At 36.0% G+C, this 246899-nt stretch overlaps 8 protein-coding genes across 34 annotated transcripts in view; 3 read left to right on the top strand and 5 right to left on the bottom strand.

The window, feature by feature from the left end:
• Nucleotides 1-3848: 3848 nt before the first annotated feature.
• crmp1 (collapsin response mediator protein 1) lies at nt 3849-20005 on the bottom strand. Of its 4 annotated transcripts, none has more exons than XM_067403022.1 (15): nt 19652-20005; nt 19020-19022; nt 17056-17138; nt 13237-13421; nt 12481-12645; nt 10967-11028; nt 10777-10857; nt 10614-10682; nt 10380-10500; nt 9006-9162; nt 6477-6618; nt 6227-6397; nt 5797-5976; nt 4120-4285; nt 3849-3979 (listed from the first exon to the last, which is right to left on the bottom strand). In XM_067403022.1, the coding sequence occupies exons 1-15, from the start codon at nt 20003-20005 to the stop codon at nt 3888-3890; spliced, it is 2031 nt and encodes a 676-aa protein (XP_067259123.1). In that variant the 3' UTR covers nt 3849-3887. The 4 variants fall into 4 exon arrangements, with proteins under 4 accessions (XP_067259123.1, XP_067259124.1, XP_067259122.1 ...); XM_067403023.1 differs by lacking the exon at nt 19020-19022 and adding an exon at nt 17869-17879 and having other exon boundaries at nt 17056-17144; nt 19675-20005; XM_067403021.1 differs by lacking the exon at nt 19020-19022 and having other exon boundaries at nt 17056-17144.
• Nucleotides 20006-22224: 2219 nt separating this feature from the next.
• wfs1a (Wolfram syndrome 1a (wolframin)) lies at nt 22225-34913 on the top strand. 3 transcript variants are annotated; one of them, XM_067403929.1, is made up of 10 exons: nt 22225-22343; nt 23087-23665; nt 24470-24546; nt 26678-26741; nt 26880-27053; nt 27595-27672; nt 27847-27950; nt 30899-31036; nt 31189-31877; nt 32851-34913. In XM_067403929.1, the coding sequence occupies exons 2-10, from the start codon at nt 23092-23094 to the stop codon at nt 34028-34030; spliced, it is 3078 nt and encodes a 1025-aa protein (XP_067260030.1). In that variant the 5' UTR covers nt 22225-22343; nt 23087-23091; the 3' UTR covers nt 34031-34913. The 3 variants fall into 3 exon arrangements, with proteins under 3 accessions (XP_067260030.1, XP_067260029.1, XP_067260028.1); XM_067403928.1 differs by having other exon boundaries at nt 26597-26741; nt 31198-31877; XM_067403927.1 differs by having other exon boundaries at nt 26597-26741.
• Nucleotides 34914-40257: 5344 nt separating this feature from the next.
• On the bottom strand, nt 40258-50998 carry ppp2r2ca (protein phosphatase 2, regulatory subunit B, gamma a). Its single transcript, XM_067403412.1, has 9 exons — nt 50370-50998; nt 48198-48295; nt 47334-47508; nt 46881-46993; nt 45971-46148; nt 43889-44053; nt 42747-42916; nt 41380-41471; nt 40258-41157 (listed from the first exon to the last, which is right to left on the bottom strand). The coding sequence occupies exons 1-9, from the start codon at nt 50431-50433 to the stop codon at nt 40866-40868; spliced, it is 1347 nt and encodes a 448-aa protein (XP_067259513.1). The 5' UTR covers nt 50434-50998; the 3' UTR covers nt 40258-40865.
• A 291-nt stretch (nt 50999-51289) lies between these two features.
• pde5aa (phosphodiesterase 5A, cGMP-specific, a) lies at nt 51290-73813 on the top strand. Its single transcript, XM_067403974.1, has 22 exons — nt 51290-51450; nt 55794-56183; nt 57132-57744; nt 59893-59982; nt 60186-60254; nt 60475-60564; nt 60922-61059; nt 61891-61952; nt 64051-64135; nt 64386-64458; nt 64968-65143; nt 65355-65405; nt 65707-65853; nt 66705-66830; nt 70334-70428; nt 70683-70770; nt 70952-71052; nt 71639-71716; nt 72050-72113; nt 72250-72324; nt 72494-72577; nt 72734-73813. Exons 2-22 carry the CDS (start codon nt 55855-55857, stop codon nt 72881-72883), a joined length of 2784 nt encoding a protein of 927 aa, XP_067260075.1. The 5' UTR covers nt 51290-51450; nt 55794-55854; the 3' UTR covers nt 72884-73813.
• Nucleotides 73814-74616: 803 nt separating this feature from the next.
• cxcl8a (chemokine (C-X-C motif) ligand 8a) lies at nt 74617-75633 on the bottom strand. The gene is made up of 4 exons (XM_067403763.1): nt 75480-75633; nt 75199-75331; nt 74983-75069; nt 74617-74857 (listed from the first exon to the last, which is right to left on the bottom strand). Exons 1-4 carry the CDS (start codon nt 75541-75543, stop codon nt 74845-74847), a joined length of 297 nt encoding a protein of 98 aa, XP_067259864.1. The 5' UTR covers nt 75544-75633; the 3' UTR covers nt 74617-74844.
• Nucleotides 75634-76698: 1065 nt separating this feature from the next.
• Nucleotides 76699-155776, top strand: camk2d2 (calcium/calmodulin-dependent protein kinase (CaM kinase) II delta 2). 9 transcript variants are annotated; one of them, XM_067403757.1, is made up of 22 exons: nt 76699-76892; nt 78142-78175; nt 109204-109337; nt 111747-111841; nt 125759-125818; nt 125918-125972; nt 131724-131789; nt 132299-132371; nt 132813-132915; nt 133958-134041; nt 136780-136874; nt 137086-137208; nt 137321-137404; nt 139263-139305; nt 140961-141001; nt 143939-143998; nt 146992-147036; nt 147129-147177; nt 152411-152486; nt 152762-152856; nt 152945-153173; nt 154258-155776. In XM_067403757.1, the coding sequence occupies exons 2-22, from the start codon at nt 78170-78172 to the stop codon at nt 154265-154267; spliced, it is 1626 nt and encodes a 541-aa protein (XP_067259858.1). In that variant the 5' UTR covers nt 76699-76892; nt 78142-78169; the 3' UTR covers nt 154268-155776. The 9 variants fall into 9 exon arrangements, with proteins under 9 accessions (XP_067259858.1, XP_067259863.1, XP_067259856.1 ...); XM_067403762.1 differs by lacking the exons at nt 78142-78175; nt 154258-155776 and adding exons at nt 147498-147596; nt 149362-149382 and having other exon boundaries at nt 152945-153177; XM_067403758.1 differs by having other exon boundaries at nt 76876-76892; nt 78067-78175.
• Nucleotides 155777-155869: 93 nt separating this feature from the next.
• ank2a (ankyrin 2a, neuronal) lies at nt 155870-243839 on the bottom strand. 11 transcript variants are annotated; one of them, XM_067404373.1, is made up of 50 exons: nt 243424-243839; nt 217113-217214; nt 213001-213099; nt 211751-211849; nt 211540-211638; nt 210399-210584; nt 208363-208386; nt 206931-207029; nt 206195-206293; nt 205831-205929; nt 204742-204939; nt 202724-202822; nt 202226-202324; nt 201492-201590; nt 201186-201383; nt 199154-199252; nt 198806-198904; nt 198516-198713; nt 193757-193855; nt 193525-193623; nt 193141-193239; nt 192962-193060; nt 192793-192865; nt 192657-192710; nt 189954-190077; nt 189700-189784; nt 189131-189234; nt 188682-188717; nt 186606-186830; nt 183540-183694; nt 182390-182601; nt 181720-181912; nt 180467-180563; nt 180153-180381; nt 179941-180066; nt 179597-179719; nt 179418-179450; nt 179273-179294; nt 170254-170331; nt 170048-170179; nt 169814-169954; nt 169474-169675; nt 169276-169348; nt 165452-168727; nt 164661-164750; nt 164098-164181; nt 163655-163819; nt 161403-161576; nt 158680-158771; nt 155870-157754 (listed from the first exon to the last, which is right to left on the bottom strand). In XM_067404373.1, exons 1-50 carry the CDS (start codon nt 243544-243546, stop codon nt 157574-157576), a joined length of 9093 nt encoding a protein of 3030 aa, XP_067260474.1. In that variant the 5' UTR covers nt 243547-243839; the 3' UTR covers nt 155870-157573. The 11 variants fall into 11 exon arrangements, with proteins under 11 accessions (XP_067260474.1, XP_067260482.1, XP_067260475.1 ...); XM_067404381.1 differs by having other exon boundaries at nt 168569-168727; XM_067404374.1 differs by having other exon boundaries at nt 169814-169951.
• Nucleotides 243840-245083: 1244 nt separating this feature from the next.
• Nucleotides 245084-246899, bottom strand: part of hpf1 (histone PARylation factor 1) — a 7404-nt gene continuing 5588 nt past the window's right edge. For 2 of the 4 annotated variants that reach the window (XR_010896705.1, XR_010896706.1), the window contains one exon: nt 245833-245966. Coding sequence is in view for 1 of the 4 variants with exons in the window: in XM_067404329.1 (XP_067260430.1) it covers nt 245832-245966 (135 nt within the window). In the remaining 3 variants the exon portion in view is untranslated. Of the gene's footprint in view, nt 245967-246899 lie in introns of all 4 variants that reach the window. The other 2 variants (XR_010896704.1, XM_067404329.1) reach the window with 2 other exon arrangements.

Raw genomic sequence — 246899 nt, 5'->3', positions numbered from 1 at the left:
ATCACATGGAAGAGCTAACGCTGCACTCTTTCTATTGCCCTTTCCGTAAAATATTTCTATTTTTATTTTTTGAAAAGAAGAAATAATATTGTTATTTATACATAACTACAAAAAACATAAATAAATAACAGCAATCATATTGTTGATTCTACTATATATATATATATATATATATATATATATATATATATATATATATATATATATATATATATATATAAAAAAAAAAATCCCAATGCAATTCCACTATGCAGAGCTGCTGTATGGCAATATACCTATTTTTCCATAATGGTACAGCGTTGCAATATAGCAACATTGATATTTTCTCAATTTACAGTAAAACTATGTTAGACAAAGTTGATTTGTGAATAAAACTTACCAATTTATTTATCAAAGATGCTGCAGGAAAAAAACAATCCCCCTTGAGAAGAGATGTTTAGAAATGAGGGAAATAGAGCAATTTCTGGAGCACTCCTACAGGTGTCTTCCGTGTGAGGGTGACAGTGGGAAAGAGAGTTTTTGAGGGACATTCAAACAGCACATCATTGGCAAACTTAAGGCCTACCCTTTTAATTCCCATAGTGCAAATATTTTGTATTTTTTTTTTCTGAATAACAAGGAAATGAGTAGAAAATTAATTGTTGCAAATTAACTCTATACCATAGAGGGTTAAACATAACAAATGTTATTTTTAGCATTTTGATGGAGATCATTTTATTCATAATATTATTAATATTAATTTTACTATATTTTTTACTATTTTTGTTTTTACTAATTATAATAATTGTTTACACAATATAATATATAGTATAAATAATTTTCATTCAAATTATTTAAAGTCAGCCTAAGTTTGCTAAGGCCCCCTAGAGGGTTTCACCTCTCTAGTTGAGAAACACTAATGTAGAGCAGTACTTCAGTTTATATTTAATTTAAAATTTTGAAAGTATTCTGTATGTACTCTGTATGACTTATTTAACCTGTTGTGTTTGTTGATAAGCAGGTGTTCTATGAATGAATCATTTTCTATGACATTCATCCAAACAACTTTTGCCTTGCTAGTGGTAGAGCTGCATCAGGACGTTTTATAGTTGAATGGTCTGTCTTTCTTTCTTTCTTTCTTTCTTTCTTTCTTTCTTTCTTTCTTTCTTTCTTTCTTTCTTTCTTTCTTTCTTTCTTTCTTTGTCCTTCTACTCCCTCACATTTCAGGTAGATGCTCTTGCTCCACCTCGGCAGCTGGAGTGTGATGTTTATGATTCATTGGTTCATTAATATGGATTATTTTCATAAATTTGAGCTAAGAGGAAAATGTTGTCATATTTTAAATAAGAACGTTATCTCATGTTGTAATTTCATACAATTTATCAATTGCAAATGTTGGTCAAAACAAAATAGTTTGATGTATATGTTACCTTGTACAATTTACATTTTATAATTGCTTAACCCTTATGCATCCTTATGGACATTTTTGTCTTTTTTTGTCATTTTGTCCAAATTTTAATGCCAACTACATATATTTTGGCACAGGTGTGTATTTTTACTTGAAATTTTTACCATTTCACCCCCATTTCCTTTAATAAATCTAGTAAGAAAATGTAAATGTCTCCATTGAAACCCATTAAAACTGCAATTTTTAATCCCAGGGCCATTTAACTATAAAATGATGCAGTCTTTGTTATTAGGCTTTTATTCTGTTGGCAAGGCTTCAAAATATTTTTATTATTTTTTTTTTTATTTTTTTTTTTAAGCCATTTTCTCAAGTCTGGACTACAAAGCAAATACTCACGTTATTCCTGTTTTCTTCTGCAGATTAAATTATACAGCTATAATTGTGTTGGTATGTGTGTAATAAAAAAAGTGGAGTTTTGCTGCCATCTAATGGGGAAAATTTGGTACTGCGCCCAAACAAAATCTTACTGAAAGCTATTTTTTTGAGATATCAACCTCAAATTTGGAACACAACTTATTTAGATTTATAGCTTTGATTTTCTAGCAGTTTTACAGTTCAACATGTTTCATAAAATATATATTTTATATAATGTTCATAAATCATTTTCATAAACTGTAACTTTTTTATTTCACTTTTTAAATTTATTTTACATCAACAATAATCTGCCAAGTGTCTTCTTTAAAAGTCCCAAGCTTCAAATGTGTATGCTTTCAGGTTTTATTTTTGTCCTATTTTTGTGTAACTTTTTTTTTTTTTATTGACACACAAGGGTTAATGGTTAAATTGTAGCTACATACAAAATCCTGTTAAACTGGGCCTTTTTGTCACAAAAAAAGTGTTAAATGACCTTGGTTTTTTTTTTGTTTTTTCCAAGACAATATTGGTGGAATTTTTTTTTTGTTGTTGTTGGCAAAACTTAGGTATGTGCCTACAAAAATATCAAAAATACAGATACCATGACAAGCCAGGAAAATACAACTACAATCTTCTTTGTTCATGTCTGTCAGATTTGGTTAATTCAGAAGAAACAAATCTCGCACAAGTGAAACACACAGCAGCAGCTTCAACAACATCTATTGACAGACTTTATTTCACCATATCAAAGTGATATCATTATCAACAGTCAGTGAGTGCATCAGTGGATATCAGCCTACAGAAACTAAAATGGCATCGGTCATAAACACTATAAATACCATAGGCAATACGAAATCACATCGGGGTATGAAAGCAATACAGCAGGCTTGGAATTGGCCTTGTATTGGTCCAAAACAAGAGGAATCAGAGGAAGTTTAGTGTTAAGACTTTTAGTGTACACAGTGACTAGGCTAGTGCCGTTTGGATGTGGAGCAATACTGTATAAATCTCACAATAGAAGAAAAAACAGGCATATGTGATGAAGCCTTTTCAGCTCTTTCTGAATGCATGTGTGACTTATTCTTCCTGCATATAAAGTTGATTTTGCATTTGTGATACTGAGGTAATGTGAATACCTTCTCTAGTCAACATCTAATCTTGCAATAAGCATAATCTACACAGCTAAGAAGAGCTGCATGCAGCCTTTTTACTAAAGGGAAAATGAAAGTAAAAAGTGATATAACAAATTTTTCTTGTAAAACAATTCAAATTTGATAAGATGAAAAATAAAATTATCCTTCAAAGTATAAAGAGAGAGTAAGAATCAAAGATTAGATGTGAATATTACCTACATCTAAAAGTGAAATCATGCAATCTATCACCATTATTTTCCACAAAAGACTGATAACACAGAATTCAAAACATTTCAGTGCACAGAGAACATGAGAGTTAAAAGTGCTTGTAAGGGCAGATCTTCGCTCAGCTTTAGAATGTACTTATTAGCAGTACATCTGTGCCTCAGAACTGCATTCCATAGCACTTTCCCCTCAACATCACTAATAAGTTATCTTTAGTTCAGTAAGTTGTCCAGTAGGAAGAGCACCATTTTGTGGGATGACAGCGACAGGCTTCACAGGGCTTTATAGCAGGACATTTTCAACACTGACACAAACACTGGGGTCACATTAGCAGAATGAGGGGCTCAGTTTAAAAATATGACTAGTTATATTAGCATTGTTTAAATGCTACTTTTTATAAAAGTTGTTATGGATATAGAGTATTTTATAGTGATTGTCTAGCTATCTATAAGTATTTTTCTAGGTTGTTTAGCAGTGAGTCTAATGTGCACAATGTACACAGTAATATTCACTGTGGATGGGACATTTACTGCACAGGTAAAGGTAGAGTGATATTTTGACATGCATGCGATGCACAAAAATCTGTTAATAGCATGGCCCTGTGAGAGGAGAATACTGATGATTTGTCACGCACACACACACACACACACACACACACACACACACACACACACACACACACACACACACACACACACACACAAAGTCACTTGGGAGCTGCAGATGGCTCAACCAAGGCTGGTGATGTTTGAACGACCACCAGGGGGAGCTACAATGCGGTGGCCAGAGCGCCGAGGAATGTTGTCATCAGTTTGAGCCCCTAAAAATGTAGAAATATTACAGAAAATATATACTTACTGTAATGTGATATATAAATTGATATATTTCTCAAAAGATTTTGCGAATATTCTTTTCTACATTAGAAAGGGTAATTTCTTCTATAATCTGACTTCATTTTACCTGATAGGCTGAAGTTAGATTGATGCAAGTTTCTGATTGGTGGAGGCTGGTGTGTAGTGGGCGAGGTCTTGGCAGAGGGTGCTGGGGTTATGTATTTGGGTGTTGCTGGGACATCATATACTGGACCATCATACATCCCACGAGAAACTCCCTGCTTGGTCATCATCTGCCAAACACCAGTTAAGGATTAGTTCTTTTGAGAGTTAAAATTTCCAGATAATTTACTCACTCCAATGTCATCTAAGATGTTTATGTCTTTCTTTCTTCAGTCAAAAGGAAATTAAGGTTTTTGAGGAAAACATTCCAGGATTTTTCTCCATATAGTGGACTTCAACAGTGTTCAATGGGTTGAAGGTCCAAATTGCAGTTTCAATGCAGCTTCAAAGGGCTTTACATGATCCCAGACGAGGAATAAGGGTCTTATTTAGCGAAACGATTGGTCATTTTCTAAAAAAAAATCAAATAAAATTCTAAACTTTTTAACCACAAATCACATTGGAAAGGTCACGCGTAGGCAGAAGTACCGTGGTAGAGCGAGAAACTCTCATTTTCTCTTCCAACTTCAAAATCATACGACATTTTTTTTTTTGTAAAGGCCGCTTGACTTAGTACACATTCACATAGATCGGTATTTCCCATGGTATTTCCGCCTATGTCACGCATGACCTTTCCAACGTGATGATCACATCGCAGAGCTAGTGCAAACAAGCATTTGTGGTTAAAAAGTATATAATTTTTATTTTTTTTAGAAAATGACCAATCGTTTCGCTAGATAAGACCCTTATTCCTCGACTGGGATTGTGTAAAGCCCTTTGAAGCTGCATTTAAACGGAAATTTGGACCTTCAACCTGTTGAACCCTGTTGAAGTCCATTATAAGGAGAATAATCCTGAAATGTTTTCCTCAAAAACCTTAATTTCTTTTCGACTGAAGAAAGAAAGACATGAACATCTTGGATGACATGAGAGTGAGTAAATTATCTGGAAATTTTAATTCTGAAGTGAACTAATCCTTTAAAAGACAGATTTGGTGCTGTATATATAAACACTATTAACCTAAAATTTGCTAATAAACTATTTTTTTCACTATTTTTGTCCCTGTATTTTTTGCACTATACAACAACTAATGCATATACTTGATTATTATGTTATCATTTTGCAAATATATGCAAAGGAACTATTGAACATTTATGCTACACCATTATTCAAAAGCTCGAGTAAGTTATTACAATTTTTTATTTTTTAAAGAAATTAATAGTTTTATTTAAGGACAAATTAACAGTAAAACATTTATAATGCTACAAAAGATTTATATTTAAAAGAAATATAAAAGTTCTTTTGAACTTTCTATTCATCAATGAATTCTAAACAAAAAAAAAAAAAAAATTCCACAAAAATATTAAGCAAGTTTTCAAAAATGCTAATAATAATAAATGTTTCTTGAGCACCAAATAAAAAATATTAAATAAATATTAAGTAAAAATAAATTACATAGAAAACAGTTATTTTAAATTGTAACAATATTTCACAATATTAATGTTTTAATGTATTTTTATTTAAAAATGCAGCCTTGGTGAGCAAAAGAGACTTCTTTCAAAAATGGTAGAGTATATTTAGCATTATTGACAACAGACAAAGACTATTTAAACAAGCTGAAATGCCAAAACTAGAGTCATACCTTGTTGCGGTAGTTAATGCGCTGGTAGGCAAAGTCAGGGAAAGGTTTGCGAGAGATGAAGCGTCCAGTCCCCTGCTGAACCTGAAGCTTGCCTTCCTCAAACACAACCCTGCCCTGACTGACCACATACACCGGACCACCACGACACTCCATCCCCTCAAAAATATTATACTCAAGAGCCTAGAAAAAAAAGAACAGTGATAGGCTAGAAGAAAATCCATTCGATTTTATCAAACATGAACAAAATGATCATTAATATTTCAAAATTAGATTAAAAAAGATTTAGAAAAAATACCGAAGTTTTGCGAGTAGAATAATTCAACAGCCCATTACAAATGTATAAAATGCAGTATTAAATTTAGGTATAAATATCAGCAATCCTGAGATTCATTCAATATTACAGCATCTTGCAGAGCTTTTCGATCCTCACCGACTGCTGTGCTTTAGCTGTGATGGTCTTGATCTTGGCGGGGTCCCAGATAACAATATCAGCATCTGAACCCACTGCTATCCGACCCTTCCGGGGGTACAGGTTGAAGATTTTGGCTGCATTAGTGCTTGTAACTGCAACAAACTGGTTTTCATCCATCTTCCCCATGGCCTGTAGGGAATAAATTCAGTGGTGACTGATGAATTCATCCCGTACCTCAATCCATATAAACATAAACGGATGCACTTACCACAGATTTGTCCCAAACAAAACCCATTCTCTCCTCCACTCCATTGGTCCCCTCGGGTATAAGGGTAAAGTTGTCCTTCCCTATAGCCTTTTGAGAGGTGCTGTAAGCACAATGTCCACTGCCCACAACCTGCAGATCCCCACTGAAGAAAGAAGATTAAAAGGCACATAACTACAGGGGAAAAACCCGAGCTGTCCTCCAGAGCTTGCTGTAATGCTCTTTGTGTCCTGATGTTTATTTAGAGGTTGCATAATGTTTCATGGTCCTACAACTATACACAACCGTTCAAAAGTTTTGGGTCAGTAAGGCCGCATTTACAAAGCAGGTCTTGATGACCATTTCCAATTTGTTGAGTACATCCGATTTCTTTAATGACCAGCTTACATCTTCCTTTAAAAGTGACCCATATCCGATATCTGCATTTACACTATACATTTGGCGAAACATCCCAAGGTAGACGTACCAACCAAGGGAAGCTTAAGCCAAAAAGGAAGTAAAAACGGCGTGATTTGCAAGTGATAATACAAGCTTTTGCTTTCTGTACCATCTCTAAAGGTCAGCAAACATTGGTCTCTTAAGTGAGATGAGCCTTCGTCCTCCATTGCGTCACTGAAATGAGTCATGTGATCTCGGTTGGTGTCCACCTGAGTTGACGTCATTCGCTACCGTCGCTTTTGACGGGAATATCAGATCTGACGGGAATATCTTAGATAATATCAAATTTATTTCCACATATGTATGAGGCCTGAAACCAATCTGAGAAAATTGGAATCCATGTGCTTTTTTTCCTGCTTACAGGTTCGTGGGTCATATCCGATCTGTGCCGCATGGGAGGAAAAAAATTGGAATTGGTTCATTTGAACCATGTAATGTAAATGAGGACTAAGATGTTTTATTCTCACAAAGGCTGCTTTTATTTGATCAAAAATACAGTAAAGATTAATATAGTGAAATATTATTACAATTGAAGATAAATGTTTTCTATCTTAATATATTTTAAAATGTAATTTATTCCTGTAACAGCAAAGCTGTATTTTTAGCATCAATACGGTAATCTTCAATAGCTATGTTTCCATTCAAAGTTGCAAATTTAACTAAAGCACAAAATTGGAATATTTGCGAATAAAGCAGCGCTTCCATCCCATGCGTTCAAGAGAACAAAATCATCAATTCCTGGGAAACTGGGCAAAATATCTGTAATAAAAATGGAAGTTGCTACAATCGGGGAAGCCACTGTGGCTCTTTTTTCGTACATCTTAAATGCTGTGCAAAGAAATTGGTCTGCTGGTTAGTCCAGTAATCCAATCACATATACTGTTGATTTTTTTTACTATTGAGTTTTTTGTTGCACATCGATTTATTCTGTAAATGTGTTTCCATCATAGTTTATACACATGCCTTCTTATAGGATAAAGATTTTAATTGATGCGCGTTGTTGGTGTTTAAATCCAGTGTTTTTCTTAATGCAATATCCCAAAATGCACATAAAAATAGATGGATGGAAACATAGCTAGTGTCACATGATCCTTTAGGAATCATTCTAATATGCTGATTTGGTGCTCTAAAAACATTTCATGTTATTATACATATACATATTATTAAACATATTATACATATTATTATTATATTATTATTATACAGTTGTGCTAAATAGAAAGTTCAAAAGAGCAGCATTTATTTGAAATATTTGAAATTTAAACTAAACTAAAACTAACCATAAAACTAGGACCAACAGTATTTGTTTAATATTTGCAATCCAACCAAAAAGATTATAAGCTAGAATATGCAATAGAATTAGGCTACTACTTGTAATTTATACATCCATAGTGTAAGACTATGTGTGGCCAAAAAATGCACACAATGAAATGATAAGAAAAGTATCTAGACAGAGTTAATATGCTTTGAAATCCACAAAATGCAATATTACACATCTACTGAATATGACTAAAGGTTGTCTTCACAGCATAACATATAATATTTAATACTTTAAAAGAGTCTTTGATCTTTTGCTAGAATTGTCTCTCATCCTTTGGACTCTATCAGTGCTAAAAATAAATGTCCTCTCTCCAGCTGTGCTGTCGCTGTGGCAGAGTCTGTGTGTGTGTGTGTGTGTGTCTGTGCCTACGAGGGTGTGTGTGTATGTCAAAGTATGTGTGACTGTAGATGTCAACATAATGACATCTCTCCCATAGTCTAGCAGCCTGCAAAGTCTACAAGTTGTGTGTGTGTGTGTGTGAGAGAGAGTGTGGTGGGGAGGGAGGAGGAGGGTGCTCTGTAACCATGGCAACAGGAGATAAAAGCCTGATCTATTTTTAGAAATGGGGCCAGGAAAAGGTGTGCCTGCAGTTTGGGCGTAGCACAGAGACAAAAGTAATCAGGAGAGTAGATAAAAAATTGATAGAAGGTGCCAGGTATAGCACTTGTCCAAAGAATCCAGATACACTGCATCTACATTAATGATGCAAATGTCACAGATGTCTAAAAATGTAGAAATAACTTAGAATATATATATGTAATAGCATTTCTTACCAGGCCAGTAGAGAGTTAAGGTGGTCAGGTGTTGTCTGGTCAGGGCTCAGGGGCGGGGAGGTCACATAGGCTGCTGCTTTTGCCCAGTTTTTGCTCCAATAGTGTGATCCATCTGTTGCCAAGCTGGCTGTGATTGGCTCACCAAAAACAACAGAGCCTAAAGCAAGTGCAATGAAGGAATACATCCAAAATTTTTAGAACTGACATTCAAATTAGTTTAAAATAGCCAGTTGTGCTAGACATCAGAATAAATAACTTTCTAAAAAAATATACACTATCATTCAAAAGTTTGGGGTCAGTACATTTAAAAAAAAAAATAATAATAATACTTTTATTCTTGCATTATATTGCATTATATTTAAAAAAATGTTCTTTTTAAAGGGTTAGTTCACCCAAAAATGTTGTTCCACACCCGTAAGACCTTCGTTAATCTTCAGAACACAAATTAAGATATTTTAGTTGAAATCCGATAGCTCCTTGAGGCCTTCATAGGGAGCAATGGACACTTCCTCTCTCAAGATCCATAAAGGTACTAAAAACATATTTAAATCGGTTCATGTGAGTACAGTGGTTCAATATTAATATTATAAAGCGACGAGAATATTTTTGGAGCCCCAAAAAAACAAAATAACGACTTATTTAGTGATGGCCGATTTCAAAACACTGCTTCAGAAAGCATCGGAGCACAAATGAATCAGTGTGTCGAATCATGATTCAGATCGCGTGTCAAACTGCCAACGTCTGAAATCACGTGATTTTAGCGCTCCGAACAGCAGAATCGACACACAGATTCATCTGTGCTCCGAAGCTTCATGAAGCAGTGTTTTGAAATCGGCCATCACTAAATAAGTCATTTTTTTGTTTTTTTTTGGCACTCCAAAAATATTCTCGTCGCTTTATAATATTAATATTGAACCACTGTACACACATGAACCGATTTAAATATGTTTTTAGTACCTTTATGGATCTTGAGAGAGGAAGTGTCCATTGCTCCCTATGGAGGCTTCACGGAGCCATCGGATTTCAACTAAATATCTTAATTTGTGTTCTGAAGATTAACGAAAGTCTTACGGTTGTGAAACGGCATGAGGGTAAGTAATAAATGACAGAATTTTCATTTTTGGGTGAACTAACCCTTTAACTTTCTATTCATCAAAAAATACTGAAAAAGATTTATCACTGTTTCCACAAAAAACATTGAGCAGCACAACTGTTTTCAACATTGATAATAATAAGAAATGTTACTTGAGCACCAAATCAACATATTAGAAGGATTTCTGAAGGATCATGTGATGCTGAAGACTGGCATTATGATGCTGAAAATTCAGCTTTGCTATCAGAGAAATAAATTATAATTTCACAGTGTGCTGTCACCTTTCTTCCGTGCATTGGCCACAGTATCAGCTGCACTCTTACTCATCACTTTACTTATATAGACAGGGCAGTTCACTCGGTTGCCGAGGGTGATGGCACGGAAAACAGCCTCCGCCTCCAGCTGTGAAACAGAGAACCAATTAAATCAGGACACTTCACTCTGCTGAAACTGACTGGATAAACAATAGTCAGTTAAACTTCTAATTAGTCAATCAATTTGTTCATTGATCCCACCTCCTCTGGACGGCTCAGTGGGTGGCCCTCTGGACCAGTGATGCCCATTCCCAAGATTTTGCTTTGCTCCTTGAACACAAATGTTGTGGACATGAAAAAACAGTAAACAGCACCAAATTGTGTTTGGATACTGGATGACGGTATGCTCATTGTTAACAGGTACCTGTGCTATCAGGTCTCCATTCTCAGCGTGCACCAGCACCACTGCCCCCAGCTCCTTAAGGAAGGAGAACGCTTCATACAACTAGAGGAGAAAAAGAGAGAACCTATTCATTATTTTATTGTATTGCATACAGAATGTTCTATGGTTTGAAGCACAGATGGCAATGCTGCAGATGGCAACATAAACTAACCTGAGAGTCAGGCATTTGGAAAAACCCTTTGTAAGCCATATATACTTGGAAAGAGTTGATTCCTGCCAAAAGAAGAGAACATTAACATATATATTAGGGGTGTAACAGTACATGTATTCATCCCGAACCATCACGGTATGAACGCCACGGTTTACAGTCAGACGACAAAAACGATCCACACTCCAAACCAGAAGGGGGCGTGTGGTAATGAAATGCTGTTTGCTAACCGCCATTACAGAAAAAGCAAAGAAGAAGAAGAACAGACGATAGATATGTTTACATGTGATCTCTCAACAAGTGTTTCACCCACAGAAAGACATCAGTAAAAAAGCTTGAGAATAGTATCTCACGTAGCATTACCTTTACCTCAGGCAAGTCATTTAATGTCAACAGCATGTTAGTTCTCTAGAAATTTGAGGGGAGCATTTCACTAAATATATGCACTATATTGGCTTATATATTCATTATATTTACATTACCTGTTAGTAATGTCTTAATTATTGAAAAGAAGTTATGGCAGTTACTGTGTAAATTATTATATTTCAAAAATGAACGGGAATAGAAAAATAATAAAAAAAATACTTTATAATTAGATTTAAAATGTAATGCAAAACCTGTCTTATGTGCAATTTACATGTTTATTTGTGTTAATTATTATATCTAAAATGAAATAGCAAACTTAATTTAATAGCTTGGGCTCTGTTGTTAATTGTAACATTTTATATTATAGTAATATGCAAGAAAAAGCTCAGTGTATATAGTTTACAGCATTAGCTGAGATAGGTTCCTTTTTTTTTTTTTAATTGTTTAATTATAATTGAATTTATATAAAGAGAGGGACACAATTCGTTCAATAAATCAATGTTTAATACAAAAGAAGAAAAAAGAAGCAATTTTATGCTTATTTTTCTCTCCCCTGCTGTACCAAACCTGTATCAAACTGTGACTTCAATATCAATGTACATACTGAACTGTCATGTTTGTTATACCACTAATATATATTTCTAAAGACACACTACAAAGTTTAAAAGTTTGGGGTCTGTGAGATTTAAAAAAATCTCTCATGCTTACCAAGACTGCATTTATTTGATCAAAAATACAATAAAACAAGTAATATTGTGAAATATTATAACAATTTAAAATAACAGTGTTCTATTTTAAAGCTGCCATGCACAAGTTTTGCCTCTTTGTCGCCATCTCTGTTCGAAACCTGCAATTGCAGTTATTTGTGGAATTATCATTTTTACGTGGGTTGCGCATCGGCACAGAATGTATCTCAAATAGAATCTTTTGTAACATTATAAATGTATTTACTGTCACTTTTTTGATTTATCTTTTCTGAAAATTTCTTTCTTTCAAAAAAATCTTAGTGACCCCAAACTTTTGAACGGTATTGAATTAACTCAGTTAAACATCAGTATAATCCAGATATGTAACTTAAAAAACATAAATTACTTTCAGCTTTGTAAATGTAATACGCTGAGATACTGTCACATCTTTGAATACATTTTCACCTTTTTCCTGTACCAGTTGTTCCAGCTCCTCCTTCACACCTTCATGCCAATGTGGGATATCCACGTGAAGTGAATAATCACAGCAGGACTTCTTATCAGCCGCCTCCTGCCACTTCTCAAAGGCCTCCAATAGACTGTCACCGGGCTGTGGGGTCACATGGTCAACTGAAACAGAAGATGTTGGCTTCTGCTCAAATTGTTTATGAGATTATCTATAATGTATTATTTTATCAAGGATTTGAGTGATTTTTGAAAATTCTATTAAATATTTCTAAAGATTATTTTCTATTGAAGATGCTGTCAAATTGCAGCTTTAGTATTTGATTAATGTATTCAACTCTATATGTTCCTCTGAGACTTTTTCACATGTGCACAAAGGCTCTTTTCACTCATTGTGAATCACAACAGCAAATAGCTCTGATTCATTGTAACCTCAACAAACTCTTGGCTCAGACTCCTGGATGAAACAAAATCTGATTGGCTGTAACTGACATGCAGGACATGCATTCCTAGGGCATGCCCTTGTAGCAAGCAATAACAGACATATTTAGGACACTGCTTTGCTCTCACAGGGAGATGCAAGTGAGCCAATTTTTTACTCCTTTTTAAGGAAGCTGCTCCAGAACTGCATCCTAAATCTTCAACATACTTGATCCTTTGCCCAAATGAGAAAATCTTGAGATCAAATTTCATTTTAAGTGCATTTTTTAAAAAAATCATACATTTTTCACTGTTTAACAATTCATCCAGACTTACTGATCATGGTGGTTCCACCTGCCAGAGCAGCTTTGGTGCCCTGATAGAAGTCGTCCACAGGTGGAGTGCCCAGGTAAGGCTTATGCAGGCAGGTGTTCACATCAATACCTCCAGGGATCACCATACACCCATTAGCCTCAATCACCTTCACACCCCCCGGCACAATCAGGTTCTCCCCAACCTGTCTGAAGTAGAGATTGAGGATTTGATAAAGAGTAGATAGGGCCAGAGAGTCCTGGGACCAAGTACATTGCATATTGTATAGGTATATCTTTTAAAATTATAACACAGCACTTGAAAAGCTTGATTGTGATTGGTCAGTCGCAGACATTCAGAGGTCAGTGACGACAATGACCGTCATTAGTGGCAATGCTGTATTATGCCCGCTCACTTAGGTATTTGATTATAAGTTTCTTTCATGTCTCTGGTATCACACCGTGGACATGCTTTCTCTCGTTTCATTCAAACGCAGCTGGTGCCATCTTGTGCCTCATTTTATCGACTGTTTTTACTATAAAATGTACCTGGAGGACTTTAGTATTAATAGTATGTTTTGTACACTGTAATGGATTATAAGATAATAAACAGGTACGATTTAGAACTGGCTCCTTCTTAAATCAATATTTCATGTCATCCCTGTCATTATTAATGTGGTAAAAAGCCACATAAGAAGTGATACAAACTGGATTAGAATTGTTCTTCTTTGCAGAAGCTTTGCATTTAATGAGCTAATCAAATATTTAATCTCAAATCAATATTTTGTGCCTAATTATTTACTTATGTGGCAAGCAGGATACAAGAATACCTGACCACCCTGCTGGGTTTATTTTGTGATAATAAAATATATGTACATTATCCCTTACATGAATGTTCTAAAAAGAGTGGCATACTTCATATGACTTATTAAATATGTTAATATCTAGTTCAGTCATGAAACTCTAGAGGGCACAGGCTGATAGGTCCTTTACATGAAATCTGCAAGCAAGCAATCACATTATTACCACATGGCAAAAGCTGATTGGCCTCTGCTGATCCTGCAGTCAATTAGATTGCTTGCTTACACTGCAAAAAATGCTGTTTTTGTCTTGTTTCTAGTCAAAATATATTAAAATTCTTAAATCAAGAAGCATTTTCTTAACAAGTAAAAATTATTCTCTTGTTTTTAGGAAAAATAAGTCAAAATTAAGTGAGTTTTTCCTTAAAAAAGCAAAATAATCTGCCAGTGGGGTAAGTAAAATAATCTTATATCAAACCAGAAATAAGCTATATATTCTTGTTTTCAGTTTGGATTAAGATTATTTTACTTACCCCACTGGCAGATTATTTTGCTTGTTTTAAAGGTGCCCAAGAATGCTTTTTCACAAGATGTAATATAAGTCTAAGGTGTCTCCTGAATGTGTCTGTGAAGGTTCAGCTCAAAATACCCCACAGATTTTTTTTTTTATTAATTTTTTTAACTGCCTATTTTGGGGCATGATTAACTATACACTGATTTTAGCAGCGCGCCACCCCTTTAATTCGCCTGCTCCCTGCCACACGAGCTCTCGATTATATTACAGCACATTTACAAAGTTCACACAGCTAATATAACCCTCAAATGGATCTTTACAAGATGTTTGTCATGCATGCTGTATGCATGCTTCGAATTATGTGAGTAAAGTATTAATTTGGATGTTTACGTTTGATTCTGTATGAGTTTGAGGCTGTGCTCCGTGTCTAACGGCTAATGCTACACTGTTGGACAGATTTATAAAGAATGAAGTTGTGTTTATGCATTATACAGACTGCAAGTGTTTAAAAATGAAAATAGCAACGGCTCTTGTCTCCGTGAATACAGTAAGAAAAGATGGTAACTTTAACCACATTTAACAGTACATTAGCAACATGCTAATGAAACATTTAGAAAGACAATTTACAAATATCAATAAAAATATCATGCTATCATGGATCATGTCAGTTATTATTGCTACATCTGCCATTTTTCGCTGTTTTTCTTGCTGGCTTACCTTGTCTGTGCACAGATCCAGACGTTAATACTGCCTTTCCTTGTCTAATGCCTTGAACATGGGCTGGCATATATGCAAATATTGGGGTCATACATATTAATGATCCCGACTGTTACGTAACAGTTGGTGTTATGTTGAGATCCACGTTTTCCGGAAGTCTTTTAAACAAATGAGATTTACATAAGAAGGAGGAAGCAATGGGGTTTGAAACTCAATGTATGTCTTTTCCATGTACTGAACTCTTGTTATTTAACTATGCCGAGGTAAATTAAAATTTTGATTCTAGGGCACCTTTAAGGAAAAACTCACTTAATTTTGAATTATTTTTCCTAAAAACAAGAGAATAATTTTTACTTTTTCTAAGAATTTTTAGATATTTGGACTGGGGTAAGAACAGCATTTTTTTGCAGTGTAACATTTAAATAGTATGGTTCATTGTAATTGTCTATTTATGCAGCAACAGCAGCATGTATGTGTATCTATTATTCCGTTGACAACCAGTTTTTTAACAGAAATAAATAAATAAATATGTGTGTGTCCATCTTCAACATAAACATAAACACCAGTATATAGTGACTGGTCATATATTGTAAAATACGTTTCTAAATTCCAATTTCCAAATTCTGCTTAATTCTTTCTAAATCATTTTCCACTAACATTAAAGGGATAGTTCAACCCAAAATGAAAAATATCCCATGAATCAAGCCATCCTAGGTGTAATTGACTACCTTCTTTCAGACGAATACAATCAGAGATATATTAAAAAATATTCTTAGTCCTCCAAGGTTTATAATGGTTGTGAATAGGGGCCTGCGTTTTGAAGTCAAAAATATTGCATTCATCAATAAAAAAAGTAATCCATACGACTCTAGGGGGTTAATAAAGGCCTTCTGAAGCGAAGCGATGTGTTTGCGTAATAAAAATATCTATATTTAAAACTTTATCAATTCAAATAACTGACTTCTGGTGGACGACCGTAGCAGAATGTGCATGTTGACTTGACCAAATAAGTAATCCTCTAACATGATGTATGATGCAGAACAAACAAATTTAAGCTCCTCTTCTCTTTTATCGAAATCCTCCAAAATTTCTCTTTAAAAATGATCGTTTTAGACTTATAATCTGTGACCGGTGATTTGTTTTGCTCTATCCGCTGCGCCTCCGTGTTCATCATTACGTTGTGCGTCAGGTGAAAGGAAACCCTTCCGCCGCAAATCGACTTGTGCATTCTGCGTACGGCCGTCCGCCGGAAGCTACTCATTTGAATTTATAAAGTTTTAAATATGGATATTTTTCTCACAAAAATGCATTGCTTCGCTTCAGAAGACCTTATTTATTAACCCCCTGGAGTCGTATGGATTACTTTTTTTATGGATGGATGCATTATTTTTGGCTTCAAAACGGCCCCCCATTCACAACCATTATAAACCTTGGAGGACTAAGGATATTGTGTTCGTCTGAAAGAAGATTTACACCTAGGATGGCTTGAGGGTGAGTAAATCATGGGATAGTTTTCATTTTTGGGTGAACTATCCCTTTAAGGAAACTTGACATTTTCATATTCTTGGATATATATATATATATATATATATATATATATATATATATATATATATATATATATATATATATATATATATACATACTAAGATGCTGTAAAGAGCCTTTTAAGAACCTTTTGGCATATGACTGGTGAGGTTTAATTCATAACTCATATTCGTATTAATGATATGCAACTGCCAGTGAAAAATTGCATTGTGCTTTGGTAAAAGTGTTTATTTGCTTGTGCGTGACAGTGTGCATGGTGTCTTACTTAATAAGTCCATCTTCAATGTAAATGTCAGCATATAGGGACTGATCATCATTAACCACTCTTCCACCTTTAATCAGCAGCCGCTCACTCTGAAGAAGAGAGGAAGAGAGAGAAAGAGACATAGCAAGTGACTGAGTGATTCTGACACCAGTTTAAACCTTATTTGTACCTGCTATATTTGCAATTCAGTAAAGTGCTCTTACAACCACTGATAAAAGAGCCTTCTGCACAGTTTCAGCCTCACACTCTGTGAATGGGTGGGGTTCTATGAACAGAGAAGAGCAAATGTGGTAATGTGGAAAGATGTTAGGTTGCCATGGTAACCTCACATCACCCAGTTGTCAGGAAGGCACATCCTCAGCTGATTTAGGCTTCATGTTCAGAGAAAGATCGTATTAATCTAACCTAAATATGTGCACTATTCCTAGATAAACCAGGCACAGATCGCAAAGATTGCGTTAGTCAAGGATTAGGAACGCTGTAATCCATTACTCATAACTACAGACAAAATACAGCACACAGGGCACAGATTCCTCTTGCTCTTTGTCCTAATGTGTGCACTGGCATTTAAAAAAAGTGTCCGCTCTGTACCAGATTTCTGCTCTTGGCGACAGACCCTGTTGCGTCTCGTCGGCTGCAAATGCTCTCGCCATGATTTGTCAAAAGAAACGCGCCCAACAAAGCTACTGTATATTCATGCACTGATTCATTATTTATTCCCGCATCTATTTAAAAGGCAACCGGAGCATTCGTCGCTTCATGCACGGCAGGGATGTGTGCCTGGCTTTGACACATTGTAGCAGCAATGGTCACCTTCCCGTTGGCTGATTTCAGTGCTCTAGAAAGCGGCCTCCGCTTTGTTGGCTCGCTAAGAATTTAATCCCTTCTTGTTTCCCCCATGCGCAGGATCTGCCGGGTAGCAGCAGGGTCGCCTCGCAGCCGGTGTCTTACCGTCAAATGCGGGATGTTCTTCTTTCCCTGGTAGCCCGTTCCAGACATGTCTCCTTTATTATTTGAGGAGATGAACAATAATTCACCCGCTTCTTTGTGCCACCAACCCACTTAACAACCCAGCGCTCCGTTAGTGCTGCACAAGCGAGCGCCTCTCCCGAGGGGTGTGTGTGTGTGTGTGTGAGTGTTTTGTGTTGGAGTGTATGTTGGAGCGCCCCCCTCACATGAAACAAAGAGAGAGAGAACTGGGTGAGAATCGGTTAATAGATACCGGTGTTAAGGGTCAGGTCTAAGGTCTACCATTAATTTTGATGTAGGCTATACTGTATATTGTAGTAGCCTAAATAGCCTAGATTAAAAGGTTAATGGATAAATCGACACATAGCCTACGTTTCTAATTTCTAAATTCGAATTATTTATTTTTAAATAACGTTCTTAACATTAACAAATCAACATTCCTAGAATGTTAGAGCTAATCCTACAAATTAAGTTGAAAGAACGTTGCAGAAACATTATGCTAACCTTAAAATAATGTTCCACTAACATTAAGAAAACTATTCATTTTTACGTTTTTAGAACATTTCAAATCACCATTTCCACAAAAATAAATGAATAATTAAATAAATAAATAAACAGAATGTTTGGAAAACATCAACAATTTTTTGGGGGAAATAGGCCTACACTAGTTGAGCCAATAAAGGCTGTTGGTTGCAGTAAAACGAACCAACAATAAGCTAATAAGCGAATGGAAGGTCACATGATAACTTCAAATTAATAAAAACTGCCCAAAACACAATCAAAATAACACGTGACAAATAATGCAATAAAAATTCAAATTCGACTTATCACAAAACCAAGAAACTTACTCTAAAAATAAACATGATGCCCCAATTATTAGGCTATAAAACAAATAAAAAAAAAATGTTGTTTTTATAAAAAAAAAAAACATAAATTGAGTAATATAACAATAAACCCAGCTAACAATTTTTGGTTCCCAGAGCATACAGTCTAACGTTCTCTGTTGGTTAGCCAGGAAAGTTTTCTTTACGTAAATAGAACGTTCCCTGTAGGTTTGGAAAACGTTCCCAGAACGTTGAAGGAACGTTCCCCTAACCTCGTTTTACTCTGATATCGTTTACCCTGCTGTACGTCAGTTTTCATCCAGCATCCCGCGTCCCAAATATGGTATAAGCGGCATGGAGGACGCATGACTGAACGTTAATACTACAAACCATCTTGTTTTGAACTATTGTTTAATCAATAGAAATAATCCGAGCACATTAACCTTCAGGATTAAATAAGATTGAATTTATGATTTAATATGTAGGCCTAACTTGTATCACTAATGTAGTCTAACTTTATTTTCTCCATAATCGAATTCAAATTTGTTATTAGGTCTATTGCTTAAAAATTTTAAGTATTATTTTTTGTTTTCATTTTTTAATAAAATTACAGTAGTCCTACTGGATTTAAAATGCCTATATGTTTTTTAACTTACAACTAATTATAAGGTTTTTATCATTTTATTTAAAACATTTGCAGTGTGCTCATATGCTTACATTAAGGTATTTTGACAAATTTGAATCTTATGTAGACTACTTGTAAATGGTTTAAAATTAGTGTAATGCATCAAATTCCAGCCCACCTTCCCATTGTTTTGCTCATAACGACATTCCTTTCCAGTCTGATCCGTGATTTCAGCACCAGGACGCCCGTCGTCCCTCTCGCCCGGGGAGCTGATGCACGACCCCCCGCTGATCTCATAGGCTTCAAAATCCCCATCCACAATGCGTTCCCTGCTACTGCTCCGTGAGGTCCTGTTCCCCTTCCTCCCGACGGCGTACTGGTCAAAATCGATAGTCTTGCTATCGTACGCGCCCTCGACGGAGCTGAACATTCCATGAGACTTGTGACGCTGGTTGGGTCCAGTCGAGATGGGTTTAGCCAGGTACACAGGGAGCTCATCCTCCCGGTTCCACTGTCGCCTACAGTCCGACATCACTCACAGAAGGGAGATGATGCTCTTTATACGATGATGAAGCGAGACGCCCGTGCAGAAAACCAGGTCAGCCTTGGTTTGCCCGGGGATGCGGAGTGGAGGTCGCAGCTTGCAGACGGATTATGCGAATGAATGATGCTGCGATGTAGTGGCAGTGATATCTAATGACACGCTTTATTATGAGCTAGTCCGAACAATATTGCATCCTCAAATAAAATCCCTCTGAACCCAAAACTGCAACAGTCAAAGTTTTAATCGAGATCAAAGTTTTTTCTTTTTACTTTTTCTGGGAGATTTGGGCAGTGCAGTTACCTGCCATCCTCCTTCCGAAAGTGCGTGCAAGATGCGCAAAAAGACTGCAGTTGCTGCACTGACTTGCATAAAACTACAAGTCTATGCAGGGAAGTTTGGTGGGCTCTAGTGGTGTTTAAGTCGACAACGAATCTGTGTTTTAAACAAAACTTTTGAAGAAAGGAATCGTTTTAGTTTTGACTCATTAACTGAAGTTTCTCTCGTTTGAGCTCGTGACTGCTTTGGAATAAAAGTTTAATATGATTGGTTGGGCTTTCATCCTGCATGTGAAAGAACAGAATAAATAAGTTGTGAACGAAATTAAAGGATTAGTCCACTTTTAAATAAAATTTTCCTGATAATTTACTCACCCCCATGTCATCCAAGATGTTCATGTCTTTCTTTCATCAGCCAAAAGAAATTAAGGTTTTTGATGAAAACATTCCAGGATTATTCTCCTTATAATGGACTTCAATGGCCTTCAAATGGTTGAAGGTCAAAATTACAGTTTCAGTGCAGCTTCAAAGGGCTTTAAACGATACCAGACGAGGAATAAGGGTCTTATCTAGCGAAACGATTGGTCATTTTCAAAAAACTGAAACTGTAATTTTGACCTTCAACCATTTGGAGGCCATTGAAGTCCACTATAAGGAGAATAATCCTGGAATGTTTTAATTTCTTTTCGGCTGACGAAAGAAAGACATGAACATCTTGGATGACATGGGGGTGAGTAAATTATCAGGAAAATTTTATTTGAAAGTGGACTAATCCTTTAATGAATCATCTCGTTTAACGAAGTGAATGAAGGCAACAGATCACATAAGGATGCTATTCAAAGTCGTAACTAACCATATAAGCCTATGTCTTAGTTGTATAAATAAATAAATAAATAAATAAATATCTTCTTTTGTTGTATTTGCGGGATGGTTAAGCACTCTTTCTGGAATCTCTTACAAACACTTGCTTCGATCATGAACTGTGTGAATGAATCAATGACTCAAGACAAAAGACGCGCACTTGTCGCCACCTACTGGCGAAAAGGCCAGGTCACACTATAATGTTTTTAAGACACCATTTTCAACTAAAACCATAATACTTTTTATGCGTTTTGGTCGTTGATTTACATGACAACGACGTTTTGGGTGCCTGAAAACGCAAACTTATGAAAACGGGTTTCAAAGTGCAAGGTTTTGAAAACGGTCTCCGTGTAATCAAAAACGCGAATCTGTGAAAACAATGACATCATGCACATGCATAGCCTAAATTAAATATAACGTTATTGTCCGCTGATAGACACCATAGTTGTTGTTTTTGGGAACGGGCCAACTGTAGAAAAGCCCAATAGGCTACACGAATATTTTGTAAAAAGAACAGATTCAAAAGATTCGATTCACTGATGAATCAAAATCCCTGTTCAGTCTAGCTTTGGTGCCTATGGTGTCTCCTCCTTTCAGTTTTGTTTCTCAAACAGCATGGAGTTTAATGAACATTTCAGGGCTGCAGACGTGTCCTCAAACAACACTGCAAACTGCATCTTCTGTGAACCAGGCATACACCACTATCTATGCGAGAAAAAGTTATTATTTATTGTCACTTCGATGACATCTAGTGGCTGACCATTATGTCTGATCAAGGTTCCTTCACTGGAACCTTTCATGATTTTATCTTGATTAAGAAAGCACCGAAATTATTATTTTAATGCATTATAAGCTTACCCCCAATCTTTCACCACAGCATAACTGGAGTGTTTTGTCATGCGAATCCAAAATAAGTGCTATGACAATCCTTCGGGCAATGCCACGCGCTGCTCGATTTGCATCCAATCAGAGAGCAGAATTCTTTGATTGGCACTTGAGTTGTCCAATTGAAGCTCCGCTCGCTGGAGGCATGGTGGGTTTTAACAACTGTGATTCCTTAGTGGGGCTCTGGTTTCATAGAGTGCTTATGTGTGGGCACAGGAGCGAAAACTTTAAAAAATCATTTCTTTTTACTGCGCTGCGTCACATAATGTTTGTCTGAAGATCGTCTATTCAATCATCTTAAACGAGTAAGTTGTTTCAATTCCGTTTCCTTTTTTTTGAGTGTTAAAACTACTTTTAATTTCAGCCTGTATTATAAATATGTAATATGTATATATCTGGATATGTAAGTAAATTTGCATATATGGCTATAATATATATATATATATATATATATATATATATATATATATATATATATATATATATATATATATATATATAATATAATATATAATATATATTATAGCCCTATATGCAAATTTTGTATGTATACTATATACATATATATATATATATATATATATATATATATATATATATATATATATATATATATATATATATATATATATATATATATATATATATATATATGAAGAGTTTCGTTGGAAAAAGAGATAAAAAAGTTTTTAAAAATTTTTTGAAAAAATGTTTATTATTATGTTATCATGTTATTATTTTGTTTTATGGTGCTACTTAGCTGTATTTTTTAAGTTATGAAGGTTTAAATCAAAACAAACCAACTGCAGTTGAATTGATATTAATTGGAATGCACAACCAAAAAACAAGATTTTTGAAAAATTAAAAAAATGGATTTATCTCGTTTTGCAACGAAACTCTTCATATATATATATATATAATATAGTATACATACAAAATTTGCATATAGGGCTATAATATATCTAATATCTATCTAATACTTCAAATCTCAAGGTTAAATCAGATTTTTTTTTTGTAAAAAGAAATTCTGTTATTTATTGTCCTTTAGGTGAGATGGATGCTAATTCCAATCCACCACCATCTCCTAAGTCTCTCAAGGAGAATCGTGCAACCCGTAAACATCTCAACCCTCCTGTTCCATCCACTAAATCCATTCCAGGAACTGAGACGGCTGGTCCCCCTTTCTCCAACTCTGGCAGCACAGACCGACCCTCTAAATCCCCATCTGTAACTCAAGATACTACATTAAAACACCCTAATGTTAAAACCTGTAACGTTCCAGCCAAACCAACAACAGTTAAACCAACAACAGTTAAACCATCCCCTGCATCATCACATATCTCTAAAACTACTCCAACTATGCCAGCTCCATCATCATCATCATCATCAAAATCAACACCATTAATATTATCTTCTCCCAATGACCCATCCACACCCAGCATCACCATTTCTGCTAATCCTAACCCATCTACAGCTCCTCCCGAGGGTTCATCGTCCACCACCAAAACACCTGCAGCGGGCTCCAGAAAACTCCCCCATCAACGGAGCTTTTTGGCTGCAGCTCAAAAGGTGATGATGCAGGAGAAATTAAGAAAGGATGAGGAGCAGGACAAAGCTGAAGAATATGGTAAGTGAAGCTTTACATAATGACTAAAATATTTAAAATCCTAAAGGACAACCTGATGACTTATTAATTTCTTTAAATTATACAATTTCAGTATGAATTCATAATTTCTTTGATGTATTTGACTTTTTGAAACTCAAATTTTGTTTGATATTTTTGATGGTACCATATTAATTGTGTTACTTTCTTGAAATACATTCAGTGTGCATTACACTAAAGGAATGCATCTGACCGAGGGTCAGCAGTGGGACATGCTTGTGTGTGCTAGAGCTAGCTTAGGACATGAATCCTATTTTTATCATGAACCTCTGAGGAGACCAAAAATATTCACCTCTCACTTCAAAACCAGAGGGATACATTTATTATATTCATAGTCTAGTTTTGCTTTTCTGGTTTGGTTTTGGCCTTTAACTTCAAAAGGTAATGGAGATGTCAACTCTGAATCATGATGAGTTATGTAACTTGCAATTTTCTTTCAGATGCAATTAATATATTTGGGATTCTCTATATTGGGGCCATACATTAAATCAGTGACAAAGAATCAAGTAATACAACCCAGTTGGCAGGAAACTATTGATAAACTAAATTCAGGCATACTCAAGTTCTTGTTTCCACTCATTCCATTTGGATTGTTCCATAACTATGATCAAACTATCAGGAACACATGATTCACCCTGGATCTGTTGCACGGATGAGCATAATTAATTTATTTAGAGTGAAATAGGAGGACTGTTGTGGATTCATTAAGACTTCAATCAGTGTCAAATTAATGTTAACCTAATTTTAAGTGACTCTTATCTCTCCTAGATGATATGGATGAAGATCTGCCGTTTGAGGAGCTCCTGGAGAAAGCTGAAACTGGAGACCCTAGAGCACAGAGTAGAGTGAGTGCATGAAAACAATTGTAATAATTAAAATAATATTAATAAAATAGTCATAAAATGAAATATTATGACAATGTAAAATTGATTCTAACATATGTGGTGTATAAACAGGTAACATGCAAGGCCATGATATCTATTAAAGGTGCCCTAGAATCAAAATTTGAATTTACCTCGGCATAGTAAAATAACGAAAGTTCAGTACATGGAAAAGAGATACATTGAGTTTCAAACCCCATTGCTTCCTCCTTCTTATGTAAATCTTATTTGTTTAAAAGACTTCCGGAAAACACGCGGATCTCAACATAACACCAACTGTTACGTAACAGTCGGGATCATTAATATGTATGACCCCAATATTTGCATATATGCCAGCCCATGTTCAAGGCATTAGACAAGGAAAGGCAGTATTAACGGCTGGATCTGTGCACAGACAAGGTAAGCAAGCAAGAAAAACAGCGAAAAATGGCAGATGGAGCAATAATAACTGTCATGATCCATGATATCATGATATTTTTACTGATATTTGTAAATTGTCTTTCTAAATGTTTTGTTAGCATGTTGCTAATGTACTGTTAAATGTGGTTAAAGTTACCATCGTTTCTTACACGGAGACATTCATTTTTGTACACGTGTATTCATTTTTAAACATGTGCAGTCTGTATAATTCATAAACACAACTTCATTCTTTATAAATCTCTCCAACAGTGTAGCATTAGCCGTTAGCCACAGAGCATAGCCTTAAAACTCATACAGAATCAAACGTAAACATCAAAATAAATACTTTACTCACATAATTCGAAGCATGCATACAGCATGCATGACGAACATCTTGTAAAGATCCATTTGAGGGTTTTATTAGCTGTGTGAACTTTGTAAATGCTCTGTAATATAGTCGAGAGCTCGTGTGGCAGGGAGCAGGCGAATTAAAGGGGCGGTGCGCTGCCAAAATCAGTGTATAGTTAATGATGCCCCAAAATAGGCAGTTAAAAAATTTAATAAAAAAAATCTATGGGGTATTTTGAGCTGAAACTTCACATACACATTCAGGAGACACCTTAGACTTATATTACATCTTTTGAAAAAGCATTCTTGGGCACCTTTAACTTCTAAACTTGTAAAAGTGGACTGAATTCTGTTCGGCAACTGGTTTTATTTCTTTGAGGACCTCGAAATTGGGCTAAGCCCAAACACAATTATAACGGTTAATATTTATGAATTCACTAGTGTGTTCCTTGATTGAACGCTGTGTCATGTTTTGGAACTGATTGTGATGGTATTGGAGTTGTGTGAATCTGTTCTTCATTGACCTATATAATGGAGACGAGTGTTTGCAGTGTTTTAAAGCTTTAAGACTTTAAACGATCTAGTGTATTTTGAGGTACAGATTAAAATCTGTAGTGATTCTGTCACTGTAGTTGACAGCGTGTCCTTTTTGGCGTGGCTATTTTCAGCTTTCTGGAAGACGAGCCCAGTCTCAATATAACTTGATTGCTTCTGCATGTACACATTCTCACACAGTCAGAGCAAATGTGTGTGCATATACAGACTCAGCTGACATACATACTGTAAACACATACTTTAAAAGCCCTGACTTTTCTTTGAGTACTTCCCCTTTCCTCTAAAACGAATTCCACACATATACCTTTTCTCATTCATATTTGATCAATTAGGATCAAGATATCACTGTACATAGAGCATTATGTGAGATGGAGATATGGGCCAAACAACTGACAGCATAGTTCACTTTCTGTTAATGATTTTGCACTAATCTGTGATGGTGCTGGAAAAGGCAGACTGTAAAGCTCTTACCATGGCTTAGAATTTAGGCTAAGATTAGATATGGTTATATGACACTCAGTCTGGCTTTGAACCACTGGGATATTAGGCCACTTATTACTGAAAAATAGTACAGGGACAGATGGGTAATGTAGTCCGTTCTGCATCATGTTGTGATCTAAGCAAATTGCACTGTAAACAAAAGATATTTTGATCATTATGCTCAAAAGTTCCTTTTATTTAAATTGTATATTATTTAATGTGTTTGCTGTAGCTTGGTAAATACTACCTTAAACTGGCAGAAGAAAAAGACACAGAGACAAATAACCATACAGCTGTTGAATGGTTGTTGAAGGCAGCAAAACAAGGTCGGAGAGATGCGGCCAAACTACTTCAGAAATGCTGGATCCAAAAAAAAGGTGAGGGAAAGCTGAGAGAACAAGGACCTCTGAGAACTTGCCTTCGATTGCAAATTATATCAATGTATTCTGAAGATATATTGAAACATTCTTTGATAATAATCACAAATGCATTCTTTTTTAATTCTCTATTGGCAGGCATCACACCAGAGAATGAACAAGAGGTGAGAAGGCTGTCCACAGAGAGTAAGTTTGAACAGGCAGTAAGGAGAGCAGCCATGACAATGTATTGGAAACTCAATCCTGACAGAAAGAAGAAAGTAGCTATGTCCGAGATGTTGGATAATGTCAACCAGGTCAATACTGCACCAGGTAATTCATTTCTTTGTTTTATTATTTTTATGCAACAGCAGTATTTTTCATTCTTGTGTACCTTAAAAATGGAAACAAGTGGCATTTTTGAGCAAATGTTGATTTCTAGGATGCTTATATTGTATGTACATTCAAAAAAAAAAAAAAAAAAAAAATGCTGGGTTGTTTGGAATTGGATCAAATATGGACAAACCCAACCATTGGGTTAAATATTTAAATTTGAACCCAATGGTTGGGTTTGTCCATATTTGACCCAATTTGGGGTTGAAACAACCCAGCATTTTTTAGATGCCAGCATTTGTATCAGTAATTATTAATTAACATGCAACCGTTCATTGTTAGTTCATGCTAGCTCAGGTCAATTAAATAATATTAACAAATTGCAAAAATGTAAATGTTGAAGTTAACATTAAGATGAATTAATGCTTTAGAAGTATTTTTATTGTTAGTTCATGTTATCTAATGTTAACAAATGAAACCTTATTGTGTCAGTGAAATAAATTTAACACGTCTAACTAGCTCTTAATAACTTCTGTTACAGGTGAACCTGCTGTATGTGGTGTAACACCCAGCATTCATTCTCAGAGGAAAATCCTCGAGACAATGGTGTCTAATGAATGTAAGTGTACATAAATGTGTATGGTAATACAATATATTGGATCTTCTGAGAGAAAAAAAAGATGGTGAAAATAAAAAAGGTATATTTGTTTAACCTTAAGGTCCAATTTTTCTGCTTAAAAGTTTAGCAAGATACTGGCAACTCATCAATTATGCAATCTTTTCCCTTCTAAAGCTGGCTCTAAGTATGTGGATGTGGAAGATTTTGTGGAGATGACAAAAAAGTTCACAGAAGGCAAGGAGATTTTAAGGAAAAGTGATGCAGCCACATTTGATACGGTGAGGTGCTACACCAGATATTATATATATATATATATATATATATATATATATATATATATATATATATATATATATATATATAAAGTTGCAAATAAAACAAAGATTATTGGAGTTTTACATTAGTGGTTCCCAATCCTGGTCCCAAATACATTTTTGATGTCTCTCTTATCTAACAGACACATTTGAGGTCTTGGGCTGTGTCCGAAATAGCATACTATAGCAGGTACTTATTTTGAATAACTTATTTTGCGAGCATTAAAAACATATGTACTATATAGTATGAATCTGTGTTGTACACTGTAAAAAATGACCATGATTTTAACAGTAAAAGACTGTAAAAATGCTGTGGTGAAAAACTGTCAATTGGTTTACAGAAAGTTTCCGTAATATATACAGTACAGTCCAAAAGTTTGGAACCACTACGATTTTTAATGTTTTTAAAAGAAGATTCGTCTGCTCACCAAGGCTACATTTATTTAATTAAAAATACAGTAAAAACAGTAATATTGTGAAATATTATTACAATTTAAAATAACTGTTTTCTATTTGAATATATTTCACAAAGTAATTTATTCCTGTGATGGCAAAGCTGAATTTTCAGCATCATTACTCCAGTCTTCAGTGTCACATGATCCTTCAGAAATCATTCTAATATGCTGATCTGCTGCTCAAGAAACATTTAATGTGTACAATTGTACAAAATATTTGTGTACAATATTTTTTTTCAGGATTATTTGATGAATAGAAAGTTCAAAAGAACAAAGTTTATCTGAAATCTAATCTTTTGTAACATTATAAATGTCTTTACTGTCCCTTTTGATTGATTTAATGCATCCTTGCTGAATAAAAGTATTAATTTCTTTAATTTCTTTTCAAAAAAATAAAAATAAAAATTCGTACTGACCCCAAACTTTTGAACGGTAGTGTATAATGTTACAGAAGCTTTGTATTTCAGATAAATGCTGTTCTTTTGAACTTTCTATTCATCAAGGAATCCTGAAAAAAAAGTACACAACTGTTTTCAACATTGAAAATAATCATAAATGTTTATTGAGCAGCAAATCAGCATATTAGAATGATTTCTGAAGGATCATGTGACACTGAAGACTGGAGTAATGATGCTGAAAATTCAGCTTTGCCTTCACAGGAATAAATTACTTTGTCAAATATATTTAAATAGTACACAGTTATTTTAAATTGTAATAATATTTCACAATATTACTGTTTTTTACTGTATTTTTAATTAAATAAATGTAGCCTTGGTGAGCAGACGAAACTTCTTTTAAAAACATTAAAAATCTTAGTGGTTCCAAACTTTTGGACTGTACTGTATATTGGTGAATAACTGTAATAGATCTAACGGTACATTTAATGTAATTTTACCGTAAAATACCATTAAATTCCCAGTTTTTGGAAGTGAAAAATAACAATTCATTGTAAAATTTACAGTGAAAAAACGTAAATTGACATTCCCACAATTCCCTGCATGACACTTCACATTTGATATATTTTCGTTGAAATAACTCTGTTTCTTCTTAGTTTTTCTAATTTTTTTCTAATCAGTTATGTACATTAGGGTTTTATGTTACATTTAATGTTGTTAAATTAATGTTTATTGCATTTTTAAAATTACATGCATGTTACCATGATGGTGTTTAGTGTGTGTGTGAATGACACAGTGTGCACCTTCTATATGTTAGTGCTGTCCTTCTCAGCTTGTGGAAAATCTGCTTGTGATGAACTTTGATTCATCATGTGACTCTTATCATCACTGTGTTTGGTGACTGTCAGTGTATTATAAAGGTACAAAACAGATATTAGTACTTCATTAGGTTGGTAAATTAACAATATATCAGTTAATGAAATACGTTATTTTACCGTTAATTTAACATTTTTTTTTTTTTTTACGTTGCTACTGTATTTTTTACGGTAAAGTTCTTTTTTACCATAAATTTTACTGGGATTTTTTTTACAGTGTATGAATGCAACCCATACTACATTTGCCACGTTACCACTGTCAGTGTCAATTGTGTCGCTTCACTCCTATTCACAAATCCTCTCCTGTGGTCTCATGGGATAGTAAAGTGTCCATCATATGCACACTTCAGAATCTTGCCGGAAATAGTAGGTAATCCTGGTACTTTTTGCCTGGTGTACGTATAGTATAGTGAATTCAGACATACTACTTTTGTCGCATGCTGTTTTTTGCCAACTATATAATAGGGAAGTATGCAAATTCGGATGCAGCCTTGGAGTCTTTACTAATGAGCTGATGAGTTTAATCAGGTGTTTGATAAGGGAGACATCTAAAATGTGCACAGCGGTTGGTACTCCAGGACCAGGATTGAAAATACTATTTCAGTCTTTCTACTTCAAAATTTTGTTTAATTCAATGTTGCTTGCTGTTTCTTTGTATTTGTTTTATTTATTAGCAAAATCTTGTAAATTTTCAAAATTCCTACACAGAATTTTTTTTCAGTGTATGGAATAAGGTAAGTATGGAAGAATGTAAGTGCAGACTAATTCTAGGCTTTTCATATAAAAGCAAATTTTCAAAACACTGATTAAAATGGAAGGTGTTTTATAAATATATAAGCTATCACCATTTATTTGTCATTGAGGCATTTAAAGAGTATCATTTCCTCACCTTGATGTTGTTCCAAACCTGTATGACCTGTCTTCTGTGGAAAACAGTTTTTGACCATATAATGAAACTCAGTGAGGTTCAAACAACACTGGATCTCATTGCTTTGTATGGATGAAAAACATATATCTTCTTTTGTGTTTTGTTTGGAAAGCCATGAGGGTGACATAATTTTTCATTTTGTCTGAGCTTAAAATTCCACCAATGGGAGTGTAATGTTGCTAAATATCAGCTGCTGCTTGCTTATACATCAAAATAAAATCTTGCAATGTTTCCAAAAAGTGCTACTCTTTTCATACAGAAAAAACAAGAATTGGCGCCCGCTGTTCATAAGCGCCATCAAAAGTCTAGTTGGGGAATGGGGAGCAGCGGGATGATGCTGGCTACCAAACCCAGCGGTGCAATGAAGAGAGCCCTGGACATAAAATCCTACTTCTTGGTGAAAAACAAATAAACAAAAATTATGCACAAATATTTACTTGACACATTCATCATTGATATAGCTATTGATCAAACTTGAGTTGACAAAAATAACAGATTACTCTTGAAAACTGCAAATGCTGTTTCTAAAAGTCCTTCCTTTCCCTGTAGGGTCTGCAGTACCCCCTCCATGCCATTATTGAGATGAAGGAACATTTAATTGACTGGTTGACTCGTGCTGGCGTCCAATGGCTGAGCACCATCATCCCAACACAACACGTCAATGCCCTTATCTTCTTCTTCATCATCTCCAATCTCACCATTGATCTGTTTGCCTTCACCATCCCGCTCCTCATCTTCTACCTCTCCTTTATCTCCATGGCCATCTGCACACTGAGAGTCTTCCAGAGCAGCAAAGGCTGGGAGAACTTCCGTGCCATTACTGCCCTCCTCACACGCTTCGAGCCCAGCTTAGACATGGAGCAAGCGGAGAACAACTTTGGTTGGAACAACATGGAGCAGTACTTCTACTTCATGATATCAATGTTCTTTCTGATCTTCAGTTTCCCAGTTGCAGATAAAGGCTGGATCCCATGTTCAGAGCTTTCCACATTAGCCATCTTCTTCACAGTACTGAGCTACATGAGCCTGAGCCCGTCTGCAGCAGCGTACGCACGAAAGGCACTCATCATCGAGGTGGCTTCATCTTTGTGTGCCTTGACCAGCAGGTTGCCAAAGGAAATGGTGATGGCCAGGATGCTGGGAAATACTTTCACAACCATCCCTCTAGGAGAATCATTGGTGTTGGAGCTCAGTGTACCTTGTGTGCTCTACATCTACCTTCTCTACCTGTTCTTTAGGTGAGAGCACTGGTTTCATATACACCTATTTAAAGCAATGTAGATACATTTCATTGGATTGGGTTATTATCATTAACTAAATCCAAAACTATTAAAAAACATTTTTTTTAAATTTAAATAAAGCTTATAAAAAAAAAAAAATTATATATATATATATATATATATATATATATATATATATATATATATATATATATATATATAATATAGGATGAAAAACTTAAACTAAACAGAAAATTAGAAATGTTGCCTTGGCAACTTAGTTTAAGTTGAAGCTTGTAAATTACTAACTGGATAATAATAAATAAAATAAAAATAATAAAAATAAATAATTAAAACTCAACTAAAACTAAAATAAAAATAAATTAAAAACATAATGGTAATAAAATAATAAAAATCATAAATGACAAAAGCACATAACAAAATGACTAAATAAACAAAAATTAAAATAGTAAATCAAATTAAAAAATAATAAAATACAATTCCAACATATTAATAAATACTATAACACTCACAAAAAATATAAATATTATAAAAAATATTTTATATTTACATTTATCATTTTTAATGTCTAATTATTCAATTATTGTTTTTATAATACATTTTTCACACATGCATTTATTTTTCATCAAATGTTACTTTTTTGAAACAAAACTTGCAATGATAGCTAGAAAATATTAAAAAATTTTCACACTTTCTTTTCATTAAATGTTACATTTTTCTGTAAAAAAAGAAATTGCAATAATCACTGGAATTACTAAATTGTACAAGAAATTACAAGAATGTTTTGCTGGAAAATAAAGGCATATAAATATATTTACCTTATAAAAAAAAAAAAGCGCTGACCAATCATCATTTTAATATTTATTTTAATATTATAAATTTTACTATTACTATATATTCTTTTAAATATTATATATTTTGATATTGGTGTTGATCATACCTAACTAGACCTCTTTTTTGGCCTTTATAGTATGGCACGCATGAGGGGATTCAGAGGGACGTACTGCTTCCTGGTGCCGTACCTAGTCTGCTTTGTGTGGTGCGAATTCTCTGTGGTTCTGCTGCGGAATTCCACCACCATCGGTCTTATCCGCACTTGTGTCGCCTACTTCCTCTTCCTGTTCGCATTACCTGTCTTGGCTATGGGCATGATAGCGATGCTCCTGATTCAGGTGATCAAGTGGTTCCTGGAGTTGGAATTGACTAAAATGCTGGTGACGCTGGCAGTGTGCGCCATCCCTGTGGTGCTGCGGCTTTGGACTCGATTCAGTCTCTCCATTCTAAATATCTTCAGTTCCATCAACATCAGAGGCCCAGTCAGATTGATCCTCCTGTGTATCACTTCAGTGATTTTACTCTGCGGTGTCTATGTCTATAATGCTGAAGGTCTGAAGGTTTATAACTCCACACTCACCTGGCAGGAATATGGTACACTGTGCGGCCCACGTGCCTGGCAGGATCGTGGGATGGCTCAAACGCAGCTCCTCTGCAGCCACCTGGAAGGCCATCGTGTCACCTGGACAGGAATATTCCGTCGTATTCGCGTAGCTGAGAAGGAAAACGGAGCTCAGTCTGTTATAAACATACTACCGGTGTTCATGGGTGACTGGTTGCGGTGTCTCTATGGTGAGGTTTATCCGAACTGTGAACCACAGAATAATACATCTCCGGTTGTGAATGTCACGGATGTCGTCCCAGAGCCTGTCAACACCACAATGCTGTTCCTCCAGCAGGAAGAGGCGGAACTCTGTCGGATAAAGGCCTTTGCTACACACCAATGCCACGTTAAACGCTTCGACAGTTACCGCTTTGAGGTGACAGTCGGCATGCCGGTGGATGGGGTCACAAAACTTGACGATCCGGCAGGCGACATCCTCCTAATGGCAAGTCAGGAGTTTAAACAGGTGCTGCTGAACCTCGACCCAGGCAGCATGGTAGAGTTCAGCACAAAATTGGAAGGGAAGCTGGGTACCAAACTACCTGCATTTGAACTGAAAGCCATACACTGTCTGAACTGCAGCTCGTCATTGGTGCCTGAGGGACGACAGGTCAAGATTGAGCGCAACTGGAGGAAAACAATGCTTAAAGCCATTAAATTTGCATTTGACTTTTTCTTTGCTCCGTTTCTTTGTGCTAGGATCAATGTGTAAAAGAGAAGTGGAAGGAAAGATGAGAGATGGAAATCTGAATCGCAGTCCAAGTGTTTGAAAATGAAAGTGAAGTGATGTCTAGATAAGTATGGTTTCCCATACTCGGAATTTGTGCTCTGCATTGGACTCATCCAAGTGTACACACCCGGAGAAGTGGGCAAACTTTTTTTTTTCTGCGGTGCCCAGGGAGCAATTGGGGGTTAGGTGCCCCTTGCTCAAGGGCATCTCAGATGTGGGTAATGAGAGTGGAAGAGAGTGCTGTTCACTCACTCCCCCCACCTACATTTCCTGTTGGTACTGAGACTCGAACCCGCAACCTTCGGGTTACAAGCCATTAGACTTTAGACACCATTAGGCCACAACTGCCTCATTGAGAGTTTTTTCCTATTCAAAGTGGGATGAATTTGAAGGAGCTGTCACGATTACAACTCCAAACAGTTTGCACATTTTACTGGCAACTTTTAAAAAAATAAAAAAATTATACATTCTTATATTGTTGTTGTGACATTGCAAAAATTATAATTTTTTTTTATGTTAGGCTGATACCCCTTTTTTTGAGCTGTTATAAAATTGTGCATGCTTTTCAATTGGTTAACACCTTAACTTTCTTTAATAAGTCACAAACATTTTAAGAATTATCGAGTTATAAGTTTCATGACAGTTCTATTTTAATGTACACTATAAAATGCTTTGCATTTCATTAGTAGACTGTTAAAGAAATAGTTTACGCAAAATTAAAATTCTGTCATTCATAAATGTTACAAATTGACTTAGTTTAAAGTGTTTCATTCCATATTTTATTCATCATGTTTTTTTTTTAGTAAGCTTTGCTCAAATTGGAATTCTCCGCATTTAAAATCCAACATGTGCAAGATGCTGAAAAAACGGGATATTTATGTAGAAAAACAATTAAAAATCAAACACTTTTTTATGTGAAGTATCCCTTTTTTTTGTCCAGTGCCAAAGTAGGTTAGGGCTTTGTTTGACATTTCTAAGCATTTCCTTGTTTTTTACTTAAACCACCAGATTTGATCTAAGAAGCACCATTTCTGACCTTTTAAAAAATTTTCTAAAGCTTCAGAAATTCAGTCTAACCCAAATGAATAAAGCACATATTTATGATTATGATCCATGTGCAATGGATCTTTATTCACATTTTTGGGTGTTTTTGTTTCAGATTGGTTTTTGTCATGAATAAGAATGCATGGAATACTTTTTAGTATTTATTTTTCAGAGTGTGTTTCTGTAAACCTGAGCCTTATCTATTATTTGTTAATTAAATATTGTTTTTTTAATTAGTGTAAATTATTCATAAAAATCGACATACACCCACACAGCCTGCTCAAACTTCTGTCGCACTCTGATGATGTCACTGTCTGTTAAAGGTGCCCTAGGACTAGTTTTCACAAGACATAAGTCTAAGGTGTCCCCTGAATGTGTCTGTGAAGTTTCAGCTCAAAATACTGCATAGATTTTTTTTAAATTATTTTTTTTTTAACTGCCTATTTTCAGCCATAATTACATATGCACCGATTTAGCACGCGGACCCTTTAATTCTGGCGCTCCCCCGCCCATGAGCTCTCGACTGCCTTAAACAGCATTTAAACAAAGTTCACACAGCTAATATAACCCTCAAAATGGATCTTTACAAAGTGTTCATCATTCATGCTGCATGCATACATCGATTCCAGTGAGTATAGTATTTATTTGGATGTTTACATTTGATTCTGAATGAGTTTGAGGCTGTGCTCCATGGCTAACGCTACACTGTTGGAGAGATTCATAAAGAATGAAGTTGTGTTTATGCATTATACAGACTGCAAGTGTTTAAAAAATGAAAATAGCGATGGCTATAGTCTCCGTGAATACAGTAAGAAACGATGGTAACTTTAACCACATTTAACAGTACATTAGCAACATGCTAATGAAACATTTAGAAAGACAATTTACAAATATCACTAAAAATATCATGACAGTTATTATCGCTCCATCTGCCATTTTTCGCTATTCTTGCTTGCTTACCTAGTCTGATGATTCAGCTGTGCACAGATCCAGACGTTTTGCCCTTCAGTAATGCCTTGAACATGAGCTGGCATATGCAAATATTGGGGTCATACATATTAATGATCCCGACTGTTACATAACAGTCGGTGTTATGTTGAGATTTCTGAAGGTCTTTTAAACGAATGAGATTTACACAAGAAGGAGGAAACATTGGTGTTTGAGACTCACTGTATGTCATTTCCATGTACTGAACTCTTGTTATTTAACTATGCCGAGGCAAATTCAATTTTTCATTCGATGGCACCTTTAAATGGAAAACCATCTCCACACAGATGTTTACCTTAAATGTCCTATGACAAGTAGATATAAAACGTGTTTACAATATCTCTGTGATAATGCTTTTATTTTTGTGAAAATGTAAAAGTGAATTAAAGAATATCAATATAACTATAAGCATGTCCGATTTGTGTTTGTGTGTGTTAAATAAACAGAAGCAGACAGAGAGACTGAGAAACAGCACAATGACAAAAAACAATATAATCTAAGTGGTTATACTGAGATCATATTAATTTAATCACATTCCTCCATTTGCCTCTTTTATTTTTCCATTAAGTGTCAATAGAATATGTTTAGGCATCATAGATATACACATTAGTAACACTGGATAATGATAAACATGCGTTTTTGTGTGTATGCTTGCATGTATAGGCCTATTTGTGTATGTGTGAGAACGAGTGTGTGTGTGTGTGTGTGTGCCCTGAAAAACTCAAGCCATTATTCCCTGGTTGCATTGTGAATGTGAGTGTGTGTGTGTTTCACTGCATGTCTGAGAGGAAAGCATGAGAGAATTCATAATGGCAGAAGGCCTATCGCCATGGTAACAGGATGTAAGAGAACGAAAGAGTGAGAGAGAGAAAGAGGAACAGTGAAAAAGAGCGGAGAAGCATCGTCTCAGGGTACAAAAATGATGTGAATGAACTACAAATATGTAAAAATAAGAGTAAAGAGACTGATTGTAAGAGGCACAGCCTCAGTATATGTAGAGCAAAGAGTACTACAAAAATGGGAAAGGGAAACACGTGAACACCGGAAAAGACAGAAAAGGGGCGAAGTTAAGGAAAATGAGAAAGCAAGCAAGCAAGCTCGCTCGTCAGTTTGAGAGCACCCCGTTAACATCATAACACTTTAAAAATGGATTCATTAAAAGCACATGTTTGACAGTTACATTCATTCAGCCTTTTTCATATAGCAAAAACAATCACTGACCTCCGTGTCATAGTCTACACAGACAACCCAACAATTCATTACATCTACACCAAACAAATAGTCACCCATAAGGTGAATGGCACCTTAAATGAAAGATAACTCGCTGTGTTCTTTCTTACACGTACACCTGTGTGGTCACCGAAAACACAGTGTGCTGAGATTAACATTTAGAAATGATTTATCCACTTACTAGCTGGTACATACTGGAATGTTCCAGATTCAATAAAAGTTAAGCTATTTGGCATGTTGTTGATTACCACAAAACATAATTTTGACACATCCTCAATCTTGATGCACTTACAATGGAAGTCTAGGGAGAGTGAATGCATTTAATATTTGAAAATTGAAATTCAAAGTTTTAAAGTATAGCCATAAAACAACATTATACATGTTAAAAGGAAACTAATAAATCTGATCAAATTAGTCATTAACCTTGTCTGTGCAATTATACATCATATTTTTCAACTCCTGGCCTCTCATAACCACATAAAGCTGGTAAACTTGGTAACTTTTGCAAGGAAAACAAAAAGGGTCAGGAATTACATTGGTAATGCATAAACAAAAGTTTGATCTTAAAGGAATAGTTCACCCAAAAATGAAATGTTTCTCATCCTCATGTTCTTCCAAAACTGTACGAGTTTCTTTCTTCTGTTGAACACAAAGAAGATATTTTGAAGAATGTCAATTAAACAGCCATCCATATTATCCATAGTATTTTTTTTTTTCTACTATGGAAGTCAATTGCTTGATTCAACTGTTTGATTAGCAACATTCTTCAAAATATCTTATTTTGTGTTCAACAGAAGAAAGAAACTGATACCAGTTTGGAACAAAATGAGTAAGTGATGACAAATTCTTCATTTTTGGGTGAACTGTCCCTTTAAAAAATAAAGGTTCCAAAAGGGGATTTCACAGCAATGCCATAGAAGATTTGGGTTCCCCAAAGAACCTTTCAGTGCACAGTTCTTAAAGAACACTTTTCTTTTTCTTGTGTGAAGAAGACTTTAACAAAGAACATTTTTCCACAAGTATGGGTATCTGCAGGTAAGAGTAATGTGCGGGCTGAAAGGTCTTTATAATTGTTCGTGAAAGCTGCCTGTTAGGGTGTGGGGTGGGGTTAGGGTTTAGCTTCTATTGTAGCATTGTGTGCCTTTTGGTACCCACATTAAGACCTGCAGGTATCCCTGACTCTTTTCCAGTTCCCCCATATATATATATAAAATCAAGATATTTCTAATTTTATTTTTTTAATTGTTTGTTTGTTTTTTCTTTTCTTTAAAGAGCCACAATCTTGGAAAACCTGGATATATGAGGCCTAATTTTAAAAGTGTGATTTTCTAGACCTGAAGTCATGTAAAATTCAAAAGTCTTAAAACTCACTGTAATGCATATACACAAGCTCTAAAATATTTTAATCGGGTATAAATTGTAAAAAAAATATTTTTAAAAATCCTTATCCAGTAAATTAACTGGAAAAAAATCATGGGTTCTTCATGGACAATTAGTTCACAAAGATTGAGAACCACCCATATAAGCACTTTAACAAAATTAGAAGCTGAAAATTTTACTTTGAAATGCCCCACAGACTTCCACTGCAAGTACATTACTTAATTTTTTACTAAACAAACTGAGGAATGTCAGAATTATTGTTTGTTGTAAAGCTTTACGTTGTTTTGATGCCAGAATATTCCATGATTTTCCATATACACTACCATTGAAAAGTTTTATATCTTTAGTCTCTTCTGCTCACTACGGCTATTTGATGCAAAAAACAGCAAAAACAGTAATATTGTGAAATATTTTTACATTTTAAAATAATATATTTGAATCTATTTAAATATATTTTAAAATGCAATTTATTCCTGTGTTGGCAAAGCTGAATGTCCAGCATCATTATAGAATGGAAAGTTCGAAATAACAGCATTTATCTGAAATGGAAATCTTTTGTAACATTATACACTACCGTTCAAAAGTCTAGGGTCAGTAAGATTTTTTTTCCTCAAAGAAAGAAATTAATACTTTTATTCAGCAAGGATGCATTAAAATGTTCAAAAGTGACAGTATAGACCAGTGGTTCCCACCCACATTCCTGGAGGCCCACCAACACTGCACATTTTGCATGTCTCCTTTGTCTGACACACCCATTTTAGATCTCTGAGTCACTACTAATGAGCTGATAACCTTAATCAGGTGTGTGGTTGATTGAGGAGACTTTCCATTCATCAAAGATTCCTGATTGTACACAGCTGTTTTCAACATTGATAATAATAATAAATGAGGATTATTGAGGACCAAATCAGCATATTAAAATGATTTCTGAAGGATCATGTGACACTGAAGACTGGAGTAATGATGCTACAAAAATTCAAAACAGGAATAAATTGCATTTTAAAATATATTCAAATAGAGAACAGATATTTGAATTTGTAAAGATATTTCATAATGTTACTGTTTTTGCTGTAATTTGGATCAAATAAATCCAGCCTTGGTGAGCAGAAGAGACTACCTTTAAAAACATTTTAAAAATCTTACTGATCTAAAACTTCTGAACGGTAGTGTATGTCTGCATTGTTTTATAGCCTGTGTCACTAAATTTGTCATTTATTTTTCCCACATGATTGGTTCAATTTCCTTTTTGAGGGATCCATAAAGTAACTACAATCATAAATAAAAAGGCAGTGCTTTACTGTGAGAGACCAGAGCTGGAGTTTGACCCTAACACGTGTAAGTTACCGTGCACAGCGCTGCAGGAGGCCTTTCTGAAAGCGTGCTAACAGTGTGAGGAGACTGAGTATTTTTTTGAGATTGACCAATACCTTTCACTTTCTTACCATACAGGTGTAAATGTAACCCATTATGAGGTGTAAACCGGTTAAGACAGTGTTCTGATGAAGTAGTGAAGCAATCCTTCCTTTTGAGACAAGTATTAGAATTTAAACCTCCTCCAGGTGTGAGATATAGTGATTCGGTCATAGGCATCCATGTTTCCACAAATGGTCAATTCGATGCGAAGTAAAATGAGGGCTCTTAAAGCAGATGCATTGTGGGATAGGTTTTTTGGGAAGCACGTGATAGGAAGACTGCTCAGAGCACTCTTGTTACCATGACAACTGGTGTCCATGGCAACCTGGCACAGAGGAGTGGAGCGGTCTCATTCCTAGTCTTCAGCCCAAAGGCACCACCCCTTATCCAAATCAGCCGTCAATCACGATCAGCGCAGTCAGGGATTGGCTGTCAACGCCATCCATCACATATCAAAGGATTTCAGGATTGGCTGACCGTGATGCCAATCGTAAAATTCCATGTGTCGTAGTTCATTGGCAACATTCCTGGCGGTGTAATTAACCAAATAGTTATCAGATAAAGTCATTGGCTATACATAACTGCTCTCCTGGAACGGCTTAACTGCAAAGTCCATCTGTGTACTTTCAGGGTCTGGCAATTATGTCCATCTCCACAGGACCAATAATGTGTGTGTTTTAAAGGATGAATTTGATATGTGTGCATGATTTGAATGCGTGTGGCCCTGTGAAGAGCGTTACTGCAACCCCCTAAACATCTCTTGTCACTGGTTTTCTGGGTTGACCCTGTCCTGAAAGATATAGAGGTTGTTAGTGGCTGCTATGGCGATGATGTTTTCAGCTGGGTGCCAAGCCATGTGCAGAATCTTTTTTGTGAAGTCCAGACTGTCCACGCCCACGTCGCCCCTTCGACGGCGGCCCCCGGTGTAAACGCGGCGAGTCCGCAGCACAGCCCGCGGTTTACTGCTCTCACGCCATGCCTCAAGGGTTACACCGCGACCGGTCTCGCGATCAAACATCCGGAAAAAACTGTTATACGCTCCTGTCATGATTACACTTGGAGGGGTGAGAAATGGCAAAGCATGATGGGTTAAAAACAGAATGGGTGTGTGGAGTAAAAAAAATAAGAGAAACAAATGAGCAAATCAATAGGATAAAGACCGTAATGGATACACGAGAGAGAAAGTAGGAAGGAAGAGAAAGAGGGTATGAGTACAAAAGAGGAAATATACCTATATTGCATAAGATATGATCATTCAAAGCCTCAGAAATGTTTACCTGTCTGTGCTGTTCCAGACGCACTCAAACTTGTCGAAGATGCAGTCATTTTCATACAAAGAGCAGAGTTTACTTCTTAGGTACTCATGAACCTTGACACAGAAGAAAAGTTTATATATATTTATAGTCATGCTAAACTTTGAACACATAAATTTATACTAAGTCATACAACTAAAAACTAGAATGCACCCTATTTTATATAACAGTTAAAAACATGACGAACAGCAGAATTTGACTAGATATTTTGCTATAAATGAAGAGTTCAGATGCAAAAACCTCTAAGTCCATCTGAAATGTTTTTTTTTAAATGAGCATTTTTTTATCAGGCTCCCTTGTTTAGATTCAGTAATTTCACTTTAATGGCAATGAAAAGATTATTAGTCAGTTATTAAAATGCATTATTTAAAAAAAATGTCACTTTAGTCAACATATTTGACTGGCCTTTGCTGCAAAACCAGCTAAAACCATGTGTGCTTTTTTTTCTCTCTCTTTGGACAACAAGACATGGTAAAACGTCAGTTTCTGTCAGTTTTACAGCAGCAAAAGGAACACTGTTGTGTTTACTTTCTATTCACGAAATCCTGTCATTGCCACTCTAACGATGGACAAACATGATAAAAACTTGCAGCTTGGCAATTGAAAGCCGGCTCATACGCACACCATCATTCATCTTGAAATCTTATGATTCGATTCACATCTTCCAATTGGGTCTTCTGTGGACTTAGAGGCTTTTGCTGACAAAGAGAAGTGCCATTTAGCAGTTTCTGCCAACGAACTGGTATTTCTGAATGGGCAGGCGCTGGGATTTGGCGTATTTGAAGCTCAAGTATTTGATGAACATATATCTCATTTTTGATGGAGCTTTTGCATCTGAACTCTTCAAATATAAAGAAATAAAGAATAAAACAGGGACTCAAATCTGTGGATTGTTTATTGAATCTGAGCTGAATCAATTTGATCAATGTTATTAAAACTAAAACTTTTAAAAATAAGTATTGTTAATTGAAACAAAGCAGAAATCAAATAAAATAAAACTATTGCATTGAAAACTTAAATGAAAATGACTAAAACTTAAACTGAAATAAAAATAAAGGTAAAAATTACAAAAGCATATAACGAAATGTATAAAAATCAAACAAATTATACTAATAAATTAAAATAGTATATAAATTAAACTAAAATAACACTGGACTTTCCAACACCTCATGGGAGAGGACCATTTAGGATTCACTTGAACGAATAAGAGTATCCAAGTCTAAAAAAGTTCTTATTTTCACATGAAAAAAAACGCATCAGTTAGAAATAGTGTAGCTTATCCTAGCATATGTGTTTATAGTATTGTGTACCAAGACCTGCATGATACCCACTTGGTAGGTCTCCACTGGGCCCTTCTCCATGTTGAGGTCCCATACTTTGACAGTCAAGTAGTCCCTGGTGAGCAGATAACGTCCACTATGGCTGAACTTAACATCAGAAACTGAAGAGATGATCTCAGAGAAGAAAGATCGATTGCCTGGATCTTCTGGCTCCTCAAAGACTGAGGAAGAGAAAACACACAGATTCAAACTGAGTTAAGATTCACTACTAATTCACTACTAATTAGAGTGGGGCAGCTTCATACTGTTTTGCTTAATTTTTTACACTCTAACTGTCAATCATCAGGCATTTTCATTTCATCAGAGTCTGCTAGGGAATGGTTTCAAAGGTTTTACAGTTAATGACGGCAATGAAACATATTTAACACTGTGGTCTGCTTGTCTTTTAATGCAGCAATAAGTGTAAATCTCACTACATCAGCTACAGTGCTAAATCCCCTACCAGCTAGCACAGCTGTTCTTCTTAATTGTTTTCACTGTGTCCCACTGTTTCTTTTAACTAAGCTACTGCAGCTTTACTTCTGGCTTAGTAAAGAATTCCTCAAATTGAAGATTTCAAATAGGCATTAAAGACTGTCTATGAATTAAATAAAAAAAAATTAAGGGTACATTTACATTTCATGTTGACTGTAAAAATGTGCAAAGCAATCTAGAGGAATATACTACCATTCAAACGTTTAGGATTGGTAAGATAAAAAAAATATATAATAAAAAAAAAGATCAAAACAGTAATATTGTGAAATAGTATTACAATTTCAAATAATCGTTTTCTATTTTAATGTATTTTAAAATGCACTTTAATCCTGTGACAGGAAAGCTGTATTTTCGGCATCATTACTCCAGTCTTCAGTGCCACATGATCCTTCAGAAATCATTCTAATATGCTGATTTGCTGTTACAGAAACATTTCTTATTATTACCAATGTAGCAAAAAGCCACTTAATATTTTTGTGGAAAACATGATACAGTTTTTATCTGTATCTTATATGTCTTTATTGTAACTTTTAATCAGTTTAATTTGTCCTTGCTGAATAAAAGTATTTCTTAAAAAAGAAAAAAAAAAGTACTAACCCTAAACTTTTGAACAGTACTGTAAGTGATGCAGTCCTTGTGTTTATGAAGTGTATACTTACTTTTGGAGTGCTTGTCACAGAGGGCCGACTCTCTCATGTCACAGAGGCGCAGTGTGCCTTTACTGCTGCTGTATACAAACAGGTGGCAGTGATGTGGGTGGAACTCTGCAGCTGTTATCACCTCCGTCAGGTCCTCCATATTGGCAGGCTTAATGTCCACAATGTCTGAGAAGGGGGAAGGGGTCAAGGAGTTTTTCTCATTTACAGTTCTGAAAGCTAATCTTCAATGTTTGATACACCTAATTCTTTCATGAACTCTCATGAACGCAGATGTAAAAATGTTCAGTGAATAATGACCTAAAGAGGCCATATTATGCCCGTTTAGTCTTGATTTTGTTTTTGGGGTCTACTCTCTTCCCAATCTGTCAGTAACGCTCTATTTAGTTCCTGTCTCTATGAAGCCCCTCCTTCCGAAAAGTGCAATGTGCTCTGATTGGTCAGCTGGACCAGTTTGTTGTGATTGTTCAACTGTTTTGAGTGTGTTTCCACAAGTTTCAACACACTATAACGTCTTTTAACATTTAAAATAACATTTTGTTAAAGTTTACCACTTAATTTGTACTTAATTATCAGTTTTCATAATCAGAATCAGAATGTGATTTATTGCCAAGTACGATTACACACAAGGAATTTGTCTTGGTGACAGAAGCTCCAGTGCACAGACAGAAAGTCAACCAGGCCTTCGCTCCTTTTTTTGCATATGCCTTAGGTGGGAATTATATAAATGAGGGTAATTGTGGCGTGTACATTTATGGAAGAAAATTCAAAACTACAAACGAGGCGTTTCATAGAGTTCAGAAACAATAACTTGCTTTGGAGTGGATTTTGTAACTTTGCAGACCTTTTTCATGCTCAGACAGCAACATTACACACTAAAGAATATTGAAAATGTAAAAAAAGGTAATAATATGTCCTCTTAAAATATTTTGGTTTGCTTCTGACACAAAGCTATTGCATGACTTCACAAGATTTGGAATACAGTGCGTGAGCCACTTTTATGATATTTTTATGGTGATTTAATTCCCCTTTGCCTTGAAAGCTCTTGTCTCCATTCATTGTAAATGCACAAAAAATCCATTTGGGTTCCACAGAAAAAAGAAGGACATTTGGGTTTGGAACTACTTAAAGGTTTAGCTCACAAAAAAAAAATTCTAAGAATTCTGTCATCATTTACTCAACCTCAAGTCTAAAACCTGCATAAAGTTCTTTCTTCTGTTTAACATAAAGGAATATATTTTGAAGAATGTTGGTAACAAATAGTTGATGGTCCCCTTTCATTTTCATAGTAAATAAAAAAAATACTATGGAAGTCAATGGGGACCAGAAACTGTCTGGTTACCAACAATCTTCAAAATATCTTCTTTTGTGTTCAGCACAAGAAAGAGATTAATACAGGTTTGGAACAACTGCAGGCGAGTAAATGATGACCGAATTTTCATTTGTAGGTTTGAACCTACATCTATATAGTATATCAGCCTAGATCTTTCACTAGGCTGAACAATGCCAAATGTACTGTCAATACGTTGTCAGTATAGCCCAAATAATTTACAAATCTTCATGTAGATAGAGAGATCAAGTAAGGTCTAAAACTAAAAGCACACTGACAGTGGAAGCTTATAAACTATGTATCATCAGCTCCCTGAATTTTGTAAAACTCTACGGTTGTATGATTATTATTCTGAGCACTCGCACACACACATACATGTACATCCACACATCTACTCAGTAAGCACTACGCATCACATGCAAGCACAATCACACAACCTACAATTTTCCTGAAGGCAGCTATTATGTGTTTTAGAGGAGAGTGTTTCCTTGGTGAATTATTTAAATGTTTCCATAGATATTTTATTTCTAGGTCAGAGCCCTGCTCAAAAGAAGAGCAGCTACACAATCTGGAACACAAAACCCTCTGCCTTCAGTACAGTCAGAAGAACACAAAGAAATGAAAGCAATCTAGTTCAGAAACAATTTCTGCACCATATTCACCCAACTGATGCAACCTTTATGTCCCAATTATTCGGGTTTATAGATAAGGCCATTTTGTGTGCGAATAGATAGGAGGATAGACATGAAGGATACTGAAGCTTCGGTCTGTGATGTCCAGATGCCACATGTTGATCCTGAGATCATCAGCAGACAGATATGTCTCGCCATCGCTATTGACTGAGATGGAGTTGACGTGGTAGGTGTGGCCATTAGCAAAGATTCTCCTTGGCCGCACTTCAACCATCAGGTCAGTGGGCTTCAGTACCGGCACCTTGAAGGAAATTGATTTTAGCATCAAAGCTACACTTGAAATAAGGGCAATGCTGTGTAACTTATATAACATATGACAGTCATTAACAAACATTATATAGGATCAAAATTTCATGTACATTCAAATACGGATATAAATGTACACATTTAATTGTTTGAAAATGAATTAAAATGAATATGCAAAATTTAATCTATCTGTTTGAATGTATTATATTTTCTAATGAATGTTATATAATGTAATGATTGTTAAATGTTATCAAGTAAGGGTTAATATACAGTCAATCAGTCATTATCACAGGGTGATCGGGACCCTGATCACGTCTTGTATCACCCTAAAGGGATTATATTTTGCGATCATAACTGCTGACTGTAACTTATCTGGTTTATTATTCCACTATTTACCAAATGAATAAAAAAAAAAATTGACATGAAATATTGATTTGAGTAATCATTATCATCATGCGAAGAGAAAAAGAGTAATATGAGAAACTAGCACAGCTACTGTATGCAGGAAATTTGTTGATAATGACAATGGTCAATTATACAATTTAGAAGTCATTATACAAAAAAATTTAATCCCAGAATGCATTGATTGACCAATCAGAAACATATTCCAGAGAGCTGTGTATAATAAGTTGTTTTAGAGCATGGCAAAAATCAGTGACTATAACAAATGCTAAATCAAACCAGTTCTCTCCAGTGGATTGATCTAATATGCCAGCTGTGAAAATACCCGTAATGAGGTCACTGTGGAGATATCCTTTATTCGCCCTTCTTCGTCCTTCAGATTGTAGCCCTCTGGCCGCTTGTCTCTCTCGCTCACCTTCCATAGCTTTATCGTTTTATCTGTTGGAACATACCTGAGAAATTATCAGCCATTCATTTTTATAACTGAGACTTTCTATATACATATTTCTGTGGTTTTGCAAGGCATTTTAATGCAAAAGGCCTTGAAAGTCATTGTTTATTATACTATTAATAATGTCTTATTTGTCATACTCTTATAGAAATGTGTAATGCAACCCAGCTATTCCAGTCTAATATCTGGTATTGATTTCTTGCACGGAACAGACATGACATTTAATATAAGGCCTAAAATGATTTCCCTCTAAAATGAATGGTTCATTTTCTAATTAGGAGGATTAGACAAGTTTAAACCGTGATAGACAGGAAGAGGTGTGATTACCGTTGGTAGAGAGGAGAAAGTGGGCAGCATTTTGCTGTGGCAGCCAGCGGATCTTATTGATCTTCTCCTCAATTTCCAAACTCTTCAGGTAGTCAAAGTCCGGTTCGTGACTCTGGAACGTACTGTAGACATTATACTCACCCGATTCTCCCAGCTCCTCAGATTCACCTTTAGACTGCATTAAGAAAAAAGACCCAAATAGATATACAACGTATATGCTTATGAACATAAATAACAGACAAAATGTTTGAATTCTCAAAAGTATAATTCACAGATGTACATTATTTTAACAGTTTATGCAATATATATGATATATAAATATGAAGTCTCTCTGTATAAAGATGTAAGAGATGAAAATGTTGACTTCGAAATGCAGGAAATTCTTCTTACAGTATTGCTTGTTGTAAATGTTGTCTAAAAGATCAAATAAACAGAGGTCTGATCTTTAAATGGGTGAAAATAGGTTTCCATATATGTCTCATAATAAAAATGTGTTTTGATCAGCAATCAGGGTATGTCTCTAACTGTAATCTGTGTACCAGACAGCTCAATATCACAGTTGATATCTGATGCTTTGTCTTTATGAAGTATTTTAAAACTGATCTATTTTAATTATGTGATACAGCTCTTTGGGCAATGGAAATTAAAATCACCTCAGGCATATTTAGTTTCCTATGTTATAGCGCTACAAAACGTGTGTAAAAGCTAACATATCCAGTATTTTTGGTTTAGTATTTTTTTAATCAATATGACCTTTGATCTTCCCCTCTCTCATCTAATTCACTCTGCTGCTTAAAAAAACACTGCTTTAATCCCTAATTTATCATTCACACACTGCAGTGCTTTGCTCACAGTTTGACCTACCTCTGTCTCTCTCTGGAAGATGACCACTCTTCCCCCCTTATCCCCTGTGGCCAGCAGATCCCCCGTCTGGTTAAACTCCACAGTAGAAATGACATCAGCTACAAAGAAAGAAAGTGGATTGTGTTAATTTATAATTTGTCAATGAAAATAATAAGAAAAAAAAAAATATATATATATATATATATATATATATATATATATATATTTATATATATATATATATATATATATATATATATATATATATTAGAATTGTCTGTGTGTTTGTTTTGTGTATAATTATTATGTATATATAAATACACACACATACATGTATACATTTAAGAAATATAAGCATGTATGTATAAATATATAAATATATTCATATTTTTAACCACGGTTATCGTTGAACAGCCCTTTATATATATATATATAAATATATATATTTTTTTTTTTTCTCCCTCATATATACAGTCAAACCAAAAAATTCAGACACCTTGAACATTAAATTCATTAATACAGTTCATTCACTATATTTAAAAAAAAAAAATGTTAATAAAATATGACAAGATCTCAGAGTTAAACTGTGTCAGAAAAAAATAATCTTAATTATGTCAGATAGTGCTTAAGCAAAACAGGTTCAGGTCAAAGTGTCTGAATAATTTTTGGTTCCAAATTTTTATCAGTTTTGCTGGTAGTCCACTGTATGAAGAATTTTTGGGTATAATATGTCACAGTTTACTTTATTTTGCTATCCTCATTTACATAAATGACCTATAGTGTCCGGAACCCACTAGTAAAAATATATAAAAAATGTCTGAATAATTTTTTGTTTGACATTATATATATATATATATATATATATATATATGTCAAACACGCACACGCAATATATATGTCATATACGCACACATGCATGCATATATTTAACAAAAATATATTAACATTATACATAAAATATTTAGATGTATATATAATATAAATTTTATATGAATATACATGTATACATGTAAATATTTCTTAAATAAATACATGTATGTGTGCATATTTATATATGCTGTATACATAATAAATATACACAGTACACACACATGTATTATGCAAACAAACTTTAATTTTGATGTGATTAATCGTGATTAATCATTTGACAGCACTAATATATATATATATATATATATATATATATATATATGTGTGTGTGATAATATTAATTATTATCAGATTATATTCTTTTTATTATAATTATAAATAAATACTTGTAATAAAATTTCAATTTTATAACTATTCTTGTTATTCTCAGAATTAAAAAAAAAAAAAACATTTTACTTTCTGTAAAAGAATGTTTGTAGATTTTGGGGATGTGAACAACTGCAGGTGGCAGCACAGTATTTCTATTCTCATAGGAAATATATACAAATTTTCACAGAATTGGAACAGATGGGCGAAGAATAACTGCACACCTGGAGCTAAATGCTAATACTTTTACATAAGACTCTTGCACGAATCCCAGCCAAAAGATATGTTATGGTACAAATTACCTAAAGTAATACAAGTTCATGGGTATGTGCTAGCACAGCACAACTGTGGTTTTGTCGACGCAAACACTTTTAGTCAAGAGCCTCATCTGGGCATATGGCTTCACATTGTGCACCCTAATAGTTGATAAACGGCATGCTCCTACTCCTGCCAGTATAATGATGATGACGCTAAATAAAAATAGCCCGGCCTGCTCTTGATGAAACATTTTGTTCTGTAACATGATTATGGCAAGGCCTGCAAAAGACATAAATGACTTCTAAGGACTAACATGCAAGTGCTTGAATGGGAAAATTAAAATACACACTGATTCCCTTCAAAATCAAAAGAATATGATTTAAAATGCAAGACTATCTTGGTTCTGTTTGCACATGCATTATTCTGAGAGGCTTACAGCACCCAATAATTGAATGAAAACACTCACTAATGCATGCTGTAACCCAATAACAGGTGTGTGTGGTGGGACCAGGTGACCAAAGTCTGATGAGTCAGCTGAATTAGAAGACTTTACCGCACAGCTGCTGAGATCAAGGTTATATTCAGGACTTCAGAAAGGTGACCAGGATCAAATTACAGTTGAGTACGTGTGTGTGTGTGTGTGTGTGTGTGTGTGTGTGTGTGTGAAGAGGGAGTGTTCATGCAGGTGTGTGCACATACCTTCTGTGACATAGTCTCGGAGGAAGCTGTGATTGATTTTGGGGCTCTCACCGTCCTCACCCATCGGAAGCGGCTGAGTGCGTAAGCGCGCCCGTCCGGAGCAGAGCCGTCCAATCCGTGCTGTCCCACCCCCCCGGTGCTTTGCCCATGCTGCTGCGGCCTAGCAGAGTGGCCTGCCGCACGGCATCCTGGGATACGGTCCGCCTTTGTGAGGAGGAAGCTGAGCGGCAAACGATGAAGGTGCGAAGGATGCCACGTACAGACAGGGAAAAGGGAGGAAAAAAACGTTCAGTCAGCTGGAGAAAAGCACCTTGTCATACGCACACATGCTTGAGCGCATGTCCTGACGCTCAGCCAACACTGCCTGGCAACAAGAAACGCAGAGGAAGAAAAAAAAGAAAAAAAAGAGGATGTAGGTGTGTGATCCGTAGATCCGTCGTGCTGCGGTAAGTCCTTTTCCAGGCACTCCCTGTGTGCGGTGGTCCTCGAAGGAGAGAAGAGGATAGCGGAGGAGAGAGAGACAGGTTGTCTTTCACAGGAAGGATGAGTAGGAAGAGGATAGGCCTGGTCCTACCTCACAGCTTCACGGTGTGTCCTCTCCCTTCTGCTGCAGTGTGACGGAGTGCGCGTGTGTGTATGCGTGCTTGTGCGTGAAGGGAAAGGAAAGATGAAAAAGAGGGGGGAGGGAGAGAAATAGGGAGAGAGAGAGAGAGGATACCGCCAGCCTGTCTTTCTCGACTACCACTGCTGCTGAGCATCTGCACAGCATCACGATGTCACAGAAGCCTCCTCCCTGCTCGGCCAATCAGAGCTCAGCTATCCCCAGCTGCTCCTCCCACTGCAGGTGACAAGAGGAATGAGCTTGGAGAGGAGAGTAGATGAGGAAATCAGAGAGAAGCAAGGGAAGACAGGCAAGAGGATCTGGGATGCAGTGGAGCCAGAGATATTCATTGGAGTGAGAAATGTGCCTCGACGAGACTGATGGGAAATGGGGCAAGATGACATCTGAAATGGAAAGGATGGAAGAGGAAATGTAGATAAAAGAAAGCAAATAATGGAAGGACAAATATACGCTTTGGAGGTAAGAGAAAATAGATGTACATGAATGTGAAAAGAGGTTTGATGAAATATAAGGAAATAATATGAGGAGATGCTCTGAAAACTTGAGTTGCGCCCCCTAGTGTTTGTAGATATTAATACACACAGTAGCATGTGAAGTTTTTTCCTAACAAAATTATAAATCAAATACAAATTAGTTTTAATTTTATTTTTGAGACAGTTCATGCTTCCCCGAATGAGAAAATTAAACTGAGCATTTGATTTATCATTTGAGCAGCTGTTTTGATCTTTTTAAGCATTTGCATTTTCATTTTAATTTTGTTGTTAGGAAAAAACTTCCATAGTTATGATTGAACAACTGTCAAAACTAAATTATAAAGCAAACATTTGGGTAATGATATAATGTGAGGTTATATACAGAAACATTTCTGGTAATCTGAACTAGGCTACTTGTTTAATTAAACTAGTTTAGTTTAATTTCTGTAGAGAAACTGAGGTAAACAAAACAATGCCAAATAAGCATTTTAGTTTAATGAGTAAAACTATTTTTGTACTACTGCATAACTTAAATACAACCATAATTTACTATTATTTTATTATTACTTTCATTTTTAAACGTAAGTTGCCAACAATATTATCAGAATCAGAAAAAGCTTGATTGCCAATATGCTTAGGATACACATAGGCCTACAAAGAATTTGTCCTGGTGAGAAAAGCTTCCAGTGCACAGACAGAATGACAGTGAGTGACCATATACAGTGGCGAGAGGTGACTTTTTTAACCGGGTATGCTGGGTGGCGCGTCATGTCAAAAAATTAATGGTAAATTCAAATTGGATGGGTTTATAATAAGCTAGTTCGTTTAGACCGTCAGACTCAGTTGGTTTCATGAAATAGCAGCACAGTCAAAAGTATTTCTAATAATTTGGACCTTTTCTTGAAATTTACTTTTACTTGTTGAGATATGCCTTCATAATTAAGCACCTTTAAGAAGTTGTGATTGTGATGTTTGAGTAGAGGAAGTCGCCACGCGCGAAATGGGCGTTTGCAAAATGTGCTGTAAGTTTGTAATTCTGCTAGGTGCCACTATTGTCACAGAAACTACACAGGCTGAAATTACTTCACATTTAAACGGTACAGCAGTACACGGACAAAATGAGCTCAGCTGACAGACAAGATAGAACAGGTTACTTGATATATGAAACAAAGTCTCGGCTTTTATTTTTTGAAAGTTTTATTACGAAATTCAAATTAATGCAGTGTGAGATGTAGCGCCTCAGTTCAAGCGAAGCGGTAGCGCGCCTGAATGAACATCAGGGTGTGTGTTGAAAGAACCAGTATCATGGCTTGTATCATCAAGTAGTTGCTCAGTCGGTGTAAACTGCTTGCTAACAATGTCAAAAAAGCCATTTAGTGCCCATAAACTGTCTAATATACTCTACTGAGGAGCATTTTGCAAAATATAGTCTTTAAAATTCGCGTTTGAAAGGGTTGACTTTAAAACTGTAACAGTTACATTTACATTTAACGCCTTTCAAAAGTTACTGAAACTATAAATGTACTCTTTTACCTCATGTCATGGAGGCTGATGAATCGGATGCAAAACTCATCCGTTGGTACTCTCAAGCCAGTCATCAAGGCAAGCCTCTGGTTTCTACTTATTTTTAATTTCTTGAGAGTACCAATAGAGGCCGCTAAATCAAATCAATTTTCAAAGAGATGTAACGGTATTAGAGCTGTTTTAATGCTGTCTGAAATACAATGCAATGAAATGAAATAAAATAAAATAAAGACATTGATATAATACTTGAAAGTATTATACTTTTGGCCTACGTAAATATATTATATGTTATACTTTAGAAGTGTTGTACTTGGTGTACTTCTGTGGACTTTATAAATTCTACACTTAATTTCACTTTAACATAAGGAGCTTTGGCATTTAGAACGAGTTTATAACTCCTTGCACTCTACTACTTTTCAGCAGTGAAACTTTGGTAGGGGAAGAAGATTTCTAGAAAAAGGATTGTGGTTAAAGATGTTCTGCTTTTAACTGAACCACAAACTTGGAAAGTCCTGATGATGACATTCTTATGACAAATTATTTTTGGTTGATGTCATAAACTGTTAAATATATCTGGAAAAAAGAAATTCTGAAAAATTATAAAAATAGATAAAATTAAAAAAAAAAAAAATAAATATATATATATATATATATATATATATATATATATATATATATATATATATATATATATATATATATATATATATATATATATATATATATATATATATATATATATATACACAACTCGAATTCCGGAAAAGGTGGGACGTTTTTTAAATTTGAATAAAATAAACTAAAAGACTTTCAAATTACATGAGCCAATATTTTATTCACAATAAAACATAAATAACATAAAATTTCTCTGTTTAAACATTTGTTCTCCACAAAATGAGCTCATTTCAAATTTGATGCCTGCTACAGGTCCCAAAATAGTTGGGACGGGGACATGCTTACCATGGTGTAGCATCTCCTCTTCTTTTCAAAACAGTGTGAAGACGTCTGGGCATCACAGTAATGAATTTTTGAAGTTTTGGTGTTAGAATTTGGTCCCATTCTTGCCTGATATAGGTTTCCAGCTGCTGAAGAGTTTGTGGTCGTCTTTGACATATTTTTCGTTTAATGATGTGCAAAATGTTCTCTGTAGGTGAAAGATATGGATTTTGGCAGGCCAATTCAGCACCCGGACTCTTCTACGACGAAGCCATGCTGTTGTAATAGCTGCAGTATGTGGTTTTGCATTGTCCTGCTGAAATTCACAAGGCCTTCCCTGCAATAGACGTCATCTGGAAACCTTTATATACCTTTCAGCATTCATAGTGCCTTCCAAAACATGCGAGCTGCTCACACCGTATGCACTTATGCACCCCCATACCATCAGAGATGCTGGCCTTTGAACTGAAAGCTCATGACACGCTGGAAGGTCTCCCTCCTCTTTAGCCCGGAGGACACTGCGTCTGTCATTTCCAACTATAATGTCAAATTTGGACTCATCTGACCACAGACCACTTTTCCACTTTGAAGCAGTCCAATTTAAATGAGCCTTGGCCCACAGGACATGACAGCGCTTCTGGACCATGTTCACATATGGCTTCCTTTTTGCATGATTGAGGTTTAGTTGGCATCTGCAGATGACACGGGAGATTGTGTTTGCCAACAGTGGTTTCTGGAAGTATTCCTGGGCTCATTTTGACACAATGATGCTGATGAGTGATACAGTTTCGTCTGAGGGCCCGCATCCGATAAAGGTCTTCGGCCTTGTCTCTTACACACAGAGAGTTCTCCAGTTTCTCTGAATCTTTTGATGATGTTATGCACTGTAGATGTTGAGATTTACAAAGCCTTTGCAATTAGACATTGAGGAACATTGTTTTTAAAGTATTCCACAATCTTTTTACGCACTCTTTCACAGCTCTGCCCGTCTTTACTTCTGAGAGACTCTGCCTCTTTAAGACATCCCTTTTATAGCTAATCATGTTACAAACCTGATATAAATTAACTTAATTAGTTGCTAGATGTTCTCTCAGCTGAATCTTTTCAAAATTTCTTGCTTTTTCAGCCATTTGTTGCCCCTGTGCCAACTTTTTTGAGACCTGTAGTAGGCATCAAATTTGAAATGAGCTCATTTAGTTGATAAAAGTGTACAAATTCTCTGTTTAAACATTTGTTATGTTATCTATGTTCTATTGTGAATAAAATATTGGCTCATGTGATTTGAAAGTGCTTTAGTTTTCATTTTATTCAAATTTAAAAAACGTCCCAACTTTTCCAGAATTTGGGTTGTAATAAAAGACTTAAAATGTTTTAGCATTTCTCTCTAAACAAATCTTTAATCATCACCACTCACTTTTGTTTTATAATGGTAATTTTATTTATTTTTATTTTTTTCTAAAGTTATTTTACAAAAATATCATAAAAACTCAATTAAATGTGTTTTATTAATCTTATTAATCAAACACGGTCCACACTCATGTTCAGTATTCTCACTATGTCCTCATGTTCTGTTCCAGTCTTTAATCAGTTTGATTATTTATCTGGATTTGGATCATGTGGGGTTTGTCTATTTATGTCCACTTGACATTTTCTAATAGCTCTCTTTGGCAGGTAGAGTAGGTTAAAGACAAGATTGCAAAGTCATTTATAGTTCTCAGGGATTTGTTTTATGTAACAGATTAGCCTCCACATCCACTGTGCATAGTTGAGATGTTAGTGTAGCTGGTGACAGCAAAGCTTAATCCTCTGACCTGCCTTGGGCAGCGAGTGTGCATCTGTGCTTTTCATCTCTCTTTATCACTCCTTCAGGAAGGTGCAGCAACTTGCCTATCTGCATCTGCTCTTGGAGAGAAGAAAAAAGAGAGAAAGCATGCCCTGTCTGCACACGGAGTCCCTACCCTCTTTGCCCGCTGAAGGCAGGTATGGAGACACCTCAACCCACAGGGGGTCTCAAGGGTCCAGGTCCAAATCTGGTAAAAAAGGGAAGAATGGAGAGAAGGGTGCACGTGTGGAAAGGAATGACAGCGAGAAAGAACAGAGTGTCATAACCAGTGCTGGATGGTTCTACTCACCGCTCTGGACCCCAGGTACCAAAACACAGAGACTGGGATTCAGGATGGGAAAGGAAAGCGAGAGAGTGAAGGCATGGCTGGATGATCATTCAGATTCCGCCAGGTCTTACTTTAACAGATCTCCAAGGTGAGTAATTTAGTGGTATCTGTTCTGAGAGAGTGTGAAAAAAAACTTGAAATTATATGTGATGTGATGCATTTTTAATCATGTGTATTCGTTCTCAAAATGAATTTAAAGTTTGAAAATGGCCTCAAACCCTCAAACACCAACACAAAGTAACTATTTCAGCTTATCAGGGTACTTTTTTTAAAAATGATTTTAAATTGAAAAATGAATACATTAACCAGTAAGGAAATGTATAATTTAAATCTATTATAAATTAACTTGCAGACGTTGTTTGATGAAAAGACCACCATAGTTCAGTATGAATTTTAATTTGGTCTTGTGACATAACTATACTGGTCACCACCAGTGTTGGGGAAAGTATCTTTTAAAAGTAATGCATTACAATATTGCTTTACTCCCTAAAAAAGTAAGTAATTGTGTTACTTAGTTTACTTTTTTATAGACCGTAATGCATTATGTTACTTCCGCATACACCTTGCTTGTTTGTTTTTTAATAAAAAAGTATCTTTTGGCAAATGTAAAGGCCCTTTCACATCAAAAGTGAAATAAATAAGCCTAAATCTGAAGGAAATGCAAATTCAGACCTGCACAGTAAAGAGCGCAGCTCGAACAAACCTTTCAGCTTTCCCGCCATTCTGGATTGCAGAAGAATAGTAAACAAAAAAAATTAAACACATATGTAGGAAAACAAAGTAACTTGCATTGGTTATTCAAAAAAGTAACTCAGATATTTTGTTGTAAATTTAAAAGTAATGCATTACTTTACTAGTTACATGTACTTAAAAAAAGTAATTTGATTACCTAACTTGCGTTACTTGTAATGCATTACCCCAACACTGGTGACCACCCATAGTCTTTAGGGATGGCTTTAAATTATATATTTTAGCCATAGCTTTGCCCAAATTTCTAGCGGTGCCGTTTAATCTGCTCTGTCCCTTCTGTTTTTAGATATTGGTTGAACGGCTGTGTAGAAAGAGCCCAGGCAGTGCAAACCCTCATAACTGAGCCAAGGTCTAGGATGACTAGCAGACGCAGGGTGTCCCACCCTATATGTGGGCCCTCTCGAGGGCTTGTGCATCCTGCCACAATGGAAAGACCAAACTCCTGCTTTTCCCTCCATCAGATTGATAATCCTGAGAGTTTGGACCACTACGAGGGGCTTTCTCCTCAATCACTGCAGTCTACACACTTTCCATTTTCACCTTGTGTGTCAAGGTCAAAGTGTTTGCCACATTCTCTGAGCTCCTCAAGTCCAGCGGGACAGTGTAGAAGAGGAGAGTCCTGTAACTTCATGATGCGCCTCGTTGATGGTCTGAGTAGACCTCTACAGGTCAAAAACCTCTGTCTTCAGGTCCTACAACATCTCTGTGAGATCACTCAGGCTCAGCGCTGCTGTCTCTCAATGACTACGGTGGACAAAACAGGTTTGAAGTGTTTGGGTCCTGTCTTCCAATCAGATGAGGAGTCTGTCTACGGCTACACACAGGCAGAGTGGTGCAAGTGCATTATGGGATATGTGGTCAGCACTGGCAGGCCTCTTAACATCAGGGATGCCTGTGAGGTAATAAATGGGGGTATTCCATGTCTAATCTGGACTTTACACATCCCCTCACAGTCAGTTCAGGTCACTGGAGAACTCTGGGCCAGGATTCCCCAATAACAGTAACACTTAAGATTACTCGGGCACTTTAGGACTGAACTGAACTAATTCTTTGTCAGACTGAGTGTTAATCCAAGGTGCTTTAGGTTATCATATTCAGAGCTTGTCTAGGCTTTTAATAGTTTAAAGACTTTAAATCTGGTGTTAGGGTTCAAATGACAATAAAATGGTATGGCTGCCAAAACACAGGGGGTGGGTCATTGACCATTAAAAGGTCTTACAGCAGCATTCGATAATGACACAAACAAATAAATAATCATAAGAATGAAATTCCAGTTATGAAAATGGAAAGCAGCGTTAGTTTAACATGTTTGAAAACATGAAGATGAGGATGAATTTCTTGTTAGATAAAGAGGCTGAATATCTTATACATTTTTTAAAGTGTCTTGTGATTTAGATTTCATTATTTTATTTTTTTAGATATGCGTTGATATTAATAAACAGCCAATATTGATAAGCAGATTGATGAATCGCCAGTAAATTTCTATACTATTTTGTAAATAAATTAAAATAAAACACTAAAATGTAAAATAAATCATTTTAAATTCTATAAGTTATTTTAGGCAGCACAACAAAATACTGTACAGTAGAAAATAAGATATGAGCAGACAAACTGATAACCAATAAATGGCTAATATTAAATTTCTATACTTTTTCTGTCTAAATAAATTCTAATTAAAACTCTAAAAACTAAAATAAAATAAAAAAAAACAATTGAATTTAGGACACACAACCTATTACAGAACAATATGAAAAATGGTTATTTATTTTGAGGTTTGATAAAGATTACATTTAACGGTCTTATTAAATTATAAGTGTTTTAAAGATTACATTTTAGAGCATTAGGTAACCTCAATGTAAAATTAGGGGAAATGAGCATGCGCAATTAAATATTTAATGCTGACAGACACGGATAAATTAAAAAAAGAATAACTTAGATATACTTATTTGATACCAATATATAAAGCATCTTCAGATTTATCGGAATTGAGTATGCGTGGGGAAAAAAATGTGAGATTTACTGTACTTTTGAGTCTTTATACGCTTTGGGGCAAATGAGTGGGACGGGAAATCCTTCCCTGCTCTAAGCTTTAAACCCTGTTTTGGCACTATGATAGCTGACAGAATGTGAGCAGAGAAGAGAGAGAGACAGAATGAATAGCAGAGAAACTTAACCCGTACCTCTCTCAGAAACATGCCACTCAACTTTCAACTTTACCTCACTTTAAGTGGTTAATCCCGTTATGCCTCTGAAATTTCTCACGTTTGACTGTACAGACAGTCATAATACAACATACACTGTCATCACCTCAAAGATAACAGTGTCAGGGACGTGCACAGACATTTTGGAGGTCAGGGGCTCAAGTGGAAAAAAGGGCACTTCTCATAATTATTTCTTAAAAAAAATAAATAAACAAAACGTTAAATATATTAACACAAATCTGACTTCCTGTTTTTGGCCCACAAGCATAATTAAAAATATAATATTGGTTATCGTATAATCTTCTTTATGACATAAATGCCACAGCCACTGTAATGTCTTGAACAAGAATATATGGACAACAAAACATGCACACTCAGAGCGAGGGTTTAAACTTTTATTGATGTATTGTATTCTCCTTTGCAAGCGTAGATTTAAGAATGATAGCATTTTGCAATGCTGTATTAAATGGTTATAATAAATCATACATCCTTAGAAAACTGTCTAATAATGCGGTTCATGAATTCACGTCAATGCTCCTCTTCCGGTATTAACAGCCCTACAGATATCTTTATCATGATTTAAAACGCATAGCACATTAAAAAAATGTAAATTATACTATGACAAATTGCATTAATATCAAATCAGGCAGATGTGTTGCTGGTGGTCAAATTATTAATGCGGCGTTAAAAGTATGATCTCACCCTTAAATAGCCAGGAATTTCATATGTTTGTGAACAAACAGGCTACCTGAAAGAGATGCACAGGATTAATCTAGAGCTTTTTTTCTTTTTCGCTTGATGTGTACTAAATAACCTGAATAAGTTATTTAAACTATCCTTTTATAGGATCCAAGATTTCAGATTGAACCGTATGAGAGGGGAGAGGACAGACCAAAGAGTATTCTCGGTGTGCCCATCCTGAACCACAAAAAGGAGGTTGGACAGTTATATTATATATATATTTATTGTCGTTATGCTATATGTCCAGCATTGCATTAGTAACACTAACAAGATTGGTTGTATAATTTTATATTATATTATTTATGTCTGTAATTTGAATCTGTAATCTATACCAGTCAATTTTAGTAGTTATGAACATTATTATTATTATTAATCTGTCTATGGACTGATTTTGGCAGGTTATAGGTGTCATCATGGCTGTGAACAAAAGCAGGCCGGGCAGCTGTTTCTCTGAGCAAGATGAGAAAGCAAGTATTGATCAATATTAAACATAGCAAACATTTTGCTTTTCAAAAATCTGAAATTCAGTAATGCAGAGTACATGTACAATTTTGTTAATTACACATGAAAATTGAATATGAATTGTATGTGACGCAGGCCACATATCTCTAATAAATAATGAAAGCTAACTTTTGATATGTTACTTGAATGAATGAGTCAAAGAATGAGACAGCGTTTTGCCTCTAGGTGCTGTCGTCACACATGGTGTTGTTCGGACTGATCCTGGAAAACAGCCAGCTGTGTGAGAGTTCTGAACAAGAGAGCAAACGCAACCAGGTAAATCACATTATTACAAGGTAAGTCATTAATTTCGGACACCTTTATCTAAAGTGACGTACAAATGAGGAATGCAACAACATGAGTGATTTCTCTGAAGGAGACATAACATGCTTATCACAAAGAACTAATTGAAAATAAGATATTTTGACAATATACAGTACAATTTGCACTTACATTTTTACTTGTAGTAACAGTACAAAGTAAACAATACCATGGCACTATGATATATATATATATATATCATAATGAATGATTAATCCTACATTGTACAGGTATGTTACTTTAGGGATTCATCTTAAATTCACAGTTTTTATAATTTACTGTTGTTATAATTATGGTGGATTCAATTGGCAGGTACTGTTGGAGTTGGTCCAGCTGGTGTCACATGACTACCCCTCTGTGGATGACATGCTCAGCAAAATGGCTGCCATCATCCTGCCAGTGACAAAAGCACAATACTGTACTGTTTTCATCTCAGATAACAACTCCACGGTAGTACAAAAATCAATAAAAGTTTATGGATAATTAATTCATTGTTAAAACAAAAAGAATTCTTCATTTGTATATTAGCATCTGTAAAGTTTTGTTGTTTTCTAGCTTAAAGGGTTAGTTCACCCGAAAATGAAAATTCTGTCATTAATTACTCACCTTAATGTTGTTCCAAACCTGCAAGACTTTCGTTCATCTTCGGAACACAAATGAAGATCTTTTTGATGAAATCTTTCTGTCCCTCTGTTGGCTGCCTTCGTAACTGAAACTTTGACGCTTCAAAAAGGTCATAAAGAGGTCATAAAAATTTTTCCATATGAACTGAGTGGTTTAGTCCAAATTTTCTGAAGAGACACGATCATCTTTATATGATGATTGAATTTAGGCTTTTATTCACATAAACATTCATTAACTCATGCATCAGTTGTGGTAAACAGAAGCTCAAGCAATCGAGTCTCTTCGGAAAATTTGGACTAAACAACTCAGTTCATATGGATTAATTTTACGATCTCTTTATGAACTTTTTGAAGCATCAAAGTTTCAGTTGCCTAACTGTCTATGGAGGGACAGAAAGCTCTCAGATTTCATCAAAAAGATCTTTATTTGTGTTCCGAAGATGAACGTCTTATGAAAGTCTTACATGTTTGGAATGACATGAGGGTGAGTATAATGCCAGAATTTTCATTTTTGGGTAAACTAACCCTTTAAGTCATTCACTTTCATTTAATTTCTTGTAAAGGTTAAAAAACAAGCTCATGAAAAGCTTTTGAAACTGAACTACTAAAAACAGCTTGATAAGTTGATACTGATAGATCTGGTTTTTATGTCTTGTAGGGGGCTTTTTCAAGGATGGTCCATATTGAAGACACCAATGGCTCTGTCCAATGTTCCACAAGGTAAATAAATGTACAGTTATAATTTGATCACGACACAAAATAACATTTACTTTGATTTGTTTAAGCACATAATGTTGAAAGCCACATAATAACAGTGTTCAAAATTGTTCACTTTGAAATGAAAATTACCCCAAGCTTTACTCACCCTCAAGCCATCCTAGGTGTATATGACTTTATTCTTTCTGATGAACACAATTGGAGAAATATTAATAAATATCTTGACGCATCCAAACTTTATAATGGCAGTGAACAGGGGTCACGAATATGAGCTGAAGAAAGTGTCTCCATCCACATCCATCCATCATAAACGTTAGGATGAGATCTCGTGTCACGAGATCTCGCGAGACTGAAATGTGACGAGATTTCTTGTCGAGGCGAAAAGTAGTCTCGTGATGTTGCCATGACAGAGTGTTAGGATGATTAGGAAAGAATATGCCAGCGCTACGTTTACATTACGCCTCCACTGTCGTTTTGCTTTGTATTTAAATAAACATTTAATTCAGTTGGATGACGGTTGCCGCTGCTCCATATTTACAGAGTTGAGTGAAAGTAAACGCGAGCGCGAGCGCATTCAAACGCGATTTCAATACCCGCATTTTGAAAGCCGCTTCCTGATGAATGCAAATATCTTCCAATATGAAAGCTATTTTAGGCTGGGCAGTGTAGTTGTAACCATTTCTTAGCTCTGTATCAAAGAAAAATTTGGTCTTATTTGCATTTTGAATACTGAGAGTGCGATTATAGTTGCACTTATTGTAAAGTGTTACCATAAAAATGAATAAGAGTTTTATCTTAATCTTATTAAGCACAAACAATAAGGTTTCATTTGTTAACATTAGTTAATGCACTGTGAACTATCATTAACTACTGAATGACTATTTTTAGAAAACTAACATAAACAAAAATTACTAAATACTGTAGCACATATATTGCTCATTGTTAGTTGATGTTGGTTAATTAATGTTAATAAATGAGACCTTATTGTAAAGTGTTACCATTATTATTTATACTGTTTTTATGATCAGTTTGTGGAAAGGAGTTCAGTTAGGAGGTCAAAAGTTGTAGAAGGTCATAAATCATGTACAGTAAGGTCTGAAGAGACTGAAATCATACAGAAGATAATTCAGTCAGTCGAGTTTGTGGCATAACCTTTTACAGTACTTGAGTATTCTTGTCTTTTACTGCATATGATAATTCATACTCAGAAAGTAGAACTGAAATGACATTCATTACAAGATGATTAGTTAAAAGTTAAAACATTTCAAATACACCTGCAGAATAGTCATGTATTTCGCCATTGAGGATTTCTTAAAAATAGTGTGTAAAAATCTTATCTCGTCTCGTGAACTCAATCTCGAGTCTCGTCTCGTCTCGTCTCATGAGATAACTGTCTAGTCACACCCCTAATAAACATACTTCACATGACTCTGAGGGGTTAATAAAGTCCTTCTGAAGTGAAGCAATACATTTGTGTAAAAAAAAAATATCCATACTTAACAAGTTATGAAGTAAAATATCTAGCTTCCACCAGACTGCCTTCTGTATTCTACTTACGAAGAAAGTGTAAACTGGTGTCAAGTCAGTTAAGTTTTTTCCTTAATTCGAATAGGGAAGACATAGGACATAGCGTAAGCTTTTTGCGAAGTTTTACACTTACTTTGTACATTGAATACGGAAGCCAGTCTGACGGAAGCTAGATATTTTACTTCTTTTTTTTTTTTTACACAAATGCATCGCTTTGCTTCAGAAGGCCTTCATTAACCCCCCGGAGCCACATGGAGTACACGTTTGTGATGGATGGCTGCACTTTCTTCAGCTCATACTCATGACGCCTGTTTTCTAAGATTATAAACCTCGGATGCTTCAGGATGCTTATTAATATTTCCCTGATTGTGTTCATCAGAAAGAAGAAAGTCATTTATACCTAGGATGGCTTGAGGGTGAATAAAAATTGGGGTAATTTTCATTTGAAAGTTAACTAATCCTTTAATACTTCAGCAAACAAAAAAGCAATAAAACATATCTTTATTCATATGTATAAGTTTAGCATGTTTATGTCAGCTAAATGTAAAATGGCAGGTGTAACTGTAATCTTCAGGGATTGTGACACCAGTGACACCAGCTACATGTATGCTGTTCATGTGCTAAACTCTATGGAGACGCTAAACATTGCCAACAGGCCTGTAAGTTGATCTGATCAATTCACTGATTGTCACTCTGCTGTTTATATATAATCTTACCAATAACACCTATTTATAAATACTTTTTCTAATGTATTGATTGGGATCATTCTGAAACCAATGATAGATTTTTATAGTCTTTCTTCCTTTGTTACATATAGGGAAAAACATGTGACCGAAAAGTACCTCTTATCTGGGATTTTCCCTATATGTTTCTGACATACGCTGTTATTGTGTGTTCTCCAAGGCCCAGATTTCCAAGGTCTCTCAGATTAGAAGTTTGATTGGCACACCTCTGAAAGGCAAACAGAGAGGTAAAGTCATAGGTAAATGTTTCCCCAGTCTTGTATTGTTCCATAGAACCAAAACTCTCAATTATCATGCTTTCCCAGAGTATTCATTGTTTCAGACTTTTTATTTTATAGCTCAAGAGATGATGTTATATTATATTACATATAACAAGAGTATACAGTTCTAAATTTAACCTGGATAACAATTTGGTTTTGGTTTGGTATTCCGAAGAATTTGTTGACAAATTTTTTGAGTTCATACTGAAATCCCATACTTGGACAATCAGCAGTTTGTGATGTTGTTAAGATCATTTTTTATACTGTTTAAAGAGGTGACACATGAGATAACTGGTGTTTTTTAACTCCTCTAGGGTCAAAACTCTTCATTTGCTCCCTTTATAATGTCACTGATGCAATTAAAAATATCTAATTTGTGATTTGCCTCAGTTCAGATACAGATATTACAGCCCATTCTGTTAGTTGACAGCGATACTGGTATGAAAATACACTGTTTAGACAGTATACATATTGCTTTCTTCATATAGGTGTGTGCCAGCTAGTCAATAAAAGAAACATGGCCCGCTCTGAGACAGAAGTTTTTAGCCGAGCTGATGAGCTCCTCCTGGAGGACTTTGTGGTGTACTGTGCTCTAGGATTGCAGAAATTCAACATGCAGCAGAAGGCAGATAAAACCAGAGCCAGGCTGGCAGTTACTAAAGAGGTAGGAAATGCCTTCATCACATTCCTTTTGAGTCACTGGAAATCACTTCATATTGTAAGAATAATGAGCAAGTGATTTGAACACTGACTCAACAATTACACTAAACCAGGATTGATTTACATTAAGAAAATCTAATATTTGATGACCATACATTGTTTTTCTTTTTCATTTCATGCTGTGTATGTACGTGTGTGTGTGTTTGCACCTACAGGTCTTATCTTATCAAATCTCTGCTTCACAAGAAGAGATTAATGACTTAGAGGTAACATTCAAAAACTCTTTTAGTACTTCCTTTTATTTTTCTTGAAAGTACCTCTAATCCTTCTACATCTGCACATGACTGGATTTTATCGGTCAAATTATTGTGCAACAGTGGTAAAGTTTGAAATTGTTGATGAGATCAAGGAATATGCAACTTTCTGTGGTTAGGGTCATTTATTCTTGTGTGTGTTTGTGATTTTGTCAGTTGCACCAGTCAACTCAGGACATTTTTTCAGTGTGTCATATGAAAGACTCAATCAATCATCATTTCCCCATTTCCCCTTGCTTTCCTTCTCTCCTAGGAGTCCATCATCCCATCAGCAGATGCTCTCTGCCTACTGGATTTTGGCTTCAGTGATTTTAATATTTCACAGGCTGCTATGACTCAGGCCGTTGTGCGCATGTTCCTAGATCTTAATTTGCCCCAGCATTTCAACATTGAGCACAAGGTTTCTGGTTTAATCCTGCTTGGCTCTTCTAAGTAACTTAAAGGTACAATATGTAAAATTTTTGCAGTAAAATATCCAAAAACCACTAGGCTAGTGTTGTCCAGCTGATTACAAACTATCTCTAATATCTCACTATAAATATCTCTAATGTTTTCAACTACTTGTAAATCATGAGAAAATTCCCATTCTAAACAGTGACACGGGGCAGTGCAGTCGCCTGTCAATGACGTCAGTTACCTTTGTTACCGCCTTTACTGACGTAGAAACCACATGACAACAGTGCCGTGGACAAATGCGGAAGTAGTGTCTAGCGTCCAGCAAACCACTAGCTTGCTTCAAGCAGTTCCTTATTTACTTCTTGTACGTTTTATGGTGGATTGTGTTACTTATTTATGGAACATAATTACTGTTTACCATCTGCCGCTTGTTCTGTCGACAAGGACAGCTCCCGTAAACTCATGACCGGAAAAGCGGAAGCGGCGCCGGCGACTGTGTCATAATAAAAGTCCCGCTGCTCGTGAGGCGTGTGTTGATCAATCGCTCCAGCTCCTCGTTCAGCTCCTGCAACACTCGGTCCTGCTCTGCTTCATACTACAGTAACGTTAATAATCGCATCCACAAACATGAGTTCTTCCAGACTCCAATCCCTATTCTTTTGCACCGTCCGTTGAGATGGAGACCACATGTCCCAAGTTTCCGCTCTAAAACTTGGCGTCATCAAACTACGCCTTTGTTTTGAATAGGCTTCTAGTGGAAAAAAATATCACAAATTGTACCTTTAACTAAATTACAATTAAGCTTTGAGTAATGCTTTTGTGGATTTAGAATTGGTATTTCTCTTTGTTTTTCAGACCTTGTGTCAGTGGGTTTTGAGCATACGGAAGTGCTACAGGAACAATGTGGTCTATCATAACTGGAGTCACGCATTATGCACTGCCCAGTGTATGTTTGCCATGCTGCAGACAAAGGACCTACAGGTCAGAATCATAGTCTGTCGATAAGCAATTTGTCCTAATCTTTTAAACTCAGTGCATTGCACATGTAATAAGTTAAAAGGTTTATAATTAATTCATGTCCTCCCAAATCTCTGATATTGCCCTCATATGTTTCCCACAGGATTTTGTGAGACTGTGGTGGGTGGACATCGGTTCCTCTAGGGGGGTCCGGGGGCATGCCCCCCCCGGAGGAAAATTTTGTACATTTTAAATTTAAATGCATAAATCTGGTGTATTCTGAGAGCAAAATTACGTGACTAGATCAATAAAGAAATTTGTTCTCTTGTAAACAATTTTGTGCTCTAAAAGTAATTTATTTATTGGTGATGGTAGGGCACATTAGTCATGTACACAACATATAGTAGGCTAAATGATAGTTCATAAGTGGTCAAAAATGTAGAGTACACATTTAAACCATTAAAAATATGTAGCAAAAGAGGTTACCTTTGTTGAATTAATTTATTTGTGGGAGCCTGTATCTTTGATTTGTTAACCAATCCAGAATGCACTAAACACACCATCTCATTATAGAGAAAAATAACAAATGAATAAAAATATATTCATAAGCTGACCAATAAATAAATAAGTAAACTAGGCGAGTATATAATTCAGCAGCAAAAAATATTCTAGCCTAAAAACTTTGCACAGTAATTTTATAAATCCAAATGTTAATAAAAAGTTAATAATTAAATGTATTTATATTAATGTAACATTAAAAGGCGCTTATTTTAAATGTATTGTGCAGCTTTTTAATGGGGCAACAAGCTATAGATACGACAGAACAAAATAGGCTATTAATAATCTTTCAGTGTGCAAAACCATGTTAATATGAAACGCTTCAAAACAGCAGCAAAAAACCGCTAATGCACATCCCGGGTGCAGAATGATGCGCTTGAAGCAATGTCGAGTCAGAGCGCGCAGTTGTGCTGCGCATTGAAAAGTTCACGGTACAAAGAGAATCCCTGTGTATATCTGACTGTATCTAACAGTTTATTAATCATATGTTTCTTTCATTTTTAAATTCCAGTTATTGTGCGTGTGACACGAATTCATAGTCCTTGTGTTGTGCGATCTAACAGACATCCTGTAGCCAGTATGATGTCATCGTTCAGAAACAGCAATAAACTCCAGCAAGATAAAGTCATTTTATGCAAATCCACAGCTCTTTATCTACATATCAAGTATTATAATGGGAATATATCATATTGGAGAGTTTTACCGTGCTGACTGTCGTTACCGAACGCGACGCGCTGTTTAAATGCTGAATGATTGACAGCTGTAGAGGAGGGAAGAGGAGTTTCTGACCGTGAACTTATCGATATATATTTCTTCTGTCCCTCACATGAAGCTATGGAATGGCTTCAAATGACTTTGAATATAGTCAGGGTTCCTACGTGGTTTGGAAAAGTATGGAATTTGATTTGAGTAATTTCCAGGTCTGGAAAAGTATGGAAAAAAGAAATCAGAGTATGGAAAAATATTTGTGTTTCCAGACTATTGTCTCTATTCAGTTTTCTAATTTATTATACCTGCAAACTAGACACTTTACAGCGAAATTAGCTCTTTTGAAACAAAATACATAATTTATGTGAATCGTGTAGATCCAAAGAGGTTTTTTTCAGGGCGAGCGCGTGTCTCAGGATTCTCACAAGAATCGAAAATGGGCTACTTTCCCATAGACTGGAGTGAGTCGTGATCTTACTTGGTGCTCTGTGGTGTGATAGATCGCTCTAGTGCTCGTGAACCGACCATCTCTTCTGCTTTACTAGTTACAGCGCAAAATAAACATGATTGAACATCCGCAGGAATGTTGAAAGATAAAGTACAACTTACTGAATTCTGTATCACATGCAATCGATCAATCATTGTTTCAACTGCAGAAAGGCATCAATAAAACAGCATGTAAAAAAATCACATTTAGCCTACCTCAGAAAAGCCGTTCAATGGCCAAAATCTCATTATTCAGCTACAAAAATGAACTTCAAGAGGAGCATTTTGCTAAATATGTGCACTATAGGCTATCGCATATTCATTGTATTTGTACTTAACATGTGCTTCGATATTAAATGTATAAATCTGTTTCATGACAGCCACCATTTAAATGTTTAGGCCTAAATAATAAAAAAAGAGAAAAATAATTGTCATTAAAAATTTATATAAACTTCCTTATGTGTAATTTAGCCTATATGAAAGTAGCTTGCAAATCAGTTTTAACCAATTATTATAATGATGTACCAGCTGTGGTTCCTTGTATAATTTACAGCATTAGTTGAATTTTTTTTTTCTTTGCGGAAATTTGCCATGTATTTGACCTGATAGGCCCCAAATGAATCAATATTGAATCGAAGGTAATCAAATCAAAATCAAATTTTCAAAATCAAAATTTTCAAAATCACAATCAAGCAAGCTTCTGAATCAAAATCGCATTCAATTGTGAAATTTGTCAATTCTCAGCCATACTGTCAATAATTTATTATTATTTTTATTTATTTTTATTTTTTTTACTTGAAGGAAATGTTGGTTTTCCCATTTATGTTGTTGTCAGAGTGCACCAGAATGCTTCATTTACATGTTAAAATCACAAAAATCTTCTCCTGGGGGAGGATGCCCCCAGACCCCCCTACACATCACCTTTTACACCTCTTTTTACTTTGCAGATGTTTATAAACTTGTGAATTTCTAAAATTTCTAAAACTGATACTGCGCTTTTGTAGGCTACTTGTACTCGTAGGCTACTCTATAGAAATGTTTTGATACCAACAAATACTGACAACAGAACAGAATGGATAAATCAGAGAAGGATGTCTATGAAGTAAATGTGTCGAATTATTAGAATGTTAAACAAATTAAATATTTACGCCTATGTAGCAAGTGGTATGGTCAGAAAGGGAAACAAAGTCACTACCCTTTTAAACAGGGAATATATTAGTACTTGTAAATTAATCCACAACAGAAGTCACACACACAGCAGCATTGTTTTAAGAAGAGAAGGGCCTAGATGTAAATACTAAATACAAAACTTTATTTCAACAATCAAACACTGATTTAAAAATCACTAAAAGACTGTAAGAACCCTACTACAAACATGAAGCAGAGAAAACATACTTTTTAGACAGAGGCTTACCAATGGCAGAAAAACGTTTGGAAGGAGGTCTGGAAATTTGAGTCTGGAAAAGTATGGAATTTTGAAATGGAAAATGTGTAGGAACCCTGTATAGTGCACGAAAACTTAATTGGTGCTAGTCTACTTATTTTGCTCTATGTCTCCCACTTTTGCCATATAAAAGAGCGCAATTATCAGACGGTAATATATATATCAAACCTAATTTCTGTTTCATTCTGAGACTGTGGCGGGACAAATTAGAATGTGGCGGGCCGCCACAGTCTAGTCAATGTATGGGAAACACTGTGTGTAATTCCAAGCTTACTTAATCTTTCATGTTCTTTCAAATCTGTCTTTAATTACTCACCCTCATGTCATACAGAGTAATTTTAGCAGTCTGGAGGTTCTTGCTCTCATGATTGCCTGTCTGAGCCATGATCTGGACCACAGAGGCGTGAATAACTCCTATATAGAGAGGTAAACTACACTGCTCCGACCCCACTCTGCTAAAGAACATCTCTGACTGTGGTGGTATTATAAACATCTGTCTAAAGCTCATTAATGCTGTGCAGCTACATAAGCCTGATAAGTATTTGGACACACATTAAAACACTATGCAGTTTGCCTCAATATTTTGTTCTGGTAAATAAACAGATGCATTCTTACAGTCTGTTGTACAGCTTTGTATTCTCTTTCTCTCTTTCCCCTATCTTTCTCTCTGTGTGTCTTAGGAGTAACCAGCCTCTGGCACAGCTGTATGGCCACTCATCCCTAGAGCACCATCATTATGACATGTGCCTTCTCATTCTCAACAACCCCGTAAGATCATATAACATCCATCCATCCTTTCATCCATCCATCTATCCATCCATCCATCCATCCATCCATCCATCCATCCATCCATCCATCCATCCACTCATAACATAAACTATCCATCCGTCCATCCATGACATCATTTATCTATCTATCTTTCATACCTCTCACCATTCTTCTCTCTTAGGGCAGTCAGATTCTCAGCTCACTCTCACTGAAGGAATACAGGGCCTGTGTGCAGATGATTGAGAAGAACATTCTGGCAACAGACCTTGCTATTTATATAGAGTAAGCTATAATCCTTTTCCAATTCAAGCTGTAAACACAGTTCAGTAGGACCACTTAAGTAAAAAATTACAAGAGAATTTTTTATTGGCAATTCCTTATTGGCATATTTTGCTAAAGTTACATTTTGGCTCTGATCTAAATTCCCCGTCCTTTTCATGAGCTCCATGAAAGCTAAGACTGGGAACAGCTGCAGCTTCTGGGGACAACCTCCCATTTTTTAACTGGAAGAGCAGCACAAAATCCCCTTTTGAGAACAGAGCATGCATCAATGACAACAGAATGGCACTGATTAAGTTTAACACAAGTTTGAGGAGCTGGGTTGCAAGCAGCATGCAGTGGAAGCAGCCAAGCAAGCAGAAAGATGGATACTGCGTTTAAGTAATGTGCCTTATTTTAGAGTCGCCAATAGAGTCCATAGAATTCGGATCAGCTGATATGGGTGGGGTTGGAATTTGCGAAACAGCTGATAGCGGAGCTTGACTACGAGGCCTGCCTGAACTAACGCAGAACGCTTGATATGTTCACACAAAATACGTTAAAACACAAGCTAAAATGAATGTGTCTGTTTGGGTTTATTTATCCATAGGAGGAGAACTAAGTTCTTTAAACTTGCTCAGAATAACAGCTGTCTTTGGAAGGATGAAGGACATAGAGAACTGCTGAGGTAAAAAATATCCAAACATATATTTTGAAGATTATGCTCATTAATGCACAATATTCACACATTTATGACAAAAAATAATAATAATAAAAAAAAATTATATTTGACCTGATGCACATTCTCACATACAACGTAACCCACCAAAAATCTACATATATTTCTTATACTTCTAACAACACATACATATATGAAATATTTTTTTATGAAAAAACTTTTTTTTCTGCTGTCATTTTATCTGACTGCAGAACAGTGCACGAACAGGAAACACTCACCACATTTTGTTTGCTTGCGACCACTTCCTGTCTCTGTATTAACTGATGTTCATGATCTAAATAGGTCAATGCTAATGACAGCAAGCGACATATGTGCAATAACCAAACCATGGCCAGTTCAGAAGCAGGTGAGCATCTCCCACTCACACATTTGCATGCATGCAGATACACCACAACCACACATGCATGCAAGCACACACATTGAAACACACACACTTATACACGCACATACAAAAATTCCCTTTTCTTTCTCTTCGTCTACAGATTGCTGAACTTGTAGCAACAGAATTTTATGCACAAGGAGACAGAGAAAGGTGTGAATTCAACACTCAGCCAATTGTAAGTATAGTGTTATGTGTTAACTTCCTCTAATTTTTTTTTACTTCATCACTTTTGTACAGGAAGATATATTTAAAAGAAAGAGAGGCACAGTATTTTACAGTTTCCAAAATATTTGTTATGTTGTGCAATTAAAAGATGAATCGCACTTTGAATCTCTTTCTCACAGGATTTGATGGACCGTAAAAACTCCGCTCTTTTACCTCACATGCAGGTTGACTATATCGATGGGATTTGCTCTCCGCTCTATGAGGTGAGGGCCTGCCCGCACACATCCTGTTACAGATGTGTGTCAGTGTGTGTGTTTAGTGAGTAAGAGGCATTTCTGCTGCAATGCTTTGCCTTTGGCTTGCAAAAGAAGTATTTAGTCTGCACCTATGACTTCTCTCTCTTTTACATTCTTTTCCAGGCCCTGGCCAGCATTTGTGAGTCCTGTTCTCCTCTGAAAGAAGGTTGCAGAAGGAACAGAAAACACTGGCAACAGCTGGTAGACTGCAGAAAGGAAGAAGAAAGGATAAAAATGAAAGCACAAAATGGAGAAAAGGAAGAAGCAAGTTAAAGCAGAACTCTCTCGGGTGACCATTCATAGAGTGGACCAGCAAGAGAGGAAACAAAACTCAAAGTCGCATCTGATATTCAGATTATTACTATATACTATATATTTCTCATTTTCTAAGTTATGATTATTAACACTCACCATCTGGTTTGTAGTCAACACTAAAACAATGAAAAGAGGGAAAAACATAACTAACTAGTAAAATAAAGTGCAAGAGATGGACTTGAAAGAGAATGACGCTGACATGATATATCACGAGTTATGCCATTCTTGATTATCAAATACGCCACAGACTTTATTTGGGCAATATTACAAATGACACAAGACTAGTTCTTGACTGGCTTTGTCATACTAATGAATAGTTACTCAATCATTGGTTGCTCTTTGTTTTACAGTACAGTGTAAATATCTAAGAAAATACTGGGTAATATAAGGTAAATACAGGGGTTAACATTAGGTTTAAGGGTAGGTTATTACCCAGTTATTGTAATTACTGTAATAGTGCATGGGGAATGGGACTGTAAAATAAAGTGCTACCAAATGATTTTATGAATTTGGTAACACTTATTTTTAAGGTGTTGTAGGAACACGTTACTACATGTACTTACTTGAATAAGTACAATGTAACTACGTCACCTTAAAAAAGTGTAACCATGAATTTTCTTTAAAAATATGTGTTAAATATTTGTTGAGTTGTTTTAGACAAGAAAGCACAACTTGTTTCTTGATTCTACTAAATAATGCTTCTGTTCGTTCCTCAAAAGGATTCATTTTAATTAAACTCATGTACTGGTTCAACTGAAAACATAAAAACATATTGTTGATGGAGTGATTTCTAATAATAAAAGTGTTTTGAATATAAAACATGAAAAACAAATGAGTCTGTTATGTTTTTAGAACACACTAATAGTGTTGAATTTAATTGATTTATTACTCCCACATTGACATGTTGACTTGATAATCTAACATCACAGTCATAAGTGTTTCCTGTAATATAAAGAAATACTTGCCATTGTTCAAAGTGCAACAAAATTAGCGGTAGATAATGGGGGAGTGCCTGACGGTGCAACAGAATGGTGTTTTCTCTTGATGTGGCCACAAGTCTTCACGTGATCTGTGGCAACATGTGCAGTCTTGTATAGAAACAAGTTTGCCAGATGTACCTTTCTAACCTACTCAGTATACAGGGCAAGACTGACAGGAGAGCTACTCAAACAGATTTTATACAAACTTTAAATCCACTTCATCATTACCAGGGCAGTTTAACTAAGGACCCCAAAACATCCAGGAGTTTACAATGATTAAAAGATTTTTCTTGAGTGAAAACTAGTGAAGCAATCTTCAAGCCTCATGTTATATTTCAAAGAAACATTCAAAACAATTGGACTTTGTATAAATAATGACCACAACATTTTTTTTTTTTTTGGAAGTGACTGAAGAGAGAGTGGATTCATTTTTCTTAGGAAGAGTCAGGAGAAGGTTCACTGCATCCATCTAATCATAAATTCTAATATTATATTTTTTATATATATATATATATATATATATATATATATATATATATATATATATATATATATATATATATATATATATATATATATATATATATATATATATAAATGAAAATTGTGAGTTTTGTGCATCTTTTTTTTTAGCAAGAATAAAACTAAATAAGTAGCTAATTCTGTCATTAAATATGTAAAATATGAAAAAAAAACAAATGTCATAAAATGTAGTATAAAAACATTTTATTAAAACATATATAATAAATAAATACATAAATATATATATATATATATATAGAACAACAGTTGTCAAAAACTAAAACACTGAACAAACAATATGTATTATGTTATGTTATATGTTATGTTTTAAACATAACCAAGCAGAATGGTGCCCATCAGTACAGGTTAAAATATAGTGCATATCGTCTGGCTCAACATCGCAGATGGTCCAGATATTCATGGTGTTTTGCTGCAAAACAAAAAGACATTTATTTAGAGGCATTATTTCCATGACAAATATGATGAGACCTGATAATTTCTATTTTTTCATCATTATTATCCCAAAACAAATGTTGAGAATTTATTGACACTTACTTGGCAAGGATCTTCTCAATGACCTTCTTAACCCACGGAGCAGTAGGGTCCAGACAGATCTCCTGCTTGGTTTCCTTCAGGGTGGCACTGTGTTAAAAATAAAGGAAAACCAATAAGAACCGTATTTTTGATTGAATCATATTCAACGGGTCATTATGGATTCATTCTAAGCTTGTAATATGTAAGTGGTATGCCATTATTTAGGTGTAAACTCACATGATCTCTGTATCTTTACAGTGAGGGCTAGGAGGGTAGAGCTCCACACTCTCTATGAGTTTACCAATGCGTCGACTCTCTGTTTTAATGCAGCGACAGCGTAGATCTACACCCAGACCTCTAAGACTCATTCCTGAAAGCAAAATCAAAAGAATAAGTTAATATTGTGTTATCACATACATACATGCATGACTTACTAAAAGTGCATATGTACTAAATATGGTTACTGATTAACCTGAAAAACATTTTTATAGCAGAATTTGGTTTTGCAATTCACTTACCTTCAGTAATGGTCACGAATGACACAGCAGCAATAACAAAGACTGAAAAGATTTTGTAGTTCATTCTGCCAATTAGAAGTACAAGTATTGTTGATGCTCAATGCTGTAGGTGTTCAGCTCTGTTGGTGAGTTCTGTGCACATTGTGGAGCTTGCAGCTCTTTTAAAGCTCTGTCCTGGAAATGAGTCACAGGGAGTTGCGCAATATCAGTTTGGGAAAGTTTGAGCTGATGTCACGAGTATGTGAACCTTCCCGTGTCACCCTCTGTATTTCATGTGATTAAGAAAGTGACAGGATACTGAATGAGCTTCAGGAATTTTAGAAGTGATCCACATTGACGTGCGTAGGCTCATGGCATAACATTTGGTGTTTTTCGGCAATAGAAAAAAGTAATACATACAATCACATTCGTATGACATTTATCACATCTGATAAAAACATGATTCATTATTGAATTCTTCAGGACAGTAATGCAATGAACATAAATAATGTTGATTATGCAGATATACACTACACTCACTCTTAAGTACTGCACCAAATAAATAAACAAATGCCAGTTATAACTCAATAGTTAAACTAGACCTTTCAGAAAAATGAATAAGGGGTTTTCAAACTGGAGTCCAAAAAACCACAAGCAGGTGAGATTCCGCAAAATGTCTTTTACCAATAATAAAACTCAATATACACACAGATAGGCCTTCATATTTACTTATTTACATTATTCATCTGGCAAAACCCCAGGATCTCTTTTAGCCACCAATAAAAATAGTAAATATTAATATAACTGTGTAAAAATAGTAACCAACAGCAAAATGTAATTAAATAATATATTATTTTGTAAAATTATTATAATAAATATTATAATATTATTTTATATATGGCTACAAAAAAAAAAGAATGTGTAAAATGCAGCACAGAATTTTGCATAGGGACACAAATCTGTCATTAAATATGTAAAATATGAAAAAAACAGTAAATATTAATATAACTGTGTAAAAATAGTAACTAACAGCAGAATTTAATTAAATAATATATTATTTTGTAAAATTATTATAATAAATATTATAATATTATTTTATATATGGCTACAAAAAAAGAATGTGTAAAATGCAGCACAGAATTTTGCATAGGGACACAAATGATTCAATGAATCGTTCATTCAACTGGTGGATTTAAATGAGTCATCTGATTGAACCGGTTCACATGATTTGGAATTTTGGACTTTCCTGAGGAAGTGGACGTACGTTAGGCCAACACGGCAGATGTGGCGTTTTGTCACATTACGGCTACTTTGTTCGGAAAAGTAGCATATTTCTGGAAAGCCACAGTATACTTTTGAAATTGAAATCAGAATCGTCGCTACTTTCAGTTACTCCACCACAAAACTGTCATGAACTCCAAACAAGACTCCAAGGTAACCTCCTCACTCACAGTTGACAATCCATTAACTTTGCCTATACAGTTTGTAACACAAAGTTACTGATTTGTATAATGTACCTTCCACCAATATACTTTCTCTTTTCTCTCATCTCTTTCTCCTCCTCTCATGTCTCTTAAAGCATTAGCATTGTTTCCAGCGAATAATTAGCTCAGCAGTAGCCTATGTTTATACAGTACATGCCGATGTTGTCACTGGTTGTTATCTGTTTTGCTTATTTGGGTACAGTGTTAGAAATGTTTGTTATTGTAACTGAGAAAATGTATTTATGACTGCTAGTGCATTTATCTGAACACATTGCACAATATGCTTTTGAAAATGAACCTATGAAAATGCATTAAACAGTCAAATATAAACTAAAATGTTGCATTTTCTGAAGACAGTAGAGTAGTTTGAGTGGTGTTAGGCAATGCAGTCACTATAGTGTTATGATGGGGTGTTGTGGGTAGTTTTCCAGGGCATTGGATCTCAGGATTGTTGCTTTTGTGGATCGGTCATACAGTATTTCACATTAACTAATCTACATGTATTGGACCCAAATCCCACTGTGTAGCTATAAACAACAATTCTAGATTGCATTTTTACACAAAATAAAAATAGGCTTGTTCCCAAAACTTTACTTGCTTTTACCCCCAAGATGAGATCACCCCAAATGTTGTGGGCAAAAGCAAAAAACAAACTTAATCGATGATGGACAGGCTATCTGCGGTTACGTAACCACTACGTCATCAAAGAGCGCTTGGGTTGAATTGGTTTTCACCAACGATGACTGCAGCTGGAGAAGTAAGATGTTTATATTCCGCTATCACGTCTGTAATAAAAGAAATCGACAGCGCATTAATTTTAAAAGACAAACAAAGAACCGCAATCAAGGCATTTGTCGATGGGAAAGATGTGTTTGCCGTCCTTCCAACGGGATTCGGCAAAAGTTTAAGTACAAGTTCAACATACGTCACTTACTGCGTTGCTCTGATTGGTTGTAGATCTATCCAATTGAGTGCAGAGTTTTTTTTTTACTTGTTCGGTTAAGACACGCCCCATAATTCAAGTGCAATGGAGCAGTATCAGACTCACATTCTGCCTAGAATATGAGTATGACGAAGTCAGGCTAGTTTGTGATGAAAACATTCCAGGATTTTTCTCCATATAGTGGACTTCAATGGAGCCCAAACAGTTGAAGGTCAAAATTGCAGTTTCAGTGACCTTCATTTCTTTTTGACTAAAGAAAGAAGGACCTGGACATCTTGGATGATATGGGGGTGAGTAAATTATCAGGAAATTTAATTTGAAAGTGAACTAATCCTTTAACATCAAGCACGTCCTGTGCTTTATTTTCTCATTCATGCATGTTTCTTTATCACTGTAACGTGTCAATAACTTTAAGCAGTCCTGCTGTAACGGATGGGACAGGACAATGGAGTTGGAGATCCACGTGCAGGCTTTATTCATAAGAGCGTAGTCGTATAGGCAGTGGGTTAAACACCAGCAATCAGAAACAGGAAGGCAAGGCAAAAGAGTAGTCCAATACACAGGCAAAGGTCAAGGCAGGCAGCAAACGATCATCAACAAGGTATCAGTCCAGGGTCAAAAACACAGGCCAGGCAAGGAACACGGAACACGGAGACAAGGTTGGATACAAGCCTAAACAATACTCAGCAATGTGTGTGTGTGTTTGAGTGCAGCTTTCAAAGTGTCACTGATGGGAAACAGGTGTGAGTGCACTCTTTAAAACAGATGTGTTAAAAATAACACAAATTGTGTCTAGTTAAGGGCAACACATTTTGTGTTACTTTTAACTCAATCATGTGTTATTCCGGCTCATTTTCTACACACTAATGTGTTATATTTACACAATTTGTGCCAATTATGTACACAAAATGATACAAAATGTGTCATAAAAAATAACACAAAAAATGTGTTATTAATTAACACTTTTTTGAGAGAGTGTGTGATTAGTTCCTAGGTGGGGAATTTTGGGAAATGGAATCCATATAATGAGAATAGAGCACAGACCCAGGGCACATGTAACACCTGTGCTGCACAGATATATAAAGTTTGGTATGGCCTTTGTGCCTGCAGGGTTGAGTTGAACCTAGAAATCCTAGACCAAAACCTACAAACGAGTTAGCATTTAGCACTTCTGGGTCCATAGTCCTGAAGTCAGTAGGTTTTTTGAATTGGTTTATGGTTAAATGCTTGTGGTGGTCTGTGGTGATTTATTCGTTTATGTCGTTTTATTTTCTGACATAAAATACACCAGTAATACCCTCTATTGTTTTTTTTTTTTAATCTTTTGCTTTTCTTGTAAAAGGTGATTGCTATCAAGTGGCTAAATGGGACTACAGGGTAGTCGGGGACATTAACTCATCTTCTCACTAGTCCGCTTTCACAGCTTTGTTGTGTTTATAATCATGATCCAGTTTATTTAAGGGATTAATTCACTTACAAATGAAAATTACCCAAGCTTTACTCACCCTCAAGCCATCCTAGGTGTATATGACTTTCTTCTTTCTGATGAAATACAATCGTAGAAATATTAATAAATATCCTGAGGCATCCAAGCTTTATAATGGCAGTATGCATTACCAAAATGAGTATGAGCTGAAGAAAGTGTCTCCATTCACATCTGTCCATCCATCCATCCATTATAAACATATTCCACATGGCTTAGGAGGGTTATTGAAAAAAGTGCTTCTGAAGCAAAATGATGCATTTGTGTAAAAAAAAGAAAAATCCATATTTAACAAGTTATGAAGTAAAATATCTAGCTTCTGCCAGACCGCCTTCCATGTTCAAATTACAGAAAAAACTGAACTGGCATCGCGTCAATTCCGTAAGTTGAATAGGGAAGCCGTAGGACGTGCAGCATAAGCTTTTTGAAGAATAAAGAAGGCGGTCTTGTGGAAGCTAGATATTTTACTTAATAACTTGTTAAATATGGATTTTTTTTATTTATTTTTTTTTTTTACACAAATGCATCGCTTCGCTTCAGAAGGACTTTATTAATCCTCTGGAGCCGTGTGGAATATGTTTATGATAGATGGATGTGGATGGAGACACTTTCTTCAGCTCATACTCGTTTGGTAACACATACTGCCATTATAAAGCTCGGATACCTCAGGATATTTATTAATATTTCTACGATTGTGTTTCGTCAGAAAAAAGAAAGTCGTATACACCTAGGATGGCTTGAGGGTGAGTAAAGCTTTGGGTAATTTTCAATTGAAAGTGAACTAATCCTTTAACAATAAGAAACAATTTTTTTTCCAGATGTAATTATTTTACCATTTCTTCCAGCCATAATTTAACAGAGGGGACTTTAGTGTTTTTCTGAAACTTTTGGTATTAATTTTTTCGCAATTATAAGCCCATAAGACAACAGCTGTTGGAATGAGCTGAGTTTATCTGAAGCACAAAATATAATAATACGTTTTGGATAATAAGTTATAGAGTAAAGATATCATGTGACTGACCCTCACATGAAGTTCATCGAACTTAGAAGGACAAGCCCCATCGAGACAAGGTAATTGCTTCCTAAAATAATCCCTGATCTGCAAATACCTAAAAAACGTGTTTTGTGTCTGCACCTGGCCAAAGTCCCTTTCAAGGAAAGTCTGTTCACTCGAGGGCCATATTTGCAACGCCTCCAGGCAGCTATTTCGAGCATCCAAGATCAAGTCCTATCTATTTGAATGGGGGAATCCTGAAATCTCAAAAATTGCTTGCCGAACTCCCTATTAAATAACATATTTCAAATCAGCAACAAAATCTGACATGAACTGTTCCATAAATGTTGTTTCTTATGATCAAATAGAATTAAAAGCATATTTTTCAGGCTAGATGAGCAGCTGCACATGTGAAGTCCTAAGCGCGAGTCTCAGGTTTCTATGGGAACCAGAGTTTCTATCGGCATCTGCAGTGACGCAATGACTTTATCAATCAACAATTGCCTCTTTTACTTGAAGGCAGGATGTAATCCGCCATATTGCGTGTTGCATTTTCTCTAATTTATAACTGATAGGTGTGAACTAGTGTTGTCAAACGATTAATCGCACACAAAATAAAAGTTTGAGTTTGTATAATATATGTGTGAGTAATGTGTGTAATTAATATGTATATATAATACACACAAAGTAATGTATATATTTAAGAGAAATATGTTATTTGTGTACAAAAAATTTATTTATATATAATATAAATTATATACAAATATAAATAAATACAAATATGTAATGTAACAGAGTTCGTAATAAAAGGAAGAAAGACGACAAGGGTCGGCTGTGACTACTGGCTGCTTTATTGGCAGAACCAAACAAAAAGGCGTGCAGACAGGCACAAAAACAGTCATAAACAATATAATAATTCACTCCAGAGACTTCAGCAGGTCTCCAGGAGTGTGGCAGCCAGTAGTCCTTCTCTCTCTCCCTCGCTCCTGTTTCTCCTGGCGTTAAATACTCTCTCCACGCCAATTACTGCAACAAGAGACAGGTGTTTGTTATTTGCGCTTAACCCGCTCATCCACTGCGCGTCTCCTGACGCTCTCCCCCGCTGCAGCGTTAACTGAACCACGCCCCCCTTGCCACAATATACTTGTAAATATACAATATACTTGTAAATACTTTCTCAAATATATACATGGATGTGTTTGTATTTATATATACAAAATAATTACACACAGTACACCCACATATATTAGGCAAACTCAATCTTTTATTTTGTATGCGATTAATCATTTGACAGACCTAGTGTGAACTGTCTGTCTGTATCTATAGTCTTTGACCTGGCTAAAGGAGGCAAATAAACCCATCAATGAATAAGTCACCAATGGTTTAGATACCCAAATCTCTCCACTGTATATGAAAATGGAGTCCATAGTAGGAGTAAATGAGGGGGCTCCCTCCAATTGGTAAGAGGAAATATAAGGACTTTATTTCGAATTTTGATTTGATCTGCTTCCAAATGCGAACAGTACTGTGAATTATACAGTTAAAATTATAGACTAACTTTGCCAACAAAGCTAACTTTGTGGGAGACAAGATCACTGCCCCGATATCATATGGACTTCATGCTTCTCTTTCCATTTGGATCCAAGTGGAGTGTGTAAATGTTTGGTCTAACTACATTATAATAGTATGGAGAGCACAAGCATACAGTAGTAGTTAAGGGAGAAGTTTGAGAGAGCCATTCCGCCTTCAGCTTTGGTTTTACAGAGATGAGCTTTACTTATTCTATGGGCTTTGTAATCCCACAAAAAAGGAATAATGATTGAGTCCAATTGCTTGAAGAAATTCTTAGGTAAAAATATTGGGATGTTTCGAATATTGCAGTATTTTTTATAAATGATTTATCTGTGTACATCATTATTGTTTTTAAATGAATGTACCCTCATTTTAATCAGAATAACTTCGCTTCCCTCTTGCAGTGACATCTCTTCTCTGAAATTTTACCTGGTATGTCTTTATCTTACACCTTTAACCCTATGATTATTCAGGTAGGATAAGGGTAATCAATCTAGTCTAAACCATAAAGCACTCACCTGCCCGCAGGTTAAAGTTCTTCAGGAGTGACATAGAAGGCTCCTTTGTGGTTGTTCTTTTTCAGGCTCAGTTTGTAGTTATATGTAAAGTCTCTCAGACAGGAGTCAATCATAACAATAAAAACACTTATTTTATTGATTAAAATACAAAGCAGTTAATGCAAATAATAGGGCTGGGACAGCAAATCATTGAATCGAGAAATGATTCTGGATCGATTCTGAGACTTTCCGAATGTATCGCGATTCTCTCTTAGTTTTTAACAGCAGATGGCACTGTGTGCTTTAAAAACAGTCATATTCTGCTTGCTTCCAATTCCTTACACACACCACTTGAAACTTCTATAAAATAATAATTCATAAAATTTGAAAAGGTTGAAGTGAATTACAAGGGTGTTTGCAGTGGGCTGTTTACATTAATCTCAGGTCATAAAAGCATTCTGAGGTGCAAGTACATAAGTATGAACCTTAAACTGTAAAAAAAAAAATGGACGTAGTGTCCGTGACGTCACCTGTAGGTTTCTGAAGAGCATTTTTGAAACCTAATGCTGGCCATTGCCATCTTGGCAGCACATCATCGCATGTCACTCCCAGATAACAGAAAATGGGCAAAGAGGTGAGACGTGGGTGGAGCTGAGGTGACGTGAGAGGAGGAGGAATCTAGCGGTGACAGGAGCGGCAATCCACCTGTCACTCAAGTGGCGCGCCCTTAATTATGCAGAATTTTAAGGCTTAGTATAATTTAAACGGATGAGTTATAAAAAAATTCACCCCCCTCACAGTTGTTATGAAAGGTAAAATTAACTGTATAGACCAAAACCACAATTTGTACCAGGCTGTAAACATGTTTTTTTTTCTGCTGTAAAGTTGGGCATTTTAATATGGGGCTCAATGAGATTCTGCTCTCTTTTGGAGCCTGTCCCTAGCGACCAGTCGATGAATTGCAGTTTTAGTTACTTCTGTTTTGGCTTCAAGAGAAACTGGGGGAGGTTGCCACTTGAGCCAAAAACATGAGTGCTCTTCTTCATTTGCATTTGACCGTGTGGTTAAAAACTAGCCTAGAGCCCCATCTGCTGTTCAAAACTGAGCTCAGAATCAATTCGACAGAGAAACGGGATGCATTCGGAAAATCTCAGAATCGATTCCACGAATCGAGATGAATCGATTTATTGTCCCAGCTCTACATAAAACTTAAAATCAGTAAATAGCTCTATAATCAAACTAAACAGCAGTATTGGAGATTCTGTTAAGGGTCCCTTGATAGGGTGTCAGGTGTCCTTCATGCTAAATGCAGGCAGCGTCCTCAGTCTTTTTATACTTTTTTCGGTGGAATTCCAATTCAATATCAATCTCTGTGACTCATGTCCAATAGCTGGATGTCCTTTCGCCTTCTCCTGTGCTATTTGTCATTTGTCTTACACACTTCTCCTTCTTAAGATAAGATAAGATTGACATTATTGTCCCAAAGGAAATTTTTCTTGGACACATACAATACTGCTGTTTAAATACAAATAACATACGACATACATACAATTCCTAATCGTAGTCTTTGTCATTTTTATCTCCGCATGTAGTTTTAAAACCTTCTTTTCACCCCCGTGCATCCTCTCGTTAGTCGTTAACCTTTGTGGATGGTTACAACATTTAGTTCATAAACTCAGTTTGCTCATTTCATCTCATTGCTATTTTACATCATAAACAAAGGAAGTCAAGTACAACATCATATTAAGTTTTGTACTTTCCAAGCAAATAGCAAGCATCTTTATATGGCATTAACTAAAATTGCATTTCTTTGAAACAGGTAAATATGACTATCAAAACAGATGATGTGTTTACTGGAACAAATGCAGGTCAGGACAACCTGTCACTCACATGAGATCAAATTAAACTGTGTTTAGTTTATAAGATAAGAAATAATCTGGCACCCAAGTATTTATGTGATTACTTTTCAAAAATTAGTGATACGCACAATTATTGCACCAGGGGGAGTTCCACAGATTACAGGCCCTGCCGCTTTAAGAGCTGTGTGGGAAAGTACTCTTTCCTATACTCTGCAGCTGTCTTGTGGAATGGTTTACCTTTAAACCTTAAACTGTTGAGCTCTTCCTATTATCATTTTAAATCTTCAATAAAAAATTGGTTATTAAACTTATAAAGAGAGAAAAAATAGAAAAAGTAAGGAAATAGAAACCCTTGAGGTAGTAGGATTTATTGTTTTGACTACTTGTGTGTCTGCCTGTCTTTTGGGAATTTGTGTATTTATATTTGTGTTTTTTTATTTATTTTTATTTTTATTTATTTATTTATTTATTTATTTTTTTTTTTTTTTTAATTTATTTTTTATGCTCCCTTTCTTCATTGTCCTAAATGTTGTTAATATATGTACTGTTACTCATCTTCCATCTTAAGGACCACAATGGAAATAAGCCTATGGGCTTTTTGTGTTTTTATCCTTTTGAACACTTCGTGTTGATTGTTGCTGTTCAATAAAGTATTCAATCAATCAATCAAAGAGAGAGATGAGATTCAAAAAGCCATTTCACTCAGATATACGTCACAATTAGGATGAAAAGACTTACAACTTTCGTTTTAATGCCAACTTCAATGTGTTACTGTATGCACAACAAAAAATAGGTTCATGGCCATAATCTTACTTGCTTTTGCTATCAAGAAGGTTTACATTTACATTTCAAGGGCAAAATTCAGTCATTCTTTAGGAATCCACACGAGTTTCGCGTAAAGGCAAAAATTTCACTTGTGTTCCAAGTTGGTCACATAAATTTGTTGCATTGACCAACAAAAAGCTGCTTGTATACGTTAGTGATGTGGGTGAGTGGTGCTCTATTGATAATTAACCTTTTGACCACATCTTTAGTGTGAGTCACATAGTTCAGTTAAAATTGACATTAAATACACGCCATATGGTTTTTATTTACTTCACCAGAAATCTCATCTTAAGTGTTTGTTTTCATTTCAATGAGCAGTGCAGAATAAGAAATGCAGAAAAAAATAGACTGGTGCCAAACCACAAATATCTCTCTCTTGGGAAATAGTTTATCCAGTGTTGCAAAATGTCTGATGAAAAATCTCATTGAGGTCTGAGTCTATTCTTTTAAAATAACAATGGTAAAAAGTTGCAATGTAACAAATGATTCTAGCAGAGGCATCAAAAAACAACAACAACCTTGCCTTGTAGGAAGCCTTTGCTTTGCAGGCTTCTTGCAGTAATCTGAAACAATCTATAATAATACGGTCAATTATTGTAAAATAGTGTTCTAATGATGCAGTGCTGAGAAAGTCTCAATGGCACTTTGAACCATGGACATTAAAAATGATCAAAGCTGTATGTCATTTTACTTAATCATGTGTATTTAAGTTCCTGTCTTCCCTAAGTTCATTGTCCGGTCTTGTATGCTTTTGTGTTGTGTTCCTGCCTGTACCTGTTGGATTTCTTAAGTAAAGACTTATTTCATCTTAATCTTCTTTGTCGTGTGTTCCTGTGCAAGCAACGCGTTATAGAAGACCGGACCACCCTATGGATGGGTAAAATTCATCACAGTGGCTCAGGAGAGCAATGATTTTTTTTTTTTCATTTACGTTTGAGTTTTCCCGTCTTGCCGTCACCAGCCTGCTGGAGGATGAAACCCTCAAGACCCTGTTCTGGATCGGGGCAAACTTTCACTGGAGGGAAGCCGTGCTGATGTGTCTGAAGAGCATGCGGCCCCGATCCAGAACCCAGCCAAGCCCAGTGCCCAGCCAGAAACCCACGGATGGTGAGGAAAGACGGCAACAACCCACCGCAGATGAGTGAGTGAACGACTCTACCGCGCTGTTAGAGCCCGCGCTTGGAGGAGCGACCGAGCATGACATCACACCGGAGCCTGAGGGGAGTCCATCTGAGGAGAGGTAGGTCTGAGTCTGTTCTCTCATCCTGAGCTGAGGGAGTAGGTGACTGAGTTGAGGGGTTGGTCAGAAGCCCCGCCCGTCACTGAGAGTGAGTTTCTGGAATACAACACAGACGCAACCCTTCATCTGCCTACCTGTTCTATTCTGGATTCACTGGTCCCAGCCAGCCTTCCTCTCCCACCTCCTCTTCTAAATGTTTTGGTCAGCCCGTTGTCCCAGTCTACCTTCCAGACATGGTTACATCACGGGCCTACTGTGAGCCACCTCCTTTTGGGCATGAGGATCCTGTTGCTCTGCCTCCGCCTTCTGTCCTTGTCTCTCCACCTCGACCTGTCGCCCTGACTCCTCCACCTACGCTTTTCCCTCCCTCGATATCTGCCGGGACCTTCAAGCCTTTGGTCGTCGCTGCAGCTCCTTCGCGGTCGTCTGGGTCTTCAGCGCCACTCCACTCTATCAGCCCTCCATTTGCGCCATGGGTTCCTCCTCCATCATCGCTGTCGCCCTCGCTCGTCCCCAAGGTGGCGCTGAAGCCTTCACTACCATGGCTCTTCCCTCAAGTGCCACCACCATGTTCCACCATCCTGGCTACACCTCCTGGTTGGCCGTCCTCCTCCAGAGCCACTTCCTGCATCATTCGGTCATCTCACCTTCACTCCATCCACCTCCAGAACCCCCTCCAGCCCTCCCCTTTGGATGTTCCATTACGGCGCGAGGGGGATGTACCTCGCCGGAGGGGGATGTACTGTCACGGTTTGTCACATTCAGTTTGTTTTGGTTGTCATCTGTCACAGGTGCTCCTTTGTTCCGTTTTCCCGCCACAATCTATCATCATGGACAAGTTCATTACAGCTGTATGTCATTTTAGTTAATCATCTGTGTATTTAAGTTCCTGTCTTCCCTAAGTTCATTGTCCGGTCTCATATGCTGTTGTGTTGTGTTCCTGCCTGTACCTGTTGGATTTCCTAAGTAAAGACTTATTTGATCTTAATCTTCTTTGTCATTTGTTCCTGTGCAAGCAATGCATTACACTATGGGGGATAGACACATGAATTTTTTTTGTAGATGAACAAGTTGTTAAACAACAGTACAAGCCTCATTTTCATTTCTCATCATAGTATTTTTTTCTTTTTCTTCTTTCTACTATGGAAAGCAATGGTGCCCCAAAGCAGCCTGGTTACAAATGTTCTTCAAACTATCCCTTTAATGGGTATAAGCTGTCACATTGGAATTTAAACCTGCTTCTTTTTTTTTTTTTTTTTTTGACAATGAATTATAAAAGCCCAGGGGCCAGATTCACGAAACATTCTTCAAAATAAAATTCTTCTTAACTGCTAATTTCTTTTTTTTTTTTTTTTTATTTTATTTTATTTTTTACTGTTACTAAAAATAAAGCTACATCTGATTATGCTCTGCTAGGCTACTTAACAAAATAGTGTTTTTCTCTGAGGCGTGGTAAAGCATGGTACTGACAAAAAATCAAGAAAATTTGATTTAAACAATAAGAATGTGTTGAGCTATATAACAATTTGTTTTCTGTCTATAAATATATCAAAACAGATGTTCCCTTGCACTGTAAAAAATTTCTTATCTTCCCAACTCAAAATTTTCTAGTGACTGGTCACATCTAAAATTTTCAATTGGCCCAAGTGAAATTCTGTAAATGTAATTTTATCAATTGTAGCAATAGTCTGTTAACATTGGCTCAATGAGAAATAATTTGTTAAAACAATTGAAAAGAAATTAGTTTACCAACCCACATTATTGGCCCAATTATACATTTTAAATAGTAGTAGCATTCCTTTTTAGTTTTACCTAAACTAAAAATGTATTTTGGTAAATTTATATCAGTAAAGCAACTTCACTGTATTGTTTATTCCCCGTTGCCCCAAAAGAAAAAGAAAAAATATGTATATTAAACACTCAGCCATACTGCCACATTTTATTTAATACATTTTATTAAATCTACAACAGTATTGTGGAAATACCTTAAATATATTGAACACTTCTGCACAGAAGACCTTAGTAGATAAAAATCATGCATTTCAATTCAGGATTCAGCTCATTAGACCTTAGATCTTACATTAACAAATCCACAATTATTTTAAAACATGTATTATCAGTGTTTAGAGAAATTTCACTGACATTTTGGTATTTAGGTACTACATTTATGAAACTGCACTAACAATATTAAACATTTAAATAATTTAAAATATTATGTTAATACTGGATAAAGTGCAAAAACGTCAACACAACATAAAATGCAAGTAACAGGAGAGGGTTACTTTAAATATTCAGTGTAAATTTACTTGAATTTTTGTAAAACATTTACAAATATTTGAAACGCTGCAAAAGTCTGAAGTAAAAAATTACTTCAGGGTTGTTTTTAAAGTAATTTCATCTTAATATGATATACAGAAAGCATCAAAAAACATTCTCACAAAAGGTACTTTGAGCTTAAGGGTACTTCTCCCGTGAGCGTTAAGTGAAATTTCACTTAGTTTTCCAATAATTTGCTCATCAGAGTTTGCACTTTTTTGCTGCACTCAGTTCCCATGTTCAAAAAGACCTTCTGAATGAATTCAAAAGAATATCTTAAGTCCTTGTTGTACACGTTAAGTGCATAGAGCATGCCAAAGAGGACAATGAACGCACTCACAAAGTCTCCCATGTTTTCCAGGACAACTTCCTCTTCAAGGACAATTGCAACATTTACCACATCAGAGAGGGATCTTAAAGTGGAACTGTTGCGGCTCACCACTTAAAGAATTCCCATTTTCATTCCAACTTTGTGATGCTCCAATGCCTCTGAACTCTGTAAAACGTATAAAATAGCAATATTAATAATGAAAGTGAATAAATCCAGAACAATACAGAACATCTTCATTCCCCATATTCTCACTATTTAATAAAATATTAAAAAGTTCCCACTTTAAAATGTATAGTGTGACCGGCTGATACAGACTTCTAAGAAATATAATTGACAGAATGTACAAAAAAAAAATGCAAAATTTCATTTTCATAAAAAAAGTCAATAATAAGATGAGAACTAAGAAATACTACATAAATCAAAGTAATCAGATGTAAAATAACACTGGTTAGTCTTCATTGTAAAAATTAAATATAGATGAATGCTTACACTTACAAAATTTATTCAGTCAAGAGTAGAGTGATTTGATTTGTCTTTTTCTCTTTGATTAACATGACAGACAGCAGCAGGCTTATTAGACTGCTGTCTCTTTAAGAGCTTATGCACGTATCCAATATACAGTTGCACAACATGCATTATCTTTCACAACCATTTACATTCCGAAACTGACTGCTTAACTGACAACTCACCAATACAGGCGTTTAGACAATTTTGTGTGTATTTGACTGTTTAAGCGGAGCAAACTACTCATTTTGGTACTTGCAACTCAAAAGCTACCTGAGAAAAGGCTTTGTGCATGCCAGTTATATAGATCAGTGGTGCTCATGCTTTTGGTGTGAGCATGAAACTTGTAGGACTGACTAAAAGGATTCACAATACAAGCACTATTTAAAACAAAAGGCTTGACAAAAACGGTATCAATATAAAAACAATTTAAATATCATAAGAGCTAAGGGTATTTGACACGAATATGGTATCGCTGAAAAAAAAATGTTTAACAAGCTGACAGATGTCGATTCATTTTTTTTTTGTTGGAATTCGGTGTAAATCAGGGGCGGATCTACCAGGGTGGCACCCTTAGAAAAAGTTTTGCCACCCCATCTGCCACCCCAAAATGATCACAGAATAAAATATAAATGTAGCCTAAGCAGTGTTTAAAGTGCTGCTTTTCAGCGGCGCTTCAATGTGATGACCAAAAAAAAAAAAGTTAGCGTGACGCAAAATAACGGCAAGAAAACACGTCTTTCAATAAACTGCATGATGGTGCACGCACATGCAGCGCGCCCATATGGAAGGCCAAATGGGTCAAAATACGCCAGTAACCAAACGCCTGGTGCCCAGAAAACGCCGTTATTTGCGGCGTTTTAGACGAAAAGACGGCGAAAAATATGTATGTTATGTAGTACAAGCGTCGTAAATGACGGCGTTTTCACTGCAGAAACGCCGTTAATATCGGTGGTTTTGATCCGACCCAAAACGCCGTTCATTTCGCCGTTTGGCGTTCCATATTACGCCGTCAGTTACGGTGCTTCAGTCTGTCAAAGACTGCGTAAAAAGCGGCGTTTTCTATAATATTCAAACCAGCCCCTCCTTTTACTACACAGCCCAGCCCCATTAAAAGACGGTAAGACCTGTGTAGTAGAATGTCGATCCACCTCAACAGTCCTGTCTTTTAACGCTATTGCAACTGATATTTGGACTTTCATCGTGTGATATTTGTATTTTTTTCATTGGGCCTGTGTGTATGTGCCTTTTCCTTAATCATATATGCCTAAGTAAAACTATTTTATAATCTTTTGTGTACGTTATTGGTTGTGAAAACCACAGAGCTATCGTTTGTTCAGGAGTCAGTATAGCTACTCTTTATTTCGTGACAGGAGTTCGAGGTCTCTCTCTCTCGCTCTCCATCCTTTTCGGTTTTTGTATTATTCTGTTTGGTCTTTTAAATATCTACAACTGTATGTTGCTGACAACTTAACCAACAGGACATGCTTTATTCATAATGCTTTTTAACAGGCGACCTGGCACATGCTTTAATAGCCTACACGCAACAGCTAAATAAATATAGGCTTCTTATTGTTGTGTCCAATGGCTTTGGGTCGGGTTTATTGTTGATTAAAAAATATTTCCTACACAAGCGAGTTTGTTTTCGCCCACTTGAAGCAAACCTTGAGCATAATACCTATAGGTTTCTGACGAACAAAACGGTAATGTAGGCTACATATACATTTCCTTGCTTTGTTCTTAACCTGATGAATTAATTTATCTCTTACATCGAGCAATGCTGCTGAATAAAAATTATATCTTAATATTGATCAATGTTTCATGAACACGTATATCAGAGGTTGCGTTAGACATTATTTAACATTGTCCGTCATTTTGACGTGTTGGTAGCCATTAAAGAAAACGTGGTTTCATATTTATGTTTAAATAGTCGTATATTATGTTTTAAATTCATCTATTTGATTATGATTAGTGAACACCATGAGTAAGATGCATCATAAGATGCACAATATATTGGGAGTCATGGAGTCATGCATGATTGTAACCACTTCATTAAGTTTTGTTTTGTAAAGCCTCTTTTTAAAGTGAATTTCGTTTTGTAAAAATTGTATCTTAATTTTAATCAATGTTTCATTAACCAATCGCCTGGATTTAATAAATAAGAAGCAAATATAGCAGACAATATAATCATGACAGGGGCGCGGGCGCGATCACTGGCGCGTGAACTGGAGCGCATCTTACAGGCTGAATGAACCGAAACTCAGCGGCTGCTTGCCTCACAGACATGATAAATATATCTATAGAAAGCTTGAAATATCTACTTTAACAAAAACGAAATAATTCAAAACGAAAAGAAATAGGCTACTCTGATTATGTAGACTAAACCAAATGAAGTACATTCTCTCTCTAGGCGCGTCCATGAGGAGATGATGAGAGTCAATGTCAACTTCACCTTTGCAGCCAACACTAATTCAGAAGACATTACTTTATTAATAAACAATTAAAATGTCTCCTTGCTGTTTTGGACACATTCACAAGACCAATTTCAATTCGTAAATCCCAGTCGCTCTTTTGGGAGGCTATATGCTGTTTTCAGTTGACGAATAAACATGCATAAACGAACAAACAAACGTGCATAGTGCGCCTCCCATCCAATAAATCGTAATAAGCTTAAAGCTTTGTGTTGCTTTTGATATGGAACAAAGTCTCAGATTTCAAATTCTGTCCATTTCATTAAGAAATTCAAGAAATAAATACAATTTTGGCGCTCTTTAATGTGGCGCGAGATCGTTGTAGCTTCTGGGTAGCCGACACATAGCAAAAGATTCACAAACACAAACAATAAGGTTTCATTTGTTAACATTAGTTAATGCACTGTAAACTATGAACTAACAATAAAGGACTATTTTTATTAACTAACATAAACAAAGATTAATAAATACTGTAGCAAATATATTGCTCATTGTTAGTTGATGTTGGTTAATACATTAATGTTATTAACTAAACCTTATTGTAAAGTGTTAACATTTTTATTTATACTGTTTTTATTTCTATGATCAGTTTGTGGAAAGGAGTTCAGTTAGGAGGTCAAAAGTTGTAGAAGCTCATAAATCATTTACAGTACAGTAAGGTCTGAAGAGACTGAAATCATACAGAAGAGAAGTCAGTTGAGTTAGTAGCAAAACCTTTTACAGTACTTGAGTATTGTTGTCTTTTACTGCATATGATAATTCATACTCAGAAAGTAGAACTGAAATGACATTCATTACAAGATGTAGTTAAAACATTTAAAATACACCTGCAGAATATTTTTTCTAGTCATGATTTCACCATTGAGGATTTCTTAAAAATAGTGTGTAAAAATCTTGTCTCGTCTCGTCTCGTGAACTCAGTCTCTCGTCTGGTCTCGTCAAACCCCTAATATGTAGCCTACATTACCGTTTTGTTCGTCAGAAACCTATAGGTATTATGCTCAAGGTTTGCATCAAGTGGGCGAAAACAAACTTGCTTGTGTAGGAAATATTTTTTAATCAACAATAAACCTGACCCAAAGCCATTGGACACAACAATAAGAAGCCTATATTTAGCTGTTGCGTGTAGGCTATTAAAGCATGTGCCAGGTCGCCTGTTAAAAATCATTATTCCTGTTGGTTAAGTTGTCAGCAACATACAGTTGTAGATATTTAAAAGACCAAACAGAATAAAACAAAAAACAAAAAGGAGAGAGAGAGACCTCGAACTCCTGTCACGGAATAAAGAGTAGCTAGACTACTGAACAAACGATAGCTCTGTGGTTTTCACAAACAATAACGTACACAAAAGATTATAGAATAGTTTTACTTAGGCATATATGATTAAGGAAAAGGCACATACACACATGCCCAATGAAAAAAATACAAATAGCACATGATGAAAGTCCAAATATTAGTTGCAATAGCGTTAAAAGACAGGACTCTTGAGGTGGATCGACATTCTACTACACAGGTCTTACCGTCTTTTAATGGGGCTGGGCTGTGTAGTAAAAGGAGGGGCTGGTTTGAATATTATAGAAAATGCCGCTTTTTACGCAGTCTTTGACAGACTGAAGCGCCGTAACTGACGGTGTAATATGGAACGCCAAACGGCGAAATGAACGGCGTTTTGGGTCGGATCAAAACCGCCGATATTAACGCCGTTTCTGCTGTGAAAACGCCGTCATTTACGGCGCTTGTACTACATAACGGCGTATTTGTCGCCGTCTTTTCGTCTAAAATGCCGCAAATAACGGCGTTTTCTGGGCACCAGGCGTTTGGTTACTGCCGTATTTTGAGCTTCATTAACAAATGACTCTTATGAAACAGTTCTTTGAGAGTCAAAAACACAGCGCAGCCAAGTTCACTTACTATTTTTTCCCCCTATTCGTTTGTGAATCGGAAAATTACCGCTTCCCGGCTAACTCAGAAGTCCCGTGAGAAATGTAATCCCATCCGAATATGTCTGAGATTCATTTTCGTAATTTTTTTGGGGAGCTGATTCACCGCCCGCTCCACTTTCATCATGGAAAAAGGTTTTGTGGCATCCGACGAAACAATAGCATGAAATCAATAAGAAGATCCCGAACACAGAAAATAATAGCAGAGTTGGGTAAGATTCTAAACCTATTTTAGCTTTTCTCGACTGCTAACACAAGTTATTAAATTGGCCCAGTTTCCCAAACCATTCGTTCAGTTCTCAAAACAAAGACACATTTCTCAAAACGTCTAACAATAACAACATTTGGTAGCAAAACTGATGACACACCAGTCAAAATCTAAAAGAGAGCTGAATTAATCATTTACAGGGGTTTTAAACTTACAAATACAGTATAATAATTACTGTACACAGAAGCTACCTTAGATGAGGGAAATTTCACTATTCTATGTACAGTAAACTGTTGCACATTGTACAACCTCAATGTTGTGATTGTCACCTTTCTTTGTATCCATTTGTTATGTGTATCCTACTGTATTTTTGTAGAACTGAAAAATGACTGCCTAGGGATATAGTCTTACGTCAGAAGACCAATACACTGCTATAGTACTGTAATGAAATTGAGCCAAATGTGCAAAGGATGCTGAATTTACTTTTACTGTAATTGACATTATACTGTATTATGGTGCATACCAAGTTCATACATGTTTTTCTCATGCTTTTCATCTACTGCAAGATCAAATTATAATAGTAAAATGAAAAAAGACAGAAAAAATCCTTCCAAAAGTTCAGTGCTGTGTTTTACTGTATCTGCATCTGTAAATATATTTTTGTATAGTGTAGTAGACATTGAGCTGCAAAATAATTCCTGAATCCCAGTAAGAGGTATTTTTGTTACAGTGTTACATGATCTCACTAGTGTTCACTGGGCAGTGCAGTAGTCTGTGTATTTGTTACGTTTTTTTTTTTTTTTTTGTGACCTCTGATGCCAAAGTTTGATTTTGTCAGACAAGAATTCAGAAAAGAAGTTTTTGACTAGAACATTTTATTTTGACCTAGAAGTTTGAGGTTTGTACAAGTTGGTGTATTTTGAGATTGTGTTTATAGTTGTGAGAAAATGTTGAATTGTTTCATGAATTGTGCATTAGCAATCAAGACAAACCATAACTATACTGAACATTTTGAAAGACTTTCAAGACGAAATTTATGTTGGATAAAGTCTTGTTTAAAAAATGTAAACTTTGGTAATTTAGGCCAGAATATAGATGTTGGGTGATTGCTAAAGTGTTGCTAGGTGGTTGCTAGGCTCTTGCTATGCAATTGCTGGGGTGTTGCCAGAGTACAGTATGTAGTTGATAGGCTGTTCTAGGTGAACACACACAGACATTCCCACCTCTGTTAATAACAGAAACTCAAAAATTGTTTTGTTGCTCTTTAACTTGCACTAAAACATGTGATTTATACCGTTGAAGTAGCCTGTGTAATATTAATTCAACTGCTCATCTCCTTTAGTGATACAAGCTCAGACTCATTTAGAATCTGTTGATGTTTTTCATATAGTGTATTTACTTAGTGCCATGAAGGATATTGAAATGTTGTTATTTATTTTTTAATTTTAAACAGTATATAGATGATTACTTTCTGGTAATGCAATGTTTGTGGACACAATTGTGCATGTCAGGCCATAAATCTCCAAAAACTATGCATGAGCGCTTGTTTTGGTGTTGCCACCCCTCATAGACCTCATGCCACCCCTTTGCCACCCTATAAATAATTTTCTAGATCCGCCCCTGTGGCACGGACAGTGTATGTACTGTACAACAGCCCATGTGAGAGTGAATAGAGTGCTTGAAAACAAAAGTCCATAGTGCGCAGTTCACACGCCGAACGCGTCTTTCTGCAGCTAAATACTTTCAAAGGCTCGCACGCGCATCTGTACGAGAGAGAGTGTACATGTTCATAAAAATTAAGTATAAAAGAAAAAATTTTGTCAATAACTTTCTATAGCCTATCTATGTTCAATGTACTGAAAATCTTAATTAATGGACCATAAAATGATCCATGCCATGTCTTAGAGATTATCTATTGTATTTGACCGGTATTCGCTTTTCTGTCATTTTTAAAGTGGGTTTCTGAAACTTATGCATGCAGTAATGTCAGTAGTACAAAATTTCGAATGAGTCATATTGGTTTTCTGAAAAAACAAGATGTGAATAAATGTAACTCCTACACTCACTGGGGTGGAGGCCTACTTTATAATCAACGAAATAAAATGCACATAAAACGTGATGGAAACAAATTTAGAGAAGAAACTTCTAGTAAATTTATTATAAAACATGTGCATTAAAAAAGTAGGCTATGTAACAGAATAATTCATTCATAAGGAGCGGATATAGTACTGTAGTGCTGTTGTCATTCCTAGAAATGTTTTTATTTTATTTTATTTTAATTTTTTTTACCATTTTTGTCTGCATATTAGTGATAATATCTTATTCATATTAAAGTCCTGGGCTCATTCACATAAGACGCACATTCTCCACCCCCCGCGAAACCGAGAGGGGCCCGTAATTTTTTTTTTTTTTTTTTGCATATGCGCCCAGGGCTGACTTGCTACGCCACTGTTCCCAGGGCTCTCAAGAGACAAGCATTTCAACCCGTTCACACGCTACACCTTGTATTTCTCACTCAGAGAAATCTCCAGGATAACGCACAACAAGTTGCAATCAAGCGAGTTCCCCATAGAGTTCAGAAGGCCCTGCCACGCACCAGCTAATCTAATAAAAAAAATATAGCTGGGTGATTCTTCAATTGGGGGCTATTTTGCCATCTTCCATTTTGATGAATGAAATTTGTTTGAATTTTGTTAGAATTATGTCATGACAATGTTTACATGCTTTGATGTAAAGATATAATAATGGCCACGACTGAGCTTAAATATAATTTGAGTATTTTATATCTATTTGCCAACTGGCACTGCAAAACGTCATTACCATCACAACATCAAAAAGTATCATAATGCAAAGAATGTATCAACGAGATCATTTAAACTCATTTATCTTGTAAACATTGTTAACCTTCAACAATACGTATAAAAAACAAAATGTTTCCATTCAGTGAATTACATATATTTTCTTGTTCTTACCATCAAAATGTGTTTTTCTGTGTTCATCAAAGCACACTTTTGTTTAATTTCTGGAAAATTAATTTGAGATGTTTTTTCTTTGAATAGGTGGATGAGTATTTCATTAGGCTTTTCATGTAGCACCTCAAGATTGAACATAAAACGGTTTTAAAGGTATGTTTTCTGTAAATTAAGCAACGTGGCGGTAATGACATACTGTTCTGGTAATGACATAGTGTTTTGGTAATGACATAAATGAAAAGTGCACTGATACATAAAGCAAATTTAAAGGATTAAATAATGACTTCTGGTGAGTGTTGTTGAAAGAAATGGACAGATGTGAGGAGATATATATAAATATGACACAACCATCAACTTGAACATGTTTATTTCAATCATGAAGAAACCATACAATATTTTCTAGAGAATCAATTGTCACAATGGGATAAAACAGCATAAAAATATCCTTCAGAAACATTTCATAACTATGACTATTAGGTGAAATCAAGTTTTTAACATAAAAGTTTAACATAAAAGTTTTTAACAGAAAACAAAAGTTTTCAAACTCATAAAAGTTGCATTGAGTTAAAACTAACAATGCATACACTGTGTGCAGAATTATTAGGCAAGTTGATTTTCTGATCATATTTTTTTTCCAGGCACATTTTACAAATTCCAATCCACATCAATCTTAATAACTACTATTAATATTGTTTTTAATAATTTATAAGTGATATATAATTGTTCATGAAGGCTGGAAATGAAAAATGCCTTGTATTCAGGTGTGCAGAATTATTAGGCAGGTTTTCTTTTACAGATAAAATGATAAGATTTAACTCAGACTGAAAAGTCAAAAATTATTAAATACTCATGAGAAGGACGCAATACTAATGTAATACTAGAAAATTGCAAAGTTAAAGCATGACCATTGGACAGTGAAATGCTCATTGGGTCAGCGGGGTCATACAAAAACAGCTGGAGAAGCAAAGACACGTTAACTGCAAAATAATTAAGAATTAAGGTGAAGAATTAAGTGTGAAACCATCAGGAACCCTTTAGTCTCCAGCGCCACCATTTCCCAGTACTGAAACCTACCTGGAGTCTTCAGAAGTGTGAGGTGTCAGGATCTCAGAGACTTAGGTTAGGTGAAGAATCTTAAAAAGCGACCTGCTCTTAATAAGAATCACAAGCTGAAGTGTTGTGAAATACATACCAGCAGGACCAGCACCACATCCTCTTGTACCACTTTGTGAAGAATTTATTTTCCAGAATCTGGCAGTAAGTTTTGGAAGATCATTTAGTCCATCTCTGCAAGATGGACATTTCAGGATAAGAGATGGACTAAAAGTGAACTCCCACACCTTATTGCCAGATTCTGGAAGATAAATTCTTCAAACAGTGGTACAAGAGGATGTGGTGCTGGTCCTTCAGGAGTCACTCTCAAGCTGTCTGTCTATAAGGCCTATAAAAACCCAGTCTTCATGTACTTTATAACACTTCAGCTTGTGATTCTTATTAAGAGCGGGTCATTTTTTAGGATTCTTTAGCTAATCTAAGTCTCTGAGATCCTGACACCTTGCACTTCTGGAGACTCCAGGTAGGTTGCAGTTCTGGAAAATGGTGCCGCTGGAGACTAAAGGGTTCCTGATGGTTTCAAACTTAATTCTTCACCTTAATTCTTAATTATTTTGAAGTTAACATGTGTCTTTTCTTTTCCAGCTGTTTTTGTATGACCCTCTCTTTTTTGGCTCATTTTGCCTGTAAAAGAAAACCTGCCTAATAATTCTGCACACCTGAATATAGGGCATTTTTCATTTCCAGCCTTCATGAACAATTATATATCACTTTTAAATTATTAAAAACAATATTAATAGTAGTTATTAAGATTGATGTGGATTGGAATTGGTAAAATGTGCTTGGAAAAAAAATATGATCAGAAAATCAACTTGCCTAATAATTCTGCACACAGTGTATAATGAAATGTGTTTGCTTTCAAACATGTATTTTACAGGATCTTCCTTAAATTTTTTTCCTTAATCTCTAGACCTTTTAGCTGATTTCTTGGGAGCCATTCTAGTTAAAAAATAAGAAAAAATAGTTTTAGGAAGTAAGGCATCTCATTTAAGTTTCATTGTAAAATAACACTATTATGCTTCTTTAACTTAATTTATAAACACATAATATGATATAGATAGTGACACAGAACATGTCATTACCACCATCACTTGTCATTACCATCACAACAAGTTGTGTGTTGGTAATGACGTGTTGCTTGTAATGACATTTTTTTTGTTTTTCAGGAAAAAAAGATGCTAGGTCATGGATTTGCTAACATCACTCAACAGCTAGTACAAAAAGAACTTTAAATACACATAAATCATGTGAATATATACATATATTTATCACAATATTGCCTCTACAGCATTAATGGTAATGACGCTGAATAAGTCTACTCCATGATCAGAAGGAATTCATGATTAAATTACTTACTTTTTCAGACATCAAATGTCACTGTTCTTCCATGGCTGACATGTGCTCCCCTGCTGGTCTTCATTTCCATGGTTACGGCATAAACAAGTCTTACCCCCAAAAAAATCCTTGTTGTAATCATAGACTGTCGCGGTAATGACAGTATTGTTGTGGACAATACTAAATTGTTAAAAATATTCACAAATTGCACAGATATGAACCCAAATTATGCATCAAGTGCCTTTTTAAGTTACTGTTTAAACATATATTGTGATTTTTTTAATGAACTGATAACATTTTATCACATTTTCAGAGCAGACAAGTTTTAAAGTCTGGGTTGGGGACAAGGCTTGAGTAGCCAAATATTAGTGATGAAAACATTTTTAAACATGGAAATCATACTGATTTTTGTGTATAACATTTTTTGGTGGTGCAATAAATATTATTTGACATAACTAAACTATTTATTTTATAATATATTATTTTTAACATGAATGTATAATCTGGGGACATAAAAGTTCCCCTAATTGAAGAATCACCCAGCTACCGAACAGTCAATCAGAAAATAGAATTGCTGTATCCGGGTAAGTTTTAAATATTCCTGCCACAACAACGTTTACGTTCTGATTGCAACGACACATTATGTGATTCCCGGGCTCGCTCACTGATTCAGATGCTCGCTGAAGTAGTTACAGAAGAGGACATCAGTCAGTCACATTTGATTCACATCTGGCTACAGACTGATCGTGATCGACATGGGGGTGGGACCATATCCCATGAGTACAGTAGGCCTAAGTCATCTCATCAAATTGCTGGGGAATATTTGTGTCCTGGCAGCTGGTAGGTTAGTTAACAGTTTGACCAGTATGTTACGTAAACTAGCCTAGCTAGTAGGGATGGGCAATTTTCCAAAATATTGTATTCGAATATTTGGGCTAATAAAAAAAACGAATATTTGTGTATTTAAATTGTTATTTTGAAAAAATGAGAGAAACGTTTTTTAATTGTTTTTTTTATTCAAGTTGTCATCACTATTTCTGAACAATCTTATCATTAGGTAATATACACAACAAGCTTACGTTTTATCTTAAGGTTTTCATTCAGTTTAAAACATTAAACAATACGTGTAAACAAAAAATATAGGCCTAAAGAACAAAAGCATTATAAGCTCAAGCAGTGAGCGGAAAAAAACACTAGTAAAGCAGAGCGCGCCAGTTATCGTGCAGAACGTAATGTACATATAACGTACACTAGAGTCGGAATATGGTTACCATGTTTATATTGTTTCACATTATAATTAATGTTGAGGAAAACAACAATATAATTTGTATGACTATATTACCATTATCTCTCTCTCACTCACACACACACACACACTCACTCACTCACTCACTCACTCACTCACTCACTCACTCACATAGGCCTACACACTAAAATGCTGAATTAAATAAATATTTTTTTATTTGTACAAATTTGTGTCATTTTTCATATCAGACCCCCATCCCCAACCAAACCCCCGTCGCTGCCGCCGCCGCCGCCGCCGAAATCTCACTCTGAACTCAGTTCAAAACTTGAGAGCCCTGGCTTCCCTTAGTGTTTTTACACGTAGAAAAGGCGAAAAATTTTAACACCGTCCAGTTTTTCCCTGAACAATGAAGTGAGCTCCTGTTGCAATTCTCAATTAAGCATAAATGACCTACAATTGTGACATTTTTCACAATCATGACAGAAAATCAAAATACTGCCCTTAACGTCACTAGTAGAAAGGCAGTGCGATATAAACAAACCCAACCTTGAACACTGTGTGATGGCAGCGTCACATTCTGCCTCCTCGATGGCAGTCAAGTCTTTCAATTCAGAAAAAATGCTCCTCTTCATAACATAAGGTTCATGTCCAAAATATGTTGTGTATGTCTGTTTATACCTTTCAAAACCAGCATAGTACGTACTTTTCCCCATCTCTTCCTTTCTTATTTTCACTGCTTGCCCTCCACATTAATTTTGTGCGTGACCAGAACCATGTGATTGCAAACAACCTATTGCACTTAGAAATATTAGAGTTCTTAGAAAGAACTTCTTAGAATTTATCTTAAGAACTTCTTTCTTAAGAAGAGGTCTGTGAATCTGGCCCCTGAATGGGTTTAATCCTCAATACCGGCAGAAAATGACTAAGGTTCCCTTGAACAAAGCTCTTAGCTCCCTGCTTCCGAGCACCACAGCAAAATGGCTGCCCACTGCTCTGTGTTTGTCCATGGATTGAACTGTGACTGTGTGTTTCTTCTTTTCACACTGCTCCTACTGTGTGTGCACTAACTTGGCAGGTTTACATACAGAGGACAAATTCCGAGTATGGATTACTGTACTTGGCCTTCACATCATGTCACTTATTAATAAATGGAATAATTAGAAAAAATTTAAAACACTGTTGACCTGAAAACAGTTGAGGTTAAAATCTTACTAAAGATGGTCTGACATTTCTGAAGCATTTCACAGTGTGTTCATTTTTTCTTAATGGCTCTCAACAAGAGTGTTTTGTTTAAAACAATTAACCGTTAGAGAGCACGCTTCAAGAAATCTTTCAGGATGAGTTCCAGCTTGATGATCTGACCCCTAAGCCTGAATCCTGTTATTAGTGTTATTTATCTCTCTCTTTCAATAAGTTTGCCATGACTGCCAGACAGGAAATGATAGGATTAACTGACAATAGGTGTGGAACTGTTTAGTGTCAACCTGCCATAAATCATGTTATTTGATATAGAACAAGAAGATGTAGAGGCTTTCCCAGAATCAGGCCATTTTTTTCTACCCAGACACTTGAACAATAATATATTGATTTACATGCTGGATCAAATTTATGAGATGCCTAAAAGGGTAAAAAAAAGTTCATAATATAGTCATGTAAGTAATGTAAAGTGAGACTGTTCAGTTACTTTTAATTGCATGTCTTATACAAGGCAGAAATACTCTTTTTTTGTGTGTGTGTCTGCACTTTACAAAGACATTATTCTACAAGGAAGATGTGCATGTTTTCCCCTGTCAGTAATCGTCATTGAAGGAAATGGGAAGTTTTTCCTTGACAATATATTCAGTTAGAGTGACTCACTTGTTTAGTGTGCGCTGGTGTGTGTAAGTACATGTGCTTAGTGTCATTGTTTTCTTATGATCATGACAAATCTGCACAGTCGAACGTGAGCGTGTGCAGTCATTTCTACCAAATCCAATTCTTAAGAATGTATTTCATCAGTTTAAATGTAATCCATTTGATTCAGTATTTACAATAAGATGTCTGTCCTGAGTGAAGCCATGAAGCACCTTTTGTAGGTTATTAAACAGAAGATTAGAGTTGGGTAATCGCTTTCTAGGTGTGGGAGCTTTTTTGTAAGTGGTAAAATGCAGGAAGTATGCTTCAGATGTTTACTGTTTAACAGAGATAACTTTACTCAGATTTGCTGTGTCAACCCTTTGAACACTTTATACCATCATATTCTTTCCAAATTGTGGAATCCTGGAATATTTGTTTGGGTGATGACTCTGGTCATTTTTAAAATGGAGAAGTGATACTGACTCTTACTTGACACACAAATATCCTTCTTTTCCTTTGATTACACAAAGACATGAAGCGCATATCTGAAGAAATTGCTTCTGTATCATTTTATAAAGATCATCATTTGTAAACTACATTATTGAGGATATCAGCGAGGACATGGTGGTGTCAGAGCCTAAATCTGTGTGTGTTATGAAAAAGATGTCTGTAAACATTTGGCTCAGAGTATTTAGACACTTAAACAATGCCTGAGAGCATTAACTTTTCCCAGAACAAGCTTTTCTGAGACATTTTGGTATTTACTTTTCTGGTTTTCAATGTTTTTTAGTTTCCTTCCAGTTCGCATTAACTATGAATATGTTCCACTAACTGACAACCAGGAAGTGTCCAAGTACTTTTTGCCTTAATTTTGAACAGTATAGCTATTATTTTCTCATTTAAAACCTTACAAATTTCTTTTTGTGAAATGTTTTTGCTTAAAGAATGCTTGTGCTACATTTCGTTAAAATAAATGCCACTTGGTTTGATATTTTTCAATGCAATACTGTTTAGTAGATACTCATGATTGGAACTTTGACCATTAAAAAAGTATGTTTGTTTTATATAGTATGAATATGGGTAGTATGAATGAAAATCGAACTTACTACATCACTGTCACGTTCGCTTCACTGCCGTTCACAACTCCTCTCCCTTGGCCTAATGGGATAGTAGTGTCCATCAGATGCACATTTCAGAATTTTGTCATAGTAGATCATCCAGGTTCTGTTTTATAAATACTATGCATGTGGATGTAATACTACTATATAGTAGAGAAGTATATTTAGACTTTAATGGTTCTTTATTCTTTTTTGGTTATTTTATTCACACCAGTCCTCAGGTCCTTGCACTGGCTTCCAGTTGCATTTAGAATTGATTTTAAAGTATTGTTACTTATTTATAAATCACTCAATGGCCTAGGACCTCAATACATTGCAGATATGCTCAAAGAATACAAACCTAACAGATCGCTCCGATCATCAGGGATCAAGTCATTTAGAAATACCAAGGGTTCACTCAAAGCAAGGAGAGTCTGCTTTTAGCTGTTACGCCAGCCGCAGCTGGAACCAGCTTCCAGAAGAGATCAGGTGTGCTCCAACTGTAGCCACATTCAAATCCAGACTCAAAACACATCTTTTTACCTATGCATTTGCTGATTGAGCACTGTGCTATGTCCGAACTGTTTGCATTTTATTTTATACTATTATCTTTTTATTCTGTTAATTCCTTTTCCTGTTTTTATTTAATTTTTAATGTATTTTATATCTTTTATGTATCATCTTGTTATTCTGACTTTTAATGCATTTTAAATATTGCTGTCTGGTTGAGAGAGCTGGGAGAATTAGGAAGAAAGCATTTGTGATCAGGTTAAAATTTGGTGAAGTTGGATAAGGGGAGAAACCATGGGGAAATTTGAGCTGTAGTGCATGGTTAAGATAGTCAGGACACTTTCCAAAGGGGAAATTTGAACTGCATTGCATAGATAAGATATCTTCAGAAGGGGGATTAGGGCTGTGTGGTGCAGTTTGAGGTGTCTTGGCAAAAGGGGAGATTGAAACTTTGTTTATCAGTTTGAAGTGCCTTAACAGTCCTGTTGTGTGAGGAAGATCCGTTTAGATCCACTCTGACGGACGACAACAACAACAAAAAACTCCCTGAGACTTCCTAGCTCATCCATCCAGATAGCAAAATTCAGTTTTTACTGTTATTTATATTCCTTTGTTCTATTTTATTATTCTTCTTTATGTAAAGCACTTTGAATTAGCATTGTTTATGAAATGTGCTATACAAATAAAATTGCCTTGCCTTGCCTTGGCCTTGCCTATTTGCATCTGTGGTTCCATAAAAAACCTTTAACATCCATAGAAATTTTCCATTGCACAAAAAGTTATTTTATAGTTGAAAAAGGTTACATATTCTTCACACTAAATTGTGCTTTTAAGAACTGTTCACTGAAAGATTGTTTGGGGAACCAAAAATAGTTCTTCTTTAATAGTATTTCAGTGAAAACACCCATTTGGAACCTTTATTTTTAAGTTCAAAATTGCGTCGGTCTACCCTGACTAAGGGTAATACCCATGATGCATTACTTATGTGTTAAGTCAAGCTTATAGAGATACACTTTTCCATATTTGGAAGAACACCATCACTAAAATAATTGTTATAGCTAGTTATTCCTGCAGGCAGAAAGCTGGACGTAAACCATACAGAAGGAATATTCTAGTAAACGCTTGTCACAATGCTTATTTTATCAAGGCCAAGATATGCTTGTGGTATTGTTTTATTCCAGTTTGCAAAAAAAAAAAAAAAAAGCAAATTAATTGTTAATGCGTACTTTCTTGTTGTAGGCCAATATTTCCCTTTTTCTTCTTCTTCTTCTTTTTAGAGAACTTTATCTATCCATCCATCCATTCATCCAGTTCTCAAGCTTGCCTATCATGCATTTCTATCACTAAAACAAACTGTTGAGTTTATACACTTTGGAATGGAGATGATAAACACTTGTATGACCTACTGTGTAGTGTGTAGTGGTGAAATTGATATTGATTGAGATTTTATCTTCATGTTTAATGTTGCTGAGATGCAAAATAATCTAGGATACATGGTCAGTTCTATAGGGTTGAACAGGCACTGTTAAAGCAGTTTACTTAAAGGGATAGTTCACCCAAAAATGAAAATTTGATGTTTATCTGCTTACCCCCAGCGCATCCAAGATGTGGGTGTCTTTGTTTCTTCAGTAGAACACAAATGATGATTTTCAACTGCAACCGCTGCCGTCTGTCAATGGTATAGTGGTATAACTTGGACTATAAGAGTAAATAAAACTTGCTTAGACAAATCAAAATTAAACCCTGCGGCTCGTGACGACACATTGATGTCTTAAGACACGAAACGATTGTTTTTTGTGAGAAACCGGACAGTATTTATATCATTTTTTACCACCACTATGTCCAACTGCATTCATCATTCGATTAGTTTGGTCTGATCGCGCTCTGACAGCGGCAGTGATGTCTCGCGCATATACTTCATTGAGAGCGAGACATCACTGCCGTTGTCAGAGTGCGATCAGACCAAACTAATCGAGTGATGAATGCCGTTGGACATGGTGTATTAGAGGTAAAAAATTATATAAATACTGTTCGGTTTCTCACACAAACCGATTGTTTCGTGTCTCAGGACATCAATGTGTCGTCACGAGCTGAAGGGTTTAATTTGGACTTGTCTAAGCAAGTTTTATTTACTCTTATAGTAGAAGTTCCCATCCACTAGCATTATTTGACTGACAGACAGCAACGGTTGGAGTTAAAAATCATCATTTGTGTTCTACTGAAGAAACAAAGACACCTATATCTTGGATGCCCTGGGGGTAAGCAGATAAACATCAAATTTTCATTTTTGGGTGAACCATCCCTTTAAAATCAGCATATAGTCTTTTCTTCCCTATTGTGAGTGAAACTGCTTCTCAAACAAGAAGAATGTAGGGTGGGAATTGATTTTGTCCACAACGAATCATTTTGATCAATGTTGTTTTTTTAATACCGTAATCTTGAGTAACAGGTTGCTCCACCCTTGCTCCTGTAAATGCCATCAGAGTAGAGAAAAGATTTCACTGCAAGAGGAAGGGGAAGTTATTTTAATTAAATATTGTGCATGAATTTCACAAATATATCAAAAGATAATTCATTTATAATGAATAATGCAGTATTCCTAAGAACATGAACAATGTCTAATGGCAAATAGGTGTGAGAAGGTGTGAGGATTACTATTGCAACACTGGAACATGGATGATTTTACACAGGCATGCTTTTACGTTCTTACTGAAGATGGGGAACGGCTTTTCAAGGTTCACCATTCTGTCATAATGTGATATGTCCATTTCCTTGTAAGCGTGGCAGCCATTCAAGATATGTGTTAATGTTTCGGTAATCAGTTCTGTAGTATGACAAACAATGAGGAACATGAGTTGAAGAAAACCAGACGGAAAAGTTAAGCCTGGTAGGAAGAACTTGTAATCTTGCTTTAACTGTGAAAATAGCAATGATGGACAAAACACAACCATTGTTTCTGTCCATCTACACATGGTTGCTGTATTTGTTTTGTTTTTTCATACTGTGTAATACTGTATTCACAATCACAAATGCTTACAGTAAAATAATAAATAAATTGGTTTCAATCTTGCTTTCATGTTTACCGTGAAGTTTTCAACATCTCTCTGCCAATTACTTTCAATCTCGTACAGAAATGTACATAGGAGCTCATGAAATAAGAGCTTTAGGTTTTGAATAACTGTGTGTATATGATATATCCAAAAATAGAATATTATGGCAAAGGTGTTTGCAACATAAGACAAATGTTTGCTGTGTTTGTGATATTGAATGCAGTGCTTTTTGTGTGTGCAATTCTTGGATTTGTGTGTAAAGTTTAGAAAAAAAAAAAATAGGCAAAGTTTTGAAAATATGTGTAAACAGTTAAACTGTATATATTGTCATAGCAAAATCATACAGTCACTGCTGGAAAGGGTTCAAATATGCAAAAATGCTTGAAAACTGATGAATCTGCAGGAGCTGAAGGATTTTTCTGAAGAACAGAGCTCGGTTTAACTGCTCAGGACAAACAAAAGACTCATGAACAACCATCACAAAACATAAAAACAGTGGTGGATCATCAGGTAACCACACACAGTATTGAGAATCAATGGTTCACATACTTATGAATGGGGTTATTTTAATAAATTCAGCTATTTTTTTGTCTTGTGAACTAAATGCAAACATCTTTTATGTAAAATATCTTACTCAGGACAGTACTAAACAAAAAATAACATGCATTTTTTATTATCCCTCTTATTTTATTAAAATAATTCTCATTTTCAAAGATTCTGCAAGGGGTTCACATACGTTTTTCATGCCACTGTATGTTTGAGTCCACAGTAAGCAAGTTGAATATTTTTTTGAAATCACGGCCTGTACAACAGCGCGCCCGTGTGTTCAATATATAGAAGTGCACAAGAGATTACGCACAGCTCGTGCGCATGCGTAGAAATGCCAGCTGTGAATGTGCGTCATAACGGTTCTGCGCTCTGGCAGCGTATCTGGGCTTTGATGTTATGGATTCTTGTGTTTAAAGGTTCCATACTTCACTGACCTGTCGACATACAGTATTATTTACATAATTTAGATCATGTTAGTTCTATATTTTTAGTGTAGCCTAAATGGTTGAATTTTTTTTTTTTTTTTTTTTTTATGATGATACCTCATCAATTTCTGTTTAATTTTTTTATTTTTTTATTTTTTTTTTATTTTGCCAGAACCATTATTATTACGGTACTGTAGCCTACTATGTACACCTGTAATACTGTAACATGGCATTATTGGAGTATGTAAAAAAAAAAAAAAAAAAAAAAAAGGGAGGGATTGAAATGCACAACCATATTCCTACTTTCTGGCAATGCTGTTTCTGAAGACAATTATCACCATTTAGTAGTAGTTAAAAAAAACGAAGAATTTCAATTTCTCCAATGAGAAACCTTGAAACTTTGCCCGTGACGTCACCTTTTATCATTTTGTGCAGTTCATTTAAATAGTTTGACAAATGGTATTTTTCAAGCACAAATGAGTGGTCACTTTTTAGTAGATCACTGCATTTGCATTAATTAAAATGAAACGTGTTTATAGTTTTAGATGGCGCTTAGCATGTGGCCTTATATAGGTTATCTAGATCAATTATTCATTTGACCTTATTGCTATTATTGCCATGACGAATTATTAAGTATGAATATGAAAATTCTCCAAGTGCATGATGTTTGAGAGGGCGGGACTAGGCTTTGAAAGGGAGGGGAGAAGGGGGGCGAGGTGCTGTATGCAAACACGTCCAAGAAAGAGATGGCAACGTCAACGCGCATAATGATGAGCCCATGGAACCGTCGGATGTGAACGCGCTTCTTCCTCCCCTTGGTGATCGACCCCTAGGTTTACATATCTGATCATCTGACATTGATCGGCGAAGCTCACTTCAAGAGACGAGGAACCGAAGCAGAAGCTCAGAAAAAAATCATTCAGGTGCTCTCCTTTTGGTCTACAGGAGGGACGAGAGGAGACTGACTGCGCTTCCCCGCATCATCCTCTTCCTCGCGCTGCCGATTCCCCAATCACAATGGCTCTGACCATCTGCACCAGATTCACGGATGAATATCAGCTTTTTGAGGAGCTTGGAAAGTAAGTGCTGGATTTTTCTACTGCAGAATCATTGCATTCCTGTGCATTTAATGTGCACAGTGAAATGATGGGGTTGCGACGCGTCTTCTGTTTGACAGCTCCGCTTTAATTGCAGCGAACGCTTATAATAACCTTGCCGTGAGCGTTTGATTATATAGTCTCTGTCTCACAGCCTTGCAAGCTGCCAACACAGACGGCATTCTTTGACAATCACGGGTGCGTTTGGAACGTGCCCGTGATGCCCAAAATTGCAGTGTATGTAGCCACCGCTCTAGGTTTTGGAACGCGTCCATTGTGATCCTCACGTCAGATATCCGAACAGCTGCTATAATGTAGGTTTTGGTGGGCTCGGGCTTTTTCCCTCGGAGACAGGAATACTCATGGCAATGCGACAACAGTGCAGACACACATTCCCGTGCCGTTAATTATCGCTTTGGGGATTCCTTGCGTTGCGTTTGACTGGGGAGGGGGAGGGTGTGCAGCAGAGGCCACATCGGTGGTCCCTATCTGTACGGGTTTCAGGAGATACCTTATACATTTCATTCAGCCTGTGACTGTGATATATTTATTCCGTCGTGAGGCGTACTGAGTCCATTTTTAAGCCCATTGTGACTTTAAATTGAAATCTCTTGAATATCAGTCCGTTCAAAATATGATGTCGAAACGTTTCCGCGCCATCTGCACGGTGGCATCATGTAGGCTATGTAAATATTGGGCACCAGAACTAGGCTCCCTTTTTTTACATAGAGGTGCCTATTCCTACCATTTTTGAGTTTATAAAAGGCATCATTATGCACTGAATTATTTATTTTCCTTAAAAACTGTCAGTTGAACCCCTCCAAAAGAGGTCGAAAAAAAGGTTTGGGGTGTATGAATAATTTTTGCATACAAGTATATGCAAAAAAATAACTATACGTTGTAACAACGTTTCTAAACAACGTTTCACTAGCCATTAAAGTAAGAGTGCAAGACAGTGCGCAAAATAGACGCTCGCGAAGTCGCTGAGGAGGTTACTATAGCAACAATATGCTGCTCGAGCACATTCCATTATACCCTCAGGTCAATAAACATAATAATTAGTCTATTGTCATTCATCTCCACTTTATTATAGATTTGCACTTCACAAATATATCACAAATATCCGTTTTGTTTAAAATATTTTATTATTTTTTTTTAAAGTAGACCTTGATATAGGTCTTGCGATAACAGGTTTCACATGATTTATTTCATTAAAATCCAGCATTACACTTAAATAATGCAGTAAAACATTATTTACTGTAAATAATACAAAATGCAACATAAAACAATTGGGTTGAAAATGGACAAACCCAGCGATTGGGTTAAATGTTTTATTTAACTCAACTATTGTTTAAAAATGACTATATGGCTGACTTAAAATTTATTAAAAAGCAATTTAATAAATGTTTATTGTTTATTTATTATTCATTAAACTTATTTATAATTGTTCATTGATTAACATATTAATAAATGTTATTTCCAACCTATTTTGGGTTCATTTTAAGCAAGCAATACAGACTTTAAACAATAGTTGTTAAATAAAAAAAACTACCCAGCTGGTTGGGCAAACATTTAACTCAATCGCTGGGTTAAAACGACCCAGTTGCTGGGTTTGTCCATTTTCAACACAACTTGGGTTATTTTTTATAGTGTATAAAAATAAGATGAAACTAACATTTTAAATATAATACAAGCAGATGTGATGGTTTGCAAAGGGAATGCACTTTTCCACATAAATGATGATAAGGTGATTGAGATTTTATTAAATTATTATTATTATTAAAAACAATTGCAACAATATATTGTTGAAAAAGTATATCTACTGACTTGCTACACATACATTTTATCCATAAATTATAAGGTAATTTATATGTACTGTAAAAAATACAGTAGTAAAATTTTATATATATATATATATATATATATATATATATATATATATATATATATATATATATATATATATATATATATATATAATTATTATTATTATTTTTTTTTTTTTCAAAGTGATTACAGTTTTATTACAGTGAGATTTGTCTTAAAATGCATCATTCCCTGTTGGAGAGAAGAACAAACGCACCAGAGGGGATATTTAAGGTGACGTGTAATTAACCCTCTCCTTTCCAGTGAGCGCATAGATGGATTTGGTGTGCGCATGTGGCCAGTAAATATGCTAAGCAATTTCAAAACGCCCACACACGCTCTTCAAACACACACGGACAAACATCCATGGAAAATCATAGTTGTGTAACCTTGGAAGCGCTCAGGCTGTGCCTCCATCATGGCACAGATTCTGCTCTCCATGCCATATGCTCTATCTGTTCGGCATCAGGGCCTCGTGCCCATTTTTTTTCCTGACTGTCTTCTCTTTTTTTCCCTCTTCTTCAGGGGCGCGTTCTCTGTCGTGAGGCGATGCGTGAAGATATCATCCGGCCAAGAGTATGCGGCCAAAATCATCAACACAAAGAAGCTGTCAGCCAGGGGTAGGTGATTTTTATTTGGTGTGCTCCTGTCAGGTGCGGGGCAGGATTTGAGTAGAGTTAATGGAGCGTCTGTAGCCGAACATGGCAACGTTCTGATGTTCTGAAGAGCAGAGCGGCACATCCGGTTAAGCCGGGATAACGGAAATATGCATCTGGGTCTCATCTGGAGCTCTATGCATGTGTTCTGACGTAACAGCTTGTGTCTAAGTGTAGCTGTGAAGAAGTTGAAGGGATTATACAGTATGCTTGAGAATCACATACATCCATGTATCAATCTGAACACCTTATTAATGAGTCTCTGGATGTAGCAAGTTGAGTGTTTTGTGTTCTTGTGTGTATAAGCGCAGTAACAGGTGATATGTGAGCATATTTGTATGTATATGTGTGCTTTGAAAGGCTTTGGCTGGTCTTATCCCCTGTTGGAAAGTGTGGGCATAGAGCGACCCAGTTCTTTCAGATCCGTCAGTGTAATTGTTGCTGTTGGCCTGTTTGCCTGCAGGCTCTGCTGCTATAGGGCAAAACAACCAATCAGCCTCCTTCCCACCCTCAGAACAACCAATCATTTTGCTTCTCCCACAGCATCTCTCCTCCTAAGAGCCAATCATATGACTCATGTTGGCCGTTTCTATGAAACAATTCCATCTTTTTGCTTTAAAGTTTCCCTTTTTGAAATGTAGGTTTTGGAAAAGAAAACGAGAATATTTTCTGGATCATTAGGATCGAATTACACTCCCCCCCCCCTCCCCTTTCTGCACAGCGGGATTGAAATGGACACCTAGATTCTGGGATCAGTATCGCAGCACTGGTGCATGCTGGGATACCGTTTCCAAAAATACAGCATCGGGTGGTGTGGCAGTTTATGTTGTATTCATATCTCTTTCTCTCTCTCCCTCTCTCTCGCCGAGCACTGCAGTGCTCCGCTGCACTGGATGCTGGTCCATGTCAGAGATGGTCTTAACCTCTTTCTGTGATAAGCCCGGGAATTGCGATTCTATGAGCACAAACATGTATATAAATGCCACTGCACACAGACACACATATAAGCACATTGACACTAGACCCTTCCTCACCAGTGGGATCATAACCTCCAGTCCTAGATTAACGCAGGGTAAAGGGTGACATTTAAGGAGGTGAGGTGATTACTGACAGGCCAAAAACCTGATTTTTTTTCTTTAAAGGCACATGATGTAAGATTTCTTGATTAAAATATCCAAAAACCACTAGAACAATGCTATTTTTTTTTTTTTTTTGACTTGTGTACTTACATTATTCCAGATGTTTCCGAGAAAGAGAGAAATAAGAGAACTCCAGAGGAAAACACAATTTCAACCAGGATACAGACCGTGTGCGTCGCCAATCAATGACATCGTACCTGCATTACCCACGATTTTCTTGTTTTATTTTGTGGAAACCATGGAAACACCAAAGATGCTTTAATATGTTTTATTAGACAAAGGAACAACAGTTTGGATACCTTTTTTAGACAGAAAGCTAATCTTTGTTATATAGCTCAACTCGTTTAGTCTTATTGTTTGAATCTTGTTTTATTGATTTTCCACGAGTACTATGATTTTACCATGCCTCAGAGAAAAATACTATTTTGTCGAGTTGAAAACATAGCATAATCAGATGCATTAGTAACAGTAATACAGCATTTTCTCTGTCATACAATATGTTTTAATATTAATTGCAAGCCATTTAGCAACACAAGCCATCCAGCTTTTATTAAAGAGTTAGTTCAAATTAAGATGAAGTCCAAGAGTTTTTTTTTTTTTTTATCCTCAATAGAAAGCAACAAAATTACCACATTCAGTGTCCAGAAAAGTAGTGAAAACATTGTTAAAATAGTCCACGTGACTACAGTGGTTCAACCTTAATGTTATGAAGCGACGAGAATACATCTTGTGCACAAAAACAATGACTTTATTTAACAAATTCATCTCTCACGTCATTCTCCTATGCTGTTTTCGTTGCAGCACTTCCAGGTCTCAGTATTGGCCGATGCCTGTTCACGTGAGCAGCATTGACGCATACGTGAGATGCTGACGCTGGAGCCGGCCAATAATGAGCCGGTGTTCAGACGTAAACATTTAATTTTCCATAAAAAGAAAAGTAATGGATTACTCTTAATTTTTCTGTAATTTAATTACTTCTGATGTAATTGCGTTAAATACTGACTAGACTACACAACAATTCTGTATAAAACAATATACAGAAATATACAAAAATTTAATGTTAAAATGTATGTTTTTAATATAACCTTCTCCCTTTACACACTTGGGTGTGTCCAAGAATAATTTATGCAATTGTATATTGTTCATTTTTAAAAGAGCAGTTTCATGTCTATCCTTGCATTATTCGACTGGTCGAGGTTGATGTGGAATTTAGAGAGTAATTAGAGAGAGTAATTAATACTGTAGTCTAATTTCTGAAGATGATATTAGTAGCGACTTATTAATTACTTTTTTAGAGTAACTTTTTTGGACATGCAGCATCTTAATGTGCTTCTTGTGATTAACATTTAAATGAAAAATGACAAAATTGTGAATAAATGTACCATTAAAAATATAATTTTTTAAATAACTGAATCAACAGTACTACATACATTGACAATATATATATATTTTTAATTGTCAGATTGCATAAAAATAGCTTCTGAAGCTTCTTAACCTGCAACTTTTTTTCTCCCAACCTTTTTTCTAAGTATAAGAAATGTATATATGTATATTTCTTATTTTAATTCACCCACCTGACTTTTATTAGTATTATTTGGAAGAAACCTGGATATGTGAGGTAGCTTAATTTCAAAAGTCATGAAACTGAATAGAATCTTAAATACCACCACACCCCATCAATACGGCTCAAACACTCATCATAAAAACCAAACCAGAAATGTGTTTGTCACCAGCAAAAACATCTCTATTCAGTGAGGATAATGCTTAAAAGGATAGTTCACCCCAAAATTAAAATTATTCCATGATTTACTCACCCTCAAGCCATCCTAGGTGTATATGATTATCTTCTTTCAGGTGAACACAATCAGAGATATATTTAAAAATATCCTTAGTCCTCCAAGGTTTATAATGGTTGTGAAGCCAAAAATAATGCATTCATCCATTAAAAAAAATATCCGTACGACTCCAGTGGGTTAATAAAGGCCTTCTGAAGCAAAGTGATGCATTTTTGTAAGAAAAATATTTTTACCACTTTATAAATTCAGATAACTAGTCAACTTGCGCCAAATGAGTAATCCTCTGATGCGATGTGTGATGCAGGATGTAGGAGTATCGTAAGCTTATATGCCTCTCACGGTTCAAACAAATAGGGCTGTGCAACAAATTTAAGCTCCTCTTCTCTTTTATCAAAATCCTCCAAAATTTCTCTTTAAAAATGATCGTTTTAGCCTTATAATCTGTTACCGGTGATTTGTTTTGCTCTATCCGCTGCGCCTCCGTGTTCATCATTACGTTGTGCGTCAGGTGAAAGGAAACCCTTCCGCCGCAAATCGACTTCTGTGTACGGTCGTCCGCCGGAAGCTAGTTATTTGAATTTATAAAGTTTCAAATATGGATATTTTTCTTACAAAAATGCATCGCTTCACTTCAGAAGACCTTTATTAACCCCCTGGAGTTGTATGGATTACTTTTTTTTTTTTTTTTTTATGGATGGATGCATTATTTTTTACTTCAAAACGGCCCCCCATTCACTGCCATTATAAACCTTGGAGCACTAATGATATTTTTAAATATATCTCTCATTGTGTTCTTCTGAAAGAAGACAGTCATTTACACCTAGGATGGCTTTAGGGTGAGTAAATCATTGGATAATTTTCATTTTTAGGTGAACTTTCTGCCATTAAAAATAAAATAAAATATTATGTTCAAAATACACAATAATCTATGAAAGTAAGTGGTTTAATATCATACGGATTTTGCTTGTTTTCAGGATGTTTAGATGTGTGTATGTGTTTTTGAAGACAAAGATGCTGATTAATAATGAGAAATATTTGTTGTGTAAAAATAGAAAAACGCAGAGGAGGATAAAGACTGTAATCTAGAGAACTGGAATAAGAAAAGAGGCAAAAGAGAGGTCAAAAGACAAGCTGAGTACAGATTGTGTATTATGTAAGGCAAATGCCATGCAGAGGCAACAAAATACAGAAAAGAACAACAAGAAGAAGGATAGTGTTGGAGATAGATAAAGAGGAAGGCGAGAATGAGAAGGCAGAAATGCAGTAGACTGGTGTCTGACAAAACAACCAGATGGCCATTGTCCATGTTGATGCTGCTACTGTATGTGTTTATAGTATACCAGATGAATGTTAAAAGAAAGAATCTGCTAGTTTATTATGATTTAGTATCTTGTGTTGAAGAGAACTGGAAAAAAACAAAAAAACATTCTCTGACCTCATCTGTCCTCATTTAGTACTCCTGAGCATTGCCGCGCTGTGCTCAGCTGTACCTCATTTTATAATCATTGCTTTGATATACTATGAATCTTAGTGATGGTAGACACTGTATTTTTTGTGACATGAATGAAAACAAGGCTGTGAAGAATTAAAAATATAGTCTGTTCAGTGGTTTATATGGTTGTGTAATTTGGTGTTGGTCATTGATGTTGATGAGACATATTAGAATTGATTATAACACTATCTATATAAAATAATCACATTTATTATTATACTATATTGCAGCAAACGTTTTTAGAGCAAAGACATTTCACTTTTTTTTTTTTTTTCATTCAGTGTTTATAGAGAGCTTATTTGGCAGAGCAGTCTGTTCCATCGCATATGCCATATTTGTTGTATTCTTTCACACATATTGAATTCATAATGAATATTTCACATTTAGATGCGAAGTTAGATATTTCTGCATGCATATAGGCAATAATTCAGAGATGATGTTAATGAAGAATTCACATGAGCCCTTGTCAGAGCTGCTGTTCAAAACAGAATGTTCACTACCTCTGAATCTCCTTGACCTACGTTGAGTCATTCACTCATGGTGTGCGCGAGAGAGACTACAATCACATGAGAGGTTATGGTGCTGCAAAGCTAAAAATAAACTCATTGGTTTCTCAGACAGACAGCACCTCATACGCAGCCATACAGTATACGCTCTCTCTCTCTCTCTCTTTCTCTCTCTCTCTTACCCACACTCACACACACAAACATATTAAATTGAGATGGAATTTGTGAACTGAACTCATATAGGAAATGGAATTTATATTAAATGCAATTAGTTGCATTTAAGAGTGCTTTTTGACCCACTTATGTAGTAATTACTTCATAATTATATTTAATAATTTCATAATGCCATTGTTTTTGAAACAGGTTATGGTTAATCTATCCGTATAAAACTGTCAACTCTCCATTACACCGTGCCTCGTCTGCAAATTAAAGGGTTAGTTCATCCAAAAATGAAAATTCTGTCATTAATTACTCACCCTCATGTCGTTCTACATCCGTAAGACCTTCGTTTATCAAATGAATATCTCAAATTAAGATATTTTTGATGAAATCCGATGTCTCAGTGAGGCCTCCATTGCCAGCAAGATAATTAACACTTTCAGATGCCCATAAAGGTACAAAAGACACATTTAAAAGTTAATTTGAGTACAGTGGTTCAACCTTAATATTATAACGTGACGAGAATACTTTTTGTGTGGCAAAAAAACAAAATAACGACTTTTCAATAATATCTAGTGATGGCCGATTTCAAAACACTGCTTCGAAGCTTTACAAATCTTTTGTTTCGAATCATGGATCGGGTCGCGTATCAAACTTCCGAAGTCACGTGAACTATTGAAATTTCGAAACACTTGTGACGTAACAAAGCCTTGTTTATATGACATTTTCATATGCAGTTCATATGACATTTTTCCCTGTATTATGTTGATTATTAGGGACAAAAAAATGTTTTGTCAAATTAAAATGACGTTTTTGTGTGTAATTCCTAGTCAAATTAAAATATATTAGTTTGTTTTTTTTTTTTTTTAGTTCTTTACTATCCCATGAAGCCATAAGAGAGGTGCTGTCATATTGGAGTGATCTGGGCTAATGATGTAGGTCACATGATAATTCCAACATGGCACATGTGAGACTTTATTTGTACTACACACATGCATATTTATAGAACATACTTTATTATAGCCATGAAGTAAGTTCTTTCAAATCAAATGCAGTACCTATTAGACAGTACACAAGTTTGGATGCAGTGGAAATGTATATAGGAGAATTTGGCTTATATTTGTCAGATATTCTGGTCTATGCTCTTTCTTTCTGGCCGCATCTAAGGAAGATGCTTTGTTGCCCGTATCATACCTGCAAAGACAGCATTTTTCAGTTTCAAATGCAATGTCTTTCTCTGTTCAGGCTGTGTGCAAAACTAGTAGGTCAATGCTCCGACTACGTAGCGTAGTATAGAGAGAAACTCAATGCCCACTTTAATAAACTAGGCCACAGAATTCTGAGGAGAGATAGCTAGGGCACTTTTAATTAGAGACACATTCTCTCAGTTTCCAGTCTCTCTTTTTTGCTCTCTGACCAGTAGTTCAAATTCTCTCATGTCTGAGGACTTTAACTCATTGGAGAGTCTGTGGTCTCATTGGAGCTAAAGGGTCATTTGCCCGAGAGACATGGAGGATCTAAACATTATCACAGTTTGCAGAATAGTCTGTGTAATATTTCATGCTGTACCACATTCCCATTGAGAACTGAATGTTCTGTTCTAAGCTCTTGTCTGGGTGTTTAATGTTGTACATCCTCCATGTGTCCTTGAATTGTGCATGTGTGTAGGCAATCTTTTGTAATGTTTTTCATATTCTGACAGGTCAACAATTTGGATTGAAATCATCTTATCAAAAGTGATAGATTGATACATCGGCCAGGCCAATAAATCAGCTATTTTGAGATTATTGGCCTCGCTTGGCCAATTAACAGAAACATGATCTCTCCCTGATGTCTCCTTAACGTCTCTGCTAGTGTCAGTTTCAAAATCGACCATCAGTCTAATCAATGAATAATGGAAGATTTCTGTTAGAAATATTTTTAGTGGTGTTTCGGAAGTAAAATTCCCATTCACTTTCTCCATATAGCACTATTGATTTTTAACAGTAATGTATAAACCTCCAAAAACCATGAGCTCTGAAATTGCTTCTTTAGAAGCTGCAAGTCCATATGATTAGTATAATAGTCTAATTGCCTGTGAATAGCAACGCTACACACATTTCTGCAGCGGTCAACACCTTGGATCCATGAATCAGAATAGTAACTGCTAACATGATAAAAAAACAAGAACTGCACCGAAAGAACAGCAAACTCCCATTCCCACAAATCATTGTGAATAATGTAATTGAAGTTTTAAAATTTCAAGCAACTTACATCCATTTGACTATTTTGCGATAAACTTTAAAGGTGCCGTAGAACGTCTTTTTAAAAGATGTAATATAAGTCTAAGGTGTCCCCTGAATGTTTCTGTGAAGTTTCAGCTCAAAATACCCCATAGATTTTTTTGTATTAATTTTTTAACTGCCTATTTTGGGGCATCATTAAATATGAGCCGATTTAGGCTGCGGCCCCTTTAAATGCTCACGCTCCCCGCCCACGGAGCTCGCGCTTGCCTTTAACAGCATAGTTCACACAGCTAATATAACCCTCAAATTTGTTATTTACAAAGTGTTCGTCATGCATTGCGTAATCGCGTAAGTATGGTATTTATTTGGATGTTTACATTTGATTCTGAATGAGTTTGAGGCTGTGATCCGTGGCTAAAGCTAAGATTATACACTGTTGGAGAGATTTATAAAGAATGAAGTTGTTTATGAATTATACAGACTGTAAGTGTTTAAAATATGAAAATAATGTCTTGTCTCTGTGAATACAGTAAGAAACAATGGTAACTTTAACCACATTTAACAGTACATTAGCAACATGCTAACAAAACATTTAGAAAGACAATTTACAAATATCACTAAAAATATCATGTTATCATGAATCATGTTAGTTATTATTGCTCCATCTGCCATTTTTCGCTATTGTCCTTGCTTGCTTACCTAGTCTGATTATTCAGCTGTGCACAGATCCAGATGTGTAATGCTTGAACATGGACTGGCATATGCAAATATTGGGGGTGTACATATTAATTATCCAGACTATAACAGTCGGTGTTATGTTGAGATTCGCCTGTTCTTCGGAGATCTTTTAAACAAATGAGATTTATATAAGAAGGAGGAAACAATGGAGTTTGAGACTCACTGTATGTCATTTCCATGTACTGAACTCTTGTTATTTAACTATGCCAAGATAAATTCAATTTTTAATTCTAGGGCACCTTTAAATATATCTTGTTATACTTTTAATAAATATCAACAAATCAAGAGGTTTATATTTTACTGTCTTTTATTTGATTACGCCATTTTCAATGCTTTGTGGACTATGTGGTTAAAAGCTTCATAGAGTGGTTTTCTCAATCCCTATGGAGAAAACGAATGGGGAAAAATACCTCACATATTAAGATTGCTGAAAAGTATGCGGTCACTGTTGTGCTAATAATGCAAATGGTATTTGTGAACATCGTAGCCTATAGCAAATATATTTGCGTTATATTTATCAGTATTGGCATTGGCCATTGATTAAAAACCATATCAGCTACTCAATGATCACTCTTACCAATCTCGCCCATGTAATGGATAATGAGTACCGGGAATCTTAGTGTGAAAAAATTGGCACGAGATGATGGAATAAGTATCCAAATAATCATGATAAAGTCAACCTCCCAGGTCCTAAGAGTGCGTCTCCCCCAAAATACAAATATATGCAATTTTGCAATACAACTTGCAAATATTTTTGAATTTTGTCTCCACTATACTTGCATATACTTACAACTGTTACCATTGGTCTATTTTACTGGTGGTGCATGTAAATTAAGCTGTTTCCGGATGATAAAGAAGTCAGTGAATTGGTGAATTGGTTCTCTTCTGGTCTGAATATAGGCAGCTGGATAAAGATCATAAGATTTTGAACCGTGTTATTTATTTATTTATCAAGCATGATTGCTATAGCCAAGTCAAAGGACTAGGTTTGGTCATTCATTTCAGAGGTTTATTGCTTCTCTCTCTCTATCTCTCTCTCTCTGATGATCTCAAATCTCTCATTAATCTCCTGGAAAAACAGCATGAAACATGAAGGAATACACACACACATGCACACACACACACACTGCTGCAGTGCGGAAGGCTTCAGATAGCAAGTAAAAAAGAGAACAGCAGAAAAAAGAGGAGAAGAGGCAAGACTGTCAAATGTAGGCCTTTCCTTGCTACTGACCGGACTGCATTTTACACATACTGTACCGTTTATATAGTGCACAAACTGCTCTACTACTAACAAGCCTGATTTATACCTGTAAATATTCCTGTACAATACTTTATAAACAGTCCATGTACAAATTATGTCATGTCACACACGTCAAGGCCTTTTTATGGTTGAGATGGATTTATTTTTTTTTTGCTCCAAACTGATGCCACAATTGATAGTCTAAGGGTTTGTCCTAATGCATGCCAGTGGCTAGATGATCCATAATTCTGGTCTGCGGCATTAATTGTTTTATTGCAGTTGTCCAATAATGAAAGTGTTATTTATGATAGTGGTCCAGATTCATGGCACTGATATTGCTCAGATGTATGAATAAGCCATCTGCTTCAGTCTAAATCTGAGCACGTCTTGGGAATGCACATGCACATATTTCTTGTGCCGAAACAGTTTTGTTTAAATATGTGATGTGAGAATTATGTAACCAACTGCGTAGTCATGATAAGATGGTGCTATAAATATAGATTGTTAAGAACTATTTATTGACTTGTTGTCTCATTTGTCTGAGGTGACAGGAGATGGTGTTAAAGTTTGGTGCACAACTTTGAGAGTTCTCCTGTAATTGCTCCGGTTCTATGGGATCCAGAGGGTTCTGATATTTGCATGCAGGGCTGGTTCCACTGCAGAGAGGAAGAGAGGCCTTTGCGTTCTGATTGGTGGAGGAGTTGCTAGACAACAGATGTCTGGCCGGTTGGTAGGTGGACTACCTGTGGAGCTGGGGGTGGGTGGGTGGGTTGGGGGAGTTGATTAGTTATAGAAAGAGAGAGTTGTGTAGGACAGAAAGAAGCTTGTGAATTTGAGAATAAACTGCCAAACCTGAGATGACACCTGATAAACTGAAATATACTGATTCTCATCTGTAAAAATGGGAAGTTGAGTGATTTGAGCTAATGTGCAAGCTATTTTATCCCCCTCACCCCCTTTACAGCTTAATTTATTCCCTCCATCTGAACAAAAATGAGAGAAGGATCTGAATGTGGCCAAAGGCTGCGCAGACATGAGTTATTCATTTATGATCTCAATTCAAATTCAAATGAATCACCTTTTCATATGATTCACCAGGCTTCATTTCACTATGAATCGGCTCTAACTATGTGCAGAATCGCATACTAGCATGCATTTCATGCTATTTTTACAGTTTTTATACTGTGCAGTACACATAAAATACCAGTGTGACGTTTTCCAAAATGTGCAGTATTCATTTATTTTTAACCTTCCATTTCCTATGTAATGAATTACCCTTTATTTTGTAAAAGTTCTTCTTCTTAAAGACCCCCTGTGGTGAACAATCAGTTTTTAATGTTGTTTATGTGTCTGTGGGATGTTTAATATGCTTAAAGAAAACCATGTGTAAATTCATAAGTCAACACCATTGCTGAGTATTGTCTGCTTAAAGGGATAGTTCACCCAAAAATGAAAATTTGATGATTATCTGCTTACCCCCAGGGTATCTAAGATATAGGTGACTTTGCTTCTTCAGTAGAACACAAATGATGATTTTTAACTCCAACCGTCGCGGTCTGTCAGTCGTATAATGCGTGTAAATGGGAACTCCATCTATAAGAGTCAAAAAAACATGACAGACAAATCCAAATTAAACCCTATGGCTCGTGACGACACATTGATGTCCTAAGACACAAAACGATCGGTGTGTGCAAGAAACCAAACAGTATTTTTATAATTTTTTACCTCTAATACACCACTATGTCCAACTCCATTCAGCATCCGGTTAGTGAGGTCAAAAAACGCGCTCTGATGATGGAACCGATATCTCGTGCTTTGCTTCAATGAGCGCGAGACATCACTTCCGTTGTCAGAGCGCGTTCAGACCTCACTAACCGGATTCACAGGGAAGTTGGACATAGAGGTGTTTTAGAGGTAAAAAATGATATAAATACTGTTCGGTTTCTCGTACAAACCAATTGTTTTGTGTCTTAGGACATCAATGTGTCGTCACGAGCCTCAGGGTTTAATTTGGATTTGTCTGTTGTGTTTTTTGGATTCTTATAGATGGAGTTCCCATTTACACGTATTTGACTGACAGACCGCAATGGTTGGAGTTAAAAATCATCATTTGTGTTCTACTGAAGAAAGTCACCTACATCTTGGATGCCCTGGGGGTAAGCAGATAAACATCAAATTTTCATTTTTGGGTGAACTATCCCTTTAAAACTGCAGTGAACCAAAGACAGTCTAAGGGGCATTTTACACAACACCGTTTTCAACCAAAAAAGGTAAAACTTTATGGGTTTCAAAGTGCAAGTTTTTGAAAATGTTCTCCAGGTAAACAACATAAAGGTGAATCTGTAAAAATGATGACATCATGCACATGCGTATTACATGTCTATAATGCCCCATCGACATCAAGTGGCCTGACAGCAGAATACAGTGTTTTAAGTCGTTTTCGTGGATCAGTATGAATAGGGATCATTTTAAAAAAGGTGTAATCTGTATGTAGAAAACTGAAAAGGAAAAAGGAAATGCATATTGTTGTCGTGTAAACGCACCCTTTGAATTAAAAGTTTGCAAAAGTCCCCAACACGCCGTTGTCATATAAGTGAATGGCCATAATGCATAAAAAGTTTTCCGTATTAAAGGGTTAGTTCACCCAAAAATGAAAATTCTGTCATTTATTACTTACCCTCATGTCGTTTCACACCCGTAAGACTTGCGTTAATCTTTGAATACAAATTAAGATATTTTATTTGAAATCTGATGGCTCCGTGAGGCCTCCATAGGAAGCAATGACATCCTCTCTCAAGATGCATAAAGGTACTAAAAACATATTTAAATCAGTTCATGTGAGTTCAGTGGCTCAATATTAATATTATAAAGCGACGAGAATATTTTTGGTGCGGCAAAAAAACAAAATAACGACTTATTTAGTGATGGCCGATTTCAAAACACTGCTTCATGAAGCATCGGAGCGTTGTGAATCTGTGTGTCGAATCTGCAGGTCGGAGCACCAAAGTCACGTGATTTCAGCAGTTTGGCGGTTTGACCCAATTCATGATTCGATACACTGATTCATTTATGCTCCGATGCTTTCTGAAGCAGTGTTTTGAAATCGGCCATCACTAAATAAGTCGTTATTTTGTTTTTTTGCTGCACCAAAAGTATTCCTGTCGCTTTATAATATTAATATTGAACCACTGTACTCACATGAACTGATTTAAATATGTTTTTAGTACCTTTATGGATCTTGACAGAGGAAGTGACATTGCTCCCTATGGAGGCCTCACGGAGCCATCGGATTTCAAATAAAATATCTTAATTTATGTTCCAAAGATAAACGAAGGTGTGAAACGACATGAGGGTAAGTAATAAATGACAGAATTTTCATTTTTGGGTGAACTAACCCTTTAAGTTGAAAACAGTGACATATAAACAGCCGCTAAAAGCGTGGTTTAAAATCGCCCTTGTTCTTTATGTCACAAATATGTGGTAACCAATCCCCTCAAAGTGCGGGGTTGTCTTTAGCATATCATTAACTATGCTGAGAAGCAGAGGGGTCTCAAGAGGAAGCCAGGTTACCCTGGTATATATTTCTGTTGATATGAAAAATCAGGTACATTTTAAGAATATAGCAGGTGAATTATGTATATGATGTACTTTATATTACGTTGTTATGATGAACGCCTTTCTCCACTGACGTTCTAAGCGTTTCTAATGATACTGATTTTTAGAGGGCAGACTTGAGATGGCAAATGAGAACATGGTTTGTGTAACACATTATTAGCCGTTTGATAGCGTACAGTAGTCAAGCAAAAGGCTAATCATATGAATTACCACTACATGTCCGACGTTGTAGAGCAATACATAAAACAATACATACATTACCATTCTGATAAAATTATTGATTAAAGGGGGACGTTAACTTATTATTTGATCAGACTGCCAAACTTTAAGGTATTATTGCACAAAAATAAATAAAAATGCAAAATAATCCTTTCTGAGAAGATAACTCGGCACCACTTGCTGAATTTAACACATAACCTAATGAGGTCAAGTGACAATGTTGAAGCATTTTTAATTGCATACTATGCAAACGGTTTATTTTTATATACATATATAAATTAGTAGGCTATATATATACTATACACTATGAATTAAGGAGCATTTCTGAAACAAAATGTGCTTTCTTAGTTTGTCTTTTCCTATGTGTGTTAATGGCTTGTTAATTGATTGTAACGCCAATTGTTTAAAGTATTTTGAATAATGAATCATGTCACATGATTCTTTAGAGAATTGTGTTTTTTCTGCTTGCGAGTTAAGTTTAGTATGTTTTTTATATGGGATTAGTACAGAAGAGAGAAGAGCGCATGTGGTTATTTATAGTTTTCTGCAGGTCAGGGTGCCATCTGCCCCGCATACACACTCACAGGCATCAAAACACTGTCCTCTGGTGGTGATTCAAAGATCTGCAGTGCTCACATAGAAACATTAGACATGAAAAAGGATGGTTTTATGAACAGATCTCCCTGCTGTACCTACTCAGTTAAAACATCTCCAATTTATCAGCTACATTTTTTTTTTGGAATCTGTTTCAGATCACCAGAAGCTGGAGAGAGAGGCCAGGATTTGCCGTCTCTTGAAACACCCGAATATTGGTAATGGACTCAGTTTTTCCAGAGACATTCTACCAGAGATCTGTATTACCTAATGGTAACTAAAGATGAGGAAATGACGGAGCAAAATTCTCTTTGTAGTTCGACTTCATGACAGCATATCGGAGGAGGGCTTCCATTACCTAGTCTTTGATCTGTAAGTATATATATATTAACTTAATCTCCTCTTTTTCTCCACATTTCTTAATAGGCTTTCTTTTCTATCTTTGCTTTCTCAGAGTCTGTGTGGTTAGTATTAGACTGCCCCATTTACAAAGTACTGCTGATATTTATGTGATAGCAGGACAGTGCCCAGAGGGCAGCCTTCGGCAAACCAGTGAGCCTACTTTCAGCGTTACTTTATAGAAATGACTCATAGAATAAAAGACATTTCTGGCAATGTTCACACAGCAGATGAATACAGATGTCAGTCCTGTTTTAGAGTGTTAAATAGTTAAGTTCACAAACAGTTTGATTATAAACAATCATGACAACTCCATTCTTACAACAAAATGACATAATAATATATTATTGTGTGAACAGGACTATTCAAGAGTCCATTTGTGGGAACGTTCTCTGAACTCTAACATTCTGGCAAGGCTTTCTCAAAGTTATAAACAAGAGTTTGTTCAGAGTTATTTGGTCTTTAATAATATTCTCAAAAAAAATATTATTTATACATTTTTCATGGATTTTTTCCCCCTGAAACGTTTTAGTTCGTTTAACGTTTTCAAATGTTGCTGCTTTTTTTCAGAATGTTCAGAGAACATTTAAAAGTAATGTTCTCATAATGTTTGCAGAATGATAAAATGGAATAATCCCTTAACATTGGTATGTTTTTTTTTTTTTTTTTTTTTTTTAAACCTTGATGCTTTGAACTTTTAGAGAACATTTAGAAATAACGTTTTCAAACACAAACATGGTGGTTCAGTACATACCTCGGTATTGAAGTCATGGTTCGGTACAGCGGGAGGAGAAAACTAAACATAAAAATGCTTATTTTTTCTTCCTTTTTTATTAAACTGTGGTTTATTGAGCAAATTGTATCTCTTTCTTAAAATAAATTCAATTATAAGTAAGATTTAAGTAACATTTTTTTAAGGATAAAAAATCTATCTCACCAAAAGCTGTAAACCATACCCTTCTTGCACATTACTATAGTATTAAAGGTTACAATTAACAACAGAGCCAAAACTATTAAATTCAGTTGCTATTTATTTTTAGATATACTAAATCAATACTCAAAAAAAAACAAACAAAAAAAAACATGTAAATCGCACCTAAGGTAGGTTTTGTACCAACATGTCCTCCAACCAATACGCCTAATATACACCTATATGACACTTTCATTTTAATGCATTGTTCCCTTTTATCTGTGTCGTATTTTGGGTTTTGCGTAGCTCAATTGGCAGAGCATTGCAATATGTAACAATATGCAATCATATGATCATGCGATCGTGGGTTCGATCCCAGGGAATGCATGTGCTCATAAAGTGTATATGCACTATAAATCACCAAGGTTAGGTTTAGGGGTGGGTAGATGTAGTCGTTAATAAAGAAAAATGAATTTTGCTAAATGGAAATAAGAGAAATGGTGTAAAAGTCCACACATTACATTTAAATGAACACGCATTTTGATTGGTAACGACAGTTATACGTCATTTCATGATGACAAATGTAACACAACAATGTCATTATTTTTACACCAGCTAGAGGGCGCATGACTTTAAAACGTAAATATAGGTTGTAATAAGGTGCTTGTAAAACGACCTATAGGAGGACAGTCTCTTTAGTACATAAGGCAGATCAACTTATAAATCTAATTATAAAATTATTTTTCAATTATTTTTCTACTCTAATCCGTTTTTGAAAATTAATCATATACACAGTTACTGTCATAACTTGTTTTCATGACATATTTAATATGTTTAAATAAATAATTAAGACATTACTAACAGGTAAAGTAAATATAATGAATATATAAGCTAATATAGTGTATATATTTAGTGAATTGCTCCCCTCTAGAGTTCATTTTTATAGTGAACTAACATGCTGTGGACACTAAGTGACTTGCCTGAGGTAAATGTAATGTTACGTGAGATATTATTTTCAAGCTGTTTTATTGTCTTTCCGTGGTTAAAACACTAGTTGAGAGATTACATTTAAACATATCAATGCATAGATCATTTGTTTCATCTGCGCTTTTTCCTGTTGTGGCAGTTAGCAAAAAGTGTTGCATTACCACAAACGTCCCCTTCTGGATTGGAGTGTGGATCTCCTTTAACTGACTGTATTCGTCGTCTGACTGTATGCAACGAAATGTGACATCCGTACAATGACGTTTTGGGATGAATACATGTACCGTTACACCACAAATTAAAACATATTTTTGTTAGATGGATGGTTGTCAATCCTAAACACTGACTGTGTGAGCATAGCCTTAGAAATAGAGCAGACCAGTGGATTGTGCTGACTTCTGTCTGTATGACATCAAAAAATGGCTTATGATGTAGTTCTGCTAGTAGCTGATGTTGCTGATAGGAGAAAGGCGGACAAACAGAGAAGAGAACACAAGGACAAGCAAGTGGAGAAAAACAAGTAGAGAGACACAAGCTGTCATATTCAGTGATATTCAACTGTTTGTGACCCAGATTCACACAGTCTGACAAATGCTTGCTCTGCTATTTTTGAATACTGTCTGCTTTTGTACGAATAAACATACAATGTTGATTTTTAGTGTAGTTTTTTTTGAGTAGAGCTCAACAATACAGTCCACTTTATCATTGGACTAGCCTCCAGAAGGACCAAACATCTCTGACATTAATAGCAAATATTACACAATGTTATACAATATTACATGATATTCACAACATTTTGAGGAATACTATCAGGGCTTGACATTAACACCCGCCAACTCGCCATATGCAGGTGGATTTCGGCAGTGGTGTATAATGCAGTCCCTCCTACTAGCCACTTTGGTGGGTTGTATACCAATGGGTTGTATGTGGGTTGTAAGTTTATATACATTTTTCATTTGTAGTCTTTTAAAAAGGCATCTGCAATAATAAACTAAGTGCAATGTAGAGTTGTCAAAAAGATTTTTTTAGAGACATTTCAATACTAAAAAATATGAAACGCTTCCAATGCTCATTTTCCACAGAATAGATACATGAGACCAGCTGCGCTTTTTTCACTCTCTCATTTCTCCAACAGCGAGTTGACACACAAACCCGCCTCCCCTCACTCACTCATTTCATTTGCTCTGGATGAATATTGTTGGTGTTACAGGGCTTGAATTTTGGTGTGGGATTGAGTGTATCATGCATAATTTTACCAGTTCCCACAGATTTTTTTTTTGCTCACACTCAAAGTGTGTGCACATAAAGCCACCTCTCAGTACTAAATTGAGTTCTTTTTCACTGCTTATTGCACTTAAAGGGTTATTCACCCAAATATTTGGATGAAATCTGATGACTCAGTGAGACCTCAAGTTAATTTACACTTTCAATGCCCAGAAAGGTACTAAAAATATATTTAAAGGTGCCCTCGAATGAAAAACTGAATTTATCTTGGCATAGTCAAATAACAAGAGTTCAGTACATGGAAATGACATACAGTGAGTCTCAAACTCCATTGTTTCCTCCTCCTTATATAAATCTCATTTGTTTAAAAGACCTCCGAAGAACAGGCGAATCCCAACATAACACAGACTGTTACGTAACAGTCAGGGTGTATGTCCCAATATTTGCATATGCCAGCCCATGTTCCCAACATTATGAAAGGCATTAGACAAGGGCAGAATGTCTGGATCTGCACAGGTGAATAAACAGACTAGGTAAGCAGGCAAGAACAATAGCAAAAAATGGCAGATGGAGCAATAATAACTGACATGATCCATGATAACATGATATTTTTAGTGATATTTGTAAATTGTCTTTCTAAATGTTTCGTTAGCATGTTGCTAATGTACTGTTAAGTGTGGTTAAAGTTACTATTGTTTCTTACTGTATTCATGGAGACAAGAGCCGTCGTTATTTTTATTTTTAAACACTTGCAGTCTGTATAATTCATAAACACAACTTCATTCTTTATAAATCTCTCCAACAGTGTAGCATTAGCCGTTAGCCATGGAGCACAGCCTCAAATTCATTCAGAATCAAATGTAAACAATTTAACAGTATACAATACTCACATAATCCGACGCATGCGTGCTGCATGCATGACGAAAACTTTGTAAAGATCCATTTGAGGGTTATATTAGCTGTGTAAACTTTGTTTATGCACTATTCAAGGCAAGCGTGAGCTCCGTGGGCGTGGAGCACGAGAATTAAAGGGCCAGTAGCCCTGAATCGGCTCATTTATAATGATGCCCCAAAATAGGCAGTTAAAAAAAAAATAATTAAAAAAAATCTATGGGGTATTTTGAGCTGAAACTTCACAGACACATTCAGGGGACACCTTAGACTTATATTACATCTTTTTAAAAAAAGTTCTAGGGCACCTTTAAAACAGTTAATGTGAGTACAGTGGCTCTACCTTAATATTATCAAGCGACGGGAATACTTTTTGTGCACCAAAAAAACAAAATAACGACTTTTCAACAATATCTAGTGATGGGCGATTTCAAAACAATGTTTCAAATCTTTTGTTTCAAATCAGTGGTTCAGAGCGTCACATGATTTAAGTAGTTTGACATGCGATCCGAACCACTGATTTGAAACAAAAACTTCGAAGCTTCTTGAGGTGGTGTTTTGAATTTGGCCATCACTAGATATTTTTGAAAAGTCGTTATTTAGATTTTTTTTGGCGCACAAAAAGTATTCTCATTGCTTCATAACATTAAGTTTTAACCACTGTACTCACATGAACTGTTTTAAATATGTTTTTCGTACCTTTCTGGGCACTGAAAGTGTAAATTAACTTGCTGGCAATTGAGGCCTCACTGAGCCATCGGATTTAATAAAAAATACCTTAATTTGTGTTCCGAAGATGAACGAAGGTCTTACGGGTGTGGAACAACATGAGGGTGAGTTTTTGGGTGAACTAACCCTTTAAACAGTCAAATACGCACAAAATAATGTTAAAATGCTGGTCTTGGTTAGTATTCATGTAAACACAGTTATGTTTAAAGTGAATGTAAACAGTTGAGAAAGAAAATGTGTAACAGCTTAATGGATCAGGTAAGGTCTTAAAGTGACAGCAGCTTAATATTCCTGCTGCCAAATTATGAGATATTATTTCAAATATCTATATGGCAATTTTTCTCCTTGATATCGATGTCAAAAATTGTGGCCAGTGAAAATGCTGAGTGGCTAGTAACTTTGGAAAACCACTAGCCACAGTGGCTGGTGAGCAAAAAAGTTAATGTCAAGCCCTGAATATTAGTATGAACTACTTCTAAAATAAAGCATTGTGAACAATTTAATAGAATAAATGATTTAAATAATTCATTTAACTGTAAATAACAATGTCCGAAAACATTATTCAGTTCACACTTTTATATTAAGTACAATATTTCTGTGATAAGTAAAAATCTGCCTTTCCTTCAAGTCAGTTTTCTAAAAGGTCCTTCCTACAGCCGCCATATTGAGTGTCGTGAATGGTTTGTCTACCCCACCTTAAAATGTCTATTGTTACTCCACTTTACAGTCTAACTGTCTACCACTATCTTGCAAAAACTCCCCACTGTGGAAATTATGGTAATTCCCTGTTTCTATGGTAACAGTGACTTCTTTGATTGGTGAATCTGGCTTCAGGATTGCGTATAGAATAGAACTCTTAAGGAATGAACTATTTTAAAATAGCATGTAGCATTGTTTAAAAACCTCAGAAAAAGATCTCTAAAAACAGTTTCTCAGTGGAGGTTTTCAATAGTTTTTGATATGCAATAATTTGCCTTTGACCTCAGGGTTACTGGAGGTGAGCTGTTTGAAGACATTGTAGCAAGAGAGTACTACAGTGAGGCTGATGCCAGGTAAGAACATGCAGACAGACACATTACAACAGTAGCACATTAGTACATTCATTAGCGTCAAGTTTGTTCTACATAAAATATGCTTACAGACAGTTCTTTTAGGTCACATGACTCTTTTGTGAGCCTGTTTCTCTGTGTGCAGGTTATTTATACTGATGATAAATTATACACTGCTTCTCTCTACAGCCTCGCCTCCCTGAGTGTAATTTTGCATGTGTAAAGGAAAATGTGCATGTGTGTCTTCAGAGCTGGACAAGAAAATGTGCAGCATGTTATTTATAGATGATTAATGACTGCATGCGATCTCATGAATGTATAATTCTATGTACAATCCTGCACAACTGCATTTTTACTTCATAAAAGGCTGATAAAGTCCCCATTATCTCTATTTTCCTCTAAGTTCCCTCTTTTTACTGATTATGTTACTTGATATTTTTACTTTTGGTTCCTTTGGTCACACTTCCCCTCTGTCTTACCTTTCTCTTTCACCGTCTCTCTCTCTATCTCAGTCACTGCATTCAGCAGATTTTGGAGAGCGTTCATCACTGCCATGTTAATGGGATTGTCCATCGGGATCTGAAGGTCAGGACACGCACACACACTTAGACACACACACTCGCACTTCTCCAGACAGTGGCGCTCAATGTAGCAGAGTCCAGTGCCAAATTTAGCACAGTCTGACGTAGCCGGATCTCATATTGTCTAACAGAAAATAGCCTTGCCGTGTCTGAGAATCTAATATTTTTTCCTTTCTTCTTCTGAAATCTTCACAAAGCCTTTTAGCTAGTGAAAATCAATCCACATTTGTGCGGATACAATTCAGACTTTGACAGATTTGAGCTTTTTTGTTCTTCTTCCAAAATGTCTTTCAACCTGCTGAGGTGGAATGAGTCATCATAGCATGGCTGCTATTAAAACAGTCTTTTATTCAATCAATAGCTGCTTTTAGAAAAGCCATTACATAAGGGAGAATTAAGAACATTTAGTGATATGCTTGTGTGTGTCTGCATGCTTTTCTCGAAGCCTGAGAATTTGCTGTTGGCCAGTAAGATGAAGGGGGCGGCAGTTAAACTTGCTGACTTTGGTTTGGCCATAGAAGTCCAGGGTGATCAGCAGGCATGGTTTGGTAAGTACTTTATATACATATATATATATGTGTGTGTGTGTGTGTGTGTGTGTGTGTGTATATAAATATATATATATATATATATATATATATATATAAATATATATATATATATATATATATATATATATAAAATATAAAACAATTCTATCCTCTCACAGTATATCTGTAAAGCAGTGTTTCCTGCACCCCGTTTCAGTGGTGGTGCTTTGCTGCTATAAGATAAATGATATTTTACCTGAGTTGCGAGTTTGAATTTGTTGTAATATTAAAAAAATTGATACAAGAAGATAATTGATGCATACAGAAACAAGCATGTAGGATGATCAGTGTTATCCAGTTTACGAATTAATCACCTTTAAAGGGATAGTTCACCCAAAAACTACCTCAAGCCATCTTAGGTGTATATGACAATCTTCTTTCAGACAATCAGAGATATATTTACAAAATATCCTCGCTCCTCCAAACTTTATAATGGTTGTGAATGGGGGCCATATTTTGAAGCCCAAAAAAATTAAATAAAAATGCATCCATCCATCATAAAATAATCCATACGGCTCCAGTGGGTTAATAAAGGCCTTCTGAAGTGAAGCGATGGGTTTTTGTAAGAAAAATATCCATATTTAAAACTTTATCAATTCAAATAACTAGCTTCCGGCAGACACCCGTATGCATCGATTTGCGATGGAAGAGTAATCTTTTCACTGTATTTTGATCAAATAAATGCAGCCTTGGTGAGCATAAGATACTTCTTTCAAAAACATTAAACAATTTTTACCCCAAACAGTAGTGTATTGTTGTAAAGACAATATTTAATTAAAATAAATAGGCTACAAACATAATTCTGTTTTGTTTAGAACGTAATTAGGACCAGCAAAGGCTACAAAAGCAGAAGTCTATAGGGAACACTGCTTTATTAAATAATTCTGCATGACTAAGCTTTTACAAGCCAACTTGGCAAATAACACTTTTTAGTATTCTAAACAATAATTAAATGCTGTAGAAACTGTTCCTTTATTCCTCTAAACCGCTCTTTGTTCAGGTTTTGCTGGTACTCCAGGGTACCTGTCCCCGGAGGTCTTGAGGAAAGATCCTTATGGTAAACCTGTGGACATGTGGGCCTGCGGTAAGGAATGAATGAGCCACAAAAATATCAGCCTCATAAGTGAGTTGGTATGATGGATGTCACTGTTGAAGCTCATTAACTGATTATTAAATTATTGCAGCCTGAGTTTTTTAGTAGCGTTGAATCTAATCAGCCAAATGGAGTGTCCCTGGTAAATTGTCTTTCTGTTTTTAGGCTTAAAACTAGTTAGTCCAACTCAAGCAGTTGAATGAATGTTTCAATTTAGCCTTGATGTAAAAACGATTGCACAATTATTCAAATTCACCATCAGGATGTTCTTCCCACATACGAGAAGATGGACAGATGGTAATACCATGATACTTTGAGATATACAAACCCGATTCCAACAAAGTTGGGACACTGTACAAATTGTGAATAAAAACAGAATGCAATGATGTGGATTCATTTGATTCATTCAAATTTCAATATTTTATTCAGAATACAACATAGATGACAAATGTTTAAACTGAGAAAATGTATCATTTTAAGGGAAAAATAAGTTGATTTTAAATTTCATGGCATCAACACATCTCAAAAACGTTGGGACAAGGCCATGTTTACCACTGTGTGGCATCCCCTCTTCTTTTTATAACAGCCTGCAAATGTCTGGGGACTGAGGAGACAAGTTGCTCAAGTTTATGAATAGGAATGTTGTCCCATTCTTGTCTAATACAGGCTTCTAGTTGCTCAACGGTCTTTGTCACATCTTCCTCTTTATGATGTGGCAAATGTTTTCTATGGGTGAAATATCTGGACTGCAGGCTGGCCATTTCAGTACCTGGATCCTTCTTCTATGTAGCCATGATGTTGTAATTGATGCAGTATGTGGTCTGGCATTGTCATGTTGGAAAATGCAAGGTCTTCCCTGAAAGAGACGACGTCTGGATGGGAGCATGTGTTGTTCTAGAACTTAGATATACCTTTCAGCATTGATGGTGCCTTTCCAGATGTGTAAGCTGCCCATGCCACACGCACTCATGCAACCCCATACCATCAGAGATGCAGGCTTCTGAACTGAGCGCTGATAACAACTTGGGTTGTCCTTGTCTTCTTTAGTCCGGATGACATGGCGTCCCAGTTTTCCAAAAAGAACTTCAAATTTTGATTCGTCTGACCACAGAACAGTTTTCCACTTTGCCACAGTCCATTTTAAATGAGCATTGGCCCAGAGAAAAAGCCTGCGCTTCTGGATCATGTTTAGATGTGGCTTCTTTTTTGACCTATAGAGTTTTAGCCGGCAACGGCGAATGGCACGGTGGATTGTTCACACAGACAATGTTTTCTGGAAGTATTCCTGAGCCCATGTTGTGATTTCCATTACAGTAGCATTCCTGTATGTGATGCAGTGCCGTCTAAGGGCCCGAAGATCACGGGCATCCAGTATGGTTTTCCGGCCTTGACCCTTATGCAAGATTCTTTGAATCTTTGGATGATATCATGCACTGTAGATGATGATAACTTCAAACTCTTTGCAATTTTTCTCTGAGAAACTCATTTCTGATATTGCCCCACTATTTTTCGCCGCAGCATTGGGGGAATCTGTGATCCTCTGCCCATCTTGACTTCTGAGAGACATTGCCACTCCGAGAGGCTCTTTTTATACCCAATCATGTTGCCAATTGACCTAATAAGTTGCAAATTGGTCCTCCAGCTGTTCCTTAAATGTACATTTAACTTTTCCGGCATCTAATTGCTACCTGTCCCAACATTTTTGGAATGTGTAGCTCTCATGAAATCCAAAATGAGCCAATATTTGGCATGACATTTCAAAATGTCTCACTTTCAACATTTGATATGTTATCTGTATTCTATTGTGAATAAAATATAAGTTTATGAGATTTGTAAATTATTGCATTCCTTTTTTATTCACAATTTGTACAGTGTCCCAACTTTTTTGGAACCGGGTTTGTAGATTCCAAATGGTACTGAATGATTACCATATTCATGCACCATAGTATTTAAATGGTACTGTCTCTCTTCAAAGAATATCCTGGGACTGTCACCCAAAAATAAATTACTCTGGCAGATGTACGAAAACCCTGTGTGCTATTTGAATAAAGCCGCATTTCCACCGCAGGAACTTTCCACAGGAACTAGGGACTTTGGAATGGTACTCAGTTTCGACCGCAGGAACCAGGGTCTAAATGTAGTTCCACGTAAAAATTTCCCCCTCAAAAAGTCCCTACTCGTGATGTAGTACTTTTTCAAAGTTCAGGAACTTTTAGAGGTGGGCCTTGGGTGCTAAACATGCTGATTGGTTGAGTTTACTCAGCATTTTGATTGGTTGACTCCACGCAGCATTTTATTTCAACCACCATTTTTAAAAGTCTGTTGCGGTGCATGCTGTAAGAGTTTGCTATTCGAATTAACAATGGAGTTTAAAAAATACGACAGATGGACCGATGACAAGGTTCAGGCTTTATTAAGCCTGTATGCGGAGGACGGAATCCAGTTGGAGCTGGAAAGTCATGCACAGTCCTACGTCACAGGACTAATTTGCCTAATCTTCATGGTTCTTTAGGCTGCGATGGAAACGCAGACAGCAACAGGTTTGGGGAAAATAAAGGAAAAAAAGTTCCTGGGACAAATTGTTCCGGGTAATTTGGGTGGATATGCGGCTTAAGATTGCTTGAATACAGACATTATCCCAGTTTATGCCAAATGTATTTCATATTTGAGTATTTGATTGAAGAAAATTTCTCTTTGAATGTAGTTTCATAAAGAAATGTGTTTCATAGGTGTGATTCTCTACATTCTGCTGGTTGGATATCCTCCATTTTGGGATGAAGACCAGCATCGCCTCTATCAGCAGATAAAGGCTGGTGCTTATGACGTGAGTCTGAATTTCTAATGATTTGCCTTCAAAGTGTTCACAAAGATGGGGTGAACACTAAGAACACACTATTAGAGCTACAAATGTATCTGATACTAGTAACCACTGGGTAACTGATGATAAATTGATGTCATCCTCAGTTCCTTGGGCTCCCAAGGTTTACAAAATGATTAAATGACACATTATTGTGTTGTCTTATCTCTCTGTGTAGTTTCCTTCTCCTGAGTGGGACACAGTGACCCCTGAAGCTAAAGATCTGATTAATAAGATGTTGACTATCAATCCTTCCAAACGCATCACAGCTGCTGAAGCCCTCAAACACCCCTGGATCTGCGTATGCGTTTCAACACACAAACACGCATTCTTCTTTATTATACAACATAATAATTTCCCTAATCCTCAGTAAGGACTTGCAATCACTCTGTCTTTTTTTTCTCTTTCTGTAGCAACGCTCCACTGTAGCCTCTATGATGCACAGACAGGAAACCGTGGAGTGCTTGAAGAAATTCAATGCCAGAAGGAAACTCAAGGTTAGTTTTGGTCTGTTTTTCTTCAAACATCTTCTACATGTCTTTTGACCAACCTAGCTTTCTTCACACCTTGAGAGTTTTCTTCACATGGATTTCGACAAGCATTTACCCACTCACTACATGCAAGATCCAGATATACAATGTCGCTTTTAAATGTAATGTGTTACATGAGTGCATTACTCCCTATCTAATTATACTATCTTATATTACATTTGTCATTTTTTATGGAAAGTAAGTTAGTTATTTCTGGATGATGGTAGCAGTGGGTAGGGCTGGGAATTGAAAATCGATTCTAATTCTGGAATCGGATACTTAAGGTCAAAGAATTGGATACTTGTTATAAAATTAAAATATTGATTCCTTTGTGTGCATTAAACTGAATTTTAATATGACTTTAAACCATTCATGTGCATGAAGACCCACGTGCGCACTGAAAGCCGCCTCTCATACTGAATAGTGCTCGATACTAAACTGAGTTCCTTTATCGTCTTTTTGCACTTGAACGGACAAACACACAAAAATATGTCAAAATGTCCTTGTAACGTAGTTCGTAAATGTGGGAAGAAGGAGGCGGGAACCGGCGAACATTCAACGTAACTTTAATGTAAAATAAACAAAGAACAAAACGAAAGTAATGCCGGCAGACCCTCGCGGACGTCTGCCGGCCACACAAACATAATAAAACATAACAGAAAGTCCAGGCCTGGTCCTCTCTCGTCCTTCACTGTAGTCGCTCCTCCTTTTATGCTCCCGGAGCTCCTCCGTGAGGGACTCAACCTCCCAGTTGTTGCTCATTAACTCTCGCACCACTGGCCTCGCGCCATTCCCTCACGGCTCTCGCCCACCCTGGTCGCCACAGTCCTCATAAACAGTCTGTTATGTCTTAAGTAAGTAAAGTAAAGTAAACTTTTATTTATATAGCACCCTTCACAGATATAAAATCACAAAGTGCTTTACAAAACCAACTTAAAAGTGAATTAAAAGTGAACTTAAACAGTTGACAAAGAAAACGCATAACGGTATATTGGATCCGTGCAGCTCTTAAAGTGACAGCAGCCTAATATTCCTGCTGCCATCTCAATTATAACATTAATCAAACAACAAAAGACAAAGAGAAAATTTGCTCGCTGTTCTTGTCTGGATAACTTTTGTAACTATATTTGTAATGTTTATTTTATTTATAAAGTGCAGTGTTATTTTACATTTGATTACAGTTTCTGTACCTGGATGCCTGAAAATCTTAAAACACTGTTTATTTCAATCGTATCTTTGTTCATTTGTATTTAATTGTGCGATTGCTATTTTGTTTATTTGTTATTTTTAATTACTGAGTGTTTACTTGTCTTTAATAATGTTTGAAATTTATATTAGTTAGGCTAGTTGTTTTTGCTATGGTATTTTTAAAAGTTCCTTGTGTAAGTGTTCTTTAGCCTGTTGATTTTTGTTTATGGTATTCAGCTACATTTAAATGTTTTGTAATAAAACTTAGAATAAATGTGAATGATATCCAATTTATTTTTTATTTTTGACCTTATTGGAATCGAAATTAGGAACGATAAGAATCAATAAGTGGAATCGGAATTGATAAAATCCAAACAATGTGTTATCTACCAGCTGGGAATAACTGGACCAAAGTGATAATGTTATTGGGAAGGAAGAGTTTTACAATACAATGATGATTTGCAATGCCCGAAACTGGCAAGATATTCTAGAAAATTAGGCATCCTCCAAATACTTAATAAAAAAATGAGGGTATACATTGCTCCTGCTGTTGCTTCTGTACTATTCTTTCTTTCATTTCTCTCTTGCTTGTTGTTTTTTCCTTTTCTTTCATTTCCAAAACTTTTTTTGCAACTAGGGTGCAATTTTGACCACTCTCCTGGTCACAAGAAACTTCTCAGGTATGTCTGGCTCTGCTGACCTGTATGTACGAATGTGTTTGTGTTTGAGTGCGTTTATCCTACAGCTGTATTACACTCCTGTTACACTTTATTTGGATAGTCCACTTTAAACACTAACTATAAGTAACTTTGCAACTATACATGTCAACTAACTTTCATTAGAATATTAATAGACTGTTCGGCTAGGGTTAGTGTTAGTAGAATAAGCTGGCATGTACTTGTCAGTGCAGACCAAGTGTTAGCAGATATTAAGCAGACAGTCTACTAATACTCTAATGACTGATAGTTGACACATAGTTGCAAAGTTAAAATGTCTAAATTGGACTATTAAAATGAAGTAATACCTAGACTCCCTTTTTTATCATCTTGTATATATATATTGTGAATTTGATTCATAATGCTATTTTTTTCCCCATATATCATTATTAGTTATTTTGTGGTTAATTTGGTTTAATAATTTTTATTTTAGGCTGTTTTAAAGTGAGGTGGTACAGTACCCCCTTTTCAGACATTTTATTTAACATTTCTTTCCTGTTCATCATTGCTTTATCTCTTTTTGGGGGGGTCCTGTGTGTCCTGTGAGGTAAGAGTCTGATTGGACATAAGAAGGGGATGTGTTTTTACTCTAACCAGTGAGCTGGTTTGCTTGTTTGACACACTTCCCTGTTACTCTGAGCTACTAACTACCTTTGTTTGCATGTAATCAAACAGATTACATTCATAACGTCAACTAACATTTTGTCTACATGTAATTTTTAAAACAAAATTGCAAATACACATATTCAATAGTATAATAACAAACAGTACTTTATGAATGTAATCATGATAATTTTGAGCTACTGGGGGAGTTGATGTTTCCTGTCTTGCTTATAGAACAAGTATCTTGAATGCTTGCTCATTTTCTGGTTATATTTGCATCTGGATATGTTCATGTACATTCTGGAATGTTACATTTATAAATAAGGTGTATTTAAAAGTTTAGCATTTTTTTCATACATGATGGCTGTTAGCAAAATGAAGTTGGAAATGTTATAATAGAACGATAGAAAAGCTTTAATCTAATGTAATAGATGTGTGTTCGTCTGCACTTGTGATAAACTGTATTGTAAAGCAGCTCTTTCTTCGAGGAAAAATGTCTGCACTTTAGGTTCAAGAAGTTTGAAGACTGTAAACTATATTTGCAATGCTAGATTGCGAAAAGATTATATTATATTATATATGCACATAGAACATAAACAGTTCAATAATCAAGACATTATGAAGGAAAAGTAAAAGGGACGATTTCTGATAAGTGTCAGAGTCTTTTTTTCCTTGAAATTGTCCAGTTTACAGTCATAGGCAGTGAGAAAATTGTACAGCATATCATTTTATTTTTTTTAACACAAACACACATCCTCTAAGAATAGAATTGCTTACTCTGGTTTTGATTGTGACATGGGTTTAATCTTTTTGATCCCATAGCCTTGCATTTGTGTATCAAGAGTTCCTATCCTAAAAATGAATGATTTGTATGACTGTGAGTTGTTTCTCCTGCCCGAGGTCTTGTGACACATTAAGGAGAACAGTAATCCCAGAATGCCTGCTGCATGTGCCTTTATGGATTTGTAATGTAATACAAAATTATTCATGGTTCTCTTTTATTTTTCACCCAACAGCAGCCAAGAGCTTGTTGAACAAGAAGACAGATGGTGTGAAGGTGGGTTAAATCTGTTTCCTATTCATCTTTTGGCAAAACAAAGATGTATAATGAACATGAGTACTTGGCAATGGCTGAGAATTATCTTGCAGCAGAACATTGTGTATCCTTCAGGTTGTTTGTTGGTTGTTTGTCCAGAAATTCTAAGGTCTTTAATTGGATCAGTTTCCAATTCAACGACTATATAGTTCATATTAGAGTGCTGTGTGGCATTTTGATCAATTCCATTTCAATTCCAATTTTCAGGTTTTATAGGAAATATATTACATTTTGGGTATAAAAATCTATTTGGACCTTTCAGCCATTAATTAAATGTTTAGTTTAGTTAATTCCCTGAATTTGCTGGAAATTAAATGGAATTACCCTTCATCCTCACTTTTATTTGTGTTTCAGTTTTTCAGTGTTTCAATATATATGGTATATTATATAAAGATCTCTTTCACTTAAAACACTATGGGGGAATTCACTAATAATAAATTGTGCTCACTGCAAATTGTGCAAATCAACTAAACCTCCAACCAACCTCTAAAATCTTTTGCTGAGTGCAGATAGCTAAAAATAAAGTGCAATCTATAATAATCTAGAAAGCAGTGCTTGTTTCCTAATACAAATGACAATTGCTTAAAATGCCCCTTTATTACATTTTATGCAGTGTGTAATATATCTGTTTGTGAAGGTAAGATCTGCAAAGTTTTAAAAGGTCAAAGTGCACAACAAATAAAGTAATTGCCTCCTAAAAGAAAGAGTCGATTCTGAGTCTTTAGCAATTTCAGTCTCATTTCCTGTTACATACCTATGTAACAACAAAGTCCCTTTCAAGGAAAGTCTGTTCACTTAGCAGCCATATTTGCAACGACTCCAGGCAGCAATTTTGGGCATCCAAGACCAAGTCCTATCTATTTCTATGGGGGAATCCTGAAATCTCAAAAACTGCTTGCATGTTATTTAAACTCACAATAAAATAACATATTTCAAATCAGCAACAAAATCTGACATTAACTGTCCCTTTAATGTTGTTTCTTATGCTCAAATAGCATTAAAAAGCTTATTTACCTGGCTAGACAAGCCAATGCACATATGCAGTCCTAAGCGCGAGTCTCAGGTTTCTATGTGAACCGGAGCCTCTAACGGAAGCTGCAGTTTATCAATCAGTGATTGGCTCTTTTACTTACTTTGCATTTTGTCCCATTAATAACTAATAGGAGTGAACCGTCTTTCTGTATCTATAGTCATTGGTAAGAATGTGACAAATTTGTATAAATTTGTAAAAATTTGCCCGAGAAACAACGTCTATTTTGACCCACCTTCAAACACTGTATTCGTAGCTGAGGCCTGGAAGACTCTGGTTCGTGTTGTGGACATGTGGAGAAGATGCTGTTTTCTTCTCTGTAAATACACTTTGCAAACCGTTTTCAAACTCTTGAAATGAGGTGATGTGCAATGTATATTATGAGAAAATGAAAGTGTTTTTTGACCTTGAAAGCATGTAAACCTTTTGTAGGAGACCTCTAAATAGCATAATAGGGACACTTTAAAGGAACACTCCACTTTTTTTGAAAAAAAGGCTCATTTTCCAACTCCCCTAGAGTTAAACAGTTGAGTTTTACCATTTTCGAATCCATTCAGCCGATCTCCGGTTCTGGCGGTACCACTTTTAGCATAGCTTAGCATAGTTCATTGAATCTGATTAGACCGTTAGCATCGCGCTTAAAAATGACCAAAATTTAAAACTTGACTCTTCTGTAGTTAAATCATGTACTAAGACCGACAGAAAATGAAAAGTTGCGATTTTCTAGGCTGATATGGCTAGGAACTATACTCTCATTCAGGTGTAATAATCAAGGAACTTTGCTGCCGTATCATGGCTGCAGCAGTGCAATGATATTACGCAGCGTCTCTCACAAACGTCTCCATGGTTGCAAGGCACGTTCCCTGTGCAAGCAGGGGCTCACAGGCGCTGCTTAATATCATTGCACTGCTGCAGCCATGATACGGCAGCAAAGTTCCTTGATTATTACGCCTGAATGAGAGTATAGTTCCTAGCCATATCAGCCTAGAAAATCACAACTTTTTATTTTCCGTCGGTCTTAGTACACGATTTAACTACAGAAGAGTCAAGTTTTAAATAGGAAAAATATCAAAACTCTTTGGTCATTTTTAAGCGTGATGCTAACGGTCTAATCAGATTCAATGAACTATGCTAAGCTATGCTAAAAGTGGTACCGCCAGAACCGGAGATCGGCTGAATGGATTCGAAAACGGTAAAACTCAACTGTTTAACACTAGGGGAGTTGGAAAATGAGCCTATTTTCAAAAAAAGTGGAGTGTTCCTTTAATTTAAATATACATGGTGCAGCACTACGGCAGATACTCCAAAAGATGCCAGTTTTTGTAAGTGTTTAGTGAATTCACCCCATCTACTTATTTCTGTATCATTTCTTGTCTTATTTTATTTTCTGATCTAGATCATATCATCTAAAACAATAGTTAAGAGCTTTCTGACATGAGTAACAAAATGTGTGTTGCACGATTCCGTCACTCATATGTCTTTTATGTCTTTAGCAGATTTTATATAAGAGAAAATGAAATAAATTCTCAAAGAACAAGATTTTTTAAATAAGTTAATAATTAGTAAATACATTTACAAAACCCCAGGACCTTTAATTTAATGTTTTAATTATCTTATTATCGGTGGCACAGTATATGTTCAGGCTTGCGTCCTCCATTGTTTGTGAGTTGCTGTATTCATCAGATCATACATCATCAGATCCCTCCCATATGTATCTGTGCTTGTCAGTATATCTGTGAATTCCTAGCTGTGGATGCCTTGTCACAGAACTCCTTGTCTTGTGTAATTTTGTATCCCTAGTGTGATGCAGTAGACCCCGTCAGTGTGATATTTTGTAATGTGTGATCTGCTCCTCGTCCCACTTACAGGTTAACAACAAAACCAACCTAGCCAGCAGCCCCAAAGACACAGGCCCCGCCCCAGCACTGGTACCCATGACAACAACCCCGCCCCCTGCACGACATCACCCCAGTAGACCCTCCCCTTTTAACCAGCGAGCCAGATTTGCTTACCTTTTTACCACAATACAATAGCTCTGTTCTAAAACCTAAAAGCTAGCTTGCTGTGTAATATCTACATAGGTAGCTAGTTTTAAGGCAACATCCTAAAAGTCAAGCAATCTCAGGTGATCATGCAGGAACAAAACCTAGCATTCATCACATAAAACACATGACGGACAGAATTCACCTTTGATTTCAACAGAATTTAATGGTAGCATGTTGCTAAACTAACAATACAATAAAAAGCAGAAAACATACCCAGATATTGGGTGGAATAGTGACATTTTGATTAGGTTATACTGTTTTTTTTTTTTTTTTTTTATCAATATGTTTCAGTACATATGTGTATTTTCAGTCAACATGGTCTTATTATGCATTGCATTCTGGGATTGGTTTATCTGAAAAGGATATATATTATGCTGCCTTAGGATTCTTCCTAATGTTGCTGCCTACATTTTAGAACTGCTTTCACATTGTTTGTCTAGATTGTCAGCGATGCATTAAATGCTAATAAGCTAATGCATCACTTTTATGCCTTAAACTATGTATAATTTGTAACTAAGATCATTTTCATTCAAGCAAGATATGCAAGGAAAACCAAGGGTTGGTAAATCTGGCGCTGTTGGTGTGTCTACCCAAGTTCCGCGAACCTTGCATGACTTTATTCGCCTTTCATGTCGTCTTTGTCACACGTGATGTTCTTCCATTTTTCTCTTAATTCCAGGAAATTTAGGGTTGTATTCAATCGAATTGTCTTTGAAACATCAAAAGCGACTGCTGCTGATTGATGTTTTGTAATGATATAGTTTTATGCCATCTCAAGCACAAAAATCCATATAACGCTTATGGTTTTTGCTTGCACAGTAATGGTGTATTATCATTGGTCTAACGCTACTATTTTTACCCATTTGTATTTCCCATTTGTTTCAATCTAAATCTTGTATAATCAGAGTGTCTTTCTCTGGTAGATGCATAATTTAAGTACTTGGAGTGAATGCTTTGCAGTGCATGGCTGGTGTTAGCATTGCTTTGATAGCTCTTCGCTGTGTGTAGCTTGACATCATTTGCCATCCATATTGACGCAGACATGCGTGCAAACAGACGTCTCAGACTGACGACACAGTGACGCACTCATACTGATACACATAGGCTGCTTCTCTCTGTCACACACACACTCTTAGACAAGTGACACGCATGCATATGTAATCTTCTCTAATCTGGTGGTGATTAGACAAGACATGATCAATTCCGTTCAGTCCTGCTCAAAGACCATTGTATCTGTCAGTACGTGTGTGTGTTTGACCTAGGGATCACCCTATTCTGGTGATACACTGCCTGTTTGTTTAAAAAAAAAGGGGAAAAAAGAAGCCATTTCTAACCCATAGTGCAAGAGAAAACTGATCCAAAATTTGTAGAATTTCTTGTGATTTATTACGAATTCCCATTACAGAAATCAGATATATGGCAAGCAATACATGTAAAACGCATATACATATACATAGGTCCATGTATAGTACAGTTAATGCAACAATGAAAATATGCATATTTGTACTTGATGTATTTTAAGCATACACTACCAGTCAAGAGTTTGTAATAATTAAGATCTTTTTTTTTATTATTTATGTTTTTGATAAACGTCTCTTATGTTCACCAAGGCTGCAATTATTTGAATGAAAACAGTAAAAACGGTAATATTGTGAAATATTATTACAGTTGTTTTCTATTTTAATATATTTAACTTTATTCCTGTTATGGTAAAGCTGAATTTTCAGCAGCCATTTCTTTACTCGTCAGTGTCACATGATCCTTTCAGGATTCTTTGATTAATAGACAGTTCAAAAGAACAGCATTTATTTGGAAGATAAATCTTGTAGCATTATAAAAGTCTTTACTGCCACTTTTGAAATATTATAAAATATTTCAAAATATAAAATAATATTTTGCATGTAATTTCAGCCATATACCAGGTTTCCGTATAGGGTCAGTAAGAGCTGATGCTTTTGCTGTTTCTTATATTTTTGGTAATTGCTATTATTAGTGTGCACTTGATTGTGCTACATTTTAAGTTGCTTTGATAAGAAAATGCTTGCAAAAATATTTTTAAGGCTGTGGCAGTTCCATCTCTTTTCATTAGCTGAGCTGGAAAAGGTGTCATTTTAGAGAATCGGGATGAGTCAACTTCTAAAATATTAGAGGACCAATCCACATGCATAGAGATTTCAAATACTCCAGGTTTATTTCTGGAGTGTATTTTTTTAAAGGACAATTTTCACCATAAACTTTCAGCATTAAAGGAATAGTTCACCCAAAAATGAAAATTCTGAATTCCAAACCTGTATAAATTTCTTTGTTCTGCTGAACACAAAGGAAGATATTGGGAAGAATGTTTGTAACCAAGCAGATCTCACCCCTCATTGACTACCATAGTAATTTTTTTTTTTTACTACTTGGTTACAAACATTCTTCCTTTGTGTTCAGCAGAACAAATACATTTATAGAGGTTTAGAACAACTTGAGGGGAGTAAAAGTTTTTTGGGTGAACTATCCCTTTAATCTCCAACCTGAGCAGGAATGGGAGGAAGAAGTGTGTTTTAGACTCCATTATCATGCATACACTATGATAAATCACCAATGAGATGCTGTTCTGATAGTCTTGTTATATATATATATATATATATATATATATATATATATATATATATATATATATATATATATATATATATATATATATATATATATATATATATATATTATAATTTTTTTTTTTTTTTTTCCCTTAATACCTGGAAACAAAATCATTTGCAATTCCATGCATGTTGTGTCTGGTACACAGCCATTATCTGCCATTATGCTGCTATCAAGCCTACTTTATATATATATATGCAATAATGTATTTTCTCTTCCTTTCATTCTTTCAGGAGCCACAAACTACCGTGATCCACAACCCAGTGGACAGAAACAAGGTAATAAGACATATTTCTGTTTCAAGTAGATGCCATGAATGCAACTGTCCAGTCTGAAAGCGATTCACAAGGATCCTTTCACATTTCTCCAGGAGTCTACAGAGAGTGCCAACACGACTATCGAGGATGAGGACCTTAAAGGTAAAGCTTGTCGTCTCTCTTCCGTGTGTCCGTGTGTCTGCCCGTAGACCTGTCGTTTGTTGCAGTTTTCCCTCCACGATATGTCTTCCATCCGTGCTTCTCCTCAGTCATATGTACATTCCTTCTTGTTTACTTTCCTCACCGAATTTGTACTCAAGTTCTGCCTGTTGCTGCCATTCTCTCCCCCCTTCATCCTTCGTTCGTTTCCCCGCTTAAGGGTGTCTGTTTCAGTATTTCTTGTCGAGTGTGCTATTTGAAATGTCTTCTTTTTCGTTTGTCCTGCTCCTGTTGTTTCTTCCTCTCATTGGTTCAATGTACAGCCAGACGCTTTGGAAACCTCAGCATTAATTCAATCTGGCAACCCGCGGGCCGCCCGCAAAACTCCGAGCCCAAGCAGGCGCCCAACTCCTCGGTGCAGAGTAAGTCCGTAACGGGCAGGAGACAAAATCACCCCGTCCTCCCCTAACGTCGTTCAAATGCTTCGAACCCCCTTGTATGAACGAGAGGCCACTCAACAACTAAGGATATTCTTTAATTTACAACTTCATTCTTCATCAATGCTCCGAATGTTTTAATCCATCCAGCTGCTTCTATCAGACACACGTTTGTGTGTGCCTTTTCTTCATGGACTGATTTTTAAGACTTTGAAAGGACAAGAAAATAATAAATCACAGTAGTTTTAGAAGAAACATCAGATTCTAATTTTAAAAAAGCATTAAAAACACGTAAAAAAACACACAAATTTCAGTCTGTGAAGGAGAGGGAGACATAGACGTGTGTAGCATGTGTTAGAAAGGCCTGATGGATTAAAAGCTAATCTCTGAATCAATATGAGAGATGCTCAAGTAAATGGGAAATCGGGTTTTAATGTGTAAGTACCAGAACATTCTTTCAATGTGCTTCTCATGAAGAGACACCCTCTCAACGTCTCAAATGTCCTCGACGTGGGAGAAAGACCCTTCTTTTGCCTTTAGTGCTCTTCACTCATGACAGAAAACCACCTGACTGCCTTTTAGGTGCTTGAGGCCTTCCGGTTGCACCACTAACAAACCTCTTCTTACTCAAAAGATTGTTCAGTTGACCTTTTGCCCCTGTGTCCTATTCCTAATATGGAGAGATCCACTGCACTTGCTCCGTTATCCCATCCTGCTCTATGCCTGAGAGCCTGATGTTTGCTCCTCCTTTTTAGTATCTTTCCCCCTCCCACCAATCCAACCTGAAAAGAAAAAAAAATCTAACCCTTTATTCAGACAAATAGAATCACTTTGGATTTGTTCAAGCTCAGTAATATGGAATGGACCTAAACCAGTATTGGAAGGACAATACGCTGTTTTTCAACGTCAGATTCTGTTTGCACTTTATGTTGACATGACCATATGACAAAATGCATTTTGTCTAGAGTCTGTGTTTCACATGATGATAAAAATTGTTTATATTAATTTTAGGGCTGTTAATAGATTTAAAATTTTTACATGGTTCAATTAGATTTGTTAATTATAATTCATATTTTCTGAGAAAGCCCCAAATTATTGTGAAATCGTTGAATTGTGGATTAATAATTTTTAAATACTGTAATTAACCACACTAAATTAACACAATTTACAACTGACAGCCCTAATTCTTTTATTGTTGTCATGGTTTTTAGACCAAAACCATTTTGATATCTTATGAAACACAGAGGAGAATGGTGTCTCCACATATGCTAACAGTGGCATTATGCTGAATAATGAAAATGATGTTGAAAAAAGGTTGAAGGCCCCATGTTACAAAGCATGTCCATTGTTAGAGAAAACAAGCATTAGATGGAATGCTTTTCGGAAGAAAAGTAAAGTCCTCTTTTTCTCGTTTGAAAGCCGCAAACCCTTTTCCATCTCATTTGTCATTCAGTGCCTTCCGGGCGAAAGACATCAGCTAGAAGACGTATCCATTCCTTTTTTTCTTTTCATCTATTAATTTGCAGACACCATAAACTCAGTGCTGGAGAATGATATAATTAATATTTCACATTAAATGAACTGTTAAATATTAAAAGTACAAAGTACATTTAACGTCTTTTTGCCCGGTGGGCTGGAGTTATTATGTCATCATCAGTAGACGTAGATACATTGCACTAGTTTTATTTGGTGCTTTCATAAGAAATTGCCTTTTTGACCAATTATGAGCCATCTTTTTGCTGTCCCTTAGCTTGCCAAGTTATCAATAAAGGTAATTTTAAACTTTAATACTTTGAATGAAAGTGTTGCCTGTGATTTTTCTACCAGTAAACACTGCTCATTCTGAAACTCATCGTAGAACACTAGGAGTGCTGGTATACGCTTTCCTTTGGGTGCCCTTTGTTTATCGAGTGTCAAAATTGCCTCTTTTTAATAATACAGTAAACAGAACTACTAAAGATTGTAAATAGACATATAAAATTCACACAACCTCTCTGTAAGCTAATTAGGGCTGGGCGATATAAATAAATGAAGCCAAAAAATGAGCATTTGCATGTTTATATACAGTATTTGCTCTGAAATGGCTTAAAAAAGGGTTAGTTCACCCAAAAATGGCAGTTATCCCTTGATTTACTCACCCTCAAGCCATCCTAGGTGAATATGACTTTATTCTTTCAGTCAAACACAATCAGAGTTATATTAAAAATATTCTTGCTCTTCCAAGCTTTGTAATGAGAGTGAAAAGTAACTGTGATTTTAAAGCCCAAAAAAAGCACATTCATCCAAAAATTCTCATTGTAGACTTCTAATTTGTGACCACTGTTTTGTTTTGCTCTCCTCTGCGCTTCCCCGTTAGTCAATGCGTCATGTGTCCGGTCAAAGTTCACTTTTAAGCTGGAATCAAATCGTGTTCGGAACCCAGAGATTCTAGTTTGTAAAAGTTATAAATATAGATATTTTTCCTACAAAAACACATCACTTTGCTTCAGAAGGCCTTTATTAACCCCCATGAGCCACATGGATAACTTTTATGAAGGATGGATATACTTTTTTTGGGCTTCAAAATCGCGGTTACTATTCATTCCCATTCTAAAGCTTGAAAGAGCCAAAATATGTTTTAATATAACTCTGATTGTGTTTGACTGAAAGAATAAAGTCATATACACATAGGATGGCTTAAAGGAACACTCCACTTTTTTTGAAAATAGGCTCATTTTCCAACTCCCCTAGAGTTAAACAGTTGAGTTTTACCGTTTTCGAATCCATTCAGCCCATCTCCGGTTCTGGCGGTACCACTTTTAGCATAGCTTAGCATAGTTCATTGAAAATGATTAGACCGTTAGCATCGCGCTTAAAAATGACCAAAGAGTTTTGATATTTTTCCTATTTAAAACTTGACTCTTCTGTAGTTAAATCGTGTACTAAGACCGACAGAAAATGAAAAGTTGTGATTTTCTAGGCTGATATGGCTAGGAACTATACTCTCATTCAGGTGTAATAATCAAGGAACTTTGCTGCCGTTCCATGGCTGCAGCAGTGCAATGATATTACGCAGCGTCTCTCACAAACGTCTCCATGGTTGCAAGGCACGTTCCCTGTGCAAGCAGGGGCTCACAGGCGCTGCATAATATCATTGCACTGCTGCAGCCATGGTACGGCAGCAAAGTTCCTTGATTATTACGCCTGAATGAGAGTATAGTTCCTAGCCATATCAGCCTAGAAAATCACAACTTTTCATTTTCTGTCGGAAAAAAAATCGGGATTTAGTTTTTATTTAAATGCATCAATATATCAATAATTTACTTACATTTATTATGCAATGCAGGAATTTCCTTTGAATGTGTCCAGGTGATGGTCAGTTTGATCTGATTCACTGAAATGAATCAAAATGATCAAAATCAACTATTTGTTTCTTGAGTTTAAATCAGAGACACCATTAAAACCTGTTAACTGTCACTGGCCCACCGGTGGGCCCACAGCCAAAACAGTAATATCCTATAATAAACCTAAACTAATCTTGACAAACTATATATCATTTGAAAGCGTACAATCTCTACTTTTCATATTTCATATTTGGTGATTTTCAAAATAAATTACAGAGGTGCAGTAATTTATCAATTTGCAACAAGAATATTTTCATACTCATAAGACATGTTCAGACCTTTATTTTGAAATAGTGATGAACATGAAAAATCATGAAAGATTGGTTTTGAACATGTTTGTTTTCATGCCAAGAGTTCAAAAGATATCATCCATTCAATTTCTTGAGAAAAAAGGTCTGAAAATATTTTAAATAGGGGAAAAAAAATAATAATTATGATTGTGGCAGCGAGCTATAACCCATATACATGTTGTTTTTATGTTTATTAGAGGTTGAATTCATATCAAACTTCCCATACTACTTCTATATAGGATGTCTACTTCATAAATTGTATGAAAATAATGGAAATATAATGGTTCAGATCGCTCAAACCATATATGGAAATGGAGGCGCCTTTATATGGTCAGTAATGGAGCTTGGTTGTCATCTAGTGAAAAAGTTTGGTACTGCGCCCAAACAAAATCTCACTGAAAGCTCATTTTTTAAGAAATCAACCTAAAATTTGGAACACAACTTGTTCAGATGTTTGGCTTTAATTTTCTTGCAGTTTTAGAGTAAAACTTGTTTTGTAAAATATATATTTTATATAAAATATGTTTTGTAAAATATATGTTTTATATAAAATCTAAAATATTATATTTTTACTTTTTTATAAATTTAAACTTCTATTACTTTTTTTCTGTTTCACTTACCTCATTTATTTCACTTCTACAATATTAAAAAAATCATCTTTAAAACAAGACCCGCCTTATGTCTATACTCCAAAGTATTCTTGAATTACAACCATTTAAGTTTGGGTAGTGCATTTTTATGTCAATATAAAAAAAGTGGTGACAGTTAACAGGTTAAAACACTCTTATATTCATGAATTGTTAGACAAAAAAGAATTGTGAAACTTGTCACATCACATGCTTTTAATTTGGCCATTAAGTTTCTTAAAGTCATTACAATATATATAATTCATTGCAAATATTCAATATATCACCCAGCCCTAAAGCCAACTAATAACTGAAAAGACAGAAACAATAAAGGTTCACTGTAAAAAAACTTTCTGGTGCTTTCTAAACAAAGGTTTGCATTTTGTGGATTGCATAAATTCATTCAAGCTTTGAAATGAGTTGGGATGTTAATTAATAATTGTGATTTTCGTGCCGCGAGGATGTCTGACTCACACGCTAGACGTCTCTGTGTGTTTCAGCTCGAAAGCAGGAGATCATAAAGGTGACCGAACAGCTGATTGAATCCATAAACAACGGCGACTTTGAGGCTTACGCGTGAGTGAACACACAAACCCTTGAGAACACTAATGCATTGTTTTATTTTCTCTTGATTACTGAGATTATATTTAATGTCACCTTTTCACAACAGGTGCTCCGTCTTTAATTAGAACCAAGCCTCATTTAATTACACCTTTTGATTGGCAGATTGGAGATCAGAAGGAAATTCAGATGATATCAGTGACCACATACGTTCAAAATTGGAACGTTCCTGTGTTTTTGTACCCACAAAACAAGACTTTTAGCTATACTTTGTGCTCTTTTTCTCACAGAAAGATTTGTGATCCTGGTCTTACTTCCTTTGAGCCAGAAGCTTTGGGAAACCTGGTGGAGGGACATGACTTCCACAGGTTCTACTTTGAGAATGGTATCTAGACCAGTATCTTGAAAATAATATCTGGAAGAGTTTTACAATGGTATTTTGATCACTGTATTATCTTTGTCTTTTCCTTTAGCTCTGTCCAAAGGTAATAAGCCTGTACACACTATCCTGCTGAACCCCCATGTGCACCTGATCGGGGAGGATGCGGCATGTATCGCGTACATCCGTCTGACCCAGTACATGGATGGCAGTGGGATGCCACGCACCATGCAGTCAGAGGAGACCCGTGTCTGGCACCGTCGAGATGGCAAGTGGCTGAACATACACTTCCATCGCTCTGGAGCCCCCAGTGTGCCCGTCAAGTAAGTTCTACTGTTTAGTTAATATAGTTTAAAATGATATTGACTGCAAAAGGGTCATTCTAATTCAGTTGATCATATTATCTGTAAGTGACAGTACAGACATTTATATTGTTACAAAAGATTTCTATTTTAAATAATGCTGTCAAATCGATTAATCGCAATTAATCATGTCTAACATGTCTAATATATATATATATAACACACACACTAAGAATATCAACAGGTCATTCTTATTAATTTGTGTCCCGATTATACACTACCATTCAAAAGTTTGAGGTCTGTCAAACAAAAGATTTTATGTTTTAAAGGAAGTCTTTTATGCTCACCCAATCTTTTTTTAAAATCAAAAATACAGTAAAAACAGAAATATTGTGAAATATTAAAGGGTTAGTTCACCCAAAAATGAAAATTATGTCATTAATGACTCACCCTTATGTCGTTCCACACCCGTAAGACCTTCATTAATCTTCGGAACACAAATTAAGATATTTTAGTTGAAATCCGATGGGCCTCCATAGGAAGCAATGACACTTCCTCTCTCAAGATCCATAAAGGTACTAAAAACATATTTAAATCGGTTCATGTGAGTACAGTGATTCAATATTAATATTATAAAGCGACGAGAATATTTTCGGTGCGCCAAAAAAAAAACAAAAAAAACCTGACTTATTTAGTGATGGACGATTTCAAAACACTGATTCATTTGTGCTCAGAAGCTTCATGAAGCAGTGTATCACAGGAATAAATAACCATTTAAAATAATTTTAAAATTACTGTTTTCTATTTTAATACATTTCAAATGAATATTTCTTAATATTTATTTTTTTACTGTATTTTTGATCAAAAATACAGCCTGGGTGAGCATAAGAGACTTCCTATAAAAGTATAAAATCGTACTGACCTCAAACTTTTGAATGGTAGTGTATAATCAGGACACAAATGCAGAACTAATGACTTAAGAATGACCTGTCGTTGTTATTTTTAGTGACTTAGTTGTGCTACATAAAGATATATCGGTCAGAAACATTAATTCAGAATTTAGTGGAATTTGATAATACTAATTTAATGTCATGCTTATTTCTAGGTTTTGCTGATGTGTGTTTGTCTGTGTATATTGTTGTAGTTAATGGAATATTAAGCTTCAATATTTCCCCAACTGAGGAGAAACCATCAGCAAAAACCCAACCGTCTGTCAGTCAAGCTTAAGGTGTGTCTCCTAAGCCACACCTTCTTTCCAACAACCACGCCCCTCTCCCTTTCCCCTTGAGGGTCGTTTACATGTTATCGCACATGGACCAGAGAGTTCAAGCGTTTTGCTAAAGGTCATCACGTACACCAAAACCCGTGGGCCATTCGCATATATGGACATTATTAAAAGGAGTGTATTTTTAACATTTTATTTTCTGTTTCTTTTTTTAAGCTGTTTTGGTATGCATTTTAAATGTATAGATATGTAAAGAGAATCACCTTTCCCCAAGTCTGTACTGTATTTTTATGTCTATTTATGTGTGTGCAATATATCAAATTTTGAAAGATAAGAATGTTAATATTGAGCTTGCTATTGTTCTGGTGATGTACATATGTCGTGATCGTTCAGATAAAAAATGATAAAATAAAAAATCTTTTAAAAAAAAAAAACCTTTAAAAATACGTACATTAAATTCTGGCTTACAGCAAAATTAAAGATTTTAGTAACCGCTGTCAAAAAGCTTTGTTTATATTCGCTAGCTTACAATGTTTGGCTCCTTGAAGATTCTGATTTACTTTACTTGATTTAAGAGAACTGCAGAATACTAATAAGGACTGTATGTTTACCTTTATGTCATAGAATATGAGAAAAAAACACAATATCAATGAGAATGTAGCATATATGATACATCAAACTGACAAGCTTTGGGTGAATGCATGGAGGACTATTTTTGAATGACCATGCTGGGTTTTTTTTTATTTATTTTTTTTATTTATGTTGTGTAATTCATGGTTTCCTTATCAAATTGTGTTTTATTTCTATCAATATCATATGGATTTGATACAATAATGATGATAGTGAATATCATCATTATGATCCAACATATCTTTAAGTATCACTATCACCCTTCCTTCAGATCTATGTAGCTTAATTTTCCTATACTGAGTGGCTGTGAAAATATCCTTTGACTTTATATCATGGCTGTATGAGAAAAATAAATATAAGTAGCTTATGAGAAACTACATGTATCATTTTCACACGACGTTTGTGATTTTTATTTATCCCGACATTATTTTCGCCAAAAGCAAGAAGAGTGAAATTGAGCTGAGCCTGATTTACAAGCATGCACACTGCCCCCTAGTGGCGACTTTCTGTCTGTGCGCCACTCAATCGGAAGATGATGTTTTGTCGGAATGGAACGGTCTTCCGTGAGGAAAAACCTCACAACTACTGGACTATGCCAACACAGTACTTTCCGTTTTCTCCATGTTCCTTTTTCTCTTCTTAAAGACATTTCCTCTGCTGATACTTACAAAACCTCGACGCCAATATGAGGATGTGAAGAACTACATAATTTGTTGCCATGGTGGCGCTAGCAAATCAACATATTTAATGAAAACTACAATAAAGGTGTGATATGTACTGTATGTTTGACGTCATGTGTCAGATTCCTCTCCACACACAACCAGAAAATAAACACAACACGAAGCTTATGACACTTATACACTTTTATTCTCTTTCAGCCATATACACACACTGCAGCCATGGTATAGTGTTTAAATGTCTTTTTTAAAAGTCATATAGTAAACTAATACATGCCTTTTTTTAGGATAGATATTTATGTACCATATATATGCATATTTTTATCTCCACAGACATAGAATGCGGATTCAGTAAATCAAACGTGGGCCAGTCACAGTGAAAGTAGTAGCAGTGTTCAACTTAATGACATTGCTTTGATTAAGAGGATGGCTTTTAATGCTGTTCCAGGGCCAGTTTCCCAAACCCAAATTATTATAAGAGAAACAAAGCAGAGCTGGCCTCAGATCAGCTTTAAAAAACAACCTCTGCTAACACTATTAATCTGCAGTTAAAAAGGCAAAGTAATTAGAATATCTCACGGTACACTCTTCTTCCCAGCAGTCTCAAATGAAGCCAACCTGTGATTTGGTGAATCAGAAAGGGAATATCCACTCGGTTGCATCTGTTTGATGACGCACATAAAGTATATAAATGTAATACATTAAAATAAAACATTCTTTTTAAAATCATACATCCATTATGCTCACTTCCGAAACCAATAGCTTATTTTACCAATCATAAATACCTCAGAGCAAGATTTCCCAACACATACTGATATTGAGCATTATGTACAGAACAAAATTAATATACTTTGAAAATAAAACATCACATTTCCATTTTCACACTCAACCACACATACTCAAAGAAAAGAAGAAATTCAGATTGAAAGTTTAAAAATAGAATCATATGTGTAACATTTAACTGATCATTTGAAATTGATTCCACCTTTGCTTCCTGAGTCCCTCTTGAAACGTCTGCCAAAGTAAGTTTAAAACTATAAAGCGTGTGTTAATATGATCTATTATAACAAAAAGCTGTAATGAAATGTTTAAACTCCAGTGATGATGATGATGAAGACTAGAATTGCTACAGATCACAGACACAAAGAGAGGGGTGAGACAGAAAAATGACCACGGAAAGGATGTTATTAATACAGTAAGTGTCTGCTGCTAGCTAAGCATGCCTGCTAATATCCTTACAGGTGGCTAATGTGATCTACTGTCATTTTAAAAATGCATATTATATATACTCTCCATGGACAGAATACACAGACACACAATACCCCAACAGCTGATAAAGAAGGCAAGAAGTTTTCAGACATCTCAACTGTTGAGATCAAAAGAGCTTGTCATGATGTGGCGATATAATGCAATGATATTCAATAGTCGTGGTAGGCAGTGCAGCACAGGTTCTGTTAGTTCGAGCTTAAATGTTCTGAGAATGAACGACCAGGACTTTTTTTCTTTTTCTGTTTTGATAAAAACATTTTGGTTATTGTGATTTTTTTCTTTCTTTTTTTTTATGTGCGTGAGTGTATTTGTATTCGTTATTTCATAATTGAGGGATTTAAAAAGCAAAGGAAAGGAAAGAACACCCTTTGGTCACATTGAAAGACGGATAAACACTCATGGTGAACTGGGGAAAATAAGGAGCGAGAAAATATAGTCCATTGACTTAAACTGGGCAAACATCCAGTTTGACTGGACAGGAAGACTGGAAGTGGCAGGAGTGAAGTGCACTCTGGGATTGCATGAGCATGGTGCATAGGAGTGGTTAGGAGGGCGGACAGGCTCAAAGAGAGGAACGATGGAGGCTGGGAGAGGAACATGAAGGGGGAAACCATCACTCTTCAGCTTCCTCCCTCGCAGTCATTTTGGGCACAGTAGTGGTGAATGAGGTGATGGAGGTGATGCTGTAGGTTGTCATGGGGCTCAGATCGATCGTCTATCTGCTCCACGCACACCCGCTTCTGTCCCCCAGCATCCCTCACTACTGACCTCCTGTGGGTCCTAGACTTCTGCATCCTCGTCCTATGAGTGAGAAAGAAAGACTGATCGGTGTCTTAAAGGGCAGAAATTGATGTTTTAGGTCCTTACAAAAGGTTCCAAGTGGGAAAAAAAAACACGGAAATCCCATAGTACTTTTGTGTAAAGTCAGAATACTTATAGAAAATTGTAATTAGAGAAATAAAGATGTAAAGACATGCTTTGTTAACAAATATACACACACTGATACCAAATATAGAAGTTCACCACTCAGTCTCTATAGAACATTTCCATGAACATTACATACACTACCGTTCAAATGTTTGGAGTCAGTTAAACTTTTTTAAACAGAAATTATTACTTTGATTTAGCAAGGATGCATTTAATTGATCAAAAGCGACTAAAGACTTTTAAAATGTTACAAATTAAATGTCACACTATTACTAAAATCTGTTCTTTTGAACTTTCTATTGATCAATGAATCCTGAAAAAAAATCACAGCTATACAACAGAAAAGCAATTTTCAACTGTGATAATAATAACAATAATAATAATAATAATTAATAATAAATAAATAAATATGTCTTGGTTTCCATATTAGAACGATCATTTGACATTGAACACTGGAATAATATCTGCTGAAAATGTAGTTTTGCTATCACAGGAAAAAAAAAAAAAAAAAAATTAAAATTATATATTATATATATATATATATATATATATATATATATATATATATATATATATATATATATATATATATATATATATAAAAACAATATTACTGTTTTACTGTATTTTTGATCAAATAAATGCACTGATAAATGCACATTTAAAAAAAAAAAAAAAATCTTACTGACCCCAAACTTTTGAATGATAGTGCAGATAAAGGTTTTTTCCTTATATTTGCTCCCCCCCATACACACTGTCACACTAATATGCACACAAACGCCATGCCTGTCTCTCAAACCTCCTGATCACAGATCCATCAGGCTGCAGTATTTCCTGCTCTACCACTCGAGGGATCTGCACCTTCCTAAAACCTCCGAAGTAGCTTAGAGCCTGAGGGAATGAGGCACACACTATATTAACAGTAAATGAGCCCTGATGAGAAAGAGACACAAACATGGAGAAACTACAGTATTTGGGTATGTTGGACTGTTACAGCAGAAGGCGCCTCAAAAGTTAATGGCTGAGTTCAAAATGACATACACAGAATTATTTCTGCAGTATTTACGACTGTACAGTATGTGAATTTTCTGTATGCATTGAGTACCTGGATGACCTACATTTGCAAGGAGTAATGTATGATAATGTATCATGCACTCGACTTGGGTGATGAAAAAAAATATAATCATACTAATATACTCATTATTATTATTATTATTATAAGTCAATACATTTTTACACAATATTTGATTTATTTATTTGTAAAAAAAAAAAAAAAATTATAAATTGTCAGTCGGTTTAAAAAATGTTATATTATTTCCAAAAGTATTTGGACACCCCTACAAATCACTAAATTCATGTGTTCCAATCACTTTCATGGCCACATGTGTATAAAATCAAGCACCTGGGCAGGCAGACTGCTTCTACAAACATTTGTGAAAGAATGGGTCGCTCTTTTAGGAGCTCAGTGAATTCAAGCATGGTACCGTGATAAGTTGCCACCTGTGCAATAAATCCATTCATGAAATTTCCTAACTACTAAATATTCCACAGTCAACTGTTAGTGGTATCATAACAAAGTGGAAGCAATTGGAAACAACAGCAACTCAGCTACAGCGCATGTTGAGTTGCCAACTTTCTGCAGATTCAATAGCAGAGTCAAACTTTGTGTGACCTTCAGATTAGCTCAAGAACAGTGCGTAGAGAGCTTCATGGAATGGATTTCCATGGCCGAGCAGCTGCATCCAAGCCTTACATCACCAAGTGCAATGCAAAGCGTCGGATGCAGTGGTGTAAAGCACGCTGCCACTGCACTCTAGAGCAGTGGAGACGTGTTCCCTGGAGTGATGAATCACTCTTCTCTGTCTGGAAATCTGATGGACGAGTCTGGGTTTGGCAGTTTCCAGGAGAACGGTACTTGCCTGACTGCATTGTGCCAAGTGCAATGTTTGATGGAGGGGGATTATGGTGTGGGGTTGTATTTGAGGGGTTGGGCTTGGACCCTTAGTTCCAGTGAAAAGAACTCTTAATGCTTCAGCGTACCAAGACATTTTGGACAATTTCATGCTCCCAACATTGTGGGAACAGTTTGGGGATGGCCCCTTCCTGTTCCAACATGACTGCACACCAGTGCACAAAGCAAGGTCCATAAAGACATGGATGAGCGAGTTTGGTGTGGAGGAACTTGACTGGCCTGCACAGAGTCCTGACCTCAACCCGATAGAACACCTTTGGAATGAATTAGAGCGGAGACTGTGAGCCATGCCTTCTCGCCAACATCACTGCCTGACCTCACACATGCACTTCTAGAAGAATGGTCAAAAATTCCCATAAACACACTCCTAAACCTTGTGGAAAGCCTTCCCAGAAGAGTTGAAGCTGTTATAGGTGCAAAGGGTGGGCCAACTCCATATTAAACTCTACGGATTCAGAATGGGATATATTTATATGTATATGTATATATCAGTGGCGTGCAGTGGTGTTCTGAAATGAGGGGGCACTTTTTTTTTTATGAATCAATGTAAATTCATGTGCATTACTCTAAAGTAATGTTCCTTTAACAAGGAAGATGTGTCAACTTTAACAGTACATCAAAAAAGAAAAAAAGAAACCAAAGACAATTCTATTTTGTAATTTTACATTAACAATGTAATGTTCTATTCATCAAAACCAAGTCAATCTCATCAATTTAGTGTTTTAAGCATTTCTACATTCATTCCAAAATAATAACTAAAGGCAATAATAATTTAAACAATACATTTTATTTGTTTATTGCGGTTTTTTTCTTTTTAATTGTCAACCTAGAATATTTTGGATCATCAGTCATGCTCCGCAAACACCGTCTGTCACAGACACGAATTGTATTTTTAATTTCACCAAGCTGGTTGCACTAAAAAACCCTGCAGTCATCATGCTTTCAGACCATTTCAAGTTTGATTTTGACGTGACATAAAGCAGTGATATCTAACTGGGTGTTCTGTTTACTTACTTTTCGATTAGTCTTCCGATTGACGCCATCATTTGTTCAGTCAAACCTACGCGCGGAAAGCGCACGTCAACGAGAGGCGGGATTTATCGCACAAACCAATCATATCCAATCACATCCAGTCATAACGCGATGGAGACATTGCCTCCTCTCACGTGACTTTCCCCCATTCATTCTCAATTACCCCCCACAAAACCCACTGCACGCCGGGGTTCTGATGATTTTCTACGGATTCCTATGAGAGGAAAGGGAGGCATGACTCCATAGACTGTAAAGCATGACTGATGATCTGTGTAACTTTACCTGCGGGTGTCGCTGTTTGGCAGCGTTCCTTAAGAAATACGCGTGACTTGCGCTCTTTTTAAATGTCATAATTTGTAATATTTGTAATATTTATATATATATATATATATGTGTGTGTGTGTGTGTGTAAAAAAAATTTTAAACACTGCAATTGTTGGAATCTTTCCCTCAAAATAATGCTAAGCTTAAAAATTTAACGTTATAAAGATGTCAGAAATGAGTGTTTGGCAGCTCACCTGGGTGAAGTCATCCTGGGCAGAGGGCAGGTCTGTGGCAAGGAATGTATTCCCCTCATGCTTTTCCAGCTGTTCTCCATGTACCACTGTTGTTTGGACCACCTCTCTGACCTCTTGACCTACAGCAGACTCCCCCTTTGAAGCTGACATGCCGTCTTGGTCAAGGAAAGTCACCTGAAATTAAACAAAAGACTCCTTTTTAATTCAGCAGAACTCTTTAAGTGCCAACTACACACAATTGTAAAAGTCAATCTTCACATAATGCAGACTCCATAATGTCTGCAGATCCAGATACTCCTCAACCGCTAAGGATTATTTGCAAGTATCATACATTTGAACATTAAACGGCGATTTAGTATTAAATATATATATGTATATACAGTCATGCTCAAAATTATTCATACCCTTGGTAAATATGACCAAAAGAGGCTGTGAAAATAAATCTGCATCGTTAATACATTTGATCTTTTATTTAAAAAATCTACAAAAATCCAACCTTTCATTGGAGGATAATAATTTTAAATGGGGGGGGGGAATCTCATTGTTAGATTTTTTTTTTTTTCTCTAATACACATTGCTCACAATTAATCGTACCCTTTTATTCAATACTTTTTGCAACCTCCTTTTTCCAAGATAACAGCTCTGAGTCTTCAGCTCTGAGACTCACTCACTGAGTCTTCACTTTTTTTTGCTTCATCTGACCATAGAACATTTGAAAAGTAACTGACACTACTGGATCTTCAAACGGGATGGGTTCTTTAGTCAGATGAAGCAAAAAAAAAAAACTTTTTTTAGCAGCAAACACTTAAAATGGGTTTGGTACACACAGGGGTAAAAAGTACCCCATGTGTACAATGAAATCTGCTGTATCTTTAATGTTGTGTGCTTATATTTCTGCTGGAGGTCCTGCACATCTTGTTAAGATACATGGCATCATGGATTCTATCAAATACCAACAGATAAAAAATCAAAACCTGACTGTCCCTGTTAGAAGTCATATAATGGGCTGTGGTTGGATCTTCCATAAGGACTATGATCCAAAACAAACATCAAAACCAACACAAAAATGTGTCACTGAACACAAAACCAAGCTTATGCCATGGCCATCCCAGTCCCCTGACCTGAACCCTATAGAAAATGAGTGGGGTGAACTGAAGAGAAGAAGCACCAACATGTAGCTGGGAATCTGAAGGATCTGTAGAGATTCTGCGTGAAGAAATGGTCTCTGATCTCTTGTCAGGTGTTCTCCAAACTCATCAGGCATTATAGGTGAAGACTCAGAGCTGTTATCTTGGCAAAAGGAGGTTCCAAAAAGTATTGAATAAAAGGGTATGATTAATTGTGAGCAGTGTGTATTAGAGAAAAACATTTCTCTCATAACGAGATTTTCCCCCAATTTAAAATTATTATTCTCCAATGAAACGTTGGATTTTTGTAGATTTTTAAAATAAAATATCGAAATTATTAACGATGCAGATTTATTTTCACAGTCTTCTTTGGTCATATTTACCAAGGGTATGAATCATTTTGAGCACTATATATTATATATAAACCTTGCTACGAGCACTTTGCTGGTGAAACTGGGACTTGACATGGCACTTGCATACTGTTGCACTCACGTTGATTTGATTGCTTCTACTATTCCCATTTGTAAGTCGCTTTGGAGAAAAGCTTCTGCTAAATGACTAAATGTAAATGTATTAAGTTTGAACCCCTTTTTTAACAAAGGTGCTTTAGAGTGAGAAACTAATGGTTCTTCCAGCTCATTAAATTACTCTTTCATAGCTCCTTTCCCTTGTTTTGCTATGGTTCAAATTCATTTCCACTCTCTCATTTCCCATGTATGCATGAATTGTATGCCTGTGTGTGTTTAGTCTAGCTGACTTAGTTAAATAAAACTTGAATGCGCATTCTTGCATTCTTAAAAAAACAATGTCACTGATAACGATTACGATCAGAGCTACGTGCTAAGAAAGCAATATTTTTCTGTGGCCAGGGAAAATACCCTTTCTGAAGAGTTGATAGGTGTTCGCTGGCCAAACAGATTAATTGATTGTAATATTAATTCAGCTACATCAAGTTAAATCGATTAACTGATTCAAATGAGTTATGATTAATTATTCATATTTCCATTTTTAGCTAATTTGCTACACAAGCTAACTGTAATCAGAATTACTTTATATTAAATTTAGGTCAAGTCTTTTATTTTTTTTAATATCTTGTATCTCATGATGAGTAGCAGCATCACACACCTCTGTCTCATGTCCTTCACTCTTCAATACTGTCCTCTTCATTACTTTCGAATATCCATCACCTGGTGCCACCTTGACAGGCTGCTGAGCAGAGCCCTCCACCCTCACCTGCTCTGTCTCCACCCCATCAGATGACACACATCGTCGAATGACCTTCCTGGTAACCTAAATAGGTAAGAGAGTGAGGTAAACACATTTGAATGGAAATAATGCATTTGACATAAGTCCTTCTGAATCAGTTGCTCTTCTCTTGAATTGCACCTGCACTCAGAGTATCACATTGACAGTGAAAGCAAAGAAAAAAAACAACATTTTAAGTAAATAAAAGTAAAATAAAAATGTAAGAGGTTATCTAGAGGACATTAACAAGAAAGCTCAGATTATGGATGGATGGAAGGACTGATGGAGGGACTGGATGGATACTGTGAATCTTTGATGTTTACCTTCTTCACAACCAAGTTTCCCTGTGCATCTGTGTATTGCTCTTCTGTTACCGACTGTGGAGGAATATCTGGAACATCATCACCCTGTAGAAGAAACCAGACACACAATCAATACATGTCACCTGCTAAAGCAGTGTTCGCCATAAGAGGAAACAGCTGCCCTGGCTTGGGTAAAGGTTAGGGTTAGCAAAAGAAGAATAATAAAGAAACAGTGATGAAAATATTTATCCAATATAGAAAGAAGAACACATCATGTAGAAGTTGTCCATTTTATGATGATCAAGGGTCAACTTCTCCATCAGTATAGTATATGGGAAAGCATACAAGGCTCTTAGTTTAAAATGGACAAGTTCTACCAACAATTAAGGAGCAGGGAGGTTAAGTCACAGCTGAAAATGCAGGATTTTAAAATCGTGTCAGTTTCTGAAATAAATTGTAGAGCTGCATGAAAAACCATCACACAAGTTTGGCACCCAACATTGCAAACCGAGTGTTTGTTAAGAAACTCTGCTTTCACACTGAACCTCAAAAATAGAGCAAGCAATCCTTAGTTACAGATGTACCTGAATAATTACTCTCCTTCGCACCACTCTGGTGGTCAGCACATCCTCATCAGAGCTATCCGACAGCACACCTAATGCATCATCAATCTCCTAACCAAACAGCATATATGAAAAATCATGCAATAAAATAAGATTAAAATGTACATGAAATGTATAAAACATAAAAATGTTTATGTATATTTAACAAATTAATGTAATGCTGCCCCCTCTGCTAAAGTAGCATAATACCAAACATTATTAGAATCTGTCAAAATGCCAATTTTTTAATTAATTTTATGTTTAATCAAAAACACGATGGAAAACAAGAGAAGGGGCAACAAAACGTTAACTTGACACAACATGCACCATTTTTAAGCAGACTTCTTATATGAAACAATTATCTGGTAAGCAAGTCACTTCTAAATCCATTGCTTAGTTGTTCTAGTTCTACATATCTATGGAGAATAACTTAATTGTTATGTATATTATGATATATTTATGCTTTGCTCACAAAATCCTGCATATTTAGACTAGATGACCTTATAATGTCATAAATGTAGTACATGCATTAGCACTATCTAAACAAGCTGACAGCGATTTATGATGGTGTTAAGGTATGAATGTGACATGATCATGTTTTTTATTTTTGAGTAAAATCAAGTTTTTCAGGTTTTACAATCCACCTAATTAGTGAAATTGTTAATTCAAAGAAACCAAACACCATCCCTTCAACATACTCATTCAGCGGGAAATGGATTAGGGTAGATCAGAGAAGGATGGAGGGAGAGGGAGGTCATGCTGAGGATGCTTACCCTCCTCAGATCATCATCATCATCATCATTATATTCAGCCCCTCCTCGAGGAGGAAGCTCCTGAGGAAACTGTGCAGAAGATTCAAGACATTTCTGGCTTAAAAAGACTTTCTCTTCTACATCATCGTTGGGTTCTTGGATGATGAGAGAATCCTCAAAATCTTCACTGTCTGATGACCTGACTGACAAACGAGGGCTCTCATGGGATGATAGTGCTGAGGCACTTCTGACATTTGGTTGTTGTTGCAGTTCATGAATAGTAGACCTCAAGACTTCATTACTAAGTGCCATGGTGCCTTTCCAGGGTTCGTCGTCTTCAGAATAATCTGAGGTGGTCTGTTTGCAGTCAAAAAAAGCCTCAATATCAGAGTCATCATGTTGATGATCAATGCTTAGTAAGTCTTTGGGTTTTGTTTTTTCAGTGTTGGCAGGTTTTGGAACATCAGTGTCTTCTAATTCCTTATGTTCACCCAGATCAGTTTGAGATGTAGCTGACTCCATTAATGTTTTTTCAATTGATTGTAGTTCCCCTGTAAATTTGTCTTGGGATACACCAAGAATTAATGAAACACTCACCTCGGAGTTGACTCGTTGATCAGATAATGGCTGTTCTGGTTGAACTGTTTTCTTAAGTTCCTCAAGCACTAAATTCATGTTAAACACAGAAGATTCAGAAGAGTCAGAGAGACAACGGTCAGAATGTTTTTCCTCTGATTGTTGGGATATTGCACCAGACATAACTGAGTCTGACTGTAGCCTTTTGAAATCTTTGGAAGGTAAGGCTTTGTCACTGCCATCCTGAGAGTGCGGTAAATCTAGTACTGCCTCCTGGGAAACAGGTTTCTCAACTGCTGGATTCATGTTCCGAGTGAGTACCAAGGGTTCAGAAGACTCAGAAAGACAACGGTCAATATGTTTTTCTTCTGACTGTTGGGTTGCACCAGAGATAAATGATTCAGACTGTGGTCGTTTTAAACCTTTGGGCACCACTGTCTCCTGTGCAACAGGTTCCTTAGTAGTTGCTGATCCAAGTTCAGAAGACTTCTCCTTGAAGTCAAAACGTTGACAAGCTATGACTGTTTCTGACAGTAGTTGTTCAGAATCTTTGGAAGGTAAGGCCTTGTCACTGCCATCATGAGAGAGCGGTAAATCTAGTACTGCCTCCTGGGAAACAGGTTTCTCAACTGCTGGATTCATGTTCAGAGTGAGTACCAAGGGTTCAGAAGACTCAGAAAGACAGCGGTCAATATGCTTTTCTACTGACTGTTGGGTTGCACCGGAGAGTATTGATTCAGACTGAGGCCGTTTTAAATCTTTGGACACCACTGCCTCCTGTGCAACAGGTTCCTTAGTAGTTGCTGATCCAAGTTCAAAAGACTTCTCCTTGAAGTCAAAATGTTGACAAGCTATGACTGTTTCTGACAGTAGTTGTTCGGAATCTTTGGAAGGTAAGGCCCTGTTGTCACTGCCATCCTGAGAGAGTGGAAAATCTAGTACTGCCTCCTGGGAAACAGGTTTCTCAACTGCTAGATTCATGTTCAAAGTGAGTACCAAGGGTTCAGAAGACTCAGAAAGACAACGGTCAATATGCTTTTTTTCTGACTGTTGGGTTGCACCAGAGATAAATGATTCAGACTGTGGTCGTTTTAAACCTTTGGGCACCACTGTCTCCTGTGCAACAGGTTCCTTAGTAGTTGCTGATCCAAGTTCAGAAGACTTCTCCTTGAAGTCAAAATGTTGACAAGCTATGACTGTTTCTGAAAGTAGTTGTTCGGAATCTTTGGAAGGTAATGCCTTGTCACTGCCATCATGAGAGAGCAGTAAATCTAGTACTGCCTCCTGGGAAACAGGTTTCTCAACTGCTGGATTCACATTCAGAGTGAGTACCAAGGGTTCAGAAGACTCAGAAAGACAGCGGTCAATATGCTTTCCAACTGACTGTTGGGTTGCACCAGAGATTATTGATTCAGACTGAGGCCGTTTTAAATCTTTGGACACCACTGCCTCCTGTGCAACAGGTTCCTTATTAGTTGCTGATCCAAGTTCAGAAGACTTCTCCCTGAAGTCAAAATGTTGACAAGCTATGACTGTTTCTGGTGTTTGTGGACTGAGGTCAGAGCTACAAAAAGAAGAAGTTTGACTCAGGTGTGCAGTTTCCCTTTGAATCCACAAGTCTGGGTCAGTCTCAGATTGGGACAACAATTCTCTCTTAAAGCCATGACTGTCATCTATGAAAGGTTCAATGGTTGAATCCAATTGTGTATTTACGTTTCCCGCCTCAGGACAATATATATTTTCCTGATCACCAGAATGGTCTCCTATGGTTTCTGGCTTTTGCTCTGGAGACTCTAATAGTTGTAGATATGGTTCCTGTTCACAGGAATCAGTTTGTGGTCCTATCCTAGGATCAACTTCGGGCTCTGAAGGTTGCTGTGGGGAGCTGTTGGTATCAGATTGTACTTGATTTAAAATTGTGATTTCATAATGAGTAGGTGACTGCAGTATTGCAGAGTCAATTGTAGGAGAGGATTCAACTACATTTTGATCTACTACTCTAAGGCTTTGCAATGAAGCAACTGGATCCAAATCACTAAACCTTTCTGGGGTAAAAAAGACCTGATCTGATTCGGGAGAGTCCTTAATGAGGTCTGGAGTCACTCTTGAAAGCTCTGGATTCACTTCAGCACTGTGTGAGAGAGTTTCATCAGTCTCCCTCACAAAAGCATGAGGGGAAAGTGAAGGACTAATATTTTGGCCTAGTATTTGGTTGCTCTCAGTAACCAATCTATCAACTTCACATGGTTTGCTTTCATAGTATGAAGAAGACTGTATGGTGTTTGAAGTTTTATTAGATTCAAAGAGTTGTGCCTCTTTGAATGTTTGTAATGATTTTTCATTGCTTTCTAAATCACTTTTTTCATTGCTTTCTAAATCACTTTTTTCATTGCTTTCTAAATCACTTTTTTCATATACAGGTGACACTTGTTCTTGGATTTGATTTTCTTCTTCTTGACTCACTGGTGAAGTGTGTTGCAGTAGGTCGGGTACTGTGTGTCCAGGTTCAACTGCTGGCAAAATAACTGAATTTTCACCAGATGAAAATCTCGTAATAGATACCTGACTGAAATCAAAGGCATTTTGAGATCCCTTGTTTGTTGATTGTTGGTGGAATTCAGACTGACTCTTCAAACTGACTGGTGATGAAGAGAGACAAGTATTTTCATTGTCTGAAAGGTCACCCTGAACTTGATTTTCCTCCTCACATGCTGCTGAAACCTACGGGATAAATTATATGAGGTATGGAAAAGTGTGAAATGGAAAAAGAGATGATATTGAAGGGATATTTACAATCACAGACAAACAACACAGGCAATGGCCATCAGTTAATTTTAGAAACATATCAATGTAACCATTATGTAATCATTTCTATTCAGGCAGGTCAAGAAAGCAGTCTAGAATCATCAGTTGAGTAGAGTGTGTTTCTTCCTGGAACAACATTCCTTTTTTTCTCTCTCTACCTCTTTTTTTGGTCATCTAGAACAGTGGTTCTCAAACCTGTCCTGGGGACCCCTTACTGCTGCACATTTTTGTATGTCTCCCTCATCAGACACACCCAATTCAACTCTTACAGTTTCTACTAATTAGTTGATGAGTTGAATCAGGTGTGTTAGATGAGGGAAACATGCAAAATGTGCAGTGGTGAGGGGTCCCCAGGACAGGTTTGAGAACCACTGATCTAGAAAACTAAATCCCTATGGAAGGATTCTTGTCAGTAATGGGTTACCCTCATATTATGCATCAAATGCACAATGCCATTAACTTACTTCTTCATCTGCAGATTCTTTTGTAGATTCTTTCCTGACCTCTTGAAACAGCCATGGATTGGTGAAGCTTTCCCTAGGAGACATTGAGATTGGAAAGTGAATGACCAGGTGTTGTACTACCAGAAGTCTGATTAATAGATTAACGGTAATTATCACTGTAAATGTCATTTTAGAAAAGTAGCTCTGTGAACCACTCACTGACTGATCTCTAGTTCCTCCATCAGATCCCCATGAATGCTCTCTGAATGAGTGTTTCCCATAGTTTCAGCCCATGAGGGAATGTCAAGGAGAGAGGCCACAGATAAGTCTTCTTCTGACACAGCTGGAGGATGCCTTTGTGAAGTCTCCACTCTCCGCACAACACGAAGACTGTCAACATCCTCTTGGACAGATGAGAGAGCTACAAAAGACAAAAACATCTAATTTGACACTCTAAGACTTTAGACTAAGACAATACGTCAAGACTTCTTTTTAAGGTTTACATCATGCATTTCACATCTATATGCAAAACAAGAATGTGCTTAATGCATTGTCCTACCTTCACTGTGGTCTAAGGTCCTTTCAATCTCTGCATATGTTCTTGAGGTTTGCTCCTGGATTGACTTGTGCATTTGAATCTCAATAAGATGGACAATGTCCATGCGATTTATTTTAGTAAGTCTTTTAATCAATGTATCTTCTGTGGAAGTTGAGACATAATTAGAATCTATTATTATATACATTCTATGATTTTCATTTTGACTGATAAGAGTGAATAAGAACAGGACGTCACCAGTTGCATGCTTTCCTTCTCTCTCTACCCAGCGCTGCAAAAGGGCATGACTCTGCTCTTGTAGTGAATTTGGGTTTTCAGCACGCACTTGCTGAATCTCATCTTCATTGAACTCCAACTCCTTGGCCAGTTCTGAAAAGAAATGTCCACTTATGTATTTGCATCTTGTTGTTGATTTTCTGACAACTTCATACTGACATACTCACCTGTCCAGCTAAAACCTAGAAGGTCAGCAATGATGGCCAAAGTCTCTTCTTTCCTATCTGCATCATCATGCCAGTCCACTATAAACATCAAATTATTTTTCATTAATATTTAATGATAGAAATGCATTCAAAACTGAAAAAAAAAACCCTTCAAACATCAAAATCCCATTCATTTGCTATATGAAGTACTTTGACAGCTAATGGACTATTTATGACTATATTATGGGATGTGCACTAACGGTATTTGAGATATCACATAAATGTGTGACTAGAGTTGTTAAGTCTTTTTCTCTTTGTAAATTATTTCCAAATTCATTTAAACTTCTATTAGAGGCACTCAAAGAGTAAAAATGGTAAAGATGGGTTGTAATTTTATATATTTCTTAATAATATTAATGTATGGACAACAGTGAATGAAGATCTAATTACTGTATATATTATATAGATCTAGTTATATAAGTTATTTAATATTAAATACCATCATATATTCTTTTAAAACTTTTTTACACAAAAATGTGCCATTGTGATGGTTGTTTTATTATTCCTCAGATGAAACATGCAGTAGTGGGCATGCATTGCACAATTGTATTATTGTCAAACAAATGTAGAGCCAGTCAATCTTGAGATTTCAGTTTTCATGTACACACCGATATGCAAATTAATAAAACATGACACACACAAACACACAGAAAACATTAAGATGAGACAAAGTACAGCACAAAACACCACAAACAAAAATCACAGGACAACACAGAACAACAAATAAAATAAAAAAACAAAACAAAAAACAAAAGAGACTTGCATGAAGTTAAGGTCAATTTTGGAGCAAGTAATACGGGGGGCAAGTGCCAAGTAGAGGTACCTTTACTTTGGTCTGGGGTAGTGCTGTCTGAGATTCTCTGCATCTGTGTCTCCACACAATCCTCCCAGTAGGTCCTTGACTCAAAGACTTCATCGCCTACGGATGGGGGTCGAATTGCTTTCAAACTACTTTCTATCCCTAAATCAACAGATGCTCTGTCTCCTTTTGTTTCATCGCACTCTGTGTTCCTTGAAGGATATAATTCCGGTAAGATTTTGGCAGGAAGTTCAGGTTGACTGGATGCAGAATACTGTGGAGGAGCCTGTGTTGGTGAAACAGGCATCTGGGATGATGAAGTCTTTGGTTTGGTGTAGTTGTTTTCTATATTAGTGTGATCATCCACAACAGATATGGACCATTCTGAGACACCAATATCTGCCTCAGATTTATGCCTTTGATTCTGCTCAATGGAGTCCCCTTGTCCTAAAATTTGGTCAAAGCTGGCTGCTTTCACAGCAATTTTTGGCTTAGATGTTGTGTCTTCAATTTCAGCAGCAATGCCTGTGAATGGAATGACTATTGAAGGTGATGTCTGGAATTGCTCTTGACTAACACTATGAGTTGAGGCACTAGGGGAAATCGTTGATACTTGGGTGGATATGGGCATTTCAACAACAGAATGCTGTTCATCTTCTACTGAGGAGTCTGAGGATTCCAGGTCTTGCTCAGAATAAACTGTTCGTGTTACTGTATAAGTGGCAGTGTCAACATTCGGTATCAGTGTGTCTTCATGGATTCCATTATCCTCTGTGGGGCTCTTTGGTTCATACTGTATAGGGAATTCAATCGGTTCTGGATGTTCTGGATTAACAATCTTGGTTTCAGTTTTATTAAAGCCATCAGACTTTGCATCAGGTTCATCAGTATACCTATCCTGAAGCACTAAACCATCTGCAGTCATCTCAAATGAAGCTACTGCAACAGACTCACTAGCATTGAAACTGACATCAAATTCTTCACTTGGATCTTCATTTATCGGGAAAAAGACTAATCTTTCTTCCTCTTCCTCGATTGTCCTTTTTGTCATGTCAATGGCTCCACCTCTGGTCATCTCAAATAGCTTTCCCTCTTGGAAGAGGAAAGGATTTGGTGTCCCCTCTTCAGTAGGGGTGCGTCCTGGAGTTGTGTCAGGTGTGGTTCCATGGGATTGTCTGTCTGTACACAAAGCCAGTATTTTCTGCTCCTCAGCCTCAATTTGTGCATCAAATGCCTCGTCATCGTCCACTTCAGCACTCCAGGGAACCAAGTCTCTTGGAATAGATGCTGAAAATTCTTCTGGCTTTCCTTCATTGTCCTCTTCATAAATACAAAAATCTGTTTGGGATTCATTCTGCACTTCCTTTGCTGCAGTAGTAATACCTACAATATCAATAGGAGAAACTAGTTCTAGCACTGTTTCAGAAGTTGGGCTCTCACCAGGAGACTTAGAATCAACATCACCATCCATCTCAGTGCCTGTTTTGCTCTCTGCTGATGTAATAATGAGATCCTCATCAGGTGTAGTCTCACCGATCACTATACTATGGTACTCTGAAGGGAACTGTTCATAGTCTTCCTCTTTGTTTACATGTGTTTGCAAAGATAGTATGTCTGTGCATGTCTGTAAATCCACAGTCTTCAAGTGGGTATGGTCCTGCTCACCTTTGTCCATGGTTTCTAAATCTTCACTGGTTACTTCTGAGACCTTGTGAGGTGACTCAGCCAACTCAGGCCTGTCATAATCATCATCAGACCATGAAGATTGTAAAGGTAATACTGGGCCAGATTCAGTCAGATTCTCCAAGTACTGCTCTTCTGATTCTTTTGTTGACATTGTGTTGAAGTCTACTGGACTTTTATGTGGTGAAAGCACTTCTTCTTGTAGTTGTTTAGAATCACAATCAAAATCAAATTTTACCTTTTTAACTTTTGCATCCTGTTCCATTTCATCAAATGTTTTGATCTTTGCAGCCATCTTAAACATCTCTTCTTCTGGAGTGAATTGCCTTTGTAAAGCATCAAAATCCTCACTATCAAGTACTTCTTCTTTTTGCTCCAGGGTCATGGAAAAGAACTGCATGTCTGGAGTCTCATGGGACCCTTGGGATGACTCACTTTCTTGTTCAGAAATGATTTCTTTTTCTACATTTTCCCTGGAATCAGAAACGAAAGCCTGACTTTTTGAGAAGATCCTGTCAATATAACTTATTTGTCCATATTCCTGCCCAGTGGGACTTCCCTCTAAAGAGTCTTGACATGGGGACTCCTTGTTTGGGCTAGGCTCAATAGAGTCTGGTGTTTTTTGAGATGACCTATCTTCTCTGATAGGAGTAGTCTCAAGTGAGTCTGTTCTACCGAGAGTTTTAGAGTCACTTATAGTTGCAGGCTGCAGAGAATCCAAACTAGAAGGTCTATCTAGTGCATTCTCTGCTCTTTCATGTGATGTCACCAAAATTGATTGGTAAGGAGTCTCCTTAGCCTCTTGACATCTGACTACTGTTTCTTCAGTAGTTGTACTGGAAGACAAGACAAGGATTTCAGGACTACTTTGAGGGGTTTCAGCAAGTCCCTCATGCTTCTCACTATCACCTGTGCTGGAGTGAGGAGTCCTAGTCCCTATACTATTGCCAGGAGAGTCTACCAAGGCCTCATGTTTGTCACTATCAGGACTTTCTTCAGATGCTCCATGTATTTCACTTTTAAGTAAAGGCTCACCTTGCACCATTGCAGTAGCAAATGCAGTAATTATATTTGATTTACTTGGATCCACAGCTACCTGGTGTATCTGCTCCTCATTGTCTGAAGAAAGGCCACCAATGCTCATTAAATAGCGTTTACTTGTTTCAGCTGATCTCCGTCTAAAGAGTAGATATTCAGGACTGTCCTCAAGTTCTGCCTTAATATCTGCACTGAAGTCCTCTGATGGTTTCCTGTCTGGGCTGATCTGAGGTTCCACAGACAATTTCCTGTTCTGGCAGAGGTTATTTTCATAAAACATTTTCTCGGGTAGCAGCCCTGGGTCTTCATTTCCTAATAGCTCAGAAATTTGTTGTTCCTCAGTCTCAAATTTGCCTTGTTCCTGAGATGGTTTTCCATTTTGGTCAATTGTTGTAAGCTTAGAGATCTGGTCTTCTGGAGAGCTTTCCTCTTCAAAGTTAAAGATAATGTTGGAAGTTACAACTGGATCAATTTCTTTATTTTGTGTGGACAAAGTACCGTTTAAGGTTGTCAATGGTTTTTCATTTAGTGTTTCACCATCATCGATCATTGGTTTATGTTGAATTGTGTTTGGGTCAAAATATGATTCTTGAATGATCTTGTTTTCTACAACATTTTTTTCTTGTAAATGTTGAGTTGATACTGTCATTTGGTTATCATATGTTGGGAGAACCTGTATCACATCAGAACTTGCTGCTTCAGGGGTCACAGTTGTAATCGCTCTTTCTTGTAAATCTTGGGTTGTTACTGTCATTTGGTTATCATATGTTGGGAGAACCTGCATCATATCAGAAGTTGCTGCTTCAGAAGTCACAGTTGTAATTGCACTTTCTTGTAAATCTTGGGTTGTTACTGTCAATTGGCTGTCACATGTCGGAGGAATCTGCGTTACAATAGGACTTGCCAGTTCAGAGGTCACAGTCATAATTGCACTTTCTTGTAAATGTTGAGTTGTTACTGTCATTTGGTTATCATATGTTGGGAGAACCTGCATCATATCAGAAGTTGCTGCTTCAGAAGTCACAGTTGTAATTGCACTTTCTTGTAAATGTTGAGTTGTTACTGTCATTTGGTTATCATATGTTGGGAGAACCTGCATCATATCAGAAGTTGCTTCTTCAGAAGTCACAGTTGTAATTGCACTTTCTTGTAAATCTTGGGTTGTTACTGTCAATTGGCTGTCACATGTTGGAGGAATCTGCGTTACAATAGGACTTGCTGCTTCAGAAGTCACAGTCGTAATTGCACTTTCTTGTAAATGTTGAGTTGATACTGTCATTTGGTTATCATATGTTGGGAGAACCTGCATCACATCAGAAGTTGCTGCTTCAGAGGTCACAGTTGTAATTGCTCTTTCTTGTAAATCTTGGGTTGTTACTGTCAATTGGCTGTCACATGTCGGAGGAATCTGTGTTACAATAGGACTTGCCGCTTCAGAGGTCACAGTCGTAATTGCACTTTCTTGTAAATGTTGAGTTGTTTCTGTCATTTGGTTATCATATGTTGGGAGAACCTGCATCATATCAGAAGTTGCTGTTTCAGAAGTCACAGTTGTAACTGCACTTTCTTGTAAATCTTGGGTTGTTACTGTCAATTGGCTGTCACATGTTGGAGGAATCTGCGTTACAATAGGACTTGTCGCTTCAGAGGTCACAGTCGTAATTGCACTTTCTTGCAAATGTTGAGTTGTTTCTGTCATTTGGTTATCATATGTTGGGAGAACCTGCATCATATCTGAAGTTGCTGCTTCAGAAGTCACAGTTGTAATTGCACTTTCTTGTAAATCTTGGGTTGTTACTGTCAATTGGCTGTCACATGTCGGAGGAATCTGCGTTACAATAGGACTTGCCGCTTCAGAGGTCACAGTCGTAATTGCACTTTCTTGTAAATGTTGAGTTGATACTGTCATTTGGTTATCATATTTTGGGAGAACCTGCATCACATCAGAAGTTGCTGCTTCAGAGGTCACAGTTGTAATTGCTCTTTCTTGTAAATGTTGAGTTGATACTGTCATTTGGTTATCATATGTTGGGACAACCTGCATCACATCAGAAGTTGCTGCTTCAGAGGTCACAGTTGTAATTGCTCTTTCTTGTAAATCTTGGGTTGTTACTGTCATTTGGTTATCATATGTTGGGGGAACCTGCATGACATCAGAAGTTGCTGTTTCAGAGGTTACAGCTGTAATTGCTTTATGTTCAAAAAGTCCAGACTTGCTTTTTGATGGATCCTGGCCAGTCTGAAATGCCTTCATCAGCTCTCTTACAGACATGGTTTCCTCCAGTCTTTCTGTCTGTGACTTTGGAGATTTGGGGGATTTTGGAGGAAGTTTGGTTGCTTTTTCTGTCTCTGTGTCATATGATTTACCCTGGGAAATATTCACTTTTTGGGATTTCCACTTTTGACTGTCCACCTCCTTTTCTTCTTCAACCTTCATCTGCAGCGCCTTAACCCTGTCTTTAATGGATCCAATTGGAGTTTCTACAACTCTAGGAGACACAGGAACAGATCCAAAGACAGGTTCAGATCCACCAATAACTGCATCTTCATCAAGAGACTCCTCAGACTGACTCCTACTCATCCTTTCCAGGTCATCTTCAGAACTGCCACTTGCAAACTCCCTCTCTTTACGCTTTTTCCTTACTGGCTTTTTGATTTCTGCTGGACGGTGTTTACCACGGGCAACAAATACCTCTTTAAAGCTTTCTTGAATAATCTCTACATCTTGTGGATGACTAAATGGTACAGGTTCCTGCAGGCACTGTTCTAAGTCACTGCTGAGATATGAAACCATACCTGACATATCCTTCTTAGGAGAAGAACTTGATTTAGTGTCTCTTGTGATTCGAACTTCCTGAATGAGTGTCTCTTGGACTTCAGTGATGTTTTTGCTTTTGGATTCCTCAACATCTGTCTCACTGAGAAGTACCCACTCCTCATCATCAATAGTTACAGATATCCCAATAGCACCTTCTCTGTTTGTTTCATCCATTGTTTCCACACGGAGGATCTCTTCTACCTTTTCTAAGTCTTCTTTCACTTTTTCAACAATTTCAAATGGCTCATCCTCTTCGTCATCCTCAGTCTTGTCTGATCGCTCTCTGGCATCCAAGGAGCACGATTTTTCAGAGGTCAGAAGGACTGACACTTTAATCAGGTCCTTCTTCATATCGGACACCTCTGAAAGCAGATCTGGACTTGCGAGTGTGGCAGGATCATGCATAATTTGCATCATGGAAAGCTCTGTTGACTCAGATCCATCATAATCTTCCATTTTAACAGCACAAAGAGTTGGTTAAAAGAACAGAGGGGGAAATGAAGAGGACAAAAGACATTGGAAAACTAGTCAGGGCAGGAGCAATACAAACTGTCTTCAGTTTAGATGATGAGGAAACTACTTGACAGAATGATGAACATCTCTAAATTTATCTAGACTTGGATCCAAAGGATTTGGGAAGGCATGGGAGCAGTTAAGCAATGCAAAAAAGAATTACAGAGTGAGGGGAGGAAATGGGCAGGAAATAACTTGCTTAAGCACATTATACTGATTCAAGTATCCACTCATACACTTACACAAGAGGAAAAGTATAAAGAAAAACAAAGTAATACAGAAACCTGTGCACAAAGAACAAATGGGAAAGTAATCATAACACAGAGTGGAGCTGTACCAATGAGGCATCTCAAGATTGTTCTCGACATGAAGAACTCATGTCAACACAAACACATAAAGCATGTTCAAAACATGTTCAAAGCCCTTAAAAACAGCACTGAGATACAATCAGAGGCTTTTCCCATAAAACACTTTCGCATTATCAAATGCTATGGCTTTTTTAGTTATGCAGATCTTTGAGTCAATCATGGAGTTTTTTAACATATGGGAATTTGTTAAAAGACTGAGGTAAGTGATAAGGAAAATTTAGGAAAGCAAAAAAAAAAAATTAAAAAAAATAAATAAAAGTGAATCAAATAATGTGAATGACAGGGATAAAAAAAAAGTCACAAATTATGCGTATTTTCAAAAAGATTATCCACGCAAACAGGCTGAGCAGACACACTCACACACATACATATACAATAATATAATATGTGTAAGTCAAGTTATTTCCATGCAAGGGAAATGATCCATGCAAAGGTGACTTTTGGCAAGCAAATTATGAATTATGTGGTTTCATTACAGGCAAAATAATATGTGCCTGGACAATTTTCTTTTCGGGGAGAATGGTTTGTTTTCCAGTATCTCTTTTGGCATGTAACACATTTTATTTTAAACTCATTAAACATTTTAGAAACCAACATGCCAGAAGTAAGATACCATTGTGAGAGAATATAATTGAATGTAATGTTTTATGAGAACAGCAGACCATAAAAATAAAAATGGAAGAAGGGATGTTTATCAGCCATAGCACAGCAATCAGGGATCCACAAATACAATTTCAGTTAAAATCACTTATAAATATGTTTTCTATAATATTTCAATTACTTACAAGAGTTATGGAGGTTAAAATAATGTAAGAAAATGCTGTATATACACTCCTGGGCATAAAGGAAAATATGGGCCAAGCCACATATGGCAAAATATTTAGTGGTCTTTTAATGGTCTTAACCATTTTAATCACAGATCACTGATCAGGAAGTTAGCAAGAATTGCTCAAACACTGTAGATAAAGTAACTTAGCACACAACAGCCTTGCCCTTTGTTTTCTTTAAATGTTTATTAAATGTTTAAGCTGTGTGGATAAACTTGCAGGCAGCTTGTTACAGGAAAAGTCAGTGTTGTTTCACTTAATGTTAATGGCTTCAAACACTTCATGAGTAGTTCAAAGATGTCTCTCAATTCATTTGAATTTAATGTGAGACCAAATATTTACTATAGGCTTCAAATCTGGACTCTGACCAGGCCTTGGTTGTCTTTGCAATTTGGGAAGGAGCATTGTCTTGTTGATAAATAACATCTGATTATTCCTCTTTAGATAACAACTTTTCATTTGTGGGAAGCAAGACATTCTGCAATTTTCTCCAGTACTCCAAAGCATTAAATGACTTTTCACGGTGAAGTAGCTCACCAATGCCTGCAGCTAAAAAAGCTCCCCAAACACTCTTCTTCCATGCCTCATTGTGGTAAAGATTCATTTATCATTATATTTCTCACCAGATTTTCAGACACCACCCTGCATCATCACCACGCAACTAAGTGTTTCATTTTGATTCTTCACTTCACAAAACTCTGCTGAATCAAACTTACCATATTCCAAAAATATGGGAACATCTTTGATGTTTTTCTGAGACAGCTATGGCTTTTTAAGTAGTGCATTTGCGTAAATTTGGCTAATTTCCTGGCCAATAATTTGTGGTTAAGACAATTAAAAGCTTAGTGTTAAGTCGTTTTGGGCTTGGCCCCTTTTTTGCCCAGGAGTGCATAATTTTCATTTTAATTAAACTAATGACTTAAATATTGCTTACATTTCTCATGTGTCTTCTCACTCTATAAAGAAATTAGATTGAAACAGAGAAAGTTAATAACATTGAAAACATAAAATATTCCTTTTTTTTTTGCAAAGAAAACATTAAAAATAAATTGTTTTTAAATGTTAAAATAGGCATTTACCTCCTCATCTGCATCTTGGTCAGAATCAGAATCCTTAAAAAGAGTATGAGTAAAAATCAAATGTCATATTAAACTTGACTAAACTAAATGTAATTTGAACAAAAGATACTGGCTTTTTTTGTGTCTGTATGCATATGTCTATTTGAATTAATATGATAGTTGAGTGTGTTTAAACTTACCTTTGAGTAGACAGGTAGGCAGATGTTCAGATTGCATATTGCATTGTGGTTTAGACTGCGATATGTTCTTGGCTCTTTTGTAAAAGACAATCTGCCACATGGTTCTTGAGTGCTGTCACGAATCTGTTGAAACAACCAGTCTGTGATTTTGCTGACCACCAAGTGACATTTGCACAATACTGTGGAATCATATTTCAACTAGTAAGGGGCAACGTGAAGTGCTGTAACACATTTGTTTAAAGATTTGTAACGCGGTGCCTTTTTGTGCAATGTGTCTCAAATTTTGAAATAATATCCCCCTAGTTAGCTACTATAAATAGTCCTTCAAATAACAAAGTGCTTACTTTGATAAATAGAGAAAGACGGTTTTCCTTAAAGGCATAGAAACTGAACACATGGTGTTGTCCACTTTTGGTCAGCGGGACCAGATTTCCAAAGCAGTCGGCAAAGATTGGCTTTCCCTCTAGTACCTGTAGAGATAAATATACCACCATGTAGAAAAGGTTCTTCTCAATGGCACTTTTTATTGTGAGAAGACTAGCTAAACCACACTTACCTCGACATCTCGACTACGAGCCACCTCGGTGAAGTTCTCCTGCTGCTCCAGAGTTTTGTCCATCTTATCATCCGTCATACAGAAGCAGCGGAGTCGTGCTTCGATGGGGTCTAAAGTCTTGGCGAATATGACAAACTTGGCCATATAGGGAACACAGATGATCTCACGATACAGCTGACTGGAGAAGTTCACAGACTCCTGGATCTGACGGCAATCTATGAGCCAGAACCTTGGAGAAAAAAAAAAACATTGATTTAATGATTTGTCAAATGTCAAATCTGTCAACAAACAGTTGTCACTGCAACAGAACTCACCTTGCTGATACATTGGTGGTAAATGAAACACACTGGTTGATGAATGTCAGAGGTGTGGATCCAGTAATGTCTTCCCACTGTGCTGGAGTTGTCCCTCCTGGAAAAAGAAAATTATTAGAAATTAAGTTAATAAAATAAAATATAACACAATAATTAAAGCTGCAAGCAGCGATGAAAGGGCCCTCGCACCCGGGCTCACCGCCACCCACTGGCCTTAGGAAAACAGTGAACAGTGGTCGACATGCATGAAAGCGAATGAATACAGGAGAATTGAAGTCATTTCAAAATGCCACACTTCCTGCTGCCAACAGGTGGCGCTTTGACCATAACCAAATATTGCGATATAGATGTGTTCAGGCCAGGACTGTTATCAAACACGTGAAGTTTGGAGTAGATCGGACTTCATATGCCTGAGTTACAACAACTTCCTGTTTCATGGCGAAACATCGAACTTTGCCAGGCCGCCATGAACACGCCCTTCAGTGAAAACTCTAGATCTTCGCAATTTAACGTCTCAAAGGCCTTTAGATTAGACTCACCAAATATGATGTTGATCTGATTAAAGCTCTAGGAGGAGTTCGTTAAAGTACATGTGGAAATGGTAAAAACTGCCAAAATTTTGTAGAGAAAATTCAAAATATCTCACTTCCTGTTGGGTTTACAAACTTTGCACCCAGGGGCTTTTTTGTAGGTATTGGGCTGTTACATCCGTCTACCGAATTTCATAACTTTACGTGAAACGTAGCACGAAGGGCGCTTAATTGAAATTTTGTAGGTGGCGCTATCGAGAAATTTTGCCACACCTAATTCTGAAACCCATATCAGATGTAAATTTTTACCACTTCTGACGCGTGTGCAAAGTTTCATGAGTTTTTGAGAACGTTTAGGCCCTCAAAAATGCGATTCATTTTGGAGAAGAAGAAGAAATGGCTGAGCAATTCCAATAGGGTCCTCACACCATCGGTGCTCGGGCCCTAATAAAGAGAATAGATACAATACATTACAGTAATACAAATATAGAGAAACAAATATACCAATAGACAGAATTACGAATGTACAGATTTGCTATATACAGATGTACAATCCTGAGATGTGTTATGTACTGTTCATGTGGAATATAGCCTGAGAGAAATAGCTGTTCTTATGCCTGGCTGTTCTGGTGCTCGGTGCCCAGTTCAAAGAGAAAGTGAGCTGGATGTGAGGGTCCAAAATGATGGACAAAACTGGATAAACTACTCTTTATTCTCACATACCAGTAATGCTACATAGCAGTCGGAGAGTGGGTGTACTGTTGGCCCCATCACTGGTTGGGCTTTTAGGGACAGGAATAGTCATGGTGATGGGCTTGTGAAACTTGCGTCTTCTGGGTTCCAACGTAACAATTGGGCTGAATGTAGCCTTATTACCCAGGATCTTCCTCACCATATCCTCACTGATGGGCTGGGCCTAATGAAGGATGAGATTGAGATGCGAAATTCAGGATGGACATCTCACTTTATTTTTCAATTCCCTTCATCATTCTCCCTGCCTCTAAACAAAGTAGGAGCAATGCTGTATATTGCTAAGTAAATGTTTCCGAGAAGAGCATAATTATTTTTCCACAAAATAACACATTTTAATATTGATGTTTTTCAATATAATGCATTAGTATTATTTTTGCAGTGTATTTATAGACCTTTTTTTACCTTTACTTTAGAAAACTGCTGCTGTATACAGCTCAATATCAAGTGAATCAGATTAAATGGCACAAAGAAGCTTGTTTGTTCTATCGATCTAGAGTAATAAAGTATCATAATAATTGTATAGCATTGCCCTCAACATAATTTGTGTGAAAATGGTCTAAGATGTCAAAAGCAAATTGAGAAACCACTTCTTTATACATTGTAAGGTCAATGAACAAGACTGCATGGCACAGTGGATTACCTGTAGTCCCACGCGTATCCGTTTAGTCAGTGCTCCCTCTGGGAACACAGCCTGGACCTGTGGAACAAGTGTGCTGCTTAGCACCCCGCCCTCTGGACCAATCAGGTGACTGTCCTGCTTAATGCGGGACACCACAGCAAAGTATTGTGGGAAATCCCGAGTGATGATGCGGCATATTCGCCTTTTCTCCAGCTCCTCAGGACTGTCCAGTTCTGATGTGAAAATCACAAATAATATCTCATAACTAAGTTTTGCAATATAAAATTAGTCGACAAGGGAGATTATGAGGATGATTTAAGCCAGGCATGCATTAAATTACACATATTTTCACCATTCACATATTTGAATGGTGAATAATTATGTGTGTGTGATAATATCACACATAGAATACACTTCCAATATAATCCAATTCAATCCAATCCAAACCAGTAGTTCTTCCAAAGGACCAAAGTAGGCATTACCAATTCACCTAAATCACCTTTTCAACTAAAGATGTTAACTGTCACAACTATACTACCGTTCAAATGTTTAGGGTCAGTAAGATTTTTTTAAGGATAAATTAATGCTTTTTAAAATAAATTATTCAGCAAAGAGGCATTAAAGTGATCAAATGTGACATCAAAGACATTCATAATGTTACAAACATTTCTGTTTCAAATAAATGTTCTTTTGAAATTTCTATTCATCAAAGAATCCTGAAAAAGAATGTATCATGGTTTTGACAAAAACATTAAGCAGCACAACTGTTTTCAACACTGATAATAATAAGAAATGTTTCTTGAGCATCAAATCAGCATATTAGAATGATTTCTGAAGGATCATGTGACACTGAATACTGGAGTAATGATGCTGAAAATTCAGCTTTGCCATCACAGGAATAAATTATGTTTTAAAATATATTCACAACATAAAACAGTTCATTTCAATTTTATTTTTTAATACTACTGTTTTCACTGTATTTTTTATCAAATGCACCCTTAGTGAGCACATCAAGAGACATTAAAAACATAAAAACATAAAAAAAAAAAAAAAAAAGGTACAGATTTTTGTGCGGCACACCATTGGCTGAGTTTGATTTGAATGTAACAGCAAATTCAAGGTGTGTTATGTTAATCAAACAAGTGTCTCTGTGCATTCTGGACACACTCACCTTCGTCCATGCCATTGAGTATTTGATTCAGCTCCTCTTCTGTATGCTCACAGTGATGTTCTCTCCAGCTCTCTCCCGTCTCACTGCGCAGAATCACTAACTCCCTCTCTGTCCCACGCAATGCAGCAAAGTGGGGGATCTCCACTATTACAGGCCTGCAAAATAAGCGGTGTTATTTCAGACAAATTAATGTATGGCTTTAGACTGCTTAAAGGGAGGGTTGTTGTTCAGAAACAGATATTGCATCTGTGGAGGACGACATAAAAACAGGAAAATGCAGCATGCAGCAAGGTAGAAAAAGAGAGTAACAAAACAATGGATAATGCAATATACAGCGTACACACACCACATGACAAATAGAATTAGAATTACAAGAAATATCAAATTTAAAATCAAATGATATCCAAAATGTAACAAGGGAGGAAAAGGTAAATTCATGGAACACCTCTATTTCGGAATGATAAAAACTAACTCAGAAAATTATAAAAAAAAAGGACAAAAACAAAAAAAAAAAATGACATCTTGGAGATGGAGGTGTATTTAAAAGAATTAGGGGGAAATGTGACCGGTATCCACAGGATATTTGGCATTAGGGTCTCTCCTACCCGAGGAATTTGGTCCCGGGTGGACCCAGCTGCAGAATTCTGCTGACAAGACTTTCACCCTCATTAAGAGGAGGAGGGGCTGTTGGGAGGTGGAGTTTACTGTTCCGATCGCAGCCATTAAAAAAAGATGTAAAAACAACAAGGCACAATGTGAACCTGATTTACTGAATTCGGACTTAGTGAGAGAGGAACACTGCTGTCATTCCTCCAAACTAAGAGATGACAAGTGTCCTAACCAGGTGGGATGAACCCTAAAAGCTAGACATTAAAAGCATGAGTTTTTGTCATAACCGGCTGTGACATTTTGTTCATCGCTTGGTCTCTATTTCAGCATTATCATGCCCAGCAGTGTTGGTATTGTTTAACTTAAACTAAAACTATTTAAAAAATAGATATAAAAAATAAATAAAAGATGATTCATTAATTTTTCATTCAATTATTCAATCATTTCTGTTAATTAAAATAAAATATAATAAAACAAATGTTAGATGAAAACTTAAACAAAAACTATAAATGCTGCCTGAAATCATCACGCATATTATATATATATATATATATATATATATATATATATATATAGGGTAAATTCAGGGTGATTGGGGAAGGCCATTGAGATGACTGGGGAAAATTGTCCCAATCAACCTGAATTCAACCTGTATTTATACAACAGTTCGTTCTGGTTCTTGAATCTGATTGGCTGAGAGCATTCTCACAGCGAGTGTCATGGCAGATGAGCAAACCCACCATATTTTTATAGATACTACTGTTATTTTGTAAAGGAATGTAGTTTCAAGAGTTTTTTTTAGGCGAGAATATAGTTGTTTAGACCTCAGATATGCAACATAGCACCTAGATGCTTGTTTAGACGCTTTCAGAGATGTGAGCTCCAAGCCGTCAGCGACTGTTCATGTACCCGCAGAGAACAGCTTCATCTCGGCCAGTCCTTCAGAAATTTGCCGCTGGCTCTTATGTAGATAGTGTTTAAACATGAGGTATAATTTGTTTTGGGTAAATAAAATGGGCAATCATTGGTCTAATTAATCTATTACTTGTTCCAGAGCTAATAGATTTGGCTTAAGGGCTATATTAAGTTTCATAACTTTATTTACATTGGAATTAAATCCTGCACCAACTACAGCACTGCTTTTGTATATTTGACTGAACTGTTTGCTTGTATTTATTTCCTGTTTTACTTCTTATACTGTTATAATGGCTATTGATGTTAATTGAAATATTGTTCAAAAAAAAAAATAATTTATATAAATAACATGCCTTATTTTTTGGTATTTAGAGAGTCCATTAGTGATTTTGACTTCAGTGAAAGTTACATTAATACGCCATTGGAGGGTGGCAAAGACTGTCTTCATGAGTAAGTCAGTCAGTCGCAGACTTTTATATTGAAATGGGCTGAAACAAAGAAACAAGGACGTCATTTTTACTTTAAACAACATCTTACGAGATGCAACTGACAAATGCACTGAATAGCGCTGTCATGGGAATGCCTTAAATGTTAAAAGGACAAAGACAAAGATATTGCTTTCCTTAGCAGACATTCAAACTGATTTTGTGATTGATTGACCTGTAAAATATCAGTTAGATGCAGGTAATGCACTTGCTTAGTCGATCTCTCTCTCATAATACTCTACTCAATGAGTTACAATGAGTTTCAATGAAGTGACTCAACGTTCCTTCGTTACAACCATATCGCATATTGTGTGTGTGTGTGTATATTATATATATATATATATATATATATATATATATATATATATATATATATATATATATATATATATATATATATATATATATATATATATACAGCTGTGGAAAAAATTAAGAGACCACTCCAAGTTCAGAAATCAATGTTGTGGTCTCTTAATTTTTTCCATAGCTGTATATATATATATATATATATATATATATATATATATATATATATATATATATATATATATATATATATATATATATATATATATATATATATATATATATATATATATATATATATATATATACACTGTACACACACACACAAACACACATATACAACTATATAAAACAAAATTATTAAAACTTAAACTAAACTGAAAATATAAAAAATACAATCTAATTCAAAATATGAATAAATATTATAATTATATAAATATATACTGAAGCCCCATTCACTGAATATCATTAGTCCAAAATTCACAAAATAACCATAAAATATTGTCTTATTGGCTGAAATTACATCATACTGCACAGCTGATTCAGTGTAGACAAACAAATTGATTGTCGCTGAAAACTAACATCACTCCTGGTTAGGACACGTCGAACATGTTGACATATTGTTCTGCTTTGTCAGTCAAGACAAGACAAAATAGAGAACGTATAACTGCACCATACATACACAAAAGTAGACGAAAATGTTCATGGTGATATACAGCATAAATGTTCAACATTTGCAGCCCCTTACCCAAGAAATTGGGCTCCAGTGGGTCCAACTTCAATGATCTTGCCAGCGAGCCCTTCTCCCTCCACCATAGGGGGCATAGAGGCCAGTCTGTGCCTCTTCACCAGACGACATGTGACCCGTGTAGGGGCTGAGCACTTTCTAGGTGGCACAATAATGCGTAGGCCATTGTGTCGACAGCCACGCATGGCTCCACCACGAGCATCCACCATGAAACTGACCAGGAAGCTGTTTATATATATAACAACAGCAAGTGACAATGAAATAATGCTACTTAACTTCTTCATTAAAACCACCCAGAAATTAAATACTACAAAAGTGTGTAAATTCTTGTTTCTAAACCTATGGATGCCACCTCGGCCATACATTATTACTTTTCTGTCTAATTTCCCAAACTTATTTTATAGGCTCTGGGGGCTTCCATATGTTTGTAAACAATCATCAATTTTGCAATTCTCTTTGATGCCATTAGAAATGTTCCCGGTTTTCATTGTTTTCTGTTTCAGGATTAAAGGGTTAGTTCACCCAAAAATGAAAATTCTTCCCTCATGCCGTTCCACACCCGTAATACCTTCGCTAATCTTCGGAACACATATTAAGATAATTTTGTTGAAATGCAATGGCTCAGTGAAGCCTGCATAGGGATCAATGACACTTCCTCTCTCAAGATCCATTAATGTACTAAAAAACATATTTAAATCAGTTCATGTGAGTACAGTGGTTCAATATTAATATTATAAAGCAACGAGAATATTTAAAAAAAAAAGAAAAAAAAAGCGACTTATATAGTGATGCCCAATTTCAAAACACTGCTTTTGAAAGATTCTGAAAATTATGAATCAGCGTGTCGAATCAGCAGTTCGAAATGCAAAAGTCACGTGATTTCAGCAGTTTTGAAATCGGCCATCACTAGATAAGTCGTTATTTAGTTTTTTTTGGCACACCAAAAATATTCTCATCGCTTTATAATATTAATATTGAACCACTGTACTCACATGAACTGATTTAAATATGTTTTTAGTACCTTTATGGATCTTGAGAGAGGAAATGTCATTGCTGGCTATGCAGGCCTCACGGAGCCATCGGATTTCAACAAAAATATCTTAATTTGTGTCCCGAAGATTAACAAAGGTCTTACGGGTGTGGAACGACATGAGGGGGAGTAATAAATGACAGAAATTTCATTTTTGGGTCAACTAACCCTTTAACTCTTGTTAAACCCAGAACACTCATTTTATTATTTGATTGCGTTGCCATTATGTGTTGTAAAATTAAAGACCAACATACACTACTGTTCCAAAGTTTGGGGTCTATAAGATTTTTTAATATTTTTCAAAGAAGTGTCTTATGCTGCATTTATTTGATCAAAAATACAGTAATACTGTGAAATATTGCTACAATTTTGCTACAATATAATAATATTTTAAAAGTTAATTTATTCCTGTGATTACTAGCAGCCATTACTCCAGTCTTCAGTGTCACATGCTCCTTAAGAAATCATTCTAATATGCTGATTTGGTGCTAAAAAAAAAACATTTCTTATTATGTTAAAAACAGTTGTGTTCCTTTTTTGTGGCAACTGTGACACATCATTCATTTTTCTTTTGTAACATTATAAATGTCTTTAATGTCAAATGACATCAAAGACATTTTAATGTCATTTGACATTATTCAAAAATAAAAAATCTGACTGACCACAAACTTTTAAGCAGCATTGTTTAATATTATGTTTTGCTCATGAGGTTTCTGGAAAAAGTCTTTATTAGATGATAAAGAATGATAACCCTTGAACATGCTCAAGAGGCAATGGGGAAAATACTGTAAGAGTTGAGAAACACAATGTGTCCAGTTTCATACCACCCATGTGAGAAATACTGAATAATATTAAATATTATTCATGGGCTATGAATACTGAGACATGACTCACTGTGTTCATCATCAAAACATGCTTATTAAAATGTTAATAGGCTCATTTGAAAAGCTCAAAGCGGTTAGCTGTTAAAAATACATGAAATAATGTAATAAAAGTAGATGAAGAGAGGAAGAAAAAGGGCACAAGGAAGAGAAGTGAAGGATCACCTGCTGTTGTCATGGTCAAGGCATGGGGTAGATCGGCTAAAAGCAGAACAAAAGACACAATCACGAACAGCAGAAAGAGAGAGAGAGAGAAGCCGAATGATTTAGGGAGATGATGTGAGTGTAATAAAAGGGAAAGAAAGAAAGAAAGAAAGAAAGAAAGAAAGAAAGAAAGAAAGAAAGAAAGAAAGAAAGAAAGAAAGAAAGAAAGAAAGAAAGAAAGAAAGAAAGAAAGAAAGAAAGAAAGAAAGAAAGAAAGAAAGAAAGAAAGAAAGAAAGAAAGAAAGAAAGAAAGAAAGAAAGAGCATGAATAACAATCATTCATGGTTCATAAGAGTGGCATCTAATGCAATGCCTGCTTTGACTAAGGGTTTTGACGTGGCAGGCAAGTGTGTGTGTGTGTGTGCATGTGTGTGTGTGTGTGTGCGTGTGCGTGTTTGAAACCTACTAACCCTGACTGCAGAAGAGTGCTGGTTAGCACCACATTATCCAGATGTTCAGCACCCCAGCTCAGTCGATACGAGTCCTTCTCATGCTCTCGAGAGAACGCTGACACCTGACAAACGACAAAATCAGACTATAACATATCATGAAATAAAAACATAAAGACCATTTAATATTATTTACTATTATTAATATTCTATTACAGTATTTATTAACATTTTGAATTAGCATTTATTTTTATATTTTCGGTTTTCATTTTAATTTAATTTTTAGTGATTTTGTTTGTAATTTTTATTATAATTTTTTAAATATCTCTATTATAGTATTTTTATTGACATTTTGAATTATTTTTTTTTATTTTTCAGTTTTAATTTAAGTTTTAGTAAGTAATTTTAGTACATCAACTTAAATGGATCAATTTCGGTTAGTTGCCAAGGCACCATTTCTAATTCTAAGTTTTAATCTAATATTCATATTTTATTTTATTTTATATTTATTTCAATGTTTAATAACATGTTGTTTAATAACACTGGCCCAAAAGTTGAATGAGACGTGCATACGAAGTGCGATAGTTCACCTTAGTAAGCTGGTGGCTGGAGATCATTTCCTCAATCAAGATTCCTTCACCCCTGTAAGCAAGATGACTGGGGGTCTCGTGGGACCTGTGGTAGGACAATGAAAGCAGGTGGGCAAAACAGCATTATGTGTGTCTCACCCAATGGTGTGAGTTTGGGGGCGGGGCTAACTGTAATAAGCTGTTTAGCAGGAATTAGCTTGTCTGTTGAATGTTAAAATATTGTTTTGTCTTAATGTGCCTGTGGGATTTTTTACCGGTCTAGGTTGTGGGTGTAGCTCATGCCGTCCAGGTAGTGTCCAGGTAGAGAGTCATCACCAAGTTCTCTCAGGTCCTCTGCTCTCAGGTACTCCCCTCCATCACCTGTCATTGTGTCCTCACCTGCTCATACACACATTTACAGAATGGATTGATTGATACTGTCAATTTGACAGACTAATGAACTGAGTATGAGCTGATCAAATGACTGACTTGATTAAATGATCGATTGACTAGTCTATAGAGCCCAAAATCGTGACTTTATTTCTATTTCTTTGGACATGCTATTCTCTCTCATTCTCTGACCCAATATAGATGCAAATGAAACAGAATCCTTTTAAAATTCAGATCAAATAACATTTAATATAAACCTTCAAGTTTGTTATGGTAAAGATTAAAAGAGAGAGAGAGAGAGAGAGAGAGAGAGACAGAAAGGACAAATAAAACCCATAAAAACTAAAATAAACAAAGATGAATTTGTTTATTTGAACTGAAAGTGATCTATTTATCTTAATTTATATTTAACATATTAATTTGCTTATTTATTCTGTCATCTTTGAAAGAATGCAGATGAGTTACTCTGCTAATATTAATAATACGGTAACAGTTTACAATAGGGTTCCATTTGTAAACATTAGTTAACTTAAAGGGGCTCTATGTAGGAATGACACCCAGTGTTCAAAATAGGTACTGCAATCCGAATTCAAAATAATGTTTGGCCCGCCCCCTCGTTCAAAGACGCGGGTTGCCAGCTTTTACAGCATATGGTTGCCAGCAACAATAGGGAGCGCATTTGACATTGAAAGCTGAGGAGACTTAAACACTGTAAGCAAGAGTTGATTTATCTGTTTTGATATGCTGTTGTTCATAGAGATAATTAGATGGATTCAGAGGCTTTTTAGTAGAGATGCACCGATTGCAATTTTCGATTCCGATTTCCGATTTTTCGTTAGTGTGATCGGCCGATACATATTTTTTGCAGATTCCGATTTTCTTTCTAAGAACTATAAATTACAACATATACAAACAAAAATCTACTTTTCTTCAATGCAGAGTTTTATTTTCATTTAAAAAAAAAAAAAGTAAAAGTCAGTGATAAAACATAAAGAGCAAATAAATGCAATAGAATAAAGAGAGCAATTAAGTTTTTTGGGTTAACTGGGTTTTTATTCAGGTAAGAAATACTACAGAAATTAAAGTAATCAAATGTAAAATAACACATTGTGTTATTTTGCATTAGTTACCTTAATTTCTGTAGTCTTTATTGCAAATAATTCTTACCATTAAAGTTATAAAACATATTCAGTCAAGAGCAGAAAGTGATTTTCTTTGTCTTTTGTTCTTTGATTAACATGACAGACATTGAATATTGGACTGCTGTCCCTTTAAGAGTTTATGAACAGTGTTCAACAGACCCAATACTGTTACACACGACATGGGTTCACTTTCTTAGCTATTTAACGATTCAAAACTGACTGTGTTTATCTGCATACTCGCCAAGATTGCCTGTGCCGCTGGTTTTGACATACTTTTGTACGTATTTGAATGTTTAAGCGCAGGAAGGCGCTTATTTTGGTACTTGGGACTCTGTTTGATTTCTGTCTATGTTTGAGACTGAGCGTGGCTTGTTCGCTTCGGATCAGTAGTGCGCGCGCTTTTAGTGTGACCGCGAAACCTGCGGGAATGACTAAAATTTATGCGCAATACAAACACTACTTAACCGGAGCGCACATTTTCAAAGAATATCTGGCTGTAGCATTGTTTTTCTGAGAAACAAGGTGAACTTAGCATGTTTCCTAAATACAGTATCTGCAAACATATTAGGGTATTTTTATGCTTTATTAAAGTAAAAATCTTACATCGAGCCCCTTTAACATGAACTAACAATGAAAAATACTTCTAAAGTGTTTATTAATCTTAGTTCAACATTTACTAATACATAATTAAAATCAAAATTTGTGGTTTTGGCCCTGGACCTTTCATGAACTAACAAAGAAAATTTGTATTTTTATTAACAAACGAAAATGTACTCCCCCTCAAGTTGTTCCAAAACTGTATCAGTTTCTTTCTTCTGTTGAACACAAAAGAAGATATTTTAAAGAATGTTGGTAATCAAACAGTTGATGGTAGCCATTGTCTTCTATAGTAGGAAAAAAATATACTATGGAAGTCAATGGTTACTGTCAACTGTATGGTTACCAACATTCTTTAAAATAAAACTTTTATAGGTTTGGAACAACTTGAGGGTGAGTAAGTGATGGCTAAATTTTCATTTTTTTTTATGTGAACTATCTCTTTAATAAATTCGACCTTACTGTAAAGTGTTACCAACAGTACTTGGGGCTAGGTTTCTATTCTAATCTCCTACTTTAAATATGAGCAATAATAACAGTGATGACTGCCATAACAAGTACCCCTAACTCATTATGTAGGTATTATTAATTAAAAATACTCAGTGTCCCACAGATATTATGTACTCTCATTTTATGATTTTAAAAATGTTCCCCAGATTAGCACAAATAATGCAGAAGAAAGTTAGTTTTTTACATACAATAATCATGCTGGTTCCAGTTAGCACACAAACTGCAAACCACACTTTGGAATAGATACAGAACGAACTGAACAGATTTTTGGCAAATGTAGTAAGTGTAATGTTAGTAAAGGGGTCAGTTTTGTTCACTCTATATCTATACCCTTTATACCTTCGATCTCCATAGAGACTTCAGTTAAAAGCTCCTCCTCCATCTGATGCTGGGCTATAGAGGCACAGCAATTTTTACACAGACTTATGAAATCCTGACTATGCATAATAAAATTTAATAAAACACAGTATCTTACCCTCCTCATCAGACACATCCAGAACTTCTGTCATTGTCTCCGGAACGTTCAGTTTGTGTTTCTCTGTCACAGTCTACAGTAGTAATTAACAAGCATTCAACATATACACTGTACTGTTTATGCACACATCAAAAGTTCTTATACTGTATGTAAAGTCAAGGATACGTACGGTTGTTGTTGTGACTATTTCCTCAGTAACAACTTTCAGAGTGTCCACCACTGAGATGTACCCCAGACGTTTAGCAATAGAGAGTGCTGTGTTTCCGTTCTGAGAGAGAAAGAGTGTTAGGTTAGAGAAGTATGATTCAGAATTAATATCATTTCTGCGAGTACAAGTTTGTCCCTCACCATGGTGACTGCATTAGGCTTGGCCCCATGCTGCAACAGGACATTGATAATGTGTGTATTTCCCTGCTGAGCAGCTTGGTGAAGTGGCGTGTAGCCATTCTGGAAAAAAAACAAACAAACAAAAAAAACAGCTCCATCAATACAGTAAACAGATCAGAAATAACAATTATATGAAAAATCAATATGCAATGCAAAAAGCTGAAGAATGTCAAACATGAAGAATGTCAGATAGAATTTTCTAGGATGCAGGATGCTTGTTGTATATAAATTAATTCATAAAATATAACAATTACAGTAGTAATATGCTGATTCGGTGTTCAAGAAACATTTCTTATTATCACATTCAAAAATGATTGTGGATATATAACAATATAAAACGCTTACCTTAGTTTTTGCATTGACATTAGCGCCATTTTGCAAAAGGAAATTAACCATTTTTACATTTCCATAGTGACAAGCAACAATAAGAGGAGTGTAGCCCAACTAGAAGAAACAACCAAATTTCACATTAGCTGAAATGTAACACATCTTGAAACTTTCTTTCCAAATTATTCTTTTTAAAAATTAAAGCACAGTAAAAGAACTACAGTAATATAAATCTACGAGTCATGCTTACTTTGGTCTGCTGGTCTATGTTTGCATCGTTTTTGACGAGTATTTCAGCCACCCGCACTCTGTCCTCCTGAGCAGTGAGGTGAAGAGGTGTAAGACCACTCTGAAAAACAAAAAGAAGAAATTATGAACCAACTCATGTTTATTATTACAGCAGTCATGGCCTAATGGTTAGAGAGTCAGACTGGTAATCCGAAGGTTGCGGGTTTAATTTTCGATACCGGCAGGAAATGACTGAGGTGCCCTTAAGCAAGGCAACTAACCCCAATCACTCCCTAGGTGCCACAGATTGGCCTTTACACGTCACTTTCACTTTTTTCACTATTACTTGGCTCTCTGGAATACTTCTTTCTGACTAGTCACTTGCTGAATTCTACAGTGGCCCCATTATATTAGCAAAGTAAGGAGCCAATAGTATGGTTTCTAGGAGTCAGTAATGATTTGAGAGATGCACAAGTGGACTGGAGATAACAGTCTACGGGGATGCTGAGTAGCACAATCTGAATAAAAAAGTCACATGTAACCACATCTATCGGAATTAATGAATTGGCTAAATCTGATTGAAATTTCATTCGGATGGTAAGGGTTGGTGGTGTAAAACTTTTGTAATCCATTCTATATAAACATATAAACAGTTGTTTGGACTGAAAACCGAAACTGTAAAGTTCTGTGCATGTGCAATGATTTGGAAATGGTGTAATGATGCTGACAAGCTAAAGGAGCAGCTGCTGTTGTTGAATATATGAGCAATATCACACTTGTAGCCGTGCAATATCGCTGTATATCAGCACGGCTACGAGTGTGATATTGTGTTTATACAACTGTTCGACAGCACAAGTGTGTAAATAAATAAGAAACAACAACGTTATGTCGTTATGTAAAAACACACTTTTGTGCGGAACTATTTCCTTCCGGGTAGAGAAGGAAATACACGCACAGCTAATAAGAGCTGACTGACTCTCTAGCGACTGACGCTAGAGACTATGGTCTTTAGCTTCCTTGTTAGAGCGCCAACTCCCATGCCTGTGGACCCAGGTTCGAGTCCCGCTTATGCCGAGTTCAGACTGCACGATTTTAGCCCCGATTTTGGCTCGCCGACAGGTTTTGAGAAATCGCCGACAAATGCCCGAAATCACAGGCAAATCGGTGCTCATTCACGCGAGTGACAATCACGCAGTGTGAATGAGCAAAGACGCGATCTGAGAGAATCACCGACGAGTCGCCGACGCCCGTAAGATATTTGGCATGCTAAATATCTGGACCTGTCGGCGATTCAAAATCCTGCAGTGTGAAAAGTGTTCTGATTGAAAACTACACCGGCGATGACCGACAGCCAATGAGAGAGCAACATACAGAGCAGCGTGGAGTTCGGGGAGGAGTTATAGACCACAATATCAGCAAGCATCTTCATTCACACTATTGTATCAAACTGAAACAAAACACAAACATTTGCTTGACCATCCGCAACAGCAGCACATTGAAAAGTTATGTATTTACCTCCAACTCTCGTTGCAGAACACACAATCCACAGTCTCCGCAACCATTTCCTCCTCCATATTTTTCTTTTCTTTTTCTTATATTCGCTGCAAATCAGCGAACAGGCAACTCGTATTTCAAGCTTCTTGCGGGCTACCGTTTTTAATAATAATAATAATAACTCCGGTCCTGCACGCGTGATATCGCGTTGTTTCCTTGTCACATCTCGCGTGTGTTTGGTTGTGAAACGTAGTTTGCGTGCCAGACAGAGTTGTTGGCGATTCTTCCTATTGTAAAGTCATGCAGTGTGAAACCTTCTGTCGCCGATCCATCGTGCAGTTTGAACACAGCAGCGACTGAATGCTGGCCAAGATAGTCATGCAGTGTGAAAAGAACAGTGACCCGACTACTTTGAAAATCGTGCAGTCTGAACTCGGCTTTAGACCTCATTAGGCAGTTGGAACAGGAGGGGTTGCAGTGGTGCCATGACCCTGATGGGAGTGAGATTTGGGGGGGTGAGTGTAACAGACGTAGGCTAGTAAGAGCTATGCGTGTAAGCCTCACTCCCCTGATCTAAAGAGGCGCTCTAAAGACTGTGGTCTTTAGCTTCCTTGTTTAAGCGCCTGACTCCCATGCTGGGGGGCCTGGGTTTGAGTCCCGCTTAGAGAGGGTGGTTCGAACATGAGGGGGTGCAGTGGTGCCATGACCCGGATACCAGTGAGGTTTAGGGAGTGAGTGCAACAGACGTAGGCTAGTTAGACCTGTGCGTGTAAGCCTCACTCCCCTGATCTAAAGAGGCACTCTAGCGGTCTTTAGCCTCCTTGTTAGAGTGCCTCACTCCCATGTCGGCGGACCAGGGTTCTAGTCCCGCAGGCAGCGAATGTCTGAGGACAGTTAACAGCTAAGGGGATTTCCCATGACAGCGTTAGTCAATGTATTTGTCGGTTGCATCTTATGGTTGTTTAAAGTAAAAACAACTTCCTTGTTTACACCCTAGGTTCAGTCCCTTTCAATATAAAAGTCCTTGCAACTCACTCATAAAGACAGTCTTTGCTACCATCTAATGGTGTAATAATGTAACTTTTAAAGTCGAAGTCAAACTACCATTCACTAACGGACCCTTTCTCAATAACAAATATGGCATATTTGTTATATAAAGTATTCTTTATTGAACAATAATATTTAAATTAACAACAATAGCCAAAAGTATAAGAACTTTGTACAATAGGAAATAAACACAACCAAACAATTCAGGCAAAATTCCAAAAGCAGTGCTACAGTTAGTACAGGATTTAATAAAATTAAAACAGTTTGCTCTGGAACAAGTAATAGATTAATAAGACCAAAGATTGCCTATTTTATATAACCAAAATGAATTAGACTTCATGTTTAACCACCATCTAAATAGGAGCCAGAGGAAAATTCCTGAAGGACTGGCCAAGACGAAGCTGTTCTGGGTGGGTACATGAGCTCACATCACCGAAAGCGTCTAAACAAACTATCAAATAAGCGATATATTTCGATATAAATCGCATATTTGAGGTCTAAACAATTCTCGCAAAAAAAATGTTTAAAACTACATTCCATGACAATAACAGTAATAATATTGTAAAATTATAGTGGGTTTGCTCTTACGACAATATAGAGATTATAGATTCAGCAACAAGTGGAGTGATACAAATTGTGAAATGGTTCCAGTGCCGATACTGGGGGAATATCGCACAGCTCTCAGCCAATAAGATTCGAGAACCAGAAAGAACTGTTGTATAAAGTGTAACAAATGACTGTCGTATCATTCTAAAATTCTCATTCCACTTATCGTCTGTGCAGTACTGCAGGAGAATGTCGTCCCAGTAGTCCTTGCTTCGGACTCTCATCCACAGATGTGAGAAGTGGCGGTTTTACAGCTTGATAAATACAAACAGCACGGCACAAAGCTTCATGTGCTCTTCGTCTCCTAACCAGGACCCGAAATAGATTAATATTAATTCTGCTTTTTAAAACAAAGAAAAGAAGCGATGGCAGGATGGATGGTTAGTATGCGCCAACAGCAGGATACTCTGTATATTTGTGCAGTGTGTGTATGTCAAAAGATCAAATCCGATTTGAAACTTGTGTCATAAAAACGCGCACATCAACCCGATCACTTAACTTAGCGTTCGAGTAAACATTATATTCGGCTTCATCAATTGGAATGATTTAATTACGATCGAAACAAAAAGTGTCAGTTTGGATGACAAAAATATGTTTTTAAAATTTAAGGCTTTTTTAAGACCAGCACACATAAATTTAATACCATATGGGTGAGGTAGGGTAATGTCTATGGTAGCATAGACTCAAATAATACAAGTTTTAACAAAAACAAAGTTTTATAAAATTAAAAAAAAAAAACATTTCAGCCTTTATACCATTTTTATAAATTATATTATTATTATACAATATTCTATAAATGATTTTATATATATATATATATATATATATATATATATATATATATATATATATATATATATATTATATATATATTTTTATGATTTTAATTATTTATTTCAGATTTAATTAAATCATAGTCTTTTAAGTCATATTGCGATTCCAGTTTTTCTTTACCCAAAATTTGAAATTATGATTAAGACTTTTCTTATACCATTAAAGAGGTTTACAACTTTTTACAACTTTTTACCCATAAATTCGTAAAACTGATTTTAAGACTTTTTAAGGACCCACTTTGACCATGATGTTATGTTTATGCATGCATGAACACTAGCTGAGGATACATAGGCTCCTTGCTCTAGACACACACACACATATATATATATATATATATATATATATATATATATATATATATATATATACAAACACACACAAAAATGCCTCATTAGGGTCTGTTTCTATGGGCTGCCCGTCCGCCATATTGGAATGGTCAAATCTAGTCAAAGGGTCAAATCTAACCTAGTTATTCATATGTATGAATATTTATATCTACAGTAGACATTAGCAGATGATTTTCAAAGTATTTAGTTTATCATTAATGTATAATTCTGCATATGGATATTGCATATTGAGTTATACATAAAAATATAAACCAGCACATATCCCATTTAGTCTGGAATTTATAGCTCAGTGGTTTTTACAGCTATAAGCTGCACAATGCTGTGACATTTTAGATGAAAATTCATTGATTTGTTAGTTAGTGTGAGTGATAACAGCGTCATGTTAACCATTCCAAGTTGGTAGGTCAATATGGCATCAACGTATACAAATCTATGGCTCAATCTAGATCTTACCTTAGTGCCAGCATTGACGTGTGCACCCCTCTCCAGCAGTAGGGAGGCCATCTCTGTGTGCCCCTCCTGAGATGCCAGGTGTAAAGGACTCACACCCTGTTTGGTCAATGCATTTGTCTCTGCTCCATACTGAAGCAACGCAGAGGCGATCTGAGTCTGGTTCTTCTTTGACGCAATGTGGAGGGGTGTATAGCCATTCTGCACAGAAAGAGATTAACACAAACCATCAGGTAATACATTTATGTCGTTTTGCTGGATGCAGTGACAGTCTTATATTTGTCATCTTTCACCTTAGCAGTAGCATGAGGTGAGGCCCCTTTATCCAAGAGCATCATCGCCACCTGCTGGTTATCATAGTGAGCAGCTACATGCAGAGGTGTCAGACCGTACTGTTTCAGAAAGACAAATATATATAAAAAAAATGGCAATAGTGAACACATATTTAAAAAAAAAAAAAAAACAGTCATTAGAGTATTAGTAGACTGTAAAGTACCTTTGCAAGTACGTCAACTTATTCTACTAACCCTAACCTAACTGTCTACTAATACTCTAATCAAAGTGAGCAGAATGTATAAAGTAGATTATTAAAATAAAGTGTAAAATGGTAATTAGTAAGTGATTAAAGTTTTGACTTTCACCTTTCCAGCATCATCAAGAAGTGCTCTTCGCTGTAAGAGGAGTTTTGCCACATCCAGGCTTCCATACTTAGCAGCAACATGTAGAGGAGTAAAGCCTTTCTGTTAAGGGAAGGTTATTTATCTTTAGTTAAATACAGACAAATACAGTGCTCAGTGTAAATAAGTAAACCCCCTTTGAAAAGTAATTTTAAACATTATCTCAATGAACACAAAAACAATTTCCAAAATGTTGACAAGACTAAGTTTAATATAACATCTGTTTAACTTATAACATGAAAGTAAGGTTAATAATATAACTTAGATTACACATTTTTCCGTTTTACTCAAATTAGGGTGATGCAAAAATGAGTACACCCCACAGCAAAAACTACTACATCTAGTACTTTGTATGGCCTCCATGATTTGGATGCTGGATGGAGAGTGATGCTCAACTTGTCTCTTCAGAATTCCCCATAGGTGTTCAATTAGGTTCAGATGAGGAGCCACTGAATCACTTTCACCCTGTTCTTCTTCAGAAATCCAATGGCCTTAGATGTGTGTTAAGGATCAGTGTCATGTTGGAAAAGTGCACAATGACCAAGAGCACAGAGTGATTGTAGCATCTTCTCTTTCAGTATAGAGCAGTACATCTGTGAATTCATGCCATCAATGAAATGCAGCTCCCCGACACCAGCAGCACTCATGCAGCCCCACATTAGGACACTGCCACCACCATGTTTCACTGTAGGCACCATGCATTTTTCTTTGTATTCCTCACCTTTGCGACGCCAGACAGTTTTGAAGCCATCAGTTCCAAAAACGTTTATCTTGGTCTCATCACTCCAGAGTATAGAGTCCCAGTAGTCTTCATCTTTGTCAGCATGGGCCCTGGCAAACTCTAGGCAGGCTTTTTTGTGCCTGGGCTTTAGGAGAGGCTTCTTTTGTGGACGGCACCCATGCATGCCATTCCTCTGCAGTGTATGCCGTATTGTGTCACGGGAAATAGTCACCCCAGTTTGGCTTTCTACTTCTTTAGATAACTGCAGTGAACTTGCGTGCCGATTTTCTTCAACCCTTCTAATCAGAAGACGCTCCTGTTGAGGTGTTAACTTCTGTGGACAACCTAGATGTCTCTGTGAGATGATTGCAGTTCCATCTTTTTTTAATTTTTGTACCACTTTTGCTACTGTATTCTGACTGATAAGTAAAGCATTGCTGATCTTCACCTTTCTGGTGTAAAGAAATTATTTTCTTTCTCAGGTCTTGTGACATTTCTCTTCCATGTGGAGCCATTGCTGACAGCATGATATGGGAAGGGGTTTTAACACCCTTTTATAGTCAACTGTCTGCTGGACACCTGTGTAATGAATAATTAGACTCACATGTGGTTGAATTCTTGTTAAATTAGACATTTGTAGTCTTTTAGCTTTGCTCCAGAGACTTTCAGTGGGGTGTACTGATTTGTGCATCACCCTAATTTGAGTAAAACTGAAAATTTTGTTCTCTAAGTTATATTATTAACCTCACTTTCATGTTATAAGTTAAACAGATGTTATATAAAACTTAGTCTTGTCAACATTTTGGAAATTGTTTTTGTGTTCATTGAGATGAAAGGATTCAAAGGGGGTATACTCATTTATGCTGAGCACTGTACATACTATTGTACAAAAATGTGTGGTCTGTAAGATTTTATATATAGATAGATTTTAAAGACATTAACACTTTTATTCAGCAAGGACACTTAATTTCACACCATTTCAAATAAATGCTGTTCTTTTTTACTTTTCATCAAACAACCCTGAAAAGAAATGATTTCTGAAGGATCATGTGACACTGAAAACTGGAGTTGTTATTTGAATTTGTAATGATATTTAATAATGATATATATAAATAAATGCTGCCTTGGTGAGCTTAAGAAAAACATTAAAAAAATCTTATCGACCTCAAACCTTTGAAAGGTAGTGTACAAAATAACATGGTTATTGAATTAATATTTGACAATATATTTGAATGAGGGTCTGTATTTGTTTCACAGATATGCCTGCAGTCCCACCTTCGTGGTGAGCGAATGAGATGCTCCGGCCTCCAGCAGCACTGCAGCCGTGTCCACCTGCCCTTCACGAGCGGAGATGTGCAGAGGTGTGTATCCATTAGTGGTGGAAGCATCAGGGTGAGCCATGTGCTGCAGTAACAACTGCACGATCTCTATCTGACCTAGACGTGACGCAATGTGAAGGGGTGTCTGATCCTCCTGGAGGGAGAAGTCAGATAGAAAAAGATATAGTATATTGAAATCTGTATTTGTAGTCATTAATATCTGTATTTTCGCTTTCTTCCGTAAGTGTTTTTATTGACTCACTCTGGCCATGGCATCCACCATAGCGCCGTTCCTTAGCAAACATCGCACCACCTCCATCTGTCCTGCCCTTGCAGCCATGTGCAATGCCGTCTCGCCACGCTGATGACACATGAACACACAACTACAGTCAGTATTACAGGAAATGCAGGAGACTTTTTTGACCCAGAGGAGAGTATAAAGGACAGGAAATGTGCCACAATGTGCCAAAGCAAGAGCTAAGCCAAGGCTCTAACACTAGGGTGTGCAATATGCATTGTCTATGATAATATTTTGATTATTGTTTTAATGATATGTGAGTTGGCATTAACGAGTATGTCACTCACTTTGCAAAAACATGCTTTCGGAGTCCACACATTCTCAATATGTAGCCTATTAGAATGCAGTTAGAATGGCAGCAAAAAATAGATACAAAACAAAGCTGGAGCAGAACCAGTGGGCATCTCCGAACAACCCCAGCTAACAGGACCCCACCATTGGGTAATTTAGCCTACTTTTTTATTTACTCTTTAATTTAATAATCTACTTGCATTTATTATCGCGCAATGTGAATCGCTGTCCATTTTGCGAGCAATTGTTGATAAAGAAAAATGTCACTTCACAATATTGGTAATATTTCCATTTTAAACCATGAAGACGAGCCAGTGGATATCACACAACCAATGTGCGAGAGTGACTGTCGGTGAAGTCTTAAACCCCAGTCAATTATTCACAACAGAAAGTATTATTGTACTCACAATATTACAGACATCAGGAGAGGCTCCATTCTGTAGCAGCAGGAGAACGATATTGAGGTGCCCCATAAATGCTGCAACATGGATTGGGGTCAGGCCGGACTAGGGAGAAAGAGAGGAGAGAGTGATACAAGAGCTAAAATACTGAGCAATGAATGAGCAAGCAGTGGTTGAGTCAGCAGGTCAACAAGAGGAACAACTCCCCAATAAATGTAAGCAGAAGAGATCCACTCTTATTTGCATTCATATTACATTAACATATTTGGCAGACATTTACATTGCATTCAGTTTATACATTTTAGCAGTTCATGCATTCAAACCCAAGGCATTGTTAGTGGCATGTTCTGTTTGAGCTACAGTTATAATCAGACTCAAAACAAAGTTTAATTATTATTAAACTGTAAATAATTAAACTCCACAAAGTCACATGGAAATTTAGATATTATTCATCCTAAATAGTATGTGAAATGGGGCACAGTCACAGACTACTAAGACTCTCACCTCAGTGATGGCCTGGATTGAGGCGCCATATTTAACCAGCAGCTCCATGACTTTCACTCTGTTCTTCTTGCAGGCAATATGCAGAGGAGTGAAGCCATTCTAAAAGAAACATAAAAATATTTACTGTATACAGTACATCTCTATCTATGTTTCAATCCAAAGTTGCTTATTTAACCTATGCGCAAATTTGGAGTGTTGTAGTCAAACCACATAAACTGAGACTAAGTCCAGAGTGTGTCGAGATCAAGACAAGACTTTGTAGGGTTGAAACCAAGACAAGACTAAAACCTAGACAGGGCGAGACCTAGTCAAGACCAAGTACAGGCCAGCACTCCTTAAATTCATTTTAATAGGCTAATAGGCTACATATCAGATTTACATTTACTGCCTGAGAAATGTGTTACATTTAATCAATAAATATAATTTGAATAATGAGACTGTATAGAGCTGTTACCAATATACCACAAAAACAAAATTAATCTTTGCACTGCCGAGGTGGCACAGAAGTTGCTGAATTGGTACAATTAGGTTAATGTTTTAAATGATACTTTTATACTTTTAAATATGAAATTAAAACCAGCAGTAGGTGGCGACAAAACACTTAGTCAGCGAGTCACGGAGTCGATTCATTCAAAGCAGCTGATTCATTCAGTAAAGGAAAACCGCTGTGTGTTGCTTGGAAACGCACAACATTTTCGTTATGAATTTGTTTGGAACTATTTCCGTTGCCAAAATAGCAAAAACTTGTTTAAAATTGTGTCTAAAATGTAAGTTACTTAATATTAACTTCTTGGTTATTAAATGTTTGTATAAAATCGCGTTTAAAAACATGTTTTGATATTGCTTAATTATATCATGTTGTAATATATATATAAAAACAAGTTCTTATACAAGTACTTTTTTGCAATCATATCTTGAATTATTTTGGGTGTTTATACTAATTTTGGAGAGTTTTTTGACACAATACCCTGTTAATAGCTGACCCAGCACAACAGTGACAAAAGAAATCAAATTAGAAATAAATGACTGATTGTATTTGAAGCAGGAAGTTTTACATACATTCAGTTTAATGAATCTAACAAATAAATAATGCACCAGCAATTTAATGATATCCCCACAAGTTGTGATCTTGACCAGTAATGAAAAAAAAATCCTGAGTCCTTTTAGTCTGAGACCAATACAAGTCTGAGCAGTAAAGCGGTCGAGACCAAGACTGAAAACTTCAAAAAACGATCTCAAGACTGGTCTCAAGTACTACTCAAGTACTACAAGACTACATTTGGGTAACAAATTTGGATACCAACTTAGTAAAATTGGTACAAACTATAGTTGGATACCAAATTACAGTTATTAGAATGTCTTAAGTATTAAATAAGTTGAAATAAAATATAAAGTGTAACCAACATTTGCAAATAAAGAACCATTTCCATCAATGTGCTTAAGAGAACAAAATCCCAACATCCTAGAAAGTTTGCACAAAATATCTGTAATAAAAATGGAAGTTGCTTCAATTGGGGAAGCCACTGTGGCTTTTTTTCATAAATGACTTTCGGCCTCAGGGCATGCAGACTAAACTCAATAAATACTGTCACGTTATCTTGTGTTCCGAGGCAGATGCTTGGTGTTTGGGAATGCAATTGTGTGAGACTTTGGCTCAGGCATTTTAGAATGACCAAACTTTTGAGACGCCGTGCAACTGTGATTATCCAATCACATCCTCAGTTGAGTCAAAGTAACGTGTGTTTTTTGGTTGCGCATCAAGGGATTTATTCGGTAAATGTGTTTCCATTGTAGCTTACACTGATGTCTTAACAGATAAAAATTATCCACCTCAATTGAGTGCATACCTTTTTTATGCACATTTTTTAATTTATGCACATATCGGCATATCCATCTAGAGTTCTTATGTGATAAACCAAAAATTTGCATAAAAATATGTGGTTGGAAACATAGCTACTAATACTTGCTGATTAACACAATGCATATTCATTTATCGTCTATCAAAGACAAAGAATTACCAGTGCTCTGGCATTAGGATTCGCTTTCTTATCCAGCAGTAATTTTGTGACTCTGTAGTGACCACAGTGGGCGGCTACATGAAGGGCGGTCAGGTAGTCCAGTGTTACATCATCAACCGGTGCCTTGTGTTGCAGCAGGTGTTTCACACACTCAACGTGATCACCCTGAGCAGACATGTGCAGCGGGGACAGTCCATTCTGTGTGTGGAAAAATAAAGAAAGAGAGAAAAATAGATCAGACTAAGATCATAAAAGTGCTGTGGTGGTACAATGGAGCATTCATATGGTGACATGATACTGTGGTATTGAATGATTAACATATTCATGTACCATAGTACTTTTCAAAAGTTTTTTAAAGGAAATTATTACTTTTATCAAGCAAAGATGCATTAAATTGATCGAAAGTTATTCTGTTTCAAATAAATGTGTTTTTTATTTGTGTGAAATATATTACATCCATATATTATATATTACAGTTTCCACAAATAAATATTATGCAGCACAACATTGATAATAATGTAACAAGAACTGTTACTTGAGCACCGATTTAGCTTATTGTAATGATTCATATTACACTGAAGACTGGAGTAATGATGCTGAAAATTCAGCTTTGCCACCACAGGAATAAAATATATATTTAAAATATATTAAAATAGAAAAGTTATTTTAAATTGTAACCATATTTTACAATAGTACTGTTTTTACTGCATTTTATAAAAAAGATTTATTTTTGATTTATTTATATATATATTTTTTATATATCTGCTTATAAATCATACTAAATTATGCTTTTTTGTTTTGTTTTGTTTTTTTAAATGTAAAAACACAGAACGTTTTCTGTGAGGGTTGTGTTTAAAGTTAGAATTAGGGGATAGAATATATAGTTTGTACAATATAAAAATCATTATGCCTATAGAAAGTCCCCAAAAAACATGGAAACCCAAAATGTTTGTGTGTGTGTGTGTGTGTGTGTGTGTGTGTGTGTGTGTGTGTGTGTGTGTGTGTGTGTGTGTGTGTGTGTGTGTGTTTACATAAGCATAAGCATTAACAGTTTTTACAAAGCACTTAGAAACATTTGGTTCCATGTACCTTGGTCCGTGCCAGTATGGGAGCTCCTTTTTCAAGCAGTATTTCCACTGCAGGGTCATGTCCGCTTCTGGCTGCACAGTGCAGTGGTGTCAGCCCATCCTGTTCAACAGAGAGAAGACAGAAACAGACAAACAGCACATATGAAAAAACACACATTATAAATGGACATTCACAATGTATTATTAAAACAACTTGCAAAAATCCACAAACATAAAATAAGATACCCTAAACAGTCTGAATCAGCAATCATAATGCATTACTCACAAAAAGCTATCAGTTTCTTATATCGAAGTAATAATTCTTTCTCTGTGAACAGTAGAGGGCGCTTGTTTTACAGTATTTTGATGGTACTATTGATACTCACCCTTGTCTTGGCATCAATCTGAGACCCCCTATCTAGCAGCAGAGCAATCATGTTGGTATTCCCTCGTTTGGAGGCCACATGGAGAGGGGTAATACCATTCTAAACAAAACAGTACATCTTTTAGGATAATGTAAAAAAAAGCGATTGAACTAAACCATTAAACCAAGACACTATCTGCTGAAATCCAGGGAAAGTAAAAGATGAACTGAATATGTATATATATATATATATATATATATATGTATAAATATGTGTGTATATATATATATATATATATATATATATATATATATAGATATATAGATATATATATATATAGCTTCATAAATGTGAAATCTGATAGTATATGAAATTCATGTTATACTAAACGATAATTCATTAGATCGACTGCACCAAAATTTGGATAACTGTGACATGCACATTATCCTTGTACAATGATAGTTTACCGAAAAATTATAATTGTGTGATTTCAGTGAATAACAACTTAAATATCACTCAATTCCTTACAGAAAGCTATTGCATGGATTTAAGACTTATATAATAATTTGCCTAATTGCAAGTAGTGCATCCAAAATCCTAGTACACTGAGTAAGTCAACCATGCTTGGACAATATATGCTATTTATTCGAGAAGAGGTAGCATGAAACTGTCCTATGACACATTTAAAAGTATGTACACTTGAACAAAAAGTATGCTACTTTAGTCAATATAAGTTATGATCAGTATATGATCATACCCTGGCTGTGAAGTCTACAGCAGCCCCTCTGTTGAGCAGCAGCGTGGCCACATTAACATTACCGTAGTGAGCAGCAATATGCAGAGGAGTGAAGCCACTCTGTTAGAGGAAGGAATAGTATTGGGATAAAAGAAGGGATAGAACAAGAGAAACAGAATGAAGGTAAATTTGCAAGTGCTAGTCTTCCAACTAATTTAAAACATCTGTCATCCATGATCTACCATGCAGCATTCCAGTGAATCATCACATTTGTGCAAAAACTTAAAAGAAAGAAAATAATGTAAAAGTAATGTCTGGATTCTCATCTGCTACCAATGGATCCAACCATGCACTAGAGTGAAGGAAAAGTAAAAACTTTGATGAAATAAGAAACATAAAGATTAGATTTGTGCATGTTATGTAATATATGAGCACATTCTCAGTGTCATATGAGAGAGATGAGAAGTTTCTCAGTGACAATGAAAGGAAAAAAAAAGATGATGAACAAAATATCTAAACAAATGTTATTCAGCAACTACTCACTACATATTGCTAAAGATGAATGTATAGATAGAAAATTGGCATTGTCTGTCTTACTGAGTTCGTTTGATGGTGCCATTTTTTCTTACCTTTCCATTCTGACAGACATGGTGCAATTTAAAAAACAGAATTAACAAAAAGGTGCAGCAAAATGTGACCGAGAGACTTCTACACAGACAGTGAGAGTGACAGCATGAGTTCACATGCACAGTTAAGAGTTAAACCAAAGTCCCTTTAAGTCATTTCACTCGGCGGCCATCTTTGAAACGCCTTTTGAGTGGCTATTTCAGTCATGCAAGTGCAGCTCCTATTTCTTTGAATGGGGAAACATCAAATTCTCCAAAGTTGTATTTGCAATCAACAATGAAATGTGGGTTCTTATGCTCAAATAGCTTTAAAGAAGCTTATTTTTTAGGCTGCAGCCGCTGTGTATGCGCAGTCCTAAGCACGTGTCTCAGAACACTGATTGTTTCTATAGCAATCGGAGCTAATCGCAGCTGCAGTGATGCGATTATTTTACCAATATATGATTGGCTCTTTTATTTAGAAGGCGGGACTTTTTCTTCCATATTGCGTGTTGCATTTTCTCCCATTCATAGTAATACAAGTGCACCATCTTTCTAAATATTAAGTCTTTGGTTAAACGTCTGTTTAATCTGTTAGTAAAATCATAAGTGGTATTAAATAACTTAACGAACCCCTAATTCCTGCTCAAAACAGAGCATAAAACATGTTGATGAGCAAGAAACAACCATAAATTTTGTGTTGCTACTAAAATAAAAACAACAATGTGTCATGCACTACAAGACTCTACTCTTCCCATGCACTGTAAAAGAAAGATTCAGTGTCAAGTAGCACATTAGGCTTAACAAGAGTTGAGAAGAATGCAGGATTCTGCTGAGAGTCTTAATACCTCTGTAGTCCTGTTCACCATCATCTGAGGGAGTCGCACATGAGGAAAAAATATGGCATTTTTATTAATATGGCATTTTTTTATGTTTTTACATTTTTATCTTAAAAGGATCTTCCAAAAGCATGACTATAATTCTGTGAAGATAAAAAAAAAAGCCAAGCAAGTGTTGTAATATAACTCAATTTGTTCAAATTTAACTAATGAATCAATACATTATATGTTCTTGAACATATTTATGTGTCTGCAGTGTGTGTACACAGCCACCCTATTGTGGTAAAAATCCATCAGGATGTATGCGCTCAGAAAACCATATATCAGAAGGTTAATCAGATATGGCTTTAAAACGCATAGGGATACTAATCAAAACCAAACAGATGTTTTATTCATTTTTGGCAGAGTATCCGAGGCACAAGCTGTAAATGCAAAGCACTATTCTGGATAGGGGGGCAGGGAGCAGCAGCTCATTTGCATTTAAAGATACATGCATGAAAACAGCATGTTTTTGCTTCCACTCAAAAATGGGCATTTATACGGAAGAGGATTAGGGCCAAGCAATAATAAAAAAATAAAACCATCTTGAGATTAAAGTTGTTAAATTCGAGAAAAAACTCGTTAAACTTCAAGAAAAAATTCAAAATAAAATGTTGAGAATAAACTCGGTAAATTACGAGAAAAAACTCGTTAAATTTTGAAAAAAAAAAGGTTGAGATTAAATGTTGAGAATAAAGTCATTAAATTACGAGAAAAAAGTTTTTAAATTACGAGAACAAATTCGTTAATTTATGAGAAAAATGTCGTTAAATTTCGAGAAAAAAGTCATTAAATTATGAGAACGTATTCGTTAATTTATGAGAAAAATGTTGTTAAATTTCGAGAAAAAAGTCAAGATAAAATGTTGAGAATAAAGTCATTAAATTATGAGAAAAAATTGTTAAATTACGAGAACAAATTTGTTAAATTACGAACTTGTTTTCATAATTTAACGACTTTTTTCTCACAATTTAATGATTTTTTTCTTGTAATTTAACGAGTTTATTCTCAACATTTTATCTCGACTTTTTTCTCGAAATTTAACGAGTTTTTTCTCGTAATTTAACGAGTTTATTTTCAACATTTTATCTCGACTTTTTTCTCGAAATTTAACGAGTTTTTTCTCGTAATTTAATGACTTTATTCTCAACATTTTATCTCAACTTTTTTCTTGAAATTTAATGAGTTTTTTCTCATAATTTAATGAGTTTATTCTCAACAATTTATTTCGACTTTTTTCTCGAAATTTAACGAGTTTTTTCTCGAAATTTAACAACTTTAATGTCGAGATGGTTTTATTTTTTTATTATTGCTTGGCCCTCATCCTCTTCCGTATATTTACAATATGTTATTATAAATGATCTGTGTGATATTTTGAGCTGAAAATTCACAGACACATTCTGGGGACACCTGAGACTAACATAACACCTTGTAAAAAGAGGCATAATTGGTCCCCTTTAAGTGACAATATTAATAAATTAAAAATAAAAAAAAATCTATAAAAAAATGTACTATGATACAGTGACTGTATAACAACATGTTTACCCTACTGATATACTATGGTACCACAAGTTCAAAGAACACCATGGCACAATGATACTGTACATGTATCATACGGGGAAAAAACACCATTACTATGCTAAATGTTTTAATCAACACAGGATACTGTCATGACACCATATCTAAAAATGGCACTGTCATGGTGAACATCCTCAAAACCATGTTATTACAAAAAATATACTGTACATGTCCAAAAACCATATTAAAAAAAAAAAAGTTCAAAAGCTGACACATGGTCACCCTTTCAAAAGGTACTAATATGGACTATTTAGGTAGTTATATGCACTCCCTAGGTACTAATATGAACCCTTAAGAGGTAAATAAGGTACAGTGGTGTACCTTTTGAAAGTTTACTGCCCCAGTGACAGCTTTTGTGCCTTTTTTTTCCTGAGAGTGTAACTATAGTGCCATCTTTAAAAAAGTCCTTTACTCCTTTACTCCCTTACCTTGGACTGGACATCAGCATTATGGTCGTTCTGGAGCAGCAAAGCAGCAGACTTGGTGTCATCCTTGCGGGCAGCGATGTGGAGTGCAGGCAGGCGGACTTTACCTTTCGTGTCATGTTCCAGGAGCAGAGAGACCACCTGATTATGACCCTGCTGCAGAGCAATGGCCAGAGGAGTGAAGCCATCCTAGAAATGGAGAGAACAGATAGACAGAGATTAACAAACAGAACCAACTCTTTGTTCAGATACAAAAACCATAACCAGCTTGACCAATATGCAGGTTAAACCAAGGTAGCTGATCAACCACCTAGACCAGCATAAACCATCAAATGAACAGGTAAGAAACCATACACCACCTGATGCTATTAGCTGGATTTTCTAGAAGGAATGAATATGATTTTGAATCATTCAGGATTGAGATTTCACTTCTATTCACAGTCTTTAGCTTGAATGTTTGATAAACAATATCACATATTTAGTAATATATATATATATATATATATATATATATATATATAGAGAGAGAGAGAGAGAGAGAGAGAGAGAGAGAGAGATTTTTAAGCTTGAATGTTCAAAAACCGCAATATTTTTCACATATTTTACATTGTTGCAGCACCTCTCTTCCCAGTCTGTCAGTAACTCCTTCCGAAAAGCACAATGTGCTCTGATTGGTCAGCTGGATCAGTGTGTTGCAATTGTTCAACTGCTTTGAGCATGTTTTGGAAATGTCACACCCCCTTACCATAACCACAAGTTTCAACACACTACTAACTAACTCAACCAGGCCTTGACCCCTTTTTTGCCTCTACCTTGTGCAATTATTTAAATGAGAGATATTGTGACATTTTTGTTTGCAGAATAAAACTCAAGACTACAATCAAGGCATTCAGGGAGTTCAGAAACAGTGCTCATTTATATAAAGAATAACTCCCTTTGGAGTGGACTTTGTGCTTTGTGACTTTGCCAACCTTTTTCATACTCAAACAGCCACATTACACACTAAAGAAAGTTGAAAATGTAAAAAAAAAAAAAAGAAAAAAAGAAAAGCAGGTCCTTTTTAAGAGACACCGATACTTGTATGGGCATGTCGGAAAGAATGGAAACACACACACACACACACACAACACTTGCAATCCCAAACCTCTGTAGCTGTGCTCTGGTTTCCACCATTCTCCAGAAGATATCGCACAACATCCAGGTGATTCTCTTGAGCAGCCATATAAAGTGGAGTGAAGCCATTCTGTAGTAACATACATGTAGAGTAAAGCTTAATATTATAACAATTTATTAAATTATAAATTAATTTGTATTAAATTTTATATTATCATTATTATAATTTATACTTTTCTCACCTGTGATTGCGAATTTACATCTGCTCCTCTTTTCACCAACAACTTTGCAACTTCTTTCTGCCCAGCCAGACAAGCAATATGTAATGCAGTGTTCCCTTTCTAAACACGAAAGGGAGATACATATTAATTGTGCACTTGTTTGTGTATGAGTATGTTAGTACTTGTGTGAATCACAAAGGGACAACACTGAAAAAAGCTGAAAATAATATATATAAACAACAAACTATTTCAGAAGCAACAATGTATAAAATATTAGGACTTCTCAAGTATCATTTTCTTACCCCAAAAGCAACTTATGAACTAATCTAACACAACTGATCTTTTGCCGGGAGTTTGATTGACAGGCGATCTAACCAATCATAACGCCAAATCTGCCATTATATCCAGCAAAGCATCAGACTAATGTCTGTGGACTATACTTGAAAATGGTGTGTACTGACGTCATTTTTCGCGGTTGTAACAACATTCCTTCTGATGTTCATTCATGTTTGATGCTATAAATGAACTAGTAGGAAGTGATGATCTGTTCAAGAACCGCTTGAACTGAGGCACTACAGCGATCTGTCACGACACATTAAAGAGCCACAAAACTGTATTTATTGTTTACATTCTTATAAAATTACAAAATATTAAAATTTGAGACTTTGTTTAATATCATAATAAACCTGCTCTGTCTTGTCTGTCATGTTGTTAGTGTCTTCTTTGCTCCGAGATATATTTTTCACTGCGTGAGAACATGATGTGTGGCATGGTTTGTCGGACATAGCAGCAGTAACTTAAGCGGACAGGCCTTTGCAAACGGAAGCTTATGCTTGAAACAAGAAAAGCTATTTGCCAATGGAGACTGCAGGAGACATTTGACCTGATTCGCTCACTGCTTGCATGAAATTGCAGAAATCTTATCAGGCAAAAAGGACTTTTACGAATCTAGTCCATAATAAAACAAATGGTATGCAAATCACTAAAACAATCACATTTCTGCACAACACAAAGTCTCCAAAGCTTTTGTCCTTGCAGGATAGAGCTCTCTGCTATCTGTGTGATTGCTGGTCATTTGTTTATAGTCCCTGGCTTGTGTGGGTGTGTCTGTTTGGCTCTGTGTGTCAGATGACAGGAGTCAACAGAGTCCAACTGTACTCATCATATCACAGTGCTTGATGACTGGCATTCCATCAGATTTACTCTCTCTCTAGCCATTTGGGAATCACATAACCCTCTCTTCACTTTGTGAGTGTTTAAGTGTGCTTAACCTTGGTTGAAGAGTCCACGGTCGCACCCCTCTCCAGAAGTTCCTCCACCAGCCCCACATGACCCTCTTTGGCTGCTAGATGGAGCGCATTGAGCCCATTCTAAGTGCAGAGGTAGACATTTTCTATCAGTGCAAATTTGACAATAAGCTACGATGCAAAACAAGACAACAGCACATTTTGCTAATGATAAATATTTGATCTGATAGGGGTAATACTAGAAAAAAAAAATACTCTACACTAATAGATCACCCATGTGCATTTTCTAGATTGATTATTAAATATAGGAAATTGTTATGAATAGCTCTAGAAAAAAAAGATTAAAGAAGATTAAACGATTAAAAATTATGTTTAATATTTTTAATATTTTAGAAAAATGTTTATATATATATATATATATATATATATATATATATATATATATATATATATATATATATATATATATATATATATATATATATATATATATATATATATATATATATATATATGTATATATGTATATTATATATAGTACAGTCCAAAAGTTTGGAACCACTATGATTTTTAATGTTTTTAAAAGAAGTTTCGTCTGCTCACCAAGGCTACATTTATTTAATTAAAAATACAGTAAAAACAGTAATATTGTGAAATATTATTACAATTTAAAATAACTGTTTTCTATTTGAATATATTTCACAAAGTAATTTATTCCTGTGATGGTAAAGCTGAATTTTCAGCATCATTACTCCAGTCTTCAGTGTCACATGATCCTTCAGAAATCATTCTAATATGCTGATCTGCTGCTCAAGAAACATTTAATGTGTACAATTGTACAAAATATTTGTGTACAATATTTTTTCAGGATTATTTGATGAATAGAAAGTTCAAAAGAACAGTGTTTATCTGAAATCTAATCTTTTGTAACCTTATAAATGTCTTTACTGTCCCTTTTGATTGATTTAATGCATCCTTGCTGAATAAAAGTATTCATTTCTTTAATTTCTTTTCAAAAAAATAAAAATAAAAATTCTTACTGACCCCAAACTTTTGAACGGTAGTGTATAATGCTACAGAAGCTTTGTATTTCAGATAAATGCTGTTCTTTTGAACTTTCTATTCATCAAGGAATCCTGAAAAAAAAAGTACACAACTGTTTTCAACCTTGAAAATAATCATAAATGTTTATTGAGAAGCAAATCAGCATATTAGAATCATTTCTGAAGGATCATGTGACACTGAAGACTGGAGTAACGATGCTGAAAATTCAGCTTTGCTTCACAGGAATAAATTACTTTGTGAAATATATTCAAATAGAAAACAGTTATTTTTAATTGTAATAATATTTCACAATATTACTGTTTTTTACTGTATTTTTAATTAAATAAATGTAGCCTTGGTGAGCAGACGAAACTTCTTTTAAAAACATTAAAAATCATAGTGGTTCCAAACTTTTGGACTGTACTGTATATATATATATATATATATATATATATATATATATATATATATATATATATATATATATATATATATATATATATATATATATATATATATATATATATTTGATTATTTGTTCTGCTTTTATTTTATTTTATTATATCTTAACTTTTCCCAGACCCCAGTTAAATCCCTGATATAAAGAATAGTTATAACAGATTTTACTATGGATAAATTTGGCAAAAGCCTTTTTTCTATTTTAGTGCAATGATCATTTTAGTCATTGTAAAATGTGTAATTCATTATATCATGTAAAAGTCACTTGTCATTAATAAATCAAGCTTGCAAGTTAAACGTGGAATTTAAGTGTTTAATCTCTTTTTCTGGAGCTGTAAATAAGCATTCCCTTTATTTAAACATCACCACCTGTCTTAATTTACTAATGCACCCCATTCTGTATTTGATGGTAAATCATGACAGCTCTTGTGTAACAGTGTGGCTAACATTCAGACACGTCAGTAAAGGCAACGAGAATTAACTAGACTCTAATCTCATTTATTTGGATAATGAAAGCTGGAGGAGTTTTTGCATCTGGAGAGAGGGATTCCGGTCAGGGGGGAAAACAGATAAAACATGGGCAGATTATATTGCAATATCACTCAGGGAGGATTAGAAGAGTGGATTTTGGAGGAAACAACATGGAATGCCTGTTCATTGTTGTACTGACATGCTCATTACTGGTCGACTCCAGATGACATCATAATGGATAAATGTCATGGTAAAAACTATCATACACTGGAGCAGTGGCAAATTCAGCCCATTACATAATAAAGGGGTCACAGCAACCCTATGACATTTGTAATTTCAGTCCATTTTAATTGGAAATTGGAATATCAAACAAAATTGCATTGCATTGGATAACAAAATATCACAAAGTTGCATTTAATCCATAAAATTAAATAAATAAGACAGCACAATCACACTTTTCAAGCAAAATATGTAATAAAAAATGTAAAAAAAAAAAAAAAAAAATCAGCAGATATGCTATTCAATTTGTATACACTGTGACTATCAAATTTAGTGAAACATGTCTTCTACATTTTGTCCTACAGTCTTGTTAAACCAATGTTAGTGTAACATTAAGGTATTTAAAACACTATAGGGGTGTAACAATATACTATCACAATATATCGCAATACATAAATGCAACATGTATCGTGGATATAGTCACAATATGTATTGTGTATAGTTCACCCAATAAGAAAATTAGTGTGTGAGAAAAAATTAAAGTTTACAGAGTTTTAGTAAATGTACTACATTGAACTACTATATAATGTTGAATATAATAATTAGTATAATAATTCAATGGGGGAATATCTGTAGGTCCTGATAATGCCAAATGTCTTGTGGTACCAGTAAAAAGTGGCCTATTTTAAAAATATCTAGTCAATGAAGCATATTTGTATTTTTCTGTATTTCATTATAACATTAACAATGTCCTGTGCATTGGGTTAGCAGCACCGAATCCAAGCCTATATTTCCACCCCCAGTGTAATACCAAATTTAGCATTTTAATCAACAGTTATTTTTTTGATAACATTTTATCATATGTATTGAAGTATCACCATAATATGTGAGTTCAGTATCATGATATGTATCGAACCATGAAATGAGGATATCACTATATCCCTATAAAACACTGATTTATTTTCTCTTTTTTCCCCGGGTTGGTCATGATTCCTAGGTATTTGTTTGCTAGTATAATGACCTCAACATTCAGTACTACATTTGCATCATATTTATGTGGCGCACCCTGGTAAAACCAGTACCCCAAAGATGATTGGTTGACAATTTTGTAGCTCGTGCCTGTGCCAAATCTCGTTGAATGGTATTTTGCATGTGGTATCTTCTGTTCGTTGATAAAAGTCGACTTTATTGTATATCTGACTAGAAAAACTGTTTTATTTTACGTGCATGTTTGCATTTTAAGACTGTTCGATTTCAAGATAAACCATTTCACACATTTTAAGATTATAGATCCATTTACCTTCAATATCTTTTTGGTGATATCAGTGCATTGTTATGCCAGGGGTAATTTGTAAGGAATGGTTGAACACAGCAGTGCTGTGACAGTGGGAGGGTTTGGATATGCAGAAGGTACAGAAGGTCGGGAGTGTGAACAGCTGCCAGAGACGTGCATGAGTAAAAAGCCTTTGATATACTAGAAAGAACTGCCTGGCAGAGAACTAGCTGATTATGTCATGATGGCAATGCAGCATTTGTTAGGAATCAGTATCGCTTTCTAACATCATAATGTAATGTGTGCTAAAAAAAAAAAAAAGCAAAAAAAAAAAAACATACATTATTTCTAATAATCAGGATTATCCTTCCCTAACAAAGCACAATCTACTAGGACTTTCTAAAGAGTGTATAGCTAACACACAGTTGACAGAATGTGTCTCTTAAGCTGGAAAGAAGTTTATGACAACCTGCTTCTTGGAAAACATCAGCATTACCCAACAGACTTTATCTCCACAGATTAGATTATATACATAAATACATCATCTAAAAACTGTGAAATGTCACTGTTTACAAAACTTCCAGTTGTTCCATTATTGCAGCAAAAGAGTGAAATAGAAAAATGTCTTGTTTTTTGTAACGCTGAAATCCTAGTTCATGGAAAATGTTACCTGGTTGCATGTAGAAATATCCTGTCCGCCCTTGAGGAAATCCAGAACCTTTTCAATATTACCTGCTCTGGCTGCTCTCAGGAAGCTGGTGTTACTGTCCGACTGTAGGAACAACACACCAAGAAAAACATTAAGAAACGCAAGTCCAGTTCTAGTAAAACACTGAGAAATTACAATGCAATATTCAAGTGATCAAAGTCAATGCATCTCATTTTACTTCTGTAATAATATGACATATGACATATTTACAAGTGAAATAAGATATTAAACAAGAACAAATGCTGGGTGAGCTCATATTTTTTTCAATCAGGATGGTCCATTTGATAATGTACATTACCATTTAAAAGTGTAGGGTCAGTAAGATTCTTTTGAAAGAAATTAATATTTTTATTCAGCGGTGATGCATTATATTGCTCAAAAGTGACAGTAAAGACTTTTACATTGTTACTTTCCATTCATCAACGAATCCAACCAATTTGAGCACCAAATCAGCATATTAAAATGATTTCTGAAGGATCATGTGACATTGAAGACTGAAGTAATATGCTGAAAATTCAGCTCAGTATATGCTGTATGTTTATGTGCGTGTATGTGAAGTTTTTCATTTCAGTGGGTGCATCTCCTTTTATCAGAATTGTCTGACAGTGACTCTGCTAAATATAGACAGCAAAACAGAATGAAGGCAGCTGACATGACATACACACACACGCGCACAGATCTGAATGTGTGTACAGTAATGCACTGAAAGTCTTGCCATGCGAAGAAGAAAATTAATGCTAAGATCAAATTTCAGATTTGGCATCATTCAGCGAACATGTGTTTGTTTGTACAGATAGAGCAATTCCTTTTAAAGTCCTTGGCATAAGAGTCACAACTGTGACAATAAAACCTGCATGTGCAATTGCAACACAAAATCCTCAATGTATTTTTATTAAAATATTAAAACCTTTAAAATTCCAGAGACCCCTTTTATGAGACTAAAATCAAGCTTTTTGATCAGTCCAAGCTAGCATTCAGGTATTTATTTTATTTTGGTTAAAATAGAAATGACAAGAGCATTGGCCCCAAGCTCTGGCAGCAGTATTTAAAATGCTATTGAATAAATCAGTACCTCTCAAGTCATGTAGAACGTGAAGCATTAATGTGTCAGGCCATCACAGGCTACTGACCCAAATGTTCAAGGCATGACCTCTGCTCCTTTTGAGGTTAAGAGGTCACATTTTAACGCGTGTGGGATCCGAATAAGACTTAACCATTGGAAATAGGCCCTATACATTTGTTCATGAAGTTGTCCTGCACACATGCTACACTATTTGAGCTCATAAGGGCAAGAAAAGTTCAAATCTGGCTCACTACACTTCCTGATTCCATTCCCCCCTTAAATTCCCATAAATTACACCTTCTGTAGCAATAAAAGAGACCATAAACAAAAACTTAATGAAAACTTTTGAAACTAAAATAAAAAATAAAAGCATAACACTGCTAATGAAGGTATCTGAAGGTACATAAATGAATAAGTTGCTAAAAATCAAGTATAAAAATGAATACAACACCTAAAAAGTCTAAAAATACTGACTATTACAACTTAGACCAGCTTGCATTTCCAGCAGGTTTATATATACCAAAATATATATATTTTTGTTCCACTCAAGAAATAAAGTCACACATGTCAGAAACAGCATGAAGGTAATTAAATAAATTATTTATTTTTGGGTGAACAATCCCTTTAAAGGCGCAGTATGTAATATTGGCAGCTAGTGGTTGAAATGGGTACTGCAGTCCAAATTAAAAATATTGGAGAGAGTTGTTTTGCCCTGCCCCCTTCACCTCAGACTCGAAGCTCACGCCAGATTGAGGACACGAACAGGAGAGAGAGCGTAACTTTCAATGGAAGGCGACGAGCCAGACAACATTAAAGTTGATTAGTTGATTTATCCACGTTTTAATATGCCTCTGGTCATAGAGCTTTTAGGATGGATGCCGAGGCTTTTTAGGTTGGGAAGATCTGCGATCTCTGACCTAGTTCAATTGCTGGCTTCCATGGCTGCAATACGCTGTTTTCCACCAACTGGCAACCCAGGGGGGCGGAATACTATTGGGTAAAATGGCAGTGGGCAGGATCACACGAACCAAAACAAAAACAGACATTCCGACACAGAACGCACATTTCAAACTAGAATAACTGGCTGTAGTTTTCGGAGAAACAAGTATGTAAACCTAGCATGATTCCTAAACATCTGCAAACATATTATATTGTATGCTTTACTACATTCAATAAAAATTACATACAGCAACTTTTAAGTAAGATCTGAACATTTGAATGTTCCAGTTGAGATCTTGACTGCTGTCACCATGTTTACAAAAAGATGGTGAGTTATGTTCTGCTTTATGACTCCAACATCCCAAACACAACATATGCTGGTCTTTCCAGCAGGAAAATCCCCTCAACAAACCTCTATTGAACCGAGATATCATTAAGGTTGCCTTACCATGGTATCTGCCACAGGGTTGTAGTAACGGTCCAGATATGGATCACTTCCAATAGTCCGCAGGCCTTTATCTGAACCACACGCCCTACACATTGCCGCATTGCCCATGCTTTGCAAAAAACAGCACTACACTTTACATCAATGTCTGGAATTTTCGTAAGATTCCGCACTTGCTGTGTCTTTTCCAGTGATAACCAACCACTGAACATCAAATTGCTGCTCGGAAGATTGATTCCGACTCGCTCACATGCACTTAGCTTTATGGGTTTGCATTATCCTCAGTCTTCAGGTAGTACCCAGGAGCCCATTCAATTATCAGCATCAGAGCATCTATCCAGCTAATGCAAAATCCCCCAAACTTTCATGTCTATCTTTCTCCTCAGGTCCCGAACATCATCTCTTATGTGCTCTCTCTGATCCCTGCTCCGCGTCTTCTGTGAGAATCTGTGTCCCGTATTGGCACTCGTCTATGCTTCTTTTCCAGTCTTGTCTCTCTTCCCGCCTGGCTTTGTGACTGACAACTGCGGCCGTAAACGTGTCTCCCATTGCTATATCAGGCCGAATATCCGCCCTGTCCGGGATCCAGGGCTGGGTTATTTTTAACCCCTCCACGCTCAGGCAGACAGAGCAAGGCCCAGCAAAGGGCAATCCTGCTGGGGAAGAGCCAGCTGGGAAACCTGTCCTTTTCCTCCTGAGGTCCAGGAATGTGTATCCACCGGGACAACTGAAGTCAAAAAATCTTGACTGGAGCAAGACGGTGTTATTTACAAAAACCTTTGGTTGTCATACCATCTATAGCATTTAAAACGCAACACATTTACAAGACTACGTAAAGCATGGAGCATAATCTAAAAGAGGTTCTTATCCTTGAAGAATATCGGCTATTTAATTCAGTGAAGGCTCTTGCAAAGCAGTTTAACACCACCATCCACGAGGAGTAAAATCGAGATTACACAGCTATAGTAATGCCTACAGTGAATCAGACCGAATGGCATGATGGGATCGGTGTCTGTGGGTCATCTCTGGCCCCGAGGTGGTCAGCATTGATCAGACTATGATTCAGCACTAGGTACACTTCCACTACAGACATATTGACTTGCCATTGACTGCCCTGATCAATGCCATGCTCCCAGTTAAAGGTACACTCTAAAAAAATGCTGGGTTTTTTCAACCCTTGTTTGGGTCAAATACATTTTTAAACCCAACGGGTGGGTTTGTCCATATTTGACCCAAATAACCTAGCAAAAAATTGCTTACCCTAAAATTAAAGGTACAATTTGTGATATATTTTTTTTTCCGCTAGAGGTCGCTAGAAGCCTATTCAAAAGTTCAAAACAAAGGCGTAGTTTGATGACGCCAAGTTTTAGAGCGGAAACTTGGGACATGTGGTCTCCATCTCAACGGACGGTGCAAAAAAATAGGGATTGGAGTCTGGAAGAACTCATGTCCGTGGATGCGATTATTAACGTTACTGTAGTATGAAGCAGAGCAGGACCGAGTGTTGCGGGAGCTGAAGCGATTGATCAACACACGCCTCACGAGCAGCGGGACTTTTATTATGACACAGTCGCCGGCGCCGCTTCCGCTTTTCCGGTCATGAGTTTACGGGAGCTGTCCTTGTCGACAGAACCAGCGGCAGATGGTAAACAGTAATTATGTTCCATAAATAAGTAACACAATCCACCATAAAACGTGCAAAAAGTAAATAAGGAACTGCTTGAAGCAAGCTAGTGATTTGCTGGACGCTAGACACTACTTCTGCATTTGTCCACGGCACTGTTGTCATGTGGTTTCTACGTCAGTAAAGGCGGTAACAAAGGGAACTGACGTCATTGACAGGCGACTGCACTGCCCCGTGTCACTGTTTAGAATGGGAATTTTCTCATGATTTACAAGTCGTTGAAAACATTAGAGATATTGTTAGTAATCAGCTGGACAAAATATATAACACTTGCTTAGTGGTTTTTGGATATTTTACTGCAAAAATTTTACATATTGTACCTTTAACCAATGTACATATGGGTTTTACTATAGTACTGGAGCTATAGTAAACTAAGCATAGTGAACTCATAGTGATCTGACTTTATGAAGAATGTAAAAACTTGAGGCAGCTGTATTTAAAATTTTTATATTTATATCACTACATAAACAGTTCATTTTCAGGAAAAAGTATAATTTGTCTCCCCATTAGTCAAATTATCTGATAGATGAGGCAATATATATATATTAATGTAAACTAAATATTGCAAAAATATTAACAATACTGTTCAAAAGTGTGGGTCAGTACATTTTTTTTTTAAATAAATTTAAAAATGTAAATTATTCCTGTTATGCAAATTTTACATTAATTCAGTCTTCAGTGTCACATGATTGCATTAAAAATTATTTTAATATGCCTGTTTGCTGCTAAAGAAAAAAATTCTTATCAATGTTGAAAACAATTGTGCTGCTTAATATTTTTGAATAGAAGGTTGATGAAGAGATGAATGAATGTAGAGTATTTGTTTGAAATATGTTTTTTTTTTATTTACATTATGTCTTTGCTTTTAATACACATCCTTGCTAAATAAAAGTAAACTGTCCACCCCACCCTCCAAAAAAAAGGATTTTTTTCCAAAAACATAAATATTAACATTAAAAAACTTACTGACCCCAAACATTTTAACAGTAGTGTATTATATCATTATGTTTTAATTTAAAAATAATAGCAATATGTTTGAGTAAATAACATTATAAACACATAAAAACTGTAAAATTGTACTATATACATGTAAATGACAATATACATGAAAGTTTGCCACATGCAAATTGTAATTCTATGTAAACATTCTCAGCTCTGGTCCTTATAAGCAGGTTATCTCAGTTATGATAACCTGCTTATAAGATTTCTAGTTTCAAAAGCATCTGAAAACATTGTAATGATGACACTGCCAGTCAAGTTGTTATAGGCTGCAGCAGGTCGCAGGTCAAATAGCTCTACAAATTAACTGAGGGACATGTTTTATGACACATCTGTGCTGACAAACACTTTTAGTAGTGATGGTGAAGGATTCATTCATTGCTTCTGTCACGTGATGAATGATCGAAATACTCTGGAGGGAACTAATCATTTGTGTTTCTCATAATGTATCTTTTGGCTGCATTATAAAAATTATATGTGAATGGGGAATTTGGCTATTTAAAATATAATTTTTTAACATTCATTGAACAAAATTACTTGAATAACGAGTTGTTATTTTACTAAAAGAGACTGAACAAGAGAGTTGCTACAAATCACATTTATATTTTAATTAAACAAAATAAAATGAATAAATTAGCAATAAAAAAAATATAAAATCTTTGATATAGTAAAACATTTTCAAAACTGGTAAGTGCATGGCAGATTGCAAGCTCAAAACTAAAACACGTGAGTTTTATCAAAAAGTTATGTCATTGCATATGTAGCCAATGAGATTTTAGACATATTTGCATAAAGGATGATCCTATTTCCTAAGCCTCTTCCAGTATCTGAAACAGGTGCGGAACAGCTGACTAGGATTTTTCAGAGCTCATCTGCAGCATATAAATGCTAGGAAAAAAAAATGCTGTATTAATTATTTATACTGCAAGTAACAACTCTCCATCCACGGATGAGAATTAAAAATAATAATAATAATAAATAAAAATATATATATTTTTTCAAACAATAATTAAATAATATTTTATTAAAATTAAATATAAAGCAAAAAAATAAAGATGTTACACAAAATGTCTTGCATATATTGTCTGACTTGGGGCTGCTGAATCATAACATTTAAATGCATTAGAAAGAGACTGTACAAATGATCATTCTTAAATTATGTATATGCATAAAATTGAGGCAGAGCAGGACAAAGTTTACAAAGCACCCATAATTGCACTGATATTGCTGGACTTGCACTATGTCCATATACTGTATGACATTACACACCCTGACCTCTATAGACATGTGAATTCTACACAGATTAACTCTCATCACAGTTACTTTACATCCGCTAACACTAAAGCACTACAATTAACAATTCACAAAGAATAAATAACGATTAAAATATGGAGAACAACATATATATATTTGCACATTACAAAAGACACTGACTATTTTAAATACTACTAGTGCTGTCTGTGTTCATTCTTACTATGATACTTCCAAAAAGATTTTGACACTCACAATGTTAAATTAAATAATGGAAAATTTATTTAAACATAATAGCATGCGCTCCTAAATGTGCCCAAAAGGTCAAAAGGTCAGCTGTATCTGAGCTTGCACGGATGAATTTGAGGTAAAACTGCTGTTGTTAATGGTTTGTAAGTGTCAATACCTTGCGTTTGCGCTCTGCTCTCTCTCTGTGTCTCTTGCGTCTCTCTCTGGCTTTGGCGAGAGCCTTTATCTCAGGAGGTTGTTCTAGTTCCCGTGCCTTTTTCAGGTGTGCTGCTGCGTGTGCCATGATGCCAAACCACAGAAAACCGAACACAGGTACTCCTCTATCACTTCAGATGTGGAACACTCCCAGAACGTTTATCATATTTATGTAAAGCAATGGATGAAGTCCTTGTTCTGCTTTTCCCAATAGCTCTTACTAATGTGCTTCCTCTGAATAAGGTGATAACAAACGCTCTGTGCCACAGTCCTCCCACAATTCACTCGGAATAACTTAACTACTCTGATCCACTGTGAACTGTCTTTTCAGTGCAAACAGTTTGTCTCTTTTTCCCCCCCACTGAGAGATAGTCTGGTCCTTTGGTTGACTGAAGAGAGAAAAGCCTCACTCGTGGAATCTGAATTTATATCGCCTTGTGTAAACCAGGGACCAGAGAGAGAAAGTGCGAGAGAGAGAGAGAGAGAGAGAGAGAGAGAGAGGGTTGACCTGCCTGTCCAGATGTAGAGGCATTCAGCTATAGTGTCGAGTAAAGCTTAAGGATTGAGTCTATGTGAGTGTGCTTCACAAATGAGTGTATAAGAGTAGAGGCACAATAAAAAAGCTTTTGTTTCAGAGAAAAAAATGTGATTCTGATAATAGCGAGAGCATGACAAACAGCTGGTCTACAGAGACACCTGTGGCACATTGCATGCTCATCGGAGCTGGGGAGGAGTTTGGGGAAGACCACAGCGGAGGCTGTCAGGGGACAGCGAGATGAATACACTAGGGCAACAGCAAGTTATATTTAAATCCACCTGGAGGGGAAAGGCATGCTCCGACATACAGCTACTGAAATCACAGAGCCAACCTGGTGAGGTGGTGTGGCATTGTGGTAAATGCCCAGGGCGGATGATCAGAGGGTCAGCAAGGAGCATTCGGCATCACAATCGTGCCATTAAGAAATACACTTAATCTGCAGGATGCTGTAGGAAGATTTGAACTGTAAATCCTCTTGGATCTGATGGGGTCTGCGACTACTGCATATGCTATAATGTCACTATTCATCAGTAACGATCTCACTAAGCTGCCTCTGATTCTCAGAGACAGGATCGTTTTTTTTTTCAGCAAGGATGCATTAAATTGCTCTAAAGTTACAGTAAAGACATTTTATAATGCTACAAAAGATTCCACATATACAGAAATATTAAGCAGAACAACTACTTTCAACATTGTTAATAATAATGTTTCTTGAGCAGCAAATTAACATATTAGAATGATTTCTGAAGGATCATGTGACACTGAAGACTGAGTAATGATACTGAAAATTCAACTTTGTCATCACGGGAATAAATTACATTTTAATAAATTGCTTATTTTTCAGCATTACTGTTTTTTTTGTTTTGTTTGTTTTTAGGAAAATCTCCACATTTTTTTAAACTATTCTCTTTATTTGCAAAATAAAACAGCAAAGTTTCGATCAATAAAGATCTTGCACAGGCACCTTTATTCGAAACACACAGTGTGCGGATTTTCCTTTTTTCTTTTCTTTCTTTTTTTTTTTTTTTTTTTTTGATCCTGCACCTGTTAGAGATCATTCAGAGGGGCATATTTTTTCCCTGTTTTTCTATGTGCTTTTGAATAAATGCAGCCTTGGTGAGCATAAGAACCTTCTTTCAAAAACATTAATAAATCTTAGCGACCCCACACTTTTAATCAGCAATGCTAATCCTGTTTACAATGCATAACCTAATTAACATTCACAATTTACACTTCACAAATTAAAAATTTGATCAAAATGCACACTACAACATTAATTCAAACAAATGTGGAATACAGTATTAATTGTGGAATATAGTATTAATCTTTTTAAATATATTGATTAAAGCATTTGTGAAAGTTGATACATTTACAGTATTGTTGTATTTGCATTTGATATTTTTTTCTTGGTGAACTGACTTGGATTTGCAGATTTTCTGTCAGGTTCACAACAATATTTTTTAATAGTATATCTTCTTAAATTAGCCAGTTGAATGCGTCAACTCTATGGCTGCATTTGAATGCATCAAGTTTCACTTTCTCTCACAAGGATTTTACAAATTAGTGTCACTATATTACTGATGAACACATTAATTGACCTTACCTATCAGTTTTCAAAATGTTCCTCTAAGTTAGTGAGGATATTTCAGAACTGTGGCCCTTACAAGAAGACAATCCTGTTCACACAGAAAAAGGCACATAGAGCAGACCAAACTGTAACACTATATGCATTTGAAGTTTGCATATAGTTGACAGGGCTCAGTCTCAGTAAAAATACTTCTACACCACCTTTTGGCCCCCAAAAGTAACTACACCTCAGTGAATTAGACATCAGCACACTGACACCTGGTGGTTAAACTTCACGCTAGTCATCCAGGAGATAGATACATGTTCCCTTATAAGCAGACAAACTATAAGACAATACAGAACCTAAGATCTCTGAAAATGTACCACAGTTAGTGAATTGTAACCATAGTTATGGTGGTATTTGTTGACCAAATAGGAACACGTATAACCATCGATGGCACCTCACTAACATGGATCAATGGAACTATGGTTTCTACAAGACAAACTATAACATTTGTTATAGAAGAGAACATGTAAAACAACAAATAAATACATTTATATACCAGTAATTGAATTTACAGAGGTCAAAAAAGTGGAAAAAAAGTACAATTATCTTAGACCAATTTGATTTTACTTGTCAGTATTAGTCCCAAATTGTCATAACAAATAATAATAATAAAAATTTATTTATATATATATATATATATATATATATATATAAAAATCTTGAAAAAAAAATTGTACACAACTGTTATCAACATTCATTAATATTTTTAAAAAATCTTACCGATCCCAAACTTAAAAAAAAATAAAAAATAAAAAATAAATTATATATTATATATATAAAAAATATATAATTATATATATTATATATATAATTATATATATATATATATATACACACACATACATATATATATTATATATAGATAATTTTTTTTTTTTTTAATATACACAAGCCCTATTTCCGCAAGCCATTCCAACACCTTTATAAATTATTTCATATGAATAGAAAAGATTTTCTTTACTACAGATGGTGTTACAATCCAGTAAGGGATTCTCATCTTTAACAAGTGCATCTCATGTTATTTATTCATGTGCAAAAAAAGCAACAGACTGAACAGAAGCAGATTCTGTTCAGATGCAAAAAAAAAAAAAAAAAAATCTATAAAACATTGATCCTTTATGACAACTGATAGTCTCCAGCAGAGCAAGAGCTGTGTAATAAAGACACAGACAGAAAAGCAGGACAAAATGGAAGATTAATTAAGTTCCTTCAACCTGCTTTTTGGTTTTCAGTCAATTAGTCCACAATAAGCTATTTCACTGTTAAATACTCAACATACTATGTCTGAAACAAAAAGTTTCTGCCACAATGTTAGAGAATTGTGAGTTGCCAGGATGTTGCGATGTAGTTGCAGTTGGACTTCATGATAAAGCAGATAAGAATCAGGCTGTAAAACTGTTGTATTATGTTTAAAACACCACACAGCAAGAAAGATGTTTGACATATGGCTATTTGAGCTTGAACAGGTCTTGTCGTGCTGATAAATGGACAAGAAGAGGACAGAATCAATACAGTGATAAACATGAGCAGTGTGTACTGAGGCGCCAGGTCTCAAATATCCATGCGGAGAGAGCAGTGATCCCAGGGGACAACAAGTTATCATCATCCCCACACTTACTGAACATCATTATCCAGGATGCTTGTGTTTCACCCATCACAGCTGCTTAGGATGGCAAATAATGCTGTGTCAGGGCCCTGCACTAAAAACAATGAGAGCTTTCTGCATGTATACTTTAATAATTTCGCAGGTGCTTTTTATCTAAAGAGACTTACAGTAACTTATTAGGGACGATATATCAACACTATTTGTAGTACTAACCTTACAAATAATGACAGCCTGAGAAGCCTGGATGTAACTGTGCTGTAAACATCTCCACTATAAGTGAATGATAACAATTCAAGTCTTAAATATAAGAGAAGTTTATGAGTCTAGTGTGTAGATGTAGGCAATGAATATGGTCTCATAGCTGAGTCTGCACTTTTCAACTTACATCATCTGTAACCTATTCAGTCTTGAACCTCTTACAGTGTTTGTTATTAAGCCATTAGTCAACACATCGATCTTTCATAAAAGCTCACTCACAGTCAACCCTCAATCCTGTTTCTCTGCACAAATCCATCATTCTAATGCACTAGATGTAGAAGCAGGAATGCAGCAATATAGAAATTTTGGCCGATACGATAGTCAGTAATTATTTTGTTATGGCCCATAATCAATATTTTAAAGAAAAAAGGTAAAGAATAGAATAGAATGATTTCTGAAGGATCATGTGACTGACGACTGGAGTAATGCAACATTGCCATCATAGCAATAAATTATATTTTAATAGAAATATATTAAAATAGAAAACAGTTATGTTAAATTGTAATATTTTACAATATACTGACAATGAAAACTAGCATACAGAAACACTATACTATTTACAAGCCTTAATATTATCTGCTTTCAACAAAACCAACACAACAGGGAAAAAAAACAACAACATGAATATTGGCTAATGTAATACGGTCACAGATATGTCTTCCATCCCTGTTTAAAAGCATTGGTGTAAACAAATCCTCATTTTAAAGACTCAAAGTCAGACACACACAGAGCCTCTCACAAACACCTGGCACAGTCTCAAAACTTAGTGAGCTACCAGACAGCATTTCTGCCACCATATAGGCACACTCCCAATATCTGAAACTGCAGCCAACAAATTATGCAGCCAAAATCAGAGACAGCAACTCTATGGACAAATATGCTTTTATAATGCAACCCACAGTGCTTTTCAAAAAGCTCAACACCTCAAAAAAAATTCCAATTTGGCTTGTCATTTTAATTTAGTAGACTAGTAGACTATTTTTCACAGTATTTATATCATCAGTTCTCTTATCTCTATTCCTGGATCTTTTTAATTGTGTTGTATGCATGCTTATTGATTAATTTATTTCTGCTCTTAAAGGGTTAGTTCACCCAAAAATGAAAATTATGTCATTAATTACTCACCTTCATGTCGTTCCAAACCTGTAAGACCTTCGTTCATCTTCGGAACACAAATTAAGGTCAGAAATCCTAGAGCTTTTCTGACCATTCTGACATAGAACCCGGAAGCACTGCACTGTGTTTACAACATCAACAGCATAGGAGAATGACAGGAAAGAGAAGAAATTGTTGAATAAAGTCAATATATTTGTGTTGTTTTTGCTCACAAAAAGTATTCTCATCACTTAACATTAACGTTGAACCACTGTAGTCACATGGACTACCTTTCTGGGCCTTCAAATTTTTTTGAAGATGCTGTGTATAGGGAGATCAGAAAGCTCTTGAATTTCATCAAAAATATCTTAATTGGTGTTCTGAAGATGAACAAAGGTCTTACAGTTTTGGAATGACATGAGGGTGAGTAATTAATGACAGAAATTTCATTTTTTGGGTGACCTAACAATAAGTGTTAGCACTACCTTTTTCAATAATAAATTGTTGTAAATCCCTCTGCATTTGAGCCCATAGAAATTGCTCCCACTTTTCACCCCATTAACTACAGCCCCTATTAGACATGAAGGCTACCACCCTGTTCTTTCTTTCCTTCTCTCTCTCTCACTCACACACACACACACACACAAGTGTAAATGTCATGAAGCACGCAGTGAAACCGCCATGCACACATACACAGGCCTGTAAAAAATCCCACTTCTAGAGAATTATCTTTACATTTCTCCATTACATGACCAAGACACTGGTCGGAAACTTCTCTCAAGCTTTCAAATGTCACTGTAGAAATAAATGAATCATGAAACAGTTCAATCTGTTTAGAGACCACACCCAAACACACACTGACAAATGCAGAGAGAGAGAGCATTTGTTGAGGAAGAGCGAGAGAAAGACCCATAAAAGGCAAGAGATGAAGGCAGAAGTGTCATGAGAGAAACAAGAAAGTGAGAAAACAGACAAATGTAGATGCACTCTAGAGAACAACACCCTTGCAAAATTCGCATTGGTCGAAACAACACTATGTTCTTCCAGAAGACATAATTTGAACATACAATATCTGCCCTACTAACGAATTTGTCTTTTTTGTGGCAATACCATGTCTTTTTGTGCAAGCCATAAAATATGTAAATTTACATGCACTCATTTTCATCCAATGAATGAATCCAATCCGATTTCAGATTCTGAAAGTTCTATGAACCCTGAACTTTGCGATCTGATTCACATATTCATTTACATGTGCATTAACAAAACCTGCATGTGCCCTGTCGCAGCATTCGCACCAGAGAAAGCCACCACGATCATGTCACTAGCGCTATCATGAGTATAATTTTCATTTGTCCAAGACAAAGAACAAAAGCATAGGCCTGTTCATAAGACATAAAACATATGTAAATATACGCATTGTACTGTGCAAGGTATTTTTGAATACTCTTGAGAAGATAGCTAGATTCAAGCATTAAATGCTTAATTTTTTCCCCTATTGATCAAATTATTTCTGGTGTACACACCATCCTTTAAAAATCCAATCAACTTTAATTCCAACTGAGCTCAAATGGATTGATTTAGCTAGCAATCTGACTAAAAAATGTATATATTATACATCCCCCACAGAGATGACCGATAAACCATTGTTATACAGAATACAGTACAAGATGATCCATTCACTTACTGCTTTAGTGTATGAATCATCTTATATTAACTAGAGTGCCTGCAAGAAAAGAAACACATTTACAGAAATCAAATAGCGGTAAGCCTGGTGACTAAATCCAGAAGCTTCTTATTCCTCACCCAACTCATTTGATTCTGCATGTACTCTGGTGAAAAGGACACGTGCAATGAAAATGAGTGCAGCTAGAAGATGAAACTGCATGAACTCTAATTCGTTTTGAAGACTGGTGGATAGTTTATGGTTATGGCCTCTATTTAGCTTAGTCTCTTGCTGTCAAATCAGGTGCTTCTTGGCCAGAAAAAGATACAAATTGGACTTAAATGTATGCATAGAGTCTAGATAATTGTTACTAATGTCTTAATGACCATGTCAGATCAGTTTAGTAAGAAGCTATAAACACAAGGTGTCTTTTTAGCTCTGACATATGATGAGAGTTGAAAACATCCTGTCCACAAGTAGGTTTTATCACTTGATTTGCATGATGACTATTTCTTACAACATTACCACATTTTAAGGATTGTATTTCCCAAAACCATTGTATAATATCTTTCAAATGTTTCACTCTAAAAAATGCTGGGTTAAAAACAACCCAAGTTGGGTTAAATATGGACAAACCCAGCAGGTTGGGTTAAAGGGCACCTATTATGCCCTCTTTCACAAGATGTAATATAAGTCTTTGGTCTGGTCAAGTTTCAGCTTAAAATACCCCACAAATTTGACCCTATTTGGGGGTGAGCAAAAACACGCCTTTTACTATATATATTGCTGGCTCCAAAATTGGTTGAAAAAAAAATGGCTGGGTGAAAACAACCCAATCCCTGGGTTTGTTCATATTTAACACAGCATTTTTTAGAGTGTTGGGGTCAGATTTGCTGTAAGATTTTTTATATATTGAAACATATACATATATATATATTGAAAGCTCAATCAATAATAGTAATATTGTGAAATATTATTACAATTTAAAATAATTGTTTTCTATTTTAATATTTTTTCAAATGTAATTTATTCTTACATTTTCAGCAGCCATTACTTCAGTTTTCTATGGAAGAGGATTAGGGCCAAGCAATAATAAAAAAATAAAACCATCTTGAGATTAAAGTTGTTAAATTTTGAGAAAAAAATTCGAGATAAAATGTTGAGAATAAAGTCATTAAATTATGAGAAAAAAGTTGTTAAATTATGAGAAAAAAGTCATTAAATTACGAGAACAAAATGTTAAATTACGAGAAAAATGTCTTTAAATTTCGAGAAAAATGTCAAGATAAAATGTTGAAAATAAAGTCATTAAATTATGAGGAAAAAAGTCATTAAATTACGAGAAACAAATTCGTTATATTACTTTTTTCGAGTTTTTTCTTGAAATTTAACAACTTTAAACTCAAGATGGTTTTATTTTTTTATTATTGCTTGGTCCTAATCCTCTTCCGTTGTTTTCAGTGTCATGATCCTTCAGAAATCATCCAAATATGCATATTTAATATGGTTTGGTGCTCAAGAAATATTTCTTATTAGCTGTGCTGCTTAATATATTTGTGGAAACCGTGACACATTTTTTTCAGGATTCTTTAATGATAGAAAGTTCACAAGAACAGCACTTATTTGACAATTTTTGGTAACAAAAAAATCTTACTGACCCCGAACTTTTGAACGGTACTATATCGACAATTGGTTTCAATTGTTTCTACGATCAGCTTACAATGCTTTTGGGAAATGCACCCAAAATCAGTTGCTTGTAATATCTGGAATATATAAAAACTGAAATTTGATCAAATTCAATACATTCTGGGGGTAAAAAAAAAGAAGTACTAGGTATCAAAACAATTTTACATTTATTTTGGATGCTAATATTGGCTCCAAAATCTTAAAAATCAATAAATCAAGTATTTACAAAATTACAGCTTTAACATAACATTGATCTTTGGATAAAATCAAAAGTTACACTAATGCATCAAGATTTTAAATGACTGAATTTTCAAACTATATCTTTTTTTCCTCTCCCACTGTCATGATGTGATTTAGATGCAGAGAAAACGTTCTGCTTCTGCAGTCATGTGAGGCGGTTACTAAAACATCAGATCTATTGTTCGGTAGAAAGAGCCGCTCCCTAAAAGAACTGATAAATAATGAATCATCTGACAAATTACGTGCTTTGCCAACTTAATTCTGCCCAATAATGACCAAGTAATAACTTCAGCATCAATGAAGGATGTACCTGAGAGTTTTGAGAGGAAAATGGAAAGAGTGAAGGTGCATATTGAATTATTGAAAAAAAGAAACAAGAGGGAGAGGGATAGAAAAAGAGGACGGATCAATAGAATTATTCAGACAGCAGACGGGACAGCAATCACATCAGAGCATCAGCAAGGCTCCGTAAACACACTCTACTCAATTAGCTCTCTGGGAAGGGCAGGCTATTGTGTATGCATGTGTGTGTGATGAGCCATTCTGTCTGCCCTATCCTTACAGATGCTTTCAAGTAACATGCAGCTCAAGGCATTAACCTTGGCGGACATGCAAGTTTTGGGACGCTTTCCATTTGTTAAGGTGTATGAGGTGAGCTGACACTGTATTTGGCGTGTGCACCGAGTATTTTCATCAATCTTTATCAGGAGAATTGACCTAAAGGCTAAAGCACTGTGTCTACCTATGGCATGGAAACCATTTGATATTTCTTTTTAGGAGACATGTTAATGTATCCACCACATCTTTCAAATTGTTCCTAATCCATCCACCCATCTGTTTTTCACCCGTCCTTAAGTCATCATTGATCCATTTTCCACAGTTGCGGGAAGTCCTGATTGGTTTTTCATAAATATTTTAAAAGTATGACATGCATTTCCCATACTCCCACCCTCACCTCTCAAAAAATAAGGCAAGGCATTACAGGCAAAGCTATTGGGTTTTTTTTAGGCACTGCTCAATTTTGAGATTTAAGGTTAATTTGCTTCCATATGTGTTCTTTCAGACTAGTGGAAAGAAAAAATCCAAAATATCCATCCATTTAGAGCCAGATTTACTAAATGGAGCAAATTAGCGTGAGAGCGCAATTCCACAAATACGCCAATAGGTGTGGCAAGTTTTGTGCATGGTCTACTGCTGACTCGCAAATTAAAGAACACAGACACAGTCAAATCATTTACAAAACAACCAATGCAATCTACCAAGAGCAGCACAAATTATCGTTGGGTCTCAAATAAGCAGATCTGATGCGCATCAGGTGCAGGTTGACACGTGCAATTTGTTACATGTAATATGACAAACACGTACACATAATATAAAGGCCAACATTACTTGGCAAATGATATGTTCGGATAGCGTCTTCCTCTGGCATTCCAAAGAAATTAATACAAGTGGAAAATATTTTCTCCCTTCTTCCACGCGCTCTCTGTTCCCTGTGGTGTCTCCAGCAACAATTGCAGCCATGTCACAAAATTCAGGTTAAGACATGCTTTTTTGGGCGTTAAATAATGGAGCAAATAGGCCTACCCGTAAATTAGCGCAAACATTAGTAAATCGTGTCGCGTGATTCATTTAAATACTCTCTTCCCATAAATTTTGCGTCTGAAAGGGAAACTCCTACAAATGCATATGCAATAAGGTCAGCCGCAAAAACAACTCAGTCCACGCCTTTTCAGTGATCATTTTGCACTGCGTATCTTTAGTAAATCCCAACAGTAGTTTTAGGGTTTGTGTCGGCGCAAGCTGTTAGTAAATCTGGTCCTTAAAAACCTGTAAAAAACCTTAAGTCTAAAATGTCAACAAAATAAAATGGCTTTGCAAATGAGTGCATATTTAATTACATAATGTATCGTTTGCATATTTAAACATTTTAGAAAACTTGTAATACAAAAAAATTATCATAATATACTGTGATGAATCAACTGGCTAAAGTATGGTGATATTAGTTAGATTATTATTAGTTTTTTTTACCCTATTTACCTGTAGTGTCCTGCCTTAAACTAGCCAGACCTGCTGATTTAATACATTTTCCAATTAAATTAGCTTCTCATGTCATTTTTCAGTACATTAGCATCAAACCAAATTCAGATAAACAACATCTAAAACCTCCATCTCAGCTATTATTTGTCAGGCATTAATATCTATATAAATATGTAATAATATTATGCTCTGGCTTCTTATCTTGCAAAGCTGACATGACTTTTTTCTACATACTGATTTTTAGTTTAATCGGTAACACTTTACAAAAACACAAACTAACAATGGACGTGATTTTTCACCCCAGTCAGTTTAGAAATATACAATTGCTTATTGTTAATTTGAAATACATTAATGTTAATTTATACAGCTTAACATATACAAAAAAAAATAATAATAATAATAACATTAAGTATTGTTTTCATGTTAGCTGCATTAACTAATGTTAACATATTGAACCTTACTTAAAGTGTTACCAAATAATCTTTAAAAAGTACAACTATCCAATGTACTCTAACTCTAATATAAAGAATTAATTAGAAAAGTGCTACTTTATGTAATTTTAAAGTAATTGTATTTCATGCCAGCTCCCCTTTACTGATTTATTGTCAAATGGCATATGTGAGGACTAATACATGTTACGCTATAATCTCGTAATAGACATGATAATACTAAAATTAGTGGTACCAAAAAATGGCAAACTACCATACAGCCTACTGCAGTTTAACAAACATCAACATTTACAGCTTCTGTGTAAACTTCCGTATGGCATCAAAATCATAATGTGTGCAATGATGATAATGGTTGATCACAGTCAATAATGATGATCATTAAAGTTTTAAGTTGTGTGTAGACAGTGCTGGACAGCGAGGTTGCTATGGAAACAGTCCTTAGAGGGCAAGCCTGGCCTGGCACCCATTACCCACAATGCACCAGCGTGCAGCTGTATAATGCAATAAAAACCCTTCTGCTCCATTACAGTCTCCTTCCTGCACATCACATCATACTTCCCCCACAGGGAGGAGAGAGAGAGAGACTGAGTGAGTTATGGACAAATAGAGGACAAGAGAGAAGAGATGAACTGAAACAGCCAGCCGCTGAAAGACCTACACATTGGACAGTACCTGTCCAGACAGTTTTGGCTGTAAAATGAGCCACAGCTGAAAGCAGTGGCATAAATTATTTAGTATAATACATGAATTCACACAGGGAACAGCAGGATGTTGGCAACGCGGTGATATATTAATAAGAAAACTTCAAAGGCATTAAGCCAGATTGATAATTCTCCTCTATTCACTATGTATGAGAACTTCAAGCGAATGCAGTATGAGTGAATAAATGATAGAAAAGATGAGGCAGAGCCCTCTGAACACCGGATAGGCTTATATTCCATTTACAGAATTATTTCTCATGGATCTAAATATTTAAAGAGTTATCAAATAAATTTGATATGAATACAATGACAACTGGTAATAGTTCATGTTATTATTCTCAGCCTGTGACAGCATGTCCATTTGCCAACCCACATTCTGTACTGACCACCTGATGCCTATTACACACAAAAATAGCAAGATCTGGCTGAAATCACAAATTCCAATCTGATTGGCTACAACAGCTAGTGTAAACAAATTCAAGAAGAACTGATGCACCGGTAATTACAAGATACTATTATAGTTTTTATTAATATTCACTGTATAATAATAAATTATTATTTTCTTTTTTCATTCTAATTGTTCAAACATTCAAACACTTTTAGCAATGTTTTTTATAGCTTTCTTATAGATTTTTATTTCAGTTTTAGTTCATTTTAGTTAGTTAACTAAATGGAAATGAGAAATGTTACTAGCTGAAATCAAATGTTTTATATATATATATAATTTTATTTCAGTTAAAGTTTATTTTTTTAAGTAACTTTTTTTTTTTTTGTGGTGGTGGTTTTAGTGAACTATAACCCTGCACAAGGAACACTTTTGAGGAACAACTCCAAATTTAATGCACTTAGTGCCAAGTAAACTAGATATACATTAACAGGAATGTCTGTGAAATAATCGGACTTTATTATTTATTTATTTTTTATTTTTTTAGAGTTTTCAGTTTTTTTCTGTTAGGGTTAGCAGGCAGCAGCCAGTTGCAGGTCGACACTTGCCTGGCAAGGCCAGACTGATATATTATGGTGCGTTCAAGTCCTCTTGGGAAGTTCGTATTTACGAGATGGGAAGTCGTGTGTACGACGGTAGGTGCGCTCAAGTCACTTTCGTCGGAGTATGATGGCCTTCTCTAAATTAATTACACAAAATAACAACAATTCTGCTTCTAGAAAATGTAGAGCAAAGAATGTGCATTAGTTGTATGTTGCTTTTTTATGTTTTTAATTAATTTATGAAGCCATTGTAAAATTTATTGTTACATATTACATTTTAATTGTGATGCTATCGTATTTTTTTGCTGGGAATCAGCTTACTTCGTTGTAAATAGAAAAGCCTGTCAATGTCACTGCTAAATACCTGGTATTTCGCTGTTTCTGACTGACACGCCCCCAACTCGTACAGATCGGAGCTTAAAGAAAATTACGAGCTTCCCACGGGTATTTACGACATTGTGGTGGCGTTCATGTCAGTTCTGCTCGTAAATACGATCTTTCCGACATAACTTGAACGCACCATTATCTTCTACAAAAAATATATGGTCAGTCCGCCCTCTGTCGCGATTCGAGTCAACTCCAAAACGTACCGTGCAATCAGATTTGTTTATTTCAGTGACGCAAACAGCGTCACTCTAGTGCGGCGAAAGTCCCTTCAATATCAACAAAGATTGCGCACGCGAGACCCAAGAGTTTGTTCTATTCAGCCGTGAATTAAGTTTTAAATGACCAAAAACACATTAATTATTTACTTTTCGCTGTTGACTCTCTTGTCGCTTTGCAACGTCATATCCGCCCTTCTCTGATTGGTTTACTCCGCTTCCTGTTTGCTCGGATTTGCTCCGCCGGCTGTGATTTCCATAGACAGTAAAAGAAATGGACACAGCGACCCCATTGGAACTCAATTGAGTCAAGTGAAGCCCATTTTTAGCGATTTTTAGCACTTCCTTTTCTGACGCGCAGACTCACACTAAGCTTGATGACGTCAGCAACCTGTCTGACAGATGTAAATCTTCTAGTAGCTGTGCGTGCAAACTGCCATCGTTAATCTTGCAGAGACGGCGAGCTAGTACGCCATATTAAGATAATCTCCCCGATTGCCTGCGAGCTTCTCCTCCTGTCTGTACGGTAATTTCTCTAATGTGCGACAGAGAGTCGAGTGGTTATGACGCAATCGTTAGCTTATTTTTACAAAAACTTTCTACGGGGCCATAATGTAACATAGAAGGTAATGGAGCCCTTTATACATTGTCGTGTATCTTTGGAAATAAATAATGGACAAATGGAGTCTTTAAACACCTCAGATGTAAAGTTATTCACTGTCAAAGTGACGCCAAAATGAATGGGAGTCAATGGGGATGCTAACGCAAGTGAAGTTCTGCTACAAGATGGCGGCACCCGGTCGACTTCCTTGGGCACTGGTGATTTCCAGGCAAGGTCGACACTGCTGTACAGTCATTTGAATATATTTTATCCATATTATTGTGGTATCAACCATTTCAGATAAACCCACTCCTAAACAGCATATATAAACAATTTAACTGTGGCCAGATGGCATATTTTGCAATAAAAATAAAACACATTGATTCTATATACATAATCAACATCTTTAAATCATTTATTTTATATCTATCTTTTTTATTTAGATTGTCATTTGCAATGCTTTATGGTATTGTAGTTCTTCCCCTCATTAAAGGTGCAGTAGGCGATTTCTGAGAAACACTGTTAATATTTCTAATCAAACAAACCCATCCCCTTATTGCTCCGCCACCAAAATGCATGAACACAATGTAAAAGTGGATGTCTCTTTATCTAGCTGACGTGAAGCAAAAAAATGCTTCTCATAAAATAAAGCGAAGATGACAAATGAACGACAAGGAAGAACAAAAAATGAACATACAGACAAGAGTATATACAAGCAAGATTTAATTGTTACACCGTGTCCTAACCAAACGTGATGCAATAAGTTTCCAGCAACAAGCAATTTATCTGTCCACACCAGATGTGACGTGACTATGAGACGCGATAATGTCAATCAAAAATCACAGCCAATCAGAAGAGTGTGAGGGCGGGCTTTCTCTGCAAGCTCCTGGCACTCGCAACAAAATGTACATACCGGTAATAAAATTCATGAATATTACACCATTTTATCATTATTAAAAATACATATTGAGTTACTGAAACATTCTTTGTCATAGAATACACTTGTCTATTCACAATGAGTTGACACTTTGAATGTTCTTATTTTTTCCTTTTATTTATTTTGAAAATCTGAGGTGAAGTGTCCATTGTTGCTTTCAGTATGGCTATAAAAGACACAAAATGATATTCAACACACATTAGATGCTTTTAACATTAAATAAAGCAGTACTTAAGATGATCATTTTCATACTTTGTGGTGTTGTTTCAGCCACGATGTCACAGAAAAACAGAAACCGTTTCTAAAATAGACTCATCGTGTCGCGGTCACAGCTAGCTGGTTAGGACATGGTGTTAGTTGCCAGCAGCACACAGCGATGACACTCAAAACTGTCCTGTTACTATAGCTAACATTACAAAAATCTTAGTTTTGTGAAACATACCATCATGAATGTATACGCCGCCATTGCTGATTGGCTACATGTGTGTTGTGGCACTCGGTCCAATCCACTTTCAGCAGCATTTCTCAGAAATCACTTACTGCACATTTAAAGGGTTAGTTTACCCAAAATTTAAAATTCCATCATTAATTACTCACCCTCATGTTGTTCCACACCCGTAAGACCTTTGTTCATGTTTGTAACACAAATTAAGATATTTTTTATAAAATCCGATGGCTCAGTGAAGCCTCAACTGCCCGCAAGACAATTAACATTTTAAGATGCCCAGAAAGCTACTAAAGACATATTTAAAACAGTTCATGTGACTACAGTGGTTCAACCTTAATGTTGTGAAGCGACGAGAATATTTTTTGTGCGCCAAAAAAAACAAAATAACGACTTTATTGAACAATATCTAGTGATGGGCAATTTTAAAACAGTGCTTCATGAAGCTTCGAAGCGTTACGAATCTTTTGTTTCGAATCAGTGGTTCGGAGCACATATCAAACTGCCAAAGTCACGCCCCCCAGTGGCGAACCACTGAAATTTAGATACACTTATGACGTAACAAAGCCTCGTTTCATTAAAATCACATGACTTTGGCAGTTTGATACACACTTCGAAGTAGGGCTGGGCGATATATCGCATGCGATTGTTATGCGCATTTCGTCAGTAAAGCCGGTTCCCTGATTACCGCGAAATCGCCATCACCTGCTTTCAAATGGAGCGCCATTTAATAGACAGAACCGTAGATCACTGACAAGCTACGCAATATTGCATTATCGCAGATGAATCACCTTCGATAATGAACGTGATTATTGCGTAGCTTGTCAGTGAACTACAGCTCTGTCTATTAAATGGCGCTCCATTTGAAAGCAGGTGATGGCGATTTCGCGGTAATCAGGGAACCGGCTTTACTGACGAAATGCGCATAACAATCGCATGCGATATATCGCCCAGCCCAACTTCGAACCACTGTAGTCAAATGAACTGTTTTAAATATGTCGCTTTCTGGGCATCTGAAAGTGTTAATTGTCTTGCTGGCAATGGAGGCCTCACTGAGCCATCGGATTTCATCAAAAATACCTTAATTTGTGTTCTGAAGATGAACAAAGGTCATACGGGTGTGGAAGTGAATGAGGGTGAGTAATTAATAACAGAATGTTCATTTTTGGGTGAGCTAACCCTTTAAAGCTGTCAAGTACACAGCCTTTTACCTTTGTCTTTTTGTCCAATTTTCAAACCCTTTTTTTTTTTTGCTTCAAATCAAAGTTTGATTCACCTCGTAGCTAGTTGGTTTAGTTCAAGGCTTATAACCATGACTTTTTTGAAAATAGTTATGATAAAAATGAATGGGAAAAATACTTCTGAAACAAAGGTTCTTAGTCAGAATAAGCTGTGAGGTGGACCAGACTTTATTCCGACAAAGACAATCATGTTATTACCTTAGAAAAGGTCCATTCTTTGAGTATATTTATGCTATATATTTAAAAATCAAATTTGCCTATACTCCCACAAATAGCTCAAACATCCTAAGTACACTAAAACACTTTGCCCACTACAATGTTCTGTACAGGAATGTTTATGACACTCTTCCATCCGCTAACAACTGGTTCCATGTAGTTGAAGTGCCTGCCCAACCAGCCCTGCAGGTAGAAATAAACTACCCACTCCTGAGGGGAACCAAAGTGTGGCAGTAGAAATGACTAGACTGATGGTAGCCTATTTTTAGACCTGCAACACAAGCACCATAACATACTAGGCCCGTTGTTCTCGGACCACTTCCCACCTCCATTCATCCTGCTTGGTTTAAGAAGTTGGTGCACAGAAATTAAGAGTAGATTGCACCTTAAATGAATTAGACTATGCAATATTACTTCCTATTATTGACTGCTGTAAGTACATCCAAACAAAGATCGTGCTGCATTTATTATACGTATATGTGGCACAATTGCTAGACTTCCTCATATTGAAACAAATGTTGTTTTAGTCAGTGTACAAAGACTAGGAGTGGCAGTAGATGGTATGCATGCAATAAGATGACGCCTGTGTGTATGTGCCTGCAGTGCTCGGTCCATTACTGGAATCTAATTACCCAGAGAGACCCTGACAGCACTCTCTCATATCATAACTCAGGATCCAATAGGAAACTGCATTAGTGTGTTTGACAGGAAATAGCTTTAGAAAAAGACTTCTGCTTAGTCTTTGAGCATATGGACAACAGGTAACAGGATATTTTATTTAAGCAGTGCATATTCCATATCATCTATAATCTATATTCAATACAACGTCCAAAGCATTGTCGAGGCTGAACAGTTTCATTTATGCCAGCTAAATCTTACATGAGCTCTTAGCACAGGGCGTGACCATGATGTCAGAGCGCAAACAGTGAGAAGACCGATTTAGGATACATCACAATGGAGAGATGAAAGGCAAATTTAGACCCAGAGTTTAAATGTAGTTCAACAGACCATGAAGAAAAACCTGCCACAGGCACTACGCCTTGACAGCTCTAAAAGTGAAATGATAAAGAAAAATAGGGTGGAAAATATCTTTGGGAAAGCTCAGAGCAACAAATCACACAAGCTACACCTTTGAGTGACACGGAAGGGCATCTATGCATCCAAGCAGACAAGCTAATGCCCTACATGACTCAGCCAGGCCATCACTTATTTATGGCTGGTTTTTATTGATGAATTGGGTTGCAATAAGCATATGAGCAGGGTGAGTGAGGCTAGGATTGTAGGGCTCTTAAGAGGGTGTGATAGAAAAACCTCTGTTTGGATATTCTCTTTTTTATATATTTAACAAGCTCTGCTTAGCTGTGAGGTCATGCGTAAAAACACCACGGTTAATAAATTGAATCTCAACATGGCAAAATGCCAGAATGGTACCATCGACCCCTAAGGATCTAAACAATGCTGCTCTAACTGAGCAGTTTGTCAGGTGTGAACCTCACTGGCAGTCAACACACACGGCCACTACAGCATCACGTAGAGGCTGGCCCGAAATTAAAAGCAACTTCATTACATAGATTGGGGAAAAAAACTAAAACTAAAAAATCTTTTAATGGGTTTACTTACCATAAACAAGACTTGTGTTTTGGGAAGTATATGAAAAGTATGAATTGTAACTTTATGGTTAAAATGTACATTATATTTGAGACAAAACATTTTGTAAGTAAAAAAAAATATAAATGCTATTATAAAAATAATACCTTACAGGCTACATAACAGTAAAAAAGAACCAATAGGAATGAATAGAAATGAATAAATATGAACATGGGCTATGGATTATAAAAAACTTTGGTTGTTAATGTATTTTTACATCAAATTTATGGCAATTATTTACTGTAAATTTAGCAGATTTTTATGATAGATAAAACATTTTGTAAGTAAAAAAATATAATTAATATTATAAAACATAATACCTTACAAGCTACATAAAAGTAAAAAATATGAATAAGGATTAATTAATATGAATACTGGCTATGGTTTATGAACAGGATTGTTATGATAAACTTTGGTTATTAGAGTATTTTTACATACAATTTATGGTTATTTATTTACAGTACATTTAGCAGATTTTTTTATGATAGATAGATAGATAGATAGATAGATAGATAGATAGATAGATAGATAGATAGATAGATAGATAGATAGATAGATAGATAGATAGATAGATAGATAGATAGATAGATAGATAGATAGATAGATAGATAGATAGATAGATAGATAGATAGAGCCTCAACGTGCCCGTGTTTTTACAAAACAACGTTGCCATGATGAAATTAATCAGACTACATTGCTATAGTCTACTGATGCTTTAGAAGGATTCGGTAACCAGGACAACGCCTCATCCTCCGCATCATGGACCACAAGACTGCGAAGCACGGGTGTTACGCTCGCCCACACATAGGCTGCTGATTATCAGAAAGCTGAATGTTTCGTAAATTTCACACACGCTCACACTGACCTGGCGGATGCGGTTCTGGTGGGGTGGAGAGCCTCCTTCGGGTGAGGTATTGTTGGAAGAGGCCATCCTCACGTCTCGGACGGAGCCGCCCCTGCTCTGACTTTCTGCCGAGCTTTTTGACATTCTGGCTCAGTGCGTGATGATGTCCACGAAACGGTATCTGGCAGTCCGGATACTGCGGTTGTCGAGACCTGTGCTCCGGCCTCAGATGAGAAGGCTGAAGCTCCGACACATGTTGTGGTTGTATTCGAGAGTAGGAGAGAGACGAATGTCCTGTGGCGTGACGGTGCGGGTCTCGCGCGCGGTGTCCTGCGGCACTCCTGCTGCTCACATGTACATGCACCGATGCTGCAGTGATGAAACACTGACCGAGATGGAGAATGAATGAGGGTAATTAACGATAAGCCTGAGATAGATATACGATGGTGTAAGAGAGGCGCAATATGAGCGATGTTCTCATCGCCGTGTTGAGTAGCCCCCTCCCGTACTCCCCCCGCTCTCTCTATCTCTCCCTCACTCCCCTCCTCCATAAGCCAAACCTCCACTTACACATGACGAGGCAAAACCAAAATGGATTTAATAGCTTAATAGCTGTATACAGTGGACCCAAAAAGTATTTGGACACTAAAGTCTTATCTAAAACGTATGAATTTGTCATAACTGCAATGGATAGCAAAATACAAAACCAAGTGGCATATGCAAATAAGTTATTATTCCATACCTCATCCGAGAGCTAACTCTTATTTTTTTTTTACCCATGTTATTTAATGGCAAGTTTCCATTGTGACAACTTACCCCAAACAGCATGGCATGTTATCACATAACATGGTGTTAAATGAACTTTATCAGCGGAAATGATCAATAGCTTTCTAGCCAAATACTTTTTCACAAGTAAAAAGTTACAATTAGCCCCAGTCTCTCCAATTTGTATTGTTTTATAAAAAAAAATAAATTATATATTATATATATATATATATATATATATATATATACACACACTTGCAAAATCCTGCAAACTGGTTAACTTGCCATAAAACAAATTAAGGGGAAGTATGAAAAATTATGATCTGTACATTTTATGGTTAAAATTTACATTATGTTCAAGACAAAACATTTTGTAAGTAAAAAATAAGTCATTTTGTAGGCTACATTATGAAAAAACAAATGAAATGTAAATATATAATTAATTTTTTTTTTTTTTTAATGAAACTGGTTTTCAGTGTATTTTTGCATCATATTTATGGCGATTTACTACTGTACATTTAACAGAAAGAGACAGAGAGCTAAATCTTTTTCTTTTAAAAATGGGGGGGGGGGGGGGTTATTTTAAAAAAGGGGAAGTTTGTCTTCATGTTTTATCTAAATAAAATGATCTGCTCAGCATTACAAAAAAAATCCTTCTCCACATTTTTCTTAACTAAGTATGCTGTTTTACTCTTAAATGGGTAGCAAATGTTGTAAAATATACACGCTAAGTGACCAAATATCTTTGAGGACACTGTAAACTCCACAGTATACTAACAATACAATTTTAGATTTGCAGTGCAAGCACAATTATAGCGATTGAATACATTACCGATTCAGTTTCATTTTCACACAGCACAGGAAATAAAAAAAGATAGAACATAAAAAATATACACTTTATTAAACATCTACTTTGGAACAGTACTGGACGACAATAACGGAATTATAACAATGGTGAACAGAGACAGTAATAACTTTACACTAAAAAAACTCATTTTCTCAGTACAGATTACTTAAAGTACCATTTTAACAATCAAAACCAAGAATCAGCTGCTTTATTCTATGCATTGTACATTCTGCTTTCACAAAAATAAACTTAAAATTCGGGACTCACTGCACAGATAAACTGGTAAACTGAAGGACCTTTTGATTTCAAGCAACTGGGTTATGCAAAATATGTTAATGGCAATTCAGAAAGTGTAATCGTAAATAATATATGTAACATACTGAACTCTCAGCTGCTGTAACTCATTTCTCTATGGTTGTGAATGAAAGAGAATCAGGTTTGCAAAGGCACAGTGTTACTCACAAAATGTTGATTCTCATGATGTAGAACCTGGAGAGGAAAACTCAATTTGATTTCACTTTTAATGTAAGGCTACTGAGTTACTTAAAACAAAAACATATGTGCCAATTCATGTTAATTAAGTTAAACCAATTAAATGTATGCAAAGCAAAATGCTTATATTTAATGATCCAATACATCTTTTATAAAAGTAAGAGTACTTCAGGTTTAAGAAACTAACCTTTCATGGGCTTTGTAGCATTTTCAATGAAGCAGCAGTACCTAACAGCGTAATTTAGTGCAGTGTAATCTGTCTCTGACCCCACCCCGACACCATTTACAGGAAGTCATTATGAATAGCTTATCCTCTCAATATACGTCAGACAGCAGCGAGCTGGTCAAGGTTGTCCTGGGAACGACTGGCGAGGTGCGCCTCCAGTATCTCTCCAAACAGACCTCTATTCAGCAGATTGTACGCCATTGGCAGCAGCTGACGTACCACTTTATTGAAATACTACCGAAACAAAAAAAAGAAAAGAAAAGGCAATTGGTCAGTTGTCCAGGAGAACTCATAAGAAACCTGTCAGAAATGGCTATTAATGTGTCTGCAAATTGCAAGGACACACCATCTGGAAGATGGCCTTGGATGGAAAACAGAAACCTATTAAATGTAAACAGCTATGCAGGCATTAAAAAAAATTCTCTGGACACAAACGCTGCATGTTCCTGCTAGGTTTAAAGGCTAGTTCACCCAAAAATGAAAATTTCGTTCATCTCCGGAAAACAAATTAAGATATTTTTGATGAAATCTGAGAGATTTCTGTCCCTCCATTGACAGTCCACGCAACTACCCCTTTGACGCTTCAAAAAGTTCATAAAGAGATTGTAAAACCAATCCATATGAAGAGACACGATTGCTCTATACGATGAACATATTTAATTTTTTTTTTATTCACATATAAACATTGATCAGCAAACATAAACAGAAGCTCAACTGTACTGGCTTGATGTGCGAGAACAAACCTTACTGGTTCTTGCAGAAGCTTAAACATGCTGCATAACACACAAGAACATGCTTGAGCTTCCATTTACCATAAATGATGTGTGCTTTGATGAATGTTTATATGTGAATAAAAGCCTAAATTAAATCTGTAAATGAAATTAAAAGTGATACTTTCTCTTTGGAAAATCTGGATTAAATCACTCAATTCATATGGATTATTTTGACGATCTCTTAATGAACTTTTTGAAGCGTCAAAGTGGTAGTTGCGTAGCTGTCAATGGAGGGACAGAAATCTCTAAGATTTCATTAAAAATATCTTCATTCGTGTTTTGAAAATGAACAAAATTCTTACAAGTTTGGATTTTTGGGTGAACTAAACTGTTAATGCACTGTACATACTGAAATTTAAATAAATACATTTATTAAAGGGGTCATGAACTGCAT

Source organism: Chanodichthys erythropterus, chromosome 12 (assembly GCF_024489055.1).
Source record: "Chanodichthys erythropterus isolate Z2021 chromosome 12, ASM2448905v1, whole genome shotgun sequence".
NCBI classification, from domain to species: Eukaryota; Metazoa; Chordata; class Actinopteri; order Cypriniformes; family Xenocyprididae; genus Chanodichthys; species Chanodichthys erythropterus.
This window is presented reverse-complemented; position numbering and strand designations above follow the sequence as displayed.

Bases quoted from the DNA above. Each gene is read 5' to 3' on its own strand.
- wfs1a (XM_067403927.1), top strand. From the start codon at position 23,092: ATGGATGCTAATTCCAATCCACCACCATCTCCTAAGTCTCTCAAGGAG. The intron at 24,547-26,596 runs GTGAGTGCATGA...TGTTTGCTGTAG, and splicing joins ACCCTAGAGCACAGAGTAGA to CTTGGTAAATACTACCTTAA. The intron at 27,951-30,898 runs GTGAGGTGCTAC...CTTTTCATACAG, and splicing joins ATGCAGCCACATTTGATACG to AAAAAACAAGAATTGGCGCC.
- cxcl8a (XM_067403763.1), bottom strand. From the start codon at position 75,543: ATGAACTACAAAATCTTTTCAGTCTTTGTTATTGCTGCTGTGTCATTC. The intron at 75,332-75,479 runs GTAAGTGAATTG...TTTTGCTTTCAG, and splicing joins ATTCGTGACCATTACTGAAG to GAATGAGTCTTAGAGGTCTG. The intron at 75,070-75,198 runs GTGAGTTTACAC...TTTTTAACACAG, and splicing joins TGTAAAGATACAGAGATCAT to TGCCACCCTGAAGGAAACCA.
- crmp1 (XM_067403021.1), bottom strand. From the start codon at position 20,005: ATGTCGGACTGTAGGCGACAGTGGAACCGGGAGGATGAGCTCCCTGTG. The intron at 11,029-12,480 runs GTGAAAATGTAT...TTCTTTTGGCAG, and splicing joins ACAACTGGTACAGGAAAAAG to GAATCAACTCTTTCCAAGTA. The intron at 10,858-10,966 runs GTTAGTTTATGT...TTTCTCCTCTAG, and splicing joins TCCAAATGCCTGACTCTCAG to TTGTATGAAGCGTTCTCCTT.
- ppp2r2ca (XM_067403412.1), bottom strand. From the start codon at position 50,433: ATGGGTGAGGACGGTGAGAGCCCCAAAATCAATCACAGCTTCCTCCGA. The intron at 47,509-48,197 runs GTAGGTCAAACT...TTCTTAATGCAG, and splicing joins TCTTCCAGAGAGAGACAGAG to TCTAAAGGTGAATCTGAGGA. The intron at 44,054-45,970 runs GTATCCTTCATG...CCCCCTTCTCAG, and splicing joins CATCACAGACCGAAGCTTCA to ACATTGTGGACATTAAGCCT.
- ank2a (XM_067404373.1), bottom strand. From the start codon at position 243,546: ATGTCAAAAAGCTCGGCAGAAAGTCAGAGCAGGGGCGGCTCCGTCCGA. The intron at 183,695-186,605 runs GTAAGGGGCTGC...CTTATTTTGCAG, and splicing joins ACTGGAGCCCAATTTCTTGG to GCCTGTAATAGTGGAGATCC. The intron at 181,913-182,389 runs GTAATCCACTGT...ATCCTTCATTAG, and splicing joins GGATACGCGTGGGACTACAG to GCCCAGCCCATCAGTGAGGA.
- camk2d2 (XM_067403762.1), top strand. From the start codon at position 76,869: ATGAACTCCAAACAAGACTCCAAG. The intron at 132,916-133,957 runs GTAAGTACTTTA...CTCTTTGTTCAG, and splicing joins TGATCAGCAGGCATGGTTTG to GTTTTGCTGGTACTCCAGGG. The intron at 143,999-146,991 runs GTACCCATGACA...TCATTCTTTCAG, and splicing joins CAGGCCCCGCCCCAGCACTG to GAGCCACAAACTACCGTGAT.
- pde5aa (XM_067403974.1), top strand. From the start codon at position 55,855: ATGCCCTGTCTGCACACGGAGTCCCTACCCTCTTTGCCCGCTGAAGGC. The intron at 66,831-70,333 runs GTCAGAATCATA...CATGTCATACAG, and splicing joins TGCAGACAAAGGACCTACAG to AGTAATTTTAGCAGTCTGGA. The intron at 72,578-72,733 runs GTGAGGGCCTGC...ATTCTTTTCCAG, and splicing joins TTTGCTCTCCGCTCTATGAG to GCCCTGGCCAGCATTTGTGA.